Source organism: Genypterus blacodes, unplaced genomic scaffold, assembly GCF_046128005.1.
Source record: "Genypterus blacodes isolate CSIRO-AG114 ecotype Tasmania unplaced genomic scaffold, CSIRO-AGI_Gbla_v1 ptg000053l_1, whole genome shotgun sequence".
Taxonomy (NCBI): domain Eukaryota; kingdom Metazoa; phylum Chordata; class Actinopteri; order Ophidiiformes; family Ophidiidae; genus Genypterus; species Genypterus blacodes.
The window spans coordinates 2,196,273-2,481,968 of NW_027466865.1; the positions used below are offsets into that span (position 1 = coordinate 2,196,273).

General features: G+C 41.7%; 18 protein-coding genes, 2 non-coding genes and 2 pseudogenes across 30 annotated transcripts in view; 9 read left to right on the top strand and 13 right to left on the bottom strand.

The window, feature by feature from the left end:
* Positions 1 to 8,133: 8,133 nt before the first annotated feature.
* tor2a (torsin family 2, member A) lies at positions 8,134 to 13,034 on the bottom strand. The gene is made up of 5 exons (XM_076151049.1): positions 12,846 to 13,034; positions 11,453 to 11,718; positions 11,078 to 11,253; positions 10,542 to 10,669; positions 8,134 to 10,240 (listed from the first exon to the last, which is right to left on the bottom strand). The coding sequence occupies exons 1-5, from the start codon at positions 12,964 to 12,966 to the stop codon at positions 9,996 to 9,998; spliced, it is 936 nt and encodes a 311-aa protein (XP_076007164.1). The 5' UTR covers positions 12,967 to 13,034; the 3' UTR covers positions 8,134 to 9,995.
* Positions 13,035 to 17,137: 4,103 nt separating this feature from the next.
* LOC143001477 (SH2 domain-containing protein 3C-like) lies at positions 17,138 to 22,237 on the bottom strand. The gene is made up of 8 exons (XM_076151108.1): positions 22,199 to 22,237; positions 21,568 to 21,621; positions 20,438 to 21,136; positions 20,172 to 20,287; positions 19,805 to 19,976; positions 19,111 to 19,222; positions 18,685 to 18,891; positions 17,138 to 18,539 (listed from the first exon to the last, which is right to left on the bottom strand). The coding sequence occupies exons 1-8, from the start codon at positions 22,235 to 22,237 to the stop codon at positions 18,361 to 18,363; spliced, it is 1,578 nt and encodes a 525-aa protein (XP_076007223.1). The 3' UTR covers positions 17,138 to 18,360.
* Positions 21,622 to 24,728, top strand: LOC143001348 (UDP-glucuronosyltransferase 2B31 pseudogene; annotated as a pseudogene).
* A 2,048-nt stretch (positions 24,729 to 26,776) lies between these two features.
* sh2d3cb (SH2 domain containing 3Cb) lies at positions 26,777 to 46,023 on the bottom strand. Of its 2 annotated transcripts, XM_076150831.1 has the most exons (12): positions 45,926 to 46,023; positions 43,089 to 43,824; positions 39,097 to 39,136; positions 37,689 to 37,817; positions 36,524 to 36,918; positions 36,231 to 36,337; positions 31,757 to 32,223; positions 31,491 to 31,606; positions 31,124 to 31,295; positions 30,430 to 30,541; positions 30,004 to 30,210; positions 26,777 to 29,858 (listed from the first exon to the last, which is right to left on the bottom strand). In XM_076150831.1, exons 1-12 carry the CDS (start codon positions 45,942 to 45,944, stop codon positions 29,680 to 29,682), a joined length of 2,679 nt encoding a protein of 892 aa, XP_076006946.1. In that variant the 5' UTR covers positions 45,945 to 46,023; the 3' UTR covers positions 26,777 to 29,679. The 2 variants fall into 2 exon arrangements, with proteins under 2 accessions (XP_076006946.1, XP_076006947.1); XM_076150832.1 differs by lacking the exons at positions 43,089 to 43,824; positions 45,926 to 46,023 and adding an exon at positions 42,255 to 42,338.
* LOC143001288 (UDP-glucuronosyltransferase 2B31 pseudogene) lies at positions 32,941 to 35,331 on the top strand (annotated as a pseudogene).
* Positions 46,024 to 61,818: 15,795 nt separating the features above from the next.
* Positions 61,819 to 102,228, top strand: LOC143001346 (spermatid perinuclear RNA-binding protein-like). The gene is made up of 18 exons (XM_076150895.1): positions 61,819 to 62,027; positions 79,434 to 79,559; positions 81,886 to 82,109; positions 83,117 to 83,282; positions 84,583 to 84,727; positions 88,480 to 88,583; positions 90,887 to 90,982; positions 91,523 to 91,634; positions 91,813 to 91,910; positions 93,360 to 93,453; positions 93,850 to 93,918; positions 97,544 to 97,752; positions 99,617 to 99,766; positions 100,051 to 100,185; positions 100,646 to 100,786; positions 100,896 to 101,019; positions 101,314 to 101,364; positions 101,475 to 102,228. Exons 2-18 carry the CDS (start codon positions 79,557 to 79,559, stop codon positions 101,558 to 101,560), a joined length of 2,007 nt encoding a protein of 668 aa, XP_076007010.1. The 5' UTR covers positions 61,819 to 62,027; positions 79,434 to 79,556; the 3' UTR covers positions 101,561 to 102,228.
* Positions 102,229 to 120,397: 18,169 nt separating this feature from the next.
* On the bottom strand, positions 120,398 to 126,159 carry LOC143001527 (putative G-protein coupled receptor 21). Its single transcript, XM_076151174.1, has one exon. The coding sequence runs from the start codon at positions 125,097 to 125,099 to the stop codon at positions 124,035 to 124,037; it is 1,065 nt and encodes a 354-aa protein (XP_076007289.1). The 5' UTR covers positions 125,100 to 126,159; the 3' UTR covers positions 120,398 to 124,034.
* Positions 126,160 to 134,500: 8,341 nt separating this feature from the next.
* p2rx7 (purinergic receptor P2X, ligand-gated ion channel, 7) lies at positions 134,501 to 143,115 on the bottom strand. Its single transcript, XM_076151034.1, has 13 exons — positions 142,911 to 143,115; positions 141,620 to 141,767; positions 141,471 to 141,542; positions 141,241 to 141,313; positions 140,641 to 140,737; positions 140,371 to 140,451; positions 139,831 to 139,966; positions 139,286 to 139,422; positions 138,109 to 138,199; positions 137,742 to 137,807; positions 137,121 to 137,225; positions 136,847 to 136,954; positions 134,501 to 136,439 (listed from the first exon to the last, which is right to left on the bottom strand). The coding sequence occupies exons 1-13, from the start codon at positions 143,027 to 143,029 to the stop codon at positions 135,942 to 135,944; spliced, it is 1,731 nt and encodes a 576-aa protein (XP_076007149.1). The 5' UTR covers positions 143,030 to 143,115; the 3' UTR covers positions 134,501 to 135,941.
* A 2,587-nt stretch (positions 143,116 to 145,702) lies between these two features.
* gstt1a (glutathione S-transferase theta 1a) lies at positions 145,703 to 148,564 on the bottom strand. The gene is made up of 5 exons (XM_076151066.1): positions 148,388 to 148,564; positions 147,637 to 147,724; positions 147,319 to 147,475; positions 146,761 to 146,937; positions 145,703 to 146,110 (listed from the first exon to the last, which is right to left on the bottom strand). Exons 1-5 carry the CDS (start codon positions 148,491 to 148,493, stop codon positions 145,910 to 145,912), a joined length of 729 nt encoding a protein of 242 aa, XP_076007181.1. The 5' UTR covers positions 148,494 to 148,564; the 3' UTR covers positions 145,703 to 145,909.
* A 3,652-nt stretch (positions 148,565 to 152,216) lies between these two features.
* On the top strand, positions 152,217 to 153,179 carry tas2r200.1 (taste receptor, type 2, member 200, tandem duplicate 1). Its single transcript, XM_076151109.1, has one exon. The coding sequence runs from the start codon at positions 152,217 to 152,219 to the stop codon at positions 153,177 to 153,179; it is 963 nt and encodes a 320-aa protein (XP_076007224.1).
* Positions 153,180 to 161,270: 8,091 nt separating this feature from the next.
* Positions 161,271 to 179,646, top strand: mmp11a (matrix metallopeptidase 11a). Its single transcript, XM_076151157.1, has 8 exons — positions 161,271 to 161,516; positions 170,002 to 170,240; positions 171,910 to 172,053; positions 172,877 to 173,010; positions 173,762 to 174,000; positions 176,269 to 176,473; positions 177,124 to 177,384; positions 177,474 to 179,646. Exons 1-8 carry the CDS (start codon positions 161,388 to 161,390, stop codon positions 177,590 to 177,592), a joined length of 1,470 nt encoding a protein of 489 aa, XP_076007272.1. The 5' UTR covers positions 161,271 to 161,387; the 3' UTR covers positions 177,593 to 179,646.
* On the top strand, positions 174,300 to 174,373 carry trnat-ugu (transfer RNA threonine (anticodon UGU)). The gene has a single exon. It is a non-coding gene; the product is annotated as a tRNA-Thr (tRNA).
* Positions 174,845 to 174,918, top strand: trnat-ugu (transfer RNA threonine (anticodon UGU)). Its single transcript has one exon. It is a non-coding gene; the product is annotated as a tRNA-Thr (tRNA).
* A 1,575-nt stretch (positions 179,647 to 181,221) lies between the features above and the next one.
* On the bottom strand, positions 181,222 to 184,765 carry smarcb1a (SWI/SNF related BAF chromatin remodeling complex subunit B1a). The gene is made up of 9 exons (XM_076151178.1): positions 184,607 to 184,765; positions 183,814 to 183,925; positions 183,574 to 183,703; positions 182,701 to 182,838; positions 182,394 to 182,521; positions 182,119 to 182,285; positions 181,830 to 182,020; positions 181,579 to 181,710; positions 181,222 to 181,315 (listed from the first exon to the last, which is right to left on the bottom strand). The coding sequence occupies exons 1-9, from the start codon at positions 184,688 to 184,690 to the stop codon at positions 181,276 to 181,278; spliced, it is 1,122 nt and encodes a 373-aa protein (XP_076007293.1). The 5' UTR covers positions 184,691 to 184,765; the 3' UTR covers positions 181,222 to 181,275.
* A 699-nt stretch (positions 184,766 to 185,464) lies between these two features.
* Positions 185,465 to 226,537, bottom strand: LOC143001206 (ral guanine nucleotide dissociation stimulator-like). 9 transcript variants are annotated; one of them, XM_076150675.1, is made up of 18 exons: positions 226,420 to 226,537; positions 198,923 to 199,227; positions 198,051 to 198,125; positions 197,175 to 197,410; positions 196,640 to 196,764; positions 196,166 to 196,381; positions 195,950 to 196,053; positions 195,684 to 195,768; positions 193,754 to 193,831; positions 193,034 to 193,120; positions 192,888 to 192,920; positions 192,575 to 192,696; positions 192,237 to 192,332; positions 191,664 to 191,916; positions 191,389 to 191,463; positions 190,561 to 190,827; positions 190,072 to 190,186; positions 185,465 to 189,947 (listed from the first exon to the last, which is right to left on the bottom strand). In XM_076150675.1, the coding sequence occupies exons 1-18, from the start codon at positions 226,438 to 226,440 to the stop codon at positions 189,772 to 189,774; spliced, it is 2,469 nt and encodes an 822-aa protein (XP_076006790.1). In that variant the 5' UTR covers positions 226,441 to 226,537; the 3' UTR covers positions 185,465 to 189,771. The 9 variants fall into 9 exon arrangements, with proteins under 9 accessions (XP_076006790.1, XP_076006789.1, XP_076006787.1 ...); XM_076150674.1 differs by lacking the exon at positions 226,420 to 226,537 and adding an exon at positions 219,133 to 219,353; XM_076150672.1 differs by lacking the exon at positions 226,420 to 226,537 and adding an exon at positions 214,969 to 215,093.
* A 2,521-nt stretch (positions 226,538 to 229,058) lies between these two features.
* On the top strand, positions 229,059 to 234,317 carry ptgesl (prostaglandin E synthase 2-like). The gene is made up of 7 exons (XM_076151141.1): positions 229,059 to 229,382; positions 229,760 to 229,948; positions 231,691 to 231,746; positions 232,013 to 232,165; positions 232,437 to 232,637; positions 233,242 to 233,359; positions 233,742 to 234,317. The coding sequence occupies exons 1-7, from the start codon at positions 229,095 to 229,097 to the stop codon at positions 233,889 to 233,891; spliced, it is 1,155 nt and encodes a 384-aa protein (XP_076007256.1). The 5' UTR covers positions 229,059 to 229,094; the 3' UTR covers positions 233,892 to 234,317.
* A 5,508-nt stretch (positions 234,318 to 239,825) lies between these two features.
* On the bottom strand, positions 239,826 to 245,645 carry gle1 (GLE1 RNA export mediator). The gene is made up of 15 exons (XM_076151187.1): positions 245,476 to 245,645; positions 245,020 to 245,226; positions 244,356 to 244,511; positions 243,778 to 243,926; positions 243,630 to 243,690; positions 243,223 to 243,465; positions 242,827 to 243,055; positions 242,636 to 242,748; positions 242,300 to 242,512; positions 241,780 to 241,970; positions 241,445 to 241,574; positions 241,125 to 241,229; positions 240,850 to 240,932; positions 240,448 to 240,511; positions 239,826 to 240,305 (listed from the first exon to the last, which is right to left on the bottom strand). Exons 1-15 carry the CDS (start codon positions 245,572 to 245,574, stop codon positions 240,237 to 240,239), a joined length of 2,112 nt encoding a protein of 703 aa, XP_076007302.1. The 5' UTR covers positions 245,575 to 245,645; the 3' UTR covers positions 239,826 to 240,236.
* A 509-nt stretch (positions 245,646 to 246,154) lies between these two features.
* Positions 246,155 to 253,318, bottom strand: LOC143001158 (outer dense fiber protein 2-like). Of its 2 annotated transcripts, none has more exons than XM_076150611.1 (18): positions 252,856 to 253,318; positions 252,421 to 252,510; positions 251,965 to 252,122; positions 251,413 to 251,542; positions 251,178 to 251,309; positions 250,931 to 251,005; positions 250,771 to 250,842; positions 250,476 to 250,592; positions 249,426 to 249,536; positions 249,212 to 249,265; positions 248,762 to 248,871; positions 248,425 to 248,560; positions 248,120 to 248,230; positions 247,608 to 247,871; positions 247,165 to 247,265; positions 246,867 to 247,029; positions 246,575 to 246,700; positions 246,155 to 246,441 (listed from the first exon to the last, which is right to left on the bottom strand). In XM_076150611.1, exons 1-18 carry the CDS (start codon positions 252,952 to 252,954, stop codon positions 246,298 to 246,300), a joined length of 2,193 nt encoding a protein of 730 aa, XP_076006726.1. In that variant the 5' UTR covers positions 252,955 to 253,318; the 3' UTR covers positions 246,155 to 246,297. The 2 variants fall into 2 exon arrangements, with proteins under 2 accessions (XP_076006726.1, XP_076006724.1); XM_076150609.1 differs by having other exon boundaries at positions 252,400 to 252,510; positions 252,856 to 253,285.
* A 4,368-nt stretch (positions 253,319 to 257,686) lies between these two features.
* Positions 257,687 to 261,022, bottom strand: seta (SET nuclear proto-oncogene a). Its single transcript, XM_076150818.1, has 8 exons — positions 260,749 to 261,022; positions 259,586 to 259,643; positions 259,225 to 259,367; positions 259,004 to 259,107; positions 258,803 to 258,916; positions 258,345 to 258,515; positions 258,090 to 258,221; positions 257,687 to 258,007 (listed from the first exon to the last, which is right to left on the bottom strand). The coding sequence occupies exons 1-8, from the start codon at positions 260,819 to 260,821 to the stop codon at positions 257,984 to 257,986; spliced, it is 819 nt and encodes a 272-aa protein (XP_076006933.1). The 5' UTR covers positions 260,822 to 261,022; the 3' UTR covers positions 257,687 to 257,983.
* A 1,235-nt stretch (positions 261,023 to 262,257) lies between these two features.
* Positions 262,258 to 274,604, top strand: LOC143001440 (serine/threonine-protein kinase N2-like). Its single transcript, XM_076151056.1, has 20 exons — positions 262,258 to 262,558; positions 262,852 to 263,029; positions 264,555 to 264,706; positions 265,231 to 265,444; positions 266,081 to 266,206; positions 266,653 to 266,762; positions 267,974 to 268,117; positions 268,209 to 268,284; positions 268,372 to 268,564; positions 268,814 to 268,949; positions 269,075 to 269,130; positions 269,504 to 269,561; positions 269,644 to 269,735; positions 269,913 to 270,089; positions 270,446 to 270,508; positions 270,586 to 270,662; positions 270,814 to 270,956; positions 271,062 to 271,169; positions 272,588 to 272,668; positions 273,475 to 274,604. The coding sequence occupies exons 2-20, from the start codon at positions 262,858 to 262,860 to the stop codon at positions 273,676 to 273,678; spliced, it is 2,382 nt and encodes a 793-aa protein (XP_076007171.1). The 5' UTR covers positions 262,258 to 262,558; positions 262,852 to 262,857; the 3' UTR covers positions 273,679 to 274,604.
* Positions 274,605 to 275,916: 1,312 nt separating this feature from the next.
* Positions 275,917 to 279,549, bottom strand: zdhhc12a (zDHHC palmitoyltransferase 12a). Its single transcript, XM_076151055.1, has 5 exons — positions 279,192 to 279,549; positions 278,612 to 278,745; positions 277,949 to 278,038; positions 277,407 to 277,573; positions 275,917 to 277,272 (listed from the first exon to the last, which is right to left on the bottom strand). Exons 1-5 carry the CDS (start codon positions 279,286 to 279,288, stop codon positions 276,957 to 276,959), a joined length of 804 nt encoding a protein of 267 aa, XP_076007170.1. The 5' UTR covers positions 279,289 to 279,549; the 3' UTR covers positions 275,917 to 276,956.
* Positions 279,550 to 281,061: 1,512 nt separating this feature from the next.
* Positions 281,062 to 285,696, bottom strand: part of slc25a25a (solute carrier family 25 member 25a) — a 6,039-nt gene continuing 1,404 nt past the window's right edge. Inside the window, exons 2-10 of the mRNA XM_076150886.1 lie at positions 284,829 to 284,955; positions 284,643 to 284,730; positions 284,448 to 284,559; positions 283,163 to 283,321; positions 282,347 to 282,499; positions 282,112 to 282,219; positions 281,817 to 281,984; positions 281,549 to 281,699; positions 281,062 to 281,382 (exon numbers count right to left, since the gene is read on the bottom strand). Coding sequence (XP_076007001.1) covers positions 281,198 to 281,382; positions 281,549 to 281,699; positions 281,817 to 281,984; positions 282,112 to 282,219; positions 282,347 to 282,499; positions 283,163 to 283,321; positions 284,448 to 284,559; positions 284,643 to 284,730; positions 284,829 to 284,955 — 1,251 coding nt within the window. The 3' untranslated portion in view covers positions 281,062 to 281,197. The remainder of the gene's footprint in view (positions 281,383 to 281,548; positions 281,700 to 281,816; positions 281,985 to 282,111; positions 282,220 to 282,346; positions 282,500 to 283,162; positions 283,322 to 284,447; positions 284,560 to 284,642; positions 284,731 to 284,828; positions 284,956 to 285,696) is intronic.

Below are 285,696 nucleotides of genomic sequence, written 5' to 3' on the forward strand. Positions count from 1 at the left end.
ATATTGTAACTCAGTATAGCCGATTTTATCACTGCAAAACAGAGGGACCATGTTAAATATGTATCAGACCATCTTATCTTTGTGTTCTTCTGTGTTCAGTGTATTCAGGCTTAAAGTTGTGAGTCCCTTTTCTTTCTCCGTTTCCACATTTCATGTATTCAGCCTTATTTTATTTACAGTTGTCAGAAGGGGGGCTGTGTTTCCTCGTGACTGCAACAATAACCACACAGATCAAATGTACACAGACGGGACTGCAACATATTTGGATGGTTGTTGTTGTGTTTGCTTAGTGACGCAGTTTGAGGCTGTCGTCCCTTTGTCGCCTTGGTCGTTGGCCAAAGACGCCAGAGATGTCTGCCCCGTCGCTGGCTGACTCTCCTCCCCAACCCCCATCATCCCTCCATCAGCACTGTACAGCAGCCGCCGCCATCGTCAATGCTCCATCCTCACATTGCACCACTCCCCAGCCACAGCTGCACATACGCACACACTCACTGTGTGCCATTAATACAGCTGCAATTCAGACGGGTCGCTTTGACATCACCGCCTCCTCCCGGCCAATGATCTGCTTTCCTTTAAGATCTTTGGGTTCATTTGTTGTTTGAATACATCTGAGATTATTTCATGTTTCAAAAAGAATCAATGGTTGAAATTCATTTAACTGGACATTAGTGGACTTCACCATCAAAACGTTTCCTCTGAATGTGAAGTTAGAAGTGTTGGGTCTGTTAACTAACTCAGGGAATTTTGGAGATGAGTGGTAAATCTACAGATATTTCTTCTTGTAAAATCTCTAGGGAAACTCACAAACAACAGTCATAAGATGTCAGACAATATGGACAATATATAGATAAATCAAAATATTTCAAAGAAGTGATATGTGAGGCAGTAAATCTCCTTTTTGGCGGGACGAGTGAGCAGCAGAGCAGCTGCAGAGCTGCACATTCTCATCTCTGTGCTCCTTCAGCATTTCCATAATTTGGGTGTGGGAATGGAATCACTCATCAATCAGAAGTGTTGGGAAAGTGACCACACCAAAGACCCAAAGCCCACTGTTTGAGCAGCAGGCTCACAGGGGTCAGCCAGGGTGTGTGTGTGTGTGTTGTCATTAATCACTCTAAGTTGGAGAGAGAGAAAGAGGCCTTAGAGGCTTTATTCCTCCCTGCCCTTCCTTCTGCGGCCTTCACACCCCATCTGACCACCAAACATAGGCCAAGGTCAAACTAACACCCCTGCCACACACACACACACACACACACACACACACACACACACACACACACACACACACACGCACACACACGCACGCACACACATGCACACACATGCACACGGACATGGACCCTTCATCTCCCTTCAGCCCTCTCTGGTAGTCACCCTTCACCCTTCTCACCCCACTCCTCCTCGCCTCACATTCCCCCTGCCGCTTCCCCTTTGTTCACCTGTTGTCTTGGAGACCCGATTGCCACAGAGACCACCCCTCTGCTGGAGTGTGTGTGTGTGTGCGTGTGTGTTTGTGTGTGAGCATGTGTGTGCAGAGGTCAGAACAGAAGCTAAAATAACATATTCCCACAGATCAAGCATGAGCATTGAGGTTATTCAGACGCAACATAACATGATCTGACATAACTCGCCAAGACATTACACACAGTGTAGTGTAGCATGATGTAATGTAAAGGAATTAAATGGAGCAGGAAAGAGTGGAACAGCGTGGGACCCTGTGGTGTGGTGTGGAATGGAGCTGGAAAGTGTAGCATAAAAGCATGTCTCTGTGTCTCAGGCCTGGTTCAAAGGTTAACTGTGTCTGATTGGCTTGAATGTAAAATAAAGTCATACGCTGCTCAACAACTAGCCCCATCTCCAGCAGCTTCCATCTTTCTGTTATCATGCTAAGTTTAAAACTAATTCATTTTAAAGAAATAAATTGTTAATAAATACATGTTACTGTGTGAAATGATGTGTTTCTTTAGTACATAACCCTATAATAAGTGAGATAACGCGCCCTCGTCAAGTTATAATACGATATGTCCTAAACCCGTAACATAATATGACATCATGACATGACATGAGACACATTCTGTACCATAACGTAGAGTGAAACATTGCAAAATAGCACAGTGTGGCTCAACAGCATAATGAAGCATAACAGAACATACAGGAGAATAACTTGAGACACGACCACAGCAGATAGTTGCATGTTTGACTATAGGATGAGCATTCCTATAGAAGTGAGATAATGCCTTCACCCATCAGGCTGTGCTGTCATGAAAGTGAACTCACCACTCTCTGTCCTAACCTGCAGAAGCTGTCGCACCTTTATTCGTCCTGTGACTCTTGATCCTTAAAAGTAGAGAGCAGATATTTGACATTTGACCTTAGTGATGAACGCAAATGAAGGCTCATGATGCTTCCTGGTCCCAACTCATCCAATATCAATGCTTTGTTACAGTACATCCTCTTTGTGTCATGTTATTTATGCCCAAGGCGCCTATTGTCTGTAAGGGTATGAAATCAAATCTAATTTCATTGTATATCCCAACATCACATACGTTTCTTACGGGGCTTTACAGGCCATAATGTATTAGGAAAAGGAAGGTAGAGAGAGAGGGGGGAAGGGAGAGAGAGGGTATGTGTAGGTAGTTAGGCATGCTGTGTACACCCTGTCCAGCTCTATACACATGTGTAATGTTACCTTTGCCATGTATAATGTGACGCTGAGGGATCTGACAAAGTGTCGATATCGGACGACCACGATGAGGCAAATGCATCATTAAGCGGCATCTCATCTACTTGGCTATGCTAACTGTGGCCGACTCGACTGGCTTTGAATGGTTAATGCTGAGCTGAAGGCTTAGCAACAATCCGAGCTGGAGATGTTTGTGAAAACAAAAAAAAGATCATTGGGGTCATCAGGTGTGCACATACACATACACATGTCTCAAAGAGCTTTACAGGCCCAGGACAGCAAACCAGCCCCAGAAGATCAGGCGATTCAGAGACAAACAGTCTGGTGTGCAACAGGAGTCACAGGTGGGAAAATAAATACATCAAAAAGGGAGGGAAGAGATGTAATAATACAGGAAAATACGATACAAACAACGATTGAATCCTGATATATTAAGAAGATCTCAATTCCACAGAGATGAGATCAATAAGTGGGCACCGTCTCAGTAACGGCTGTTTTGTAGAGGTGGGCCCCCCACACTGACAAGGTTCAACAGGTTGAACACCCCACACACCCGCACACACACCCGCACACACACCCATCCACCAGCCTGTTACTGTCTCTGTATCATGCTAGCTAGTTAGCAATCGTGTTAGTTACAATACTTGCCCAAACCGCAGATGATGTCGGGATAACAGAGTGCAAATCATCTCAAACAGGCTGCAGCATGAGGGACAACACTGCTCACGGCTACCTGACGCTAGCAGGTTTTGTGATGCGTTTCCGGCCAGGCTACATTTAGAAAAAGGTTGATAGTTTAATTTCCGAGAGCTTGGGCATTAAACACTGAATGGATGTATGGGGTGTTGACATTTTACTCTGATCGTAGCTTCACCGCAGGCCGATCCTGCTCCGTGCCGTGGTGCAGCCGGAGGACGGCCGGCTGTAGATACTGTATGTGAGGCGAGGGGCGAGAGCCGGGCCTGAGCCAACCGTCCCAGATGACTGCACACACAAAAAAAGGATTTAACTCTTTGTCACAATTGTCCCCTCACACTTTGGCCTAAAAAATGCACAAGACTCTTTAAACCGCCCCTCCTTCAACCCTGACCCACCCCCTCATTGTATCCACCCCCCTCCTCCCCTGCCTCTACCTTTCTCCTGACCCCGGCCGCACGCATAAAAGACCCATCAGAAGTATCGCTGGCCACATTTACAAGTGAAAGAGGCCCAATAATGGAGCGGTTAGAGAGAAGAATGAGGAGACAGAGGGGCACTCACAGATGTGGTGGTGGGGGGAGGAGGAGGCAGCGTCCTATTGTTGCCCCATGATAGAGGGGAGGAGGGAGCAGGAGGGGTGAGGAGCGCCGGGGAGGAGGAAGAGGGGGCAGAAATAGCTTTTTACACACTATTTGTAGCCATGCTCACACTAAGCTGGATAAATCTAATAAAGCTATTTACACAAATGAATGAAGTGGGTCCATACTGGAGGATTGAATTCATTTCATAAAAGTCCAAAAATATTTTTGAAAACCGTTACATGTCTTCACAGCCACCATGTGGTTCAGACAGACACAGTCAGGTTAAACCTCCACTCTGGTGCTTCCTGCTCCTCTTCATCACTTATTTTGGGCTCCAGTGTGTACAAACACACAAAGTAGCTGCTGCTATTGATATTTTTCATGTTTTTACTGTTAAATGGCTGCACAAGTTTAAAATATGAACCCTTAAATACTACCTGGTAACAGTGGAGAATTACCGTTTCACTTTATGGAAGATACAATGATGCTCATGAAAATAGAGAGATAGAGAGAAGAAGAAATTAAAGGTAGAGGTAAAACAAGGAGATGATGATGGAGCAAGACAGCAAGTGAGAGAAGAAAGAAAGCCAACAGAGTGAAGGGGAAAGCTAGACCAGGCCCTATTTCTACTGATGGAGAGAGAGAGAGAGAGAGAGAGAGAGAGAGAGAGAGAGAGAGAGAGAGAGAGAGTGAGAGAGGTGGTCGGCTGGTCCAGCTGTTCTGCAGGGAGCGTGTGAACACAGGCTCAGAGGTCAGGCCATAAAGAGGTATATGTTTGTGTATGTATATGTGTGTGTGCGGTTGTGGTCATCCTGGCATTATTGTATGTGTGTCCTATTGTCCAGACGGATGGCAATACAGAGAAGCCCAGCAGTCGGGGTGAAGAGGCCTCTCAGAGTGCTGCTGACCTTCGAACCTTCCAACCCCTCCTCCTCTTCCTCGCACAGCCCGTCGGGGGGGTAGTGTTAATAAAGTCATCACGGCAGGATCGCAGCGAGATTTGGCATATATACAAGGCGACGGGGTGAAGGGTCTCAGAGTACTGTGAGAGGATGAGGAGATGTTTCCAAAATGTCCCTCAGCAGGGTGGGAAATCCATGATGAATGCTGGGAAATCTTGGCTCGCTACGTTTGGGTTGTCACCTCAACTGCCACCCAGGCGTCACTTTGGAGGTGAAACATTAATTCTATATGATTAAGAAAACTATAAGCAGCTGGCTGGCAGTTTCCAGAATCTGAACAGATTTCTATGATGTCTCTATTTGTGCTACTAGAATCCTACGCTTAAAATGATATTGTGGTAATTCTACACAATTTTCACGTAATTTTGGTGCAACGCAGGTCACTGACATTGTGTTATTGGGTTATAAGTTGGAACACAGGCTTTTGAATTTAGCCTTAGGTCGACTGTTCATGAAGTTCTAATGTTAGTTCGATCCAAACAGGTTCTCTCTTGCCTCAGACTGACATGTGACCTTGAAACATCTGTATCTCTAACGTGACGTAGCAGAGAGAAAGTTGTGGAGATTTACATACATCTGTCTGTTGTAAAGGAAGTTTGATTTATACATTTATTTGTTTTTGAGGCCGTATCCATCAGTATAGCATAACACAGTTCTATTTGTACACAGAGCTCACTTAGCTTTTATCCTGGTGTTTATAATAATAATAATCTTTGGGTTGTTGTAGTTGCTCAGGACTCTGTAGACTACAGACCTTGTGAGTTCACAACAATTATCTCCAGAACGCTGTAGTAAAAATTACAACAGAGGTGACAAGATAAGAGATAAGATAATCCTTTACTCATCCCACAACCGGGAAATTGAACTGATTTTATTAATTATTGAGTCACATGACTAAGAATCAACTTGAGCTGGAATCACGATTTCGCTGACGTGAAACTTGATTTCAGACCGATAATCTGCAAAGTAACGAGTGATTTCAAGAAAAATACAATGAAGTAAAACCACTATTGCCTCTGGATGTAATGAAGTCGAGGTACAAGGGAGCATAAAACGGAAATACTGAGTATGTATAACACAGTTAAGTTTATTGTAAGTTCTCCTCTTTGGCAGCTGGAAAGAAGAGGCTGAAGACATTCCACAGGACAACAGCTAACAGAGACAAGGATGGATAGACTGAGGGGAGCTTAAGTCTGCAAATTAGTGGTGAAAGGGTAAAATGTATAGTTAAATCCAAGTGCACACACACACACACACACACACACACACACACACGCTCACACACACACACATAAGAGACAGATTCCAATGAAGAAACCGTTAATATCCTGCTGTAGCAGAAATCAAAGCAGCTTCTGTCAGACAGAGATCACATCTGCTCCCCATCCAGTCCACAACTCTGCTGCTCTGAGGCTTGGTGGACTCAAACATCAGCAGCTCTCAATTAACACAAAACACAACTGTGACACTACATGTTTTTATCCAGAAAAGGCATTTTGACTGCATAAACAGATTCTGTATATTCACACTGATATATGAATCCATCTTTCACCTTTACCAACCTATAGTTGGTAAAACAAGCTTTTGGTGTTTATTTGCTGAAAATAATGTAAAACATTAAACATTACACAAACATACATACATACACAGAAAACATGAATAACTTTTATTCATGTCGTCTGTCAACACTTGTACAGGAGCCACCTGTGAGTTACTGGGGTGGAATGACCTGTTGACCTTTCTTAAACAATTACGTACACCTTAACAATTGATCATGTTAAGAAAAACAAACCAATTCCAAAGGAGAAAATGAGTTCTGCTAATCTGGGGAACGATGGGAAAAGGACAAACAGGACATGATGTCACATCATAAATGAATCCCCACCGGCAACATGTTCACAGCTGGGGACTGGACACCAAATGTGGACATCTGGTCACCTCAGTGTTTGTCTCTAGCATCTAGATTTTGTCTGATAATAAATAGTAGTGCACTTGTATCAAGGACAGCAGCTATTCCACACCAGACTGCCTCTTTTTTAAACACCTTGGTGATGCACATTCAGTGTCACATAATGGACGGTGGTTTTCAACTTTGTGGATAAGTTGTTCTTCATCCATCTGTTGTCATCACATGGAGCAGGAAATTAACAGTTTGGTTGGCTACAGGCAGCACTTTGAAAGCAGGCACACATATAAACACACACACAGACACACACAAGAGGGGAAATGTGATTTTTGGTAGCAGATTGCCGTTGGGCAGTCGGTTTGCAGACACACACAACCACACTGGATGACGTCGCGTCGCCTCCTATGTAGAACTGGTGATACAGGACATAGCTTTAAGATTTCATAATTTAATATGCTCAGGAATGTTTGATTGACTTTTTAAAGTGGACATAAAAAGGACAAACTGTCGTTCTCAAACTGTGCCCTGTGGTACATCAGATGACTTGTGACAACCAGATGATTTTGAGATTACACCTGAAATCATTGGAAATGATTGATGAAGTTGTTGGTAGTGAGTTGGTAGGATTGCACTGTAGCTCAGACCATTTTCTTTTGTTCAAATGTATTCTCCAGTTGCACTGCACCCCACATTCTGTATGGCTCCGGTCATCAAAGCAGGAGGAGAGGTTTGATTCCCAAAATGTCAAACTTCTGACATAGTGAGATGCTTTGCGCCCATCTGGCCTCTAGAACAATGAAACCTACAGGCCAAAAACAGCCAAAATTGAATATCTGCCAGCTGGTTGTAGTTTGCACACCTCCTGCACCGTGTATAGACTCATTAATGCAGCCTGTTCAAAACAGCACTGCAGCATGACTACCTAGGGTTGTGTTGGCGAGTTGTTGCATGAGTTAACTGCATCTTTATAGTTCCAGAAAACATTAACACTAGCCTTTTTTATACAAGAAATCTCAGATTTATTTAATGCAACCAAGCATGCAGCATTGCAGAGCAGCATTGGGACTGCATGCAGCCAAGATGCATGAACGTTTTGTGAAGGTACATGATTAAACTGACAGCAACGACTTAAGTGACTCAGGATCATTGTGCCCGCGAACACACACTGACCAGGAAACACCCTCCATCAACCATCATCAGCACTGTTGTGATGGTGGTGCTTTCAATGATTTTAGTTCATATTAACAGAATATAAAAGTCAAGTGGAGAACCGAGAAAGTGAAGCAATCACCACAGTCAACAATTTGTCATCTTTATATTTTTGTTTGATGATCAGTACAGCAGATGTAGACCAATTTTATAGTGGTGCGTTTAAAGACATGTGGCTGAGCATCCATCAACCAGCTTCCAACAGCGGCTCCTTTGAAACTATACTACCATATTACTGTACCTTTGCAAACATAAAAATAAAAACTGTGTCCTCTGTTGTATTTATCTTAGGATTTGATGGTATGTTGAGAAAATGATCCAGATTAATTTTGTCAGTGTGATCCTTGAGACTCAGGTGTGATTGAACACTAAAAACTGTACTACACTTGGTAAACTATTTTAAGGCCAACTTTCATTTTTAAGGGATCACAACCATCGTTTAAATTAACAATTAATCCAAATCATCAATTGTATGTAAACCATTCAGCAGACTGGTGGCAGCATATCAGATATTTAACATTTTGGCAAGAGACTTATAAGCTGCATGAAGGTATTTTAGAATCACAGAACAAAAAATTAAAAACAATAAAATAACAAGTTCTATGATGTCCTTTAAATGTAAAGTGCACTTTAGTGTTTTATCTTCACACAATCTGTTACATTTACAATAAATCATAAAGTAATGAAGAAGTACAACAAACACTGTTGAATTAATGGGATTAACTAATAAAGTGACACATATTGAGTTGATTTAATTAAAAATGCACCTCGCTGTAATTCAAGTTTATTTTCTCTTCTTCAGTTGGCACTCAAATTGTCGAGTCTTTACCGCCACCTAGGGGCGGAACGTGTGACTCGTTCCCACACGGATTTCAATCTTCCAACAGATGCTCTTCAGACGGTTCCTCTGGCTTGAGGTCCATCACAGCAATCAATAAACATCAAAAGCTATAAATACACACCGGTCATACATTATACTGTATTTAATATTTACAGTAATTTGTGAGCTGTTTTTAATCCAACACGGAAAAGTGGCAAACACCTTTGCATCTATTTGTTAGTACTTTCAAAGAAGTTGATCGTCTCCATGCTCGACTGGTATAAAAACACTTTCTAACTCTTAAAGATAATGAAACTGTGTATAATGCCAAAGCTGTAATGTTATCTTGCTAGAGCAATTACATCCTTAGCTTCTGACTGTTCTCACTTCACACATCGCAGCTCTCTGCATTTAATATTGCAAAGAGACATTCTAGGTAGTTTTGTATCAAACATTAAATGTATTTTGCTTGAAACTAAATCATTCACACAGGCCAAAAACAGCCACTGATGCCTTTTCAATAAAACTTTGCTGTGAAGAATAAAGAAGACATCTTCTCATTTCTACCTGTTAGCCAGCTAACAGGAGATCAAGGCACCGAACCTCCCGTTGCTTCAGTCGACTCAGTCTATACGTGCGGCTGAATGAAAGGTGAAGCAGTGTATCATTGAGAGGATGTGTGTTTTAAGGAACATACATTTCTGATTAAATAGAGACGCATCCACTGATTCCAATTGAGTTGCAGCATTTGAAACCTTCCAACCACACTGTACCACTGTGTTTGATCAGTTCATAGATTAAAGTTGGATCTGAGGTAGCTAGTGTGGCACAACTCTCGAGTTCCCACAGTACACAAGGCTGCACGACGCTCAAGGAATAACCTCTCCTGAGCACACACACACCTGGACGGGCAACGCTAAGAACTCAAACTGCACTGGATCTGGAGGTTTAACACTCCGTGACACCAAGTGCAAATTGTCTGACACAGAATTTGTGCCTGCACCACAGCTGCAAAGGTAGAGGAAACCCATTTTCCTCCAGATACATGGATTTCTTTTTGCCGATCCCTCTCTGCTCAGCTTTCCCTCTGAGTCCATAAAAATCATCAATCGAGCACAGGTCCCCTCTCAGCTCACAGGAAGAGGTTGATCTTGGCTGGGATGGCCTTGCAGCCTGTGGTGGAGAAATACTGTCCCTGGGCTGGCATGTAGATCATGTCCTCACCTACTGCCTTCACCACGTCGCCGCAGCTGCAGCAGCCACGCTGGCACAGCTGCATGTGGGCGCAGCGCTCCACGTGTCGCCGGCACAGGGGCAGGAAGGGAACGAAGCGGGTGACGAGCTTCTGCTGAATGATGCTGGAGTGGTAGAACCCACCTGAAGAGAGAAACTCAGTTCAGTTCCCTTCATTGGACTGAAATTAAACTTGTTGACCTATCACTGCACACTCTTTATTGAATATTATTGAATTTATCTCATGACATCATTTGAACCTTAAACAAACTGGCTGACACACTGCACTGTACTTCATTGTTACGTTGTGTGTGATCAGCGGTGCCATTTGTCTGACCAAGCTAATGCTTTCAAAACCAAAACATGTAATCAGTGTTAAATTGACAGCACATTATGTTTCTCATCTGTTTTCGTGACCATAACATCCCCTCTCATGTCTCCTTACTTTTGCTGCTGTTGTAAACCTGCTCTGCGATGGCATCCTGCAGGTCAGTGGGGCTGATCTCCTCTCGGTCCCTTCCTGCCTGCCGGTAATCCAGAGCTAGTTTGTTAATCACGCCCTCCCCCGTGGTGCTGCAGGGTTAGCAAACAAAACACAAATTACACATCAAGAGAGGAAGATTTCAAATTGAAAGCTTTTCAACAGGAAATGGTAAATAATGGTTTTGCTCTCGATCATTTGTTGAAGTTTCCTGTTGCCCCTCACTGCTCTAATTAGCGAGGGAAAAGTTGGCTGCATTACAATATGTGCAATTAACAAACTGGAATATGCAAAAGTTTAAAAAGAAACTTCTGTTTTGTCTATGTTCTGTTCAGTTATTGTTAGAATAAATAGAATCAACTGAATGAAAGTCAAGTCTGTGTATAATTGAAATACTGTGGAATTACACATTTGAGTGATATTGAGTGCTTAACTCCAACATTTGTGTCATTACACTGTGTTCCGCGTGTGTGTATGTGTGTGTATGTGTGTGTGTCTACCTAATGAAGATGTAGATGGCTTTTCGGTAGTTGGTGCCAAACACAACATGTGCTGGGCCCAGGAAAGGTTCCAGGACATCAATGAGGCCTGGGGGCATCCTCTCCATCTCATCGAAAATGAAGACGGAGCGGGCGCACTCTGTCAGGTTCTCCCTCACCCAGCGCTTCAGCTCCTCCTGCAAACCAACCAGGGGGAAGGCACTTTCAAACACAAGATCATCTGGGACAGCACAGTATATGACATAGGAGTGTTCTCATAATCCAGGGGGGAGGGGGTTGAGCCATTCTCACATTCTGAATATGGGATATGTCAAGCTTGATGTCCTGTACCTACATTATGTAACATATTCTGTTTTGTGTGGTGTCCTAACCTACCCTGTACTCCTCCAACCGCTCCACAAGGGGGAAATGGAGAGTGGGCACAAACTGGTGGACGTATGGACTGCTCATAGCCGAGCCGTATAGATGATTTCCCAGCATGGAGCTGACGAGTGTTTTTCCAGTTCCCGAGGAGCCGTGGAATGACAGCACCAGGGGGTGATCGGGGCTTTTATTCTGGAGAAAGCTTGCCACCTCCTCTGACACAATGTCCTGGGCCAGATGTTGTCCATAGAGGTTCTTGTAGAGGTCCCACTCAAGGTCTGTTTGACAGGAGATGGAGAGCAAAGGAGAGGGCCAAGTGTAATGTCAGTGTGTGGGCATTCAGGTCCTAATGCTTGAATTAATTACCATCTACAAATCAATAAGCAAAAATGTTGATATATACACCTTTATGTACAGGCAGATACACTGCAATTCATGGATAACCTGCAGAAGCACAGGCTCAAGATCACATGTGAACATTTAGCGCCCCTCACTGATTTGTGATAGGTCAGATTTGAGCAGGAAGTGACCCCCTTACCTGGGAAAAGTTCCTTTACAAAATCACAAACCCAATCGAAAATGGCGCATCAGCATATGTGCGAAATTGGTTTGCTTGCTATTGTCCATTTGTTAGGTACATTCAGAATACACTCATTTTGAGAGAGAATCCAAAAAAAAGCTACTAATCAAAAACAATGTGTTGTCACCTCTGTAGGAAAAGATGCACAAACAACCAAATATTCACAACATTCAAATCATTTCTGTTCTGAAGACGCATCAGGTAAGCTTGGTTAGATATTTATAAGATATTTCTCGGCCTGGTTGATCTAGTTCGTACCCGAGTGCTATTGGGCTGGGTCTGAATACAGCCATAAATTCTTATTAGAAATATGTCATTTGAGTGCGTCTCGTGTGTGTTGGTGTGTGTGTGTGTGTGTTGTTTCATAATGCTTATCTGCAATTAGTTACTGTATCCCTTATACTTCATATAGATCTGCATTCAGGGCCATCATATTACTAACAGGAGGGCTCAGATAAACAGCTGTTTGAATGCGAAACAATAACACGAGACTTACACGCGGGGATAGAGCACATACAGCTGGGTTCTGTTACACAGTTGCCATCTGTGCGTCAGAGTTTGTGTAGAACATTGGGGTTTGTGTTGGTACTCGGAAAATATAAAACAATGAGGATTAGTACTGGCCTTTGACCATCTTAGCTTACAAAACCGGAAACAGAAAAGCGTTTTCGGGGAACTTCCATGTAGCTTTTAGTGGACACCAGACTACAAAAATAAACGTATTTGTGAATAAATATGCATTGATATGAGCTAGGTATATGTAATTTATTACCCAAGAGACCTAGCAGTCTTGCGATTCTAGCTAAAAAGCTTACCTCGTCTTACCTTTAATGTTCGGCTTAAAGTCGCATTCGCAGCTTTCAGATACGGCGCAGTAAAATTTCTGGAAAACGCAGGAGACCGGACAACAAAACAATAAAAACAGCACAGGCAGGATTACCAACATTTTAGCAGCCTGCTGGCAGGAAGGGAACAAATTTGTCAGGAACCGCAAAAGACGCCCCCCGTTGTAGTTCTCTATTTGTGTGTCGGCGTCCATTAGCACGAAATAACTCAATAGAAATAACGACACTTCCCAGAATGCACCTGGAGAGAGCGTACGTTGACGTTCGCAAAGGGGACACGTTGGAGGGTCAGTATTCTAACTCTTATCTGATATCTGAAAATACTTTAGCGGATCGCGTGTGGGCACATATAGGAGGAGACAGCAAAACCGCTTTGTGGTTTAATTTCATCTACACAACAATTTGAAGATGGTATCTAACAAACTTACAGTAATAGTGCAGTTTAAAAGTATAAATAGTGACAACAATAACGAAAAAGATGATGTCACCGAAGTGTGGACGTCGGTAATTATGTCATGGGAGATCATTTACTGCATCTGGATGATTTAACAGGAGTAATGTTAATGTTGTTTTTTTTGCTTGTTTTTTAATGCTTATAACTCTTTATAAACATATCACTTAACACATGAAAGTTTACACCTTTGAGATTTCATGTGTTAAATTACAAAAATGTAGCATTCTAAATGAAAAGGCGCATAAAACCCACACGTTCTTCAATAATCTAACATGAAATCTTTTTATTTTTATATCAATAACTGTTCACGAGTCATATTTTACCTAAACAACAATGCATTTCTGCTCCAAATGTGCCTGTCTACATTGTCACTTAATTTGAGCAATATAGACCAATAGGAACCTATACTACATATGACTTTACTACAGTGTGGTCATTTTTTATACAGCATTATTACTACAACTATTCTATTGCTGATTTACTTGTGTGTTTTGGTTTATTGTCCTCTTGCATCATGCATCATCTAATAAAGTTTAGATCCTGAACTGCTACTCTGACATCTTGCAAGATTTCTTCATACAGTTTTTAAATCATTGTTACCTTCAAGTTGTCCAGGTCCTGACACAGGGATGCAGCCATACAACACTTACATCAAACAAATCAACCATCAACCGATCGATTATTCTCAAATAATCTGAAAAATCTGGTTAAACCTGTTTGCAGACCCATGCTGTAGAGGGCGCTGTTGCTGTAAAAATGGCCTGCTTTGTTGTTTACGGAAGGCTGGCTATTGCACGGGCTTCTGGACTGTGGTGCTGGAGACACAATTATAGAGTTAGTCGTTTTTAATCAATCACAATAATGGAAAATACATACTCTGTATTTTTCAGCAGCAAACCCGCAGTGCATCCCTTCATATGGCTACAATAATCAATAACAAAAACAGGTAATTGAATGACAGAAAACATTTAGAACGATATACATCTAGGTCTGAATCTCTATCATAAAAGTGATGAATGTCCTACTTTCGTGTTGTTTCTATTGTATTAAAGAATTTGTAGTTACTAAGAATGCTAAGATATGAAAATACACTTTCAGGCCTGATCCTCAATATTACTTATTATATTGCAAAATACTACAAAACTAAATCTAAATACTAAAACAAACAAAAACATGCTTCAATTTACAAATCACATGCATGACATCTCTAAAAGATACAGAAAAGATAAAGCCTAGACCTTGAACACCTAGAACCTGCAGCGTTCCATGAGTGATCTCTCAGTCACAGTGAAAACTAGGATAGGTGACTTAATTTTTAACTCATTGTGGGATTATTAAATTGACTGCATTGATATTAACTTCTTCAAAAATGTATCAAGACAATTCAAATTTGGGGGTTTTGGGTATGTAATTTCAAAGACCAACGGTTGAATCTATTAGATACACTAAATGTCATGGATATGAGATGGTAGAGTTAGTAAAGTATCAACTGTGTGGGAGAGAATTTAGATTATAGGTATATAGATAGGAGGTTTATTGATCTCACGGATGAGAAATTCAGTTCAGGTTTTATGCAATCAGCAAAGTACATGTAAACTGAGCTGATCCCAGGAGCAACTCAATAGGCTCAATCAAGGCTCCTACTTATCACATTTCTTCCAAATCTTTCCTGTTTTTCTGGGCGGCATGTTTTCCCTTAGGCGGACAATACTAATGATATCATTTCCCCCACAGCAGTTAGTCCCACACATATTTTAGCTGCAAACACTAGTATTAATGCATCTAAAGCTTTATAAAAAAAAGTACTTGAGTCATGCATAAGAGACTGTAGACTTGGCTGTGTAATTATTTTCTCACAGGTCTGTGGTCTGGTTTCAAACCCAGTGAGAACACTTCAAATGGCTGACTTGACTGTGGCTTCATGTTACAGATGTGTTCTAAGTTATGAGACACTTTCTAAATAAATAAACTTGTGATTACTGGTGGTGCAGACTGAAAATGAATCACTTCTTTCCTGGCCAATGCTCTACCTCTTCAGCAAACATGACCTTGAAAGAAAGGCTAGAAAAGGTCCTAAATAGTCTGTATAAGTACTAGAGCAGCACAATGAATAAGCCTTCAATCAATTGTTTTTGTCTTTCATGGAGCTTTAATGAACATCACATATTTAACTGACAGGTATAACACCAGACAGTAAATTAAACATTTACATTTCACATAAATATTAGAAGTTAATTGATGTAAAGTAATAACAATGCTCTGTACCTGTGCGCTGTAGTTGTGTTTCACAAGTGTGCTTCAGGTCAATTCACTCATTTCATTCCATTTTACATACTGTAACAGGATAGCAACCAGACAATGAAGCTTGAAGAAAAGGAGTCTTACAAACCAAAAAAGGTTATGTATATAATATAAATACACATACTCAATTGACTAAACCCCAACACTAGTTAAGGCACCTTTATTCAGATTACTTCAAAATATTAGAAACTCTATAGAAAGTCATCATTAACACAAAGTAAGAATAATACAAAAAATTGATATTATGATACAATGTTATTCAGTGATTCAAGTGTTACTGCATTGTAAGTTATGACAATGTTTGCATTTTATCATAAAGTTCATGGGAAGGTCCAGCCTTCGTACAGACATTTAAACATTTATTTCTTTTGAACAAACAGAGAAGAATCAGTCAGTCCTTCATGAGAGGCACTGCCTCATGTCAGCACAATAAGGCTTTCTGTAACAGAAGCTGTACTGCTGAAAAAGCCACAATACCATGCACAGCACTGTATATGTCACCATCATTATTTTCACAGTTCAGTACAATGAAGAATATTTGCAAGTAGGAGAGCTGAATCTGTAGATGAAAAGATGCTAGCAGGGTTTATGTCATTTTTTTACATTCACAGACTTGTTCATTGTCTCACTGACCAACCAAGGAGGGTTAACCCTTAAATGCACAAATGGGTCAAAAATGACCCGGTGAGGTTGTTTTCCTGCAATATCTTCTTAATGAAATTGTTTATGCATTCGAAAATATTTTAGTTTTTGTATTACTACCCCAATCCATATGTGGGTCAAAAATGCATTTGTGATGGAACTTTCTGGGAACTTTTTTTGCAATTGTGGCTGTCAGGAATCAATTCATTGTAGACCACACAGACTATATCAGACGTGTCACCCCTCAGGAGGTTATTTTAGGCCACTATGTCTGTTGGAAGATTTGAAGCTATTTGCCTTTTCTTGCGCTTCGATGACAAGAGGACCAGGGCCAACCGAGGCCAAATACGGCCTAAAGATCTTCTGGGTTTGTGATGCACGCATCCCCTACGGCGCAATAGATGGTATAGTTTACAGAGGGAGACAACCAGGGGAAGTACAGAAGAATCTGTGGGACAACATTTTCCAGCAGTTATGTAGATTTAGAAGCACAGTTTGCAACATCACCACACATAAGGAGGTGTAGACACCATGGACCAGATGGTTGGCACCTACACTTGCAAGCGCCAAACACAGAGGTGGCCCAGCGTGCTGTGGCACAACATTCTTGACATCGCCACCCTGAATGCCTACACCTTTTTCATGGCTCAGCACCCTGAATTCAAGAGTGCCATCACCAATGCACGAGGGCTCTTCCTCAATGAGCTGTCAAAGGAGCTTGTCACACCACACACGAGGAGTCGACTGGAAGGATGGCCCCAACTGCAAACCCTGATCATTGAAGTAATGGGAAGGTGTTGGGTGACAAAAGCCACAACCCAACCACAGGAAAGAAGCACACAGGGGGAACCAAAAAGAAAGACGTGTTCGCTCTGCCCAAGTAACAAAGATGCCAAAGTCAACAATATGTGTGGGAAATGCAATGCACCTGTGTGCAATGATCACAGCCAGAAAGAGGTAGTTTGTCTCAACTGCATACAGTGAGGAGACAAGAAGACAAAGCAGGGAAAAGAGAGATGAACTGTCAATGACTGGACAGTTATATTACATTATATTATTATTGATAATTGAAAAGGAAGAAAATTACCCAGTACCCCAAATGACCCTGTGTCACACACTGGATGTTCACATTTTCCTATTGCTGTTCTGGGTAATTTTCTTCTTTTTTAATTATAAATATTTTCAAAAAGTTTAAAAATGTCAAATAGTGAAAAATAAAAATATTTCAAACTCATTCAAAATCATTCTTCTGTGGACCAAAATACAATACAAAATATTACGTGAACCTAAATGATTCCATCATCATTTTTGACCCATGTTATGGAAGAGTGCAGGGTCCAATCACTTGTGCATCTAAGGGTTTTGATACTGAAGTGCTCAATACTGTTGAACAAACACTGGTTTGAGTGCCCCCGGATAAAAAATGGTGTTGCTCAATACAGACTGTGGTGAGTGAGGCTGTGATTATAATGGAGCTGCAAATAGCATGTGAATGCAGCAGTTCAGTACTTACAGGCAACGTTTTGGTTGATTAGAACATCTTTAGATCAAAGTAGCAGCTGTGAATGTTATGATTGACCAGATATGGGCTGACACAGTGGTTGCTGTTAATTGTTCATCTTAAAACTGTGTTTTAAGATGTCTGCTGCTGTTCTGTTCGATCCATACATGCTCCTTTTCCAGACTGAACTTCCCTGGAACATCAGTAAACACAACAGCAGCTATCTGTATGTCTGTTTGGTTGGATGCCACTGGGTGAACTGGTCGCACCATAACACCATAACACCATAACAAAGTCACTAGTTTAAGGTCAGTAAATGAGGTTTACACATTATGTTATCTCTCTACACACATGTATTAACTACATGCATACAAAGGAGAGTGACATTTGGACTTTAGTCTGGCTGACTAAAGTGAGCATGTGGTATTGTCACTATCTCTCTTTCAACAACTTCCAAGGTGCTTAAGAGCAAGGCACTTAATCCCAGCTGCAAGGAGGCGCTGCTCAGTGTTCAAATGAAGACTCTCCAAGGAAGGAATGTCTGAGCTCAAATGAGCCTGACCCCAGATAAATAATGTTATTAAAACAGGTCTGGGGTCAGCGCAGTCGGACGGGCGGCTCCAGCTTGCGGGACAAGGCGGTTAGCACCTGGTCAAACTTGTCGAATCGCTGAGTCTGGTTCTCCTCAGCTCCCCTGCTTCCCCACAGCAGTCTCATTTGGAAATCAGACTGGAACAGCTCCATGAGCTCCGCCTGCTCCTGAAAACCTGTACCTGCTGTATACAGAGGACAGAGGAGTTTAAACACGTCGCAACTAAGGCTGTCAGCATTTCAGATACATTTTCTCACGCTGACACTCATTCTGGGGAAGTTGAAGTACTATTAGGTATTTTAACTGCTTTGGTTATTTGCAGTCATTACCTTGTAATTTGTTTTCAGCATTGGACTGGTAGATGCCCCCCAGCTGTGCAATGGTCCTCGCTGCCCCCAAATGGAACATGACCACATCCACACCGGCTTCCACCGTCTCCCAGGGCTCTGTCCCGTCACTCACAGCCACACTTTTCTCCAGGAGAGACAGGAGGGGAACCACGTGGGGGAAAGTGGTGTTGGACAGTGGACAGCTCTCTGAAAGACAGACAGGTTGTTAAGACATCTTTCTAACAATTTTTACACTCTCAACTACATTTTGAAGGACAAAAACATTTCCAGAGGCTGAACTTTCTGATATTGATCAACGTTTCACAGTTGATACCGTCTGTAAGTTAGTGACAGAATATTTACATTTCTTAACTGATATACATTTGTCCTTCATACACATCACGACCAAGACGCTACAGCATTTACCTTTCCCGTCATTTAAGCTCTTCAGAAATGGCTTCAGAGTTTTTTCATAGAGAATAGCGCCCTCTGTGTGCCGCTGGCGTAACGACGACCATGTCTGCTCCAGTCGGGCCACCTTTGACACAGATAGATAGACTTTTATTGATCCCAAACTGGAAACCGGCAAAACATCCAGTTACACTTCAGTTTTTTTCATGCTCCAATCTCACTTGCACATTAAATGCAACTTTTTTTTTTACCTCTTTCTATTATAAAGGCATCACTGTAACACTTATTTGACATACTAATATACATACATAATGAAGTCATTAAGACAAAAATGTGTCCATAATCTTGACTTTGTGGCTATTGTATGACGGAATATAAGAATCCCCACTATGACTGCGGGAAGAAGCAATGCTATTGTCAGAGAAACTGCAGACAGTTAGTGTATTTGGCCATCTAATCTTCGTCAACACTGAACATGACAACAATGACATACACTTGGAGAAAGGACACATTTGGAGTGCAGAAGGAGTCTTTGGATGTTTGTTTGTGTGGTGTATTATGGTTAAATTGACGTTGGAAAGTCAATGTTTTATATAAACCAAGGTGCACATTGTGAAGCATCTTCAAATAGTGTCCTGTGGGTGGCAATGTAAAGTGTTCCAGAATCAGAACTAGCCTCCAGAGAAGATTGTGTGGGATTCATGTTTACCTGCGGCAGCTCCAAGGTTCTCATGACAGCAGCAAAGCCAAACATGTTGCCCATGTTGCTCTTGAGTTCAGCAGCAATCTGGATAAATTTATGCACCAGGCTGGCTCGCTCTTCCGTCGTACCTGTGCATCCCAAAATATCCACAGCCAACATAATTGCCATGGTTTGAAACCTACAAAGGTCAAAACAATAATTAAATCAGAGCATAAACAACACCAAAGCTTCCCAGGGAGGACAAAGGGATCCAAATATAACCAACATTATTAAACAGTGTATTATACAGAACTTGGATTTCAAAATAAGCCGTTAATGACCAAGTATACTCTCAACAATAGCAGAAAGGATTTGGGGTTTGGACTCTCCAGACCTCTCCAGTAGATCCAGGCGGAGCTGTTGGCCGTGTGGCAGGGTGAGCAGCTCCATCCCCGAACTCACTCCCATCATTCTTTGCACCTCCGGACTCACCTCCAAAATCCTAGCCACCTGGGAAACACAGACATGACCCTCACTGATTTTGTTCACAACAAGCATCACAACAAAAGAAAGACACACTTTTTTTTTTTTTTTCAGACACATCATCATGCATTATCACTGCTTGACAACCCTTTGTGTAGATTGTAAATGACACAGTACCGTGCAGTCAGCCTTGGTGATGTGTTTCGCAGCTGTCTTGGGGTCGACCTCACCCAGGAGCTCCTTTACTCTGCGCAGGATTCCAACCTCTAGTGGTTTGTTATCTTTGGGCATCAGCTGAGACTTGTACCTGCTTGGTTTGAAGGAAGAGACTGTCTCCACTACAGGTGAGAAGTAGACGTTTCCCTCCTCTGCCCGCAGAGGGTTGATGGCAGCAGGGCGTTCATCTGCCTGCAGCCTCTGCACATAGCTCTGTAGACCGGGGTAAAGCTCTGAGTAGCAGCTTCCATCTAAATCACTGGGCAGATATTCATGGTTGAGGAAAGGCTGAGGTGTGCCATTCTGGTGTCTGTGTAGGGTGCTGCTTGGTGAGGGCAGGGGTGGGCTGGCACCAGGGCGCCTGCTCAGGCACGGGGACGGAGTCACACTGGCAGACTGGCTACTGCAAGGGCTTCTGGACTGTGGTGCTGGAGACACAATTAGAGAGTTAGACGTTTTAACTACAGCACAATAATGGTTAATACATACTCTGTATTTTTGAGCAGCATACACGCAGCATACACGCAGTATATCCCTGCGAACAATCAATAACAAAAACAGGTAATTCCATCCATTATCCACCCAAAACAGGTAATTGAAGAATACAAGGTCTGAATCTCTATCACAAAAGTGATGAATGCTGTAGTTCTGTGTAGTATTCTATAGTATTAAAGAATTTGTAGTTACTTAGAAAGATATAAAAATACATTTTCAGGTGCGATCCTCAATGTTGAGTATTAAAAAAATACTACAAAACTAAATCTAAATACTAAACAAATCTAAAATTAAACAGGACAGATGACCTGCTGTACTTTGCTTATATTTACAAATTACATGAATGACGTATCTAAACGAAAAAGAAAAGATAAAACCTAGACCTAGTTAACCTTGAACCTGCACCGTCCTTGATGAGTGATATCACATTGACATTGAAAACTAGGATAGGTTACTTCATTTTGAGGGTGGGATTCTTGCTCCCAACTTTGACCTTTAATCTTATCTCGGTGTGTTATCAACAGCTGAATTGAAGTCACCACGTGAGATTGTTTGGCCTTGCCTCTACAAAGAATGTTCTGCATAGTAATACAAACACTGAACTTGCGTCCTGCTCGCTTTGCACTAAGACACTCCTTTTTGCTGGCAATCTGGAAACAGGAATTTAGGCAATTCCTTTTGAGAGGTCCAGAGGCTCATACTGAGTTCAGCTGAACGGAGGGATTCTGTCGGTAAGTTATTTCACTTAACCTTTTTTAGGGGCTGATACTTCAGTAAGGCTGCTGGTACTGTAAATAAATCTTTTTTTCTTTCAATTAAGGAAAAAGGCATAATCTTGTGTATCTGATGTGCATGAATGGCGCATTTTAACAGTAATAGATATGAAATTAAATTTAACCAGTAATAGGTCATAGATATGAGATTCTTACAAAGCTTGGTGGATAAACTGCACATAATCTTGTAGGTTAGTTTGATTCCTTTACATCATTAAAGCTACAAGCACTTATCTATGTTTGTAACAGAGACTGATCAGTCAACACAATTGCCCTGTGTACTCTCGCCCATTGAGTTGGAATAAAGCAGCTGGAATAAAAAATCATTCCAACTTCATGACCGCGTATAAAATAAACACAACTGGAATCAACCAAATGAGCTTATGTCACTGTTTTTGGTCTGGCTCATCTGGGGCAGCGTTGTTTTGCCTGTGCTTATAAACAAATCACAAACTCGATGCTCTCCACTGTAAGTAGGCATTATCTTTTCCATGTCCCAGGTCAGAAGTTGTGTAGAGACAATATTTGCTGAAATATTAACACTGAAACATCAAATTGGCAGTGCCTGTTGCACCACTGTGCAGCATCTGGCACAAAGCACTCAGCCTCAGAAAGCCTGCCAGTGCTTGTACGATGACTTCACAGATAATAATCCCCTCAAACGGAACAGTCTGTCAGTCTGTGAGACAATATGAAGGATAGGCAAGTTTGTAAATAAATTAGATTACATTATTCTGACATTATACTTTTTATCGGATTATGTAATACACTGATCTGTGACACAGAGCACTACTAAAGCCCACGAGTGCCAGCGCACACAATGAAGCACTAACTCTCTCAGCTAAACCACCACTCATTACATTAAAACAATCACAGATCAAATGTTTTCGTTGGTAAGTATGCTTGCATGCACAGATAGCCTCATCCTGACAGCTTCAGAGAGCCTTGACAGTTAACAATGCATCGTTGCTTAAAACAACACTGCTGATTGTGGTAATTATGTTTATTTGGGTTAAATTATTGCAGCATTAAGAAATCACTAAGGAGAACATCTGTAACTTCCTTAAATCTCTTAAATGTGTTTCAGAAATGCAGCGATTATTGTTGGTGGCTCTTACTGTACTGCTGTGTACCTCAAGCTGGGTCTCTGGAGGGAAAATCTTGGTGTTCCCCACAGATGGAAGCCACTGGATCAATATGAAAGTTATGATTGAGGAGCTTCACTCCAGGGGCCATGAGATAACAGTAGTGCGAGGAGTTGACAGCTGGTACATCACACCTGATTCCCCTTACTATAAGCCCCTGACCATCGATTGCTCTAGTGGTTTTAGCAAGGATGTATTTGGCTCATATGCATCTAGATTGATTAACATTCGGCGGGGAGGTGGTTCAATTTGGACTCGTTTAGCACTGGAATACGAAGTGATGGCATTGTTCCATCATTCGTATGAAAAGGTAATAGAAATGACTGGGAAGATTTTTGAGAATACCGAACTGATGCAGAGCCTCCGAGATGCGAAGTATGATGTTGTTCTGACAGACCCTGTGATGGGTGTAGGAGTTCTTGTGGCTCATCGTCTGGGTCTTCCACTTGTCTTCAATGTTAGATGGACAATCCAGGGGGAGGCTCATCACACCGTTGCGCCTTCCCCACTGTCCTATGTCCCAGTCGCAATGTTCGAGCTGTCTGACAAGATGACATTTCCCCAGCGAATTCAGAACATGTTTTTTTATTTTTTCACTCGGCTTCAAATTTGGATTATCTCAGACCAAACCTACCTACCATTTGTCCATCGTTACTTTGGCCCTGACGTTCATTATATGGAGCTTTTCCAAGCAGCGGACATCTGGCTGATGAGGACTGACTTTACCCTCGAGTTCCCCCGTCCCACCATGCCCAACATTGTTTACATAGCTGGATTTCAGTGCAAACCTTCTAAACCCCTCCCTCAAGAACTAGAGGACTTTGTCCAGAGTTCCGGTGAACACGGTGTGATCATAATGGCATTGGGTACCTTGGTGGGAAAACTTCCAGAGGATGTCACAGAGGAGATTGCGGCTGCTTTTGCCCAGCTTCCTCAGAAGGTAATTTGGAAGCACAAGGGCAAAAGGCCTTCCAACCTGGGCAACAACACCTTAGTCTTGGACTGGCTGCCTCAAAATGATCTCCTAGGTCACCCTCAGACCAGGGTGTTTGTGGCTCATGGGGGCACCAACGGAATACAGGAGGCCATCTATCACGGAGTTCCCATGGTTGGCCTGCCTCTTATGTTTGACCAGCCAGATAACTTGTTCAGGATGAAAGTGCGGGGTGTGGCCAACGTGTTAGACATTGCAACGCTGAACAAGGACAACTTCTTGGAGGCACTGAAGGATGTGCTTTACAGTCCATCCTACAGGGAGAAGATGAGTTATCTCTCAAACCTGCACAGGGATCAGCCCATGAAGCCACTCGACCGTGCTGTATTTTGGATCGAGTTTGTGATGAGGCACAAAGGAGCACCGCACCTTAGGACAGAGTCTTACAAGATGACAAGGATTCAATACCACTCCATTGACGTGGTTGCCTTCCTGTTGGCTGTTGTTCTGCTAGCACTAACTGTCTTCATTGTAGTGGTGAAGTTCTTATGCCGAAGGGTGTTTTGTAGAAATAAAGTCAAAAAGGAATGATGGAAGTTCTGTAAGACATTTTATGGGTCCTGCTTTCTTATGTACAGTCTTGCTATGCCCGCATCATTGTCCCTTCATGCCTGAACATGTGTAGTTAAAAAAAAAAATTGTAAAAAATTTTTTTTTGTTGATCATACAGTAGGCCAGTGGTTCCTATGTATCTATCTATGTATTCTTCTTTATAACAATCATTCAATAAAAAGTGCCGATTACTTATTTTGCCCTGCTCTTTATGAAACATCAATTTAAATGAAGTTATGTAGAAGGTTTTATTAAGTACTAACTTTGCTTCTAGATAGCGAACAGCTTGAAATACACACTGACCTGCTGTTTATTTTTGTGCGAGTGTTTGATAATAGGCATTGTTTCTGTTAAATGAAATACAAAACACAAATGATGATATATTAACACACAGTGTTGTTCCTTGCAGCCAAGGGAACCAGAATGAACTACAAAAGCACTGTAGCTCATTGGTATTTCCTTGCACGTACAACTGGTAATCGTAACCAGATACCACACAAGTTTCTGATTATTTCTTGCATTCACTCATAGCTTTGCATCATAGCAGACGACAAAATAGATGACTTATCGCCTCCCCCTTGGCCAACACATTGTTACTGAAAAAACAAACACAGAACTCACTACATCGTTTAGTGAGTTGGCCGAGCTCCGGTGGTTTACCGGACCGTACAGGTTTTATTATATTCAGCTGAACAGACGTCTCATATACAGAACCTCACGCTTCCTCAATGAGCTGTCAAAGGAGCTTGTCACACCACACACGAGGAGTCGACTGGAAGGATGGCCCCAACTGCAAACCCTGATCATTGAAGTAATGGGAAGGTGTGGGGTGACAAAAGCCACAACCCAACCAAAGGAAAGAAGCACACAGGGCCAACCAAAACCGATCGATTATTCTCAAATAATCTGAAAAATCTGGTTAAACCTGTTTGCAGACCCATGCTGTAGAGGGCGCTGTTGCTGTAAAAATGGCCTGCTTTGTTGTTTACGGAAGGCTGGCTATTGCACGGGCTTCTGGACTGTGGTGCTGGAGACACAATTATAGAGTTAGTCGTTTTTAATCAATCACAATAATGGAAAATACATACTCTGTATTTTTCAGCAGCAAACCCGCAGTGCATCCCTTCATATGGCTACAATAATCAATAACAAAAACAGGTAATTGAATGACAGAAAACATTTAGAACGATATACATCTAGGTCTGAATCTCTATCACAAAAGTGATGAATGTCCTACTTTCGTGTTGTTTCTATTGTATTAAAGAATTTGTAGTTACTAAGAATGCTAAGATATGAAAATACACTTTCAGGCCTGATCCTCAATATTACTTATTATATTGCAAAATACTACAAAACTAAATCTAAATACTAAAACATGCTTCTATTTACAAATCACATGCATGACATCTCTAAAAGATACAGAAAAGATAAAGCCTAGACCTTGAACACCTAGAACCTGCAGCGTTCCATGAGTGATCTCTCAGTCACAGTGAAAACTAGGATAGGTGACTTAATTTTTAACTCATTGTGGGATTATTAAATTGACTGCATCGATGTTAACTTCTTCAAAAATGTATCAAGACAATTCAAATTTGGGGGTTTTGGGTATGTAATTTCAAAGACCAACGGTTGAATCTATTAGATACACTAAATGTCATGGATATGAGATGGTAGAGTTAGTAAAGTATCAACTGTGTGGGAGAGAATTTAGATTATAGGTATATAGATAGGAGGTTTATTGATCTCACGGATGAGAAATTCAGTTCAGGTTTTATGCAATCAGCAAAGTACATGTAAACTGAGCTGATCCCAGGAGCAACTCAATAGGCTCAATCAAGGCTCCTACTTATCACATTTCTTCCAAATCTTTCCTGTTTTTCTGGGCGGCATGTTTTCCCTTAGGCAGACAATACTAATGATATCATTTCCCCCACAGCAGTTAGTCCCACACATATTTTAGCTGCAAACACTAGTATTAATGCATCTAAAGCTTTATAAAAAAAAGTACTTGAGTCATGCATAAGAGACTGTAGACTTGGCTGTGTAATTATTTTCTCACAGGTCTGTGGTCTGGTTTCAAACCCAGTGAAAACACTTCAAATGGCTGACTTGACTGTGGCTTCATGTTACAGATGTGTTCTAAGTTATGAGACACTTTCTAAGTAAATAAACTTGTGATTACTGGTGGTGCAGACTGAAAATGAATCACTTCTTTCCTGGCCAATGCTCTACCTCTTCAGCAAACATGACCTTGAAAGAAAGGCTAGAAAAGGTCCTAAATAGTCTGTATAAGTACTAGAGCAGCACAATGAATAAGCCTTCAATCAATTGTTTTTGTCTTTCATGGAGCTTTAATGAACATCACATATTTAACTGACAGGTATAACACCAGACAGTAAATTAAACATTTACATTTCACATAAATATTAGAAGTTAATATGATGTAAAGTAATAACAATGCTCTGTACCTGTGCGCTGTAGTTGTGTTTCACAAGTGTGCTTCAGGTCAATTCACTCATTTCATTCCATTTTACATACTGTAACAGGATAGCAACCAGACAATGAAGCTTGAAGAAAAGGAGTCTTACAAACCAAAAAAGGTTATGTATATAATATAAATACACATACTCAATTGACTAAACCCCAACACTAGTTAAGGCACCTTTATTCAGATTACTTCAAAATATTAGAAACTCTATAGAAAGTCATCATTAACACAAAGTAAGAATAATACAAAAAATTGATATTATGATACAATGTTATTCAGTGATTCAAGTGTTACTGCATTGTAAGTTATGACAATATTTGCATTTTATCATAAAGTTCATGGGAAGGTCCAGCCTTCGTACAGACATTTAAACATTTATTTCTTTTGAACAAACAGAGAAGAATCAGTCAGTCCTTCATGAGAGGCACTGCCTCATGTCAGCACAATAAGGCTTTCTGTAACAGAAGCTGTACTGCTGAAAAAGCCACAATACCATGCACAGCACTGTATATGTCACCATCATTATTTTCACAGTTCAGTACAATGAAGAATATTTGCAAGTAGGAGAGCTGAATCTGTAGATGAAAAGATGCTAGCAGGGTTTATGTCATTTTTTTACATTCACAGACTTGTTCATTGTCTCACTGACCAACCAAGGAGGGTTAACCCTTAAATGCACAAATGGGTCAAAAATGACCCGGTGAGGTTGTTTTCCTGCAATATCTTCTTAATGAAATTGTTTATGCATTCGAAAATATTTTAGTTTTTGTATTACTACCCCAATCCATATGTGGGTCAAAAATGCATTTGTGATGGAACTTTCTGGGAACTTTTTTTGCAATTGTGGCTGTCAGGAATCAATTCATTGTAGACCACACAGACTATATCAGACGTGTCACCCCTCAGGAGGTTATTTTAGGCCACTATGTCTGTTGGAAGATTTGAAGCTATTTGCCTTTTCTTGCGCTTCGATGACAAGAGGACCAGGGCCAACCGAGGCCAAATACGGCCTAAAGATCTTCTGGGTTTGTGATGCACGCATCCCCTTCGGCGCAATAGATGGTATAGTTTACAGAGGGAGACAACCAGGGGAAGTACAGAAGAATCTGTGGGACAACATTTTCCAGCAGTCATGTAGATTTAGAAGCACAGTTTGCAACATCACCACACATAAGGAGGTGTAGACACCATGGACCAGATGGTTGGCACCTACACTTGCAAGCGCCAAACACAGAGGTGGCCCATCGTGCTGTGGCACAACATTCTTGACATCGCCACCCTGAATGCCTACACCTTTTTCATGGCTCAGCACCCTGAATTCAAGAGTGCCATCACCAATGCACAAGGGCTCTTCCTCAATGAGCTGTCAAAGGAGCTTGTCACACCACACACGAGGAGTCGACTGGAAGGATGGCCCCAACTGCAAACCCTGATCATTGAAGTAATGGGAAGGTGTGGGGTGACAAAAGCCACAACCCAACCACAGGAAAGAAGCACACAGGGCCAACCAAAAAGAAAGAGGTGTTCGCTCTGCCCAAGTAACAAAGATGCCAAAGTCAACAATATGTGTGGGAAATGCAATGCACCTGTGTGCAATGATCACAGCCAGAAACAGGTAGTTTGTCTCAACTGCATACAGTGAGGAGACAAGAAGACAAAGCAGGGAAAAGAGAGATGAACTGTCAATGACTGGACAGTTATATTACATTATATTATTATTGATAATTGAAAAGGAAGAAAATTACCCAGTACCCCAAATGACCCTGTGTCACACACTGGATGTTCACATTTTCCTATTGCTGTTCTGGGTAATTTTCTTCTTTTTTAATTATAAATATTTTCAAAAAGTTTAAAAATGTCAAATAGTGAAAAATAAAAATATTTCAAACTCATTCAAAATCATTCTTCTGTGGACCAAAATACAATACAAAATATTACGTGAACCTAAATGATTCCATCATCATTTTTGACCCATGTTATGGAAGAGTGCAGGGTCCAATCACTTGTGCATCTAAGGGTTTTGATACTGAAGTGCTCAATACTGTTGAACAAACACTGGTTTGAGTGCCCCCGGATAAAAAATGGTGTTGCTCAATACAGACTGTGGTGAGTGAGGCTGTGATTATAATGGAGCTGCAAATAGCATGTGAATGCAGCAGTTCAGTACTTACAGGCAACGTTTTGGTTGATTAGAACATCTTTAGATCAAAGTAGCAGCTGTGAATGTTATGATTGACCAGATATGGGCTGACACAGTGGTTGCTGTTAATTGTTCATCTTAAAACTGTGTTTTAAGATGTCTGCTGCTGTTCTGTTCGATCCATACATGCTCCTTTTCCAGACTGAACTTCCCTGGAACATCAGTAAACACAACAGCAGCTATCTGTATGTCTGTTTGGTTGGATGCCACTGGGTGAACTGGTCGCACCATAACACCATAACACCATAACAAAGTCACTAGTTTAAGGTCAGTAAATGAGGTTTACACATTATGTTATCTCTCTACACACATGTATTAACTACATGCATACAAAGGAGAGTGACATTTGGACTTTAGTCTGGCTGACTAAAGTGAGCATGTGGTATTGTCACTATCTCTCTTTCAACAACTTCCAAGGTGCTTAAGAGCAAGGCACTTAATCCCAGCTGCAAGGAGGCGCTGCTCAGTGTTCAAATGAAGACTCTCCAAGGAAGGAATGTCTGAGCTCAAATGAGCCTGACCCCAGATAAATAATGTTATTAAAACAGGTCTGGGGTCAGCGCAGTCGGACGGGCGGCTCCAGCTTGCGGGACAAGGCGGTTAGCACCTGGTCAAACTTGTCGAATCGCTGAGTCTGGTTCTCCTCAGCTCCCCTGCTTCCCCACAGCAGTCTCATTTGGAAATCAGACTGGAACAGCTCCATGAGCTCCGCCTGCTCCTGAAAACCTGTACCTGCTGTATACAGAGGACAGAGGAGTTTAAACACGTCGCAACTAAGGCTGTCAGCATTTCAGATACATTTTCTCACGCTGACACTCATTCTGGGGAAGTTGAAGTACTATTAGGTATTTTAACTGCTTTGGTTATTTGCAGTCATTACCTTGTAATTTGTTTTCAGCATTGGACTGGTAGATGCCCCCCAGCTGTGCAATGGTCCTCGCTGCCCCCAAATGGAACATGACCACATCCACACCGGCTTCCACCGTCTCCCAGGGCTCTGTCCCGTCACTCACAGCCACACTTTTCTCCAGGAGAGACAGGAGGGGAACCACGTGGGGGAAAGTGGTGTTGGACAGTGGACAGCTCTCTGAAAGACAGACAGGTTGTTAAGACATCTTTCTAACAATTTTTACACTCTCAACTACATTTTGAAGGACAAAAACATTTCCAGAGGCTGAACTTTCTGATATTGATCAACGTTTCACAGTTGATACCGTCTGTAAGTTAGTGACAGAATATTTACATTTCTTAACTGATATACATTTGTCCTTCATACACATCACGACCAAGACGCTACAGCATTTACCTTTCCCGTCATTTAAGCTCTTCAGAAATGGCTTCAGAGTTTTTTCATAGAGAATAGCGCCCTCTGTGTGCCGCTGGCGTAACGACGACCATGTCTGCTCCAGTCGGGCCACCTTTGACACAGATAGATAGACTTTTATTGATCCCAAACTGGAAACCGGCAAAACATCCAGTTACACTTCAGTTTTTTTCATGCTCCAATCTCACTTGCACATTAAATGCAACTTTTTTTTTTACCTCTTTCTATTATAAAGGCATCACTGTAACACTTATTTGACATACTAATATACATACATAATGAAGTCATTAAGACAAAAATGTGTCCATAATCTTGACTTTGTGGCTATTGTATGACGGAATATAAGAATCCCCACTATGACTGCGGGAAGAAGCAATGCTATTGTCAGAGAAACTGCAGACAGTTAGTGTATTTGGCCATCTAATCTTCGTCAACACTGAACATGACAACAATGACATACACTTGGAGAAAGGACACATTTGGAGTGCAGAAGGAGTCTTTGGATGTTTGTTTGTGTGGTGTATTATGGTTAAATTGACGTTGGAAAGTCAATGTTTTATATAAACCAAGGTGCACATTGTGAAGCATCTTCAAATAGTGTCCTGTGGGTGGCAATGTAAAGTGTTCCAGAATCAGAACTAGCCTCCAGAGAAGATTGTGTGGGATTCATGTTTACCTGCGGCAGCTCCAAGGTTCTCATGACAGCAGCAAAGCCAAACATGTTGCCCATGTTGCTCTTGAGTTCAGCAGCAATCTGGATAAATTTATGCACCAGGCTGGCTCGCTCTTCCGTCGTACCTGTGCATCCCAAAATATCCACAGCCAACATAATTGCCATGGTTTGAAACCTACAAAGGTCAAAACAATAATTAAATCAGAGCATAAACAACACCAAAGCTTCCCAGGGAGGACAAAGGGATCCAAATATAACCAACATTATTAAACAGTGTATTATACAGAACTTGGATTTCAAAATAAGCCGTTAATGACCAAGTATACTCTCAACAATAGCAGAAAGGATTTGGGGTTTGGACTCTCCAGACCTCTCCAGTAGATCCAGGCGGAGCTGTTGGCCGTGTGGCAGGGTGAGCAGCTCCATCCCCGAACTCACTCCCATCATTCTTTGCACCTCCGGACTCACCTCCAAAATCCTAGCCACCTGGGAAACACAGACATGACCCTCACTGATTTTGTTCACAACAAGCATCACAACAAAAGAAAGACACACTTTTTTTTTTTTTTTCAGACACATCATCATGCATTATCACTGCTTGACAACCCTTTGTGTAGATTGTAAATGACACAGTACCGTGCAGTCAGCCTTGGTGATGTGTTTCGCAGCTGTCTTGGGGTCGACCTCACCCAGGAGCTCCTTTACTCTGCGCAGGATTCCAACCTCTAGTGGTTTGTTATCTTTGGGCATCAGCTGAGACTTGTACCTGCTTGGTTTGAAGGAAGAGACTGTCTCCACTACAGGTGAGAAGTAGACGTTTCCCTCCTCTGCCCGCAGAGGGTTGATGGCAGCAGGGCGTTCATCTGCCTGCAGCCTCTGCACATAGCTCTGTAGACCGGGGTAAAGCTCTGAGTAGCAGCTTCCATCTAAATCACTGGGCAGATATTCATGGTTGAGGAAAGGCTGAGGTGTGCCATTCTGGTGTCTGTGTAGGGTGCTGCTTGGTGAGGGCAGGGGTGGGCTGGCACCAGGGCGCCTGCTCAGGCACGGGGACGGAGTCACACTGGCAGACTGGCTACTGCAAGGGCTTCTGGACTGTGGTGCTGGAGACACAATTAGAGAGTTAGACGTTTTAACTACAGCACAATAATGGTTAATACATACTCTGTATTTTTGAGCAGCATACACGCAGCATACACGCAGTATATCCCTGCGAACAATCAATAACAAAAACAGGTAATTCCATCCATTATCCACCCAAAACAGGTAATTGAAGAATACAAGGTCTGAATCTCTATCACAAAAGTGATGAATGCTGTAGTTCTGTGTAGTATTCTATAGTATTAAAGAATTTGTAGTTACTTAGAAAGATATAAAAATACATTTTCAGGTGCGATCCTCAATGTTGAGTATTAAAAAAATACTACAAAACTAAATCTAAATACTAAACAAATCTAAAATTAAACAGGACAGATGACCTGCTGTACTTTGCTTATATTTACAAATTACATGAATGACGCATCTAAACGAAAAAGAAAAGATAAAACCTAGACCTAGTTAACCTTGAACCTGCACCGTCCTTGATGAGTGATATCACATTGACATTGAAAACTAGGATAGGTTACTTCATTTTGAGGGTGGGATTCTTGCTCCCAACTTTGACCTTTAATCTTATCTCGGTGTGTTATCAACAGCTGAATTGAAGTCACCACGTGAGATTGTTTGGCCTTGCCTCTACAAAGAATGTTCTGCATAGTAATACAAACACTGAACTTGCGTCCTGCTCGCTTTGCACTAAGACACTCCTTTTTGCTGGCAATCTGGAAACAGGAATTTAGGCAATTCCTTTTGAGAGGTCCAGAGGCTCATACTGAGTTCAGCTGAACGGAGGGATTCTGTCGGTAAGTTATTTCACTTAACCTTTTTTAGGGGCTGATACTTCAGTAAGGCTGCTGGTACTGTAAATAAATCTTTTTTTCTTTCAATTAAGGAAAAAGGCATAATCTTGTGTATCTGATGTGCATGAATGGCGCATTTTAACAGTAATAGATATGAAATTAAATTTAACCAGTAATAGGTCATAGATATGAGATTCTTACAAAGCTTGGTGGATAAACTGCACATAATCTTGTAGGTTAGTTTGATTCCTTTACATCATTAAAGCTACAAGCACTTATCTATGTTTGTAACAGAGACTGATCAGTCAACACAATTGCCCTGTGTACTCTCGCCCATTGAGTTGGAATAAAGCAGCTGGAATAAAAAATCATTCCAACTTCATGACCGCGTATAAAATAAACACAACTGGAATCAACCAAATGAGCTTATGTCACTGTTTTTGGTCTGGCTCATCTGGGGCAGCGTTGTTTTGCCTGTGCTTATAAACAAATCACAAACTCGATGCTCTCCACTGTAAGTAGGCATTATCTTTTCCATGTCCCAGGTCAGAAGTTGTGTAGAGACAATATTTGCTGAAATATTAACACTGAAACATCAAATTGGCAGTGCCTGTTGCACCACTGTGCAGCATCTGGCACAAAGCACTCAGCCTCAGAAAGCCTGCCAGTGCTTGTACGATGACTTCACAGATAATAATCCCCTCAAACGGAACAGTCTGTCAGTCTGTGAGACAATATGAAGGATAGGCAAGTTTGTAAATAAATTAGATTACATTATTCTGACATTATACTTTTTATCGGATTATGTAATACACTGATCTGTGACACAGAGCACTACTAAAGCCCACGAGTGCCAGCGCACACAATGAAGCACTAACTCTCTCAGCTAAACCATCACTCATTACATTAAAACAATCACAGATCAAATGTTTTCGTTGGTAAGTATGCTTGCATGCACAGATAGCCTCATCCTGACAGCTTCAGAGAGCCTTGACAGTTAACAATGCATCGTTGCTTAAAACAACACTGCTGATTGTGGTAATTATGTTTATTTGGGTTAAATTATTGCAGCATTAAGAAATCACTAAGGAGAACATCTGTAACTTCCTTAAATCTCTTAAATGTGTTTCAGAAATGCAGCGATTATTGTTGGTGGCTCTTACTGTACTGCTGTGTACCTCAAGCTGGGTCTCTGGAGGGAAAATCTTGGTGTTCCCCACAGATGGAAGCCACTGGATCAATATGAAAGTTATGATTGAGGAGCTTCACTCCAGGGGCCATGAGATAACAGTAGTGCAAGGAGTTGACAGCTGGTACATCACACCTGATTCCCCTTACTATAAGCCCCTGACCATCGATTGCTCTAGTGGTTTTAGCAAGGATGTATTTGGCTCATATGCATCTAGATTGATTAACATTCGGCGGGGAGGTGGTTCAATTTGGACTCGTTTAGCACTGGAATACGAAGTGATGGCATTGTTCCATCATTCGTATGAAAAGGTAATAGAAATGACTGGGAAGATTTTTGAGAATACCGAACTGATGCAGAGCCTCCGAGATGCGAAGTATGATGTTGTTCTGACAGACCCTGTGATGGGTGTAGGAGTTCTTGTGGCTCATCGTCTGGGTCTTCCACTTGTCTTCAATGTTAGATGGACAATCCAGGGGGAGGCTCATCACACCGTTGCGCCTTCCCCACTGTCCTATGTCCCAGTCGCAATGTTCGAGCTGTCTGACAAGATGACATTTCCCCAGCGAATTCAGAACATGTTTTTTTATTTTTTCACTCGGCTTCAAATTTGGATTATCTCAGACCAAACCTACCTACCATTTGTCCATCGTTACTTTGGCCCTGACGTTCATTATATGGAGCTTTTCCAAGCAGCGGACATCTGGCTGATGAGGACTGACTTTACCCTCGAGTTCCCCCGTCCCACCATGCCCAACATTGTTTACATAGCTGGATTTCAGTGCAAACCTTCTAAACCCCTCCCTCAAGAACTAGAGGACTTTGTCCAGAGTTCCGGTGAACACGGTGTGATCATAATGGCATTGGGTACCTTGGTGGGAAAACTTCCAGAGGATGTCACAGAGGAGATTGCGGCTGCTTTTGCCCAGCTTCCTCAGAAGGTAATTTGGAAGCACACGGGCAAAAGGCCTTCCAACCTGGGCAACAACACCTTAGTCTTGGACTGGCTGCCTCAAAATGATCTCCTAGGTCACCCTCAGACCAGGGTGCTTGTGGCTCATGGGGGCACCAACGGTGATCACTTATCGCCTCACCCTTGGCGTTGGCCAAGGGTGAGGCGATAAGTGATCTATTTTGTTGTTTTGTTGTTACTGAAAAAACAAACACAGAACTCACTACATCGTTTAGTGAGTTGGCCGAGCTCCGGTGGTTTACCGGACCGTACAGGTTTTATTATATTCAGCTGAACAGACGTCTCATATACAGAACCTCACGCTCATGTACCTCGCTGAGAACGCGCCGATGGGTTTTTCCATCAGTGCATATATCCCCTTCATCAATACCGCTGAGTGGTGTTTGACTATGTCTGCTAAGAGTTGTTGTTCTTGATTTTGCAGAAAAGAGAAAACTCCTCTACTTTGTGACAGGATGTATCTGGTCTGGTAGCAGTGGTTTTGACATATGTCAAGTCTGGTTTCTTGGACACACTTCCTCAAATCACACTCTCACCCACTTAACATCATTACACAAGCACTTAATCATACAAGAATAAAATTTTCCATCCACAACATCACCAAAACAAAACTGCAAAGCGAGTTGATTGGAAACAAGAACAAGCTTTTTCTGCAGGAATAACACAGTGTACTTGTCACTTTCTAACCAAAGAAGCTCCCTGCAACCTGCCCGCTTGTGACTCTGACCCTTCACCACACAAAGCTGTGAGTCAGCATTTTTAATGCAGCCAACACGTGCAGCCCAAGTTTAATGATTTGTTCACACAATAATAGGGAAACTTCCCCAATCATTACAAATTTGTTTTCTGAGTAGATAGTACAGGTTAATATATACAGTATATACCTTGGGCGAAAACAAGGACCAAAAAGCAATCTAATGAATTTCCTTGGGCTGTACTGTACTGTAAGTTTAGAATATGAAGTTAACCAAATACTCAATGTCCCTGTTCTTGGTATATCATTCAACTTTTATAAATAATAAATAAACAGTTTCTTAATATTGTACTCACTGCTGTTGCATGGTGTAGAGAGAAATCCCCCAGCAGACAGCAGAGGCTGGTCTCCCTGCAGGCTGCATGTACTGTGACTGTCTGCCTCCCTGTGGACAGAGGAAGGACTGCATGCAGGTGGTGGTGGTGGTGGGAGGGACAAAGGAGGAAAGAAAGTCAAATAATACAGATCTGAAAGGGAAAGGGAAATCCACATCGTGGATTTTTCTCACACACTTGATTAAGTTGTAGTAGGATATATTTTTCTCTTTGTTCCACTTATGTTTTACTGTATACTCTCTGTGACGCCTCACCTCCAGGGACAGACGCTCTCTGCTCTGTTCCCACTGCTTTTCTCCAGCGTTTGGTGGCAGGATGGCGTGCTGGCAGCTGTGGAGAAGGCTGTCTCCAGGTAGCTCAGGGGCAGCGTTCTGTTCACTGGCCTGTGAATCTGAGCCCTACTCCACTGGGTCAGTTCCGATTTGCTACCCACGTAGAAGTGAACAAGCGCTGGTACAGAGTCGAAGGCCTCATGCTCCAGGGAGAACTGGACACGGGTGTATGTCTCACTGGACTGGACCACTGTCTTCCTGATGAGGAAGTGGAGGGTTTTCTGGTTCCAGTGGCTGGTAAGGACAAAGGCTCCTTGGCTGGAGTGAGAGTCCCTGATGAGGAACTCACCATGGTTCACCACCAGGCTCTCTGACACCTGACAAGACATTTGATTCATTCCTGGTTAGAGCCCTGACATTCTGGTATTTCCACATAAAATGTAAATCTTCTTATCGAGGAAAATGCTTTGCAAAGTTCACTGCATTGATGTTTACTTCTCATTTTTATTTTAAAATTCAGAAATTCAAGGCCTTGGACAAGCACATTTTTGGCCACATGCCTCCCTGCTAGGTTGTATTTAACTGTATTTATTAATACAAATAATCAAAGGTTACTGATGCACCAAGCAGCAGAGATTTGGATGGATGGAATGTATTATTAAATCACATTCAGTTGGCAATATGACTGAAGGTTTTGTCTCTGCTTTTGGATCTGTTTGGTTGTTAGTAGATTCAGTTGCATATGAACAGAGCTCCCCCTTGTGGTGAACTCTTGTAAGGCTCAGATGGCAGAAAGTTAAAAGGAAAATCAACCCTGTTACTGCATAGGAATGTTTAAGATGGGTGGATTTGAACCGCAGATATTTGGATTAGATATTTGTAGCCTACAGAATACAAAAATGCTTCTATTCTGACAGAGTTTTTATAAAACTCTGTTTCCTTCCACACACTGTTGTATTTACTGACATTTATCCATGCGCCAGTGTAACTGACTTCATATGCCCAAGGTGGAAAAAATGCAACAGAGTGTGTGTGTGTGTGTGTGTGTGTGTGTGTGTGTGTGTGTGTGTGTGTGTGTGTGTGTGTGTGTGTTTGTGTGTGTGTATGTGTGTGCGCGCGCGTGTGTGTTTACGTGCTGTGGACTAACCTCCCAGGGGATGCATCCATGGTACCAGGCGTGGCTCCTCAGGTCGTTGCCACTGAGCTTCAGCTCTTCCTCAAGCTGATTCTTCAACTTTTCAGATGGTGGTTCCAACCAGAACTTCTCCTTGGAGAACTTAAAGGGCATCACAAGAGCAAAATTAAACAAACGCACAATGCATAAATACAAATAACAACAACACCAGCCTACATCCAGTGACGTTTCTGCACCCAAATTCTCGCCATTGCATGTATTTGTTGCATTTTGCTGCTCTGTGTTGATTTCTACTTTCCTGTTGTCTTTCTTTGAGACATGTTAAATTTTCTCACAAAAAGCTGCTTTCTATGTGCATCCTGTGAGAAAGCAAGTATCTTGGGAAATCTAGACGAGCTGCTTCCTCAGCTTTGTTTTTGTGTGTGTTAAGAGGGGAGGTTAAGATGGGGGAGGACAGCTCTGGCATTCCCACACTGGCATCCACAGTGGTGGCATCGGGGCCTACGAGTCCCAGATCTGGGCCGGAGTCTTGCCGGCGTTGTTGTGGTAACGTCATTGTACAACGGGGGTCATCACTCAGTGGTGCTTTGTCTGTCACGTCTTTATACAAATAAAAAAAAAAAAAACAGAAAAAGAAACGCGCTACTGTATATCAAGAGCTCTGGCTCTGCCGTTTACATCTGCAGACTGGGAATGCTTTTGTTTGGGACAGCCCCCCATTTCCAAATACCCCCCAGTCCTCCCAATCCCATTGGTAGTTACTGTCACTACTCTGTCATTTGGTGACATGGTGTTTTTCTTCTCGCTGCCACCCCCTCCTCCTGAATGGTTTGTCCCTTGGGACTGCAAATCAAGGGCTTGGCACTGAGCCAGTACCACTTCAAAACAAAATGGGAGGTTGGAGGAATGTGTGTGTGTGTGTGTGTGTGTGTGTGTGTGTGTGTGTGTGTGTGTGTGAGCGAGAGAGAGGGGGGGGGGGGGGGGGGTTAAAGACCTGGAAGCATCTAATGAATAGGTTTAATTTCATTAGCATTATCCTTCATTGCCAGCTTGTCTCATTCAGATGAGTGTGTTTGTCAACAAGTATCCAATTAGAAGTCAATGAAGTGGAAATTCTCCCTCCCCCTTTCTATTTGTTTTGTCTGCACCTTTTCCAGGCAAAGCCACTGGTCAGGCCAAGGTCGATTCGGTAACCAACGGTAACCCAATTGGCACCAAAATACTCTACTGGGCTGCATTCCCCAAATCTTTTATATCAGCCCTCTTAATTGAATGAGAACTTGTGTACACAGACAGGCAGCTGGGGGATCGAATTGAACATATACATAACCAGATAGAGGAAGAAAGAACAGCTTCATCTAAGACAGCAGATATTATTAAGCAGGAGGTACAGATACAGCCATGCAAAGAGGATGTTTACCTTCACATATTCTCCACTGCCATCTGTCATGTCTGGCTGGCTGAAAAACAAAGAAACACAAGGCTGTTTCAAGGATGTTTCTGGTATACACAGTTTCAAAATATCTTAATGATCTCTTCATCCAGTGGTTCTCAAACAGAGAAATATTTACCATCTCACACCAAACCCTTGTGTGTGAAAACTCTAACATAAAACGGAATAATTTAAGTAAAATTCTCACACTGGATTAAACACTTGATTATTAATGAATAATTCAGCAGAATAAGAGCATTTATAGATTTCAATTGTTTTGATTTTCAGGAGTATGAGGTACCAGGTACCAAAGTTGCATGGACTTTGAATCGACTTAATATCTTATATTCTGTTCCCACACAATACAACTTGTGATTACCTCAAACAGTTGGATGCAATGAATAAAATAATGCCCATGTGTCACAATTCCCCCACTCCTATTCCACCAAGAATGATGATTTGTCATTTGGTATTACATAACACCAAATTGACGTATTCTCTCTCTGTGTATGAATATGGCCTCATAGTTGTAAGTTCAGCCTACATAACCTTTACCCGAACCCTGAAAATGTATATAATTCACAGGATTTCTTCACTTGCAGGATGTAGGTGATGGGGTTCTTCCGTGTTCTTTGGATGGGGAGATAAATAATGTGCCTACCACAGCAGTAGTGTCATTAGGCAATGAAATGCAGATGATAAAGGTCTACTACAGGCTACACATATCCTGGACCTACTGTATCTGTATTATGTATTACATTGACCCCGTGTTCTTCTACGACTCTGGGAAAGACAAACAAGCGTAATCCTCCCAAAACATTAGACTGTTCACATTCCTCATAGCAGCCGTACTAATAATAGCAGTAGTGATGGTTATAGTAGAGTAAGGGCAGAACATAATGTTTCTGTTTCTTGTCTCTCTGTCACGTCCTCTTACACAACCCTCTGACAGCAACAGTGTGTTAATACGACACCACCCAGCAACCGCTTGCAACAAAACAAAATGATTCAGGGAGGATGTGGAATATTTGTCCTGCTGCCATTGAAAACTATGTATCTGCAAACACACCCGCTTCTTTAAGATGCCCATCTACTTCATAAGACAACCTATACACTGGTGTCCTCAAATTAAGTCACAAGGTCTTAAAAGACACAAAAAGGCGAGCAAGGACACTTTTAGTAAAGTAAGAAAAGGGGAAAAATGCCAAAACTGCAGTTGTGTAATTTCTGTGTGACAGATGTGATGTGCCGTGTCATTGAATCTGCATGTGGGAAGCTGTTTTGGTCATTCTGTGCTTCCCCAGCAAGCTGCATACTTCCATGAGTAATGTCAAGGGAGGTGACCTTGTGTTCCCAAACACAAACTGGGAGAACGGACACACCAGCGAGCGCAATAAAAACACACATACAAACAGATGTACGCACACAAGTGAAAGGCTCCGTAGAGCTGCTGCATGAAAGCCAAACGCTTACCACAAAGTCAACAACTTATGAGGTGAAGCTTGTACCTGAATGTGTGTGAACGTTTCAGATGAGTGTATAACATGTCAGGTGATACTTTGAATTCATCAAACAGGTCAAAGCCACAGGTATAGGATACATCTTTCTCTATCAAGTCACATCTGAAAGTCTTTTAAGATCGCCTCAATATTCCTGAACATAGAAACACGGGAGTCTCCTAGATTTTGACAGACAAAGATGAAGTGTTAATCAAATGAGATTACTTTCAGCCTATCTCTGAATACTCTTACAGGCCAACATGATGGTTTGAAGCATTGTTGGTGTCCACTGACACAGAGTGGTGAGATCAGGGGAACTCCCTGTGTTTGGCTGCCTTTGTCCCCCAAATGCACATCAGATTTTTACAGCAATTTCTGCTCCTTCAGCCAGCAGCCTAGCCCCCCACCCCCATCACCACCACCACCCATACACATTCACACACACACTCTCTCACACAGTATGAGAAACAAATGTGACACAGCATATCTGTATCCATACTGGGCAGTGAGCATTGAGACAAAACCAAAAGTGAAGGTGGAAAGAGACACAGTTGCTGAGTTTGTATGATTCTTCAAAGAAAGTCAACCATGATTACCACTTCTCCTCTGAGCAATATAACAGCTAACAAAAGGCAGCGGCTGACTCATCTTAACCCCAAAGAAACACACTTCCATTCCGATTGTGTCATGAATCAATCATCAGTAATCAGCAACTCACCAAATGCTGGTCAGATATGGCTTCCAGCTTTCTTTATATTCTGATAAATGATCTATGTCTTTGTTTGCAGAGTCGCAACTTCACAAGGTTGTTTACATCCAAGATTTGTGTTTGCCAGATTTCTTAAGTAAAAGGTCCAATGCAGAACGGGCCAAGTGTGTATCAGGTCACTCTCAGGTAGTCAGGACTTGGACAAACACACTGGACTGCACTGAAGAAAAAACACACTCCATCACTGCCGAAGCTTATCACGGGTCTGACTGAAGACAGAGCAAATTCCTTTTCTTATGTAACATGGAGAGCAGGTCCAGACCCAGGCCTGCACGGCTCCATATGACTGCCTCAGACACACACAGATGGACACAGAGACACGCAGCGAGACAGCTACACTCACTCCACTAGGCAGGTGGCAGAGATACGGGCAGACAGACAGACGGAGACAGACAGAGGGCTGTGAGCTGTCTGTCAACTAGACATAAAAGTTTTTAAAGAAGTGACAGAAAAGTGACAGACAGACAGAATGAGAACTTAAACAGACAGACACATAAACAAAGAGTGGCAGATGAAAAACAGATGACAGACAGACAGAGAGTAACAGACAGACAGACCTGCAGGGGGCTGACAAACATCCTGTATACCTGCTGACTTCAAAGTCTACTAGTTATAAAAGTTAACGCGTAAAGGTTTTATGACGTTTTCAGGTACCAAAGGCAGCTTTCACACGCAAAATGCACCAAACCGTCAGAAGGAAACAGTTACAAATTAAAACAGTTGCTCTAAACTTAAAACCGGTAGTTAATTAATGGCGCGGTTTAACATATGCTATTCATAGAACTTATCCAAACTTTCTCCAGGGACACGGAGCGTCTAATTCCCCTGCGTCACGCCGTAACGGCAGCACATACAGACGGTAGCCGCCATTAGCTCACCCTCTCCCCCGTCCATCCTCCCGCACGTCCTCAGCCTCCTCGCGCATCTTCCCCCGCACAGCCTGACTGACCGCTGCGGAGCTCAGGCGGAGCGGCGCAATCAGGAGCAGGCAGGCAGGCCGCTACTGCGCATGTCTGCTGCCCGCCACCGTTCCCATTAATTATTCAAACAAAAACATCATGATTGGAGTAATACTATAAAATAATAAAAACCATTATAAACTTATAATAAAAGATACTTCAAAAAACACGAATTCTAGCTATTCTATTAGATAAAATCAAATGAAGTAGTAATGATAAACTTTTATCATCCTTGTTATTATTGTTGTTATCAGATTTTTGGCGTTGTAAGATTATTGTACTTATTGCAAATATGCGCAACTACTTTGGCATGTATTTTGGTTTGTTTTTATGCTTTTTAGAAGGATTACTTAAAAAGTTCTGAACTAATTGTGACAAATTGATGGAAGCGTTGGCAGTTGCTCATTAATGCACCCGATACATTTTGGCATGGATTCGTATCCAGGATTTTTTAATGATTTCTTAGCATCATATTTAAAGAAAAGAATCCTATATTTCTAAGAAGTAATGTACCCATCTGAATGAAATCCAACCAGTCATACTGTATTTGATGGTACACTAGTAATTAGTGCAATTTGGTGAAGATCCAGCCAAGGAGCTGGCTGAGACAATGCTGATTCTGTAGCATGGTAGAGGTTATGATGTGTCTTCAAAAGATAGATCCAAAAAAGTATAACGTTTATCAATGTTGTTGCTTTTTATTTAGCCCACTGTATTTCTAGAAAAAGACTGTTTTATGATCATGTTTCTCACCTGTCTGGACTCTCCACTTCCTTGAGGTTGTTGGAGAGCTCTATGGCTTCCTGTGTGCTTGTGTCTCCTCCATGGCCTCTTTGGTTCCAGTGACTGAAGTCTGCCTCAGTAATTGGGTCCATTAGCACATACAGATCCAAAACAGCTGTAGGCTCATTAGTTTTTGGGGTGTCAGCTCCGCGTGGCTGTTCTATGGCTGGGTCAGTCTCTAAAGCATCCCTGCCTCTCACAAGTGCCTCTTGGTTCTTGAAGGATTTTCCTGAAAAAGCATTCAATTCTGTGATACTGCTTTTAGGTGCTGAGGTAAAAGGTAAAGAGCGGATCAAGACTGGAGTGGCTGGCAGTGGCCTGGTCTTTTCAGAAACAGACATAGGCTGATCCATATTGGTCAGGCTGAGGTTGGACAGGGCACTGAGCAGAGGGGAATCTGGGACATGTTCCGACATTCTGTAATGGCTCTGACCTCCACATACCTCCTCCTTCCCCTTCTTCTCCTTCAGCTTCTTGCAGCTCTTCTTGTGTTTCTCATTGCGGGGCACAGTGCCCACGTGTGTGTACATGTCACTGGAGCGGGCGTAGCTAGAGCTGTGGAGACAGGACTCCATGTCGTCCACTGACCGCTCTGTTGGTGCTGCGCTGTCTCTGCTCCCATCATGCTCTGAGGCAGTGTTGATGTTGACCTTCTGTGACTGACGGCGGGTGTTGTGATTGGTGAGGGATCCAAACCACTTGAAACCTGGGAAGTGTGGCCACAGTTTACTGGTTATTTCTCTTTTTCAACAGCAATAGAGGATTCTTTTTATGGAAATATTATTTCCAAAATATTATTGAAAAAACTAAATGACTGCATAATTTCGAAAACCTTATAATAACACACAACACATTCGTATGACTTTTAAAGAACAGTGGATAAGTATTATTTGGTTTCCAGTATGGTCACACACTGTATTTACTGTATATTGTATCTTAAACAGGGTTTCCCACAGCTCTTGATTCTGACCTCGTTATTAGCTTTCAATATTCTTGCGACTGCAGCAAATACAGATTTGTCACCTTGTCATGTCAAATGTGAGCACAATAAAGCTCCAGATGGACATGGCAGCCATAATGGTATTCATAGAATCCATAAATAAGCTTTTGAGATATTTAGCAAGAACAGAGGGTGTTTGACAGAGGTCACATATACGAATATTCCAGCTTTAAAAATCAAATCGTCTGTGAATGTATGTATATGAATGTGTGTATATCACCTCATAAGGGCTCCAGACCCTACGGTTGAGAAGCAAGTATTCAGTCAAATATGACAATGAACCTTCTGACTGTGTTATCAGGTCTTTTAGTCCTCTTAGTCTCGTTAAGGGTCATGAGGGTCATGTAGGTGAGTGACTCTTACATGATTTCTTTCGTGAGATGTACTCATACATTAAAAGAATAACATGGGGCCATTAAATCACCAGCTGTGAACATTTAATTTTCACTTTGTCTTGTGAAAAAGGAGAATGTTTTCTTTGTGTTTAAGTCATCCGTGGAATGTTGTTGTATCCCCGTCTGCTGAAACTCTCACTGGCTTCTATTCTGAACTGTGACCTGAACCCTTGCTGATGTTTGGTTATGTTTCTGCCCCGGGGACCTATTAGTAGGCTGACAGATATTTATTTCCTTTGCTTAATATAGCCTAGTGATTATGAAACATGGGAGATTCAAGAAGCATATGTAGGTGCAGTTGCAACAGACAGCATACAAGTTATTTTCTTATTTACAGTATTTGCAGAGTTGAAACCTGTAAATATCAATGTTTTGTATAAAGTCTCTTAACTGAAGTTTTTGCAGATCTTTTTCTACAATCTTGTGCAAATTTCTAGTCTTTGCAAGGTGTAAAACACTGACGTCTACACATTCTGGGCAGGACAGCAAATTTTTCCCCAATACGTGTGTACCTCTAAAACTTAGACTTGATACTCACAAACACAGACAATCGTGTTCCTTAATGCTCGTGAACATTTTGCAGCTGTCATGTTGAAGATAATGATCAGACCAGAAATGTTGATAGTGTATAGTCTTTTGTGTCCATCCATATTAATCTATGAGTTATTAAATGAGCTTTAATCCTGCTTCTAGGATTAACTGGACCCAACACAGGGGCTTCAGCACATCTGTCATGTTTGAAAGCAAAACCGTGAAGAAAGGTCACGTCAAATAGCCTAAGAAGAGAAAAGAAGGAGCTGTTATCTTTTCAGCAGACATTTGCTGTCGCTGCTTAGCTCACCATTGAACTGAACTCTGCACTGTGCTGCTACTCATTGAGGCAACACAAAGACTCATCTATCCTTCACTTACAATGGACCAAAAACCTATTTGTAAGCCAAACAGTGAACAAGAGCATACAAACACACACACTGTTTCTCACTCACTGATACACACATGCTCACACACATACACACACACACACACACACACACACACACACACACACACACACACACACACACACAGTATACATACAGAAAAACAAGTGTAAATAGATTGCATTCTTTTTAGAATTAAACCAATAATGTAACATCAGCCTAGTTCCCTGACTCTCCACACTGTCTCTGCATCTACCAGAACTCATTTTACAAAATGATGTATAGCCTATTCAACATGTTACATCTCTATGATAAAGAGGATCCAGTCTGTGGATTTGTCACTCAATGATTTCACTCATCTGCTATCCTTCTTAAAGTCATTTGTATTCATTATATAACAAACATGTTTTTGTAATGATAGAAGTCACATTCTTGTACTTTGACGGACCTGCAATATTACACAACAGCATCACACAGTGCAATAGAACTTACTGAGCTTTCGTTTGTTCATGGTTCAGAGGTTGAAATGATGATTCCTTGATATTTACACATATAGAACAGTTAAACAGGTCTTCCACCTTAAGCACTTGGTCCTGCACTGTGATCATTTCATGAACACCACGGTTTTTTAACCCAACGGCGTGAATCTGCTTCCTGTTTTCTGAACACAGCGGAAGTGCCTGGCGAATTTCCAAGTAGTTTATGTTGGCTTTTTTGCAATCCAGAGACAAGTCATATTCTGACTTCACACAGGAAAAGTACCTCAGCTGCGACCTTTTCTATGTGATCAGGCTACTGTGAATGATTTTGATTAATGTAATGTCGAAGAACAAGGACACCAAATTCAGATTGTCATAAATGTTTCACAATTAAACTGCAAGCTGTGGCATTCTGATAAGTATATTACAAAAGAGGAAACTGGGTCAGATGAGTGTTCTACTTTTCAGTTCAGAATTAGAATTGCTTGTTCCACACTTACTGTAATGTCCTTACATGAATCATTATCATATATTAATATCATTACTATGTTTTGTATTTTAAAGAGAAAAATAGAGGGAAACATTGGGACATGCTGGTTGGTTTACTGACAAAAGTGAATCAAGTTATTCATACAGATGAAATAAGATTTTTCAAATCAAGTTTGAAGAACTCAGTTGCATCATTCTAACTCCGGTTTACTGCGAGTCAACTTACATTTTCTAATTGTTCCATCTTATTTTAATTCTTCACCAAAACGTGGGGAAAATATTGATTTACAACCAAATAATATGGTTTGATGAACTGTAGTAGTTATACACTTAGACATGTACTGCAGTCATCTAATGGATGTATTTATGACTTACTCTGTAGATTCACTGTTATCTTACAAATTGACAAAATGTGGCTGCTGTCCGACAAAACATCTGTACCTCCTAAATGTCAACTTTACAGCAACTCTGATGAAGAGTTTACTGACACAATGACTTTTAGTATCTAAATAGAATTTACAAAACCTGTAGAGAAGCATGTGAACCTTGAACTCATTTGAAAGCAGGAAATCCCAAAACATCAAGATAAAAGGTTTTCAACTGACAGCCATACTGTGACACCATGCAGTAGTGGAATGATCAGATAGTGAGTATTTAATTTTGCATGCAGACTGTTCTAGATCTAAATGTATGACTCTGTAGTTGTATGAAGATGACTGTAAATTACGAGCAAGACATTTTGTTCATGAGCTCCTCTGCCTCTGAAACCACATGTATCGCTCAATTGGGTTTCTTATATTGTATGAAAATAAAATAAAAATTACACTAAAGGTGAGTGAGTTCTCCGTAAACAGAGAGAAGCAGACAGAATAAAAGCACTCTAGAGCCTCTACAGACTCCAGAGGGCAAGAGCTTCTAGTGAGGAAGAAAATGTTGTGAATTTTCTTCTGACATGAGTGTCTGAATCTTTAAACAAGTGTAAAGTCAATTGAGTTTCTTCTAGAAGTTTCTATCAGAACTGTATGAGACACTGTTTTTTGTTTACAGATTTGGCAGTTAAGGTTTTGTGCATTTACAAACAAGTCTGTCAAAACATTACAAAGAGTGACAGCAAGGGCGAGAAAAAGAGACCCATGCTTTTTGGTTTGAGTCTTCATGTTTTGCTCATTGTGGTTTCCTGAGTTCCTCCATGTTCTTCTGTGTTTGACGTGTTTGAGATAGGAGATATCACACACGCACACAGTTCCTGTATGTCTTAACCATACCATGGAACCTTTTTGCTGTAGACTTGCTGTGTAGAATCTTGCTGAAAAATTATTGAGCAACAGACTTTGAGCAAGATTTACATGCTTAAGAACTTTGTAACCATTGTAAGGAACCATTTGAAGTCAATGCTTGCTTTAGTAGTTGTTGAGTGAGTAAAAACAATTGAGTGCATAGTCCATGCATTCTACCATTTTAACACAGGAGGGCACTATGGCTGTTTGAGTCATTGCAAAATTGGATCCTCCTTTAAATCGTTAGTAGATCATTTGTTAAGCTTGACAAACACATGTATACCTGCTGTGAGCATCTCTAGACCAGGGTTTGCAAGCACATACTCAAACTCTCAAGCTCAAGCTCTGTACGTCGTCGAGAATGAAAATCAGTGAATCACATAACAAATGAATGAAACAAATATCACGCATTTAAAATGATTGTTAGTCATTTTACATTTTATACATATACTTGTATTTGCTCCATCATACCAGTTTAATCTTTCATCCAAGTTTGAGCCATCCCAGTCACCAGAATGTTTTGAAGGACCCACATTTGTTAGAGAATGTTTATTAGTGATCTTTACAGCAACATGGCTCCATAAATGTCAGAGGTACTTTTTTATTTGGCTGAACTGCGCTCCATTAAATTAAGTTAACACACTGAAGGCGCTCTTTTAAACGCCAATCGAATTTGGGAGGCAGACGAACTACAGTCCATCATAAATCCTGCACTTGCTACATCAGTATTCTTTTTTTAACTTTGCTTCAGAACTCACTAAACCATATTTTTGGAGCCTAGAACACCTTTGTGTTTTTTTGAAATATCTAATTACATTTTAAGTATTTCATGTTTAATTAATTTAATTTAATGTCAGCACCTCATTCTAGACGAGCAGTGCCACAGATGAGAGAGATTCTAGACGAGCAGTGCCACAGATGAGAGAGGTGACAATTTATCAAGTAGTTTTTCTAACTGAGAAGCCAAATCTCTCAGTATGACTTCTTTAAGAAATCTTATCAATTTATGTCTGTAACAGATCAGGCTGCTGTATTTGCACAGGTTCCTTAAAGCAGAGATCTTTAACACAGACTAGGTGGGCCCCAAACCAGCATGTGTTGTTGTATCCTGCTTGTTTTATAGTTGATTACGTTCACCCAGGTTCCTGAGAGCAACTTGGAAAACCATGTGAAAGCCATTAACTGAATGGCAGCATAGAAAACTGGTTAATTGGGCCAAAGTAGTACTTCACAACACTGCCTTATACAAAGAAGTGGGTCCGAACAAGATGCTCTGGTGATCATTTGGCATGCAAAGAAAGGAAAAGCTCTAACCCAGATAGCTCCAATAAAGCACTGGGCTCTGCTTTGAGGTACATTAGTGTGCAAGTTCTGACACCAAAATCACAAATGGCTCTGGCTCATGTTTTACAGCACGCCACTGTGTTTGAGGACTGCTATAAACTAACACCAGATGGAGGTGACGTATGTGACTTCATGAGCTGATGAATCTATTTCCAACCACATCTAGGAGCTCATACCACACACATATTTTAACCGTGGACAAGGATTTGAATTGTTTGCACTATAGTCAAATACAGCATCACAATCACGTCACTGTTGCTAGCTCAGGCGAGCCATAGGAGAGGAGGAAGCAGAACGAGCTGAAGGGACACACATCCTGACGGTAAAACTGCACTTCTGACCATAAACAGGTGAAAAGCACGAGGACAGAAACCACACACCAACCAACTCTAGTTCATGAATTAGAGATCAAATTAACTGGGCCAATAAAGGAAGGATCCCTAAGAGTGAATATCTTGCTTTATTTACAAGTGTCTATTTCCACAAAACTGGAGACAACAAAATCATGCAGTTTGCAAAAGAGGCAGAGATATTTTGACACAATTTGGGTTTGTGGTATTTGTTTTCACTCATTCTCTAGGTGTCAATCAATTTATTAAGGATCAACCCATCATTTTTGATATGTTGGCGTCCCCTGATGTGTTCAGGATGACACGCACTTTTATATTGTTGATGTTGATTTAAATCTGAGTTATTACATTACATTACGATCATTTGGCAGACGCTTTTATCCAAAGCGACTAACATTACACTTACCACCCTTCACAGAGGGGGGAGAAATTGAGGGTTCGGTGCCTTGCTCAGGGGCACCTCGGCATGGACTCAAACAACCCTCCGGTTCCCAAGCGGAAGCTCTAACCACTGAGCTACTGCCTCCCTTATATTGATAAGATTCTCAGTTTTGCCAAAACACAATGACAGTAGCCCAGATCTACTAAAAACAAAGGTGTACATTTGCTTGGTTTTCATCATCAAATAGTAAACAAGGATAGACATAGAGTTTAACAAGAACCAGAATTAATAAGCAGAACTGATTCTTAGTCAGACGTGATAAATTCATAGTCATAAATGTAAATGGTAGCAGAGCAGCACTTCTTAGTCAGAAGAAAGCAAATCATGACATGAATATTTGGTGCTGTTGAGCTGTAAACAGCAGAGAGGACATAACAGCGTTCCAGATCTGAAAAGGACGAGCTGCTCAGAAATATGAGCAGCTGATCAAGAAGCAAATCTCCCTTAAACAACAACAACAACAATCCTTGAAAGTATTATGGTGGTGGTTGTTGGAGGAATCTAAAGCCTGCAGCATCTGTAAAGAAATGTGATGTCTGACATGATGTTGTCAAGGTCTCTTTATCACAAATAAACATGAAGTCTATAAATACATCTGGTTGATTAAATTAAAATGTGTTCCTCAACTAACAGCACCATCTGGCCCACTGAGCTGTAAACTTGCTAATTTATGATGGGGTTTTTTCACTTCAGTCAAGTGAATAAATGCTAAATCATTGCATATTAATTAAACACATGCTGTCAGTTTGAGCCTCTCCACTTTCCTTTGGCACTTGGCTAAACTAATTTTGAATGAAATACATGATCAAAGCTAATTTTGATCAGTCACAAAGGATTATAAAGTCAAACAGAAAGAGTTGGATTCATTCCTTTTTTAATCTCACCACTCCTGACCTTATATGACCTTCAACACACTGCAAACATGGGAATTCAACAAAGATTTGAGATGAATCAACCGTATTTTTGCTCATCCAAGGACAAAAGACAATCAAGCACCATATTATTGGAATCTTTTCACAATAATTGCTCTTGACTTGTTAATTATTCAGTCTACGTTTCAGCTGATTAGAAGCAAGTCCAGAAAATGGATTGGATGGTTGACACGTTAATATCCCATGCATCTATTATGAGAGGACAAGATGGCTTTGATTATGTCAGGAATCAAATTAATCTGAATTTCCTATCAGTCCTTGTGTCTGTTACTGAGACCTGAAACTTTCAGATTTTCTTATGACAAGCAATAGGGGTCATTTTCAAGTGAATGTCAATAATGTGACAAGACAACACATGACGTTAGTCTGGAAAATTCTTCAGGTCTTGATTGTCGTGTGATCCTTCACATTCTGAATAAGATACTTTAAAGCAACTTCGTAATCCTCCTGTTTTATGGTATGACCCTAATGGATATCTTCATTTCCAATTATTGCTGCTTTTAAGATGATATACAGTTTTGTTCACAATGTGGATCTTCATTGGTCCCTGTAGAGACATTTGCAGACAAAGGTCACATTTGGTGTTCTGTGAACCAGAAATCTCCAAATCCACGGCAGCTACACTGTGCCTGTTCATCCCGAGGTCCACAGTGTGAGACATCTTTCATACTTAATTGTTTTTATGTATTTTCATCTGCTCTCTGTTTAGGGCTCAGAGCTCCAAGCTTAACAAAGGTGTGCTGTGGCTGTTGATTTTATGCCTTAAAATGATATATAAATCTCAAAAAGCTCTCATCCCCTCCCTACAGTACATTTCTATGCTTGAAATAGGCCCCTGTCACACATTGTTTACTATTGCCTTTGTGTTCAGCAGCAGGGACAGCATGCGAGCACAAGTGTTTAATGTGTAAACATAACATTGTTGCTGCCAAGTCTATTTCTACCTCGCTTTTTTAGCACCTCTTGCTCAGAATACATATCCATGGCTGTGATTCTATGGTTTTACTGCTGTTTACCGCTAAGAACTCATTTGCCATTTACCGCTATGGGATTTCTTTACAGGATACAACTCTGTTTGTTTCTCTTGTTCTAGTTCTTTATTTCTGTATGAGTGTAATGGGCTCCTGTGTGGCCAAACTAGTCCCGGAGATTTAAATTGTGAGTTTCTTTTATATAACACTGGTATATTATTTTCATGTCTTCCAACTGGGTAACACCTTCCCCACAGCATCGGTGCAGAGCAGACGTCTCATTGTGAGTAATGACACAGAAATCTCAGCGTAAAGCTAGTTGCTTAGGTTTTGTTAAGGTATATACTGAAATATTGATTAACTGCTTTCAAGTGAGCTGTGGTATTTTTCTGAAGCAAAACAGGGAAACTCAAGAAACCTGTCAAACAACAAGGACTATTTTACTGTGAACTACAATCACAGTACAATCCATGTTTGTAATAATTACAGGGTGGGTGGGGAGTTGATAGATAAACATCTTGAGATAGGAACAATTTTCACTGTTTTACATTTCAGTAAAATCTATCTTCACCTGCTCAATTAAGATGCTGTTTTATAAGCCATCTTTGGTTTACCCTCAGGAGCTTGTAATAAACCACATTCAGTCGCTAATTTTCTCAACTTACTACCTCGAGCTTCATTTGATTCTCTCTTCACATTCATAGTGAGTCGACAATGACTCAGCTGCTCCTTCAGCTGCAGTGATTTAGGACAATTGTGTCACTGTCTCATAATTCCCAGGTGATGGTATCTGTCTGGGAAAAAAAACAAGAGGCAACTTCAGTCTAGACAAAAGTTTGGATTCAATTGTTTTTGTTATTATGGCTGAAAAAGTGTTTTTCCTGATAAAGCTGATCAAATATTTTATATAATATGTATGTGGGCTGTTTATTCATGGTGAAATTTAAATATTTCAGTATTTCTTTATTAGAATTGTGCAGATTTGTATTAGTAATGCATTAAGATGACCCTGAGACTGGAAATGTACAACAGCATAGTGAGGTGAGAACAACTCAAATCCTTCACTTAAGCAAAAGTAATAATAGCACAATGGAAAAATACTCTTATACATGTAAAAGTTTCACACAGAGACTCCTAAGTACAGATTCCATCCCTCCATCCGTTTTCCACCGTGGGTCACTTCTCACCCTGAATGACTCCTATTTAAAAGAGAGACTCCAACCACTATCCATGATTTGTGGATCCAGAGCTAGAGGTGGTGTCTGTGTGCAGAGGAGCACTAATGTATTAAGTTGGTCTCGTTCAATCTCCTGCTTAAACTACTGTTAGTCTTCCCCTCCAGAGGCGACATGCCAAGCTGAGAATTCCCATTGGTCCACATAGGTGCACTATACAATAGCTTTGAAGTAATAGAGAGATGAACAAATGTTTCGCTACAATTCCTTAGACATCAGTTGCTGCAAACAGAATTGTGCAACCTCTTTGGCTTGTAAAACTATGATGATGTGAAAAATCTTTTTGTTGTCCTCAAGCTAATGGCTAGCTGAAATACAGTGTTGTTGTTTTTTGTCTTTATCTGTTTATAGCTACAGCCATCTAATGACTGTAGTGGGGTTGAAGTGGGAAAATGTACACAGGAAGTACAAAAATAGCACAAAAAGGGATGTGGAAGTACAAAATTGCACAAAATGGTAAATAAAAGTGTACAAAATTGTGCTATGAGCTTTCTCTTGAAGGTCGATCTCTGGAAATGCTGCTGATTTCAATCCTGTTAACCAAACAGATCTGTGTTCCCTCTTTACAGGCAGCTGACATCCATCAGCGGCTGTTAGTGAACGTCTCAGTGTACACGCAGACGCTGCCTCCTTTTCCACAACAGATGAATGTGAGTGGCAGCGACATGTATAGCAGGATAGATGGATTGATGCCAGCAGCAGCAGCAGCAGCAGCAGCAGCAGCAGCAGCAGCAGCAGCAGCAACGGAGAGATTGAAGTGCTGGTGTGGATGTTTAGAGATATTTAGTATGCAGCAATTTGCACTGATCTCTCACTGCTCTCTAGGTAGGCTTGAATTATAAATGAGTTAAGTATTGATGATGCTTTAATGATGTATGAGAGAGGAACATGCATGGGCAAACTGATCAGGTAAATTATTTTTCATATGCTTAATGCACCAAAGAACATGTGCGTGTCCGGCGTGTGTGCATGTGTGATGCAAGAAAATGATTTGTGGATAATGGCTTTCATGGCATTCATGGCTTTCATGGCTTTCATGGCTTTCATGGCTTTCATGGCTTTCATGGCGTCGGCATGCCTGATGTGTTAGACGCTGTCACAGATGTTTATACCTGATTATAGCATCTCTACTTCATCTTAATGTAATGAGTTTCTTCTGGTGAGGAATAACACTTCACGCACAAACACAGTCCACTTTTCTAGCACACTATACTGCTTCATTTCAACGCCTTCACACTCCTTTACATGCACCGTGTAGTGTGATCGAGGCAGAAATATGATCTCATCAAATAACCACGATGTGTTGCATTGGTGAATTTGAGCATGAAGGCCGGAACATTGAGTATATGAATGTATGTGGAAGTGTCTTTCTCTAATTCAAATATTTACATGTCTGAGTAAACATGGGTTACATGTGTTTTGTTGACTGATACCCTTAATTAGAGTTTAATCAAAGTTTTGTGACAGGAACTGACAGGGAGCTTCTTTACTTACGTCTTTACTGCTTTGTTTACTGTTTGCATTGGAAAGTTTGTCCTTCATTTTCTACACCCAGACTGTCTCAGTCGGTATAAGATTTCCGCCTGCTATTGACCTACACTACGTATTGATCACATCTGCAAAATCTGTGTGATCATTGCCAACAAATATGGACATTCATACTGAACAAAGACATTATCGGGTGGCTTTGATTTCAGGGGGTTAATTCACAAACATTCGACTTGACTCAGTATTAACCCCGACAGGCTTCTGTAATTGGTCATTTGTTATTCGTAATGTAAATGCTGCTTTTAACACAGTGAAGAGAAGCTGGACTTGAGAGAAAATGTGTTTTCCTCACTTCTCTCCAGCCTGAAGCCATGAGCCCGAGGCCGCAAGAAGAAAGACCACATCCAGTCCTGAATTAGATGGAGCTGTAAATATTTGATGAGCTGCTGTGTGTTTCCAGCAGCTTCATGGGCATCCAAGGTCAAAACAATCTGCAGTCTCTCACACACACACACACACACACACACACACACACACACACACACACACACACACACACACACAGATTAACAAGCAATGAATAAGCGTTTACACACACAGTTACATGCATGCTAGCACTTACACATACAGTATGTGAGCATTTGCATTTCAATGTAGACACACACAGACATACACACACACACACACACACACACATCAGCAATCACAAATGGGTGAGCTCATACACACACGTACTCTCTCTCTCTCTCGCTCTCTCTCTCTCTCTCTCTCTCTCTCTCTCTCTCTCTCTCTCTCTCCCTCTTTCTCTAATCAGCAGTATAAAGTAACAACCAAAACACTGAATACTAAAAGGACAATCCCATCCTTGGTCTGTGGGAGTCCAAGTCAGTATTTATTTAGCAACGAAAGACACAGATACAGTATATAGTCACACAATACACAGTAAAGTTGTTGTGTTTTGAGAAAATTAGGGAACTGTCAGGAAAATGTGTTTTGACAATCAACAAAACCTGTAAAGACTCTTTTCAAATTGCCATTCCCCTGATCTTTCTTCTCCAGGTCAGTGAATATGAAGTCACTCATATTGTTATGAGTATGTGCGGCTTGTACAATCTCAGAATTCAGTCTTATCTTGCTGTCACCAAGATCTTTTTTCCGTTGGATATTTTCCTTTTCCTTTGTAGCTTCACTGCCATAAAGGAAGGAATCTGTCACTAGAGAAAACAGTTTTACCTCCAAAATGAGTCATTCTCCAGGATATCCTGCAAACCTTTGATATACTTGCCTGTCAGCACCGTTATTTCATCAGTCTTCAGCACACAGCTCTATTCCTTCAACTTAAGATAGTGAAAGCATTGAAATATGGTCTTAAATTGAGTCGTTCACAATGTAGTGATTCCATCTCTCCTTCAGGTGTGTTCACTTGTTGTAGTTGGCACCTCAGACTCTGACTGGCTGAACACACCTTCCATCCATTCTCTATACCCCCTTCAGACCTGATATTCTGATGCATCTTTGAGTGTAATGATTCCCCAAAGTTTGACACATGAACGGCAGACAATATTCCAGAAATCATACTACCCGAATCACAGAGATGATTTATTTGATGATTTTGCCTCCACATTTTTTGCATCAGCCGACTACCTGCCTGCTCAGTGCTTGCACCTAACCTGTCTTAGTTGATGATTTTGCCCGATCCTCCTCTGCACTTCTGCACCACTGACTGCCTACCTGTTATCGACTCTAAGCCTGACTGATCCCCTGTAAGTTTGCCTTTGATCTGCCTGCCAAGCCGCAACTGTATCTAGTATTCACTCCTTCAGTCTAGCTCCCCTTTCTACATAATCCATCTGTCTGTACCTGTTCTGCCTGATCACACATTGTAATGTTGATTGTAACCTGGATGGTTGTGGGGATCAGGAAATACGTGACATGGTCAATTTTCCCATGTGATTTTCATGTGATTTCATGTGATCTCCTGCTCTCATCTGTGTCTTTTATAACAAGTAAAGCCAAATCTAATCATGCCTACAGAAAAAACCCACAGATAGAAGCTAGATAGAATGTGGTAATTAATTCTTAGATCAAAGAATAATACACACTCTCACAAATATACACTCACACTCCACCAACACATTGCTGGTTTCACTGCAGTGCCAGGCTGTCTTTTTTTCTTCCTGTGCTGATCCCTCGATCGGAATTCAGCAGTGGAGTTGAAGGGCAGAGAGGATGAACAGATCTGGGGTGAGGAGAAACAGATGAAGAGGTTCCCTCCAGTGAAAGAAGTGATTAACAGTACAGTTGAAGGTGACTCTGACAAAGAGTGAACTGAGGGTGGAAACATTTAAGCGTCAGTGAAAGCTCGGAAGGGAGAATACAGATACAATATTGATTTGTATTAATCAATATGTGAACAGACTACACTGTGCTGTTTTGTGAGGTGAATGAGTTCAGTGCACAGTTCAGTCTGCTAGAGCTGAACTGTCCACAAGGAAAGTGAGAGAGAAGATTTAACTTAAATCTGGCTATGAGATGTTTGCAAGGATTTAAGGTTTGGTTTGATACTATCTATGTGATATATGTTGTGATATACTGCATGTATATGTGATAATGTAACCTATAACATCTGTGTAAATCCACATTTGCAAGACTTTGTGGATATTCAAGTTTTTTCAAGCATTAGATGTTCAATAGCACTCTTCTGTCTCAACGGCCCCTGACCAACATTCTGAGACACTGTAGTTCACCCCAGTATGATGTTTGTCTTCTATATCTGGCTTAATGTCCATCATCATCCAAACCTGCAATTTTAAATCTTATAAATCTTCTGTTGTTAACTCCCAGCTCTCTGTTCAGTGGATAATGGCTCCTCAGAAATGTAGGTGTGTGTTGTGTGCTGCACTTACAGGACGTTCTAAGATGCAAAGCAAACATGGCAGCGATCATTTCATTGGTCAAAGCAACTCCTCCTTCTATTGGCTGGGGACTTTTGATAGGGTTGTCACGCCAAAGATCCAAGCGCACAGAAAAAATCATTTAACATCCCGTTTGGGCACAAGCAAGGTGAATCCAAGCTCGAGGAGTTGAGTTTTAAGTGTTAGCAGAAACATTTGGATTCTGCTCTCGGGTTGAGAGACCACGCTCTTGAATTATGATAGGATTGTCTCCCCATATAATACAAAGCATTGTATGTAACTCAAATTGTTATAATAAGAGGCTTTACAGAGGACGGTTCATAAGTAAGGGATGTTCGCAACTCAGGAACTGCCTGTATTTCAGAGTAATTATTCTGTTACTATATTCATGACTTTTTAATCAATACTGACAGTAATTAGCATGCCCAGGGAACAGCCACACTTAAGTTCAGAGGGATTTCCTCTCCAGGGCTAAACAGCCATCATTAGCATCAGCAAGAAAATGTTTCCCCATGCAGCTTCCCCTCATGGTTCACTCTCTTGGGGTAGCTTAGACCACTTGCAATATTTCCGCCTGTGCAGCTTTTGAATAAAGAAACTCATCTTTAGGCAGCAGCTGCACAGCTTCCAGTCTCTGTTAATGTAGCATAAGTCACTGTTCATATATTTAACAGACTCATTTGAATATATTCTTGTTGAAATGTTGTATGTAGGGTCAACTTTTGAAAAAATTGTGTCACATCCTTAGTGAGACAAAAAAAAGGCACGACTTTGCTAATATATTTCCACGGTTAGCTATTGTCCCAGCTGTAGCTGAGTCAGAGTCATTTGCCTGCTTGTTTTGAAGAACAGCAAGAAATTGATCCTCTTTTAGCAAACAACTGCTCAGAGGAAGCTGAGAGGCCACTTTGGCTTTGTCCAAGTGATCCAGAGTGAAAACCACACATAAGTTGAGTTTGATTGTAAGAAGATAGTCCAGGCCAGACTGCAGTGAGCGAGGCTCTCTTACTCTCAATTCCTGAATGACGCAAGCAGAACTCACACACAAACACACACACACACACACACACACACACACACACACACACACACACACACACACACACACACACACACACACACACACACACACACACAGAGTGCTGACGCCTTCCATCTGGTATGTGCTTAACAGTCCAGACGTCAGATCCTCCACATCTATCTATAACGCCATGCATCAGCAGCAGAGGACCACGCTATCTGTCATGTTGCACCACTCTGTGGCTCTGCATGCTCAAGTAACCCTCTACAGATGGAGAGACGCGCTGGCTGTTGTTTTGCTTCATCAGCAAAGTGCTGGGTTACAGGGGTAGGGGTGTGTGTGTGTGTGCACGTGTGTGTCAGTGTAAACCAGGGCTAAATGTGAATACGTGAAACAGTCATACGAGGTGAAGGGAAAAAATAGAATCTGTTTGGCGAAAACAGAAGTTGCAAGAATTTGTTTTAAGATGATTCAATGTTTTATATTGTATACAAGGACAGCAGATTTATCCAGCACCCTACGCACAACACAACTTTTTTTTAGGGATTTGTCATTGAAAGGTGTTTTCAACCATCTGACTTGGAGCATATTAACCATAGAAGTGGTTTGGTGGTTAACACATTCATATGCCAAGCAGACATTAAGAGGAAAAAGGGTGCTTTTACTTATTTCAAGAAACAGAACAATCAACACGCCATCCTCAAAACAAGAACACTGAAGTGATACAATGAGGTGATACAGTAAGATGAGATTATATCAACCTGTTTCCAAAAGAATATTATATGAATAAGTGTCAGAGTCTGAATAGAAGAGATGATAAGAAAAATCACAAGTGACACCTGTTTTGTCAGGACTTAACTGTCACATGCACCTGTTTTGATTGAATTCTTCACACTTTCAAAACTGCCACAAGCAAAGTTGAAAATCTAACTGGAAAAGTGATTTTCAAGAACATGTATAAAGTATGAAAGTGAAAACATTTTAATAGAATTGTTTATTACTAGATTTAAAGTCAGATAACGTTCTGTTGCTGCATTGTTCAAGCAGTTTTAAGAAAAGTAATTTACACGTACCTCAATAGCGGTTAACTGGTAGTTCAATCTTTTACTGTTATAGACTATTTGACACATTTCCATAGGGGATGTTTTGCAGTGTGAGTGTGTTAATTTGTGTGAAAGGGTGTGATAGGGAGAGACGACGACCATAATGATGTACACATACAGTATAAGCTCAAACACTGCAGGGGCCTACAGTATTATGATAAGCCGTCACATGCCATTTTCATCATCACAGGCCTGATTCATGCGCAACTTTCAGTGCAGCAGGCATAATTATCCACCGGGGTGTTTAATTAACAAGAAAGGGCAACTGAGCATGGACATTTTTGTAATTGCTGTAATCTTTGACTTGACTTGGCATGCCTTAATCTGGTGATCTGGAGGAACCTCTGTTTTACTTGGCTATAATGAGAGGAATATTGTGCATGCCTCAGTGGATGAAATTATCTTTCTTTTTACCTAATCCTATTGCAACATTGTTTGTGCCCCATCCTATCTGTTCCAAACTCAACAGCACCAGCTGTTGAAGCTCCCAGTCAAAAGGAATGGCGTAAATACGGCAAAGTTACGATGCTCTAAAACCCCTACAAACTGCTCTTGTAGAACAGTTTTCAACTTTGAACTTTTTGTTTGGTCTCCTTGACGATGCAGATCCAACACATGAGAAGTCACTGAGAGAGAGACAGAGAGAGAGAGAGACAGATGCTCATGATGATGACGAATGATGAATAAACAACAAGCTGGACATGACTAATAGATAGCATGCTACAAAACAAACGTACACTCACTTATGATTCTCAATCTACATCTACAAGTACTTGATGCAGGTGTAAGAGTGCACAGATCAGGGGATCAAACTTTTGGCAATATCTCGGCCATCAATCTACCAACTACTAATGTACCAGCGTCCCATTTTTCTTAATCAAAGGTTTGTAGGAGCCTCATAATTTTATATTTGTTTTCACTGGGAGCTTCAGAAGCAAAGCCAGTTCGCTCGACAACAAACCAGTTTGGACTGCTTTGTTTGGAAGGGTTTAGAGGAGGTACAAACAATGTTGTATTTGGGCTTAGGTTAAAAAAACCTAAAAAACCTAGTGTTACCTGAGATATCTGTCCTTCTGCTGGGGAAACGATTTTGATACACCTGATGAGAGGTTAAAAAAACTGAGAGCTGCCACTCTGAGGAAGGTCTTCCAGACCAAAACCAGCACCTGAATCACTTTTGTTGACACACACTATGCCAGTGTTTTTCAACCGGTGTTCTGCGGGACAGTAGTGTGTCGTGAGAGATAGTCAGGTGTGCCGTGGGTAACTATCCAACTTCACTTAATTAGTCCGCGAGCCGATCCGGGCGACCCGGGCTGGGCGGGCCAGACCGGCAGATGATGCGAGACAGACCGGCAGAACCCTCCCCTCCCCCCACCCCTACCCGCTATTTATTTACAATGAAAGAAAAGCTTTTATGACTTTTGCGATTACTAAGGCATTTTACGTCGAACATCCCACTCTTCACTTTTCTGTATACTTCTCTGTCATTGTTCAACACCTGAAACATAATTTTATTTCAAACACATGTTTTCTTATTTACTAGTTTCTAATTGATAGAGGTGTCTAATAATTGCACTGTTGTGAAAATGAAACTTTAACTAAGACTCTTCACACCTTGGCTGTGAATTTTCACACCAATCCTGCTGTCCTGTTCTTGTATTTAAATGTGCTTCCCATTACATCACACAACAGCAGACCTCAAGTTTACTGCTGCAATACACTAACACATGGAAATCAGAGCTGGGTTATGTAATATATTATTGGATACATGCACCAACAAGCAATCTGTAATGCTGTCACTCAAAGACAAGGTACAATACTGACTTACTCGGGGTTAACAATGTAACAAGAGTATGTGAATTAATATGAGAGTGTGTCATTTTGTTTTTAATCAGTCCATAGTGGGAAAACCCAAGCCCACGATGATCATGATGATGATGATGATGATGATGATGATGATGATAACAACACAAACAACACAAACAACACAAACAACAACACCACCACCACCAATAATAATAATAATAATGATAATAATAATAATAATACATTGACAAAAATATATAAAACTGACTAATATAACAACAACCTCATGGAATAGAACTATGTAATGTGCTTTTGAAATAGGTATCAGAATTTCCACACTCCAAGTACCCCCGGTGGCGCAAGTACCACAGCTTGAGAACCCCTACGTTATCGCGTAAGCCGTATCGGCGGTGTGGCAGACACGCGCGCTATCTTCACTTTAGACGATCTTTGTTTTGCAGTAGCAGCTGTCGTGCGCATGCTCACCTTGCTCCGCGCCGCTCGCGCTGACAGCAGGCTGGCCGGTGACCGTTTGCTGCTGTTGTTGTCGCCGCCTCGGTCGGTCGCGGCATCGACTCCACGTTGTGTCCGGATACAAACTGAGAGCAGGACGGACTTATGTTAGTCAACGAAACAAGCAAACAGCCGCAGTAAACAAAAGTATCTCAGGCTCCCGAAAGCCGCCGTGCGCTCTCCTCCTCAGCCATCCTCCTGTTTGGCGAGTGGACCGTCGGTGAAGGTAAGTGTCCGCTTTTTGTGACAGTTTGTGTGCGTGGAGGAGGAGGGATGGCGGGGTGCAAGCTGCGGTGGTGTCAAGCCGAGCAGGATGAGCCGTTCTCCCGGCATCTCCGAGCTCGGCTTTGGGATTGTCTGTCAGGGTTTAAATGTGTGTGAATTACTTTAACCAAACGACCAATATTCCTGCAAGTTTTGCTGTGGCCGCTCATTCACTGCCCGAGCGTCCCGAATGTGACTTTTAATGTTAAGAAGCTGATGTGAGGAATTGTTTTAACAGGGGCAGAGTTATTTTTGCTTTGATCGTCAGCTGTAACCAGTAGCTATTATTTTCTAGTAATTTTGACGTTCAGGCAGACTGCACTGCTGTTATCGCGATGTACACGGACACTGCAATGTATTTCAATACATATGACATGGTTACAATTTGAGTTCATCTGGCGTATATGGCTGAAATACTTTTTCTTCTACTGCTGGATATGAAATATTGGTTTGCAAAATAAGAGCACATGTGGTGACATATTCAAATAACTGCAACATATTCAGATTTTATCAAAGAAATATAAATAGCAAACGTATATAAATGAAACAAGCAATAGTTGAGAAAAAGAAAGATCATTTAAAACAAAATCACAGAAAATGATACGTATATACAGTACGTCACCAAGAAAGAAGGAAACTGTCTGGGAGATATTAAGCTGCCAGTATTACGTCTAGTTATTTTAACTGATAAAGTGGATTAAATGGGAGACTGGGGGTAATGAAAGCGGCAATACATATTGATAGGGGAGATAGATTAAGATAATGGAATGAGACACCATGCTCATGTCCCATCAAAGTGTCCTTGAGCAAGACTTTGAAATCCCGCCACCCCCTACAATGCCACCTGCCATCTTTTTATTGTAAGAAGCTCTTTTCAAGTAATTCACTTAATGAATTGGCATTTTCTGTGAGGGTTCGTAGTGCTCTTTGTCTGTTGAAGGGTGCATGTATATTTGCATTTCCCACATTTGCCTGAACCTTATAAACATGCAGATGGGCGTCACTGGTTCAGGTTTCAGCTGGGCCCGGTGTGCTCACTAAGTAGGAAGTCTACCAGCTGGAGCAGGTGGCTCCTCTGTGCCTGAGGAATGTAAATAGAAACGGAAACCCGAGCCTAATGTTCGGCTTCGGCCTCCCTGGAACTGGGTTGCAGCTAAAAGTGTTGACTAGGATGCAGCGATCCACTTGTAAATGGGGATCAAGTTAGTATATGATATTTTGTTTTCAATTAGTGCTGTCCTAGTATGTGTATAATGATTACACAAATGTTGTCTTAGCAGTAAATTCTTAGCAAATTGGAGTGTTCAGACTGCTGTCAACTCTGTCTACTCTCAGAGGTGGTGAATAATACAGCCATCATTTAGTTTTTCAGTCCAGAAAAGGGAAAAATATGTGAATTTTTGACCATCTTTGCAAACAATAACTTCAGTGCATATGTGTTTTCCTGCAGAAGCAATAACAATTATCAAAGTATTATTCTACAAAAGGATTATGGGAGGGTGATCCATGATAAGATTTTCCTCTGGTGTATAATCTATTATACAGGATTTATTTGAATGAATTTTAGGGCCCGGCTGATTTTTCTAAGCAATAATTTAATGTTTGTTTGTCCAAACTGTTACATTTAGAACCGATTCTAAGGCAAAGTCACTGCAGTGTTGATACAGTGTGTCAAGTGCTAGTGCTTGCAAACCAGTGCCAATGTGGTCTGTTTGCCGGTTAAAGAAAATCTGTGAGAGGTTAGCGACTAGTCAATCATGTCGTGATTGTAGCCAGTTTTCCTTTTTCCAATGGCACATAGTATGTTGGTATTGGCTGCCCTTGAGCCAACACTGTTGTCAGTCTCATTCACTTTGAACACAACTCGACAACGTAATAAATCAGCAAAAGGTCTAAAACTATTTTATGAAACGAATGAGCTACGATCAGTGCTATCCAAGGCCACACATACATCACTGATGAGATTACTGTTGGCTCTAATAGGGCAATTGGTCAGTATTCTGTAGAAAGAGAATACAAAGTGTGTATCCTGACGCAGTTTCTTCTTGTAGTTCTGGGGTTGGATTGCTGCTGGGTCCAAAACGAAGCCGGGTTACATAGAGGTTTATTTTGTTCAATTCCCATTTCACAGTAAAGGGAAATGAAGTGAAGTTGTTTAGACTATGTCATACTCTTACTGTGTGAAATATTAAAGCCCCAGATGCTCTGCCTTTATTGCTGCACTATTTCATCAAATGTCTTCTATATATGTGAGTGAGTTACAGGATGGAGAACTGGGCAGAGTTTTCCCTAAAAGAGGAGTGTCTGCGAAAAATTGTCCAGCAAAATTGGCATAGGACTTTAGAGTTCCGAATTGTTTGTTGTCCTGTACATGAATTAAAGTGCCATCTCCAGTGCTGGCTATGATGTGTCAACAGTGCCCAATCAGTAGTCTGAAAGCAGTTTGATCAGCTTTTGTGGGCTCTGTTTGCTGTGTTCCCTTGTTATTTTGCAGTTGGTGCATAAGTTGGAACTGTGCAGTGATCTACCCTCAGACAAGATGTCCATGCCTGAGGCTTCTCTGGTGTGATGGGGCTCTTCTGGAAGACATCACTTTTTAAATTAAACCATAGCTGCTGTAGATCACATGCCAGCAATACAGTACATCACATGCAGTGCATGGCTGTGATGCCTTTGATATCCCCGACTGCAGAATGAGTGTCTCCGTGTAGTGAACACCTCTTGCTGGTACTCTAATTTATTTTTTAACTCAAAACACATTCATTTTCCCTCCTCTTTTTTTCTAGGTGGAATAGTAGGAGAAGCATCATTTAGATGGGTTAGTAATGGGTCACTAAAACTCTCCACTAAAACCAGGCTGAAATGCTTTTAGTGGTAGCTGCTCCTCAACAACCACATAATTAGACAACATCAACCCTGTATGTTGGTGTAATGCCTGTAAATATTAACAACGTGCTAAGCACATTTTACTGCCATGGCTGCGTGTCAAAGTCCTGTGTCCTTTGGCTTATGTCTCTAGCTCAGTTAGAGGAGCTGCGTCCCTCTGATGTAGCTGAGTTGAGCTGTTAAGGTAAAGAACTGAAACCTGAGTAGTGTTGCCTGCTGCCATCAGCCCAGCTGTCCCTCTTCTCTCATTTCAGCTCAGCCTCATCGTTCTTCTTTATTTCCTACCAGCATGAAGAGGCAGCTCAGTACAACTCATACACTGCACTATAAACTCATTATTTTGCAGACACTGATGATGACAGAGTAAAAGGAATCCAATGCCAGCTGGTCAACTCTCTGACTTTGTCTGACAGAAATAAATGCCACGTCAACAATGACAATGAAATAAAAGGAAAATAACTTTAATGAGTGTCCCATAAGGCTTTTTTTCCAACTGAGCTGTTTGATGTGTTCTTAAAACAAAAGAGGGAAAGATGCACGCACCAGTCCTGATGTTTGCATTTCTGTTGCCTTCATGTAGCTCCACCCCACAGGACCAAAGCTTGTTTAGCAATCCCCTCATGGACATTTGTTGTTGCACTGTATGCTTGCATTTTCCATTTAACGTTTAAGCCATGTTTAGTTAATGCATGGGCTCACAGAACATCTCAATACAAATTCAGTGCCATGGTAAAGTTTGAAATGCCGCTGATCAAACAGGGCCTCAAGTATTTAACAAAACAATTTGAACATATCTGACACTTAACATGGGAGAGGCAGTAGCTCAGTGTGTAGAGCTTCCGCTTGGGAACCGGAGTGTCGCTGGTTCTAGCCCCTGCCGAGGTGCCCCTGGGCAAGGCACCGAACCCTCAATTGCTGCCCCCTCTGCGAAGGATGGTATTGTAGTGTAAGTCGCTTTGGATAAAAGCGTCTGCCAAATGATGTAATGTAATGTAACATATATTTTTTCTGTATCTATAACCTTTCCTGCTGTAAAAAGCTGTTCCTGCGTTCTTGACTGGCTGTAAGGAGATACACATAACAGCACGACTGACAGTATAGAAAAACACATTTTAAAATCATGTTTGTTCCAACTTTGTATGGACGTAATGGTACTTTTGACATTCGCAATGCTAATAACATACAAACAGATACTGAACGGTTTTCAAGAAAGTTTGCAAGTAGTAAATGGGTATTTCATTTTATGACTGCTGGCTCATTTGAAAGCTACAATATTGCCTCATGGAAATAATGTTGTTCAGAGTTCATTGCCGAGCCCAAGGGTCCTACATGTACCTCAACCCAGCAGGGTTTTTATCCTGCCATCTATTTATTCCCTTTGGTATCCCAGGTGAAATCAACTTGGAATACCATGTAAAAACAATTGCATGGTAGAGTCAAACACCTGCTGGTTTGGGGCCCATGTAAGACTGGATTGAAAACCCCTGAGTAAGATACCCTGCCCTCATTTGTTGTTAAAATACAGCAGTAGCAACGGGGAAACAATCAGCCTTGCTGGGACTGAAGCTCTTGCTTTTTTGCTAATACAGCATTTTAATAATAAATGACAACATATTGTCCATGTACTCATGAGTGCTGGTCATTTCTTATTAACTGGATTTGTGCTTACGCAGCAAAGCTGTTGCCCTCCATATCTTAACCTTTTAATATTTTGTTTCAGTTCAGTAAGTTTAGTAAGTGGAGCAGGATCAGCTGGGATTCAGTTTTACTGAAAATTGGTTGGTGTTTTTTCATAGTCACATTGTCAAGCCACATTGATTGATAAAGAAGCATTCAAACAAAAAGAAACCACATTTAATTCTAAAATATGTAATTGAAATAAATTAAGGTGTACGTTTATTACTACTAATAAACATGTGAAAATTACATATACATAGAAAGGCAATAAACACATGTATAATCTACTCAGTAAAGGACATAAATGTTGTGGACCTGGGGTGAAATGGGAAATAAAAAGAATAAATACATCTCTATGTAACCCTGCGGGGATATTTGTCTAAGACCATTGGGGGGACGACTGCTACCAAAATGGAATACAGGGAGTGACAGATAAACACCTGCTTAGTATCTGCAAGGCAGGAAGGTTACACAGTGGTGGATTTTAAACCTCCTGAATCCTGATATTCAGTACATTACTGAACTTTTTAATCCCCTTAACCTTTTTGTGGTTTTGTATCCACTGTAAGACCTCAGTGTCTCAATGCAGTAATGAACACCCAGTATTGAAAAGAAGAGGCCATTTGAATAAGAAAACTGTGGAGCGGGGCATGTCTAAGTTGTTGCCTGGCTGTCTCACCTGGTTGTTGTTGGCCCGGAAGGAAATCACAGTCTCTCCCTTTAAGCTCTCATTTGCATGTCTTTTAGGGACACTCAACATGTGAATGATGAAGAAAGACCCAAAGAGAAGCAGAGCAAAAATTTCACAGGCACCGAAATATTCATTTCTTTGAAAGCTGCATTTTTTCCTCTGTGACATGGAGCTTATGACATACCACAAAAGCTCTTCATTTTGTTTCGTCTGTCCAAAGGACATTCTTCCAGAAGTGGTGGGTGTTTTTGTGGTGTGTCAACATGCATTTCAGCAGACCCCAGTCTGGCTTTTTATTTTGTCTTTCAAAACTTTTTCCACAGAGACCACTTTCATTCACAAGGCAACGGATGATACAATAAGACGCTGTCGGATCTTGGGTTCTTTTACACCGTGTTAACTATCCCTCTGTTCAATCTGGGGTCATTTTTCCTCTTGTGGCCATACGCAGACAGGTTGGCTTAAATGTCCTGACAATATTTTGTGGTTGCTGCTTGGAGAAGTTCTTGTAGCCCTTACCTTGACCAGTGACTCAACAAGTCACTGTTGGCTATTGCAGAGTCATTTGAAAGTCATTATCTTGAATTTAGTCACAATAAGGTGTTCACTGTACAAGAAATAAGAAAAATGCAAAGTTGGGGTGGCACAGTGGCTTGGTGGTAAGCACTATTGCCCCACAGCAAGAAGTCCTGGCTTCAACAACCTTTCTATGTGGAGTTCTCCAGGGACACAGGGAGAACTGGAACAATACACTGCTTTCCTCCCACCCAGAAGACAGCAGATCTTGAACTAGGCCTGAAATGTTAATCCAAATCTTAATGAATGGGAGCCAGTGGAGTTAGGGTGACGATTACATCTCGTGGGCGCATTCAGTGAATGAATATGTTCCTGTTGTCCGCATTGCATTTACACCTGGCTACATGTGACAGAGATCTAATCATAATGTGAGTCTGACCACATCGTGTATGTGGTCATAGTGAGCCAGATCAGATGGCAATCCAATCACAAAGACTTCTCTGAGCCTTATTAACATGTGACCTCAATATCTTGATAGCATATCTTGATAATGATGACGGATTTAAATGTATGGTATAAATAAGGTCTATGTGTCAGCCCTGTGATGGATTGGCGACCTGTACAGGTTGTTTGCCTGTTACCCTAGTGACCGTAGGCTCCAGCCCACTGCAACTCTGAACAGGATTGGCAGGTTTAGAGATTTGATGGATGGATCGATTCCTTAAACTTAATTTATTCTGGAAACTGACTGAAATAATGTCTGGCACTTGGACTGCAATAGACACTTTTTTTGTTAAGTGATTTTTGCAGTGTGTTTAGCTATAGCAGATCGCTTTATGAAAATGTAATCAGTCCTCCAGTTAGCTTTGTACTTCTTTCCTCTTACACCGCTGCAACCACTTGAAATTCAAATGAATATTGAAGTTAAGTTTGCTGCTTTATTTGATACTTTCTCAGAGCCAATGTGTGAAGTACTGTGAGGTGAAAGTCTGGCATGGTGATAATTCTCTCCCAGGATGTGATGAGGTAAATTGATGGAGAGAATTAGTTTTGGCCGATAAAAGACGCCTGGACTGATGCCCAAAACTATGCATTTGGGTATAATTAGCTCCTTACATTGAGTCTTTCTTCACACAGGGCAACACATTTCAGGAGTCATTACTCATATAGAAATCCTCAAATCCATTGGAACTAGACAGGTTTGACTGAAAATTGGCATTGAATGCTTTGCTTAGAGCCTTAGTCTTGTTAACTTATTTAATGTATTTATTCAACGTTCTTGTAGCTTAACACTTATTCAGCTGGGAAGTTTGACTTTTTTGCTACATGAAATAAAAGGAAAATAACTTTAGAAAAAATGGATAAATGTTGGAACCTGCTCCCTATTTCATAATGCTTATCACAATTAAGAGCTTATGGCATATTGAAACATTGTGGTGAACTCTGTACGGGCTTGTTTCTCTGGTCACTAAGCTCTGTAGGGAAATTCACTCTTCGATTTCAAGCAAGACCAGAGGTAGTTTTCACAGGTATTATAACTACATGCTCATAATTAATTTTCATTGCAAATATGTAAAGAAACTGCATCAACTGAAACCACTCAAATGGTTAACTAGTGGTGGATGTACCTGCAATGAGCAAATACATAAATGATCTAATCTAAATCTCTGTAATACCTTGATAATTGCCTGATGAAGACAGTAAGACAAGCAACGAAAATGCGAGTCAAGGTTTTTGTGTTTAGCTTAGAATAAAAAACACATCTGGAAGGAAGTAGCAGTACTCTCAAGTGTGTCCTCTGTTCTTTCTCATAATTTTGAGAGAGCACATGAGTGGGTTTTATCTAAGAGATGCTGTGCTGCATCGTATGGGTTGACATTCAGAGTTTCACTTGGATCTTTTTTTTCTAGGCAGAGAAACTTTCCTGATTGTTTGGAAAATAGGGTTTCTTGTTAGCATTGACAGTTTTACACAGTGAAACAGAATGTAGAATGTGAGGCCTGAAGTGCACTTGTTGACACTGCTATGTTCCTGGTTTGATCCCCCACAGCTGCTTGGTGGAGACAGGGATGTAAAGTTACCCTGCTTTCACCCAGTAAATACTGCCAACGTTCTGTTGAGAAGATCATGCTTGTAGATGCCAGCTTTATCTTTTGATAAATAAAGCAGCAGAAATCTATATATACATTTTCAATGTGTGAATTTGTTTCGTTTTTTTGAAGAAACCAAGTCAAACAAGTCCACTTTTATGTAAACTTAGAATGATTTGCCAATTTTATTTTCAGTATTGCAACTCAACCATTACCATTTAAAATAACTATTAAAATAACTATTTACCACCAACGTTTAGATTATAGATAGAGAAAAGTTTCCACCAAATGTGACAGACTCACTCAAACTGCTTACATGTGATCATCATTAAATTTGCACCGTGCTTAGCTAACAAGCTAGACAGCACTGCACACAAGTTGCTTACCGCAGTGCAATTTTAGCACCGCTGTCTGTGCGGGCTGACACACACACTACAGCTTTTAGGGGCAGACAGGGATCAGTGTTGTGCTTACTTGGACTTTTTCAGGCCCACATCACATCGTTGAAATCCATTAATGCGTTTATGAAGGTCTAATCCTCTTGTGAAAAACACTATTTTTAATATCGAAGCTGCTGTCTTGTAATGAAGCAGCTGTGCTTGCTGGGTTCTTAATGTAGTCATCACCCAGCAGGGCTTCATCAAACTAACTCAGCAGTGGGCCAGTATTTGACTCTGCCGCAGCCTCTTTCGTAAAACCTGACTTGAAGTGACCTTGCAGATAGTTGGCTGAACACTGAATGAACTGAGACTTTTTAAGCCGTTATAATGATCAGAGGTTAACACTTCCTCAGTGAGCACCGGCATGGCAGGATCTCAGGGATAATCATTTCAGTGGGTCACCAGCCAAAAGGCTTTACTCTCAGGTTTGTGTTGTTCTAGCCTACTCAATGAGCCTTTTTATCACTCGGTGGTTCCTGTTTACTCTGCATTAAACACAAATTGGGAAATGGTTAGGATGAGGAAATAACACACATTCCTGGGTCAGAAGTTCACCTGCTCCATTTCATCATTGGCTGGGCAAATAGATAAACCATGCAGTTTTTATTTTTGCCATTGTTGCCTCTCCACTGCTCTGACGTTTCAAGCTTTCATGCTCCAATTATCACCTGCTATCAATTAACACCTTTTATTTAAAACAAAGGTGTAGACTTTCTGCGAACCCCAGCCTATAAACACTGTTGCCTCACCTTTGCCTGCTAATAAAACCTAGAATGAAGTTGTGTTAATTAACATGCAAACATATTTTGGGGCTGTTTCACACATTATTTCACCCAGCCACTTCATTGTTTAAAGATATTCTATTCTAGATGAAGTTTGGGGAGAACCAAATGCTCATCTGCTATCAGGATCTCTGCCTTATGAAGTATTATCAAGGCTAAGGATGGTGACAGAAAGACACAGCGATGGCCACAGATGGATGCTTGTCATCTCTCTTTTTCTCTGTCTCTCACTTTCCATGGCCAAAGGTTAGTTTTAACCCCATGTCATCCATTCCTGTGCGTGCGTGCGTGCGTGCGTGCGTGCGTGCGTGCGTGCGTGCGTGCGTGCGTGCGTGCGTGCGTGCGTGCGTGCGTGCGTGCGTGCGTGCGTGCGTGCGTGCGTGCGTCCGTGCGTGCGTTGCATTCTACCCCCTGCCAGCTGTGGCTCACTCTCATCATTTATAGTTGGTTTTATTGCCTCTGCTGCAGTATGTGTCGTCTCTGGCTCGAGAACAAGATTACAGAGAATTTGCACAGCCAATGAAAGATGTTCGTCTGTGAGTGGTCACAATGTTCAACTTCAGATCGTGTCTGAAATACATGATAATGGATTCATTGTTTCAGCAGATTTGATGCAACTATTCCTTGGTCTTTTGAGAACCTAGACATTTGGCTTGTTAACAAGGTAGTGCAATAAAATGACTTAACTATACAACAATTAGGGCTACTATTGCACGACTGTACCTGTGTTCAGCAATAAACGACGTACGTTACACATTGTGCTCAAACTAGTCTGCTCTGGACATTTAGCCAGGCTCAGACTCACCAGACATTTCAGATTTTCCCGACCATTCTTTGGTTTCAGTGCAGTATCTAAGCATTTTTTTTGACAAAAAGCAGTGGAATAAAGATACTTTGGCCACTCCATTTGGCATTCTCAGTGCCCACTGCAAGGGCACACAGAGGCTGCATGGGAGATGAATCAACACACCAGCCTCAGGCATTCGTCATTTCTGATGCCGTAGAATTCTTGTTAAGAATATCACTTTTGAAACATAGGTCCCTCGCAGAAGGTTATTAAACTGGTTTCTAAGGGATACATTGAAGTACACTGGCAAGAAATTTCCTTTTTGTTATAGAGCGAGATGGATCACTGTAATGTAAAAAGTACAACATGTGCAGCGTACATATGCAGCATACAGAAGGTTTAGTCAAAGTCTTCTTATTTCACAAATTTGGCAATGCTGAGGGTTCAAAACGATGATGATGAAAATACATAGTTATCAGCAAAATTAAGTGTTCTTTCTGTATTTTGCATTGCACCCTTATGCCTCAGTGATATCATACATGACTGAATGAGAGGCTGTCATCAGCTTTTATTTTATGATGTTGAAGACAAAGCTACATAAATTATAATTCATCCCTGTCCTCTGTGAATCAACAACTGTTGGGTTTGCTCCTGCACACAAGAGGGCATTTGCTTACAGTTAAAACTTTACTCATCTCTCTAATGCTTTGCTGCGGGGAGCATTTGTTCACTTTAAATCTCTGCTGTTAATTTTGGTGTGCTTTCACAAGCAAATTATCTCAGTCCCATTCATCGGGGGCGGATGCCATTAAAATTTCAGACCTCAAGTCACACTTGAGTATTTCCTTGCTTTACCTCATTTGACTGCAGCATGAGAAAAGGATAGATCTAATATAACTTGCCATATTCTAACTGATTTTTAGGGCATTCACAAGCATGATTTTCTGTAGTTCTCTATTTGTTTGCCCCATAAAGAGCTGCACCATTAAAATGAGATTGTACTAAATAAATGAACAGATACTTCATGCTTGAAAATGTGCTTGTTCCACTTACAAGTGAAAGAGGTATTAATCTTTACAAGGGAGAACAAATTCCCTTAAAATAAATAAACTTCAATACACCTTGTTTTTTGTAGATATAAGATGGCTGATCTTGACTGAAATTGGCGTGGTGAAATTCTATTCCCTCTATTTCCACAAGTTAAAATTGACTGAATAAGATTTTATGCTCAGTATTATATTTTGCCTTTTTTTCTCATTGTATTTCCAGTGATTAGTTCGGAGCAGCGTCTCCCAAGTGCAGGATAAAATGTGATCCACAGGACATGGATTATGAGGAGAGCGCCTGTGTTGCCATTCGTGTTCAAAGGCCTAAAAAGCTTTGTGTGAGGAAAAGGTTTTTCTTTTTTTTAAACTTCCGATCCCTGCTAGCTGCACAGAGAATTGCACAGAGCATTATTTGAAGCCTTCTCCGAACATAAAAGCATGCTCATAAAAGTTCCCTGCAGTGAAAACGACCTTAATGAACACAACCTAAAATAATACTGTTCTAGGGTTCATGCAACCATCCTCAAAATAGAAGAGGGGAACAGGGAAGGCTGGAGGACACATTTTATGGAGAGAATGTCCGAGGATGTGATGATTTGGAGTACCAGAGTGCAGCCATTTGGTATCCAGTGTGCCTTATAGATGCATGAGTGTGTGCATTTTTAGCAAGGGAGCAATGTGACCCTCCATAACCCCCACCGCATAAGAGCCATATTTCCTGCATGCTGAGCCACACTGGGAATGGAAAACCTAATCAAAATACCTCAGTTTACACACAGCCTGTTATTCCACCAATAATCACAGAGGGAGGGAGGGGGGATGGAGAGGGGGGGTTCTTCCATGAAACATGTCCAACATGCCCATAATAATCAGTTTGTAACTTTTCAAGTAATCCTAGTGATAAACAGACAGGCCGACAAACCAACACAGGCACAAATATAATCTCCTTGGTGGAGTAAAGTGTTGTTCAGCCTTATTTTTGCATGACTGTTCTCTTCTCTCTCTTCAGCTCCCAAAAAAAATCTTTAAGTTGTATGGTAAGCGCTGTTCTGTTTGTCTGTCTGCTTTCTGAGCATGTTTGCTCAGAAAGGAGAGGAGGAAGTTCCACTCATGAACTGTACAGTTTAAGACTGCATTCACCACATGTCAGAGTTTTGCATCTTTATCAGGAGAACCAAACAGTATGAGACTTTATTAATTCCAGTTATAAAGTTTAATAAGCCCATTAGTGACATATTGCGATAAGACTGTTGTTTCACTACAAAATCACATAATTGACAATAAAGGTGGCAGGCAGATGTCTTATCTGCTATGATTATTGTTTAAATGTGTACGATACTTTCATGGGAGATTCCTGAGAGGGAAACTGGCCTGTTAGAGCTCTGGGAAATAGGGACTACAGAATGAATACTTTGGCCCTGACTTGAGTTCAAATTAAATAAGCCCCTTGTGTTTTTGCTTGATTGGCTGAAAGCATCTGATAATAAGTTCAAAGATTTCTCTTTTTGGGACATTGGGATTTTTTTTACAGTAGAAGACGTTCAGCGGAGCAGAAACTCAATCATCGAATATTAGAAACTATGTATGCTGTAAGTCGCCTTAAAGAATGTCTGTTGAGAATTTATCTGGATGAATTTTCAACAGACATTCTTTTTTCAAGTTACACACTGGTTTCATGTTTTTACTGTATGTACATTTTAGCTTCAATTCAAACTTCTGTTGAACTTAACATCTTATTCAGTACATTATTAATACCTATCCTCTTTAACTTATTTATATTAATCAAACTTGTTTTTCTTTAAAGCAGCATTGCGGCATAAACATGTCTTTGACCTCAGTTTGATGATGATAATAGATATTTGCCAGAATAAAATATTAAGCTGTTGCAGGGTTTTAGTGGTGAGTGGAGATCTGAGGGTGGAGAGTGTCATTTTCATTTATTGTTTCATCACGAGGGCGTTATGAAGCCCTTTGAGATTGCAACTGTGATTAAGGTCTATGCAAATAAACTTGACTCACAGCGACTAGATGTGTATATAACACGCTGTCCTTTTATTGTTTACTAAATTGGCTGTTATTTATGTGAAACATGTTAATACTATCATACATTACAACAAGGGTTGTGGACTAAGTCTATTTTTATTTTGGGTAAAAATAGCCATATCCTTTCTCTTATGTCGTATGGAGTGTCTTTTTAATCAGCATTGTCTTTTTGTCCCATGCTGAGCTCACCATCTGTCGGTACTGCGGCACCATCAATGTCCTTAAAAAGTCATTGCTGTATTCTTAATTATCTTTGTTTAATCACCTCCTCTCTTCAGGGAGAAGAAAGGTTATTAGAAAATAAATATGTACCGGGGATTTATTAAAGCTGCCATTGAATACTTACGTGCCACAGCGCACGTATTGTACCATTCCTTTACTTGGAAACTACAGCAGGTCTTGTGCTCCTTGTGCCATTTGTGTTATTATTTATTAGGCATGCTTGCTGAAAACTGATATATTCCAGAAAATCAATTGCTCTATGGCCACACTGCCTGAAAATGGTTCCCATGTACTGTAACACCTCTGATTGTATTTATGTTGATATGCCCGTTTTATATTTTCCTGTTTTCCCTCTGCTGCACATTTTTATTTTTTGCAGGTTACATCTAAGTTGCACCCGGACTATGAAGTATTTGAGGTGTGAGTTGACTGTAATGAGCGCTGGGTAGGCTTATGGAGAAATGTTCGATCAGGCTGTATATTATTTCTATATGGTTTTGCAATTTGTTTTTATTAAAGCAAACATTGTACATGACATTGCATTGCATACAGTTGTAGGATATTTTGGAGATCATTTTTTATATAGAAAGAGGGGAAAGAGGCGAGAGATAGAGAGACAAAGGAAGGTTGTAATTATCACTACTATTGTTGTTGTTAAACTTTATACGTAGACCCTGAGGTAGAGTACAAGTAGACTGGAATTGCAATGATGTCATAGGGTAAATACAGTTTTTACAGGAAGATGTCAAACAGCAATGTAGGCTAGTACAAATCGCATCATAGGTTGTGATAGAGAGAAAGAGAGAAGAGAAACAGAAAAACACAAAGAGAGGACATCCCACCCAGAAACCGCACCCAACCCCACAGTCACACAACCCCATCCTGGCCCGCCTGGGATATAAAATAAAATTAAAAATTAAAAAGGAACTGTGAACTACGGTGTTCTGGTAATCAGTCAATGGTCTGGTATAGCCTGTAAATCTGTGAAGTAAGAGAGAAACGGTTGCCATCTCTGATAGAACTTATCAGTGTGGCCCCTCATAGTGTACTTGATTTTCTCGAGTTTAAGAAAAAACATTGTATCCTTTAGCCATTGCGAAATAGAGAGAGGGGTAGGGGATTTCCAATGCAGGTGCAGGCGGCGTCTAGCAAGCAGAGAGGTGAACAATACCATTTCCTTTTGTGGGGTGTTAAATTGGCGTATGTCATAGAGTGCCAAAGATGGCAATATGAGGGGAGGGTTGAACTTGCATTCCCAATATGGTGGACAGTGTGTATTATTTCTATATCATGCAATCAGTAAATATTGCAATGTACAATTTTGGTAAATAGCGACAATTTTACATTTTTTTATTTATCCAGTGAAATCTCTTATCTAAAAGGTCAAGCTACCTTACCACATGGGTACGTGTCTCCATTCTGTATATTAGGTGTACACGTAACAAAAGAATGAGGAAGTGTTATTACTGTAAAAAGCTAGACCATTAGACAACATAATGAATAAACAAGACTCAAACCTGTATCTGTCTCTTATTTGAGAGCATTGACCATCATCTAACAGAGTTTACAGATGATATTTTTTGTGAATGCAAACTGGTACCATGGGCTAGAATTCCAATACTTTATTGTCAATTGTTATAATTTCACACTCCTTGGACAAAACAGCAGTGTCTGGTCCGTCTGACTTGACAGATCCCCCGTTGTGTCGTGTACACTGTCTCTCCCAAGCCCAACCCTGCACTCGGTGACCTCAGGGATCTCTATTTGAGCAGCTCTAGCATACACATCAACTTGCCTCGCTCTTGTCACCCCCTTTAACTTCAGTGTCCTGTCACTGATACACTCATTACATTTTCTCAGCGGCAGTCTGTGAACTCAATTAAAGCAGGGATCCATCGGAAATGCCCAGTGGATACTCTGTAGGGTTTTTTTTTTGGTGTTAGAATAAGCCTTTTTGTCATTCACGAGTTCAGCTGCTGACTGACAGTGTCTTTTTTATTGAGCAGTTGTAAATGAAGGTGTGAGTATTCAGCTTTGCTTTGATGTTTTGGTGTATGGAGGGCTCATGCTGGAAAAACAGTTAAAAAGCAGGAGTCTCAGCAGATGTTATTGTACAGTTCAAAGTATTGATGAATAATGTTTCTCTTGATAGACTGCTTGAGATTATTTCACCCTGCGTTGTTTATTTTACTTGTTTTAAATGATTCCAACAGAAAAAAGATGACTTGCCATGGATAGAGGCAGAGCAGTGGTAGTGAACATCATCAGCCACTCTGTGCTATTGTGACATTGAGGACAAGGTCAAGGTGACAGAGAATCTAATTGATGCTTGGCTCAACCACGGTTATTCCTCTGGGACGTTAGAAAGCAGTAGTGCTGGCTCCTCTGTCTCCCTCCCTCCCTCTCTCTCTCTCTCTCTCTCTCTCTCTCTCTCTCTCTCTCTCTCACCCACCACATAGTTATACTACAGGGCCCAGTCTGTATCTCATTAGCATTTGACCGTGCTGTCAATACTGTCGCCGTCTTATGCATTTTATAGTAAAAATTTATTTTGCATAATTGAATTAATCCGCTGCCGTGTAGGGAACATTTCTCTGAATGAGCCGGCTGGAAATGCTCAATAACCAGAACCAGCATGACAGTGGGTAATATGCAAGTCAGCTCCGGTTGTGAAAATTCTCCAAATGTTACCGCTGAAAAAGAATCAAATTGGAATCATCAGCTGTATTTCCAGATAAAATACTTCTATTAGTCATGATAAAATGCATCCCAACTATTGAGGTAATTTCACCTTATGTAACACAAAGCTTCTGTAATCTCTAGACAAGACTATGGGCAGTCATCCTAGCTGGATATTGCAGAATGACTTACGGTGTGGTGAGTGATGTGACATATGATTACAGATCCTCTTTGAGTGCTCGGAGAGATATAACACAAGAAACAGGGAAGCATAGTCCCTATAAATAAATCCACAGGTTTTATTGGACATGTACAATGCTGCAGAGAATGGGTGCGATGCTTCAGAAATGTCAGAAATGGCAACATTCAAATCTATCATATGGAACTGTATTCATTTTCAACTTTTCAATCATCTGAGAAAGATTGCAAAGGAATTATTGTGTTGAATAAATTGATTGGCACATTTGCAGATTCTTCAGATTCTTTGCTGTTTATTTGAGATATTTTAGAGTGGGTTAATTTAAGTTTTGTAGGAACAATTTGAAGGATGAATGTTTATATTTGCGGACTCTGCTTTGTCTCATCATTTCTTTGTTTTCTTGTGTGCATCCAATGCTTTGTATTGAACAATCAGATTGTTTTGAAGTGCTCATTGGCACGAAGAATTGTTGAGATTGCGGGAGCACACAACTGACTATCCACACCCGTTGTTTAGCCATAACACCCTTTGCTGCGTAGGCTGGCAAAGCTGTTTTCCCGTACTGTAGCTGTCCACATTGCCTCACCTGGGTGCTGAGGAACACCGTAAATTCACAAATGTTTATTTTGACTCTGTAAAGACAAGGATGAAATTAGGGGTTTTTTTATTTGTTGTAAAATAAAGTATATATTAACATATACAATACATGCATTAAGTGGTACCCTGCATGCAGTGTACTTAATCACTATCATTTTTTAAATCCCAATGATTTACCACAGCTTTGTACAGATAAACATTGCGTCTCTGCAGTACTCTTTAGTTTAAACTTTATACATTTACTCTTGAGTGACCCTCCACAAGGACTTCAAGTTGCAATTTCATTTTCCACTGTGAATAATTGTAGTATACTGAGGCTTTGCATTCCATTTAATGTATGCTATAGTTGTCACAGAGGTAATAAATGATGCTGCGACCTTGTAGCACCTTTGAGATAACATCAGTCAAATAGTCAAAGGAATGAAAAAGTTTAGCTGCTCCACTCTGATGAAGGTTGTTTTAATATCGGGCTGTCTAAATCTTGTCAGTCTTTTTTCTTCTCAGGTTTTTTTGCACTTCAGACCAAATAAATAAGACTGTTATGTCAATGCATTTTATGCAAGTAGATGGCAGGTTTTCTAAGCAGCATAGGATAAGTATAAATCCTTTAACAAATAAAACAAAAAAAAGTAAATGCTGTCATCTCAATGCTTTTTTACTGTATATTCAAGACTGTGGGAGTTTTTTCTTATCTTCCTCTTTTCCTCATACAGCTGAATAACTACAACACTGGACCGACCAGCAGCTAAACGACGTTTGACTGCACGAAGAGGAGGAGTGACAGGACTCTGGGCCTCACCAAGTCCCCCCCCGACGTCACTCCCCACTGCCTGGACATGGTGAGCTTCCAGTGCACGTGTGCAGTCATCATGTGTGTTTTTCCTCTGTAAGTTGTAAACCCAGCAATAGTTCTTAAACTAAAGCACATTTGTTGTGTCCTCACCTTACTTTCTAATATGGTTGGCATCTGTATACACCAGGGGTAGTCTGTCTTTTTTTTTTAATTAAAAGTTCACTTCTGAATTTTACATACAGTCAAATGTCAGGAGCGATGCTAGCAAAATGCCCCAATATAAAAGAAAGTCAGTTGTCTATAACAAAAGCAGAACATATTCAAAAGCTTATCAGTTATACATTATTACTTATTTACACTGCACACGTTCGACAGCCTGGTATCTTGTTGGACTGAACGTAACCAAAACGTAACTATTTTCTAGGAGCATGTATAAAACTGACAATATGCACGCATAATGTCAATCTCACAGTCTGCAATGTGTGTCATAGATACACGTGCACACACTGACATCAACATCTTCACATATTCCAATTTCGCTAACGATACGCTACGTACATAAAACGTTATTCACCCTGCAGATTTGTATGACAAATACTAACTTGTGAGTCATTGTTGCGCAATTTGGATAACATAAGTAGCATACTGTGGCTATTTAGGCATAATGAATGAATGAATCATTATAACACACATTTCAGATCAATTATATGTGCAAAGTTCTTTCCTAAACCAGGACACCAAAATGGTCTCCTAAGAAAGAACACATAATTTAGCTGCAGTGGTAATGCGAACAAAATGGAATGCATAAAGAGCTTAGTTTAAAAAAAAATGTGTTGTTGCGGCCTTCTCCAGTAGGTGCATCACACAAATGGCTTATCACAATAACAATAACAAATGTGATTCATTGTTAACCCCTTCTGGTGAAGATGTCATGCTATATCATTCTGAAAATTTGGTTTTTCCTTTTTAAGAAAAACATGTATCAGATTTAAACAAATTGCATTCTACAAGCAAACTCTGCCAGGTACCTTGTCATTGGACTGGATATCATAACTTTTAATTGTTAGTCCCAGCTGTCATGTAGGTATGAAATAAATAAAAAAATGAGCCTGAACTTGTTCAAGGCTAGTATCTGAAATCAGCATCACTGTTGTGTAAGTCTTTATGTCTCATTGAGTTCTTGTTAATGTCTGTGCATACATTTGTGGGTTATGGTTACAGTGCCCACACTTGCTGCTACAGAGCCTTGAATGCTCCCGGCAGTTCAGCCCGAGATTAGCTAGGTCCTGATGAATGACCCTCGTAACTCGAGCACAGGCTCCTGAGACTTATGGCCATGAATTATTAAAGCACCATCATAAATAACTCACCGTAATGAGGGCTGCTTACATGCTGCAGGCAGAGAGGGGGGGGGGGGGGGGGGGCAAGGAAAAAGAAAGTATCAGAGGGATTATTGAGGGGGGGGGGGGGTAACCTTGGACTGATAGCTTTGAACGATTCAGTCAAGCTTAGAAAAAATGGGCACTGAGCAAATTGTGCCCATCAGCTTTTTTCTGCCCTCAGAGAGACGGGCTGCATCCCTTAGTACATGTCATAAATGTTAATGTTAAATAACAGCGGTTGTATCTAGGCCATGCAGAGATTGGCAGCAGCACAGGTCGCTTTAGGTGTTGCTGTCATCGTGCTGGCTGCAGCAAGTGTTTCACTGTGACACTGAGCCGCCAGCTCCACAAACAAGCTGCCTCATTTGCACCAGCCTGTCTGAGTAGCGAGTAGGGAAAATGACACCAGATAAAAAATGTGTTTTGATTTGGATTTAGACTGCTTCCTGCTGCAAGTTAACTGTCAACATTTTCAGATTTGTTGCTTTTCAGTTGCCCACTTTGTTTTCATGACAGTGTTCAATGTTGAATGATCATGATGAAAACCTACTGAAGATACAAAATGTTCCAAAATGAGAACTCATCAATGTTGGGGCACGAATAAATCCTTGCTGGGAAATAAGCTTATGATGGTTTATATGTCACTTGAGACACGCATACAATACATCAGTTCCCTTTCAGACAAATCCAATATTTGATTAAATGCTGAATGAATTTTGTTTCCAAATTCATTTTCACTCACTGTTAATGTGTTTCTTATTCATATTCCCATTGAAAACATTTGTGTTCATTATTAATAAAAATGGAGCAGATCATATCTTTGGTCACACGTTCCAAACATCTGACATGTTTCCACTTGAAATCACCTTGAACTTTTCATTGTGCCTACCTGTCCAATCACTCTAATTCATGCTGATATGATCATCAACTGCAATGACAATGTTCCTAAATGGACATGATAATGTGACTCCTTCCCTTGCCTGAACCCAGAGGTCATTCCGATCGGTGGCTAATGATGACCGCCATGTCATGGCGAAGCATGCCAGCATCTATCCAGCACCAGAGGAGCTGGAAGCTGTTCAGACACTGGTGTCCACCGTGGAGGGGGCCCTCAAGAAAGTCTCTGATTGGATGGACATCCTCAATAAACCTTCAGGGAAGGTCCCCACCAATAATGACACTGGGGACAAAACAGTGGAAGATGCTGATTCAAAGTAGGTGCCCATTAGTTATTTAAACCAATTAGTGCTTTTACTGCTCTGTGTTGATACTATCCTACTGTCATAATGCAGTTTTCACACACCATTGAAAGTGAGGCAACACTCAATTTCTTTTTTTGCGAATTCATAAAGCAAAGTACCAGCTTCAGCATTTCTTTCCGGGCAAATTACACCACGCAGCCACGTTCCCTCATCCTTTAAACACTTCTTCAGAATTTGTCTTTTACAGAGGCATTCGGACAGTATTAAATCATTTGTATGTTAGGTAAGCTCTTCATAATTTACCATAATGAAAAGTGGGCAGAGTTTTAAACTGTATGTTGTTCATACGTGTTAATGATCAATCGGGCTGCACAGTGTAAAAACGTTGATAACATTGATGACAACAACAATCCCACTTATTCCATTTATTCCAGTTGGACAAATGGTCAAAATACATGTCATGTCTCACATTCTCATGTGCCCAGTGGCCTGATGTGGCATCACAAATCTCACAGCAACTCTTCAGCAATTATTGAAGTGGAATGTACATCTAGCTGGGCACCACACATGCACATACCCTCTATAATATACAAGAGGTTGCTAGAATAGTATTACATTGCACGTGTACATCATTACCATTTTAATAAAAGTAAATATTAAGATTTGTTTACATATTGAGATTACTGTGATATAGTAATGTAATGATATATAGCCCATTGCTGCAGGCAGACATTTAGGCAGGAACTTATGCTGATAAAAAACAGTTTAATAGAATAAAGAATCATCTTTGTAATAACACTGGATAGCTTGAAAAATAAGCCATATTAATCTGAATAAACTGAGTTAACTACTAGTCCAGCAAGCCCATGATGACGGTGATGATAAAGGTGCTGGCGGCTGGTGTAGCTGACATATATAAAGAAAGGACATGAGGACCTCATAATAAAGAATAAGCAGTGGGTGTTTATTATCTCCTATAAAACCTCTCTGAATTTGTGTTCTGATTGATCCAACCTCAGGCTGGACAGTTCGTCAGTGCTGTGTGGAGTGACACGTGTCGGCCTTGTGGCCAACGGCCTTCTGATCAAAGGGGAAATGGAACTGGAGCTAGTGCTGATGTGCAGGGAGAAGCCCTCCAAACTGCTGCTCTACACCATAAGCGCCAACCTGCCCCTGCAGATCCAGGTACACTCAGAAACACCACAGGGTTCAAAATGAACACTGAGAGCAAAGCTTAGGCAGCAACATGAAAGGGTCTTTCTTTCCAATCCTGGCTTAATTTCAAGTAAAGCACCAGTACATGCTGATGACCCCATGTTATGCCGGACAAGATAAAAATATTAATAAAGCAAGTAATACAGGGATGGCAGGACATCACACAGAGAGCTTAAGGACATGCAAAGTTGGGCTTTAGAATTGTTAAGTGTAGTTTTGGGCAAATGAATAATTTCAAAGGAAGAAAATGTTTTTTTAATCTCGAAGAAGATAAGAGAATGGTTATAGTGAGCATGAGATAGCAGGAGTGGAGATGATTTGGAGAGACACTGCACTGTGCTGCTGAGACCATAGTTGATTTTTCTTTGCCCCTTTTTTGCTGTGGGTTGTGTAAAGTCCAGACGGCTCTATAGTCTTCACGGTCCTGTCTATACAGCGGTGCATTCTGTCAGTATTTACGTAGAAAGAGATGCAGTGGTGATCCTAACAGCTTAATGAGATGTTAGAAAAACTAAAATATTAAAACTTTTACCTAATTAGCTCTGCCTTTCAAATGGGGTTCCAGCACTTTTCCTGAAGCATCTGCTAGCCAACAAAGAAGGGCCTTGAACATTTAGAGGCTCAGTGTGCTTCCTGTGCCCCATCTCTGTTAATTACCTGCCATAGCTGCCGTGTGTACTTCATCATCAAGGAGGGAAACCATTGGAAGCTCTCATTTCCTGGGCCAAACTGTAGAGGTTGACAGGCAGAGGGGTGATGGATGCGGTCAACTTCCACATATACGAGATAGAAAGAATGCACTTGAAAACATGCCATTGAAGGTAACACAAATCTTGAGGAGAAAAGTGTACTAGGAATTGGGTGGTGGTAACAACAGAGGTCAGACATCTAAATGAAATGGGGATGGAAACAGAGGTTTTGGTGGCATTGGCTGTTTTGGTTAACATGCTCCACCAATTAGAAAAACAATTTCTTTTATTACACAATTTCTTTCAGCCCCTCATTAACACATTTTAAATGAATATTTTGGTGAAAATGACACTAGAGCCAGCATGTTTTTCTCAGTTTGAATGAAAGATCTTTTCCTGCACTGAGATTGATCGCTACACCAGGCATTCTGCAACATTCAAGACAAATATTTAGGTAGCTGTAGTGTAACAAGAGTGTCAGCTAAATAGAAGTCCAGCACCTTCGTGTTTTGAAACAGCAGGAGTAAATGTTGCAATTGTGACATTATATTTTTAATTAATGGTGTAGCTCTGCCTTGCAGACAATGACGGAGGACAAGTACGAGGTGCGGTCATGCGTGCCTGAGGCAGCCATCCAGGTCTGCAGCACCAAAGACCCCAAGATTACACTGAAGATCACTCTATCCTCCTTAACCATGAGGGAGGAACACAACACCACAGTAGAAGGTATTCACTGCTCCGCCACCCCCACCCCACCATCCCCTGTCTGAGTGGATGTTTTTGACCTTTACATGTAAGGGTGTGGATCTTAAGAGCTATGGAGAAGTGGAGGGACATAAATGAATGTGTGGAGGTAGAAAAGTAGTACGAAACCATAACCAGGAAGCGGAGATGGGGTGAAACAGTGAGAGGTCTGAAATCTGAGAGGTGGTGGGGGTGAAGGTGAACAAGGGAAAAAGGAGAGGGGATGATACTGACCTGGGTCAAGTGTGTTGGAAACAGCAGATGGTTACTGAAGGATGATTTCTGCTCAGGAGGTGTTGGGTTGGGATGAATATTACAGGAGATGACTCACATTAAAGGAAAACAGTCCCTTCATAATGGATGATGATGATCATTGATGTTGATCATGATGTTGGGTAAGAAAATTGTCCATTGTGTCAATATTATAATATTGTATTATAATAACATTTAAGTGAAGTAACCTTCATGTATCATGGAAAACAAACTATCTCAGTTGACCAAAAGATTCATGAGATGGACCACTTTTTGATTCAGTCAGGTGTACGTAAGTCAAGAACTTACGTTTGGCATTTGTGCCTCCGCTGTGTTTGTTTGCTCTCCAAATAGGTGTGAAATTAAGAATTAATGAAAGGGGAGTCAGAAGTGAAGAGCTGCCATTATGGAACACCTCATGCCATTGTGGCAGTGGTCCCACTGGGAAAGACTGAGCTGAGCCAACACAAAAGAAAGAAAAATGGATTCTGCCAAACAGTAGAGACAGCTTCAAAACACGGCTCTTCATTGTCACTTTGGGGAGCAAATAATTTTTCCTCAGATTCAGATTTACCAAGCTTGTCAGTACAAACCAGGAAAGTTTCTCTTTGTCTGCTCTGGTTGTGTTGCTGTGTGTAATGCCCTTAAACAAGACCTTTGTTTCTCTACTGTAAACAAACAAAACAAGAGCAGATCTGACAATACCAACAGTCTTCCTCAAGGGTATAGAACCTTAATAGGTTATTCACATTGCAATCTTAGGTTACCTTGAAGAATGTCCTCATTCTTGTTCATGAAACCTTTTCTTCATTAACCTCTCACGCTCAGGAACCCTAGTTGCTTTTGAGTGCCTTGTAAGCATCTTATTTCATCCTTTCATCCCTTTGGATCTTAGATGAAGCAGTGGTTTTTAGAGTGCTCCTCCTGTAGCTGACCTCTGCTCACTGACTGTTGGTTTTGTCGCCGTAGCTCCACAGGTCAGCACGCTGTGTGGATTGACACATCTCGGAAGCCCACCATCGACGAGCCACCCCCCTCACCCAGCAGCAGGAAACCCCGGGTACAAGGGGCTTCCCCATCAATCGAAACAAACCAACCCACACACTCTCTGCCTCAGACATGCTCCTCTACCCCAAACTCTTCCTTTGTTGACTGGACTATATGCCATGAAATTCTGGTCCATGTCTACTGCGAAGCACACAGACAAAAAGGACAAAATGACTTCATTACCAAGGAGCCCATGTCGAGATTGGTACTTCTCTATATAATCAACGGGCCTGACCCTCTCTGATGATCGATTGCTATTGGCTCAGAATGATATCCCATAATTTCATGTTGTAAAAAATGTGTTAATTTAATTCATCTGATGTCCTGGTCACTAATCAGAATTCTGCTAAGCTGACGATGTCAAGGAGAATTTAGTGGGGGTTGTCCTTATCTGTATGTGATCTTGACCTATGAGTGATGGTTCCTTCATGGCCTGCCTCTGGGATGGATGTGCCACTATTCATTTGCATTCCAGCGAGAAAGAAAATGCAGACTATGATCCATCCGCTTATATGAGAAGTGATTTAATTTGATGATTTTCGTTTGGTGAATTCCTGGGCTGCAATATTTGTTGGGGTGAAGAACATTATTACCATGTTATGGAATGGTATTCCTAATTCATTATGTAATATTATTTTTATGATCATATTGAAGACAGCCCTCTACAGCAGTCAAGAAATTAAGTTATGAATACTTATTTTAAGAAAAATGCCTAATTTGTCACAAACCATGGCAGTAATATTGAACTTGATCCAAAAGACCACTTTTATACAAGTTACTTTATTGGTATATTTTTGATAACGAGTATTGCAAGTGTAATGGTCTTTTCAGTTCAATTCAGCTAAAAGTCAAGAAATGTCAACTTTATCTGTATATCCTAATATCACATACAATGTCTCAAAGGGCTTTACAGGCCCACAACATCAGGAAAATTCCCGTCCCCGCCCAAAGTTCTCTAGGAAGAGACGGAGTAACTGGCAGAATAAAAAAAAGGAGCGAGCCAGAATTTTCTTGAAGTTTTGTGAGATGTAAAGACACCAGAATTCCTGGGGGCAGAACATGAAGGTCCTCAGTCCTTGGTCTAAAGGAGGAGCGACACAGGATGAGCCCTGTGTCTCTCATCAGCTCCTTCGTTTTGTCTTCCACCTCTTCCATCCTGTTCAGCTTTCACAATGGTCTCGACAGCAACAGACTGCTAAACCACACAGATCGCTCCTCAGCTCACATTATTGCTGATTTTTCACATCCAGTCCCATAAAAGGCAATTGAAACACTGCAGATACTGGAATTTGAGGCTGAACTGGTATTCTCTTTCTCCGAGTAGGTGCTTTTCTAATCCTGTGTCAGCATAACTGTCGGATGGAAAATAGCTACAATTTAATCTTTGCTGGCTGTTGCTCATTGGAAGAGATATTTTAATGATAATGGTACTGAACAAAGTCTTATGTGATTTGACAAGTTGACAAGCTAATGAATAAGAAATAATATCGCAAGCTGCAGAGATTTGGATTTTAAATATGAGATAATTGTTTACCTGTGAGAGGCAGTATTGAGCTCTGTGGTGTGGTCTGCAGTCTGTTCCCCCTTTTGTTCGTCTGCTTGACTGTCCCACAGTGGGCACCCCTTAGCTGCTCCCAAGAACAAACAGCCTTCACTTTCTTTCCAGGGTGGCATTCTCACTCTCAGATGTTTATGTTGTTGTTGTCATCATCTGCTGTCACTCTTCTTCTGCTGCCGTTCTCCCATGGCTCGACCTCAAGTCATGGCAGGAGTGCTCCCCACAGGATCCTGGTGTGGAGAGACTGTTACAGTCGAACATAAACATCTGATCGACCCCGCAAGAGTGAAAATACTAGCATGGCACACTATAAACCAGCAGAGAAGGCTAATATTAAAATTGAACTACTTTCCCTTGAACTTGAATTGCTGTGTCTCCATGTTTGCCTACTTTCCCCCAAAATCAGGCATTGGAGAGAAATAACCCAGTATATTCATATCCATGAAAATATCGCCTTGTTCTGAAGTGATATTCCATTCTTCAATCTGGCTTAGGGTCCGGAGGTGGTGCCATGCTCTCATTTTCGTCCTGCGCCGTAATTGATAACACACTAATCTGGCGTGTTCCATTGCCTTCAGCCACTGATCTGCATCTAGAGTGAGACTCCGGCCGGGCAACAAGACGCATGCGCTCACGTCTACTCCGGTTCCTTCTGTCAATGTTATGAAAGATCCTGCCTTGTGCATGAGAATCTTCCCCTCTCCCGGAAAATCACAGAAACTCTCAAATTTCCCCCTCCTAGCTCATTCGGTCAGATCAGTGGGTTTGCCTAATAATTAGCCGTCCAACCCTGCTGCCTGTGTGTCTGTGTCCGAGTGTAGTAGGTCAGCGGGCTTGTGCTTAATCTGTTTGCATCTCACCCTGTTGCTCTCTCCAGAGGAGGCCGCTCAGAAGGATGAGGAGGAAGGCGAGAAGGATTTTCTGGACAGGCAGAAGTGCCAGGCTGCGCTGGCTTCGCTCAGACGCGCCAAATGGTTCCAGGTGAGTACAGCTCGACTGTCACAAACTGTTGCAGAGTAATATCAGAACCATATTGCCTCAAATAAAGTGCAATAATAAAGATGTTTGTACGATTATGATATATCATAGTGAAACTGGTAAATTATATTGTAATGTCCATGGTAATTGTACTGGAAACGTGGTACTACAGTGAACAGTGAAGGTTTATGAACCACAACATTAACATTCTTCTCAGGCTGTAGCAAATCTCAAGAGAGTGCTAGCTCTCAATCACACTTCCTATCCTAAACCATAAAACACTCCCCCCACTCACAGCCGCCAATCACTTTGTGTGTCACGCTCCCATAACACATTAGGTAACAGGCATATTTACAGAACATGGATACATGGTAGCATTAACATAATATATTTAATTAACGTACCCTATTGTACTAAGGGTCATTACGGTGCAATGTGGCACGAAGGATCCATGAATTAGTTTTCAGGTAGGCAGCATCTCTGCTTTCCTGGCTCCTCTGAGAAATGTATTCCACAGGGAGACAAGTGTCAAGGTCAGGTGAAGCACTGAGCAGATTCCCCCTGAGGGAAAAAACTAAATGCCAAATAGTGCCAGAGAGGAGGTGGAGTGGTATAAGGGGGACTTAGCATCATCATATTCAGACAGGGCAGTATATCCAGAATACTCTTACTGATTTCTGATGACTGTCAGCCCCTCCTGCCATGTCATTTAAAATAATAATTCAAGCAGAAATTACCCTTTTACTGTGTAAAAATTGCCTTTTTTTCAAACAGTCTTCCAGAGATTATTTTTGGCTTTCATCTTCTTCTTGTCCTGTATCTGAAGTTTAAAGAGAGAGTTTTTGAAGGCTTCCAAATGAAATTGTGTTTGTAAATTATTTCATCTATGTTATGATTGAGTTCAAAAAAGATTTAGTATCCCACAGAAATCCATTTCATTAGTGTTAGCATAATAATTACTGTACACAAGGTCTCCACATAATACCAGCATCTGAGCCTCACCGTATCCATTGATGTTTTCAAGAATTTAAAGGTTGACACCATTGTAGCATTCTTGTTAGCGGGAAAGCACCACATTGTAGATGTTTTAGATGCATGAATGTCGATATCAAAATAGAACTGCATGTTTCTTTAAAAATAGAATACTGACATGCTTTGACTTGGTAACGTGTGTTAACGTTGTCTTTAAACTGCAGTGCAGCAACTGAGCTGTAGCTATTGTCTGTGTGTCAGCTTAAGGGCAGCACTTCCATATTTCTCTTCTGGCTTTCCTTTTTCAGCTTGCGTTTTAATTACGATATTTCTTTTAAATATTCCGCATGGTAATATACTTTAGGGATAAAGATGAAACAGACTTTTCACGACAGATGAAATGTGGTGTTTGGGACTTTGGGGAAAAGGGAAACACCATAACTCAGATGTAAACCTTCAAATGCAACAATTCATTGTAAAGAGGGCTGCAATCAAGCATTTATAAGCAAAGATAAATGATATGCACATTTCAAAAAGTATAAAATGATGTAGGTTACAAAGGAACAAAGGTTGGCAAATGGTTCCTGAAGAAATTACAATTTGCTGTCAATTAAAATTTTAGATATCTGCCTCGCTGTCTAGCAAAGGGAATGTAAAGTAAAACTGCAGGTATCTGTCTGTGTTGTCACATGAGGTGAGTTGTTCATAGCAAATCACTGCCACCAACAATGACATTTCTAGTGGCTACATGTAAGCGTCAGGAAGCACCTGTAGGTATCGGATGAGTTGACTGATTACGATGTCGACCAATTGTTGAAGATCGGAGGGGATGGGAAGGTCAAGGAGGTGTCAGATAGCGGATTTTATAAAGCTTCTTCCAAATGGACTGGTCATCTGCAGCAGAGTACATCAGTTTGCTGTAATGTTTAGACGCAATCAGGACCCTTGTAAATGAAGGAATCATCCTGTTGAACATCAATAGACTGATTCTCTTTCCCCCTCTCTCTCTCTCTCTCTCTCTCTCTCTCTCTCTCTCTCTCTCTCTCTCTCTGTTTGGTGCTATAAAAAGAAAAGTGTCTCTTCTACAACAGTTAATAATTAACAATTAAACAATTAACCTATTCTGTCTGCGGTATAACATACGCAGACAGAATGTTAATGTTAACTTTGATCTCCAAGCTGTTAATTATTCATTGATTCTTAATTGTTAGGGATGTCCAAAAAGGGAAGTGGCTTAAAATGTCCATGCCTCATTTCTGCTGTTCAGCCCTGAGTGATTGCTTGTTGTTATTCTCCTCATGCTGCCACTAAGTTCTGTCTGTCTGTCCCCTTAGGCCAGAGTCACAGATCTGAAGTCCTGTGTCATCATCCTGCGAATTCTCAGAGACATTTGCAGCAGACTGCCTGTGTGGCAGCCTCTCAAAGGATGGGTAAGAGACAGACAGATTCAGAACGGCTTAAGTCAGAACACATGGGTCTTTGGGGCCAGCAGTAGAGATACATACAGTATCGGCAGCTTGCGGGTAACTTGCAGTGTATACTGACATGCACAGTACAGGGACAACAAGCTCTCACTTGAAACTCTCACATTCATTGCAAGAAAGTTGAGCAGAGATTTGACTATTTTCAGTTGGTGTGCTCTCACACTTTGCAGACACTTGGCAGACACTGAACTTCTGAATGTATGTACTAGGCATGTTTTTTGCATACAGGACATTTTCATTCTCAGATCAGTTCAAAACAATTTCCAAAGTAGCTTTGATATGTTTGGGTTAACAGTACATTATAAAATATTCTTCTACAGTATATTTTGAAATGCAAGTAATTTGGGGTTTAAAATTAAATCATGTCATGTATGAACTTGGCCACATTGATGCCATCCATCCATAGGGGGTGGTTTGTAGTAAATCCTGCTGTTTAGGATCTGAATCATGGTAGAGATTGAGTGTTTGTGTCACTCTCCTCCTCAGCCTTTGGAGCTGATCTGTGAGAAGGCCATAGCTACCTGTAACAGGCCATTGGGACCTGGTGAGGCTCTGCGCCGCGTCATGGAATGTGTTGCCTCAGGGATTCTCCTGCCAGGTCAGTGCTCAGTGCCTCCCAGCAACCTTCCCTGTGGTAAAGACAACAAAGATGCACAAACATCTGTTTATACACAAGCTGCTTTTACTGTTTTAACTGTGGAGACAACCACATACGGTATTTACGCACACACTGTGGGATCATTGATGATGACTTGATGAGCGTTGTGGTGCTGCAGGTGGTCCAGGAGTCCATGACCCCTGTGAGCGGGAACCTACAGACGTCCTGTCTGACCTGAGTGCCCAGCAGGCTGACGCCATCACACACAGTGCACAGGTCAGTCAAATCCATCGATCATTTTATATTACATCAAAGTGCCTCACAATGCCATCTATAATTATGTGTTTTACATATGCATCATTCAGTAAGTTAGATAAAGTCCTTATTTCAAGTGTACGTGATTTTATTTGATTCTGCGGATGCTGCCATGTTGACTGATGCAAAAGAAACTTTTGCACTCTGACTTCAAGTGCCTTTCATGGTGCTTTTTCAAGAAGTTGAGAGTCAGTAATTGTAAGGGATACCTTCTTTTTTTTATTAACCTCCACAAAACTAACCCTATAAAATGTAAAATGAATATGTTAATATTGCTAGACTGGCAAAATAAACAGCAGCTGAACGATAAGTACTCTATTCAGAAATACTCTTCTAAGAATGACAACAGCTGTCCACAGTTTAGGGCCGCAAAGAAGTTAACACCTGCTTTTCAAAGATGGTAAATAATAGACTTAATTTCCTTTGCCGAAACAATGGCCAGCCATGATAAATCAGCTGTAGTGTTGTATCATGCGAGCTACATTGTGATGTCAGCTTTACAAAATTTCTGTGCCTCTTTCCCTGCAATAAAAGCAGCCACATACGTTTACTGAGCATAGTGATTAGTTTAGGCAGGGGGAAAAACCCAACACCGTGTAACTCTGGGGACATTGAAACATCCCAGCAGGAGAACTTCCCATGTCACCCACTGCACCAAAGTCAGCAGTTCTTCCAGGAAGATGGTAGCATAACTGCACCCCCGTAACATTGATTAAGGGAGGTGTATTTACAGCGATTCCCAGGCTGCACCATCAGGGCCCTGAGTGCATGTCAGCACTATACATAGTTGAGTGGCCACAGCAAAAGCCCGGGCACTGACTTCCGCTCAGCAGCCCCTCAGTGACCTGATGAACAGGCTGCCTAATTAACCAGCTAATGAGCGTGGGAACGCTCTTCCCCATTAACACCCACAACGGCACTAATGCTACTGTTACTGCATACTGCACGAAACAACAAAGACTACCTGCAGGTAGTGAATGTAGGCTCAGCACTGAGAAAAAAAGGAAGACACGTTTATATCTTCCTCTCTCTGCCTCTCTCTCTGCCTAAGATGAAAACTGGCAAAAATGGAAGTCTGGGAATCTTTTTTCTTATTATTCTTCATTTGTGCCAAGCAATCGTTTTTTCCTTCCATAATGCATGAAGCTACTCCCAACAGAATGTGTTACTTTACGTGAATACAGGGCCTCTAAGACAAGTTTCCCTGATAATTAAACGTATTGATCCAGGAACAAATGGTACAACTGCTGCTGCTGGTGGTGGTGGTTCTCACTTTTCTCTCCTTCTCTCCTTTCTTCACTTACTTCATAATATAATGATGTGCCCTTATTCTCTCTCTCTCTCTCACTGTGTGTGTGTGTGTGTGTGTGTGTGTGTGTGTGTGTGTGTGTGTGTGTGTGTGTGTTTCAGCATGCGTTACGCCTCTTGGCTTTTGGACAGCTTTACAAGATCTTGAATATGGATCCTCTCCCTGCCAGCAAACCATCACCAAGGCTTTTAGGAGGTTTGTGTGTGCACGCGCTTCTGTCTTTTCATGCATGTGTCTCTGTGAGTGAGCCTCTTCTGTGTGAATGTTTTGTGTATTCATTTAGTCTCCTTTTCTATGACTATTTGCCTACATGTTTTTGCCTGTTAAGTGTATTTGTGTGGGCGTATTGGTGTATATATCCACCATTTCTGTGTGCTCATGTGTGTGTATCCATGTAATTATTCTATTTTTATCCCTTTTTTATACATTCCAAAGCACTTTGTAATTTGCTCTTTTACACAGGTTTATTAACATGACTTTTAATGTTATCTGCTGTATTATTTACCATGATGTGGGTGTTTGCTATCTGTGAGCGCATCAGTTGTGTAATGGGTGATGTGAGATGTGATCTTAAGTTGTTTGGCACTGCAGGCAGCTGTCAGAAGAGGCTTCGGGATGACGCAGGGACAGATGACAGAGACTTCATCAAGAGGATGAAAGGTGACCTTGATCATCGACTAGCTAGTTTTCTAAAATCACAGTATGCTCAGATGATTCCAATCTTCTCCCTCACCTCTGAAACAAAGCAAACAAGCCTGGAAGGGTAAAGATGTTCAAATAATAACTGAAGAAACTGATATGGTGCTGATGTTGACCTTAAATATTGTGTTTATTCTGCATGGTTGTATGATTGTACACTGAAAGGAACATTATTTAAGGCTGGAATGTGTATAGTGCAGTAAAACAATAACATTTTATATCAATAGATATAACTATAAGTAAAAAGAAAGATTTGTTGAAACCATCTGCTCACTTCCATGCCATGAGTTTTTGTCCCCTGATGCTTTTAATAACCCGGATCAACACAAATGATATTTAAATTCTGAAGAAAACTGACAATGTTTGAACATCAGCAACAGTATCTGCCATATTCCCTTTAGTTGGTTTATAGATTCTGTTAGTAGCAGAGGTCAATTGTGAGATATCGGTCCCTAAATTTCTGGCACTGTCAGAATGTTTTTACAGACAGATCTCGGTTGCAAGAGCACAAAATCACTAGACAGGACTCAACCTGAGATCTATGACTACCATTTTGACTGACAACCAATGTTTTTGTTTTTCATTTCTCCCGGAATCCTCATGTTTCATCTGCAACAGCTTAAAATTGCACGGTCTATAGCAACATTTATTAAAAAATGTATCAGCATTCAGGAAGCCGTAATGGTCAAACATGATACGCAAGCTGACAACTCTGGCAGTAATCAAGTGTAGGTCTGTCAAAAGAAGATACATTTATTTAAATACATTTGTCGCTCAGTTGTTGCTAATGAAAAGGACACATGGTTCTGGTGTTCACTATGTATGTTGTGAATGGCTGCCAGCTCCAGTTGACTTTAAATGAACGGCTCTTTGACAAGGAATGTAAAAATAAAGGTGGAAAGGGAGTTAGTGGACCTGAAAGAAGTGTGCAGTGAAGCTGAGACTTTCTTAGAAATCAAGGTGCTCTTCTACGAGGAGGATCAAAATGGTCTGACAGGCAGGTCTGACAGAATCAGAGGAGAAAAATCTAGAGCCTTCTCACCACCTGAATATTACCCAATACAGGCATACTTTCAAATTCATGTTCATTTCTGTTATCTATAGCTCTCTATTTCTATCTCACCCCCCTCTCTCTTAACTGTTCGTCTCTTTCTCTCTCTCTCTCTCTCTCTCTCTCTCTCTCTCTCTCTCTCTCTCTCTCTCTCTCTCTCTCTCTCTCTCTCTCTCTCACTGGGCCGATCGTCTCAGGAAACTCTCATCTGCTTCCCGTTCAAAGGTGGTGATGGGGAGGCAAAGACAGAGTGGGATTAATGCTGCTGCTTCAGGCTACCTGGCACACTCACAATTATCACAGTTTCCTACTACAGACACCCACACACACCTTCAGTGCATTAACACCTCCCCCTCTCTCTCTACCACCAACTGCCTATCAGTGCCTTAGCATTAATCTCATTGCACTCTGTCTTCATCCATATTTATATTCATACCTTCAGGATGGCACTTGTGTTTTTGTCACTTTAAAACACACTGATTGCACACTATTAATGATGGACAAAAACAAATCTTGCAGGAAAAGTGAGTTTGCTTTGTAAGGAAATAAAGCATGACACATTCTCTTAGTGGCACTATGGAACCCATTAAGTTCGTCATCAATCGGCAGCAGCTCAGAAGATTGCTTTACAAGTTTTTGTAATGTCCCTCAAAGAATTAGACAAGGAAATAGTCAGTAGTTTCATTTTCTGCAGTCAAAGGTACAGATGTAGGCAAACTTCAAACTCAAGTCAAGAAAAGAACTGCTCCATATATTTGGTTCCCTCTGAAGTGCTACCGATAAACTCTGTGATTTAGTTATAGCACCTAACTGTGTACCAGGTTTCAATGATTCCTTTGAAATTTGGGGAAGTGGTGGCCGTATTGGGCCATACAACAAATTCTGTTACAATAGTATCTGTAAACGTCACAGACTGGTTTGGTTGGTAAACATGGTGCTGTGCCATGTGCCATTATCACACGGGTTTTCCAAGAGCTGTGGTTACAATTCTTCACAGTTACCTCGTGTTGCTGTTTGGAGCCTCAAATGTGTGAAATTGTTCGGTGCAGCAGTTAAATTGTCATTCTGGTCACTCAGCATCAGTGAGAAGCCATATCAGAAATATGAGGGGGTAACTTAAACCTATGACACTTTTAAAAGGATCAACAATGAATTCTACCACCAGTACACAGATACACACTGTCAGCACTGATTAAAAGGTTTAATTATTCACACAATGTTGCAATGTCAGTTAGACTTGCCTCTAATTCTACATCCTTTAACTTCTAAACTTAATATAACCACAGGCTTATTGGACAATTGACTTACTATAACTTGAAATAAAGCTCATTTAGACATATTGACAGTAATGGCAGTATTTAGAACTATTTTTGACAGATTGTGCAAGCTGTAGCAGATCTTGTAGTTTGACAAAGTTGGATGTAAAGCAGACAAATGCAGGTCTAATGGAGTCTGCCGTTTTGTTTTAATAGATGTCATCAAATGTCAGTGTTTCATTTTGAATTCATCTTTGAGATGTTGCTGCTGAGAAGCTCTGGGGAGGTAGAGAGCACTCCTCATTTTATCTCAGTGTGTAGGTGTGAAGTGGCTCTGACACCGAGCGTGTGGCCATTGTAACATGAGGGCAGTGTCATTTCACACCCATCATCTTGTTATTACGAATTTGGGAGGCCAGCAAATGAAAAAGCGTAAGAGACTTAGTTTTGTATTTATGTCAAAGGTGAAAATTTCACCAATTGAGTCCTTGTATAAGAACTCAAATCAGTATGTTGTACTGTCCCGTATGTTGTGGGTATATATTTTGCTTCACTCAGAATTTCAATTTGTGGGATGATTAAATAATGACACATTGTTGTTGAAAGCCGGGACATAACTTTCTTATACATGACTTTTAATTAACAAAAACTTAATAAAATAATATATTTTTAAATTTAAATATTACTTACAAGCTGCTGCAAACAAGTGATTTTAAGGCATGAAACACAGTGTCATGACATAAAGACTTCAAACCATACAATTCCATAAGATTCCATAAGATTTGTTCAATTAGGAAAATATCACTAGCAGTATTTATGTGGTTATTTGGGTCGACATTGATCTTGGCTTGCTCATTAACATTACTGTCAGAGTGCAAGTGGTTTAACCAACATATCTAACTTGGTGTGGTCAAGCCTTTGTGTTCAATTCCAATTTACTGCTCATATCTGATTGTTATTGTGAGACTGTTCACATCGATCGTCAAATGTGGCCTGTGTGCAATACCAGTCTGAACAGATTACACTCTAGAAGTGACTCACATGGCAACAGAACAACTTTACATCACTTACTACATGCTCGCCCACACATAAACAACGCCACAGCATCACAGGAACTCTCGAGCTCCAAAAGCCCAAAACTCTGACAACCTCAAGCACTTGATAAACTGAATAAGCAACACAGACTATTTTTGATATTGCTGCTTTGCCATTACTCCAACATATACTTGTTTTTCCAATTAACTGTCCTCAGCTGACTTCTGCATCCTTTCTGTTTAAGTCCTTGACTGGAGGATGACAGACCCAAACCACCCCATGAATGCCCTCATGCGTCTGAACCAGATTCAGCCAGGGCTCCAGTACCGCCTGCTGTCCCAGTCCGGCCCCGTCCATGCTCCAGTTTTCACCATGTCTGTGGAGATCCAGGGAACCACCTACCAGGCCACAGGGAACTCTAAGCGAACTGCTAAGTTACAAGTAGCCCTCAAGGTATGAACACACTAGAGTTTAGAACTGTTAAGTGAGGGCTGATAATCTGAAACTGTTGGAAACGATCAGCAATTACGCAGTTTGTAAAAAGCTAAAGAACCATGTTACCCATTACTTATTATTATTCTTTTCTTGTGTTTAAAAACAAATCTCAAAAATATTATCCGCACTCTCATTGATATGTCACCCAATACTCTTTTCAATATATAAAAACGTTCCACAATATTTCACATTTAACAGTGGTATCAGAACAGCAACATTTTCATCACAGGGATTCAGCTATTGCAGGGCAAACCTCTCTCTTGATTGCTGCTCTTATATATACTGTATATAAATATTTCTATATGAGCTAAAATCCAACAAATAAATGATGAACAACATTGTTAAGATTGAAATAGAATTAACTTCCTCTGCAGTTCAAGGAAAATAGCGAGTCAGATTGCACTCTCTGTGGACAGACATTTGTGGACAGACAGATATGTTCATACAGTAGGTAGGGAATGGGAATTGGATCACATATAGTGTAGGCAGACAGACAGTGTAAGATGGACCACAGAATATGCTAAGCATCCAAAGGTGACATGCACTCACAGCAACAGCTGGAACACTGAAACCATCCCACTCATACATGGCTCATCTCATCTCAGTACAGACAGTGGCAAATAGGTGGAAATTATGTTGAAAGGCTCAAAAAGAGTTGAAATGACCTCAAAGAAACCTGATTCCCCAAGTCAACTTAATGTGAATGGATTTTATTTATAGCTGTACATTGTATTGTATAGTATATGATCGATTCACAACTGTACCCTGTTTATGCATTGATATGTATGTTCTTATTGCGTTGCAAAAGTAATGACAAGTATTTCACCATGCAGACAGTTCACGCTCTCTCTCGCCCCCTCTCGCCCCCTCTCGCTCTCTCTTGCTCTCTCTTGCTCTCTTCAGAAGAATTGTTCATAAATATATAAATATTTCAGATCGATTGCAGCTCTTGTATTTCTTTCATGTAATGGGAACATGTAGCAGCTGGTTCGAGAGAATATACCTATAACTCCCTCACTGTTGCTTCCTAAATTATAAAGCTTGGTGTCTATTTTTTGAAATGCACGTTGTGTCTTCGTGAACTGGCGGGGCTGACAGCAGGACAGGATTGGGGCTCTCCGGGAAATAATTGGGAGCAATAGAGATCTAATGGATGCAGCAGATGGACACATGGGTGGTTATTTTATATAGATGTTGGAGAGATCAACAGATTTTATGGGGGGCTTGTTAAATGTGTTTTTATTGTTAGAGTTGGATGAAAAATTGCAAGGGTTAATAACAGTGATAAGTGCTCCTAATCTAATCATCGGACCTAGAAAAAAACCCATGTTTTTGTCAAAGAATGGTGAAGCTTTGGTGTAACTTTGTGAGTTTGACTGTTCACACTTGCTCTTTTTCACACTGTTCTGCTTCACATTATTCAGTCACATTCACACTTCAGAGCTGCCCAGTACAGCCAGGCTTTGTGTTGTTGGCCACTTCACAGCTCCTCTGCCGCTCCACTGTTTGAGGTTGAGTGCCATGCTCAAGGGCAGCCAATAGAGATGAATGAGGGATTTAGTTATTTTCTCAGCACATTATTCCTCCTGATTTGGTGATTTTAACCCTTTCAACAATTACAGAATTCTATTGACTCTTTGGGGAATAAGTGGAACAGATTTTCTTCAGGAACTGGCACAATTTGTGTTACACAAAATCTACTACATCACATATTGTAGTCTGTTCTATACAGAAAGTAAAGCTGAACTTCAGAAGTATTGTTATTGGACAGACATAAGAATGTAAATGTAGGTAATGCTTTATCATCTTTGCTTGTCCCCAGGCGTTGCAGGCTCTAGGCTACGTGCTGGGCAGCGATGCAGACATAGATTCACTGAGCGCCGATGAGAAGTCAGATGGTGAATGCAAGAACGACAGGATGTCGACTAGCTCCAGCTCCACCTCCATCACCTCCTCCACAGACACACAGGAGGTGAGGAACATGCACACACACATTTAAACATAAATGAACACACTATGGATCTTCACAAGTACAGTACATATTCAGATTAGAGTGATGGCAGCGCACAGATGGAAGCCTTTAAAAAAACATCAGTGTTAACCTGATATGAGACGGCAGCTACAGTTTGGAAGTGACAGTTTTAATATTATTGTTATTGTTATATTTCTTCATGTAAAGGGTGCCCAAAACCTCTAAATGTTTTCATTAGCCTGGACTTCAGTAGAGACCTTTAATGTTTGTGTATGTTTGTGCAGTCCAGAGCTCCAGGTCCGATCCTGACAGCTGGAGGGAAGAATCCAGTAATGGAGCTGAATGAGAAACGCCGTGGTCTCAAATATGAGCTGATATCAGAGAGCGGAAGCAGCTATGACAAACGCTTCATTATAGAGGTGAAAAGCTACAAAGATGGTGTCTATTAGCACAATGAATCTGTTGTTGGCTTTGGTGTTCTTTTAACCGCAATTTCATTTATGGTAAAAAAAACAACAATATAATTCCAGCCTTTGTGGCCAAGATTTTCAGTTGTAATTATTATGCTGTATGTATTTGTAAACTCTTGTTTCTATCCCTGCTGATGAGTCTTCAGTTTTCAGTGTATGTTGTCCCATTCTTCCCATTGGTTGTATATTGTTTCCATTATGATTGATTTTATTGTGCAGAAGAAACACACTTTTTGCAGCAATAACAGCAGTAATAGTAAATGATTTGAACTGCAATCAAATACATCAAAACAAACATCAGAGTTCCAGTGTGACCTCATTCCACTAATTGGTGATGTGAAGCAACATAGATAAACACAATAATCACATCTAGAAGTAAAGTCCCGAAATGTGTTTTGCACTGTGACAGGTGGAGGTGGACAAGCAGGTTTTTCGTGGAACGGGACCCAATAAGAAAGTAGCTAAGGCCAGCGCTGCCCTCGCAGCCCTGAACAGCTTGTTCTCTGGCACCAAATCTACTACCATCAAGAAGAAACGACCCAGTTTGCCTGTGAGTAATGAATGAATCTAATTTGGACCCAGGGGCTACTGCAATTATCTTTGAATTATACACTATATTTTACAGTGTTGACATATAAACTCTGCCTGTGTTTGTGTAGCCAAAGCGCCCGGTGGCCTCGGTGCTGACACTGCCGGCCCTCGCTGCCAGACCTCCGCGGGTCCCTGTCATCCCCAGAGCTCCTTACATCAGCACCCCACCCACACATGGATACATCACCCCAGGTTAGTGCAGCTGGACACACAGGGGTGGATGGATGGATTGTTGTAAATTGTGCTCTGACCAGCTGCAAAATGTTTGATGGTGCCTAGAAAGAGCCAACATCAAGAATATTCTTTTTTTTTTCTTTTCTTTTGTAAAGAAAAATTTCTGGGAATGGAAAAGGAAAGTCCTTTATCATTTGATGGCAAACAAATACAGCAGTAAATGATTAAAAAGAGTCATTCTAGTCCCACTGGAATTATTTTCCATCTTCCATCAGAAATGTACTATATTGTCCTCTTTTCTCTGCCTGGCAGGATTTGGTCCTCCTTATGGTTACAGCCCTGCTAGCACCCTCCCTGCCTACGGTAAGATCTGTCTCTTCTGAACAATAATCCAGTCCATTCATTCGACCCGTTTTTCACCTCATCCCAACCTTTGAGTTCCTTTTGTTCTCTTTTTCTATGCTTTTCCTCAGGTTTTCCCTCCAGAATGCCCCCAGTAGTTGTCCCAGTCATCAGAGTCCCCACATCATATCCAGTCACCCAACTCTACCCCTATTAGGATCTTCTGTCCCACCCTTACCCACCCACCACACAGGAAATCACTTGTTAAAGGAGTATTCTGAGTGTGTTTTGAAATGCTTGTCTGACATCTTATACAAAACCAGATAAGAACTAGTTTAGTTTATCTCAGCACAAACTGTTTGCCTAGTTTTATCAAACCAACCAGATTGTTGAACTCTTCCTTTAAACTACACTTGACCTCTTTTGTTGACTGCCGTACATCCTTCATCTGTTTAAAATCACATATTGTAGTTGCATGCTGAGTTTGACCAATGTTCTTTTTGATCAAAATACAATAATGCAACAAACAGGTTGAGTTCAATATTTTATGATCTGTGAAGCTTGTGAGATACTGAAATCATCCATTAAATATTAGGAAACTAAATAATCACCTGTTAAGTTAAGTGATCAGAGAGCAAAAAAATGGACAGAATATTCCTTCAACATTCACATTTGGGTGTGAAAGTTATTTTGTACGGTTAAATTGTCCCTGTTTTCTAAAGATACTTAAGTTAAAAAAAAAAGGGGTTACAACAATCAGTTGCACTGAGAAACCTTTTCCTTCTCTTTGGATATTGATTGTCCAAGTTTACTCTGTTTATGTTCAGTTTGAGGTATTTCGTGTTGAGTGCAAAGTTTTTTCAGACAATGACATTTTATTTTGAACTGTTTGTAGGTAATATTCTTTTTAAATAAATGAATATTTTTGTCAACAGTGGAGTAAGATGTGGTTTATAAAACCTTTCTTTTCTAGCTTTAATTCATTCTATCCACACTTACATCAAGGTTACATCCTTGGTGGTGATGGTCAGATCAGTTTAGATTTCATAATCCCACCGGTAGTTTAAACAGTAACGGGTGTCCAGTTACATTCTCTGTTACAGACAGATAATCACACTTTGTCTGGGTTATACACACAATTCACCTGGGACCAACACTGCAGGTAATAAATCCAAGTCACATAAGGAGGAATCACCACTAAAATGCTTAAGTTAACCACCAAGGGGTGTTTATTGTTCAATCAAATTTAGCCGAAGTACACACAGTGCGGAACAGATCTCAAAATGGACTGCAGTCAAAATGTGGACCACAGTAAGTTCTCTACAGTCTTTTCAAATTGTACACGACATGATTGAAGTAAAGGCCACAGTTTCTTGACATTTTGGTAGTAAATTCATTTTGATATTTCTTGTGTGGAGAGTGCATGCATCTTGGTTTGACAAGCAAACCAAATCCAGTGGCATTCATATCTTCATTTCACCATCACTCACATTGTATGTGAAATTGGGGACATAGAAATACATTTGTCTTTTCTGCAACAGCAGAGTAACACAGAGGTTGCATTGGAGTGAAAACTGTGATTGTACATTACTGTGATTACACAACACCCACTTTGAGAAACATGGCCATCATGAAAACCGCTCAAGAGCAGCTCTGACGGTCAATATCTGTTCTTGAGCTCTGGAACATTCCAGGGTCCCTGTCCAGGTCCATGCACACTGAATAATCCAGGCTAAAGCGTCAGTCATTTGTGACAGCTCTACCTTGGAAAAGGCTATATTTTTGAATAAAATCTTGCAAGTGAAAGAAAAATGAGGCACTGCATCCACCTGTGAAACCACCTATAAGGATAAAGACAGACTTTAGCCACTGATGTATGCTGATTTCTTATCCTATTAACCTTGGGTGCTGGTGTCTCCTGTCTGTAGGCGGCCTGTATATTGACAGTGCCTATTACCAGCCGCAGACCATAGCCACACCTATCATCATCCACCTGGGCCCTCAGGATCTTTTCTGACCCAGCTGATCTGCCACGATGACACTCGGACTCCACCTCCTGTTTCATCGCTCCCCTTTATTAAACTCTGTCACCTCCTCTCAATTACTGCTGCGCTCCCCCTCCTCCTCCTCCTACGGCTTTCTCCTTCACTACAACTGACAGACAGACAGTAGCAATATTGAAAGCAATATGGAGGAGAGAAGCACCTTGGGACAGATTCTGGTCGGATTTGAGGGTGTGAAGAAAACTGCGTTGCACCCTCCTCACAGAGAAAATGTTAATAAACAAAGCAATACTTCTTCTGCCTTTGGGATTGACAATGTGTTCCAATAATACTTGACTTGAGTTTGAGACTTTTCAGACAAACAAACCATCAGCACTGGAATATTTACAACAATGTGACCTTCTGTATATGATATCTACAGTATACTGAATGTAAATATGGTTGTGTAAGTTTTAAACATATATGAACATGTTAATAACTTTAAAATATTTATCCCAAGAAGAAGAATATTTATTATATATCTCTGAATGTAAATACAGTAGTGACTGAAGTGGCTTTGTATATGAAGTACTCATAAATATGATATCTATAAAGAATGTAAAGAGTGCAATTAGTCAATAATGTCTTGTTAATGTTATATAATCTCATATTAAGCATTATTACACATCAAAGCACCAAGATAATATATATCTACAAGAAATAACTTCAATTATACAACCATGTTGACTTGTTCTCTTCTAACTAATAAGCTCCTATGGAAGTCATATCTTGTGCACTCCTGATGTTGCATATCTGCTGCAAACATCTGGGTTTAAATCGTTTTAGTTGTTCCCTAAAGAGAAGGTACAGGATTTTACAGGTATTTCATACACTTACCATAGTTTGAGATACACTAAACTCTTTATGCCTAACCGTTGTCAGGGTGAAAAATAAAACAATTGGCCACACTAGAAATGTTTTTACCTCCACAAACATTTATGAAAGGTAAATCACCTATCATGCAGTGGTGATTGATTTATTATTTTTTAATGATCTCTTCTTGGCTGGCTCCACTCGAATTTTATCAAATGAGATGCATTTCACTGATATCCAAAGAACATTATGGAGAACAGGCACCTGATGATCATGACAATTTTTTCTTGCCTTTTTACAAATTTTTAAAATAATAATTTTGATCAATTTAAGCTAGACTTCTGTAATAAATCCTGAACTTTCCCTTTATATGACCCTTTCAAATGAATCACTTGTTTTGAACACAGAACATGGATAAAAAATAACCCAGTTACTACAAGGTACTAATATATCACTTTATATGGTGTAGTGAGCTGGCAGGAGCAGTTTTTCATTTTTTACATGAAACGAAGCTTTATCATTGATACCAGAGTAAATGACTTCTTTAAAATGTAAGTGGCACTTTTACATGACAGCAGGGTAATAATGTTTGGTGATGACATCATGGAGCAAAGGCACACAAGTTAACGGTGGTAATATCCTGTATAGTAATAAATCTTCATATTACAGCAGTGATACCCGTGTTATATCTTCATGACATTGTAATAACATTAAGAATATCTTGGCAATATAAATATTGATTGTGAATATTTTCCAAGTTTTCACTCTATTACCTTATTACACTGTTACTCTATTAGTTACTCTAACATAAATATAAAGATATTTTCATTGCTGTTACATACTGTATATTCAATGTCATATGGTTATTACATCATCGCTAGGCTATTGCTGTAATATCACAAATGTTCTTATACATTATGTTGCCCCGTTGTTATTATTGTTGTACTCTGCTGTAATGTAAAATACAAAACAAGATGTATTTTCAGTGGATTATTCCTCACTGCAGCCTGACTGGAAAGCACAAGTCTCTAAGGCAATACTACTCAGGGCCATGTTTCAGTTCATTTAAACAACAGGAAGGGGAACGTATCTGCATCTTACTCATTACGTGATGTGCACACAAACAAAAATGAGATGTGTCTGTTGCTCTGACAGAATGTGAAAGCAGCTGTGGATATGTGCAATACCAAGTGTAATATCTAGTACTGTATATGTAGTAATGAATGTTTAGTACCATATACTGTATGTAGTAATGAATGTCTCAGACTCATGTAGGGTCTTCAGCGGGGCCTAAATTTTACTGGTGTTTAGGTTTGGTAGAATGGAGCAATTTGTTTTTCATTAATATTAAATAATCTGTATAAGATGAAGAGTTATATAAATTCTCTCCAAACATTTCCACATTTCTTTTGTTCCGTGACTTCATTGACTTCTGTTTGCACTGACAAGGTTCTGGGATTTAATGAAATTTTGTGGATAGACATTTGGGTCAGGGAAGAGTTGATTTGATTTGGAAGCAGATCCAGATTGGAACGTAATGATTTATTCCCTATCTTTTTCAAAGTTCTAGCTACAATTGTGTTTAATCTAAGACACCAACCTTATTTACCAGTCTTGTGTAGCAAATGACAGACGGTCAACAAGTGCTATCTTGCCCATATCCACATATTCATCAGGATCTTGCATACAAATCTAGCTTATTAACCTTATTTGTTCTTGGCTGAGGTATGCACCATAGCCAGTACCCTGCCTCTCGTGAAATGGGAACATCTTTTCAAATTCAGTCCTGGGAAAGCTGGAGCGTTGTTGTTTTTTCCAGGCATTGCAATTCAGTGTTTCTCTGCTGAAAAAGCTAATTACCTTTGAAGGGCCAAAAATGTCTGCTAACATACTGTGAGGATCAAATAAAAACCCAAAACAAGACGTTTAACCTGATTTTTATGCAAAAAGCTGTGGAAGTTAATGAGAAGAACTGTGTAGGAGCACTGCAGGAAGCTTATTTGGACGCCATCCCACTGATCTCACCTTCCTGCTAAATAGCCCGTACAAGAATCTGAAACCTCCTACATGAGCCTATAAAAACAGCTTTAGTTTTCCACTGCATATGGTCAAAGTAGCTTCTTTGTGTTTTGACCTTCATTGGTGTGTTCAGAATGAAACACTGCATCGGTGGAAGCAGTGAGGTTTTAACTGATGGTTTGTATCTAAAATCTGTTTAATAAACTGGAAATTCTCCTGAGACAGAAAGGTGTTCATCCTCTGTGTGTGTGTGTGTGTGTGTGTGTGTGTGTGTGTGTGTGTGTGTGTGTGTGTGTGTGTGTGTGTGTGTGTGTGTGTGTGTGTGTGTGTGTGTGTGTGTGTGTGTGTGTGTGTGTGTTTATCTGTGTGTGTGTGTGTTCCTTTACAGTCATTTTTTGGATGAAAATTCTGCCATTCTCAATTGTCATTCTGCTTGAAATTCAACCAAACCCACAGTTGTTAGTCTGTTGGAGGAGAATATTCTGCAGCTGTGAATTAATAACATGCTTCACTTCAAATGCAAACAACTCAAAGGATAACAGGCTCCTTTTCTCATTCTGTTTTGAAGATGCAGGGATACAGTTTGTATAGATATGGGAATATAGTTTTCACTGTGCAATAACAATGTCAAGTTTTGTGCTGAAGTAATGGGAGAGCAGCAGGTCAGAACTCAGTGTCTCCATTATTTCCCTACAGCTACTGAATAATGAAGAACAATACTAAAATGAATGCTGTTGTCAATTAAAGTAGAAGTCCACCGGATATTTATTACGTTTTTATGACACATAGAGACCTTTTGACCTCAGCATACCTCATAAGATAAACAACTTTCCTGGCAGTAAGACATTCTCTGCCCTTTGTGTGTTTTTGTTCAGCGCCCCCAAAGAAAAATGTGGTCTTTTCTACTTCTGATACCTCCAACTGGCCCTGATTGGCCCGAATATCCAACTGGCACCTCAGCTGTTAATGTGATAAAATTCCAAAACAGCCCAGGACATCATTCTGACCTGAAAGTTCTATGTTGTATGATCTCATGTCCATGCTGAGCTGAGCTGAACCAGGATGGGCCCCTTGCACAGATTTAGCTCCATCAGAGCTGTATAGGCGACATTCGTGATAAGTTACTGTAAGAGGTAGTGAAGTGTGCCTGTTAATAAATCAAAGTGAGTGATGTACTGTGATGTCTTCCTCCTGGATTTTATGTTGATGGAATTTGAGCTTCAAAAGAACCTGAGTTAACCTTGCCGAGCTGGAAGGACTTCTTAATCCGACACGCCAAAGGCCACTATATCTGCTGTGTCTTCCAAGTATGGGCAAATGAACATGGAAGCATTTGGCCTTGTCAAGCAGTTACAAGTTATTTGGTCTGAGGGTTTCAAAGGAGGTAGTCCCTGGAAACGGGAGACAGCTTCTGAGTGAAATCAGTCAAGGAGAGCTGAAACACAATTTCTGTACGAAAATATGACTGAGGATTTAACGCTGTACTGACTCTATGCAGAGAAAGGAAGAAAGACAGATAGATAGATAGAGAAAGAAAGAAAGAAAGAAAGAAAGAAAGAAAGACAGACAGACAGACAGACAGACAGACAGACAGACAGTGGCATAGCAGCAGCATCTTGTCATGGGTTGTTTTATTCCAAGCTACTGTCAGGAAAACTTACTACCAGCAGTTATTTTCTGTTGTTTTTGGGGAAGTGAATCTCAGGGTGAAGTGAATGTTTGATGAAAGAGAGAGAGCTGGATGAGTAGACAGTAGGGACGCTGTCAGATGGAGGTCCAGATCCTGCTGGTATTTTTAGCAGAGTAAGAGAAGCCAGAAGGTGTTGGATTACGCAACGCCGGCACAAGGCAGTCTGTCATCTTATATCAGCAGGACCATAATGCACTGCAGCGTAAACCCACTTCAGCTACACTCACTCTGCCTGGAACAATACAAACCGGTCTGACATCATCATCGGGCTGTGAGGATGAAGATGTTTTTGTTGGACATAAATTCTCAATGACATTTTCATTTTTATATTAATTTCCATGTTTTCTATGGATCTTTTCACATGTAGTAAGTGTAGATGTATTTCTTTGCACTATTGATATATAAACATTGTCCTACATTAATCATTATTTATTGCTTCAGGTGTATCATTATTTTATTTGCTTCTATTGCACTTTTTAGTTTTTTGTTTTGATCATTGAAGTTTATTCAGGCAGCAAGTTAATTCTGCAATTCTGACTTTTGACCCGTAGAATCATTCCATTATGCATTATTTCTTTCAAGTCATATTTTTTATATACAGTAGTACATTTACAAAACAACAGCAGGATTTGTGCCAAATGGCTGTACAAACTTGGCAAGGCATATTAAAAATATATGAAAAGAGAAGAAAATACTGTATATCTATAAATGTTCAAACTTAAATGCAGATAAAAAAAATAAGATGTAAGTAAATCTACTGAAAATGAAGCAAAAAAAACAGACCAACACAGAGATGAGTCAGTGTGAAGGGAGAAGATGCCTGAAAACAACATGCTGAAAAACTGTAACTGCTATCTGCAAACGGGTTGGAGTGTGAGAGCCAGGAGAACTTCCTGAACGTAGGGATGTAAAATGGTCTGAAGGCCAGAAGATAACGGGGAATTGGCAAGTTGAAATTGATGTAAAAGATTCCTCTCAGCTTAAAATGTTACATAGGGCTGAAAGCCTGAAGTCTTAAGGCCAGAAAAAAGCTTGAACCGTTTCTCTGACTGAAAGTTTGAAGAAGTTAGAAGAGCCTGAAGGCAGGAAGTGCCTGACGGAAAGTTGAAGAGATTTGAATGGGTTTTAACAGGGATTTATCCGCAAAAAAATGCTGAATATTTCAGAAAATATGAAAGGTATGAACAGCAAAAGTCACAGCAGAAATTTCTTGAATATTCTGTTATTTTAATGTTTGAATGGGGACTGTATGTTTAAGTATTTGGAAGTAGTTAACTGCCACAAAAAAAACCTACAGGAGAAAACATAAAAACAGAAAGAATTAATCATAATTTTAAGTAAGTCAAACTCCCTGGTCGTGTCCCAGATTTGTATCTAGATGAATATCTGGAGTTGGCTGGAGCTCTTTAGTTGGATTGCAGCGCCCTCTGTTGGCTGAGTCCCTTTCCTACACAGCTTCAGGTGACGATCTGGCTCCTGCCCCCTCGTGTGTTGTCAGTCATTCTCTCCTCTCCCACCTCTTCCTCCTCTTCACTCTTCGTTAGATTGTAGTTTAATCCCCCCGCCCCCCCTTCCCCAAACACACACACACACACACACCTCCTCCTTCCTCCTTCCAGTTTCTTTATTTCTCTCTTCTCCTTTCCTACGTTCTCATGTTGACCCCTATAAGTCTTCATTTCCTCATTATCTGTCCTGCTTCCCCATTTTCACTCTCCATTTCATGCCCCAGTCTCCTCATTGCTATTGCCTACTTTTGACTACCACCTCCTAATTTCCTAAATCACCTACATCACCCATGCCATTTCCTTTGATCCCTCTTCCTTTCTTCATCTAACTCCTTATTTCAGTCATACTTCAGGATTCCTCTTCCTGCTGCACTCCACCCCCTGCTTACCTCCCACTCTATGTACCTGACACCCTTTAATGTCCCTGCAAGGAGACGAGGGAGTGGAGATGTGAAAAGGGCCGACATGTGTGAATTAAAACCAATTTAAAAGGAAAAAGGGAAGGGGGAAGGAGAAAGGGAAGAAAGATAGATGTAGGGGTTGTGGTGAAGGATGCAGGGGAGGAAAGAAGAGGGAAGAAGGACAAGAAACATCTCAAGGAATGAGTCACCAGCATTATCTCAGCAGATACTTAAGTAACCTCTAGGTGGCAGCAAGTCTCTGCCATTCACCCTGTGTTGGAGCACACAGGCCACTTTGTCCCCACCTACATTTGGAATGCACAACTATGAAATAATCAATACGCCTTCTATTTAAGCATTCATTACAGATAAACTTTTATTTTAATTACAACTTCAGTGCTGCAACCAATCCTGCATACAACATTGTTCCCAATAACTCCACAGGATAATAAGCAGTCGAGGTTCAAGAGCCATCTAAAGCCCAAACCATCTCGTCCCTGAGGTGGAGCCCCGAAAGGACAAAGGATCAGGGACAGTCCACTGGAAACCTGGATCATCCATCACATTGTTTTGCTGATTCAAAGTTCTATTTATTATCTGCTGAATTAAAAGAAATAAGACAGAAAGAAAGATGGAGGAGAGTGTTTGTGAAGTTGCTTTTGTTTCTAAGTCAGCGGTTTTGTTTTTTAGCAAACTTTATATGCTGCTGGAAAATGCTACCCTGGTTGCTAATCCAGTGTTGCAGAATCAGTGCAGTAATTCAAATACCAACATAACAACATAAATACAGGATGGGGAAATGTGCATTATCTACAATGCTTAAGAATTCTGAACATTTAAAATCTATATAAGAAGTGTGTTTTCTTTTGTGTCATCCATCATTTAATCAAAGTTGGCATCACTCTGGAAAATTTCAATTGCCACATTTTGGCAGAACTCATCAATAATAAACTCACATTTGTTGTCATAGGGTGTGTAAAAAGAGGTTGTTCTTTACAGGTTCTTTACAACAGAAACACGTCAGGTATAAGATTGAAACCTCTGCCATGTGTTTGTAGCAATGATCTGCTCATTTTCAAAGTGTTGTTTCCATGCCAGAGTAGGTCAATTGCATTGTTGATCTGGTTGTCTGGGTTGAGACAGAACTGTCCCACCTGGTGGCAGCACTGCCTTAACAGGTTGTAATAATCCCAATTTTATATGCTTTATGCTTATAAAGAAAGACTCTGTAAAGGCAAGCAACATGTGAAATGAGTGTTATATAAATGAAAGAGACATCAGAGGAGCAGAAATATGAGGTTAGTTTAGCACTCAGATATACAATAAATGCAGCCGAAGGAAGGGCCCTGAAGGCATCTCACTGTGTGCGTCTGTGTGTCTGTGCAGAGAGACAGAATTCAACACATTAAAAATACATTTCACACTATTCAACCCTAAATCAACCCTCCATTAGCCCATGGCAGCAAGAAGGCGTGTGAACGTCTCAACCGCTGCCTGCAGCATCAAATATTGATGCATCCTCACAGCCAAATAAGTTCATGCAGGCGCTTGAACAGCTTCACAGTCAGCTTCACAGAATTGAATTTGTCTACAGTATTAAGACAGGCCCACGGAATGACTGAATGCAAACAAGGTAACTGCATTTCTAGTAGACAAATCATCTATATTTTTGTTTTATTTACAGACAATTTTCATCTCTCAAGGCAAAACAAGTCAATGAATAAAACAAGACAGTTTGTGGGTTTTCAGAGTGGAATCAAGGAGAGCTCTGTCAATAATACGGTAGGGCTTGTGATCTGTCTTTCAGAAGTTTGGATTGGGCCGCACTCTGGGACTCTGTGTTTGGACAGTTTCAGCTTTTAAATAACAGTAAGATGGTAAATAATAATTAGTGGTGAATCATTATGTTTAAACAGTTTGCACAAGTTTTGAATGGTGTTTAAATGGTTGTTTGTAACTTGCTCTGTGTCCTGTTAGTATTTGCTTACACAGAGGTGGTACAGACTTTTATTAACAGGCACAACCTTGTAGCTTTTCATAAGTGTTTATTACACAGCGCTGGGCATTTGGAGGTCAGGGTTTGGATGATTGTAATATTGAGTGCTTTTGAGTGCTTTATTGATTAGATTGTCTGCCATGTGTACACAGACATCCACCACCAGGGCTCACTTGCAGCGTCTGTTATTTGTAATTCTTGCTATGATTTATTCTAAAGGTCAAACTGGAAGAGTCAGTTTACCCCTCTTGATCGGTACCTTCGGTTCATGTGTGAACACTGCAATCACATGAACCAAATCAGTAGAGCTTTTCTTAGGTGAGGGGGACACTTTCTGGTGAGGGGGTCACTTCCTATTCTCTGATTATAGCAGAGGCACAGGTCATGTCTGAGCTCATCCAGTAGGGGGCGTAGTGAGGCTGAGGAGAACTGCTGGCGTGTTTCCCTCCATTAGCAACACAGGAAGAATCATGCTGATGCACACATTTAGGAATCAGCTTTTACCTGCCTCCCACGCAACCCAGTGCCCCCCCCCACACACACACACACACACACACACACACACACACACACAAACACACACACACACACACACACACACACACACACTGTGTTTTCTCTATAGTGGGCCATAGATTACGATCCTGCTGTTTTTAATGATTAATTAGCTGCTGTTTCCATTATTGATGCTCTGTTTGTGTGCAGTAGAAAAGCCTCCCTGAATAATAGATTGAGCCGAGATCTCTGCTGCTACTTTTGGGGGGTTAGAGTGAGGGAGGGGCAAGGCAGCGAGGAAGCAGGTAATGAAAGAAGGGAGGGAGGAAGTAGGAGGGAAAAGAAGGGTCATGAGAAGAAGTCATGTTCCTCTATATGGAGAACAACCAAGAGATCCCTGAATATACTTTGTGATTTCCTCCATTAAGCAGAGCAAATGTCCTTTGATTCACCTTATAAATGTAGTAGTAGCCATTGACGGACTCTGGATTGTGCTGGTTCTGATGTCACATGTAATCTATCACTTAACAGTATGGAAACAAGGACAAGATTTCACTCTGAGAGGTGGAATGAAGTAGTTCAACTGTGTCTCTCTGGAAACGGCAGGTTGTTTACTCACAATTTATACTAAATTCTCTTTGTTAAAGAATTTACTGTCATGTTGGTGTATGTACAGAGAAGAACACTACAGAGCATCTCTAAGTGCTCTGTCAGCTGATCCAGATCTGTTGCGATCATCAGAAACTAACTTTGCTTCAGATTAGGATGGAGTTCAGACGTTGGAGTCTAACTGCTGCACTCACACTTACAGCCAGACAGCAATTTGCCGCCCACTTGAACTGGATATGCACAGTTTTTACTGTAAGTGAATGAGTTCATGTTGTCGACTAAATTCACTTTGCTTTGTTTCTTGTCTCTTATGTAATGGTCAAGCTAAAAATATTTTTTTTCTTTTCACAAGTAGAGGTCACTGCAGGGGACAGCTATGCTAAAGCAATGCTCCTGTATATGCAGGGCTGTGCTACGGCTGAAACATCAAATGTGCGAGTCAGCTTAACAAGAAGTGGAGAGAGAGGGAGAGAGAGAGAGAGAGAGAGAGAGAGAGAGAGAGAGAGGGAGAGAGAGAGAGAGGGAGAGAGAGAGAGAGAGAGAGAGAGAGGGAGAGAGGGAGAGAGAGAGAGAGGGAGAGAGAGAGAGAGAGAGAGAGAGAGGGAGAGAGAGAGAGAGAGAGAGAGAGAGAGAGAGAGAGAGAGTATAGCTGAGACATGAAAATCAAATCATTGGCTTTGGAGAGATAAGAGCGAGATAGTTGTGTTGTGCAGGCAGTCAGGTGCATTTCCTTGTCGTTGTTTCTTTTTCTCTCATCTCTGTCTCCATCTAGTAAAATGATGTTGCTGTGAAAAGTCATGGGAGCTGTGCACATTTATCTGTCCTGTGTCACAGAAACACAAGATGATGTCATCAAATGTAATTTCTTTGTTGTCATTTATATAACCCCCGGTTTGTGCGTGTATCCATATGTTTCTATACTACAGCTGCATTACAGCCATGACTTCAGACCTTATTTCAGACCTTGGGTTCAGTATTTCAGACCTTGGATATAAATTAGATAAATAAGGACTATTTCCTTTATTCTTTTGTGTTTACTGTATCTGCAAAAAATGCCAAATGTGGGTTTTGGGTTACACATTCTGTACAGACACAACAACAACAACAACAACAACAACTCTCAGTTTAAGCCTGAAACAGAAAACAACAGCAATGCAGTTTTGCCACTGCAGCAAATACGGCCCTGTGTGTTACATTCCATTCATTCAGCTTAATGCAAAGTGAAAACGCTGTTGGAATATTGGTGGTCTGCCCCCTGCCAAAGCCGCACAAACAGCACAATCTCATTAGTGCTGCTGGCCAGAGGAATGTGAGTTTAACAACGATAAATAGGCAAATTATGAGCTGTGACCAAAAGGGAAGTAGGAGCTGCTATATTGGGCTAAACAAGGCTAATTATTAACAGTGTTTGCATCTTGAAAGGGTATTATAAAATCATTTCACTGTACGGCTTTGTGTAAAACGTACCCATGTAACTGTGCTGCTTATGGTTTTACCTCATTTGTTGATTTGCTACACCTCTGTTTCAATTTCATAATGAGTTTCTGTTTTTATAGTTCAGCTTTGCTCCTCCTGGTTGTATCCAAACACACTGCAAATTGTTCCAGACTTTGATGAAGCCTCGTTTGCCAAGCGTGGCACGTCAGTCAAAGAGGGTATTTACACGCGACCGCTTCACTCTGTGTCTCAGGCTGATGAATATCTATCATGAAAGGTTCAAGTAGAGACGCCCTCCATGACACGCTGGAGATGGATCGCTATCCCCGATCGCTCAGGCAGCTTCAGGAAGTGGACACATTCCAGAAGTAACTTGGCCCAGTGTATGTGCATGGGTCTCATCAAGCAGTCGGTCTATCGGAAGTTGTCTCCATCAGCACACGAATATCGAACGTCAAAGATTTATGGAAGTAGTACAGAAGTAACTTTACAGCCTCCGCACACACAGAAGCAATGGAAATCCAGAAACAAGAGTCATGGATGGAGTACAGGGGGAACATGAAGGCTACTGGTGGGCCGAAGAAGGATAATATAATAATGATAATAATAATATAAAAATGATTTGACGAGTAATATCTGTCACTTTGGGTGCTGAACTCTCCAAAACAAACTCACCCACGGTTGGAGCTTCTGTCCAAATTAGGTCATTGAAGTTTGACATACCACAAAGATGTTGAATGTTTTGAGTGTTGAGGATTTTCCCTCAGTGTGTAGATGTTTTGTTCATTAAATATGTTCTAATGACCTCTGAGCCTAAGACCTCTTGCTCTTCTTAAAGCTTTCATAGGCTGCAGGATAACATCAAAAACATGTATCATTTCCTCTATCGTGCCTAGAGGTCAGACATTTTCAAGACACCAGTTCTGTGTTTTCCACAAAGCGTCATCGACTCTCTTCTCCCTTCAAAGCACCATCACATGCACTCAGCCAAGACACTTTGATTGGTAGTTTGCACCAGGGCCTATAAATGGATCAAAGAACGCAAGATATATTTAAAAAGCTCATGAAGATTGATGTGTCTTTTCCTACAATGGCTCATCAGCATTATTTATACGCCTCATTTGTACCAAAGAGTGAGAAGTCACTGCTGCTTGGACTTGAGAATGTTAAGAATCCACAAGGCTCATACTGGAAACCAGGCCTGCAAACAAAACCTGGAATGCTTAAATGATGGGGACAGCTTCAGACTGATTCTCACCTCCACACAGGGACCCAATGGGACCAGAATGCAGCATTTTGAACTTAAGACGCACATTTTCAACAAGCGCTCCGCTAGTTTAGACATGTAATTCTAAAATGGTGGGAAAACAGAAAATCTAGGGCAACACCTCGGTAACAGTAACGGTAATAATAGAAAGTTTAGGGGATTTCAATCAATTTATTGTTTGTTTATTTGGTTTGATTTGAAGCTACTATTACTACATAACATACTATATTCAGTATAAAATGTGTGTGTGTGTGCGTGTGTGTGTGTGTGTGTGTGTGTGTGTGTGTGTGTGTGTGTGTGTGTGTGTGTGTGTGTGAAAAGAGAAACTCGCTGTGAAAGAGAGAGAGAAAGAGAGGGAGGGAAGGAGGGAGAGAGCCAGAGAAGAAAGACAGGAAGAGGAGCGATCAGCAGAGAGGAAGGCTGAGGAATTTCACTTTTTTGTGTCAGAGTTTCCCACGGCAGCCACCAGGTCAGCCCGGACCATTAAACACTCCAAATATCCCTCTCTTTATGTACCCTGCTCTACTTTAATCACCAAACAGCCTGTTTTGTAAGATCCATGTTGAAGCAGAAGCCGTCATGTTGGTTTTGTCGGTGCGTTCTCTTGGTTTGTCCCCTTTGCATTGAATATCTGAGCATTAATGAGGTAATGATTTATTCATGTTAATATAAGAGGGAGGCATTTAGTGCACTGCGGTGTTTTACGTCGTGATAATCATCGGTGTTTATACTGCCTCTATTTCTGGTAATCAGGGTCACACACACTCACACTAGCACACACAAATAAAAGGACCCAGATTACATCATGCTGCACTTTGGAACATTCCTCTGTATCAAGTGTATGCCTGGCCGAGAACAACAGTGGTTAAGTGTGTGTGTGTGTGTGTGTGTGTGTGTGTGTGTGTGTGTGTGGTCTTTTTTTTATGTGTACGTGTGGTTTACAATGCTACTGATCTGATCTGTGTATTAGAGACGGGCTGTTTGAATTCATCATTTTTGACAACAGACTTGTGTTTCTGTGTGTGTGTGTGTGTGTAACGGCTTGGAAGTTAGAGCACAGAAAGAGAATACAGGAATCTAACTGGTACCAGCAGACTGGTGGTGGTGAGTGGCAGTGCCCAGTTGGGAATGTAAGCAACATCACAACATGATGCTGAGGCTGTAATGAGATGAGTGCGTCACCCGGACAACATGTCATGTCTTATGGGTGATTCTGAGTCCGAACAAACGATGTTCAGTCCTAGCTTGTGAAGGATTTCAGTCAGATTCTTTGGCTCCACCCGCTGAACTATTTCTATTTCTGAGAACCGTTTATATAACTGTAGTCTAAAAGTCTACTATGGCGTGTACAAGTCTACGTCTAATCCTGCATTTACATCTACATCTATCTGCAAACGTGTGTGTGTGTGCGTGTGTGTGTTAGCAGTCAGGTGAGTCCTCCTGGCTCCAGGCTCATTTCCTGGCCTCTAAGAATAACCGGCAGCATGAATAGGCTGTTTTCACTCCCTCCTTCTCTTTGATTACCAGATAGGACTCAACCTTCTTATCGCTCGGGTTCCCAAACACTCTCTGGCACAACTGAGTGACTCCTCGACCACACACACACACACACACACACACACACACACACACACACAGAATACACCATTCACATGACTACACTTGAAAGAATGGCTGGCATTATTTATTGGTTTAATGTTATCAAGGATCCTATGAAAAGACCAGTACACGACGTGCTAACACATTCGGTGTGTGTGTAGCCATTAGATGACATTCTTATTGATGAACAAACACACACACACACAGAGGAACAAGATTTACATCAGGTTTAGGCTCTACTGTAAAAATGTTTGATTATGATCATTAAATGGATGGTTTGATGATAAATGTTGATGATAAAAAGATAATTGGTAATGCCAGTTAAAGCCTTTCAATTCTAAATGGACTTCACATATTCTGACAGCTGTTCCATCGTTTGGATTCCATAATGTTCTTTGAAGGGGACATGTTGTCCTTCTTTGTTCTTTTTCCCACTTTTTTTTAATGCAACCACAGTGGCACGTGAGTGTTTTGCCGACTCAGGCCTGATATTTGGCAGAGCAGGAGGAAACATAATGGCTTCAATGGTTTTCACTCAGTATGCATAGTGCCGCTCTCACAAGGTAGATGACAAATCTGTGTGTTGCACATTAAAGCATTGGAAGTGTTTCACAAGTTCCTCTTAAATGACAATGTGAAGATTAAAGTTTGAAAAAAATAAAAATAAAACTGGTTCAAATAAACTGAATGATGTCACCAAGCTGACATTTCTGCAATGATTTAAGCTTTTAAAAACTAAAAAGGCCTTTTTTTGTGGTGGACAAAGAAGACCCCAGCAGAATGATCTATATCCCTACATGTAGGATGAAGGTTGAGCTGTAATAATATTATTGTAGTCTGATTATATTAACTCTAAAGTAATAAAACACACACTGGACCAGTTACAAGAGGGTTTGACTACATGGTAACATAATGAAGGTTATGTAGTTAATAAAGCAAATAGTGCAGGATAACAAAAAAGTACAACAACAAAAAATGTTAAATTAAAATAATAGGGAAAATAATGAATACACAAACAAAAACAAGACAAATAAAGATTCATGTGAATGAGAACTTTAATTAAAAGTAAAAAATGGGTCAGAGCTCAGTGTGTCTGCTTGTCGAAGGCGACCAAAAGGGGAATCATACGTTTTCCTTATAAGTAGTTAATAAAATCACCATAAAATGATAGACTGACTGTCATTAGTGTTGTAATCCACCAAGTGTTTCCAAAAATGTTCTGCACTAAAAAGTGTTTTACAAGGTGTGTGTCTCATTTCCACAGTGCAGCTGTCACATTACAGTGACACAGAGGAAACACGCACACACAGCAGCCAGTCAAGCATGAAGAGGAAAGAGTGAGTACTGAATTGTGCCTGTAAGAGATACGTTTATGACTCTTGCCGCACACACACACACACACACACACACAAACACACACACATAACAAGAGCTGGGTAATTAACAAGCGTTTGTCAGGAAATGAAGAGTTCTGTTCCAACTTATGTATCCACTTTACAGAGAAACATCAGTCACTGCTTGATGTTGATTTCTTTATTAGTGTTTAGTTTATAGTTTAATTTGAGTTTTATTCTTTATGTAACCAAAGCGTTTGTCTTCTCCTTCCAAACTCATTACACTGAGCTCTCTGGCTGTCTTATCTTTTGTCAACAATGAGCAATCTACAGATCTCCTTAGAAAATCAGTACAAATAAATAATTTCTGGTAGTTATAACTGTGTAAAAGTATATGGAGGCCATTTATAAAACGTGCTGCTGAGGGCAGATGGCGTCACACAAGCATGTTCCCTGTTTCATAAACATCCCATAAGGAAAACAGACCTCGCTGCACTGTTTTGCCATTTACATGTCAGGTTCAGATCAATTTTAACCTGAAGAAATCTGTGTGAAGTTTTTGTTGTTGTCTTAGATGTTTTAAATTAATATACATTAATATACAAGTTAATTCCAGAGTAGAATCTGAACCATATGACAGCACTCACTATTGTCACAATCACCATTTCACATTAATGAATAAGTTCAAAGTTACCACAGAAAAATGAAGCGTAGGACAGGAAGAGTGTGTGTATAAGGTTTTATTCCAAGGAATTTTAGGATTATGAACTCATTTTCATTTAATTGCGCAAGACTTCCTAAATACAGACAGTTTGATAAATAGGTTTTTAACATAGATGAAATAAATCCAACAATATTTAACAGTGAGTTTTGCCTTCATGCCAGCTGTCACGTTTGTCAGATCCCATGTTGGAATGAAAACTCTCAAATGATAGAACGGTAGGAGCAAAGCCAGAGCTGAGCTGGACCCTTCCAAGCTAAACACGTAAAGTCTCACCCACTTTCAACCTTCACCCAACCCCCCCACCCTGTTCTCCCTCAGTCCTGGTCCAAATTTGGCACTGTTGGTCTCTGTGAAAAGGCATTTTCCCTCCAGGGAATCATAGCTCTGTGTAGCTCTTGACTCCAGTCTGATTCTGACAACAGTGCAATTTTCCCACAGGAAAATAACAACATAAACTTTGACATAAATGTTTTAAAGTCAGAGGATCAAAGCTCTCAACGAAGAGGCTTCATGGGATCCTGTGTACCATACAAGAAACCACAAGAAGAAGAGTGAAGGAGATACATCAATTATTATGAACACACACTCATCACATCACAAATTCTGACAGATTAGGATTCAATGTTTTGATCGTTACAGACACATGCAGTCCTACATCTCTTAGTTAGGACTGTATATCACATATCATTGGGAGTCAAATTGGACCTCTGATAGGATGAACATTTCTCTGTATTGGATTGCAAACAAGCTTTCAAGGAAACCACAAAGCTGGTTGAGTACTAAGTGACCGTCTTGTGTTTGCGGCTCGTCCGTTTTGGATTTGATCCGTTTTCACACAAATTTTGTGTCGACGTGCAAACAAAAGGTGTTTTGTTTCCTAGGTTCTACAAAACACAATTTATTTTTTCCCGCTAATAGAAAAAAGAGAGAACATTTAAAAACAGCTGATGAGCCAGAGTTTATTCAAATAAACTGGTCCCAGCATTTGTTCCCTTTTCATACTGTTCATTTCTATCCAGAGATCTAAAATACTGCCCTTATTGGTGAAACCTTGGTGGCATCATCGTGGCATTTTGAAATGAGTTCTGACAAAATCTCTATTGACTGTTTTTGCTAAGAGTTAAGAAGTTAGTTTACGTCAAAGTAACATGTTGCTGGTGTGGACGGAAAGAAATGTCTTCGCCTGGACAATTTCAGATTGTTCATGGTGACGTTCAGTGTTCTCTCTCCCTCCTGATCATCCTTTTCATGTGAGTCTGATCAATTCAGTGATCAGGTAACGGTGCCTTCACATGAGCGCTGCTGCAGCGGTTTCTAGGTCATGCGAGACAAATAAAGGCCAACATGTCTGCAGGTGGAGACGGAGCGGCGGCAACAAAAACATCTGTAACAGTTTCTTGAATGTGTAATCGGTCACAGTATATAGAAGATACTGGAGTCACATTACACACTAGTTGCTTTCACAAACATGAACTTTTAATTTATACTTCATTAAGTTTCCTGATTTTATGTTGTCCGGATTTTGGCATCAAAGTATGGTAACGTAATCAAGCACTTGTACATCCATGCAGTTATTACTCAGTTCTCATAGCAAACTAATCACAAACAGCTAATCAATAAGATTAAATGGGGTTTCACAACACTAAAACCTGTAGAGTCTCAACGTCATGCCTGCATGTGTGCAACAAGCGTAAAAAGACACTGACATCATGCAGAACCAAACTATATAGTGAACACATAACAGCCACTCAGAAACAATCTCATTCTAAATGTGATAACGATCAAATGGGCTTCAGTGAGACACAGCTGAGTCTGATTAAGACTCAGTTATTTCCAACCTGCCACAGTTACAGAATTACTGTAGATTTCAGATGATTTTTGATTCTCTGCAGAAATGTCTACAGTCATCTGGTCTAACAGAGGGGGGAGATTCAAGTACCATCAGCGGCACAAGTGCACAAGTTTGAGCACCATTCCCCTTTGTTGATTAGCTGAATTAAGGATAAAGCCTTGCAACAGTTAAAATGTGATGGAACAACACGATTTGAGAACGGCTGGCTTTGAATATTCAGAATGTAATCAGTAATCTGTAAACTGATCACATTTTCAGATCAATATCCACATCTCAGAGTATCCTACAATAAATATCTCCATGATAAATTCTGTACATTTTGATGACAAACGGCGTGTAGCAGTCAGCTCAGGCAGAGTTGAGCCCTTGTATTCCTGTTCGTTGCCGTGTTTGTCATCTGTATTGCACTGACTCCCACTGCAGAGCAGCGTGACTCTGCTGAGGAGGTACACATGTCCACAAAGTGCATCATATGTAAAGTCCACATCGTCTCACACCTGATCAAAACCTCATAAGCACATCAAGCCACAATCTTCCTTTGTTTTCCAGCCCTGAAAAACAGACTTATGTCATTTGCCCGACAGCAGAGGATCACGTCATACAAATCTTGTCCCATGTTTTTCTGAACAGAAAAGCTCATTATTTTGCTTGACATCAGCTGATTACAGAACAGATAAAAATCAGTTTGCCCTTTAGAAAACATGATAAGCCGTCGATGGTAACAGCTTGTTAGGATGACTGGAGTCAGTAAGTTTCACTCAGTAGCGTTTTTAAATAGGATCTGAACTTGGCACAGTATGAACCAGAATCATGCAGCAAAGTCTGTCAGCGGCGGCTTTCACAATAAGATGCTGGATGTTGGTATAATTAAGCAGGAATCAAACATCTGGACACTTTGCAGGGAGCTACAGCTGATACAGACCACAGAGTGTTACATAGCCACAGTTATATACATGTTATATACTGGGGGAAGGGGTTCACATCCCGTAACATCCAGCCTCTGGAGACTTCCTGCATTTTAAACTCGGACCTCTCACCTTTAATCTGACCTCTGACCCCTGGAATCCGGTGGTAAAACACATTGGTATCTGCAACAAAACCAGTTCCTCTTCTCAACTTAACAACTACTGCGTTGAAAGTGACACTCATATCTTACTGTACTTTACTGTACCTTGTCGGAAATAACAACATTCTTTACTTTTCATTCTAGAATTTTTTATGATTCATTGTTACTTTTTCTTTTTTTACAATTCTACTATCTACCACATGTGCCATTCTACCTTCTTCTCTTCCTTTTTCAACCTGAAATACGTACATTTAGAAGTGTGGGCGCTCTCAAAAAATGCAGCTTCGTTCGTTCGTCCTTTACCAAAATATTCAGCATATTTGCGGTTTGTGCACAGATTAATCTTCCTCTCAATATTGTTAAATCGGGATCGCTATGCTGGCTTTGACAGTGGCTTGCCTGAGGTCTTGGCTGTGACGAGTAAATCATGCTTTAAAAACGCTCTCACACACACAAAATCAATGGAAACCCCACAAAGTGCTCTGTTAGCCACTCATTAAATATTTAAAATCTGAAGTGTATTTACATGAAGCCAACAAAAAAAGCCACAAGCTCTCAGTGGCTCTCAGAAAATGCTTCAGACCCTCTTAAACTCTGAGGTCTGTCTGATGAATCTGGGCGATAACCCTCCTCTTCCTCTTTAGTCTGATCTGAGCAGACACACAGCTTGAGGGGCCAAACAGTGAGAAGAGCAATAAGCTTAGAGATTACAGCACAGGAAATCCAGCAGACACTTTAATTATTCTCAGGATCAACACCAACCAACACAAGTCGGGAGGTGATTATTAAACCGAGACGTGGCTGATTAAAGAGTCATGAAAGTGTTTGAAGACGAGCTGCTGATGGACCTGAGGAGACTTAAACAGAGAGTGACATACATCACATCCTGTCTGCTACGCCGCCGTCTGCTGGTCCGTCACAGGAAAAGCCTTTCTGCGACGTTTGCGGGCAAATCTCGGAAAATAAAAGCTAATTCTCAAAATGTCACTTTCATATGACACACACACACATACGCCATGAGACTGTGTAAACGCATTTGGATCTTCCCTAACCCTAACCCTAACTCCACACGAGTAAGAAATCCTTTAATAACACACATCTGAGCTGCTGAATAACAACACTGTTCCCTTGGAAGCTGTGTTACACACACACACACACACACCCTCACACACAGAGGATGATTATCAAGTGAAATGAAAGATGTTCTTTTATCGTATACTCATTAAATCGCGGAAACAGTTAAATAGTCTGTTTCAAGTGTTTTCAGCATTTGTTTTTGCAGCATTGCCTATTTCTACCCTGAAAGCACCAAAATAGTTTGCAGATTTTGGAGTCAGTCTAGATTTAAGATAACAGATTTTAGTTTTTTTGCATTTCACTGGATTGCACAACACAAGTCGTACTGTGCTGTCCATGTTGTTTTTGCATATGGGAGTGTTTTGGTCCGTGCAGGCTCACAGACGTATGATAATAAACCACACATCACACATCTGCGTCCATCAGTCCCTTTGAACTGGCACAATGTGGCGTGAATCTTGATGCTCCGCTCTGCTCTCGTCGTCAACATCCACCGCTACTCCTGCTCGTCCTCCTTCCTTCGCTTTGTAGAACATTTGGGAAAGGAAGGGACTTACTCACAGCTCTTTCCTGCAAAACCTGCTTCCGAGATGAGCGACGGGCACCTGCGTGGGCATCCCTCCACGCACCGGACAGGGGGGTCCTCAGCATGTCTCGCTGCACGACCATAAAGACCTGTGCTGTGCTAAGCAATGAGAGCAAAGCACACACAGAGAGCTAATGCCTCCAAAGTGATTGAACCGAACGTGTCGCCGCTGGGTCTCATACTTGGCACCGCGGGTCAGGTCGAGGGGTGACAGGGGTCTTTTTCGATTCTGTGCAGCCGAGGCAGGACGGAAACAGTGGGCTAAACAGGCGGCCCAGACCTTTCCTGAAGACGCTGTTGGACAGGCTGTAGATGAGACAGTTGCAGAAGCTGTTGCTGATCGCCAGCCACGTTGTGAGGAAGGACGCCACCATGTGACGGTAGAGGCCGGCGCTCTCCAGGAGGAAGTACAGGATGTAGGGCATCCACAGCACGTAGAACACGCTGGTGATGCGGAACAGCACCATGGCGTAGCGTTTGTCCGGGCAGCCATCGCACCGCTCCCCTCGCTCGGCCTTCTCGCCCTCCATCTGCGAGCTGAAGCGGGCGTGGCGCTGGGTGATCTCCCTCGTGTGCTGCCGGCAGATTCTGAATATGCTCCCGTAGGTGAAGCAGACAGTGAGCGCTGCCGGCGCGTACAGCAGCGCCACGATAAATGTGCTAAACCCGGGGTTGGTCTGCCATGAGTTTGCACACCACTGAAATATGTCCCCATGGTAACCAGGCTTCCCCCAGTTGAAGAAGGACGGTAGGAAGATCAGAGCAGAATACACCCAGATGAGAATGATGCAAACCCTCAGACGACACGGCGTCACAAGCGTGGCGTAGGATAGAGGCCTTGTGATGGCGATGTAGCGGTCAACGCTGATGCACGCCAGCGACGCCATGGAGACGCTCTTTAGCACCGACACCATGTAGCCAAACACCTTGCAGGTGAACTCCTCGTTCAGGCCCCGGAGGTAGTGGAGGAGGGACAGCGAGGGCACCAGGCAGCTGACGCCCACCAGCAGGTCGGCATACGCCATGGTCTGGATGAAGTGACTGGTGGTGTGGTGGTGCAGCAGCGGGGCGCAGTGGAAGACGAAAATCACCACCAAGTTGCCGGCGATGATGAGCACAGTGAGGAAGAGGATGACCACCACCTCCAGCACGCAGGTGTCCAGGTTGTGCGAGTAACCCACGGTGCCCAGCAGGCAGAACAGAGGAGAGCCGCTTTGGTTCGCATCAGAGGAAGAGTTCATGTTTGGACTGGAAGGGGGAGGGGGGGATGGTGTGTGTGTGTGTGTGTGTGTGTGTGTGTGTGTGTGTGTGTGTGTGTGTGTGTGTGTGTGTGTGTGTGTGTGTGTGTGTGCGCGTGTGTGTGTGTGTGTTTGGGTGGGGTGGGGAAGGGGGGTCAGTCCAAAGCAGGCAGCATCATATTAGAAGATTTCAGATGATTTTTCCTTTTTAATCATTAAGTTTGCCCGTCCAGCAAAGCGTATCTCCTCTTCTCCTTAAATCAGCATCTTTTGGCCCTCAGTGGGCAGAGAAGCGTCCTTAAAGTGGCAGTAATCCGTCAGTGCGTGTAAAGGGCAGCCGAGCCGCGCTGCTGCTGCTGCTGAGTACATGTGTGCGAGCTGGAGGGGCTGAAAATCCCCAGGATGCCGGGCTGACTCTGCAGAACAAGCTGTGCTGCCGTGTCTTTATCATGCCCCCCACCCTGCTCACAAATACTGAGGTCAGCACTCTGATCCGGCAAACGGCACCCCGGAAAATGGAATCCACTGGGTATCCACCTCTTCTATTCTCCCAGTGCCAGCAAAGGAAAAAGGAGGGAAAACAATGCTGACATTCCCAGCAGCTCTGATCTAACACTCCTCCCTGCCGACAGAACGAAGAAAAGCTGACGATGCCTTGTCAGTCCAAACAAACAGCGGCGTTGTGGTTTTTGGAAGTGGCTGCTTCATCCAGCAGGAGAGAGAAAGAGAGAGCAAGAGAGAGAGAGAGAGAGAGAGAGCGAGAGAGAGAGGGAGAGATGCTGAGAGGCAGGCGAACATCCAGAGGTGATGGGGAACGTTGCTCCGTAATCCAAATCTCTTTGTGAGCCGGGAGAGGCAGCCAGCTGATTTCCACTGTCCACGTGTGTGTGTGTGTGTGTGCGCATGTGTCTGCATCTGTCTGTGTGCGTGTGTGTGTGTGAGAGTGAGAGAGCGAGAGACAGAGAGGGAGAGAGATTAAGGAGGCAGCCACTAACTATCCCTCCTCTCTGCTGTAGTGGCACTCGTGGTGATGCAGCGCTGCCACTGCTCCTTCCCTCCCTCGTCCCCCCGCTTCTCTCTGTCTCCCTCTCTTCTCACACACACACACGCACACTGGTCCTCCCCTTTTTTTTCTCTCTCTCTCTCTCACACACATACACACATTTTCTTGCTTCCCATTCTCCTCACTCTGCCTTGTGCACGCCCTTTCCCCCCCTCTCTCTCTCTCTCACACAGTCTTTCACACGCATACGGTGCACGCTATTTCTGACTCAATCCCTCTTCCTCAGTCTTTGACACACACACACACACACACATTGTCTCTCTTTACTCTCTTTTCCTCCTTCTCTCTAGCCTTTGGGCCACTTTCTCTACATTACTGCCTCACCTCTGCTCAGCGCTGTGACTCTTTGAGGCCAGTGCAGTTTCAGAATTCTGCTTGTGATGTTCTGGATCCCCCCAGGCAGCACAGCAGCTCCGTCATTATATTAGTCTTTTGAAATGGCTTCCCTCCAACCTCTTCCTCTCCTGCTCTTCTTCCTTTTTTTTGTAGCTGCTTTGCACCCCCCCCCCTCCTCTTTTGCCTCCCCATCATGCTCGTGGAAGGAAGCGCCTCCCCCTTTTTGTCCGCCATCCAGTAAGCGACGAAGCACGTTCATCTCTCCTCAGAGACGGCCCACGCCCACCCACGTGCTCACACACACACACACACTCACACCCTCCCTAGCAGGCTTCCCCCACATATGAGCCGTACCCGTGCGAACGCAACAATACAGCAGGACACACATACTCACATGCTCACATGTATGGAGACACAGCAGGGAACACACACACACACACACATGCCAGCACACGGCAAAGGAGAATCACGTCAGGTGATTTCTTTGGTTAGAAGAATTCCTGCAGTTACGAGCGTCTAATGAAAGGTTAGAGATGAGAAGATGGATGAGAGAGAAACATTGGGGATAAGAAGGAAGGAAAGAAGGAAGGAAGGAAGGAAGGAAGGAAGGAAAGAGAGGAAAAGATGGATGTGATTTTTTTGCTCATGGTTTACACAGATGGAAGTATGGTTCCTGGTTCAATTCCAGGCTCCTTCTGGAGGGCCTGTTGAGCAAGACACTGAACACTGAACTGTTCATGATGTGCTCCTGCCCCCCTTCAGTGTATGACTGAGTGAATGTGAGGTCATTGTTGATACCAGCACAGTCGTCATTTACCTACATGTGCATCATTTCAGACCCTGTTGTCTTCTGGTTTGCCATATTAAACCAAAGCCTGGTCCTGGTTGTGGGTTCTGTATGAACAGGGTCACACGCTGACCCGTTTCCCAGCTGTCGGGGAGGAAACAGAGCAGCCATTCAGGCAGTGTTTGTTTTTTGTTTTTGACCACATGGTGAGGCTTGCAGAGGGTAGATGGGCAGGAGGGATGTCAGCCTCTGTGTTTATGTCCGACCTTTTAATTTTATTTTTTAGGTCAAGGGTCAGCGGGCGCACATCTGCCAGTGTTATGGGGCCGAACGTGACGGCGGTGGAACAGGCAATCGCTTGTTTGACACCATGTAAGCTGTGTCAACACGCGCTTACACCTTAAATGCCCCGACTGCACACCACAGCACCTCCACACCGTTACCAAGTCAACAGTACACATGTTTTAGTAAACAGTGGAGGGGGTGAGACAGGCAGGCAGTCGGGCGGGCGAGCGGGGAGGACAGAGATCGTGATTTTAGTTTGAATCCCGCCAAGTGAGATCCATACAGTCAGCATGCGTTCCAAAACCCTGGAATAGAAGATGTGTAGTTCTGCTGCCTGTGTGTTGCTTTAAGGCTTTTTCCTTGCGATTCTCCTGTTTTGTGGCGCTGATGATGAAGGATGAACGTGCCAAACTTTTGCCTCTTTCAGCTGGATGCAGAGCGGCTGACTGGGCTGTTTCGCTCTGATGAGACCTACACGGGATCGGCCTCTGAGAAGCTCTGGATTTGGTCATTTCTCTCTGTAGCATCTCCCTCCCGTCTGGATGACAATGCAAAATACATTTGGCGCTCAAAAAGTGATTTCATGCAACATGATAACATAATCCAAGTAATAGATAGATTTATATTTTTGTAGGGAATATAAAAATGTATACATTTATATTTACACATCTGAGGCAGCAAAGAAGCCAAAATCTTCCTAGGTGAAAAAACTAGGTCACTGGACACAAATTTAGTTTCTATAAATGAATACATGTTTTGTAAGATTTATGTTGTATCTGTACCCTAAAATCAATCAATTGTTAAATAGAAAACAGTTTCCTTCTGTATTTTCAATAATCAAACTTTTTTTTTTGCACTGTAAATTTGACTATAACAAGTCACATCATCACAACAAGTATTTTTGTGGATAATAATAATAATAATAAGTAATAATAAGTGTTTTGCCAAAGACTGAGTCATTTCTACCCAAACAGCTGCAGCAGAGTCGTCAGCTTGTGTCAGTCCTCTCGCTCCCTTTCTTTGTCTGTTTCTTACATCAGCATGATTGGTTTCAAATGACAAGGTGATGGGAAAGTGGGCTCGGTAATGGAGGTACTATACTGTACAGACGTGACCTCATTTCCTTTTGAAACGAGTGTGTAGTGAAAGGTCACCATATTGATTGAGTGTGAAATACCTCAGGGACTGACGGTGTGTTTCCTCACTGTTTGGCTGACAGTTTGTCACAGAGGTCAGGAGTTGTTTATCCACCACGTGTGATGACGATTTAGCAACTGGTCCTAAAAAAGCTAAAAACGAAAAAGAAGAGGAAAAATGATGAAGACTATTGTATTAGTCTGAACGTACGGAGAGATTCACTTTCTCTAAATTCCCTCTTAGGAGATTTACCTCAATGACAAGAACAAGCTACTTGTACTTTTATATGCGTGAGGAGTTTGATTTATACATAGAAATACAGCATACAGCATTCTTGGTGTTAAATAATTGTTTCTAGTCGTAATGTTGTTGTGTTGTTCCTGTTTTTTCCCTTTCAAAGTATCAAACACATAAACACCTTGGTTACTGCAGGTTACAGAGTAAAGCCGTCCTTATATTGTGTGGCAGCTACAGCAAAACATGTTGAATTTTGGTCCATCCTCATCACACACTGTTGATGACCTCATGTTCATGCACTGTATTATTCATACACTCATACATCATTCATGTATTCATAAATGCACACACACACACACACTCTCTTCTGTCTTTGCCCCGTTTTCAACCGGCTCCTCTCTTTGCAGAGAATCACAGAGACCCTCAGGAGGTTCTTCAGGCCAAATTGAATTAACCTAAGGCACATGGTTCATTAGGGAAAGGCCTGCCTGGTGCCACCGGCAATTAGCCTTTACAGTGCCTGTCTGGACAACCAGCGTTGTGTGCCCCCTGTCAACAGACACGCAACAACAGAACACACACACCCACAGAGAGATGATGGTTATTAGCGTGACTGTAATGACAGATTACTCTACAGAAGAGATCAGATCTCTGCATGTAAAGACCAACTGCTTTACAAATCACACCACAACAGCAACAGTTGAGCAGCCACTTCAAACAGGATCTTTTTGCAGCCTCTGAAAAAGAGGGAATGGGTGCTCCAATGCAGAAAGGCCAAAGGTCGACAGCTCTGTTGTAAGCCTTTCTGAGTGAGGATGAAGGTCAACTCAACCCATCAACAATAAGCAGATTGTCACAAGCAGCTTGATGATGGAAAATTTCAAACAAGGGCAGCATGCTGTACTCATTATCATCATCATCATCATCCTCATCATCATCATCATCATCATCATCATCATCATCATCATCATCATCATCATCAGATTTAAGATAACAAGAGTCCCACATTGTCAAATTGATTTCCTGCTACAGCTCAGCAGAGACAGTGGAGATATTCAGGGTGGAATATTTATCAGTTGGTGTGACTATTTCCAAACTAAATCCATAATGTTTCACATTTAAATCCACATGAATCAGGTGTTGCTTGACATAAATGATTGTTTGCTGTGTTTGCTGTGTCCAAACATATAATGCAGAAAAACAGGATATAATCAGTTTTCTGTTGGAATTATACCAATAAAAACCTATTACAAACACAAAACTGTATAATGTGCTGTTATCTATGGTAAAAACAAACAAACAAGGGATGTTATTTTAATGATTTGAATAATTATCATTTACACTTTCAGGTGTAACAGCTCCAGGGGTAGAAATAAGATCATTGATTGGCTTAACTTTCACACATTTGATGCATAATAATGTGTTTCATCTCATTAAGTGAGTGAATAGACGACAAGAAGCTGCGTGTTTCAGCCTTAACATATCTGATCACATTCGCATTGATGTTTTATTCTAATTTCTTTCATTCATATAATGGATCATTGTAGCCTGAGTATCTAAACAGGTGGAGCAAAGGACAACACAGCCAGAGTTTAGAATCTGACTCCCAATAGCACCAATAGTGTTACATATGAATACAGTCACACTGAGGTGAAAGTATCCAGGGTATTTGATTTGATGAGAACCACAAACTGCATGGAGTTTCAGGCCTTGGTGGGCTATAAGCTGCTCAGGGAACCAATCATAATAACTAAATAATCATAATTTCATTCCATTGTTTAAATATAGAGCTTTAGATCTCACGGCTCGCTGGAAGTCAAACAGGCATTCAAGCTAATGGCTTCCTAAACGGGTGTATAATCAGCTGCACTTTAAAGGACACACACGCAGCAAAACATGACACACAAACACTTGCTTGTTGAGACACACAGATAGAAAATTCTGGAAAGTCCCTCAGTAAGCACAGCTCATAGCTACAGCTGGCAGATGAGCTCTAATTTTAGAACAGCTTTTAATTAAATTCCCGCCTCTTAAATATATCTCAGGCTTGTGATTGAGGACAATGAGTAGCGCTAATGGGAACGGGTGAGAGCGGATTTCACCGTCCCGTTGTGTGTTTGATGGCACCTCACGGCTTAGTGTGTTGACGGATAATGAATCAGAAACACCTCAGTCGCTTCCTCTGCACGAGTGATTCCCTCAATTAGCAGAGCAGAAGTATGCAGCAAAGGGAGGGGGCAACGTGTGTGTGTGTGCGCGTGTGCATGTGCGTGTGTGTGTGTGTAATGGGAGGCCTATGCATGACATTTTGTGAGCATACATCACGTGTTCCTTTGCATGTACAGCATGAATATAAGACTGTGTACATCTGCTTGCAAGAGTGTATGATATGCATATGCATGTGTATCCAAGTCTCTAGAATAAGTTAACGGGTCCCCTATAGTGTATTGCACAACAACAACAACACATACCGCAACACCGTTTCAGAGTTTTACGGCTACAGATGTTTTCTTAGCTGACAGTTTTCAGCAGCTAAGACTTAATTAAATCACTATTTCATTGTGTTCCCAGCTAATAAATCACCACATTGAATTCCTGAATCTAATTAAAACATACAGTAGACTCACTGAGGCCTTGCTTCATAAATACACTCAATCTCATGCCAAAACCACTGAGATATGAATACTGTAATGGAATGAAGAGGGGAAGCGAAGCGGCGGAGAGGCAAAGAGACGAGAGAAAAGGAGAGACGGGTGCCAGTGAAGCAGGATGCAGCTCCTTTGAATGGTGTTAATGAGCAGCTAACAATCTATTCAGCAGCGCTTCAGCGATCAGAGAGAAGAGGGAAGAAAATAGAGGAGAGGCTGAAGAAGTCTGCACACACCAGCTGCTTCCTGTCCACCTGCATCACACTTACAGTATTTGCAGCATGAGAAACAATGCAACCATAACTGATCAGAGGATGCAGATTTGACTTCACCACACAAGACAAATGAACTCTGGTGTCAATATGTGAACAACTACTGGCTTGAAAATGCACATATGTGGCGGATCTCTTCATGAACAGAATTTCCTGAAACTTCTTCCATTTTTCTCCCTTTATGTCAAGAATTTGGGGGGTTTTTTTCCTCATCTGTGGGTGAGGAACCTTTGCTGTGTGGGCCTGTAAAGTCCTTAGACATATTGTACATGATAGCACCTTCAGTCCTGCAGTCTAGACCCCCACATTCTGCTGGCCTCTGGCTGAACTGCCAGGGGGGAAGAAGCTGCCTGCTGGCCTGTTTTTACTCAATCCATTAAGTCTCTATGGAAACAAAGTCGATATGGAGGCGTGACACTGGCGAGACCTTTAAAACACATTCATATTATATTCTAATGTTTTATGAAAGATGTGACCATTTGTTTCCAATACATCGTCTATTACAGTCAAATGATGAATATTATTTTTGTTCAACATAATTATGTGGCTGTATTGATGGATTCAGTGAGTTGTTATATTTAAGTGAGCCGTGACATGGATCACATCATTACAAAGAGAAATGTGTCTGCAGCGTTCACACCCTCCCTCAGGTTCACAATATGTTGGCTGAGAACTAGTTTGAATGGAAAGAATTGTCTGTCATATTTATATTATTTACATATATGTAGACTTTGTGTTAATGGTAAATGTATCTGATCATTTTTTCCTTGGAGGACAAAGATAGAGACGAGCGGCGTGTTGATGATGCGTTATGCTTCCAAGACCGCATGTGTATTTTGTATGCAGCATGAGTTTGGAGCTGAATGAACAATGTCATCATTCTTTGCCAGCGTGTCCTGGACGTCTCAGCAGCATCATGGTGTCAATCAGACAGTTGGTGTCTTTCACTGAATCCATGTGTGAGTGTCCGTGCTGATCCGCTCTGATAAGACCTGCTGCTGGTAGTCAAGGGTAACAGCTTGCATGGCTCCTTTGGCTCCTCGGCTCCTCGTGTTTCTGGGGCCAAAGCTTTGACAGCAGTACAGCAACCACTTTTGCTGGCCGCATACCTGTGTTTGTGCTCTGAGCAGCTGGTGAATTTGGCTGTGAGTGAGTGATATAGTCTGTCCAGTAACTTTCATACTTTGTATTCATAATTAAAGGGGGCATATCATTTGAACATACATATTTAAATCTAAACTGTCTGTCTGTCCCGATGTGCCCTTGCTGCCTTGCTCATAGTGATATGGAACAGAGCCATAATTAATGTTATGAGTTGCTCATGTGATAAACAAGTACAGCAGGCACCACATACACACATTTCTTAATCTGTCCACTGTACCGTGTCTGTCCTCCACCGTCTATCCACGTGATAATCCATCCGTCCATTATCCCATCTGCCAATGCGCATCAATTCTCCCACCCACCTACACATCCGTCAGATAATCCCGCCATCAGTGTGGCCTTCACCCCACTTCAACATGCAGGATTCCGTGCCACCATCTGTAGACTAACATTAGCTACATATGCAGTCAGACAACATACTTAAACAGCAGTAAATGATTTATGTTTAGCTGTGAAGTCTCTGCAATGCCATTCATCCTCAGAATAAATGGATCTACAGTGAAGTAAAAACACACACAAGTCAAACAAGGCCACAACCAAGTTCTTCAAACAAACAATATTTCTTTATGGGGGACACCAGCTAATCTAATTTACTGGAAATCATCCCACACAAATCCTGATTCCACGCCATTATAAAATAGAATAAAATGATAAATGCTAACAGATTAGCAACCAGCAGGTCCTGTTTAAAGTCCGGTGAGTAGGAGCAACAGTGAGGGTTCACTGGGTGACTAATGGGAGGAAACAGGGACTTCTGCTCCTCAAGCTTGTCGTTGGGAGCTATTTTGAGCCTGGAGTTGTCGAACAATGAGTTACGTATTTCGTTCAAATGGGCCATTTATAAAAACAATGGCGGAGGTCTGGAGGCCAAGATTGGGAAAGTGAGAGGCAGAGAGTGCTTGTAAATGTCAAGTAGGCCACCTGAAGAATGGCCTTGGGTGGAAACGTACACCAGCATCACCATACTTCAGCTATTATTACACGGCACCTGACAGAGGACATGTTGGACTGTTAGCGTGTGACTGTTGAGGCTATTTGTTAAAGATTCCTTTATGAATATCCAATCAGCCTAAATCAGGACGCAGGGCTGCAGCAGAGAAGTGATTACATTCTCTGAGAGATGCTGCAGATTTGGCATCGTTTACCGCAATTTAGTCTTATTCTTTATTTCGATCAATGGTGCTGATGTCTGAGCTCATTGATATTGTGTTGTGACTCAGTTTTAGTTCTGTGCTTTAAAGAAATCCAGTGATGTGGCTCCTACAACTGAGGATGCAGCCTGTGTGTGGCTATCAAATGCTTATATGCAGTATATTCATATCCATTTTTGTATTTAATCAGAAACACAAGAAACAAACAGAGATTAAATTGACAAAACTGAGATGTAGCGTTTAAGTTGTTTCAGCTTCTGCTTTGGTTCAATCAGACGTCAGGTGGGAAATAGTCTGACTTGAGAAAAAGTACAAATACACGTAGACGGTTTGTATCAAACTTTATTGTCACCTGGCTCATTTAAAGTCTTATGTAAAATGTGTGTGTCAGTGCAATGTACAATACATTTCATTAAAACAACAACAAGCATTTGGCCGCCTCATATTCAAATACTGGAGGAAATAAAACAATAAAAATGCTTTGCATCCAATAAAAGAAGACAAGGAAAACAGTATGAGGAGTTAATTGGTGTTCATGTGTTACAAAACAGAGGTTATTATCTATTATGTTAAACGGAGTTGGTCATGCAGAGGTTACAGAATGTGTGAGTGATCAATTTGTTTTAATCTGTTTATATAAAACCATAAACCGATGACATATCAGCAATTTGTTGCTCTGGCCCAGATTTATGCAACTTGTGTGTCTTATTTAATGTATCTCTTATGTGCATTGACCTTTATCTTTAGGATACTCTGGGATATTACAATCAATATTATTTGCCCAGTATAACAAAATGTTATTATCTTATCTTTAATAGCAAGTTTAAGTTTATTTTTTATTATTTTCTAAATTTATTGAATACTGTCATCATCTCTGTTGGTTTAAGCTGTAAATAGTGGTGCATGTTTCTTTTGGGAACAGAAGTCATCATTTTTCCACATGTTAAGATGGATTGGAGCAACATTCATACCAAGACAACTACTTTATCTTAGTGTGTAAGTGATGATCACAGTGATTGTTCTGCCCTATAAAGGCAAAAGGCTGGAACAATTTAAGAGAGTGAAATAAGAAAAATAAAAACTACTTTGAAGATATTCTACTAAGTAGCCAAATGATGAAGCTGATCTCTGAAAGCTCTGATTTATAGAGCCAGTAAGAGATTTCTCAGCAGCCTCATATCTCCTCAGACCTCATTTCCACTGTCAAAATGACAGTGGAAATGAGGTATAATGAGGTATAATGAGGAAATACTCATATTTCACAGTATCTCGTATTTCCCTTTTTTACTTTGTAAGGCAGGTTTCTACACGTGTTCAGTTTGTAGGTCAGACAGTGAGGGGAGGGGGGGGGGGGGGGCAGCAGATCCATGGTGACCCACACTTTCTCTCTTCCATGTTGGTTTATTCCTTTTAGATCAGTTAGAACCTTTTTTGGCAGGTGTAAACATGCAATGCCACTCTGGCCAGCGCCAACCTATCAAACGCTGCTAGACATCTGTGAACCCTGGTACAGATTGTTTACGTAACTGTAACCCAGACCAATCAAAGATCGTACCGTAAACAGAAAATACACAGCAGTATATCAGATTACATTTTTATGACACAAAGATTTGCCTGGAAGATTGAAAGTATGAGCCACCACCTGTAAGCGACGTGCACACAAACATTGTTCAGTATTAATCTGTGCCTTCTGTATGGCGTTTAAAGTAGAACACAGAAACTGATACTACGGCACTTGGAATCAATGTACGGCAGAGTGGAGACATCAGAGTTCTCCGTTAGCACAGGCCCGCATGGTTGCAACCCTAGCGGTCCCAAACCCGCTGTACTCTCCGTCCGGGCTGGGATACTCCTGCCTGATTCTCCGCACGCAGCACCTGGGGACGGCAGGGTGGGTGTCACTGGGTGGGATGCCGAACCTCCAGCTTATGTACTGACTGCAGGCACTGTGGCGCAGGGTGGCGGTCTGACCGGGTCCAGGCTTTGGAGACATGGGGTCGCGGTACAGGAGGGCTGCCTCCAGGAGTGAGCGACGCAGCACCAGTGGCTCAAACAGAGGAGACGTGGTGATGCAGGGACCGTCCGTCTGCCTGCAGCACAGCTCCTCCTGGGGAAGAACAGAGGAACTGCAGCGGCCACATTCACACCAGGCCGGGCGACGGGTCTCTGCGTCCGGATGGGAGTCCATGTTAGAGTTTGAGGGAGCCATGTTGACATCCTGCTGTAGAAGACACAATACGGCACTCAGGTGTCCCGTATCCTCCTAGTTATGGCAAGAACACATCACCATCAGATAGGCCTTTGGACAACTTTAAAATGTTACTGCAATTAAAGCAGCATTGAGTGATTTTGATCACAAAGAGACACAGGCCTGATATATTGACTCATCAGTTTGTTGTGGGTCAAGCAGTGCCCAGCTGACACAAGCTGTGCTCCTAATAAAGTCCAGTTTTTGCTTTATATTTGTATGTTTTGAGGGATTCTGTATCTCATTTGTGGAGAACGTGCAGATTGAGCCTGGTGTTCAATTCCACTGGAGTCATGTTTCAGGCTCATCTGATTTCATCAACCAAAAATCTGGATTTGATTCCACTATGAATGTCTAAATCATTAATGTGTATCCATTGTCTTAATTTAATGGCATTTCACGAGTAGAAGGAGTGACTTTACCTTGCGGGGCTGTTCAGACTTGGGTTTGATGTTTTGCAAGCTTTTCTTCAGCGATCGCTTCACCAGTCGGATGCTGTTCTCATCCACATAGGACACGGAGAGGATGCACTGCAATACACATACACACGGTCAGGGAGGACGTCCATTTCATATGACTAATCTGGAAGAGATCACTGCAATTTGACAAGGACAAGGAATATTGTTGTTGGGATGAAGGTGTTAGATGTTTCTTTTATATTCTTCTAACTCGGCCTCATACCAGGTCATACATCACCTGCTGTTTGTCCTGGACAGACTCCACTTTCTTTTCAGAGTAGTTCTGTCCGACCTCCGCAGAATAACAGCTGGTTCCTATCAGCCAGTCAATCAGCACAGTCGTCTGCGGGGGAGAGACACACAGCGTTAAACAGCAGTGCAACAATTTCACCGTGCAACCGCATCGATCTGAAATGTTCAAATCAATAAGAACAAGAAGAACACTGAGTGGAATAACCAAGGCAAGCAACAAAGAGGTGCAGCAACAGCAGGAAATCAAACTGACACAAGCACGTCACACTTGATTTATCCCTGGAAACATGTTGCTGATGAGTTCAGTCGAAGAAGATGAATTCTATAACATAATTGCAGTCATGAACCGGCGATACAACTTCAGTAGATGTAAAAACAAATCCACATCTCCTCCCTGCTGCATGAAGAGCGCCATTCTGAGCTGTAGTTATCTCTTCCAACTCTATCTGTGGTGAAATTCATTCAACTAGTCCAGATGGAGCCGCTGATGAGGATCCATTCTTGACTTCAACAGTGGCTCCCAGTGTGTTCAGTAACAGTGGAGGCTAAATGCATAAATGGACATGTGTGCAGTGAATCAGACTGCTGGTCCCACAGAGCGTCTCACCAGAGCGTAGTACGACAGAGTTGATCCAATATAGACGATGAGCTGAATGAAGCTGAGCCTTCCAGCCTGCAAGAAGAGAACAAACTGTCATTAATGTGCTGAACTCAAGGGAACTTTAGTATTATTATACTCAAGCTGCATGATGTAGCTGTATTGTTCATTGCTGACTGGTTGCAAATGAAATACTTAATTAGAGAATATAGTTTTATAGGTTGAAGAAAGAAAGAGGTGAGAACCAGTGTTTATGTTAACGAAAACAAATACAGAGTAGCAGGGTTGCGGTGATTAAGTCCCCAAAATGACAAAACGTTAATGTCAAAGTAATTAAAGTGCAAAAAATATGGGGGGAAAAACCAAAACAACCAACCTGTCCGAACACCATGACATCAAACCTGATCCCAAATGCTTTGTAAAGCGTGCGCTCCTCCACTCCATTCACTGAGTTGTACTTTGCATATCTGATCAGCAGAGAGTAAATATTATATTAATAATAATAACAGTGATGATAAGGATTTAATCTAGGCTGATATGTCAGCAAACATGCAGAGCAAAGCCCGATACATAACAAAGCAAAGGGCACATTTCAAAGTGTTTAATATAAACATACTGACCATTAAGATTTAATTTTATTAATCGTCATTTTGCATGCAATTCACAGCAAATTGCATGCAATTGAAATTTATCTTGCACCCCCTTATATCACACACACACAGAGTTGTCAACATGCAACAGGTCATACAGAAAACCAGAGTGAAGTATTGAAGAAAAGAGAAGAATATCATGATTAATAACACATGCATTACAGAGGCATTATACGGTGCCCATGGAGCAGTTGGGGGTTCGGTGCCTTGCTCACGTGCCTCGGCAGTGCTCTGGAGGCAAACTGGCAACTCACCAGCTACCAGTCTGCTTACTTGGTCCTTGGGGACTCGAACCGGCGGTTCCCAAGCTAAAGGGGCAGCAGTGGCTTAGTCTGGAGGGTTGCTTGTCTGGTAGCCAAAGGGTCGCCGGTTTGAGTCTCAGGAGGACCAACATAAAAACGAACTATGGGCTGGTGGCTGGAGGGATGCTGGCCTATGTCCTGGATCTAACCCCCAAATTGCTCCAGGGCGCCTGCAAGGGGCAGCCCCCCTCACTCAGCATCTCCTCGCATTAATTCTTGTATATGGACCTTATCAGCATGTATGGGGGGGGTACAATAATAATGCAATGCATACAAACTGAGTGAGGAGAAGAATTTCCCTTCAGGGATCAAAATAAAGTGCTTCTTTCTGTTTCTTTCTTTCTGAATCCCTATGAACAGAGCTACTGCCGCTACAAGTCTCAATCCAAAACAACCTGATCCTCAAAATGCTTATCTCCTTTTGGGAAAAACTAATATTTAGATTATTGATACAATTTTCAACTGTAATATTACACCAAGTGTGTAACGACGGCATTCCTGAGAGAGGTTTATACATTTGATGTCATTCAATGTAATTTCACATTTTGAAATGTAAACATCTATATTTTGGGGTAAGATGTGTGTGAGGCCCAGCAGTCACCTGAAGTTGAGGCCTGGGTACAGAGTCTTGTTGCTCTCCTTCTCGTCCAACCGTCTGAAGGAGTATGTGGGCAGGCAGCGCTGCATCACACGGTCTAGATTACAATCCCATTTGATCTGGATGCCAATGGCGCCCCCCTGTGTTAACCAGTGGAACTGGATTAAACTCAATTTTAAATCCATGTGAAGGTGCTGATGTTTATATGCAATTTCTTAACCATGCATCCAAATAATGGGAGAACTATGGCTTAAGCTACAAATAAAGAGCTTCTCCACACTGTTAACACTTATGGCCCAATATGTATGTTATTTCATTTTTAATATGTCATTAGTAGAATTATCTTGCTTACATCTCAATACAGACTGAAGTCACAGTTCTTTCATTAACAAACACAAAGGCATGTTTCCAAAAATGTTAATTTATTTAACGATAATCAAAAACACTATAGTGAATATAATATCTGACTCAATGTTCCATTAATAATTGGTATTGACCCCAAAACTCCAGTATTCCCTTTCTTCTTTCACTTAAACATGTAACCTCACCTCCACTGCCATTTCAGAGAAGCTTTCTCCGGCCTCTCTCACGATGTCGCCCAGTCTGAAGATGGGACACAGTGAGTCGTTAACCCTCTGACAGGTGCGCAGGTAGACATCGTTCATGTTGGGGAGGATGTTCCGTCTGTAAGACACAACACCACACAATACAAAATAAAACTTTATACACCAAAAGTTACCTAATTATGTTCATTAAATTCAACTTAAATATTTACATGTTTAAAAAGAATGTTCTAATACCAGCAGTTTACTGTATAAATGTAGTGTATGTATTTTATTTTGATAGATAATGAGATCATTTAAGGTGTGTGCATATAGTGCTTGGGTCATTTCGTATCATTTTAATACAGCACAGTAGAGGGCAAGCAATCATGTGTGAGTCATTCTTTATGTATAATATAATATTGGGAAAATGTCATATAGGGAAAATATTGAATATGCAGTCTGGTGAATAATTTATGCCTATTTGCTAAATGTCTCAAACACATTTATGTGTAAAATATGACATAAAATAGGCATCACACTCACCGAATGAAGTTAAAAGCAGGGAATCTGATGTTGTTTTTAATGAGGACAGTGAAGTTCTCAGCAGCTGCCAACAGAGCAGGCCTGAAGCATGAGAGGGGCACAGGGCACAAACAAATTCCATCAATGTATTACATAATACTCTACATTGCAGTACAAACAAAAGTGTATTTAGGTCAAATTCTAAAAACGTGTCCACTGTAAATGTCTCGTGTAATCAGCGATCCTGAGCCCTTTACATACAAAGTCATAGTATTAGGTTAATAGGTTTACCTGGGAGCCTTTGTCTTGGTTTCTATTGGACACCAGGCAGAAACCTCACAGGTTTTCCTTATCACATCAGATCTCACACACACTCCTGTCTGAATCCCTGCAGGAGGGGAAACAAAGTGCATCAGTAAAGCGACATAAAAAAACAACTGAGTTTTCATCACAAAGACATCACATGTCTGAAACCTGCAGCGTATGATTGTTGTTACCTTCAGCTGCTTGTTCAGTGTACAGCAAATACTAAGTTGTCTGCTTATTAGGACCCTAAACCGTTACTGTGGCAGAGCAGCCAGAGAAGCTGTAACACATCACTGACACATTCCTCTGCTGCTTGGGGAAAAGAGTGCAAACTGGAACTGAACCAAAAAAGCCATTTAATATCTGCTTTTGTCCACAAATGGAGAATGGACGAGAGTACAATCAAACCAAAGCGAATTACAAAGATGCAGCCATTCAGGATTATTGTTAATATTTGTGTCTTGCTGCCACATGCAGAGTGTGAATCTGTGTTAATGCATTTTTTTCAAAAGTTACATCTGTTATCTTTAAAGTATCTGAATTTAATAATAAATGAATATGCTTATAATCAATAATTGACTGTACCATTGCTGTGCAGGTCCCAGGCTCCTTTCTCACAATCCTTATCAGTACGACACACTCTGCCATGAGGATGAACCTAAAATTTAAACACTGCTGATTCTATATAACTGCAAATAATATCCAAGGTTGATCTAAACTACAGTGTTGTGCCATTGGCAGCATTTTACTATGGGAACTGACAGAATTACTGCATTTGTGATACATACAACAACATCAATAATAATAATATTCACCTCTGGGCACTTTCCTTGTTTCTGATTCTTTGTTACAATGACATTGGTCACTACAAAGAATGAGTTTTTGTCCTGAAAAGAATAGAAAGACATCAGTTACTTGCTCAACAATCAGCATCTACTCTGGAGCAGAACAGTCCAGCACCCACCTGAGAGGGAACGCTGTAGTCCACCACATCCCAGACCGCCTCACCCACACCGGGCAGGCTGATCTTGGCCACACCCTTCACCTTGGTGGTGACGGAGCTCACAACCGGGTCAAACTCCTGGTACCTTCTGTTCCACAGCAACATGATACTGTAGTAGGGCAACATGAATAAAAGCACACTCAGACAAAACATGAGCTCATTCAGGTGAAGTCAGATAATATTTAAGGACTGATGATGGATGATGGACAAGATTATGAATGTTTTAACTCTTGTAAAAAAAAATATACACTCTTTCATAATTAAATGCCTGCAACATGTTCCACAAAAGTTGGGACAGAAACACTGTGAGACTGGGAAACAGGTGATACAATCATGACTGGGTATCCATGACAGGCTTGATTGTTTATGAGCGAGGATGGTTTAGGGTTCACTGATATGTGTAAAGCAGTGTGAGCAAACATGCCATCAGCTTAAGAACAACATTTCTCAACACAGGATTACAAGGAATGTGCATCTACAAATGCAACTGCACAAACTGGAAGCCAATGGAGTGCATCTGTATGGACTGATGCACAGGGGAAACGTGGATTGTAGTATGATGAGTTAAGGTTTCAGACTGTTTTAGGAAATACTGGGTGTCGAAAGACGGACAAAAGAGGAAGAGGAGCATTCAGTCTAGCCAGACACTTAAGCTTGTTCTCTCTCAGCTAGAGCTCTGCTTGTGTTGTATTCTAATCTCTCCTCTGTAGATATAAGCGTCTGCCAAATGACTTAATGCAGTCAAGGAGTGCAGGTGCTGGACTGGAACCAGACTGTTCCACTTTCCAAACTACAAACATTCATGTCCTACGATTCTTCTATTTTATTGTTAAAACGTTGATCAGTTCAACATTAATTATCTTGCATTTGTACTTTATCTAAACTTTAAGTTTAGATAAAAGGCATTTTTCCAAATCACTGCTTCCTGTTGTTGTTTTTTTGCGTTTTACCCAGTCTTCACTTTTTGGGCAACATGGGGTTAATAAAAGCGGTTTTCCAGAGTAGGTTTGTGGTAAATGAGGACATGTCCCTGTGTGAGGACAGACGGTCTAAGTGATACTTTGTCAGCTGTGTCCCTCTGAGTCCAAACCGACTTGAGTCTTTGCCTGTGTGACATGTCAGCCTCACAGGTGAAATATTAATAACCACTTTCATCTTGACATTGTTTCTTTGGGGGAAAGTCGACCCCATCGCAGTGCAACTCGGACTAGACTGAGTGAATCATCACGCCCACAGATGGAACATTTCTCACCAGATGAAGAGTAAAATCCCTGCGTTCAGGCTCCATTTCAGTGATCCCAGCCGGACGCTCCCGATCCGGACCAGCTTGTTGGTTTCGTACTGGCACAGACCGAGCGGACTACACCACATGCTGCTGCTGTTGCTGCTGCTGCTGCTGCGGTCTAAGACTCTAAGGGGGCTTGTTGTTCGGATTGAGCCTCTGACTCATCCTTCCTGGTTGCGGGTCACATGTCCGCACATTCTGCCCAGCTGCTTTCACTTCATCCTCTGCAGCTGCACAGCGGAATCACTCAGAGGAATTCAACTATGTCTTCAGTCTCTAAAGGTCACTGTGAGGTTCTAGGGTTACACATCGGAATTTTAAGGCAGTCGGCATCCGGATTTTCACGCTGTTTTCCACTGAGAAAGTGAAAATATTCACTCTGAATCTCGTGACTTATTTGACTTATGTGTGCAACATTGATACAGTGTGTCAAGTAAAATGATTGTAGTAGTGAGCCATGCTGCGTTTACATCACAGAATCATAAACAGCTTTACTTTCCAGCTTTCCTTGTGCTGATTATTGCTAAATTCACACTGTTTTTGCTGGATATTTCTATTTTAGAAAGCACCTGGCATTACAATAAGCATCCAGTTATGGGACAATGTTTGAGAATATTTTATACACAGAGAAGGGAAGAAAAGAAAACCAGACACAAAAGAAAAAGAAATTAACAAAAACAATGAAAATAAGAAGAATGTGTGATGTACATGTAAGAAACAGAGAGTGACAGCCAGCAAAGATATGTGGAAAAGCCAAACCAATGTAATCATGGAGACACAGGTGACATCAATGTTGTTAGTATGGTGATCTCATAGGTGCAATCGTTACAGGATGACATCATCAACACCTTACCAGCAGTTGCAGTTTTGGAACACACCTGCATGCATATGAGCCTTACAACCATTTGAACTTGAACATTAAAACTGCCTACAGAATCCTACTCATCAGAACATCTTCTGAAGATTCATTTTGACCAACTGGTTGTTCTTCAGACTCTCCATGTCCAGCTTCTGATGGTAGATTTCCGCAAACAGCTCTTGCTCTTCTCCAACTTCCTTCCTCATTCCGTCTCTCCAGGCACTCAGCTTCGGCCTGCCTTCAAACACATCCAGATCAAATCTACCTAGCTGCAGCATACAAAGCAAGGCAAACCTTAAACGCCAAGATTTTTAGGTTAAGAAATGCCATGATTACTTTTCCTAATCAGAGACTCATACTTGAAAAACATTCCATCTTTTCACAGCGGCCTCTACAGCCACAAACGCTGTTTAAAATCGGTGGGGTCCCACATATGGATCATCAATATTCACATGTGACTTTAGCAAATACAGACAAGCTGAATGGGATCATCAAGATGGCAGGGAAATGTGTCGGCGGACAAATACAGTGGGTGGCCTTTACAGAAACTGCACACAGAACTGCTTTGTGTGTCCTTAATGACATTGAACACCCACTCCACTCTGCTCCACTGGCAAACAACAAGATCTGCCATAGAGAATCTTTTGTTCCATGTGCAATCACTTTGATCACGAAATGTTGTGCAGCTTGTGCACCTTGTAATGTTTTTGTCCCACTGTATGAAATAAGATCACTATATTAATGAATGAGTTGTGTCACATTTGGTCAAACCACTGATACTTTTTCTGCCTTGGCTAAAATTCTATTCTATTCTATTGTATTCTATTCTGTGTGTATATACGTTTTTTTTGTTTAAATTTTTTCCTAGCTCCACACTGAAGCTTGTATGAAAGAATATCATCACTGCACTCAAATCTAAGGGCAGTACAATACAGCAGAATCTGTGGTAAAGTTGTATCACCTGCATTGAACGGATCTATAGCCTAAGTATACATTTTCATCAGATCTATTGGGGGGTTTTTAAACATTTTTTTTAACAAGTTGATGGTTCAAGTCACACATGTATTTCGTTGGTATGAACACTTGATGCATTTTGATTTGCTGAACTTCGTAAATTGCAAACGCTGGTAAAGGAAGTCACGAGTCACAAGTGCAGTTGAATAAAACACTTAACTGCAGTGATGCCATGACAGCCACATTACAATAACTACTTCTGCAGACTTGTACAGCAGATAGAGAAAATGTTCAAAATCATTTCAGCAGCAATACACACAGGGACAGTGATCATACAGACAGAGAGCGGTGAGGATAAAACAGATACTTACAGCTGTAGGTAGGCAAATGTTAAAAACCAGGGGAGTCTGAGTGATCAGGCACAAGCACGAGGGAATGGTGAGCTCAAGGTGTGGCAGTTACACTCAGGAACAACTACCTCCAAACTTCTCATGTTCAACATCACATTACAGTTTTTCTTAAGGTGATAGAATAGTTCTAATATAACACAAGCGCCTGGAGCCTGTTGTAGTCAAACAGCAGCACAAGAGGCAAAACCCGGAGGCAGCTATAAATAAAGAAAAGGTGTTTTTCTTTTTCTTCCATTTTTTTATGTTCTTTTTACCATATGTAGACATAAGGTAGGAAGGTGTTCTTACAAATATACAAATACACAGATGTTTGCTAGCCGTGATGTTGATTAATTGATATATTAGATTATGTTCATGATGTTTGTGCATCTTTAGTGTGTGTGTGATGGTTGATTCTCCTCTTGAACATTCATTAAAAGTGGTGTAATGGATCAGATTTGTGACGTCTGCCATTTCTGACACCATAACAGTTAATAACTCCATAATAATAATAATAATAATAATAATAATAAGCATGACACACATTATTTGCATCATTATAAATTTATTTTGCGATGAAAAACTTTCAAAGACATGGAAAACGTGGTATTAAATTCATGTTGTGCTACAAACCTGCAACATGTAATAGCAGCAAATAATAGTATGCTGTTCCTTTCTTTCTTTCTTTCTTTCTTTCTTTCTTTCTTTCTTTCTTTCTTTCTTTTTGTGGTGGTATTAACCCTGCCTGTACCACAGAATCATCCTCAGTTAAAAACCTTTTGGAGCTTCACTTTGAGAAGCTCCAGCATGCCGCTTTTGGTCATGGCCTCGGCCAGGGTCTTCATGTCCATCTTAAGGTGGTGAGCTTCATTAAACAGTTCTTCTCCAATTTCCTCCTTCACTCTGTCTCTCCAGGCACTCAGCTTCGGCCTGCCTTCGAACACATCCAGACCTGTTCCATATGGCTGCAAAATAGGAAGCAAAGCTTAAAGAGTGCAAGTCGTATCTTTCACAGCAGTATGGCTGATTCTGTCAAACACGTGTCAGATAACAAAATTGCCAGAGACATATTGATTGTTTTTGTTATCTATAGTCCAGAATCCAAAGCCTTGAATGACTTTGGCCTGCAGCGTTAAGCTCCACACTGGCTAAATGTCACATGTTAACTCTGGGCCTTGTGCACTGCGTCAAGAACCATTTAACCGACTGAAACACACGGAAACACGTGTATGTTTCAATGTTTTTCTCCCACTGTAATGTCATCACTGTACTAATGAATCAATTGTATCCCACTTAGTCAGATCAAGGACAATTGGATAGCCTTGGCTGAAGTTTTATTCTCTTCTATTCTATTCTGGTGCATATTCCTTTTTTGGATGAGTTTATTTTAACTCCACACTCCATATTGAATGAAAGAAAATCATCATTGTGGAACGAGCTATGCGCTGACCAAGCAGCTACTTATGGAGCTTAAAAAGTGTGTGTGCATGTGTGCATGTGTGTGTGTATTATTGAATAAACATTTACAACTAGAAGTAGCAGTACAGGGTGTCAGTCTCAGTAGGAGCAGCAATAGAAGTAAACTACAGTAGAATCAGTGGTGGAGTTGTATCACCTGCATGAGGTCCACTAAAGCCATCAGATCAGCCAGGGAGACTCTGTCGTCGACGATGAACCTTTTGTCCTGCAGGAACTTCTGCTCCAGCATGTTGAGCGATTGAGTCAGATCCTCTAAAGCAGAGTCCATCTTCTCTTTTGGGACCCCGCAATCTGATAGAACTGGAGCTACAGACTGCACAGACAGATATGCAAAGACAAATAAGGTTTAATTAGAAGTAGAAAAGGTCAAAATAATAATGGTAATATTATGGTAGCTGTACTTTTGTCTTATGGATTAAATAAAGTAAATGTAATGGAGGAAAGAGAAAATACATGAGAAATACACAATATTGTCAACAAGTTAAAACATTTACTTGTGCAGAACAGTAATAGCAATACTAGTTCTAATGACATTGTTTATCATATCACAGAGCTTTTGTTAGAGAGAAAAAAAGTGCACTAACTTAAAGCACAAATGGGGAAGAAAAAGAACAGGAACCAGAGAGAGTTTGTCCAAGGTCACATTAATGTCTCTGCAGTGAAGTAGGCCAGTGACCTGGTGTGTGATTCGTACCCTGAACCAGAAGACCTTTGAACAGTGCATTTTGAAGTTCATGTGCTGCCAGGACAGAAACTCATTAACCCGAGCCCTCTGCTGCAGCTCTGCAGGGTACCAGTGATCTGCCACTGAGGAGGCATGTTTCTGCACCAGGTACTTCAGGATGGCAACGCTGCAAAAAAGAGAGAAGAATACCGATAAAAAGACAAAAAAAAAACATTGAAAAGGAAACTTCAGAAAAAGACTGTAATCTAATCCACCCAACAGTTTGTTTCAGTTGGGTGGACATTTATTCTTTGCTTTTCATATGTAAACATGAACCATATGCTTCACCTTTCTGTAAGAATGAAGCTCCCATCCTTCATGACAGGAACCTTCCTCACCATGCTGATTTTGCCATACTCCTCACTGTGCTGCTGCCCTGAGACAAACACACATATGGTCCAAAATATTACACTCACCGTTTGGATAAGCACACACATGTATCAACTTCTCTCCCAATCTTCCCCTCAGTGTAAAAACAACTGTCTGTGCTGATGGTGAAATAGGAGTTAATGTAATTCGACTCCTCAGGCATTAAAATGTAGCTTGGGTCAATCTCAATATAACTTGAAATTTTGAGATTACGCAACAAGTCATTCCATTCTGCAAACTCTCCATATGTCTGCATATAGAGAGAACTTTCCTTTCCTAGTTGAAAAATGCTAGAATACATGTAAAAGTCGAGGGAAATGGAAGGAAAGAAGAGGAGGAAAGACAAACAGGGGAAGGAAAACAGGGGCGGAGGAAAGAACCTTGCACAGGAACTGTGGGAGAGAAAAAAAAGAAGGAAGAAGAGAGAGAAAAAAGTAGAGACGAAAGAGGACACAAGAAACAAGAGGAGAAAATAAGGAGGAAATGTGGAAGAAAGCAAGAATGGAGGAAATAAAGATAATAGCTATGAATATACTGTAAATCTTAATCCAAGTAGTACCAGTCATCACGTGAAATATCTTCATCAGAAGTATACTCAAGGAAAAGTAGAAAGTATCTAAACAAGAACATACTAAAGATCATGCAGCATGTTTCAGTACAGTAACAGTACCTGCAGTCAGGTCGACTAGTTTGAACTCAAATGGAATTCCTGCGATTTTGGCAAAAAGGAAAACAGCACGGGCGGGCGGCGAGTGGAGATCCAGATAGAGCTCCATGTCTGAGGGCTGCTGTGTTTTCCCGTCCTCTCCAGCTGTGCCTGTTATCCTCTGCGAGCACAGAACTCCTCCTCTTCTCTTTCTCAGTCATTGTGAAACAGGGGACAGTTCAAAGTAGGCAGACTGTCCTACTTAAGTTTTGCAACCTTTGCCTTCAGTTTGGTTAATGTTTTGTAAACACTTCTGCGATTATCCTCCAGTTTAGAGAGATAATGACATATGCTTTAGTTTATCCTCTTTTCCCTTCAAAGACACTTTCCTCACAGCACCTGTCACTTTGTCAGTACTTCTAACATACGGTACCATTTCTCACAAACATTGTAGATTAAATTGATGAATGTTGCATTTTATAACAACAAAAATAATAACAATAAATGGTTGAGGGAAAAATAGATAACAATACATGTGAAATTATTTAATATAATCTCAAATAATCAATTAGCTCATTGGTTCTCAAACGTTCTGAAAAATATTTGGAAATTCTGTTAAGTCAAATTATTAATGAATACATTTGATTCCATTCTGATTTTTCTTACAATTTTAATTCTTCTATTTTTCTTCTTAAGAGATTTTTGCTCAAAGTGTCCTGACTGCTCTGGCGTCCTCTGCAGTGTGTGGCTCGTCCATGAGGTGGCAGCTGGTTAAATGAAGGTGACAGTTCAAAGGATGCAGACAGTCCCACTTTAGTCTTGTAACCTTTGTGCCTCAGCTTGGTGAATGTTTTGTAAACATTGCTGCAATTATCTCTCAGTTTGCTTGGCCTGATGTCACCTTTAAAATGAATAAAGCAAAATAAAGACATGAAAAGATTATGAGGGCTTTACTTTATCCTCTTTTTGCTTCAAAGACACTTTGTGTCAGTGTAAAGTGTCTTTATATTATTTCGGCAAAGAAACAAAATTGAAACAACAATTGAAATATCTGGAAACTCTGTATTATTGTCAGTTTAATTATTATGTTCTTTTAATTAAGATTTAGATTGTTGTTGTGGCCTAATTTGTCCCTTGACGCTTTCTAAGGTGTTCTACAGTTGGTGGCCTGTTGATAAAGTGGCAGTTCAGTTGGTTAAACCTAGTGGACATCAACATTAAAGCATATTCACTCATACTTCACTGTTAAAAGTATTAATTGAAACTGGATCAATAAATCTGTCAACACTGCTGACTACAGACACAGTAGTTGTAGTCAAATTATGTAACCGTAGACAACACAACACTGTGGCGGCAGTAGCTCAGTCTGCTGGGTCGACAGCTGGGAACTGGAGGGTTGCCGGTTCGAGTCCCCTTTGTGGCCCAAGCAAGCAGACTGGTAGCTGGTGAGTTGCCAGTTTTGCCTCCAGAGCACTGCAGAGGTGCACATGAGCAAGGCACCGAACCCTCACCTGCTCCATGGGTGCCAAAAAATGGCTGCCCTGCACCCCCTCAGAAAATGCATGTGTTTGTGTGTGTGATATGTAAGAGGGGTGCAAGATAAATTTCAATTGCATGTAATTTTTGCGTGAATTGCATGCAACATGATGAATAAAACTTAATCTTAATCTTAATCTTAAAAATCCAGCATGGAAGGATGGGGCCACTGGGGTTGTTGTACAGTGAGTATGATGTAATCACACTGACTCCCATTCATCTGAAGGGTCATATGTGCCATATGGCTCTGATAACTGTAAAGAGACTGAGCATGTTTTTTTACTATAATGAATGATTAGCACCATATTTTCCATTTTGGAGACTTCTCCACCTGTCTTTTAGCAGCCCACCTCAGTCTGAGGTGCTGATGAGTCTCCAGACTGGAATCAGTCACATGCAGGGCGGCTCTAGCCCTGGAGCCGGGCCCTGTCTTATGTGTAAATCGGGTCCCCTCAAATCCCAGGATCTTTTCCACAGATATAAAGCCAAGCTATTATGCCACAAAAAAACATTGTTCAATTTCCTATGAAAAGTAAAGTCATATTTTTCACAACAGTGTGGCTGATTCAGTCAAACGTGTCAATAACAAAATTGACACCCGACATATTGATTGCTATGTCCTCTTTAGACCAGGGTCCAAAGCCTTGAATGACTTTAAGCTCCATATTGGCTAAGTGCATACAGAGGCATGTGGCACACGTTACCTTGTCCATATCAAAACAACTGCCGCCATTACAATTTGCTTACAAAGCGCACAGGGAAGCTGAGGACATGGATGCTGTTGATTTACAAAAGAACCTCAATGTTCAGATCTTGATCAAATCAAAATGCAGACGTCTTATGCAATAAATGAATAAAACATTTGCCATGATGAAGCATTGAAAAGACAAACGACTAAGATCTATCAATCAGTCGTACCTCCTGATGCACAGTGCATGTCTTTATTCACATATATAACACAAGAACACAATCAAATAGAATAATACCACACAGCAACAAACACAAATCAACAAATAGAAGCAGAAACAACAACAGATGCTTGTTTGTTTCTGCATGAAACTGTATCAAGAAGGTTCAGGTTTGTAATCAACTGCTGCTTTCCCACTTCTGCCAGTAAATTCCAACGTCGAGCGAGAGGCTTTGAACTGTTTCCAAACGTTTCAAAAGTGTCGACTACAGAACGCTGAACTGCAAGAATCAGATATGAGACAATCTGCCAAACTGACTGACGAGTTTTATTCGTATATACAGATGTAAATGAGTAAATGGGAAACAGCTGTGCAAGCTCAAGGCAGGAAGTGGGAGAGCGGGACTCAACCCCACTACAGCGTGTCTGCAGCTCATTATGGGCTGGTATCTCAATTTCACAATGTTTTAAATAGCATATGAAAAGGAGAAAGAACGAATGCACTTGGTAGGTGATGATTCAGGAGGCAGAATATCCACCTCTCTCTCTCCCTCTCTCTCTCTCCCTCTCTCCCTCTCTCTCCCTCTCTCTCTCCCTCTCCCTCTCCCTCTCCCTCTGCCCCTCGCTCTCACTCTCTCTCCCCCTCGCTCTCACTCTCTCTCTGTCTCTCTCCCTTGTCTCTGTCTTACATGTTATTTCCGAATGCTTGACTGTTATTGTCCTTTTGTATAATCCCACTGGAGGTCCCTATTGCCCATCCAGCTGTTTGTGGAGAGGGAATCTCTCTTGGAATTACTTCTCCCGTGTTTTTGTCTCTTCTTTTGTCATTGAAAAGCTTGAATATGATCGTAGTTAGTGTAATGTTTTCTTTACGTTTTGACTTTTATCCTTTCCTACATAATTAGTTTTTTTCTCTTTTCTTTCCTAAGACAGACAAAAGAATTACATGGTAGCGAAGCATAATGCCATCAAACTCTGCTTAGTAATGCAGCCATCAGGACAAATACACAGGAGAGGATGATTGTACTGTTTGTGAGAATGATGATGGCTGTGTGTCAGTGGATGAATGTGCAGAGAGCATCTCAGCATCTTCCTCACACTCTGACAGGACCACAAAGTGTACTTTCACCTCTGATGCTTACAGTTCTTTACATCAGCAGGTCAGGTCAGTTAGATAATCCTTAATTTCTCATTTGATAGTCAATCTGTGCACGGTGGTTTGCAGCTAATTTCTCTAAATGAATAAGAGGGTAAAATGGCTGACCTCAGTTAAGTCTAATCTGTGTTTTCATATGCAGCTACAGACGCTGGTGACTCACAGAAACACATTTGCATGCTGGGTATTTTTATTTAAAGTTTCATAGCGGGGAGAAATGCATGAAGATCTCTCTCAGCCGGACATCTGTGAAGATGTTTGGATCTGCTGATGTCAAACTGAGCGTCACTGGCCTCCTGCTGGTTTTGGGCGTGCTCGCCAACGTCTTCAACCTCCTGGTCATGCTGGTGCAACAGTGGAGATCCAGAGGAATCCACACCGTGGCCATCATTATCTGCATCATCTCAGTGGGAAACATCCTGCAGCAGACTTCCACCTTCATCCTTGTGGCTTCGGTCTGGGGCGGCGTGCTCTGTTGGATCGACTCGCCTCTGTTCTACCGCGTAGTCCTCTTTGTGTGGCTCAGCAGCAGCTCTGTCAGCTTCTGGTCCGTCGCCTGGCTGAGTGTCTTCTACTGCGTGAGGGTTCTGAGCTTCTCCTCTGCTGTCTTAAGGGCCATCAAGGAAAACATCTCCACGATTCTCAATGTCACCCTGGTGGCATCTTGGCTGTTCTCCTGTGTGATGTTCACTCCATTCTTCTACCTCCAACCACACGATATCAACAGAACAGAAAAGGATGGATGCATCATCAGGAAGCCTCTTTTCCCTGCCTGGGTCAATGTGAACGTGTATGTGATTATTTTCATCTGCTACCTAACCCTGCTGCCCCTGATGTTCATGCTGCCCACTTCAGTCGGGCTGGTGGTATATCTGTGTAAGCAAGCTCTGTCTGTGCAGAGGAACCAGAGCAGCTCCCACGCTGCACATTCCTACGTGCTGATCTGCAAGCTGACAGTCGCTCTGGTGGGTGTTTACCTGATCACACTGCTCACCATCTCTCTTTACTACTTCCACGCCATCTTTGCATCTGGTTTGAGTGCGGACATGTTGTTCCTCAGCTTGTCGTTTTACTGCATCACCTCTGCGATCCTCCTCACCTGCTCCAATAAACACCTGAGAGAGAAGCTGAAAGGGCTGTTCTGTGAAGAGAGACGATGGAGCACACTGGGAAAAAACAGAACTGAAGATAAGAGCAAAGTGACAGAGACAGTCTGAGACTCAACTACATCCATCTGGCATTTTGTGTAATTATTTGTTTATGTCATGTTGTTATTCTTACAGTAACTTGAGTGCAACACACCCAAAGAGCTCATACCTCTGCCAGGGCTACACTGTGCTCTACATTTATAATTTAATGCCAATTTGACACAAAATGTGCATCTGTGTCTACATCAAATCATCACCATTATTTTGAGGAATTGCGGAATTATTTTTGCTTTACACAGCTGTGGGAATTTAACATAGTGTCAGATTGCCGACCACTAAGTTTATATATTTAAATGTACAATGTAGCACCACCCTAACGTCCAATATTCTGTCCAATTTTGCTGTCTATCATTTATAGTTTTATTGCGGTTTGTTTCATCCTAATGTGTTTGCATTTGCACAATTTGATGAAGAGTATTTTAATGTTTGTTGACACACCTCTACGTAACTGATTGATCTCAAAAAAATATTAAATTAATGTTGAACTTGAATGACCATTGTAAAAAAAAAAGAAAAATGTTACAAATTAAGCTGAAAATAAATTATTCTAATTGTTGTTGTTGTTGTTGTTGTTGTTGTTGTTGTTGTGTGGTAGTGGTTATTAGTTCATATTAATCGTCTTGTGACATAGACAACGTTGCATTCTAAAAAGGTAAGGACATTATTTTGTTCTATCAAGGAGACAATTAACACAACCATAAAACAAAAAATGAAATTGTGTTTTAAGAACCACAAAACCAGTACTTTACATCAACACTAGGGGTCTCTGTCGGATCTCTGCTTTCATTAGTCTCTTCTTCTCTATTGCGAAAAACGATTATTATTCATGTAAACCAGATGGCACAACAATTTCATGTGACAGGGTGTATGAAGAGAGGAAAGTTGCAGTTCTCCCTGATCTCCAGCGGAGGGAGATACAGGCTTTGCACTCATGATCGCTTCTTAACGTTCACTTGTTAGTGCCGTGGTGTGGACGACATGCTGCAGTTGTTTTGTTCACTGTGAGTTTTGTGAGACGGACAGATGAATCCTGCAGAAACCCTCTCTCCTCCACCTGTGAGAATGTGGTGTTCGAGTTCAGCTTAACTGTCTAGGTCGGTGCTCTGGGTCTTGGAGAAGTAGCAGTGTGATATGTTGGAAAAGCAATAAACGGTAATAACGTCTCCTGGCCAATAGGAGGAGGTGTTTCTCTCTATTTGTGTGTCTACCTCAGTTAGTCGGTAAGTAAGAGAGACGGAGTGTGTCGTGGGGAGAATCTCCAGGGACATTTCCGTCCTGCATTCCGACTCTTGTGTATCGTGTGTCTTCGTGACTTCATCCTTGAAGGTTCTCAATCCTGGTCCTTGAGTAGCACACACTCACCACTGCATGGGCTCATGTTTGATACACGACCAGCTGCCCCCCCAGCTTCACACTCTCCACCAGAATGACATTTTAAACAACAACGACCTGCATTTTGTGCATGTCACTGGTTTGTGCTTAAAAGTATTTGTCGCTTGCAGTGGTACAGTCAGTCTGGCTGCACTCACTGAACCAGTATTGATTGGAGCATCAAGTGACGTGATCCTACATAATATTTACAGAGAAGAACAAACAAGAGGCGTCTGTCTGTTTGATCTGTCTGTCTGTGCCAGAGATGTGGGAGTTCATCTCCAAACAGTTTGCCTTGACTGACTTCGGATCACAGATGACATAATCAAGTTGTGATCAAATGTGATTTTCAGGCTTTGGTATGCGGAAAGATGACAGAAATCACATAATATAAATCGTCTTTAAGTGTTTGTACCGAAGCCCAGACACAAAGAAAAAAACAGCTGAATACCACAGTGTCAAGTTTATGGAGCACATCCGTGCATAAAGAACAAACCCTTTAGTTAATGATAACAATGCTCACATTATCTCATCGTCTAACCGACAGATTACTGTGAAATTTGCTGAGCACATTCATGGCTCCCCAGAAAGTGAGATTTGAATGGAATGACTTCATGGCTCAGAAGAACTAGAAGAATACTTGTACAACACAATGTACATGGCAGTCCTGTGTGTTTTTGAAGTATTAGCACAGTACACTAAAGTAAGATCACTGAACTCTGTACGGAAAACTATGAACACAAAACCTTTTAACAGATTCATTGTGGCATTAGGCTAAACTTACAGAGATGGAAAGTTTTATAAGTTAAGTCTCTTTGTTTCAACATTCTGTCTTTACTTTCTTCTTTTCTTGTTCATCTGAAACAGAAATCCCCCAAATTGAATGTAATGAGAAAAAAGTTCAGCTTCTCTTAAATGACAGAGAAACTAACTAAACTCATTTTACATTTTACAGCTGAAGCTTCTACATATAAATGCAAAACATTCACTTGCTATGGATTCTCTGTTTCCACTGTGGCATTGTTATTTTTACTTTAGTAAACAGTTTTAGGTCTTACTCTTGTGAAATTGTATCTTCCCTGATCTAAAACTGCTTTGATATGCATATTCAAGACACATTTACAACCACATGATAAACTCCACATCATGACATTAACTGCCGCAAACCGATGGCTGACGTAAAAGCAAAAAGTAGGAAAGTCATTATTTCTGACAACAAAGGATGCTGAAGCATGACATTTTCAAATGAATCCTGCAGATTAGCACCAGCACACTTCTCTGGCTGTGTGTTTGACCTTCCTCCTTTGTTGTGGCTATGCCTGCCATGGGGTCAGCTGGGGTCACACCAAGAAAAAAAAAGGAGGGAAGCAGGGTTAATGCCTCCAGCCCCAGTAATAACCACCTCCAAAGCCCAAGGGTCGTTTTTCATAGTTCTGTGCCCGGCTGGTCAGAGGCGGCAGGCAGCTGGAGGCCCGGTCGCTTCCATCCACATGTCTGGTTTGCGTTAACTGGACACATGTGGTCTTTGTTTTGAGAAGCGCGTCTGACATGAACCCATAACCAAGCATGTGAAAAATGGATTTCTCAGACAACGGCTTTAGGTTTGACTTTGTTCCGGGCCTGTGTTTCACTTTAAACAGGACGTATCGTAATGACAGGAAGCGCGTTATTTCACTTAAGACCTTCGTTAAGGACAACAGGGGGAGTGTACTGCCAGATTTTACACTGCAAAAAAGGAAGAAGAAAAAAGAAAGGCTCAAGATGTTGTTTGAAAACGACGTAATGTTTCTTAACCTCGGAAAATAATCTCGTCATGGACCACATGCAGTAGATTATCAGAATCTGTTGAAATGTTGAATTCACGATTTCTCTCTGTCAGGTATTCAGTCTGTTTTTCAAATACAAATGATTAGAAACAGCTTTTAAAACTGGAATGGGATGGCTGTCACATTGATATCTCACATTATCTGTTGTGGTTAAACCAGGTCACTGCAGTTGTTTAAGATAAATGAATCAGAGCAATCTTAATAATGCAAGTCATTTGAGGTCATACAATGTCCTTATTTTCAAATCAAATCGGATACAAATCAAATTGTTTTAGGAATCTTTGAGCAAAGAGTATCAGGAAAGAAGAAGGGAGAATAAGAAGTAAATGTTGAATTTTGGAAAACTAAGCCATGATCAGAACAGGATCCATTATTGATCGATTGAAATTCCTTTTGAAGCATTGTATGACATTTAAAGCAGTGCCAGAAATGTTTAAGCTTTCACTGAAATGTCTAAAGGTTTATGTCCTTTCATAAAGGAAGCAGTCTTAAAAGTCAATTCAACCTCTCTGAGATTGATACTCAGGACGAGCGCACACACACACACACACACACACACACACACACACACACACACACACACACACACACACACACACACACACACACACACACTCACACAATGGCTCAGTGTTTGCTCAGTGACACATGGTGGTTGATGGACACTAGCTGTAGGGATCAAACCTGTGACCTTTTTTATGACCAGACAATCTCTCTGTTACCACTCGCCCTCCATGTTAAATATCCATGGGTGACTTGTTGACGTATTAACTACACAGTCACTGTAGTTGCTACATTTACTCTTCAGATTTAAAGAACTATAACCTGAGTATTTCTGTTTTCTGAGATTTTCTACTTTCTTCCACAACATATCAAAACATTTACTTACTTACATTTTACATTTACATTTACTTTCACTTCATTTATGTGAGGCTCTACTCAAATCTATTACAAGAGATAATCTCTTAAGGTGCAACCTCACCGAAAGACATTAGCGGCAACCACACACTACATAATGATTTCACACCTTTTGAAGTGTTGTTAATCTGCTGATGTTGTGACAGTTCTAAGGAGTTTCTTTCTACTGAGTTCTGTTAAGAGTTTATTTTTTCTTCCTAAAACCCGCTCATAAACTCGCAGATTTCAAGGCACGGACATTAAACATTTGATCCACCATCCCATGGTTGAGGGAAAACCATGGTGTGTGTGTGTGTGTGTAGGTGTGTGTTTGTGTGTGTTTACGTGTGTATTCCATATAGCAGAGGACCAAAAACTGTGACATGTTTCGCAATATGTGGGGTCTCTTTTATTTTCAGTTGTGTTAAGAGTGGAAAATGTTGTACTGTGAGTCATTTATATCTGAGAGTTATATGATCAATATCAGCTCTATCCCCAGGCTAAACACATGCTGGATGTACTGTATGTCTGAATGCATTAAGATCAAACTGATATCAGTCGATTTTATCTTTTTGAAAGATTAAATATATTTACTTTTATTTTAGTATTCCATAAAAACCTAATTAGATTCAAAGTGAATAGGGTAAATGTGAGCTAGAGTCTCACACACACACACACACACACACACACACACACACACACACACACACTCACATCTCACTCAGCATCAGCTCACTGGAATGCCACGCTGTGCACATTGGTAAAACGCAAAAACCATAAAAAATCACACAACAAAAGGAGAAACTCTGCGCGTTGGTGTGTTAATCTGTGCACGTGAGCAGCAGAGCGAAGCTTCCATTCATGACAAACCCACAGCTGCTGGGTTTGGACCAGATGCAAACCGCAAAACCTTTTTATCTTTCAACAAAAGATTGTCAGCTCGATTTCACCTGGACACAGTAATGACAAAGCGTGGATTCGTTGTAGGCCTGAAATGAGCTTGCAGGTGTGATTTTGTGCTATTCATTACCTTTCACATACTAAGACATATGTACATAGTTAGGTTATTGAATGCTAAGTGTATTAGTAGGGCTTAGACCAAAACATCATATGGAATCAGAATGAAACACTCCCACTTGATGTATAATGTTTCAGTGTGCCTTCGTGTCAGTGAGGAACTTAAAAGGAAACGTTTACCTCAGATACTCTTACACTGTTACCAAAGATCTGTTCAGTATGTGACATTCTATTAATTCCAGGGGGTTTACGTGTGATGTGGTGTCACAGCAGCAGCAGGCTTTGTTAGTGAAGCCACTTTCCTTTTGCCTCCACTTCTACCCAAGCACGCACGCATTCTGCTCTGTTTAGGTTGGAGTAACAAAGAAAAAGGTGGAAAAATGTTGCAGAAATCATCAAACAGTTCTTATTTTAAACTGCATGGCCTCAGCGTGTTTCCTGTCCCTCTGTCTGTCATTATGCAGAACGAGTTGTTATTGGGAGGGCGTTGATAGTATGCAAATGAGCCATGACTGATTGATTGTCTTTGAATTCACTGCTGTCCACAAGGCACCGTTTGAAAGGAACACTCACAGTAGGATTTATTTGCTCTAATCCAATGGAACATTTTCACAAAAAGCGAGTGTCCTGCAGCATCCGGAGGGTTTTGTCACTTTGCATGTTCCAGGTTGTTACAGACGTGGGTCAGGATGTAACATGGCTCCTTTACGTTTTTTAATAATTCTCTGCCCAAGTGTCACCAAGGGCAAATTCCAACACATTTTTATGAGATTTGGCAGTTACTTCTGATCCTGATTCTGACGCATATTTCCTTCCTAATTGAGAGCTGCTGCCATATATTGGAAGGATGCCTATTCTTGTAAAAAATTGCGAGGAAGAAACTGTATTGAGACCATGTGTGGAGAACATGAGATAGCATGTTTATATAATTCACATGGTGACAATCGCCAGCACACTGCAGGTTACTTTAGGCCTACAAGAGCGATCATGAGTCTAACTAAAGGGAACAAAGATGTGGGGATGTGAGAGGAAGGGTTCTGAGTTGAATTCCAGACCAGCTGGACATCAAGAACATTCTTTTAAACAATAAAAATATATTGGGCATGATCAAAACACAAAAGATCAGAGTTTAACTTACATTAACCTCCCTGATGCTGCTTTGAAGCAGAAAATGATTGTTTGAGCTGCTGAAAGTGGTAGATTCACATGTTTTTTCCTATTTTTTTCATTCATCCACTAAATGACGTATTATAGGAAATACTACTCTCTGATTGGTTGGCAGGTGTTCAACTATGGTGAGTAAGGGTTTCACATAGAAAATGGAGGCTTCTCTACATTGTGGCACTCTTTGATTGTGTTTTTACACATAAGGACACACTCACTGTGTGTCATCACATCATCATGGGTGTTGAACTTTGAATAAGGTTTGTCCACAAAACCTCTTTGTCCCAAAGTCTCATTGACTTCAGCCAATGAGACTGTTTTTACCGTCTGTCACTGAGGAATGTTTTCACAGCTTAAATAAAATTACACTATGTTTGCAGGTTACAGGTCAAATACTGTGACAAATGTGAGTAATCGTATTTATGTTTTCAAATGCTGTGTTTCAGATTTTTATCACCAAAGGATATTTATAGTTGTCACGTCATCACGCTGTTATTAAAATCTCCAGCTTACTAGAGGCTTATACAGGAGGTTAATGAGGCTGGAATCTACTGATACGTGACCGATCCTCTGCTAGCTTTGGCTTTAATTGGCGTCTGTACGTAAAAGATCTGCAGCAAGTTACTCTAATTACAGTCTTCTGTCCCAAATTAGTAGTGACACCATCTTATAAAACCTTTCCTCTTTATCTCTCACTATACGATTAAGGGTCTGATGTGGTACGCAGTGTGCAATTCCTTTTCAGGCAAATCCGATTTTATTAGAGCCTCTTTTCCTGTCCAAAGAGCCTTTAGAAAGCTGACAGCCATTACACAGAGCGGCTCTGCTAAATTCTTCACTGTCATTAGTGGTGGTAATTACAGAAATGATCTCTAACTGATTCACAAAGAGCCTTTCCTGGACAAAACAGAGCCGGTCGGTCAGAGAGCCTCAGTGGGGATTTTGAACCTCTCGTCTTTTATGTTGAACCAGCAAATATGAGTAGATTATTGTGATTAACTTTTCATAGGCTTTGTAACACACTCACAGGACCTCCCGCCCTCCAGCCTCATAAAAGCAACAATTAAAGCTCACACACTTTCCCTGTGTGTTACTCCTTCTGAAGTCACATGTTACATGCAAATAACTATAGATGCAAGTTAAATGAATTCACTTTCACGTCATTCACAGGGACTTATGTTGGGCCTGTGATCCTATACTGAATGTACACAGGCTTGATTATAGGTTGTATGTGTTTTTGCTCACATGGAAAAAGGATTTATACCCTACCTACAGTGTTATTTATGGTAGACTACTTCATATTTAGGCGATTGTGACCTTAATACTTCACGGAATTTTTCCTCTTATAATAATCCTTTAATAGCCCAATCGGGAGCAATTTACTGTATAGTGACCAATGGGAGTAGAAGTATTTAGATGTTAAACTACCTTAAAAAAATGTGACAAAATAAGTAACTTGGTTGGTAAATTCAATGTTTGTACACATCAACACATGTAGGATGGATGGATGGATTAGCATAGTTGAGATTGAATCTTTTTGTCTTCCGTTTTCTTTGAACTTTACATCATCTGGGATCATCTGTTACCACGTGTTGTTGTATAAATAGTCTTTAATTGTTACCATTGGATGTTTTACTTACATTACATTACATAACACTTACATACAGTGCATACATGACGTAAAAATGTGTGTGCGTGTGTGTGCGTGTGCCCGTGCGTACGTGCGTGCGTGTGCGTGTGTGTGTAGGTAGACGTGCGGCAGTGAAGGGGTTAAGAGTCACATGGTCGCGGGTGGTATTATGAGCCCTGGGCTATAAAAACAGTGTATGAGGAGGCAAACAGCGGAGAACAAAGACATCAGAGTGTATCTAAGGATCCCGGTCTGCACTGCGCACCGCAACACTGCGCCGAAACTGCGGGCTGTGCTGCGTGCGGCGGGACGATGCGGAGCTGTGCGGTGCTCGTGAGCTGCTGCTGCGTGCTGGTGCTGCAGAGCCTCCACGCCGCGCTGAGTGCGCCGGTGCGCGGACACGGTCACGGACACGGACGCGACAGGTATAAGCCCACGCCGGTGAGTGGTCGATTCCCTCCTCCGCTCTCATGTTGCACACACACTTTGGGAACTTTGCTGGTAAAGGAGCAACATCAGGTTTTAGTTCAAACTGCAGAAACTTTCACTTTGCTGCATGCATGACACGTTTTTAATAATTTGCAAGTTAAAGGAATCTGCTCTTCTATTGTTTTGCTGCATGTCTCTCTCTCTCTCTCTCTCTCTCTCTCTTTCACACACACATGATTGACAAGAGATTGATTATCATTTACCAAAAGTACAAACACTATTAGCTGTTTACAGTGTGTCAACTCATTGCATTCTGTTAAACATATAAACTGATTACACAGCATTCTGGCCATTGGTCATCGGATCGTTTATGGAATCGGCATATCATTACTTTTATTCATAGACTAAATTGAGTAACAGAAAAGTTATGTGTATAATGAATCAAATGAATCTGAGCCCTTTTGCTTGCTGGACTTGCTCCCATAGTTAACACGAGTGCACTGAGTGTAATCAGATTACAGTCAGTGTAATCAGTTACCATTTTCTAGTGTCGGGTCATTTGCTCTTTTGTTGTTCAGAGAAATCTTCTAAACACTATAATCAGATTTCAATCTGCATAAAACACAAAAGGGGTGCAGGTAAGATAATGTGAATGCCTGGGGGGGTGGGGTTATAATGTTTAAAAAGTACATATAAACTGCACTTGTAAGATTATGTGGCAGGTTATGATGTTTTGCTCAGTGTAATCAGATTACAGTCAGTGCCTGGAGTCATCAGTTACCTGTAGATGTACATCAGGCATACATTGTAATCAGATTACAGTGATAATAGTCAATTACTAGTCATGTCCAGAGGCAGGTTGTTGAGGTTGTTGTTGCTTGAAGTAATCAGATTACAATACCCTTTTCAGATTCAGATTGCAGTGATTGTAATCTGTTATCTGTCAAAGCCCCGTTGACAGGTAGGAGGTTTACATTGTAGTCTCTCAGCTGTAATCACATAGAGACACACACACATCATCCCTCAGAATCATCAGGACCAATGATACTCATGATATCATAATTGAGAAAATGATTATTTTACAAACGCAGCCGAGCTGAGCTGTCACTGTAATTAGCCGGTGACCTGCTCTTACTCTGAAAAAAATTACCATCATCAGTGTTTATTTTTGCGTCTGCTCAGCTCATCGGAGCTCTCATGATGTGTCAATGTCTTGTTCTTTACATGATGATGACAGCAGCGTGTTTTGGTTTAGCTTGCAGAGGTCCCATGTCTGCAGGGCAGGAAGCAGTAATAACAGCTCTTACAGGCATTTTGTCAACAAGACCATAAAGAGAGAGAGAGAGAGACAGGGGTCCTACACATGGAACCGTCACAGCGGCGTCAGTGATAAGATTACACGTCGTTTACCTGAACTCATTGTCCTTAAAAAAAAAAAACTGTCAGCCCGAGAGGTTGTGTTTATCTGTAAGAGACACTTGGTTGGGACATGCAAGTCAGAATAATGAATACAACCTGGTGAGGTTATGAGCATTTACTGTATGTTTGGTTCATAAATTGGTTTGTTCAGCTCATAATTATGACCTAAACAATCAAATTTCCCTTTTCCATGGATTCAGGGATTCAAGACAAATCCATTTTTTGGCCATTGTGAATTTGATCCTGTAAAACTTAATGGCATTTGGCTCATGAGCATCCTCATAGGAAGATCTTATTTCAAGTCATCTACCTGTTCTTAATTGTGCAATGATGTCACATGTGGTTGATTAAATACCCACACTGCACCCTGGTGATACGTCTCTTCTGCCTCAAACCAAAGTGAAGTGTTACAGCACCTTTCTGTTATTATTTAGTCTCATTATCTGTGAGGGTTATGACAAAACCTGGAGTCACAGATAGAGAATGAGCGATACATTATCACAGCCATGTTGCACCTGTGATGACAACTTTGTTATGTCTCCTGCTCCTTTAACTGGAGAGTCTAATCTGCAGTTTTGTCAATTTGTTCCCCCATTGTTGACTAAAGAGTGAGTGATTACACAGGCCTGGACAGGCCTCTGTGTCTGTGGCATTCAGGGCAGCAGGGAAACACAAAGTGTCTGTTTTCTCTCCGGAGGGGGGGTTGAACGCTCAGGCGAACTGTTTGGATTTCTCTTTGTCAATAGAACCTGAGTGCATCGCTTCTGCTTCCTGTTTTGCCCCATCATGTCGATGTCTGTGGGTCCAGCAATTGGTTGAGAAGCCGTGAGAGCAAAGGTGACATCAGAGCCTTGATCTTGGTTCCCATCAAGTAGATCTAGGTCACAGCTGCAAGTGAATGGTGAAACATGCCTGTGGTTAGGAGGCACACTGGCCCCTCCCCCCTCTTGCATGATAATCAGACTATTTGGCTCGTTAGCGGAAGGGGGCATGTTCAGCCTCATTATGATTCCTTCAACAACAACCCAACAAACACAACACCAATTGGTTAATTCTCTTATCAAGTAAAAACCACAAATATCTGCGGGCACTAGTGAAGCTCTGTGCCTTTCTCTCTCTTATATGATTGTGAAATGAATCCCCACAGGGAACTTTTTGTGCGCTTTCACCCCCCAAGTTGAGTTCTGGGAAATTCTAATGTCCATCTTGTAGCTTAAATAAGTAAGCATAAAAAGTAGATTAAACAATAATGCATATGTTTGCAGCACTACTTAGAGTGATTGAACCCTGATAGGAATGAATGAAGGCAGCTAGATTTATTACCTGTGTGTTCATAACTTTAGCAATCTGGGTACATGAACATGTGTGCGGTATGTTTTACTTTTCATCCCATAAATTCATGGCATGCTGCATCATAGTTTCTGCTGTGTTAAATATATGAATCATGTCCAATTAATCTGCACTCTGCTGAACTTACTGGGGATGTGGGAGTTCACATGAGGCTGCAGAAGGACTATATGAATGGAATGGAGGGTGGGGGTTGCTCACTGTGACATGTCATGTCCTGAGTTCAACTCTGTTTGTCTCATGTCATCCACGTTTGTCCCTCTTTCTATCATGACCTATTAAAAAGACAGAAAACTAAAAGACAAACAGCATGTGATCTGGCTTGTACCAATTATTCCGCCTTGGATGAGAGCTTGTTATTAATCACGGCTAGCAATGTAATCATCAATTAGTCATCCAGCCACCAGACTGACGTAAGATCTGCATGTCTGAGGTCTCAGCGGACGTTGGTTTTTGTTCCCAGAAAGATAAGAGATTCGAGCAGATGCCCAGATGTTTTTTATCACCTTCCTCTGCTGTGGGTTTGTGGTTTTCAGATGATAAATAGGATGAGAATAAGGAGAAAGACACAGAGACATTTGGTGACGGAAGGAAAATAGTGTGTATCTCCTCCAATCACTGTCTGAAAGTGAGCACACCCTACAAATTGAAACCTTATCTGCCCCCCTCGAGTAAACATTCACTTATGACTTCCTATCATCCGGATTCACTGGTTTAAAGTTTAGATAGCGTCATTTAGGCTGTCAGATACCACCGTCACCCTCAACCTCTCACTCTATGAGCATCTTGCATTAAAAAGCCTCACACGTTATCTGGATAACGCTGTGATGATTGGACGTGATTGGACACTTTGCTTTCACATGCGTCCTTGTTATCTGGTTGCAGTTTGCATTGTGATTGGATCTCAGTAGATGGATCATTAATCATTTAAGCCCATCCATCCTCCTCACTCCTATTCTGTCAACCTGCTTTTGTGTAAAAATGATTTGTTCACACTCAAGTCGACTATGCGTGCTGCTGAGGGATGCCATATTAGAAAAAACTCACAATTATTAGCATTTATACGAAATTATTGAAAGAATCCAGTATTTATATTGGCATTAAATGCAATATTAATCAGTCCTTATATTATTAACTATGGGAGCTGTATTTAAATGCAATAACAACCCGAGCTTGCACCCCACATAACTGAGGGAGTTTATGTTGGCCCTTCTTCCAGTGTTGTCTGGTGAAAGTGGTCTTAAATGTGGACTCAACTCGAGGTTAAAGCTGCAGTGAGAATGCACTCATTGCCAGGTTCGTGTCACCCTGCGAGACGGCGAGCTGACAGAAACGAAGCACTTTTGGGGGGTTTGTTGTTAGAATGGAGCCACTTTTCAGACGTTCCGTGTGCAGGCATGTTTGCTCGGCTCCGTGAATACCTCTGTCAGATCCCCTGTGCCGCCGCTCACACAGCTTGTCATCACTGTAACCAGAAGCTAGATGTGTCCATACTTGTAATACCTCCCCACCCCCACCCATCACCACCACCACAGCTCCCTCACATGTTCCCATGATGATAAAGCATCATGCGAGGCCTTCAGGCTGCCGGCTTTTTGGGGTTTGTGTCTCATCACCGCCGTCTTGCACTCTCAGCAGAAAGTGACAGACTAATCGTCCCCAGGGTGTGTTTTTTTTCATTCTCAAACGTTGTGGTATAATCTCCTGACAGGATTTCCATTGTCTGCTCTGAAATTACGCTCAAACACGCAAGCGTGGCCACAAGACGTCTGTATCAACAGCTGAGTCAGTGCCTCTGTGGGATCAACTGCTTTGAATGCAGCAGTGCCAGAAGTAAACAGCTCCCGAGTAATAATGCCACAGAGGAAGAATACTCCATCACAAGTGCTATACTAAAAGTAAACAAGTGAGCATTAAAAGGTGCCAAAAAAAGGATATTAGAATACATTTGTTTGGGGTTTTTTAGTCTTTCAGATCAGGTTATGTAAAGGATGGAAACAAAGAAAGAACAAACATAGTAGTAATGAAGTAGAGTGTAAAATGAGCTTGTTTGGATGAGGGTAGAAAATACAAATAACAGGAAGATTAAGACAAACAATTGTCCTGAAATTCAAATAAATCCACTGAAGGAAACATCTTTGACCCCTGAGGACAATATGAGGCCGCAGAGTTTGTCTCAGAGCTCTTTGAACTGGGCAGATCGAGTCCAACATCACCTTTTCCACACCATTCCAACCTCTCCAAACCATTCTTGGCACGTAAACACTTAGGTCTTTCTTCCTTGATCCTGAGGCTTCACCACTAAAGGTTGCAGACTGAAGCGAATCCACAGCAGAGACACAATAACACAGTCCCTGCATTTTTGGTTATATTGTTATTTCCTGTACGATATTACACATATTTCCAAATGTAAGCCAAAAAAAAGAAAAAATACGCACAGGTTCAGAGGGATCATTCAAGGTCAGACTGTGAATATTAACGTCAACATGGTAATCAAACTCTCGAATTTGGACATTCAGAGTCTGCGAGTTAGCAATCATACTGCTTGTTTGTGTTTTTCTCTGCGTTCTTTGCTCCACATACAAATGACCTTTCCTGTTAATGGGCTTGTTTAAGTGTGATCTTGAACTTTGACGTAAAACCTTTTGGGAATTAAGGAAGTTTAAGCCCGAGGGTCAGACAGGTCAAGCCGATCCATTTGACTCGTGTGCAGGGGGTTTAGTCCTTTTTACTCCCCTTTTTTTCTAGCCTCTCTTTGAAATGACAGGGGCGGCCCTGTGCACACACACACACACACACACACACACACACACACACCGCTTAGAGTTACCCCCATTTTACAACCTGAAAACTGACACTCCCTTCACCTCGCTGATTGGGATCAGGCGGCAGGCAGCTCCAGTCAAAACTGTCTGTTTTGGGCGACTGAGGTCAGAGAGGTCAGCTTGTGATCAAATAGGAACGTTTGACTCTCATCTCTCAACAAGTCCCACAGAGCAGAGATGAGTTTTGTTTTCGGTCCATGTCACGTCTCAAACTTTCTTAGGCAACTCATAAGTCAAGCTGCGAGTCTTTCAGCTGTCTGAATGCTGACAATGCAGCATTAACAGTAGATTTACTGGCTTTGCTTTCCCCTCCATTTGACTTGTTTTTGGCAAAGCTGAGACAGCGTCTCCTTAACTTTCACTTAAAGGAACTTTTCAGAAAAAAGTTGGACCACATGCTTCTAATCTCCTTGCTTTATTTTTTTTTTATTTTTCATTAATTCAGTTATGTTTCAGGGGAGACTGGGGTCAGGTTCAAAGGCTCCACACTGAGCTGTGGCCAGCGGGCCATTGGTGCCTGTCTTCAGCCCGTCTGTGCCACCTGCCTGAAGAAGGAAGCTTTTTGGTCTTGGGTAGCCCAGCACTTAGAGGTCGGCAGGCTGGACTGCAGCTTCAGTGGTTGCGGAAAATGTTCTCAGTGTGTCAGGGTGCTGGAAAGGAGGCTCAGACCGACCGATGATGATGGTCATGGACCAGTGGATCAGCTGTTGACCCTCTCCTCTTGTCACTTAATGACCGGGTGAGGAGCTTGGCCATCATGAGGGAGATTGGAGTAGACCCCTCTATAAATGTGTGTGTGTGTGTGTGTGTGTGTGTGTGTGTGTGTGTGTGTGTTTGTGTGTGTGTGTGATTGATTGGCTGATTGCCTGACTGATGCCTCACTGCGACAAATACTTAGGATGAACAACAGATTTGTCTTTGTTTTAAATTGGTAGCCGCATCCAGTGCCAAATGTACTGCATGTATGGAGCAATGCAGCACTAAAAGACGTATAAGCGCACAAGCTAAGCCAACCTTCCTTTGGTAAATACTTGTACAAATAAAATAGTAGTAGTATTTGATCTGTAGGCAGATTTTCCACTGGTTTCATGTCAACATCCTCTTTTACTGATACACTTCAACATGCTGTCCACCTTGATAAAGGTTTTGTTCCTTATCTGACACCTTTTGTTGTCTGTCTTCACTGTAGCGGCGCAGAGAGAGAAAGATTGGAATGTTGTGACACATTTCTCAGTGTGTGAATAAAAGTTTAAATTAAACCAAACAAGTGTGTGACTTCGGGGATCCATTGGGAGTTTGTGAACTCCTGTTGTTTTCATGTCTTAGAAACCATGTAAGACTGAGGGACGCTTGCACAACAACACCCCCCAAAGTGAGGATAATAATGGCTTGTACAATGACACAGGCGGCTACAATTGAAGGTTTTGCTGAAACAAAGTGAAATGTGGGAGTTTAAGGGGGAGGTCAAGGAAGTGTGTCTGCTGGTCTCCTGTGATCCAGTTCCATCAGTCACAGTGTTTCTGCAGTCTGGAGCACATTCCATCAACCCTGCTGCGTTTTGTTCCCTATAACCTGCAACAACACAGCGTTTGAGTCCTGCAGGGAAAAGTGAGGCTGAAAGGCTGCAATCACAGCCAAACACACAATGGGGACTTGAGTCTGACAAACAACCTGCATGCTTCAATCTGTATCAGTCCAGAGACAAGTGATCTAACTGTAACTGTATGTTGCTTTGTGTACACACAAGATGCTTTTGTTGTAACGTTTCACTGATGTGAATGACGATGTTCTGTGTGTTGTTAGTTTTTAGAAGCTGTTTACTTCTCAGTGCTGTAGAAGTCTGATGAAACCCAGACTGATCAAATAGATGTTGTTTAGTAACGAAAAACGATCGCAACTTTGAAAACTACTGTGTAATATTTGCCTCTAAAATGTAGTGAAGAAAGATTTTTAGGAAACATTTGAAAGTTCCTGTAACTTTACAGTACAATTACCTAATATTGTACTGACAATAAACTAGAGTAAGTCAGTAAATGGGTATGATCAAATTGGAAGTGGATGATACAAATTGGTTATGAGTCAGTGTGTTTGCGTGTAGAAACATGGCAACAGGAGTGTCAATCTGTAAACCTGTGCCATTTCTGCCTCCTAGATTGAAAACGTTGGCATCAACAAGTACAAAACAACCAGGTCAGAGATGGTGTGGGAGTTTATTAATGTGTAAGAGAGAATGTGGGGAAAGATACCAGAGGAGGATAGAGGGAACTGGTTTTATCGTAAGACAGTATTACTGTAACCGTGTCTTTCTTTCAACATATAAGAGGAAACGGGTATGCAGGTGATTTAGCGATAAGAAGTGAACACCCAGATGTTCCCTGTAAGTGTAAAATTGCAGATGTTGGTGTAGTTTGGAAGTTTGAGAGGAGGTGCTGAGGCGGCTCTGCTCTGTAATTTGCTGCTGCTGTGGTAATGAGCATAGTCATTTCCTCCATTTAAGCCATGCTGATTCCCGGCTGTGATAACGGGACAGCATCCAGTCCAGGACCCCACTGTGAGTTTAACTGGGACAAGCAGCACCACTGGGACCTGATGAATGACTGTGAGGCCACATCATTTCTTGGCTCACGGAACTTTCCTCATGTCCTCATTTTGCTCTGAGTCTTATGTTTTCATTTCGCCTCCTTGTCTCGTCTTCGTCCTTCCTTCTTCACCATGCTGCTTTGTTTGCAATGTAATCAATCAAAGGGGAGCAAAATTGTGTTACAATTTTTATTTATCTTTTCTCCCTGGCTTGTAGTTCCTGAAAACACAAATAGACTTGAATGGTTTTCATACATTTGAGTCCCCTTAATGTTCAATCCTTATTCAGACAAAAACACTCCTGACCTTATTTATTCTTCCTGAAGGATTTGCTCCAGGCGTCCGAAAAGTTTCAGGATCTGAAGCAGAGGGGAAAGGTTCCTCATGCTCAGGACTTTGTGAAGGAGATCGGATCTCCAACCAACACCACAGTGACATGGAACCGTCCTCGCTGCGGCGTCCCGGACTACCCAACCCAGAAGGAGGTTCACTACCAGGGACGGCACAGACAGAGGCGCTTTGTCCTGTACGGAGGCCGCTGGGAGAAGACGGATCTCACTTACAAGTATGCACATCCCTATAATGTCACACAGCTCAGGACATGGCTACATATAGGTGAAAAGTCTTCCCTTACAAAATAAAACTTCCACTATAGCTTTAAGAACATCTGCTGCTATAAAATGACTATAAGCAGCATTTTGACGGAGAGCAGGAACTAAGATTGTTTGCAGACAAAGTAATGACTATATTGTATATTATAGGGTCTGCAACATTTCAGACATTTTGAATGATGAACTCCATTGCATGTAGCAAATCGTTGAACAGTAGAAATGATTATTTAAAAAAAAGGGGCAACCAAAGACGGTGCTGGATTTCTTTCATCTCCGGCTTTGGCACCACGGAGTGTCTGGCAGTCGTCTGCTGGCTGCTGCCTCTCTGTCTGTGTCTCCTGGGGTCCCTTTCATTGTACTCATTCTTTACCCTAACAGTGCATTAAGACAGAAACGAGAGAGAGAGAGAGAGTGGGTGGGAGGTAAAGTGTTTTTAATCGCATTGCTGGCCACAGACTAATCAGACTCTGCTGGATCAAGGCTGTAAAACACATTGACACCTGACAGACGGAGAAGGATCATGGCTGCAACCTGAAGCAATATGTAACATACATATAACAGGCCTCAGCCCAGTTTGGCTAAAATCTTAAATGGGAACGTTAAAAGAGGGAAACCATGCCAACGGCTGCCTTTGCTCACAATCACATTCTGGGATATCTAAAGAGAATCAGCTGACATGTTGAGCTCATGAAGTTCTATCGTGGCACGTAAAGTCACGCACACTGGCTTATCTGATAGTCATGATGGAAGTCCAAGCACGACTTTATCAGCCTTCTTTTCCTGCAATAAATCATGATTTCTGTGTAGACTGAATTGCCTGCATGTATGTAAGTAAATGAGCTGAAACCCACAGCAGGAATCAAAGCAAAAGCAAGGTCATACACAGAAAAAACATTTCAGCTCAGGCTCTGGCATCTGTCGGAGAATAGTGCAGAATGCCACATGTACGGGAGCAACAGCCTTTGAGTTTTCCACCGGTAATTTTGACCACAACCGTATGCATGTAAGACAGGTGAGGTCACAGTGTAGCCATGACAATTTATATCTGTACAGGTTTTCTGCAATTCTGTTGTTTTTGCAATTTCATTCTGCAAAATCTGGTGGCATTTTGCTTCCAGGTCATGTGGTCATGACTCATCCCAAATTCGGCACAATCCATCCAAAGCGTGACAAGCAGAGAGGCTGATTCTATATATTTTGCTACAGATTTAGATCCACAGGCACATTTCTTTTACAGATGGTGTAAATATAAATTAGAGGAGGGTTATGCAGGCCTGATAGTATGTGGTGGTTTGTGGCCTCTGAGGTGCGAATAGCTTAATTTACAGTTTAATTACTGAGAAATAAATCCAATATGTAATTGACGATGTCTTGTTAGTAAGATGAAGAGGATTGGTTGTTGTTTTTCTCACACTGGGTGGTTTTACCTGACAGGAAACGGCTGTGATGTAGTGTTATGTTAGGGAGCCTTAGGGCGTCGGTAACAGCACACCTCTCTGCTCTGTGAGATGGCTGCAGATATCAGGTACGAGGGAGGTCTGCGAGGCCGGTGGTCCCTCTCCTCGCCTCCGTACATCCTGTATGTCTGTCTGTATGTGTGACACCTGCGTCCGTCTCCTGCAGGATTGTCCGGTTTCCCTGGCAGATGGGCGAGGACAAGGTGCGACACGTCCTGCAGGAAGCCCTGAGAATCTGGAGCGACGTGGCCCCGCTCACCTTCACCGAGGTTCACGGTGGAAAGGCCGACATCCGCATTGACTTTACACGGTGAGCAGGATAACAGCTGTGAACAGCCATCTCAATCAAAAAGAGACCACACCGGTTTAATTGAAGCATTAAAACACTAAAGAGATCTAATGTAATCTTAAAAACCTGCACTCTACCCTTTGTATAGACATTTTAACATTTTTGTGCTGAGCCAAACAACATGTTTACTACCTCAGCCATGTAATGTTGTGACTGGTATAGATAAGTTTCCTTCTTCGTGACATTTCCAAACTGTAACTTAACACAAGTCATGCTGTCAACACAGGCACACAGCCTGACTTCCTCCTGTGTTTGTTGATTCCTGAAGCATGTGCCTGTTTGTCTCCTTTTCATCATCCCATCGATCCATGTCTTGTTGTTTGTTGTGGGCAGTTTCCGTTTTCTTTCCATCCATTTACATGTTTACTCATGTATCACACGAACACATTCCTGACACTGCACACACAGTTTAACTAGAGCACTTTGGTGCTGTAGATCACTGTCTTCAGCAGTAACAAGCTGAATCTGATTAGTTGCCAAAGGGCCTCATATGTTTAACTAAGTGCCTCCATCTAACATTGACAGTCTGCTCCTACTTAAGATTTAAAACAGACATTCACACACACACACACACACACACACACACGCAGCTCAGGTTCATCTGCTTAGGTAAATGTATTCAAGAGACACATTGTGTTTTATTACATAGTTTTTTATTCTCAATTGCTTGCCTGTGAATTCCAAACTAAAAGCTGGAGCAAAGGTTTGATTAAAGTTATTCATTATCTTCTAATTGTGCATAAGCCTTTAGAGCTCCTATGATAGTGTTTGTTTTGAACTGTAGGTACTGGCATGGAGACAGCCTTCCCTTTGACGGCCCAGGAGGAATTCTGGCTCACGCCTTTTTCCCCAAAACACACAGACAAGGTGACATCCACTTTGACTATGATGAGTCATGGACACTTGGAAACCACATGGGTGAGTGATTAACCTGAGAGTTTAAAATGTGAGTTATGTATCCTATCCAATGGCTGCAATGACCTCCTTTGACGCCTATGGAGGTCACAGGAGGTTCCATTAAACTTGACGTGACTTGAGCTAGTAATGCTTCTCCGCCATTCCAATTAATCAGGTGGTTTAATGTGTCAGACTTGTCACCATACACAAATACTGCAGATGAACATTCCTTGTTTGATCCTGTTTGAACTGGTCAGAGTGATGGAGGTTTACTGCCTCCAGACAAACAGCTGAACTATTTAGATTATTCTTGTGCAATGGTTTATACAAAATCACAAACAAGTGCTGCGTGTAAGGAGCTAAAATTAATGTGGATTGAATGAAAATGCAGTTATCTGTGGTATTTAGAAGTTATATTCTATTTCAGGGTCAAATGATAGATAGCAGATATGACTCAGCTGGTACTTCTTGGTAGTTTTACATTCCTCCCACTCACTATGTTGTATTGCCTGCAGCCAAAACAGGACAACCCACTGAGGGAACTATGAGTCTTGTTCTCATGTTGTTTTGCTTGTTGTTGCTGTGTGTCTTTGTGTAATGATAGTGTCCGTCGTTGTGTAAAGTGTGATGCTGATTTCTTATGTATAGTGCTGTGGAAACGGAATCCCCCCCTGGGATGTAAAGTAAAGTGCCTCTACAGTTTCCTACACAGTGTTTACTCAGGTGTGGTTACTCATCACCTGAAGTGTGTCCACCCACTGTTGCCATGCAGGTACAGACCTTCTGCAGGTTGCTGCCCATGAGTTTGGGCATGTCTTGGGCCTGCAGCATTCCCGTGAGCCAGGAGCCATCATGTCCGCCTTCTACACCTTTTCCTACCCTCTGAGGCTGAGCGAGGACGACAAGCAAGGCATCCAGTACCTGTACGGAGCTCGTGCACCAGTGCTGCCCTCACCTCCACCCAGGGCACCACCTCCAGCCAACCCGGAGACCAATGAGATCTTGACTACCGTAAGTGTCATTGTTATAAAATGGCTCATAGAAGCTTCTTACACCAATCCAGCAGCCTCTCCTCTCTCCTTCCACTTAATGGTGCATCTCATTCTATGATTGTCTCTTACTGTTACTGCTTACTATAATTGTCTCTCGGTTAAAGCGTTTGTCTTGTGCATGTTCTCCCGTCTGTCCAGCGTGACATTAGATTCATCTGTGCTGTGTGTTGCTTCAATCCTTGTAGAGAAATAGTATGTGCCATAGTTGTGCAGTAGGGTGTTCTAATCTAAAATTCACACCTCTTTCTGCCCAAATAAGGCACTGTAGCTTAGTTGGTTAAAGTGCCTGTCTTGTAAACAGGAGATCCTGGGTTCAAATCCCAGCAGTGCCTGATAGACGCTCAAAGCTTCCTTTTAGAGGTTGAAATAAAACATTTTGAGGGAAAAAAAATCATGAATCGTAGCATAGATGAATACTTGATACTTTAATGAACTTTAATGCATCTTAATCTTGTGCCTGCACTGATTTTGTTGGCGGACCAGATGAAGCCAGTAGCCGACACGCCCCTGCTGCTGCTGTGACACATGGTTGCACCTATAGTGGAAATACAAGCAACCATATTTTTTTTGAAAAAGAAAATAATATCACAATTGCAATACTTACAGATTCACAATACTTGAAAAGAATAATATATACATACAATATATATCATTTCGTCAGCAAAAGTTCATTGTAATATTATATCAGGAGGTCAGCTGCAGAATGGATGAGTCAAACTTTACCACCGGTTGAGCTCCAGTCATCTGACCTGTCTTGATCAATCCCGCTGCACTGATGATTTGATTCTTCCTTCTAGAAACAAGGCACTGTGGCTTAGTTGGTCAAAGTGCCTGTCTTGTAAACAGGAGATCCTGGGTTCAACTCCCAGCAGTGCCTCAGAAGGTGACAATATGTTATAATTATGCCAGTGTTACCAAATGTCCACTAAGTGTGTCATCTTGAATACACCTGTTTTATCTTTTTTGTTGTTGTTCTTTCTTTCTTTCTCTTTTTTCTTGTTTTCTCGTTCGCTCGCTCTCAGCACACCGCATAGCGCATAGTTTGTGGAACTATATAAACGATGCTTACTTGTAAAATCATACGAGAGGAAACCATAAGTACTGAAATACACAATTCCATGACATAGGTAAATTAGTATTTACCTATTAGTGTTAAAATCTGTGATTTTAGAGACTTGGGGCAAGAAGAAGATAGCTCCTTTACATAATTACTTCATGTGTGTTTGGGATTTGAACCTGTAACCTACCACATATTCTGTATATGCTCTGTTCTTTTCCCTGTGGGCCAGAGTAGACCTTTTTTGTTCATTTTCTTGAAAAAAAAGAACGACAGAATAGTAAAACAACAGAAAGGGGGTGAAGAAAAAGACCAACAGAATGATAAAATGAGGTGAAGAAAAGAACCACAGAATAGAAATTGTATCATCATGCAAGCATTTCCGACTGAAAGTCCACAAAGATGTTAATCAATGTGAAATCATAAGTCAGTGGGATTGTCGAGTAAGGAGACAATGGAGTGCAGTGAAAGACTGAAATGAAGTTTGGAGATGCGGGTGTAACGGTCTACACATCAGGGGGTCTGTTTTGTTGTCCTTGGAATTTTGCAGCCGTGGTTACAATGAAAATAAATAATAATAATTGCTCTGCTAACTTGTATCCTACGATGAAGCCACGGTTTACATTCTTTGGGTAGATGGTCCCTGCAAAGATGACAATGTCTCCATTCATAGGGCTTCATGGGAATGAATGGTTTGATGGATACGGAAATGATGTAAGTTATATGCTTTGGTCTTAACAGTCACCAAACCTCAACAATAGTGGGATGTTTTGAACCACAACACCATCAAAGCACCAAAGGAGAGACTTTCATTCTGTTAGAAGAATGGGTTCCACAGAGAGTTCCACAGATTTCTCATCCGTGTCATTGTGGTCTATTAAAGCTGTTCTGGAAGCTTGTGGTGGCTCCAAATCTGTGTTGGTATTTCCTTTCATTAGTCACCCACCCATATGTGTTTTATATTGAATGTATGTGACAGAAAATCCTTTTAAGCTGAGTCATCATACAAGAACCAATTTGAACTTCTGAATTTCTTATAGTAAAATGTAGAGAGAAGCTTGAGCTGTCTTTTATGTTCTGTTCAAACACCCATGATTCCACTGCAATAAAACCCAGCTTATTAGACGCTTTTGTTAAATGAGGAAATTAAGTGATCTCCCTTCTTTCCAGCCTGATGCCTGCCAGACGGACTTTGATGCCGTGTCTATGATCCGGGGGGAGCTGTTCTTCTTTAAGTCGGGCTACGTGTGGAGGATCAGGGACGGGCATCTGGAGAGTGGTTACCCAGCGCTGGCATCGCGTCATTGGAGGGGGATTCCAGAAAACATTGATGCCGCCTTTGAAGACCAGTCAGGGAATATTTGGTTCTTTCAAGGTGAGTGGCAGAGATGTTTGAACTGTTGTCATGTGGTTAATGGTCCCACGCGAGCACTGGATCAAGGGAAAGCCTCAAGATAATGGACACAAATGTTCATGTACGGAGTTGTGAAATCATTGCAGTTAAGTCTTTCATGTGAATTTATACATTAGTTGTGGGCAAGCGAAAACATTGACATAATTGGTATTTGCTTCAAATCACTTCGAGGACATTTGCAGAGCTTTGAACTGGAGGATGAGACAACACTTGGAAAGTATTTCAATTAAATGAACTATTTACTCAGCTTAGTGACTGACTTGTACTTACTTGCTGTCCAATCAGACTTATCAAAAAACAGGTCATCCTACTGCTAATTTGCACCAAGGAGGTTATGTTGTAACTCTGTTTGTTTAAGTGTGTATAAGTAGGATGACTTCAAAAGTTAATGAAATGATGTGGATAGGTGGGCACATTTTCAAGCAGACTTCTTAAAACTAATACATCAACCTTACCAAGCCATGTGTGTCCCACTATCAGTATGCTATGGTTGGGATATGGATAACGATCTACATCTGGTAGTCAGAAAGGTATTTTCAGAAACCTACAATGGTAATGGGGTTTTTTGGTTGAACACATTGGATACGATACTACAAAATCTATCTCCACAGGGGAAAACTACTGGGTGTTTGATGCTGAGACTCATATCCGAGGGCCGGATTCCATCCAGAGCCTGGGCCTGTCGGTGTCTAGTATCCAGGCAGCCCTGCGCTGGGGCCAAGACACAAACTACAACACCTACTTCTTCAAGTCAGGCAGCTACTGGAGGTTCAGCCCCCGTGAGAACCGAATCGACTCAATCTACCCAAGGAACATGCAAGACTGGAGTGGAATCCCTGACGACGTGGACGCCGCGTTCAAGGACATATACGGTATAACCAAAACATCTAAAGCTCTTTATCAAGTGAACAAATCTATTTTGGATAAAATGGTTTAATTCAAGCTGTTGTCTGCTTTTCAGGTTACGCTCATTTTATCCGGGGAAGACAGTACTGGAAGTTTGACCCAGTTGGCATGAACTCTCTAGAAGGCTACCCTCGCTACGTTGGCATGGATTTCTTCGCCTGTAGAAACATCTGAAAATCTGTGGAGACTCAGAGTAACGGATTCTTGGGCAATGTGGAGGAGTTAAGTAACAGCAACGTGTTCGGATCCTGTGTGACGAGGCAATGAACGATCTCCTTTATATCTGTTCTTGCTTTCCTCCCTGTATTGATACTCAGATCCATCACACCATCTTCTCAGGAAAACCGAATTGTTTCCTCAGACTTGGCACATCCTGATTTGCACACTTTGTCACCATAAGGCTGAGATCTGGGCCATGTCATAACGATAATGTGTAATAATGATGTGAACTGTATCGTTCTGTCCTCAGTGATGGACTTCTTGGTCGTGTATTCAACGAGCGAAATCAAAATCCAACAACCTTAAATCTCTGTTCTGAATTGTGCTTCCCGGGATAATTGGGCCGTGTTTGGTTTTGGGGTGTGTTAGTCAAGTCTCCTGTGAAGTCTCTCTGGCTCACCTCAGGTCAACATGATTCCCAAGCTGTGCAGGGCCCCCAACAACTTTGTTTGGTTACAAATGGTGCTTTTGTTTAGTTTAGTCTCTGTGAAGCTCCTGTGTCCTCAGTCCCCATGCGACTAAACATACTGAACTTAATGAGAAATGATTCCAGAGGTTGAATTTACAGCTCTGAGCATATTTGACATGAACACAGGTTTAGTGTCTGTTGGAATGTCAATGATGAAAGCCTTTAGTGGTGATGTCAGCATTTTGTGAGCGAAGTGCTTCCTCACTGCTGGTTAGAATACTTGGAGCAAATGTTCAAGAGTTGTGTTAGCAGGCATGAGACAGTTTGCTCTGTTGCAGCCCTACGTTTTGATTTAGGCTGCTTTATTTAACATACAATCATACCTAACATAGTCACATGGCTGTAATGCTACTTCCTCTTCTTCCCTGTCACCATATAATACCGTGTGGAACATAACGCCTCCATTAAAGCTGTGCTAAAGTGTTTAGGTTGTCTTGGAGGAAAGAGCAATAACAACGTGTGAAGATTTGATGTTCCAAAATGTTAATGTTAACCATCTAGAGTACAATCACCCTGCCTTATGTTATTGACATTTCTTAGAAAATGTGTATTTTTTATATCTCTTCCGATGAAGTCAGTGCTCGTGTCTAGCATGATGCAGTATTCAGGTTCAATCAGCAAATTCAGGGACAACAGTAACAACACTGATCAGTGATTCTCAACCTGTACACATCAAAGTGATAGACTTGGACCCGGTTTGCTTTTCCGGCTGTTTGAATTACATTTTTGCTAATGGTGCACAGGATGTTCACCCCTGTACAGTAATTCAGTACAAACTGAGGTACTGGTATTTACCTGCTGGTACACCTTCCCTCCACTATAATTCAGGGGGAAATATTGATCCTTTTAGTAATTTATCTGACCGCTGTGTTTATTTGTGACTTTGCTGATTTGTAATGAGATAAATACCCCCCCAAATATTGTGGAACAATATGATCTCTTATGAAGTGTTTTAGAGAATTTCCTCTGTTCCTTAAAGGAACATGTAATCCTTCACCTCATGTGAGGGATGAAAATATACACATTAACAATAGAAGGTTTGTTTGTGGAGTGAAATACCTGCGGTTTGTTTTTCCCCTGATTGATGCATTGACATGGATCAGTTACATGTTAATGCATCTAATTCAAATCATGATGTTCACTTGTAATGAATGATGTTTCTGTGGGTTTACTTGTTTTACTTTTTCATTTTGTGAGAATCTGTAAGAGTTTAGATGTGCAGGTTGAGAATCACTGCTGCAGGTAACCAGCACTTCCCTCTTCATTGTCTCTTACTTCAGGTCTTGGGATGTGGAGGCAGCAGGGGTTCTGCTCAGATGTTGGTTTGCCAGTGCAGGACACTGACATTTCATTACACTTTTTATTCAGGTTTTTATTTTTTCTGCAGTCTGTTGTTCTTGTTTTAATTATTCCCATAACTCAATTTAAGTGTTTCTCAGTGAACTCTCACTGGATGAATACATTGTTTTTATACACAAACAAGTAAGCGAATATTTCTTGTATATACATGTCTTCAACTTTTTTACTCTTATGTAGCCAACACCTGTAAATTGAAATGTATGAACTGCATATTATGTTTCCTTTATAATAAAATCTGAAATATTTACCCAATTCTGCTGCTTCTTTAAACTTATTTACCACGACACCAGCACATTAACACTCGGATCATCTTTAATAGTGTATTATATTATATGGTAGTGGTTGTACTTTGGTCCAAAACAAATGTGATCTCTATACTCAATTATTTACAATAAGTATGCCCATAATAGATTATATGCTGATGTGTGGTGGCTATGATGGATGATAGGTGTTAGATTGGTGCAGTCAGGTTGAAACTCATGCATGTTCATCAACTGACATAACTGGCTTTAGGAAATAAAACGTCAAGGTGTTTAACACACAAATACTGACTTAAATTTACCAGCTACAGATAATCAACCAACCTGGTGGGAGAATGAAAAGAAAGTCAGTTACTGTACATGAATGCATTTCCTTTAATGATGCTCAGCACTTTGTGTCTGTAGCCAGAAGCTCTTGTTCACATTCCAGGTTAATGATACAGTCTTGGGCCTGTTCACAACAGAAATTCCCTCTGGGCTGTTTTGAAACGGTCAACGTACAGTTTTATGGGTCTTTCTGGAGCCGTGTTGTGTTTCATGGAGTTTTAACTACAGTTATATATGGCGACTAATACCACATAATATCAGAATGACAGACTTGCATTCCAACAAGGCTGTTTGTTGGAACTTTGTCGTGTGTTGAGTTCAATGACAGCGACTCTGACAAAAGTGTTTACCTTGTGCAATATAAGAGTTTTGACAGAGCAGCTGCTCTATCAGAGACAGAATATGACTGACCAGCAGGAGAATCTGTGTTAAAATTACAGTGACCTACATTTAAACTGAGAAAGCTTGTGTTCAGTTTTTAGCTCATCTTTTCCTCCCTGCAGAGTTCACCGCATTTTAGTGTCAAACTTTATTTTGTAACCACATCTGGGTCTAATTTAACCTCTACATATTCCTATACCTGTGTGTATTTGAATTTGTGTATATATTAATAATACCCAATACAGTAATCAAAGGTTTGCACTCTAACTGAATGAAGGACGCATCAAACCCATTCAGTTTTTTTTTTATTTTGTAAGAATTATTAAAATGTACAAAAACACAACAAGTACAACATAACAATATATTATCTGAGTCTGGCTGTGTTTCCCCCTGTGTGATGAGGGGGAGAGTCAGTGGTCAAAGTGAGAGAGAGAGAGAGAGAGAGAGAGAGAGAGAGAGAGAGAGAGAGAGAGAGAGAGAGAGAGAGAGAGAGAGAGAGAGAGAGAGAGAGAGAGAGAGAGAGAGAGAGAGAGAGAGAGAGAGAGAGAGAGAGAGAGAGAGAGAGAGAGAGAGAGAGAGAGAGAGAGAGAGAGAGAGAGAGAGAGAGAGAGAGAGAGAGAGAGAGAGAGAGAGCCGCTCCTCCACACTGACGGATGCAGGGGAGCACAGAGGGATGATTCTCTAGCAGGGGCTTAATCCAAACATAAAATAATATTATTAATAATAATAATAAAAAAAACATGTAAAGGAAAACTGAGCAGGTTGTAGGAACATTTTCATTGGACACCTCACACCAAACAACCGCTCCGTCCCTGTAGGGGGCAGTAATGCTTCTGCTGCCTCTACCATGCAGGTGCCGTGTTGGCGAGTCGCCTCATTCGCCTGGAAACAAAAACAAGAAAACGATTTCAGCCATTTTGACCTCACACACAGCAGGAAGGACACAGTTGCCAAATACTGGTTTAGACTAGTTTGCTGTCTTTGGGGGCAGGGACATAGTAACCAACGTCATCCTGTAGTCCATTTTATTAGAGTTGAAGATATCAGATGAGTATTATTACTGTCAACTAAAGAAGATGACCGTGGTCATTAAGTTAACCATTTAATAGACAGAAACCTTAGGAACCGAAGAAGCAGAAGCTCACCTTGTGTTTCTGTCCTGGTCTCTGATCTTCTTCTCCATCTCTGCGTCTGTCAGGGTCTCCAGCAGGGGGCACCATTGGTCAGCATCCCCCGTGTTCCTGATTGCAATCTCGACTGTGGGCAGCGGGTTCTCACTGCAAAGAGGGAACACGTGAAAAGAGCATCAGGTCAGACTGCAAAGCACTGAGTGTGTGCTTGAGTGTGAGTGTGTGCGCGTGTGCGTGTGCGTGTGTGTGTGTGTGTGTGTGTGTACCTGAAAGCGTACGTCCTCTGGTGCCAGCTCAGTTGTCCTCGGATGCTGTAGGCAATGGTGGTGACAAATTCTCCGCCGAGACCGAGTTCAGAGCAAAGCTTGAGCGCAAACTTCTCCGGAGAGTTCTCCCTCTCCGACATGTCCCACTCAAACTGGTCCACCAGAGAAATGTTCCCAACGTGGATGTTCAACTGGAAGGGAAAGGGGAGGTTATACTGGGAAACAGCTCCCCCCCCAGATGAACGGTTGTGAATTTGATCTATGTCTGTCTGCAGCTTCAGAGCTTCACCTTGATGATGACTCTCTGGTCCGTCTGCTCCTCCAGGATGCTGTCTGTAGGGTAGGACTCGATCTGCTGTCGAATGGCAGAGGCGATGGCGGGGACGAAGGCGAGCGGGTTGAGGTCCAGGTCGTCGCAGAGGATCTCAGAGAACATCTCAGGTGTCATCAGCTTCTCTAAAGACGTCACACAGAGAAACCTTCAGTCTAAACACACAGATCAGAGAACAAAGGGCAGTATTGATTGTGGATGGAGGCTCTGTGATATTGGTGATCGGACTTAACCATTCATGTTCCAGGTGAAAGCGTCTCTGAGCTTCTGTCCCTCAATTTCCATGTCCAGTCGGATTGGAACGAGCACTTCAGCCTGTGTGGCGTTCTCGTGGATCACTGCTGGGTCGTGATCATCAAAGCTGGAGAAGAAACATAACACAGGAAAAAACCTCAATTGAAATCACGACAATATGGACACCCATCAATTATTTTGTATGGTTTCAGCCCTTTAAGTATGTCAACATTCTAGCCATGAGGCTTCTCAACAGAATCTTATTGAATATCAACAAGAACAAATGACAATGTGCAGCTCGCTCACCACAGAGGGAACGTCCTCTTCTTGTCTCGGCCCAGTCGGCTGCGGTTGATGGTGGTGGAACACGGGACGGCGTCCAAGTGGTGCGAGCTGTTGGGGAGGGTGGGAACCCACTGGCTGTTCCTCTTTGCCTTCTGTTCCCTGAGGGTGAACCAGGCAGTGTCAAACACTAACACTCATAATCGAAGGACGGTTACGTTCTTTGGTCTCTCCGTTCGGTCTTCAAATGACCCCGGTAAAGAACAAAGCCAGAGAGTCGCAGCTGGGATATCAAGATAACAGCCGGTAGCTATTAGATACATAATAATGACGGGTCAAAAAGCTGGCCAATAGTACCAATACATCATCTATCAGTGCCATGAACTTAAACGAACAGCTTTACATTACTCTTCCATATTCATACAGATTGATATATACACAGGTGCATCTCAATAAATTAGAAAATCATGGAAAAGTTAATTAATTTCAGTAATTCAATTCAAAAAGTGAAACTCTCCTATATTATAGATTCATTACACATAAAGTGAGATATGTCAAGGCTTAATTTATTTTTATTTTAATTTGGATGATTATGGCTTACAGCGCATGAAAACCCAAAATTCAGTATCTTGTGAAAAACTTCAATATTGTAGTCACAATGTCACACTCTAATCAGCTAATAAACTCAAATCACCTGTGCAAAGGTTTCCTGAATTTATGGAGAGATGCACCTCTGTATCGTTATCATCACCTGGTGTGTTTATTTTAAGGTTCTGGAATTATTTAAAGGTTCTGAAGTAGTTTTGTGTTGTGTCGGGGATGCAAACAGCCCACTGGCAGACTTTGCCTGCTGTAGGTTGCCTGGGTGACGCTGGGTGGTTCAGTGATGACAGTAACCTGAGGTAGGCAGGTGGCTCGGTGCTGATGGAGATGGCTTTGTATTTCTCGTCGTTTCCATCCAGGATCTCCTCGACCTCCGACGCCTTCAGCAGAGTCACACTGGTGGCCAGCTGCGTGTAGCCGTGATCTGAGACACACATGGATCATAGACGTCAGGTGATCGGATATAAAACATTTCAATGTATCACAAAGTAAGAACAGTAGCGGAGAGAAAGATGTCTGTCTAAACCGACTGACCATGAGATGATTCCACTATCTTCTTCCGCTCCTCCACTGAGGCCAGTTTCCTCCATAGTGACGGATATCTCTTATAGAGGGAACCTCGGAACATACGGAGGTAGTTTCCCACCTGAACACACACACAAACAAACAAACACACACACACACACACACACACAGACCGTGAGGGGGGGGGCCAAAGTGACACTGTCTCAGCTATACAAAGACATATTTAATGGCAAGAAACATAAACACGATTTGTTTTATCTTTGTGTTATCTCTTGTGTGTGACATCATCACGTTACACAGAGAGCTGATATGTGTACACACAGTATGACCTTTAACAAACTTTGATGCTGGCCCCAAATAAGAGCTGTAGGTTATAACACAAAAAAATGTGCTTTTCACAACATGTACGACATTAATTTGAAGCGTTGACATCAAAACTCAAACAAACTACGTAGTTCTCTCGCTACGTAGTTCTCTGGCTGAACTACGTAGCTGCTGTTCATCGTTGCAGTAGCTAAGATGACAGAATATTACGTCAGATGTTCTTGATAATTAACCCAAAGTAGATTTTGTGGACAGACTGAATTAGCAGTGACAGATCTGTATTGTGCAGACCTGCAGTATCTTCGTGTTTTTCTACATTTATTCCTAAAACAATGAATGAGTCTTCACGCGCTGCCCTCCCTTCGGCTAACATAGCTAGCTAGCTTCTAGCTCACCGGTTACAAGACGATAATACGATAAATGTAGGAAACATTTGCAAATTATCAACGTAGCCGAACTCGAAAGAGTCAAGACAAACCTCAGATCCAATCATATAAAAATCTCCATCCTCCTCCAGCTGAAATTTCACGGGTTTTTGTCCAAATGTCTTGCTAAGCGCCATACTGCAATGCAAAAACAAAGATCACAGCTAATGCGCAGGCGCAGAAAACGTCAGGTCGCCAAGAGATGACGTCCCAACTGTCGAACTTCCGTCAAAGCTCTTCTTCTGTGTAGTTTAACGGCGGTTTGCATAGAGGAAAAGGCGCATTACCGCCACCTACTGATGAGGACATATACGGACTACGTGTCAAACACGAAATTAAAACAAACATTTATTTCCAGATTCTATTTATGACGTCTGTTGATTTTAAATATGAAGTATTGTTCAGCCCTGCGTGTGTACAGATACTTACTTCATTCTTCTCTTTCCCAGTTCTCCCTCCACACCTCATTTTCCAAACCTGTAATCATCATGAGTGTTTTATTTATCATTCCAAACATTATATTAGTGAAGGTCAGGCTCAGCAGGGGAACAAAAGAGGCTTTTTACTTTTATAAACGTAATGTTTATTTGTATATACATGAATATATTAATCTATAACCAAGAAAGGAGAGAATGTACAATGCAAAACAAAATCTTTATATACAAATCAATAAATAAAGACATAATCAAGGACAGTTTTGTATACTACATAGGTTTTGTGTTCTTGGGAGAAGTAGGAAAAATAAAAACAAAAGAAACTGCAGTTAGAAAAGTTCTGAAATCCTTGTTAAAATGGAAAATGGCACCAGAGCACAGTTCAGGGAAAGAAACACACACACACACACACACACACACACACACACACACACACACAGGCATACACACAAACCCATACACACACGCACAAAAACCACACCAGCTGGTTTCCAGTTTCTTTTCTTTTTTTTCTCGTAAACGCAGCCTTTTGTTCAAACTCACACAGACTGGGGGTCAAATCACCAAAGTACATAATGTCAACACAAAGAGCTCAGCACAGACCGTCCCGACACCGACCTCATCAGTACACAAATGCTCGCATGACCAAAACATTTATCTAAGTTAAAACTCGTGCACTCAACACTCAATATTGATGTTCTTAATTAAACCTGGCAGATAATCGATCACACTTTACGGTTCACAAGCTGCTGAAGAAAGCTCAATGTTACAGCGTACAGCCGGGGAAACAAAGCTCTGCAGGAGCCGTGTGGACTTACAGCTGAAGATGGGAGAGATGAAGGACGAGCTGCTGACAAATTTGCTGTTTCTGACATCAAGGCCACGAGAATCTGCAGCTTTTTGTTTCTACCAAAAGCAAAAGTGGTGCAACTTTGGTCTGGTCAGATAAATCATACCACCTTCAAGGAAAACAGATTTTGTTTTCCACTACAAGGATGCTGAAGTTTCATTTCACAGCTGTGACTTTAGATCTTTAAACTCTGCTTTTATGGACGGATTGACTCCAATATTGTCAACAAAATTACTTCCCATTTTGTGACATTAAGTAGGAGAAGAAAAGAAAAAGCTCCAGCATCCTGTATCATGAGTTTTCTCTTGTTATTTACTGTAACTCATAACTCCACATGAAGGCTGAGGGCCAAACCAATAATTTTGCAATATTCCTACAAATCCTGTGTACGTTTTTATTACTGCTGACCACCACTGATGTCGCGTTTGGATGGAATGAAAACCTGACAAGCTCCAGTTTTGGCTCACAATGGACAAATCTGGCAGCTGTTTTCTACTTAAAAACAGAACAAAAGAACAATAGGGGCTAAATATGAGATGGATGGAGGTCCATAAAATTGAGCTTTCGACAACAGCTTTATCTGCACTTCCTGTCAAAATCTTCAAGTTTCTCCACAGAGGAGCCACACAGGCCTCTGACTGACTATCAATGGGTCCAGACTCTTTTTTTTTTTTTATAGTGTTCTCACCCTTTTTTCATAAAAACGCAACACAGTAAACATACAAACTGATATTTTTTCAGTGTGAAAGGCAGAGGACTCATCCATCAAAAGCAACACACCCCCACCACCACCACCTTCCTTGTTATTTTTGGCACACACAGGGTTAAGCCCATTGCCTGTAAACAACTATTCCACAAACAACATCTACACGAGGCGGGGTTCTTTTTTCTTTTTTTTAAACGTTCTCACAACTGACACCATTAAGGGGAAAGAGAGTGGTTATTGTTCACAGTGCTCAACATGGACGCGCCAATCGAAAACAGCGGGCGGAGTGAATGGGGTCGAAGGTCACAGTGTTCAACAGAGAAGGGGTCAAAGCACGAAAAACACATCCGCGACAGCCAGACACTCGTAACACCCGTGCCCCCCCTCCCCCCACACGCTGCCCATTACCATATTGCTTCCTAAGATCACGGCCGTTCATCTGTTCGATCAGAAGCAAACTGGAAATATCATAAACTTCATGCAGTGGAAATAACAACAAAAAAAAGGCAATACATGGTTGCAGTGAAATGCAGGCGGATGTTGTGTTTGGTGATTTGGTTGATGTGATGCGATGTTAAAAAGGAAGAATCCAGGAAAAATACAGCCTAGGACACAATGACGCTCACGTTGGAATCGTCTTTCATAAACATTCCCTCCCTTGTGATTTCTCACATTCCATCAGTGATCAGTGTTAAATTAGGGGCCACGACTAATGACTCACTTAATCCAGCCATTGTTTTCATTTGCCACTTCAACCTTCAGTGTGCAAAACATCAAAAATAGTGACAAATGTCCGCTACACCCAAAGTGAGACCCTCAAGTTTAACATTTCAAAAACCTAAAAGACATTTTCAACATGATATTTGAGCAATTCATCATACTGAGGGTATAAGAAGGTACAACAAGCAAATGTTCTGAGATCTTTGAAGGAGGTTGATAACAAAAATTTGGAGTGAAGCGTTTTCAATTGCTGAAAGTGCAAAGCGTGTCCTCATTAACAGTGTTCAGGTTGGATTTTTCCCCTTTGAAACCACCGACATGTTAGTTTGTTCCTCTCAGCTTGAGCATTACACTCATTCATCTGAGCGTTTTATGACCCGACTAGATGAGTGTTGACTTTCTGCTTCTTTTTCCAATACTTCCCTCAGTTTTCCAGACCTGTCAATCATCCCAAACACTGTCTGTCTGCTTGCATACCTGCCCAGGAGCCCTGAGAGGAAACACTGCTGTGAATAAACACCACCAATGGATTGATCTGCAGGAAACGCCACCATCAGACTTCCCAGATTAGGCAACATAGATCAGACACATTTAGAGAGAGAGAGTGGTTTAGCCAAAGGTTATGAGGGCTAAACCACCATGTCGGAAGAGGGACGACGAAACCTGCTGCAGTTTGCTTTCAGGCTGAAGGTTGAAACAGACATATTGACATCAAGCTTCTTTTAGAATTTGGATTTAGTTCACTCAGTCATTTTTCCCCAATATAAACTAAAACCAAATATATCTTGAACCCCCCCCCCCTAACTGCACATTTGACATAAGGGCAAAACCTGAAGGAAACACAGTGAGGACGGGACGTCGCTGTCGTCTTTCTTTCAACATGGTGGCTCCGGATCACGCATGATCTCTTCGGGGGGACGGGGAGACATGAACAACGTGAAGCTTGTACAACCTCTTCAGAAAGTTCATTAGCAGCACCATTTTGTCAAGAGCAGAGAGTTGCGAAACATAGACAAAGCAACAAAACAAAAGAAAGAAAGAAAGAAAGAAAAAGGAAATATTGATATCTTGTGACAGTTCTATTAACAAAATCTCATGGTCCGTTTTGTAAAAGGATACACTGCACAGTCGATGTTAGTTGCAGTGATTATATACAGTCAGTTTGTTTGTTTTTTTCGCCCCTCGTGAACGTTTTCAGTGACCAGTCAGCTCTGGTCAAGTGCGATCGAAGGGCTGACACATCCTGCATGGTGTAGTGGTTATGACTCAGTTCAAAAAGAAAAAGAGAAAAAAGCAGTGGCGTGTGATTCACGACTGGAATATATGACACCACGTCACACTTTCCTTACACTGGAAACAGCACAGACCACTTGACGGATATTTTCTTTATCATGGCAGCGTTTCAGGGAGGTCAGATCCTCTTTCTTGTCACAATAAATCCTTGTGTCGGCAGGAGAGAGTGAAAAATATACTGTGTCGTTGCTCCTCAAACGTGTTGAAATCAGGGAATCCCGGAGTCAGAGACGGTAAAGGCGGCGACAAGCTCACAACAAGCCCGACTTCCCTGAAAGAGAAACACCGAGATCCACAGCGCTGTACAACTATTTGTATGTACTCGCTGCTGCTTGGTGTTGCTTCTGTATGTACACTCCAGGCCAGCAGGGGGTGGAGCACGGCGGTCAAAGAGGTAACTGTAGCCTGCGCGACAAGTGGAAGCGGCCATGGCAACAACAAAAACAAGGGCCGCTGTAGTGGTGAGGATGAGATGAAAGGCAGCGGGAGGAATCGGAGGATTTAAAAGCCCTTTGACTGAAATCCTCTGAAGAGTTGAACGAGATGTAAACAGACGCAAAAAAAACCTAGAGGAACCCGACCGATATATTGGCTGGCCAAAGATTATCAGCTGATTCGAGCACATCACTAATAACTTGGTATTGGTTTGTGTATGTTGGCAGATGAGCGAACAGAAATTGTAGAACATAAAAGATTTGCACTTGGATGTATATTTGACCCTTATTTTTCTTGACACAAGTGTAGTGCATATTTGTTTTTATATCTTGTGATATTTTAGGCCGAACGGAGGCTGGTGAGTGTGAAGCATTGGACGAGATCGGCCAGCAAGCCTGCTCATGTACCTGACCGTTCCGTCCGGACTCACACACGTCACCCGCAGCCTAACAGAGGCAGATTCTGACTGGGTTCTTTCTGCAGAGCGGACGGAGCCACTTGGGACGACTGGGACCTTTAATAGTTCATGGACGGTCCAGAAGACGCAGCGGCTAAGTGCTAAGGTGCTCCTCTGCTTTCCAGCTGATCCACAGATAAGTCGCTTGGTCATTTATTCATCAGTCAATCTTTGTCCAGTATCTTCCAACACTGAGATACTTCCAAGTTAGTAAGACCTGGAAAAGGCCTCCAAGGCCAGGTCCCGCTTCCTGAAGGGTGAAGTCTGTTCTGCGAAGGGGTCAGAGGCGTGAGGGTGGCGGGGAGAGGCCAGTTTGTTAGTCCTCAGAAAATCCCTTTAGCTATTTTCAGTCCCTTCTGTTTCATGCGAGGCAGCGTGGAGCTCGCCACATTCTTGGCCCTCACCGGCCGGGCCGACCCGCGCTTCTTCAGCACAAAGTCATAGTTGGCAGTGGAGTTCATGGCGTAGAAGACGTTGGCGTTGTCAGGGATTCGCAGCTCTGCAGAATGAGAGCAAAAGAACAAAACAGCATCCAGTGATTAAGGAGTGTAAACAGCCATCATAGAAAGGTCTTTTCAAAGATTTGGGGAGATGATAATATTAATGTCGGTTGTGTTTCTTACCTTTGTCTTCAGAGATTTTCTGCATCAGCTCGTAGTCCTCGGCCTTCTCTCGCTCCAGGTTGTGTTTGATCATGGCCTTCCTGATAACAGCGGGAGTCTTGTCTTGACTCGTCACCTGCATCGAGGAAAAAGCATCGAGCCTTTTTAACCTTTTTTCACACGTACACCTACTAACTAATCTTTCACAAGTCATACAAATTGTATTTCATCCAATAATGTGTTTAAGTATCTTCTAAATATTTTCCACATTAAAATTTCAGTTCGTTAGCTACTTAGAAATTTGAAAACAATGTGTGCTGTATCGAATTCCAAGTCCAAATTTGTGTTCTTGACGGCTAAAATTCAAACTTGACACAGCAATGACATGAATTTAGCTCAAAACAGCCCAATTCTGTCAGGTTACTTTAGATATCTTTCAGTAAGATTCAAATAGAAATAATTTTAAGAATGAATACAAAGTAACATCCCTAAAGTCTCCCGTTTCCTCACCAGGATGCTTTTGTACATGTTCCCGTTCTCCACGTCCAGACTGACTCTGATGATGCAGCAGTCATCCACCTGCTGGTTGTACAGAGGCAGAGACAATGTGGAGTAGTTAGACACCGCTGACACCGAGCGTTTGTGTGAGCGGGAGGCCGACAGCGGCGTAGAGGAGGACACGGAGGAGGACGAGGCACTGCTGGAGCCTGAACCGGAGCCGGAGCCTGAACCCATACCGGAAGTGTCTAGAGACGAGAGAGACGTGCACTCCCAGAACTGCACGAGACAACACGGGTGAGATAAAGCAATGCAGGGTAGAAGGCTAAATTTGACACACAACAAGATGTTTGCATAGTAATTGCAAATGAAGAATCCCAAAAGCCTCAAACTCAATCCTGATGCAAAAACAAACCCCTCATCCTGCCGCATGTAAGCATGTAAGTAAACAGTAACTGACCGTTTGTTGTTGTTTTCACACATTTGCGGTTTAGACATGATGTTAACGTGACACAAAAACTGTTCAAAAGCGTGAAACACTGAAAACGACTTTTTCGCAAATATTTGGGTCTATGGCATACTTTGTGTTTTTCACAACCAGTAAAGAAGATCGTTATCTTTGCAGCAAAGTAGGTGCTGGTGTCATTCTAAATCAGTCATGTGTTTTATATAGGAAGGGCAGAATGAAAAATCAGGTTTGCGTTTTGCAGTTATTTATAATGGTTGGCAGTAAGCAGTTAAAAGAAGCAGCATAAGATCATCAGAAAGCCAGAAATAGCCAAAATCTTAGGTGAAGGACTAAAGGATGAGTGTGTAAATGACAGAGAAAAGGAATGTTACCGTTGAGGTTGTATCTGCAGCCGGAGCTTCTCTCCCCAAAGCAGAGACTGAATGCTTCACTGAAGGCGTTGATGTCTAGATAGAAAAGGAAAACACACACACACACACACACACACACACACACACACACATAGACACACACAGACACACACAAACAGTGAACATACAGTAGCACAGGAACATGACTGCTTGCGCTGTCAACATCAGATGCTTGTTTGTTCATCAGCCCTTGTCGGGTCATTTAAATGTCATGTGCAAAAGACACTAGACCTAACCTGCACATGATATGTAACACACGGTTCCTTTGTCCTCCTCTTCCTCACCTTCCTCTCGTGTCCTTCTGGGGAATCGGACAGGAAGCTGGCATTGACGTCCTCTAGGTCTGAGCCACTGGAGCTGACGGAGGTGACGCTGAGGGCGTCCCCGCTGTCCCCGCCGCCACCTTGGTACGGCCTACAGTGGGAGTGGTCGAAGGACTTGGAATGAGAGCCGGCGGCGCTGCTGGAGCCAGCCTCCGTCAGCTGGCGACTGGAGGGAAAAAGAAATAAGAATCAGGCCTCTATCAACAATATCCACCATACAGGACATGTTCTGCATTCTATTCAGTGTAACACAATACAGTGGTTCAGCTTCAGACGCTATAACAACAAACTGGAGCAACTGTAATATTCTGGTCATTTACTTGGGTGCTTTTAAATACTGTACACAGTGTTAAAGAAAGGAAAACAATAAAACTGTCACCACTCATTCTGAAACTGACATTTATGTACATTTGTTACACACTTACTTTATCTGCTTGTATGCAGACTGTGGTTAGATTATAGTGAAGTCATATCAGAATCACTTACTCGCTCCAGCGTTTTATGATGCCTCCATTCTTCTTTGCTCGTAGCGTGTTGCTGGCCGACTCTGACAGAGGCTCGATCTCACAGGACAGGTTGTAGCTGCGGGGGTGGGAAATCAGAACAGTGACTATGTTAAATGCGCTTCAGAGAATGCACAGATTAGTTTCTCATCCTGCTCATTTAGTAGCCAGAAATCCAGCAGTGTAATCAGAGTGTAACACTTGTGGACAAAACGACAGTGTTTGTATAAATGTGGAGGTGCACCAGAGCCATGAAATTGATGTGAAATCACAGGAGTTCAAAGATACATTCAGGAGGCGTAACATCAGAAGTGGACTGACCTCTCGGCTTCGCTCAGTTTCTCCACACCTGCGAACCACTCTCTGAAGTGGCTTTCCTGAGTGAAACTGTAGTTGTTGGAGGCCAACTGGAGCAGCTTAATCTGAGCAATCACCTCAAACTCCTGCAGATACCAAACAGAGCAAAGGGAATCAGATGGACAGATTGTGATTGGTATGACTTATTCATCTGTCTGGTCATTTTAAAATCCAGTCACACATGCACTCATTTGTAGTTTATAATTTCGAATTTTGGGTTTTTAAAGGTGCAGTTTAAATTCAAATCATTAAGCGCAAACAAGAACATGTAATTCACCTTTCTTCTCTTCTCAAAGTTGATCAGACCACCCTGCAAAATGACAAGAATGTGAGTAAGAAAGTAATGCTATAAGGGAAAAAGCTGTCAAGGTAGGAATAAGAAAACTTCTGGCAACATGTCACGTGTTAGACAAGGTGTCTGACCTCATTGTAATCCTTCATGGCTGTGTCCATCATCACAAGGTCTGTCAGGAAGGTTCCCAGGTAAGGAATGGTCCCCTGCATCACTCCCTGTGCACAGAGCAGAGGAGGATGAGTGGAGCTCAACATGGAAGCACGACAGGAGCACAACGCATCGATATACTTTATGATGCAACAGAGAGCAGAAATTTTTTTTAGAATTTCCTTCGGAGAATGTAATCAATCAATCAATCAATCAATCAATCAATCAATCAGTATTTTCATACTACAACATAGTAGGAAAGACATTCTAATTTTTATAAACAGCTGCATCTACTTTCATTTCCTAATACTATCAAATATCATTATTCTACTTAACCATTTTGGTGATTTGGTTGTGTGTCAATCAATAAAGCAAACATCAACTAACTCTGGAAACTAAAATTGTGTGAGTAATTAATTCAATTTTAATTTGTTAATTTTTGCTGAATTTTTCAAATGTTGTCAGCAGTCTGTAGACGCTGTGGCTGCCACTAGATGGCGCTATATGCACATATACAATATAGCCACAATTAAAAACACAGAAGTCATGCTGGAGCAAACCCACGCCACAAAGCACATAAAAAGATGAGAAGAAGAAACCCCTTCGACCAGAGGGGACGTCTCTGTCTTGGGATAACTGTTTATTGATTCTGAGCACTGAAGTAATTAAATGCGTCGTTGGGTCTTTTTGTCTGGACTCACCAGGTCTCTCTGCTGTTGGTGTCTCCTCTGAGCTCGCTTGGGGTTGATTTCCAAAGTAGCAAACTTGGATGTGCCCTCCTGCAACAGAAAGTTCCTGTGTGTTTAGCATATTTAATATGCACAGATGTTACGGAGTGTTTATCAAATCCTGTGTAAGATGTCCATCATGATCCCTGTAAATGTGTTTCTTACTGCAAACGTGCCAAATATGTTAATATGGACAAAAACGATAATGTGTTCTTGACCCCATTTATCACATTGTAATGTAGCAGCATATCTGGAAAACAAAATTGACCCATTCCCCCAGATCTGGTCTAAAAACTATGTATTTGATTCTTTGATTAGAAAAATCAATCAGTATAGCCACACCCAATTTTTAAGAATGTAGTAAAGCTGTGGGGCCTTCTGTGTAACATGAGCAGACCGACTGAGGGTGTCCTGGTGTGTGTAGATAAAGTGCAGATAGAACCAACGCCCCTGGTGTCCCTTTACAAATGCAGCTTTCAGCACCAGAGCAACACTCTTATCTACACACTGACGTCAACGGGGATTCCCTCAGAGACGCAGAGCTCTGGCTAGTCAACCAGCGTTCCACCAGCACACTCATCATGCATTAGAAAAATATGTGATAACATAGACAGAGCAGTACAATGTAATGCAAACAGCCCTGTAAATGACTGGGGGGCTGGTTGAGCTAGCTGGCTGTCACTCTCTTCTTCAAGCACATAATGCTCTTCAAATTCCTTACTCACTGAACAAAGACTGTCCTTAAACCACAGGAATGTACGCTGAGACAGCAAGCACTCTTTATTTCCTGTTTTTCTCGATTAATACAGCACACTGAGAGGGCAGTTGGACTCATCTTTAACACTAATTCCCTTAGACAGCAGAAGTCCTGCTGCATGCCAGTGCTGTTTCATCTGGTCTCTTTCATATGGTAGAACAGTGAACACAGACTGAAGGCATATGACAATACTACAAGTTTACATCTAAAAACTCAAATGATAACAAAATAAAAACACCACACACTTAGTTTCACATTATCACAATTAATTGTTTTGTTTTTACAGTATAGAAACTAATAGAAAAGCAATAAAGGACATGAGTTGTAGAACATCAGAACAGCTAAGTTAACAAATATGTCCTCATGGTGTCGAGTATTTCAATTTCACCTATTGGTAATAGTATACTATATTTTGTATATGAGCTGTTGTGTCATTTCCTGTGCACTGGGCTTTGTATGAGCATCTGCTGTCCTTGCGTCATGTCTGTCAGTACATGCAGCAAAAACCCCAAATTGTCACCACGTCACTACATTAACCTTTATAAGGCTCCCTATGCAGTAATTACAATGGACAGCCATCTGTCGAGCTTATTTGAAACCACCTTGGATACCATGAGTGAACACAGAGCAAGGTGTCCTGCCCAGCAGGATGTTTCCCTGCATGTTAGGCTGCTGCTGCTGCTCAGTGACAGACAGTTTGTTGATGGACAGGGTCACCAAGCTACACTTCCTGCTGCCATGTCATAAACAGGCATGACATAACTCGCACAGACTGATTGACTGGTTTGTCTGATGAATAAAGACACAGTACTTATATCTCTATAGGCTTTTTCAAGACCATCTGTTATTCAATTCCCTGGCATCATAAGTGATAATCTTTGGGTTTACAGTCTTATTATAACTCCTACGAAGGTATTTCAGCTCTAATTAATGGAATTCATATTAGCTGTTATTTGCAATATTGGCAAGGAAGGTAAGGCCCTTTTTCTCCAAAATGGCAGATATGAGGTCCAAATTTGTAATCATAAAAAGTATAAATTGGAAAGTGGATAAAAGGCTTATTACCTTTCATGGAGAAAATGATGTGACTTTTCAAATTCCAAATGCAATGGTAGAAATGGTGCATGTTGTTAATCATTGACTCACCTTAACTAGGAGCTCTCTGCTGAGGGAGTAGTTGTTGTCATCTGAAAATATCTCTGACAGTTCACGGAAGGTGCGAAAACTCTCCCTGTGGAGGACAGAGCGTGCCAAAAATAGTACAAATGAAGTACTTGTACAATGAAGGCAACAAGCAATCAACCACACAAAACACAGTAACACACTGGGAATTAGCTGTTCCCCACGCCCGAAAGCTTTTGTGTCATTATTACCTGAGGAATTTGTGCTGCTGAAGTGAGTGTAAAACCTACCGTGACACTTCTTCCCAGGTCCTCTTCAGGCGATGGATGGCATTGCACTGCAGAGCAGAGAGGATGGCTCTCAGCGAGGAGAAGTTCTTCAAGATCCGACACTCCTGTAAAAACAAACACACACAAACAAATGCAGTCAGCAAACATAAACCCAATAGTCACATAATTTGAGTAATACTGGTTTCTAAGTGCCTATAAGCTAAACTAAGAGCTCACCCGGGCCACATCTATCCATCTCTCCAGCAGGCGGGCTCTCTGGTTGGGCTTCAGCGTAGGGTTGCTCAGACAGGTGGTGATGACGCAGTTGGTGACGGAGTTGAACTGGGCCACAGTGGCTCTGATGGTGGGCGCCAGGTGCTCCTTTCCCTTCTTATCACGCTGAGACCAAATGCCCCCCAGACAGTGGTAGGGCACCACCTTCTTAAAAAGATCCTGAAAGTAGAGAAAGAGAGTCAAAAGGAGAGTAAAAGATATGAATATAATGCATAAGTAAACACAGTACTTGCATATAGAGTGTAATCTTTCACAAAATGGTTAACAGTTAAATAGAGTTTGTAGTAAAATGACAAAAACATGCCAAACTCATAGTACAAACATCAGACAACTGCTGCTGCAGTTTAAAAGCTTTAGATTATCAAATCTCAGCATTAATCAATCTAGCATTTTTTGCAAAAAAGGAAACGCCCTCACCGCGTCCATGAGTGTGAACTGCTCTGCCACCATGATGGGGTCAAAGGACAGGAAACTAAACGCAGGAAGCTCATCCTCAAAGCCGCTCTCTTCCTGCGTAGCAAAAGGGCAGCCGATGTGTTCCCCTGCAGAGACAAAACAGACAAGGTTTCTCACAACACAATCCTTCAACCTGAGCTCATCCTAAACACACTTCTGTTTGTCTTTCATTCTTAAAATCCACAATATGACCTTGATGTTTTTTGGCCGCTACAGCACATAGAGATGGAAGTCAAATAACACTGTGTGAAAAGTGATCAACTGTCCTCCAAATGTGCATTAAATAATACAAATGGACGTCAATGACAGGAGAACTGTTATTAAGTATGTAAATGAACATTTTCAAGTAGTTAGTTAGCACATTGCAGTTGATTGGGAATTATGTCTGCTACATCACGCACACAAATTAATTTTCTAGTTAGTACATTGTTCTAGTCTCAGTCTCGATCCACATTTACATTACACATCAATGTTTTTAGTGGGACTCCCTCCCTACCAGCTCCTGACTGTTTGTCCCTCTCCTGTCCTGCCTTCATACCATCAGGATCGGGCTCACACTGCTGTCGGCGGTGGAAGTGGGCCAGCAGGTTTCGGGCGCGGCGCTCCAGGTCCGAGCCGGGGAAGTGGAGGTGGAGGTAAGACAGAAGCTGGTGCAGACAGTCGTAGTTCGGAGGGCTCCAGAAATCCTCAGAGTACTGGTCCAGCCACGCGCCCAGGATGGACGAAACAGTGCTGCAACACAACACAGCCAGCTCAGCTTCTGGGTTTCAATACACAACTAAGATTATGAAATGAGCAAATACAGACAAATGTGACGGTGGAGTCCTGCTCTGCTCAGCGCTGCTCTTTTGTACACATTTTGTTAAAGCATCAGCATCAAACCTGAGCTGGATGCAATGATCTGGAAAATACTAGAGACAGGTTCAGAAGAGACTCATAATACCCATTATAATAATAATAATAATCCTTTCCCTTGGTTTCAGTGAGCAATGCTAACAAAGAGACTAAAGGCAAAGGGACTGTGACAGCCTTTTGTGGAAGAGTCTCTTTCTGGGATTTATTACAGTTATCAGTTCAGTTTCCGAAACCCGTATGGACCAAGAAAGTGGACTGGCAGCTGGAGAGTTGCCAGCTTGCCTCCAGGGCCCTGCCGAGTTGCTCTTGAGCAAGGCATCGAGCCCCCAAAACTGCTCCACGGTCCTGCGTTGACCCCTCTTTAATGCGCATGTGTGTAAGAGGGGCAAATTTCAAATTGACGTGTTCGCATGTGATTTAACCCAATAAAGTTTCTTCTTCTTCTTCTTTATCAAACTACTGCAGAAACCTTGGACTCGTGGAGACGAGTGAGATGTGAAGGTCACGCTGGACTTACTTTCTCAGCTCTGTGCACTCATCCTGGGACACTCTGTGTGCAGCAGCTGCAGGCACGTTCTGGAGCTTGGCATATCTACAACAGAAACAGAAAAGTCGTAATGAAACAACAAATTACAGCATATGACAAATAAATATATTGTATATATTCCCAAAAAAGGTGGCAGGGAAGACGACAGGAAAGTCAATTTTTTTCTGTTAACTTTTACTTTATTTGTACTCACAGTGGATCGAAAGAAGACATTTTGACTATAGTAGTGTTTGACTGACAGCTGGTCAGAAGCTCATTATAATCCAAATTGAGAAATAGATGACACTGGACAAAGACCAATTTGGTTTGGTTTTTGCACTTCCTTGTTCCCATAGCAACATTATATCAATGATATCAGGAAAAAAAAGAAGTAAAGAACTAATGCTTAACTGCTGCGGAAGATCTGTAAGTGCTGTTAAGTTGTTAAGGGCTTTTCATACAAAATCCCAATAAAAAATTCATTCATTCAGTCTGTGATCTTAAATAGCTAATGTGTGCATGAACCTGTCACTTCAAGATGGCTGTGATTTTCTTTTCTGCCAACAGAAAAAGAGCAAAAATCTGTGGTCAGAACTCCACAGCCTTCATTTATTTCCATTCTTTTCTCTTTCCTACTGCTGTTTTTTTTACACCATGTAGCTTCTTATTTTCCTCACAGATGTTTTGAAGACTTAACCCGCAGCCCTTAACATCCTCTGCTGCGGCGTTAGAAGACTAGCTATAATTCACAGAGCAGCATGTGTAATGGATGGCTCAATACTGAACACAGCTCCTGTATATACGTTTATAGTGTCTGTCCAGCGGTCGTATTACATATGAAAATATCCACCGCACGTGTTTACCTGTTGAGCAGGAGGTCAAGCACCTGTCTGGTGCTGGCAAAGGAGCGGTAGGTGCAGAGGAATATGGTGACGTAAGTGGAATCCTTTCCCCTGAACGCAGACACCATGTACTCCACCAGCCTCTCCAGCGTGCCGGCCTTAATGGTCCGCACCTTGCAGGTCTCATAGAGACTCAAAGCCGAGTCCGTCTCCACGCCCAGCCATCGCTGCCCCTTACTCGCCGACTGGTGAAGCTGCACTTTCCTCAGTGTAATGGTGAAGATGGCATCCTCCTCAGCCTCCTCGCCAATCTCCTGCGTCGAGCTCTGCAATACAAAAGATGGAATTTAAGATTTCAAGTCCCCGTGGATCTGCTATGTCACTGAAGAGATTTCTTGGATACATACATTAAGAAGCATGGTTATGTCCTTCAATTTTATGTTGCAAATTATTATATGAAAGTAGCCACCACTCTGAAAATATCTACTTTATGTTTAAACTGAAGAAACACTGAAGAACATCTTCCTCGTATGAAAATCCCAGTTAGATATTTCCACTATCTTATTTTGGAACAACACCCTTCAATTATGACCATGTGCGTGACCTGGGATCCAGAAACACAGTCTTCTCTTTGGTCCATCTCTCTCTGACTCATACTCATGTGCGTGTCCATAGCCATACAAACAAAAGCCCTGTTGCTAAACAGAGCTTACTGGATAACTGGCACAACAATACAAGCCGGAGCCTGTAAATGCCCAACAGGGAATTAACACAACCTGCTTGGTGCATCAATGAGAGCTCTGTCGGCAGATACGTGCCACCATGAAAGCATTTATTGTTGTTGTTTCTCACCTAAAAATGGGAAAAAAACAGCATCAAAATAACAACAATGTCTGCAGTGATGAGTCATTTATCATCACGGCTGCCACAGCAATCGTACAAATCCTCCTTCATGCATTTATCCCACTTTAGCGTGCTGATTGTTATGCAACAGCAGCTAAACACTGCATTACTAATTACGAGAAAACCTGTTCGCAAAATAATCCTTGTAGCTTCTAACAAGTGACGGGAATGCAAATCTTAACCTTTCCTGAATGTGTATTTTTAGAGATGGAGCAAAAATACACCAGCATGAAACGTGTTCGCGCTGGATTCTTCTCTAAATACAAGTTACTGTATCTAAATGATGACACGCATATTTGAAAATGTAACACCATGTGCTTCGTCACATCTGAATTAATGGTGTTGACAAATGAACCGTGAATGTTCCGGCCTGAGCCTGTTGTACAGTTTTAACCTAAATAGCTCTGTATCATTAAGTGGAGGCCTTGATGAGGGAATGGCATGTCATTTGGCTCCCCTCATCTCTCATGGCTCCTGCAGTGTAGCCAGGCAGCATTAGTCACCAGCTTCTATTACTGTACTTCCCCCGTCTCCCTGCCTGCTTTTACTCAAGAGCAGTTTGGTAATGTTGCAGTCGTTACAGTCCTTCTGTTGTGAGTAGTTTCCATGGCGATAACCGCAAATGAGGATGGCATTGAATTTAGGCACTGACTGATAAATTATCTTCACGCTCACATGCTGTTCTTGGAACGTTCTTGTTAGAAACATGATAAAGATGAACACAGATAAGAGGATAAATGTAGGCTTATTATCTCATTCCAATGGAGTGAGAGTATCAAATCCTAACAATTATGGTTCTTTCACAACAAGCAGATTTAGTTGGAGTGGTTAAAGCAAACCCGGTGGTGTCTTCTTTTAGCTTAGATAAAACAGTGACAAGTAGTTCACCATGACTAAGAGCATAATCCAGGGAGAGGTACAGGAAACAACCCAAACACACGAGGGGATTATGGGTAGAAAGAGATTCATAGTAGTAGCACAGAGTAAAACAAAGTCTGACTTAATGCTTGAGTGTGTTCTTAACTGCACACACAGTTCATATCGTATCATATGTACCTTTTGGCAAAAGTAAGTATAGAGTTAAAAATGGCAAAAACACACTGATGAAGCATTTAATAGTTCCAACAAAAACAGATTTGTTTTAAAGGCCCAGCATTAATGACACTTCCAAGCACTCATTTAGATTCATCTACTACCATCAGAATATTTAAATAAACTAAACTAATGATAAACTAACTCAACTACCACATTTTTTCACTGTGGTTCTGACAGGAAAGACGTACTGTACATGTGAACTGGCCCTGAACTTCAGCGACCCTTACAGGTTGTGTGTGTGTGTGTGTGTGTGTGTCGACAGATAAATGTGGAGAGGAGAAACCCCTTGGCTGCCGTAAATCCTGTCCAGTGTAATGGTGACGGCACAGCTGCAGCTCTGTAACAGGACCTTGACAGCACAGAGGAGCTTATCAGCCAGAGCGCAGGCAGAGCTGCCATCCCCTCAAACCCTGAAAAATGCAGCTCTCAAGGGCAGAGCCTCGCTGTCCACTCTCTCAATTCACACCATAATACTCCTTTTCAGCCTTATCAAGGGAGAACAAGCTTTACCATGCGGACCAAAGAGTCCAACCAAAAAGTACAGGGCTTTCACTACTTCAACCAAATGTGATCTGAGTGCTGTCGATTCATAGAGTACAAGAAAGGAAAGGAAAAGGAAGCTCAGGAACACACTGATAAGTGCAGGGAAGAGCGCCATATGTCAGCAGCAGCAGCCGCAGTGAGTGGAAATATGCCCAGAGTGCAGGTAAAGAATAATCAATTAAATTAAACATTTATGCCTATTACCACGAACCAAATATCCTAAATAACGTTAAGGCACATAAGAACATGTTAAAAGGATGTAAAGATCAAGTTTCAAGAACAAGTTTGCCTATTACTCATCACTCGCAACACAAGAAACAAGTGAGTCCTACCGAGAACCTTAAAACAGGAAATAGTTCAATTACAAAAAGACTTAAGCTTTACACAACTTTAGAGATTTTGTGTTTACATCTACAGAACAAGCCACAGTTATCCTCCATCATCTTTCCGAGCATTTGTGAGGTGAAATCTCTGTGTGAGGAACATGTGGAGAGAAAGTGTGACCCCTTACAATGTAACCCGAGTTGCAGTTGGACAACGATCCAACTGCTGAACAATCCAGTCTTGAACTTGATTCCAGTCCAACTAACACTGAAACCAAAGCCATCATAGAAACATTGACTCAAATCTCTCCAGGTCAGCTGTAGTCTAAGAAGTCCACATCTAGAGCAAATATGGCCTCAATGTTACCTTAGTTCAATGGTTTTTGCCACAAATTCTGCATTTGATTTCAGGTTTTCCAGCCCAAACTTAGATCAATCTGGTTTATCGCTTTCTTTAGTTTGTTCCTTTTGTTCTATGAACTGTTTTCAACATTATTTAAAAGGTAGCTTTCTTTGTATGACTCAAGAAAATACCTGTATCTGGATGTCATTGATTTTTCACAAATTAAAAGCTGTTGAAAATAAGATAAAAAGCTGACAATAACCAGGAGTACAGACTAAACACGGGTCCTGATGTCAAAGCTCTGCTATAATGATAACTCCAGTGAGAAAGGTGCAGTAACGGTAAGAGTGGAAACGCGTGCATGTGGTCTGTGATGTGTGTGTGAGGAGCAGCTGGTCTGTGGTGGAGGCATCACAGGGGCCTTTTTAGGCGGAATTGCTGTTGCGGTGATGACAGAGAGCTCCAGGGAGCCAGTATCTGTGGAAATGAGAAGGAACTCCCGCTAAACAACAGACAAGAAGCTTCACTTACACCCCCTCTGCTCTTTTCTTTCTAATCTAGATCTGTAACACATTCCCTCAGACTGACTCACTCACTGCTCACTATTCTGGCTATGAACAGAGAGAAACTAGAAGGCACGCAAAGAGCACATACCACCGCCAAGACAGAGCAGTCCTCCGATTATGAGTCCCTCTCTCAATGATTTTATTTAACAGGTTACTATCAATTCTACACCATTATCACCCTTATCCTCCCCTACTGACAAACCAACACACTTTTGATGTGTACCGTGTTCCGTTCCATAGTTAACATGGTTCAAGTTTGGTTAAAATAGACTCATTCATTCATTCATTCATGAGCTACAGCATCTTTTGAGGAATGAGTCACATCCACTCAACTTTGACAGTCAAGACGTAAACCATTTGAAATCCTTGAAATTGTAGATCCTATTCCTACATATATAAATCTAACATGAAGGTTTTCTTGTCTTGCCAAATAACATGAATGTAAATGTATGGTTTTGATAGGATGTAGCCAAGATAATCATTCCTCCATCTGTTCCATGCTGCATTCTGTCAGCTTTTGAATAAAACGTGTGTATTAGCATCACATTTTAAGCATTAGGGTCTACAGAAATGTCTGGCATCCACGAACTGCCTCCTCCACACTCACTCACTCACTCGCTCCCTCGCTCGCTAGCACTTATCGGAACTATATTCACCTACACCATCTCCGACATGAATGTATATGTGGGCTGAGGGAATGTGAGTTGATCAAATGTGTCAGCAAAGAACGGCGAGTCCGAGGGAGGAAAATGAGAGGAAATCATTTTTCAGGGGAAGGAAACGGAGTAAGATGAGCTCGAACAGAGAAAGGTTTGAATTAAGGTTAAATAGAATGGCTATATTGTTTTACTTCGATTTTCCTGTTTAATTAGTAGCCATTCAATGTTTTCCTACCCTGCGAGAGGCGACCTGTCACGTTTCTACCCCACCTCTCGTCCATTGACCGAAGGGGGCAGGCTCCAATGCCCTTGCGACCCTGGACAGGATAGGTGGATACAGAGAATGGATTGATGGATGTTGTCCTTCTCAGTCTTGTATCTCTAACCAGAGCTACCGTGAGACCAAAACCTAACCTCTCAAACCTACAGGGAAATCTAACATGCACATATGTTGTTAATATCGATTATCAATTAAAAGGAAAATAAGCCCAAAACAACAACTGACCCTAAAACTTCATCAGCGTGTTTTTTTCAGACAAGCATTCTTGTGAAATGCAATGCAAAATGAGCCAATCTAGCTTCGGAAATCACACTTTAAAAACCAAAACCCATATCTACATCCCATATGAATGAATCAATGTCAACACCTCACAAATTTCCATCCCCGCCCTGATGGCTCACCCTGCAAATCAGGCCAGAGACAAAATGGTATTTCTTCACATAGAAACAAAGGGACGCTTATCTTGCAGAAGAAACCTCCCATCTTTATTCCTGATCGCGTGTTCGCTTTATAAATAGCTACCTGGCGTAGGAACAGACTAAAACAAACACACAGGCACAGAAAGTACGCCTTGATTCCCAGCCAAACCCCCCCGGAGGCCAAACAGTGTCTCTTGTGAGTGTGTTTGTGATGCATGCCAAATCTGGCGTTCACCGAGAGAAAGCACACCTGTTTCGATACCGACGGTACAGCTGGTGACCAAAACAGAGTGTCAGAAAAGCCCCCTGAACTACAGGAAACTCCCGCTAGAAAGAGAAAACCTGCCCTGACAACAGTCAACAACTAAACAAAGAACCACAATAGAGCGAGTCCATTACAAGCCTGTAGCACAAGCCAGTGACTTCCCCTCGGTAACAATGAGCGCTGAAACCCAGTGAGATCATTTGGATCGGGGGCAAGAGCTGGGAGGGGGTGGATGGTGGGTGGGGAGACCAAAAGTTTAGATCAATCTCATACGGTGTAAATACTGGAACTGAAAAGCCAAAGGGGGTGGATATGTTGTTGTTTGCCTGCTGAGATACTACATAACTTAGCGCAAGGGAAGTCGTGGTTGTGTGCTCTAGAGCAAGGCATTGAAGTGAGTCACTCACAGAGGGCCATGTGTAAATACAAACACACAAATTGCGTCCCGTTGAGAGAATCGCTGCACGTTCGCAATTTGTGTAAAACGAACGCCTAATTAACCGAGGGTGCAGCTAATCACACAGTCAGCCATCACCTACTTTCACATATAGCTTGTGAATGAGAGTTTAAAGGGCGCAGTTGAGTGATGGAATATGTCCGACATAACTGTAAATTCAGTGAAACTAGAATGCCAATCAATGAAGAAATTAAATATCAGAAGATTTTAACTTCAGCTGCTAAAGACTGAATTTGGATCACTTACAAAATCAATGAAAAAAAAAAACACCTCTTTCCCTAAACACCGATTCTATTCCGCTCTTCATTTTGTTTTCTGTCATATAAATGTGACACCCTTGGCTTAATAGCAGTTCTGTCCTTGGCTTACTGTTTGTCTGGTATTAGTAATACAATTCCAGACGCATTGTCAGCTGATATTCATCACTAACACGCATGTAGGAGTATCAGTGGAGCTATAGACCTTGCAGCTTTCATTTAAGTCCTACTGGCTCCTGGCAGTGACCTCGACCCACTTCCATCATCTCGCTTCCATTTTCCACTTATCCTGCGTGCATTGTAGCCGGCTGCTGTTGGCTTTGCTTAGGTCCTATTCTAAGTGTGTTTATGAGACATCCTCCAGAAATGTGCAAAATTGCAATCATGTGAGCTGATCAATAACCACAATGTTTGTAAGAGCTTTTAATTTGATGCGATGCCAGATTTTGCTCAACTTGAAGAATAGTTCCAAACCGTTCCAATCAGCATACAGTATTCCATTCCAGGACCAATATCACAAGCCTAGGTTGACCTTTGACATCAATATTAGAACATGCTGTCCTTGCGTATTGAAGTAGTCATGGACATGTTTTGAAGAAGATATCCCAAAACAAAACAAAGATTTCACAAAAATGCTTTTTTAGAATGTTGACAGAATAAGATAAAGATAAAATCCAAAATTATCTGTGCGATAAGAGACAAGCAGCTACAAAGAATGAAGAAGAGCTAATTATCAGCCATGCCAATGAAAAGAAGAAAATCTGCTGTGTCAGCTTGTTTTGCTGGAGAATGAGAGGAAATGTTATCCTTTATACTTCATACTATACTTTACCTTTACTGTCTCTTCATTAACAAACCAAACACCTCTCCCATAGACAGTGCAGCCCCACTACATGAACTATTCAATCCTGCTGCTCAGTCCAAATCCTGCTGTGTCCATGCTGCGTGTCTTCACCGTGTTTAACAAAGCTTTAGCCATGACCTTGTTCTCATTCAGCTCTTCTGGTAAACAGAGCACTTTCTTGGCCTTTGTGATAAACTATCTCTCGTTTACATGGTGAACTTTTCACTTGATTTATGTAAAACATGTTAGCTCAGGAATGTTGCCGTCTTCAAGATATCTATCTATGTCGCTTTTGTTCTACAATTTACTCAGTATTGCAAACAGACAGACATCTGGACAGGAGTCTAACTGGTGTATAAAAGATATCAAATCTCTCTATTTTTCTTAACTATTCAGTTATGTTTAAGCCCTTCAGGTTTAACCCATTAGAGCATCTCTTCAAATGCTTCTGTAATAAACAGTTTGGCTTTCTCTCTAGTAGTAGTCTAGTAAAATCATGATTTCCATGCAAATTGTGGGAAAAATCACAACAATTTACTTTGGGTTTTAATTGTGTAAGATTTATAAAGGAGACAGCACTGACACATTTTGATTTAAGCAGTGTGTAGGCTGCATTCCTCAGGTCCAGATAGGAAATTTTTTAAAGGCAGCTTGCTGTTGTTTTCACCAACATTGTGTCACATGAGGGAAAGCAGCTTTGACTTGGGACACAGAGCTGCAGAGTGAACGCTGCCTCTGAATAAGGGATTTCTATAAATAAACTTCAGTCAGAATGTCATTTAGAGTTTCTTTCTGTCCTATTTAGACCAAACCAGACGTACAGGCGGTGAGTACAGACCAGGCAGAGCAACAAACTGATTTAAGAACTGAATTAAGTATTTTTCCAGGAATCAGGCCTTCACATTCCAACCACTGTCTGTCTGTTTCTGTCATCCAGTCTGACGCTGAACTCCCAGCAGCCATCTCTGCTCTGATACTTGACTCTCATCTCCACTGGACGAAGCTGCACCAACAAAAGCTCTTCTGTGCCGAGTCAGGATGGTCCAGCTCCTGTTTCTAGCTGTGAAGATCGTTCAAACTTCTGCCCTAAGCCTCTCAAGAGAAATGCTCCTCTTTGATCTCTGTGTCCTGATTCAACTTCTTACCCTGAGGCCAACAAGTTTTTCAGATCTGACAGTTTCTTATTAGTGTCCACAGCACAGAGCTGATTGGAGTCGCATTTCAAACTGTAGCTCTGGGCTACATGGTTCATATCATTCATGAGACAACCAGTGGACTGTACATGCAAATGTCCATCACGAAAAATGAGGAAACCTCGATAAATCATTGGATCGTTTTGATTTATAACTCCTTTCTGTGCAGCTGTATTTACATGTGAGACTCTGTATTTCATAATCATTATAGCTGCACTGTGTTGTACTGTAGTGTTACGCAAATGGAAATACTGCTGAAACTGAGTTAATTATTTCCCATTGTTACTTGGGGCCTTCCAACGAGTAGGAGAAACCACAGATACTGTAACTGTGTAGCATCACATATTGGTAGTGAATGTGTCACTTCCAAGAATAGACATGAGGACATTGAAAGAAAATAAGATAAGAGTTTAGACTCGGAACACAGCTTGAAAATGTTCCAATATGAACAAAGACAACGCTGAGAGAAGAAGAAGAGAAGAAGCATACCTAATACAACATCGCTGGTTCCAGTCTCTTGACTTTGGTTGCCTGTCATATTGCCCCAGGCTTCCTATCTCTCTTCACTGCCCTATTTGCCTACAAAATAAAACTAAAAGGCTCCATTATCTGTGCATATTTTGAAATATATTCACTCGTTTCCTATCTGAACATAGAAGCGGCCAGCTGGGATACATGCTGTTCATTCATTGACGCCCCAAACAGCAAACCTACCGATACCAAACTGCAAAGAGAGAAAGACTTAAACTGCACATGCACAGCTTCATTTTTCTGCCAAAGTATTACACAGCAGTTACATGATCCGGTGTCAAAGCCCCCATTTCAAAGCCATGCGATCCCCTGGGACTATATGATATATATAGGTTAAATTCTGTTGTTGGTTACATGGAGCCGAGGGGATCAACAAATGACTGTACACCGCCCCATTAGCTCCAGTGACCTTACATACTGTTACAACCACAGCATCAAATAACATTCATCTCAGAGGAGGAAGAAAGGAGGCGATTGTGGAGGAAGCCCCTTCACCTCCACAGGCAGGGATTAAGTATTAGGTAATTGTGTTAGAGGAGAGGATTAGATTAGAGCAGAGAGACGTACAGTAGCAGGAGGAGGTCAGATGAAGACAACAAACTAGTCCTACTGCTTTGAGCTCAGGACATGTAAAGAGAGAGATAAAGGATTCAATAATAGGCTTGACTTATCTAGCCTGGACTCATTTTGTTAAAGAATACCAATAAAACACCAGATCAAAAACACACAGAGGCTATATTGGTCCACCAACTCTAATTTACTGTATATATACATTTGTCAGAATTGCTCAGGTTGTATGTGCACCATTCACCAATATTTGACAGAATTTGTGCAATGAATCTCACAGTTATGGCAGTTTGTGTCAAACAGGCCACACCTACATGGATTTGGCAACCATCTATCCATCCTCTCTATATCTGCTTATCCTAAGATTGTGGGAGGGCTGGAGCATATCCCAGTCTGCGTTAAATGAAGGGCAGGAAACACGCTGGACAGGTCACCAATACATCACAAGGAGTTTGGCAATCTATTAAATGAAATTGGTACTAGGGGCCAAATTTGGTGCTTAGGGGCAGTTCTAAACTAAAACTAAAACTAAAACTAATTGAAAATACCGGAAAATCTGTTCAGCAAGAAATGAGCACGGTGTGTAAAGAAAGATGACAAAGCAACGCCTCACTGTTCAAGAGTCATCTTAAACCTGAACTGTCTCCATGTGGGATCAGTTACAATTACATCTTCTCTTTGTATAGGACCAATAAATATGATTACTCATGCTCCTGCAAGCGTTAAGTGTAGATAATCGTTCGCTTAATCCATAAAAAAGAACATTTATGTCGTTTTACAGCTAACCTCAGGGTCATGAGGAAGGCAACACAGTGGAAAATAGGAAATGTGACATTATCGGTAGAAAGTGATATTAGGTTTGTGAACAAACTAAGACAAAAAGGCCATTATACCATTTTTGGTACATCCACATTATTATTATTACTACCACTTTTCCTCTAAATGACGTTATAATGTTGATACTGTATCTTCTAAAGCAATCTCAAAACCTATCTTCATAGTCTGGCTTTTAATTGGATTTTATTGAATTATTTGTCCATTTATTTGTGTCTTTGTTTTATTTTTTTTTCTTTCTGGATTGTTTTCCTATTATTGTAAATTGAAAAGTGCCATATAAATTAAGTATGATTGATTAGCCCATAGATTGATTATCCAACTTTGTTCTATTTATACAGATTTTAACCACTGAGAATTTCTATGACTCTTCTGAGAGTTTTCGACGCGCTGTTTTGAACACGTATCCGATAAACGTTATTTCTTATTGATAACAGATGTGGTCATTAAAAGCATTTCTATTTTTTTCGTTCAACTTCAAACCGACACCAAGGACACCCAGCTCTCTAATCACAACATAACGGACAGCAACCGCCTCTCCTCTCCGCCTACCATTCGCCCTTCTACTGTCAGCTCCCCGGCCTTGTTGCTCACCTCCAGCAGCGGCAGATCGGGGTCCAGATGCGTGAAGCTGTGCAGGACCACCGGGCTGGGGTCTTCAGTCACCTCCAGCCTCACCCCGTCCCAAATGTTCCGCACCCTCCACGAAGCGTCAAACATCTCCAGCAGCTGTCCCGATTTGAGGCTGTGAGCCTCGGTTTGCATCCCCGGGAGACAGACCATGGAGCCACGGAGCCCGAGTCGGTCACAACCGCGTTACGCTCATGTTTGTCAATGTTACGCTTTTCTGAATCAGAACAGACGCGCTGGTTCCACTTTTTACCGGGCGTGTGTGTGTTGTGTTGCGGCTCTGCTGTATCATCGCTCCTCTCTTACCGTGACTCAGACTGGGGGGTTTCTAAGCTCCGCCCACAGAGCTGTGCTGCCTTCAAGTGCATCAGGATTGGTTACGATCATATACCTTAACGAAGTGGAGGATTTACATACTGTACAGGCCGTTTCATCTTTGAAGGCTTTGAATTTGTTCTGGTTAAAGCGAAGTCATACCAGACAGAACTATTGTCAATACTATGTCCAACTCGATTAACTGTTTTATCTGTGATCAAGGATCATGTCCAATGACAACAACAAAATCAAATACATTCTTAGCATAATTTAGGATGAATAAAAATTGGGCCTCTGACTAGGGGAAAGGAACATCTGAATTGTCCTTTTCATACAAAAGCTATGTATGGGGTCATAGAATGTTATTTTTATTTATCATTTATCAGGGTCTCAGGAAGGTGGAGTAGCCACCCAAGGATTGGAAGGTTCCCGGTTCGATCCCGGCCATCACATCAATCTAATGTATGGTGAATGTATTGCGGTTTCAAACAGATGTGTAGCCAGAAACACAACCATTTATTCTCTATACAGGCCAGTCTTTTTTAGAATCTAAATAAACATATTTACGATGAGTCCCTGAAGGCACCATTCAACTCCTGCAGGTTTACGTCATGCGTTTGGGAAATGATGAGCTGTGTGTGTGTGTGTTTCTGTTCTCTCACTATGGCAGCACACTGACTTAAAAGTTAACATTCAATTTCACTCACATTTCCATTTATACACAAACTTATACACACCGAGGTGATAAAATTATATTATGGCTAACTAGTGAACTGTATGTGAAACTATATAAATCTGGAGTAAGACTAGCTTTTCTGAATCTTTGGACTGCACCTTTAAGATTCCCTCCACCACAAGGAGAAATTGTTTGGAAAACTGGGACTCTTTCCATTTGTAAATACCCATCATTCCCTGTTGTGTGCCTCAGTCAATCTCAAGTGTATGCAGGGCCTGAACTGCAGCCAGTACTGCGGTGGTTTGGAATTACAGATGGACAATTCTCCACAAGTGAAAGTTATTTGGAAAATTAGGATTCTGATCATCATTCATTTCAGAAATGTTAGATAGAGGAGCCCTTCATGGCCACAGTTACCTCTAACCAAACTTCATTTAATAAACTGGGTATAACTGGTGCTTCTACCTGTCTTTATTCTGTGAAGAGGCTTTATCTATGTTCATTATCAAGTGTATCTGTGCTTATCACGTAATTGTCTTTCATGTATTTTACATTTACTCTTTAAATGATCAGATTTTTATGTTGTATTATTCTGACGCCTCAAATATAACACACGCCAACCAACAACCGTAAGCAGGAGAGATAATACTACTACTACTCCTACTAACATTACCCATAACTCCCTTTTTAGCTGCCATTTATATAACAAAAAGGTTATTCTGAAGGCAGAGATGCAAGATGGGAGGATTTTTGACGTGCCACAGGAGATGAATGACCCTTAGTGGATTTGTCATCTAACATCGCCTCCTACTGGTTAGTGTTGAGAATGAACAGGTGGCTGAAACTACGTACATCATCCGAATAAAAGGACTGCCAATTTTATAGAATCATTACTTAAAGTTTAAGTAATGATTCTATAAAATTGGCAGCTTAAGTATTTAAACAAATACAGTAATTTAACAAATACTTAAGCTGATGTTGCTACACTGGGCACTGTAACGTGACAAAGTTAATTCAAAATTCAACAAATTATACCTTCCATAAAATTCTTCTAGTAATAATGATAATTTGCTCCTTTTTTTGACAGCAAAAGTGTGAAAGTGATTGAACAAATTCACCAGTGAGGGCCAATTCAACCCCAAACATGTCTGACCCCACTGGCCTTTCTCATCACATAATTCACCAGCTGAAGAATAGAGGATTGTGTGTGTGTGTGTGTGTGTGCGCGTGTGTGTGCGCGTGTGTGTGTGTGCGCGTGTGTGTGTGTGCGTGCGCCCGCCCGCCCGCCCGCCCGCATAAAAACCGACAGGAAGGGAGAGACAGAAAGTTGGCGAGTGTGAGGAAGTATTTCACCACCATCGACTTCCGGGAGCTGATAAAGACCTTGATAAGTGGAAGCTATCAATGTTTTTAAACATTTACTGGCCTCTTGTCAAGTATAAAAAGCCTGAACAAGATGAGAAACTCACCAATGGCAAAAATATTGGTAAGGTTGGCAGCTATTTCAGATACTTAAGAAAGCCATATACAAAATCATGAAATATTAAAACAACACATATGTGTACTTAAAACAATCAATAGTATCAAATAAATAGTATGTTCTTATATCTACTTAAGTTACAGACACTAGAGTGGGTCCAGATACAAACTTCTTAAAAATGTGCTTAGTTTCAGTTGGAAGTTTTAGAGGATGGTCGCATGATGGTCTAAATCTAAAAGTTTACGTTTTGAGAGGAAAATCTGATGGAAAACTTTTTAGACATTAAAGGGCACAAAGAGTTAAATGTAAAGCTACTTAACTCTTGTGCATGATAGCATCTATGTGCAGCTGGACACAAACATCTTCCAAAAAGCCAATTGCCATATGGGCTCAATCCTGGAGATGTCTAAGAGCGGGAAGGGGCGCCAACTTTGAGTCTGCAGTGATTTAACTAAAACACTTCTTCCATCTGCTGGAAATCAATAACAGAGCTTTTTGTTCTGCTGCTGCCGGGGCTCTGGCAGTTCCTCCACAGGTTTTACTTCTCCTCGGGGAGGATGACGAGAACAGCCTGCATCTTACTCTCTCTCTCACACAATAACACATAAGCACATGCACACATATACTCATACACACACATACCAACTTACACACAAACAAACTCAAGATGTGCACCAGTGTACTGTGGATGTTAAAGTTCATTTTCACAGTTTTGTTATTTGTTTACCACCTAAAACTGCCTTCCCATGTGTTGCATGACATCATCTTCCACGTTTGGTTTATTATTTTCCTCTGTGGACAACTCTGCCGGCTCCTTTACAGCCTGAACTTTTGATAGTTTTATTACATTTCACAAACTACACAACGGATCAAAAAATACTGATAGATTAATCAATAAAGAAAACATAAGTATTCGTAAAAGTATTAGTTGCCAGTTCCAATCTTAGCAGAAGAAGGTTTGGAGAAGACAAATCTCAAACTCCTAAATACTGCCATTGAGCAAGGCACTTCACACCCAGTCAGTCCAATGGAACCCAACCCAGTGGTGGCCAGCTCTGTGGTTTTACTGGCCAGCTGCCAGGTGCACAATGTTCCCCACAACTCTACAAACAATAAACCCTTCATGACTAAAAGCCAATGACAGAGGCCGACATGGACTGAGTGCAGCATTACACAAGAGAATAAACAGGCAAATACACTAAAATAAATTGATTATAAAACGTTAAACTTCTATAATCCATCCGGAGACAATCAGGTTTATGAGGCAATTTAAATCTGCAGCAGGCAATTTCTTCTTCTGACGAACTACGACTACAAAATAAAAGATAAGAAATAAGAATAATAAGAAATCCAATTTGCCTCAGACTGGATTTTCAGATGTTGGTGTGAATCATATTTGCTAGTAACATTTAACAATGCTCAGGCTTCCTGTTGAAGACATCGTGTTGAACCTAGTGCAGATCAGCTGTGATAACTGTCTGCCTCTTCAGTACCCGTCACAGACGCTGGTTATCTCAGCCGAGACAGACGGCAGCTCGACAAGACGGTTGACAGGTGCTGTGGTGAGAACTCCAACCAAACGCAGGGGAAACATACTTCGTGACTCTTCAAAGAGGGGAATGGCCATGCTGCTACTCAAAGTTCTGAAATGTGGTGCCCTGGTGTGAGTTTAGGTCAATAATCTAGATCGCAGGCTGATTACACCCCACTCTACCCCGAGAAACTCCGGCTCAGAGAGGGTTAACAGGTCTGCAATGCAGCCAGTGAGTCAGACAAAACCAAACATATCACTTTGAGGTTGAATGAAAGTGTTTAGAGTGAAGCTTTTGGCACGAGTGAACAAATGCTCCCCACAAAAGCCACATTGCTGAAAAATTAAAATTCTGTCGGCAGAGCCAATAACTGTCAGCTGCTGCTGGTGCTGCTATTAAAGATGGAAGAGGATAAAAAGTTTCTGTGAGTGGTGTTTGGTTTTAATGAATTTAGACTGTGACGAGGTGGAGGAATTGGCGAATGCGCAAAATTAATGTCTGAGAATACAAAAGCCAGAGACAAACACAAGAATGATATAGATCCATCCAGCTATGGGGTCTATACAAATGCATCTGAGCTGCAGGGGGCTGAAGCACAGTGCAAAGACACACACACACACAAAGACGAACATCCACTGGCAATTTAAAGTTTAAAATTCATGTAGGCTCAAGTGTCCATGACAGGAAACAGGAACACGTCGAGGAAACACAAGCTGATACGGGGAGGATACAGATACTTCCACTCAAGACCAAAAATGTTGGATTAACAGTCAAACCAACAGTGTATGTGTGTGTGTTTACAGCAAGTGTACAACAGTCGGGTGAGGTCGGGCCTGTTTGAACTTGAGTACCATAATGACACTTGAAAAACAGTGACACTAGGAAATGTCCATCTGTAACACTAACTGCCTGTGAAACGTCTGACTGGAGTTTGAAACCGGTGACTGAACCTGATCAATATCACTTCACTATTTCTGTGCCACAGGAGTGCGAAGGTGAACTCTGCACTCAGTGGGCAGCAAACTGAGCACATGAAGCAGAATCAAGGGTTTAAGATCACGATCGTTACCGAAGCTCCACAGGAAATCAGCTATGTACTAATGATGTCCAAGACGTGGATCCTGGCTCAGAGGTTTGGACAGATTATTATTGAGATTGAGATTTTATCAAATTGGTCCTATGGTCCTATAGTCACGCAGGTTCGTTTGTGTGAAGAACTGATCACAACAGTACCGTGTCTAACTCTATAATGTCTGTCCAATGACCTCAAAGTAAGAACATATAATTAACATTAGACTCATCTGTGGAATTGTAAATATGAATTTGCAGTCTTATAATGAGGCGATGAAGCCGACCTGTCTGTGTCTGTCCCTCCTGCCTCTCCAGTAAACATCCTGGCCACTCCAGCAGAGACTCGGCCTCAGCAGCAGTCCACAGGTCCACCAGCTCCAGCGCCACATCACGGCCCGCAACCACAGGATCCGACGAGATCAGGGTGGTTAAACCAGCGACCAAGCCTCCAGAGCTCCCACTCCCCTTGTCACAGATTGGCCTAACCCCTCTGGCGCTCTCCAGATGACATGTTTACTTTACCAGCTGTGTCAACACGTACGGAACAACACTAGAAAAAAATTAACTTTAGCTGCAAAGGTGAAAAGAAAACACGTTTCCCGAAGCTCGGCTCTTTCTCCGGGTCTGCCTAAGGCGAACAAAGTCAAAGTTCTTAGTAACAGACACGACGACGACGACGACAACGCGGTGATACTCTGGAGTGACAAGTTTATGGCAGCTGAACAGAAAATGAAAGCAAAGAATAAAACAGCAATCTTCGAAGGGAATTCCCTGAGAAACCCTAACGGCAGCAGCAAGGTGGGAAAGTACAACAGGTTACCACGGGTTACCACAGGTTACAACATGACATTTGGATTGTTTTTCAGTGCCGGTTATCATTTACAAAAACATAGAGCATTATACACGTGTTGCAGTGATGCTGATCTCAATGATAAACACACTTCAACCTTTAAAGGAGTTCCTGTTTTTCACTTACAACATGAACCACAAAACAGAGCAAATCTTCAAATTTTCAAGGCTGCAAAGAGTGAATATCAGCCATGACCCTTTACAGCTGACTGCAAGTGTTGAAATATCAAAACTGATATTCCCCCCACTTTTTTATAATGTAATATACTAGAAAGGAATACTTATTGCACATTCACATCTATAGAAATGCATCCAGTAAGGCAAAGCCACAGCTGAATACCCACAAAAGCTTTATTTTTGTTAGACCTGTACTTTCATAATTGACACTTTCTTTGTTGACACCAACATGTAATGGAAGTGGTTATGCCACCACAAAGCACAAGACACGCTAGCCAGTCTTTGGCCAGCAGCCAACATGTTGCAGCTGGCCAATCAGAGGCGAGGAAGCTTTTCCGGAGCGCGCCTCAGGGTTTTCACTCAGTGTGAAACAGCAAGACGCAACAGGAATGGATCAGGGTGCGTTTTACACACTAAAGTGCTGAAAAGACGTTAAGACAGATTGTAAATATAAATAAATCAATAGAAATCTGTGTTATATGTCTCCTTTAACTTTCTGTGATCAACTAATCCAGTGGTTTTCAATTCTGGCCCTTAATAGAGTGGTGCTGTATATTCTATCTTTGCTTTAACCACATCTGATTCAACTAAATGTGTGTGTAGATGTGTTTAACCAATGAAGATCTGCGAGGAACCAACTATTGAACAAGTAAACACACCAGATTAAGGTAATCAGGGGTGGGTGGAGCAGAGACAGATGGAAGGAGATGCAGAACCACTGAACCGATCCATCTGAGCGTCTAAACGTGTCCGCACTCATCGAGTCCACCTGCTTTGAAAACCTGACTTTGGCATGTAACCAAAAATGATTTAAAGCACTCTATCAGCTATTGTCTGGCCAATGTTGTTTCATTTGGCAGACAGAAATGAGCAATTATTCTCTCACTGTGGGGAACAGATAAAGTTCCCTGCTCACACACAGCAGCAGTGCCAGCAGGAGACAAAGTGACAGATCCAGAGGCTGTTGCCAGAGAAAAAGGGGAGAGAACGAGTTGGCATCCATCAGGTTAGTAAACTCTTCAATTTCTTTCTTTTTTCTTTGTCACAGTAAACTCACAAACACTTTGAATTTAAGTTAGAATGGTGCCAAAAAACCATAGGGGCTGTAATCACGAGTGTGATGTGGGAGAAGAATCTCCAGTATTGGGTACGGATAGGATTCAAATCAATGATCAATGCATGTATCATTACCATTCCCTGGAGATAGAATTCAGTCCAAGTGGGGCTAAAGTCGTGTTTTCCTTCTTCAAAAACCCACACATTCTGTTGCTCTGGGAAATAAAAGCCATAATAGAGTTTCCCAGTAACAGGCAGAGACAAGAAGCTTCCCATTCACACCCGGAGAAGCAAACCCTGAGAGCACAGAGGCCCCCTGTCCGCTCGCTGCTCCTCTGGATTTATCCTCTGCCTTTACTTCAGCCAGCAGAGCCATTCAGGTGCTCCTCCCAGCTCGCCATTTAAAAACGCTTTCTCATGCCAACTGCAGCCGGATGTAATCTACAGCTCAGCTCTGAGCCCGACCACGGCTCACTGAGACTCAGCTCTGAGCTCGGAGCCCGACAGCAGCTCACTGAGACTCAGCTCTGAGCTCTGAGTCCGACAGCAGCTCACTGAGACTCAGCTCTAGTAATACACATGCAACAAGTTCTTGGAAAATGACTTTGTGAAAAGAAAAATTGGTTCTGGATCTTATTGGTTTAACAGAACTTCAGTGCATTTTTTTTCAAATCTGTTATGAAACACACTTTTATATATATATATTTCCCTGAACTTGTGGTTGATAATCTCTTTGTTTTCTGAGGCAGTTGCTCTTTTGTCCAACTGCAAGGAAACGATTATTTTCATTACAGAATAATGGATTGAGTTCTAGCGTCTAACTGCCTTAGACACTGGACAAGCTACCAGATGCAGCATTCCATCACAAGCTGCCCTCTGAGAGAAGTCATTGTTGGAACATTGACGTACGTACATGAATGCACCATTCTGGTCAACCATTCTCTAACTCCACACACACCTTTGAAAGTGACAAATGTTAAATACAAAAAATACAACAATGCATTATTCTGTGTTTAAACATGAACAAACAGCTGGGGATGCTAAAGATATGGGCCAGAGCTGTAAATGTGCCAATGATAATGCTTCAGTTTTGTAATGTTGCCCAGGAAATGCCGTTAAGGCCCATTTTAGTCTAAAATCTATACGCCTTAGTCTGTTAAAGGACTAATTAAACCAAAACCAATCAGCAGGGGAGGACGGGGGGCACAGCAATAATGACTGCAAAGACAGAAAACCCTCTAGAGTTTATGTCTGTCTCAGTTATTAACATGGACACTTTCATTCAAAGCCAAGCAGAAACACAACCATTTGTATTTGTATTTGTACTAAGTGCACAGACAGGGGGGGGGGGGCGTTCACTCACAGGATTTATTAACACACTCACACAGGATCCCACTTATTAGACGCTGTGGGAATATTACAAGCATGACCAAACATGTCACACATCAAAGGACACGGTCTCCTCTGGAGGGAGACGGTTGCCTAGGTGTGATGGATCGGTGGCAGCAGCGACACGGAGGCTCAGCTTGTTGGGAATAATTCATCTAACTCTTTTATTCTCTTATTTGGCTTGATTAGGCGGGCGAAGACGATCAATTTGAACATGAAGCGCGAGCAAAGGCCAACACCTGTCTCCTACTTCGTACAAGACAACTGAGGTGCGATGTAGTGTCGGAAATAAGTGACCCCAGAGTTTGAGACGCCACCTGATGATCACAGGAGCAACACACACACACACACACACCTAAGTGACTGGAAATAGCTTCAGATGAACCAATATTGTCGCAAAGCACACACTTAACTGACACATTGATCACCTTTACATGAGGTTTACACTGTGAACCACACACACGCTACAAGTCCGCAGGTGTGACTACATGCCGACACACACACGGTCAGAATGTAGTGTGTACACTTGAGCAGGGGTCTTCTAGAATTACTGGCTCTCATCCTATTGTACAGTAACATAGAAGCATCTGCATGTATATGGATCTTTAGTGCAGCACCATTGTTTCTTTCTTAAAGGAAAGCACACACACACACACACACACACATACAAGAAACCCTGATCACAGTGCTATAAATACTTCAACACATTATACGCAGTATGCACACACACACACCCATAGATGCACACAAGTATGTAGACGTGAAACCATACACACACACACAGAAACATTCTATAATGCTGCATACGCGTTTACACTTGTACACAATCAGATGTCTCACGCACGCACACACACTCCCTCTCTCTTTCTCCTGATCTCTCTCACTCTCTCTCTCACATACAAACACAAGCACGCACACACACACACACACACACACACACACACACACACACACACACACACAGTGGCGGGGCTCACCAGATCATCCAGGATGGTGACGGGGAAATCGAACATGCACATCTTCACAGGCTGAGCCAGAGCTCTGTGCAGGCTGAACAGGGACTTGGTCTCCATGGTTTTCCACACCAAACACACAGTGCAGCTTCCACTCGCATCAAACACAGACCAACAACAACAAAAAAAATAAATCAACAAGCACGTCCAACAGCTGGCTGCTGTTCCTTCATTCTGCTTCGAAGACTGAGACCAACACGTCTCAGAGAAAAAGAGGAACACCACTACCTCCTCCTCTACTCCCCCTTGCTTCGCCCTCCCTCCTTCTTCCTCTTCTAGTCCCCCCCTCCCCTCCCACCACCTCCCTTCTTCCGTCACCAGGGAAAACCTCTCGTCTGTCCGTTCTCTGGAGGTATTGCCCAACCTCACAGCAACACTGGGCAAGTGCTCAGACTTGCCGGAACACCGCATACGTCTTGAAGAGCGGCTGGAACAAAGAATTGAAATAGAGCGCAGGCAGGGAGTGCAGGCAGAGCACCGGTACAACTGTGCTATCCTCTTAAATATTCATGTTATCCAGTGAGCAAAACACGAGTAGAAAGAAATTACAACCAGCAGAATTCTTTTCATCTGCCTCTGAAACAGGATCTGGGTATGATTTCATAATGATTCACCGTATCTGGAGAGACACAGACTTTGCCAATTGGCTGATTATTTGAATCTTATCTGAGGATATTAGGGCTTTGTAAAAGGATGAACTGTGCAAAATCTGCAAGAGAGCGCACTTGGTTGTTTTGTTATTTTGCTTTTGTAGCCACCTAAATGCAATCAAATGTAGAATTGTACAGAGGGCCAAAGAGCTACAGTAGTTTATGTTAAATAGCAGCAGCGTAAAAGTGCAATGATGCATCGGTATTTAAGGTTCAACTTCATCTGAAACGTGAGAATCTTTTTTAATACAATAAAGATGGAATAAGATAAAAAGATAATAGATGGAATTTGTTACAGGCTGAACCAAAAACGCCAAAAATGTAACAAAAACAGCCTCATAAAGGACAACACGGAGGCATTTCCTGCACCGAAGCCAACAACTTATTAGCTCGTCCTTGCTCAGTGAACGAAGATGCAAAGACACAAATGGGGAGTGAAAACAAAACGTCTGTGAGGAGATAAAAATGCAGGGAGGCTTTTGGTCGCCGTCCGACTCTTTTGCAGGTTCATAATGCTGCAGCGATTTAATCAAGAGAGAAAGTGTGGCCCTGTTTTGCTGGCTTCTGCAGAGCCAGACTGTCTGCGTGAGCTCATTAAAGATGAAGCAGACTGACTGCTTCACAGGCTCATGCATCTAAACCCCCCCAATGGAAGTCTGCACTCTTCATCTGAAAATCCTTCCCTCTTGTTATCAAAGATGTCGGGTGAATATTAACATTTCCTTACAGCTTCATTAAGCTTCTGTTTGCGTGGCTGTTCCCTGTTCTTCATCAAAAGGTGAAACTGTGCAGCTTTTAATGGAGTTCTCCGTTAATGACTCTCTGTAGTATAGTGGAGGTTGGAGTTCTCAATGTAGCAAAATGATGTTGACGGTAAACCAAACCTATAGGACTGCCTAGAACACTTGCATGATTGGTTGCTTACTTCCATAACATACTGATGCCACTCGGGGACACATGTGCGCACACCTGGATAGACACGCCCACATAGTCAAAACAGAGCGTTTTAGGTCTGTTTTGCCTCAAGTCTGCACAGTAGTGTAACAGCAGTGCAGAGCAGAGGTTAAAGCACTATAAAGGGTTAAAGTAGACCCGCTGAATGGATAATATGTCACCTTTGAACTTGAATACAGTCCCAGTTTGCCCTAAGAGAGATTTGAGGTGTGTTTGCAATAATTACTAGAAAGAGGCAGAGTGAATTTTGTTTTAGAAGACAAAGTAATTATAGGCACATTGGAAATTGCTCCTCAAGATAGCAACATTCTCAATCCAGTCTAGACAGCCTGTAAATCAAGCCGCACAGGTTTTGCGGTACAATTGTACAGTTTTCCCCCGTTTCAGCCTGAACCCCTTTCTGCCCTTTGTCACATTTCCTTTTGTTATATCTTGAAATGTGATCTGCGACTTCACACTGTTGCCCACTGAAACGACAAAAGGTTCATTCTTGAGATTGTGGCTCACATTGGCCTTAGGCGTGATGGAGCTGCAGGGATGGACACTGGAAATCCTCTTATTCCTCCCTAGCAATTCACTTAAATGGGTGTTAGACGAACAGGAAATACATCAGGACACTCTGATTGAGCTCCCTGATTCATTGACGTAAGTGTATGCTTGTTTTTTTCTGTGAACACACTGCAGCACTCGCGTCTACTCGTGCAGCACGTGGCTGCATCGTCAACCTTCTTTACTGAGAGCGTTTGATTGACATATGCGTGAGATTTAGGATTTCAAGCATCTGTGGCAGGGAATATAAAAAACTCAGAACTTTTAAGCCATAAATTGCTTCTGTGCAATTTGTAGGTCAGTGTTTCTCAGTGAATAAGGGCTCATCATAGACATCTTTCCCTTCAAACGGCAGCGTTCGGTGCTCATATTGTGATATCGCCTCCATCAGCTCTGAATGCGGACGGTTAAGAGCCAAACAATCCTTTCTGCACTCACTTTTCAAACTAGGCCTCTGCCAGAAACGGAAACTTATCTGATGTAGGTCAGGCGGCTTTTACCTAAATGTCTGAGGCTGAGATCGTGTTTGCTCTGCACCAATACGTGGCCTTTTCTCTACTTTCTGTTTGGATTGCTGCTGTTTTTATCACTGTGCTTTGTGCTGAACAAATGAACTAAACTGAAGTCATCTCACAGCAAACATCCACACCATGTAATTATTAACTGGTGCCTTTTGGGAAATATCATTGCAAAATAAACCAAATTGATCCCGCCTCGGAGTAAAACCTGAGCAAACGGCAGACGGCGTGCTCCTGCTCGCTCATTTAAAAGCTTTTCTTCTTTTTCCACAGCGCTGATATTTACAAGTTGACAGTGCAGCAGGCCTACAGTAAATATTTTAAGCCTGCTGCTGGCTCCAAGTCCAGGCCTGTAGTCTCAGCGGAATTTTACAGGGAACAAAGGCAGAATTCAGCTCCGATTCAGATGCAAATGATGCTCGACACGGAGATGTAAAAGTACAGCAGCGAAGAGTGAAGATGAAGATGAAGTGCTGCTGCATTAAAGAAAAATCAGACATGACAGAGGAAGAGCGAGAAAGAAAAAGAGTCTGAGAGGCTGATTTCAGATGCAGAAGCCGTCCCGCAGCCGAACGCTGTAGAAGAGCGGTTGTCATGGAAACAGGAGGCAAAGCCGTCTCTTCTCAGGGCTACATAAGACTCCCCCGCCCTAAGCCCTCGCCGATAGCCCCCTAGGACAGGAAGGCAGACTGTAACCTGTAGGCTGCAGTCTTCCTGTGGACAGAGACAAAGACAGGACAGGGCGGTGCAGGTACAGACCAGCAACGTGACGTCCAACACGGAGACCTGGGATTATCAAAGCTCTCGCTCTGTCTCACAAGCCTGCTGTCTCACCCTTTTGACCTGACAACAGCCAGAATGGAAGGGAAAGTAGGAAGGCTCCCAACGTGTAAAAGCTTGAGTCAAGAACAAGAACTGCAAAGCTGCAAAGAACGTGAGTCACTGTTAGTGAAAGTGGAAAGGGTTCTATCATATTGTGTCCTTATGAGGTTCTTGATTCAGTCCATGTGCGGAATCAAAGGACTTGACTCAGATTTTGTTGAACAGATGTTATCTGCTGCTTTTGTCATGAAGGCTTGTGGTTTGTTCCATTGTGGAGCTGTTTTTTGTTTCTTGCATTCTCTTGTTTCTAAGTCTCTCAATAATCAAAGTGTTGCGAAATGAAAGGGACACTTTATCTTTTATTTAGTTTAGCTTTCACAAATTGCTGATATAATTACTGATACAGTCAACTTGTAAACTATTTGCGCAACTAAAAAATATCCTGCCTTTCCTTATATCACAATTCTTTCTCAACCAAATTTGTGGTAGTATCCTTGGCAACAGTAGCCAGTAACAGTAGACTCGCTGGATTAGAAGATGGAAATCATGTCAGATGTACCAGTTAACTGAGAACAACTTTAAACTGGATCCACCTGGAACAGATTTTTAAGAGCAGTTACTGACTGATGCCAATAGACTGACTGCTACATTGTGCACCTTCCTGACTAGATAATCAAATGTGCAAACAGGCAGCTACAAATCTAATCTTCCTTTCTTCCAGTACATTGAGTGAAAATCACCCAAAAATCCACAGAGTTCAGATTTTCACCACATTTGTTTCTGGATTCAATATAAATCAGATTCATGTGTGATCAGATGCTGCATGTTTTTTAATCAGTCCTGATGCGTCAGAGCAGCAGACGGGGACAGATTTTTTTTTTTTGCCTCCTCCGTCTCTGACGTCTTGTTTTGTATCAGAACAGAACAGAAACCAATTCTCAAAACCAACAGTCGGATTGAGCAACAGCCAAAGCAACGTGTTGCTATTTTGCAGTGTCAGTGAACGGAAAAGTTGTTTAAGTCAGCATGAACGAGTCTGCACATGATTATAGTGATCTGGTCACTTAGGAATTACAAACATGACGAGTCAGCTTTGAAGGCTACGTTTGAAAAACAACAAATCAGAGCCGTCTGCTGTGTGGAAAAACAGAAAACAAAACCTGAGCATCCCAGGCTGACTGAGTGTGAGTGTTATTGTCTGCACTTTGGAACACGGTTCATCCATTTCAGTATTCACTCCAACAAAATAGAGAGATACCAAAGAGAATTCAAGGACAGGCCCATCCCTCCACACACAGCACTAATGCTTCTGATTTATAAAATAAATAAAACACACATCTCCCCTCAGGACCGAAGAAAGCAAAGGAAATATCTGATAGCTGTCACATTCCATCAGACAAAGACGCCAGATATGCTCAGAGTGAAGTCAAGCTTCAAGAGCGGAGTGGTTTGGGGGGCAGAAAAGAGAAAAGAGAACAAAAAGGTCACAGCTTTATCTACATGCTGTGGTGTGCAATTCCTACAGTGTAGAAAAAGGGCAAATAAATGGATGAGACAGAAGAAAAAACATAAGAAAGTGAGTGAGGGGAAACAGGATTTGTAAGGAAGGCAGACAAGCAGAGTGAGAAAAGAGTGTGTGTGTGTGTGTGTGTGTGTGTGTGTGTGTGTGTGTGTGTGTGTGTGTGCAGGGTTAAATGGGCCTTTAAGCTGTAAACTCAGTGGGAAGCCCTGCATCCCGGAGCAGCCACTCTCATCCTGTCCGCCTCACAGCCGCCAAACACAAAGAACTTTACACTCCTTCAGTTCTACCGGAATAAGCCGAGCAGACGGTGAAATGTTCACTTTTTCACAATAAAATAGCAACAACCTAGAGAATAAAAGTTGATGCTGGATGCGCTAAAAGCCAACGCGACGTAATGGCTTTGAAAAAATGCACCGGAAAGACCCGGAAAGCCTGAGTGTTCCTTTTGTATTTGATCTTTTCCAGCGAGCAGTTTGTGTTGCCACGTTTTGTTTCCACTCTCGTCTCTTGGTTCGTCGCTTTAAGTGGCTGGAGGAGCGAGAACACAAGACGACGAGGCTTCATTTGTTCAAACAGAGTAAATCCACAATTTCATGTGTGGCAGGGAGGAGACTGGACTTCATTACAGGCCCGGGTTAGGATTTAAGATGATAAAGGAGTTTATTTCTACAGTGAATATCTTATGTACCTCAGTGAATTATTAGGTGTTTTACTACAAACAATAAATACTTTACAAGAAACATCATAACTCTCTTACGTAATAATATGACTGATAATTGCTGTGAGGTGCTTTAAAGGTCTCTGCATATTCTAATGTCCAGTAGGGAGATGTGTGTCTTTTGCACATTAAAGTAAAACAAACATATCAACACAGACCAATAAATGAACATTAGAAAGCTGGAATCTGCATAATATGTCTCCTTTAAGAGCTATTAAGAAAGTAATATTGCCATGAAAGCATTGTGTGTGTGCCATCACACACACACAATGCACAGCTCAGTAATGACAAACATGTTTCATGCTCACATATCCATGTTCTACTGCAGGAGGAACCCAATCAGCCATGGAGGAAACATGTAAACTCCAAACAGAATGCATTAGAGGATTTATCAGCTTACAAATTGATATTCATCCAATTTCTCTTGACTGACTGGATGGATTTATTGATTATCCGTTTCCCAGGGGACGCACACCGACCTCAGCATCACTCTGCTCAGGCTCACAGCAGTATCACCTCTCCATCCCTGAGCACAAACACCAACGTATACCTCTGAGGCTGTCCAGTGTATTATTTATGTGTAGGCTTTTGTTTATGGTCGCCAATGCAGGGTGTAAACAAGGGGAAGTAACCCCCCCACACCCCCATCACAAACACACACACACACACACACACCCCTGTAGTGCTCCGGGACAGTGGAGGTTATGAAGGCCAGCGACTGAAGGACGTTTCCTCAAGTGCTTCCGGTCGGCAGCTGAGAATATCACTGAGACTGCTGCTAATGAGTCCCAGTGCAAGAGAGAGCACACACACACACACACACACACACACACACACACACACACACACACACACACAGATGTCTTTGTTCCTCTATATTTAAGGGACAAAACTGACCTTACTGTCACTCTGCATATTCATAAATCTTTAGATTATTGGTTTATTATATAGTACAACATTTCTATACATTTTGAATTGTTAGTAAACAGGGAATTACTACAGTTTTAATTGTGGGGGCATTACTGGATTATGTATGTAGGGTCAAAATAATAGCAAATGTCCTTCCACTGTCATTAAATGGCTTGTTTAGTTTGAACAACAGTCCCAACTAATTCCATTTAAAGGGAAAAGCATAAATCTGTATGTCCTTCATACATGACGGACATCAAAGTCGTCATTGATCAAACTGATACATGTCAACTGATCCATTTTATGAGCATCAGCCTAAACACTGATTGGTTTCTCATCATCGTGAATAATACAGTCTGTTATCAATATTGATGCATACTTAAGCCTTTGAAATAGTTTGCAGGAGAAGAGAGAAATAAAAATAAAAATATGTTTGCTATGTGGGTATATACAGGTATACCATAAAAAACCTATTGATCGATTATAATGTCTGTTATCAAGCTTGATGCATGTCAGACTAATGAAACCCTGCTGCCGGTAGAATACGGTTTAATTAGCGATATGCAAATGAGCTCAGGTGTCCGCTGATGCTGTTATAATTATAATTACCTGTTTTTCCAGCATGATCATTCTCTCAGTATCATGACCTTCATGGAGTGTGTGTCCATGCGAGTTCAGCTCCTCCGTTAAACACAATCCTCTTCTGCCAGCATCTTTCTTCGCAGGAAAATAAAAATTACAATCTCAAAAAAAAAACAACAGAAAAGCAGTGTGTGTGATGCTGTGAGCTAGCTGGTGTTAACGCAGGGAGGCCAGCTGACAGCTTTGGTGCTTTATCCTTGAGAGAAATGTCCTCGGTGGCTCCAGCATGTCGGGTATTCATGTAAAAACATTAAAGGCCGCTTGTTTGAGAGGCAATTCATCTCCTCTGTCAACGCACAGGGAGGGAGAAAACAAAACCGTCAGCCGACAGAGAGGGAGGGAGCTAGCTGCTGTTAGCCTGCTAGCGTTAGCCAGCGAATATCAGATGTGTGTTTGTCTTCTGCCTTCTTCACCCATCGCGGCTCCGCTACGCTCCGCTCCGCTCCTGTTCACACGCTCCGGGAGAAACGACTCAGCGCTCCCCCCCGGTACAATCCGTGCTGTTACGCGACGACGACGATGGCATCCCCGTGAGAAGTTTATAGTGCGGAGTAGATGTGGAGATCCGAGCACCGTAACATTGATGCTGAAATGGATGCTGCTGCTGCTGCTGCTGCTGCCTGGAGGAGGAGGAGGAATCTCCGCTTTCACACCGAGACGAGACCCTGCTGCTGCTGCTGCTGCGGTCTGGAGACAGAGAGCAAGACTCAGAACACCCGATGTTCCTGAACGCACCACGCAGCACGACCCTCTTCAACAGACCCCGAGCAGAATTGAACATTCTGTATTATAGAATAATAATAACAATAATAATAATATAACAATAATGATAATGTGTGCATGTGTTGTATATACAGTATATACAATATTTGACGGTGCAATATGTGTGTATGTATAGTATATAATGGTAACAATATAATAGTCTTGTTTTCTTTTTCTTGCTTCATACATACAAAAGGTGTATTTGTGTATACATTGTATATTGTGTATATTGTTTATTGTGTGTATTTATTGGGTATTTCTTCTTCTGTACCTTTGCTTCTGTGACGACTGATTATTAATTATTATTATTATTATATCTTACTTACTGTTCTAAGTGGAAAGCGTGTCTGTGTGTCCGTCAATAAAACAAACACCATTCCTCCAGTCGTCTCCACATTTGGCAGAAACATTGTTCAGGGCCTTGACATTGTGCACGGAGCGCTTTTCCTTTCATTTACATTTTTATTTTATGTTTTGTTTGCATTAACACAATATAGTAGTGGGAGACGGGAGGCGTGAATGGAATCATGAATGCTGTCACTGTTGTTAATGACATCATTACATACACACACACACTAATTTGAGACTCTTGAATGATGTCATAGTTGAGAATAGGCTGATGGGTGAAGGGGTTGAAACATCAGGAGAGGGTGTTACAGGAGGGTCATCAAGAAAAAGTTTTCATTGGAGGTGAGGAAGGTTGTGGTCAAGTATCTTTCTGTGTGTATCTCTCCTGGTTGAGTCATAGTACAGACAATGCTGGTTGATCAACAAAAAGTTAATAAATAAAGGGTTGAAGAATCCAATCGCAGTGCTTTAAATTTTGTAATTATGAAGTGAGGTTTGAGGAAAACATTCTGTAGACCAGCAGCTGTAATGCAGTGGTTTGTATCCTGAACTCGCTGCAGTTCTGATCTAATGGGTCTGTCTGGAGTCTTCTCCATAGAAACTGCCAGAGAGCTATGTGAGTTTGGTAGTATTTACTGATATTTAATATAAATGAAGAGAATTGACAACTTTCAAATTGATGACCATTACATTACCCAGGAGGATTACTGAATCATCCAGGATACTCCAGTGTATATTTTATTTTTATTTTGTTTATTTCACAAGAACACTTTTAAGAACAGAGTGGTGAAAGTACTTCTTTACTTTTACTTTTACTTTCCTAGATGAAAGGCTACATTTATACATGGAAGGCAAAATCCCAATCCAGCTCATTCTGCAATCAAACCAGTGTGAGATGATGATGAACCCTCTGACAGATAGTGTGGTTGTGCCAGAGAATGACAATCAGACTGTCCTCCTTTATCCAGATCACCCAGCACAGCTGCAAGTGTGACTTCATGTGCAGTGTGGTGAGGGGGCAGTAGGAAGGGATTGAATTTAACAATGGAACTTCTTCATCAGTAGAGATGTAAGAGTTATGCCATCATTTGTGTAGAAGTGATTGTGTTTGCAGCGATATAGACAAATGTTTACTTACTTTTGTACATAACATCAGGGTATGTGTTAAAAGTGTGTAATTTAAGTTTTTGGTAAGTTAATAAAGAATGCAAATTTAAGTAATAAGTATTAATAAATGATGTAACGATAGAAAATTCGTTTTTCTGCGATTCTTTTTGCACTTGTAATTCTGAGTTCATATGCACTCACCCCACAGTTACGATATTTCCAGTGACGTCAATCCACACTTATCCCCTTGTTGCCCTTGCTGCCCTTGTTGCCCTCGTTGCCCCTGTTACCCCCACTTCCCTTGTCTGCCACTGGGGGCACTATTTAGATTGGGCGTGAGGTTTCCTAACAGGATCAACTCTGGGCAAGAAAACGCAAGTCTCGTTTCGCCTCGCGATACAGTACGGGATTTTATGTAATTCACAATGGCAGCCGCCTTGACCAAATCCCTCGGTAAGGTCGGCTGGTACATGTTAGAGTCCGCAGCCTGCCCCCGGCTCGGCTCGGTCTCGTACCTGTTTGGGAATGCGAGGTTGCCGGGCTCCAGTAGGGCGTACGGGACCGGCGGGGTGGGGCTCTGGTCCAGGCTCTCCTTTCAGCGTGGAAAGGGCAGAATGCTGGGCTGTGCTCTCCTGCTTGGTGGAGGTGTGGGTCTGTATCAGACTGTCAAGTGTTCCATGCAGCAGCAGCACCTGGCACAGGAGGAACGCGAGGTAAGACACGAGCCTGCCACTGCAAAAACTGTCCAGTCTGCCTCTATTGATTTCAAACCGAAGCTTCTGATTGATAGGAGTTGATCAGATCTGAGCTGCAGGAGTCACACAGCAGCAACACGAGGCTCCCAAATGTTACACACTCATGAGGCTTGATCGATTAGTTTGGGGTCGAGCTTTTAAATGGGGCTGAATGGGGCCGGTGCTGCAGAACTAGTGCAAAGTCATCGTCATGGTGATCTCTGCACTCTTGCCTCGCCTCCACTCCCACCTTGGGTACCTCTGGAAATGCTCCATTAGAATAATTGAGCTCAAATGAATGTCAATGTGGAATAACACCATGGCTCAGGCTCAGTTTCCCCTTCTTCCTGGTCCAGGCCCCAGCTGGTGGTCCCTTGCTGACCCTGTACCAGTACAAGACCTGCCCGTTCTGCAGCAAAGTGCGAGCCTTCCTGGATTTCCACGGTCTGCCCTATGAGATCATTGAGGTCAACCCTGTGATGAGGAAGGAGATTAAGTGGTCGACGTACAGAAAAGTGCCCATCCTCATGGTGGACAGTAAAGTGGTGAGAGGATTCAATCAAACAAAAATGCATTCGCCATCAATATACAGTGGGATGCGAAAGTTTGGGCAGCCTTGTTAATTTTCATGATTTTCCTTTATAAATCATTGGTTGTTAGGATAAAAAAAATCAGTTAAATATATCATATAGGAGACAAACACAGTGATATTTGAGAAGTGAAATGAAGTTTATAGGATTTACAGAAAGTGTGCAATAATTGTTTAAACAAAATTAGGCAGGTGCATAAATTTGGGCACCATAAAAAAAATTAACTCAATATTTAGTAGATCCTCCTTTTGCAGAAATAACAGCCTCTAAACGCTTCCTACGGCTGCTAATGAGAGTCTGGATTCTGGTTGAAGGTATTTTGGACCATTATTCTTTACAAAACATCTCTGGTTCATTCAGGTTTGATGGTTTCCGAGCATGGACAGCTCTCTTTAAGTCACACCACAGATTTTCAATAATATTCAGGTCTGGGGACTGAGATGGCCATTCCAGAACGTTGTACTTGTTCCTCTGCATGAATGCCTTAGTAGATTTTGAGCAGTGTTTAGGGTCGTTGTCTTGTTGAAAGATCCAGCCCCGGCGCAGCTTCAGCTTTGTCACTGATTCCTGGACATTGGTCTCCAGAATCTGCTGATATTGAGTGGAATCCATGCGTCCCTCAACTTTAACAAGATTCCCAGTCCCTGCACTGGCCACACAGCCCCACAGCATGATGGAACCACCACCAAATTTTACTGTAGGTAGCAGGTGTTTTTCTTGGAATGCTGTGTTCTTTTTCCTCCATGCATAATGCCCCTTGTTATGCCCAAATAACTCAATTTTAGTTTCATCAGTCCACAGCACCTTATGCCAAAATGAAGCTGGCTTGTCCAAATGTGCTAGCATACCTCAAGCAGCTCTGTTTGTGATGTGGGCAGAGAAAAGGCTTCCTCTGCATCACTCTCGCATACAGCATCTCCTTGTGTAAAGTGCACCGAATAGTTGAAGGATGCACAATGACTCCATCTGCAGCAAGATGATGTTGTAGGTCTTTGGTGCTGGTCTGTGGGTTGACTCTGACTGTTCTCACCATTCTTCGCTTCTGTTTATCCGAGATTTTTCTTGGTCTGCCACTTCGAGCCTTAACTTCAACTGTGCCTGTGGTCTTCCATTTCCTCAATATGTTCCTAACTGTGGAAACAGACAGCCGAAATCTCTGAGACAGCTTTCTGTATCCTTCCCCTAAACCATGATGGTGAACAATCTTTGTTTTCAGGTCATTTGAGAGTTGTTTTGAGCCTCCCATGTTGCTACTCCTCAGAGAAGATTCAAAGAGGAGGGAAACTTACATAACCTTACACCTTAAACCTTAAATACTCTTTCTCATAATTGGATTCACCTGTGTATGGAGGTCAAGGGTCACTGAGCTTACAAACCAATTTTGAGTTCCAATAATTAATTCTAAAGGTTTTGAAATCAATAAAATGACAACAGTGCCCAAATCTATGCACCTGCCTAATTTTGTTTAAACAATTATTGCACACCTTCTGTAAATCCTATAAACTTCATTTCACTTCTCAAATATCACTGTGTTTGTCTACTATATGATATATTGAACTGTTTTTTTCTATCCTAACAACCAATGATTTATAAAGGAAAATCATGAAAATTAACAAGGCTGCCCAAACTTCCCACTGTATATGATTCATTGATTCATTAGTATGTATGTCATTTCCTCTTTTGCTGTTTTTCTCCAGCAATTGAATGACTCGTCTGTCATCATCAGTTCTCTGAAGACCTATTTAATCGACAAGTAAGTTGTAGTTTGTTGATGATGATGATGATGCAGCAAACTAACCTACAGACACCAAACTGTTCAGCATATTCTACTACTTTTAGCGTGGATCATTGGATCATTTCTTTTAAGCTGTTAGCACATTTTCATAAGGAAATGCATATGTTTGTGCCACATTTCAGGGTCTTAACGGTAAAAACCACAGTTACAATGTGATTCCTGATTTTCTGCTTTCACGTTGTTCTGTATAATATGAGTCAAATGGCTGATATTTGTGTCTCCAGGGAGAAAAAATTCACAGACATTGTTAACAGCTACCCAGAGATGAAGTCTGTGAATGACAGTGGGAAGGAAGTGACGGAGTACAACAACAAGTATTGGCTGATGTTGAGCGAGGACAACACCAAGAGGATTTACCCTGAGAAACACATGCAGAAGTACTTACACAAACCCTGCCTTACACGCACACACGAAAAACTTCTGAGGGGGGCCCGAAAGAAAACGTTTGGGAACCACTGTTTTAGATGAATCTTCAGCTATACAGCTATGTTTGTCAATTAAATTCAAACAACATGGTAAAAAGAGGATTATGACTTGAATTTTTCCTTTATTTTTAGATTTCATTTCTCTAAATAATTCATAAGTGCTGCTGAATTCTAATGAAACACATAATAATAATTCAAAGTGTTTTTGTGTTGTTTTGTTCAGAGAGGAGATGAAGTGGCGGCGGTGGGCTGATGATTGGCTCGTTCACCTCATCTCTCCTAATGTGTATCGAACTACCGCTGAGGCCCTGTCCTCCTTCGATTACATCGTTCGTGAAGGGAAGTTTGGCAGTTTCGAAGGATTCTTTGCCAAATACGTGGGCGCGGCCGCCATGTTCATCATCGCCAAAAGACTGAAAAGTCGGTGAGTTACAAACAAAAAATTCTGCATCATCTGCGGCTCTTTTTACCCAGAATCCCCTGTGTTATATTTAATAGAATTGACACTCTGCGTTGCAATTTTCTGTTCCTTTAAGTCCTTCTGTCAAGTGCACAGAGTTAAACTGCCACATTTAGTCCTCAGCTCCTTCACTTCCTTCCTTAGCCTCTCCATCTCTGTCAACAATTTGCTTTTTTCTTCTCTGAGGTTCACGATCCGCATCACCAACACATGGACTTTGCTCTCACTCCTTCTTCTTTCGATGCTTTTCCTGCCCATTACACAAAACACAATTACTGCTCTCTCCGCTGCAAATGCTTATGTACATTTTCCGCCATGACATCACTGATCTTTTTTGTTGTCACTGTGGGTCGTTGATTACTCAATACCTTCGCGTCCATTCTGTCATATGCCAAACTGGATTCATCCAAACACCGGAGCCGTTGAGCACTTAGCTCGCCTGCTACTCTGATACATTCCAGAATTCACTTCCTGTTCAGATCATTTCCTCTCTATTTCTTGCCGTTTTTGGAAGCTAATAGGAAATGCGCATTTGCATGTTTATGATATTTGCTCATGTTTGGCACAGACACAATCTGCAGGATGACGTCAGGGAGGATCTGTACAAAGCCGTTAACGAATGGGTGGCGGCCATCGGCAAGACGAGGAAGTTCATGGGAGGAGATCAACCGAACCTGGCAGATCTGGTGAGGGATCATAGAACTTTGATTTAAAACTTTAAATACATTTGTAAGCTCATAGTATTTACATGTAGGTCATATGAGTCAGAGGCTTTGTTTATCAAGTTAATCAATCACAATATATATGTTTAGGTCAGCCTTATAGTGTCAATTGAATCCTTTTATGGTTTTGATATATATTTAGTATACTGAAGATTGACTAAATATATTGTTAGTTTTAACACAGAACATTCTGAAGTATGAAGATATTGAGAGTTTAGTTTAATCATAATGCTCATATACTTTTTATAAGAATTGGAACAAATCTGGTATCTTTTTTTGAAGCATTTGGGGAGCTTCATTTGGGTCGTCCCCATCATCTCCTCACCCTCTCCTCTCCTGTTTGCAGGCGGTGTTCGGGGTCCTCAGGGTGATGGAGGGCCTGCAGGCGTTTGATGACATGATGGCAAACACCAAAGTGAAGCACTGGTACCATCGCGTGGAGAAAGCCACGCTCAACAACCAGGGCCGAAAGGGAACCGCAGCTGGAGGACACTGAGCAATATTCAGCTGAGCGAAACCTGCATCAGGAAACAAGAGCTGCTCCTTTACTCTTTATCCATTTTTATTTTTAATCCATGGAAGTTTTGCACAACATGGTTCAACAGTCTACTGCCCAGATTGACTTCCTGTCAGACACACATGAATGATGGAACAAATTTGAGATTGAATGTGTTTGTTGAACGACAGAGCTGCATACTGAGGGAAACATCCATTAAGTTAATTTATGTTGTGGTTTGTGAGAAAATCAGCTTTCAGTCACTCATGTCAGAATAACAATGATGATAGAAATGACCCATCCATTCTCCTTTGAGACCAAAACCAGATTTGTTGTAAAGAAGCTCAGAACAGAAACTGAACATACACCTGTGGGCAAACAAACATAATAGCCCATTCATTTGACGGTTGCGTGTTTGCAATATCAGACGAAATATTCAGTTGTTTTCTATCGAGCATAAATAAAGAATTGCAGCAAATCAGGACCCTGACTTTGTCACTCAGTAAGGTTTTCACTCACAGATGGTGTAACACTGCCCTGGGTCAGATGGTGCGGTCATGGCCGGTGATCTGTTGTCACTTATGTGATCCCAGCTGCTGCAAAGTGTAGGTGGTTTAATCAGAACAGTGAAGTCGCATTGTTAGCTTAATTTGTAACCCTCAACTAATATTATATAGTCTCTTATGTTGTGTAATGGGGAGTTAAAATGTCACTTATTGCTAGATTAGAGGAAGATGGTCCTAAAATATTTTCAGGTCTTGACTGCATTGACCAAAACGTAATAGAACAGTTCTTAATCTTTAGCAGATAGGGCTTGGCAGGGGATCGCAAGAGTATTTAGGGGATCAAATAGAAATGTTGAAATCATTTTGTGATATTTGACTCTGGCAGATGAACTGAGGATTATATGCAGCCAGCTCAGCCACCTTATATCATTAAACATATTGAAAACAAAAATCTTGAGAGAAAGTCTTTAAAAGAGTGTATATGTGCATTTCTAATGGATATGGAGGAGTCCTAGTTAGAGGAGAGTCTGCACATCGTGTCTGTCTCGTGTATGAAATGTGCTATATAAATAAAGTGGCCTTGCCTATTTGCACAAAACAAGCAAATGTCCTGTCACCATTTTTGCTCCTCCATCAAGACAGCGTGATTGCGCATGAATACACGCAGACTCAGGTCAAACTAAGTTAATGTTGTACACGGCACTTAAGTTGGTGAAGAGGAGGAAGGAGACTGCTTGTCCGGATCTTTAACCTCCAGCTCTGTTTACCTCTCCATCTCGCTGTCCATGCGGCCTGTGAGGCTCTATTCTTGGGTAGGAGGAGCTTGATGCGCCGCTTAGACTAAAGGCTTTACAGCGCTTTCTCCACCAGGGGTCGCTGGCTTTCACCTTTGGCTTCACAGATAACAGACTTCTATCTTTCAGACGGACTCACTACTCACTATGTCGAAGCCCTCGTTGGTAAACCATGACTGCATGAAAACAACTGCATATTTCGGCTGATATTACTTACAAGCAACTGTCAAATAAAAGCAAGAAGTGGTTTGTTTGCCCACAAGTATACTTTCAGTTAATTGGGCCACTTGCAGGAAATACTGTATTGGTCTACAAGGAGATTGAGGATAATTGAATTATCATTATTCAGATTAATTATTTAATCATTCATCTACATGTTCTTCCGTACCTGCAGGGTTCAATTCCCGAAAATTGTGGGATTCCTCAAATTTCTTTAGCAACAGCAAATGTCGCTGTTAGGCATGTAAAAAAATGTAGGGGTGTTCGGGAAGCACTAAGTAAAAATACAAATTATACATTGAAAATTAAAATAAAGAGACAAAGAAATTCCGTGAAAAAGAGTCCGTGATGTAAACCCACATACATACATACATACATACATACATACAATATATATTATAGTTGGTTTAATAAAACAATATGTTCCATTTATGATTAGACGCAGAGGATCAGAGATTATCCCGGAATGCATGAACACATTTCTGAACCGTTTCCTTTAACTTCGGTTTTCTTCAAGCCAGACAAAGAGACTTGGTGAACTTCAATGATTAAAACTTAGAAGGGTACAATATGTGTCAAGATTTTGTTTGTTTTTCAGTGAAAATCAGTTTTTTGGTATATAAATGAAATCGTCATTGTTATTTCATGCCGTAAAAATTCAATGTATTCTACTTCTGAATATCCTCAGAATTCAGAATGTTCTGTTTTTAAAATTAAAATTCTTAACATTTTTAATATATTAAGCCAACCTTCAGTATACTTAATTTATATCAAAGGGTTGAATTTATATCAAAGGGTTGAATTCACACTTAGATTCGCATTATTAATTGATATTAATAATTCGCATTAATAATAGATATTAATAGTTCGCATTAATAATAAATTATATATACATATATATATCCTCCCAGATATCCTGCAGAATGTGTGAGGAAATATAAACATGCCAAGGCAGATTTCCTATATGGACCGAGAAGAAAACAGGAAACAAATTCGGAAATGTAGCAGCGTATCAGGCAAGTACCAATTCCTGGTTGGCCGAGCAGCGAGTGTCTGACTCGTGAATATCCATGATCAATGAGTTAAAGATCTGCGTTTGACGCACTTGACTATAGCGTTTACACATGACATCAGGGGAGAGGCGTCGACCACTGAGTGAATAACGACCCACATTGACAACAAACAATATAAGTGATGTCATGGTGGAAAATGTACATAAGCATATGCAGCACAGCAAGCAGGTGTTGTGTTTTGTGCAATGGCCTGGAAACCAACTCCAAAAGTGAGGAACAAGAGCGATCTCAATCTCATGCAGTCAGTGAATGTGGAGCTCCGCAAAGAAAATAACAAATTGCTGACAGACAAGCAGTCGTTGAGGAAGGAAGTTACAGAACTGAAGACAAAACTGGGCAGTTTAACCCAGTGCACTGTGCACTTGACAGATTTGAAAAGAGCAGAGAAGGATTTGAGGGAAGAGATTACGACACTGCAATGTCACATTATTGTGCAACAAAAACAGCTTGAAGATGAAACAATCCTAACAGTTACTGATGGACAGCTGGACCTACATGGCATCTTTCAGCTGCGTGAGACCTTTGAAAAGTACGCAAACCTGGTGCAGGCCATGATGAACAACCATGATACCACTATGGTAGTGAAAGAGCAGGTCATAAACTCACTGAATGGCAAGGTCAGGGCCATTAGTGAAAAATATAACGTAGAGACAGTGGAGAAAGAGGACCTGACACGGCAAATAGATGTGCTCGTCAGACAAATGGAGGAAATTGGAAGGTATAAGGAGGGGCAGTGTTTAGAGGGAGCCGCCAGTAAATTAGTGTTTTGCTCAGATAAGTTGAACGCAGTGACCTCAAGCCAGAAACGCACGACTAGGTATTACATACTTGCTGGAAGTGCAGGGCTCCTGATCGGATGCGGCGCCATCATTGCTGCTAAAAACACTCCCTATAATGTTCTGTCTCTACGCCACTTGACTGATGGCTTTCACAACATGTACCATGCCATCAGGTTCTGAGTTTGAACCCTGTGGCCTTGTGTTTCGTTTGGGTTTTCTCTGGGTTCTCCGGTTTGTTCCAATGTCAAAATATCTTTTCAGACTAGGAGGCACTGAGGTGGCACATACCTCTAACAAGGCAGAGTAGTCCTCCAATTATGACCACCTATGCAGATGCCTCATACCAATCAAATGGAAATCAGTGTTTCCTCCTTTGCATACTTGGTAGATAAAGGAAGTATTAAGCATTGAAAGGTGCTTCACAACAATTCAGTCAACTTTATGGGCCCCTTTACATATGTTTGATGTACAACTTCCTTCAACATTGAAGCATCTGAATGAAGAAAGCCTGAGCTTAATGTAATGGGCTGACAACCAACCACACATTTCAACATGTATACCTGTGTACTGGTGGATCCTTTCTTATTATTATTGGTGTATTGATTGTATTGTTAAGTTGAACGTTATAGAGGAAAATTGTGTTGTGCTATGACTTCATGGATGATCTGATAATATGTGATGTGATAAGTAACATTAAGGTGTGATATCAGTGTGTCCAACTGAAAATAGAGGGAGAAAATACAGAGCACATCTTTTTGAAATGTGCTTGTAATGTACATTGTAATGCAATTAAACAAGCGATCCCTGGGGTTGTGCGGTGTACGAGGCACAGGAAGCTATGAAAACTCAAATGTCTCACGTGTTTTCTCTTATGCTGTGCTGTAATGCTGTGTGCACCGCATTGGTGTCAGAAGTGGGATAGAGATGGAGAGAAATGAGTGATGGTTTAAGAGAGATTGAAAAAGCTGCATCAGTGGTCCAGGATGGAGGAAAAGATCTGGGAAATGACTGCCGTGGGAGTGACTGAGCCCTCCCGCAGCTTGTGGGCGGCCCCTGCACTGCCAGTATGCAAGAAAGACGGTAGCTGGCTCTTCTGTGTGCATTATTGGCAATGTGGCGGTCAGGGCGGTGCTCTCCCATCTGTGAGAGAACAGAGAGCGTGCTGTGGCCTACTTCAGCCTAAGCAGAACCCAGCAGAATGATGGTCAACATGCAGTTAAGATTAGGTGCGAGTGGGCTGGGAACATTCAAACGTTGGACATTTTTCCAATTATACATTGAGAATTAATATAATGTAAACAAAGTTATAGCATGTATTAGAATACACTATAGTTTGTTCCACCCAGACAATCTGGACCCGGCCTATGACGCAATCAAGCATTTTCATGCCATGACATCAGGGGAGGGTCTTTGACCATTTGGTAATCAACGACCTACAGTTAGAAAACATAAAATAAATGATGTCATGATAGAAAATGTACATAAGCATTTGCAGAACAGCAAGCAGCAACTGTGTTGTGTCCAATGGCCTGGAAACCGACTCCAAAAGGGAGGAATAAGAGCGACCTCAATATGATACAGTCAGTAAATTTGGAGCTCCGCAAAGAAAATACCAAATTGCTGACAGACAAGCAGTCGTTGAGGAAGGAAGTTACAGAACTGAAGTCAAAATTGGGCAATATAACCCAGTGTACTTTGCACTTGACAGATTTGAAAAGAGCAGAAAAGGATTTGAGGGAAGAGATTAAGACATTGCAAAGTCAAACTTCTTTGCTACAAAAAGACCTCGAAGATGAAACAATCCTATCAACTACCTATGAACAGCTGCACCTAGATCCCATCTTTCAGCTGCATGACGCATTAGAAAAGTACAGAAACCTGGTGAAGACAATGATGAACAGCCATGATACCACCTTGGACATTAAAGAGCACGTCATAAGCTCCCTGAATGACAAAATCAGGGCCAAGACTGAAAAATGTAACGTAGCGACAGCGGAGAAAGAGGACCTGATAAGCCACAGAGATGTGATCGTCAGACAAATCGAGGACATTAAAAAGAAGATACTGTTTTCCAATAAGGTAAAAAATAGGACTAGGGGTCTGTTACTAGTTGTATGTGCAGGTCTCCTGATCGGAGGCGGCGCCTTCCTTGCTGCTAAAAAGATGCACTGCAATTTTCCGACTGTAAGCAACTTCACTGATGGGTTCCAAACCATCAGGCTATGAGTTTGAACCCTGTGGCCAAGTGTTACGTTTGGGGTTTTCCAGTTTGTCCCATCTCTTTTCAAACTAGAAGGCACTCAGTACTAGTTCTGGCTGTGTCTCATAGATGAGATTTAACGGGTTATTGACGAGACCATGATGGTTCAAGGGGAAATACCAAAACAGTCTGTACAATATAAAGTAGGGTAGTATGAACACAGAAGCTAAATATCAAAGTATTTTCTGGCAAGGAAATTCCGAAACCCTTTTTCGTTTTTTTTTCCTCCCTGGGGATTCAAAATTGCAGGGCTGAAATGGACGCAGTTGTAGTTTATTCAATAATTTTAAAGTAGTTGAAGAACAGACTTGGTGTTGCTGGATTTTGTTTATGTACACATTTTCATTACATTCTATCAACATGGAAAAATACATCAATGAATTGCAGCCAAGAGCAAGAATACTATAATGGCAGCAAAAACAAAGAGTTCATTAGTCATTGAGGACTTTCTATATTCATTGTTCTGAGGCAGTGGGATATAAATAACTTCTAGTGTGCATGCATCTCACATGTCCTGTAAATAATACCAGAGCAGGAAACTGAATACTTTAGTGCCTCAGCCACAGCGACTGGTTGCTTCCTCAGACCTGTGCCCGTTTATCTTCCACAGTGACGCCAAAAAACAGCACTGAAGATTTTCCACCATCTGACCAGCAGGAGGCCTGCAAAAATAAAAATAAATGTCCTGTACTTCATTAAAAACCGGCTCCTCCTTCATGTCCTCCAGAAGGAGGAGGTCAGCTGGCCTTTGGGTGGATTGATCTGCCGGCTCTGCAGTGACGTCTACATGAGGGAAAACATGCAAGTGCAAGCGTTAGTCTGACTCAGGATGATGGATTTTCATTTTGGAGACAGACTGTTCAAAGTCATCTAAGGTGTTCTTCTACATCAGCCGACTGCGCTGGAAACTGTGACAGTGTCTCACCTCTAGAAACTGTTTGAGCCTCATCACGGAGCCCATCTGTCCACTGCTCGTCACAGCTTCAATCCTAAAGAGCGTAAAGAGAAACACTTGGAGTTAACAGAAAGATGGAGTACAACTACTCGCACAAAACAAGCAAATGTTTGTTTTTTTTGACTTTTTACATCATGAATGCCTAATCCATTAGTACTTAGTGAATTGTGTCTGTGAAACGCTATATAAAAGAAGTTGACCTACTTAATAAACAGATTTTATTGATAGCCAAATGATAAGCTGTGACCATACTGCATATCTAACTGTACTTTGAATGAATATTTTAAACGAGAGGGGTGTGTGTGTGTGTGTGTGTGTGTGTGTGTGTGTGTGTGTGTGTGTGTGTGTGTGTGTGTGTGTGTGTGTGTATACCTGGGGAAGTACTCGTCTCTGAGTAGCAGGATGAGCTTCCAGAACTGAATCTGGTACTGTTTTGTCAAAGCGTGACCACAAACCTGCACAGAGCACAAATACAAACCACATTTTTATTCACAGCCCTTTAATAAGAATGAAATGAAACTTAATTCTGGGACCCCTAACTTCTCTAGGGATAGACCTTTCACAGCCGTCGGACATTTCCTCTATTTCACATGCACCAGTTTTGGACAATTGAGGGCCGACTAACTGACCAAAGCTGCTCGTCTCACCTCAAGGAAATCAAACAGCAGTGTTGCCGTGACGTCAGCCAGAGGCTCCATGTTTAACATCTGGGCGAGCCAACGCCAGCCGTGGTTCAGACCATGAGGACTCGACTGAAACGCAACACGTCGGGCTGTGTTAATGGGCAGTATGTGACTAAACGAGACAAAACTCAAATGCTAAAGACAAAAATGCAAATAAAAGATAGCTACTACAATAGCAGCATGGTGGTAAAATGGGAAACAATGCAAGTCTATAAAAAGATGATACCAATATAACATGTCATTGGTTTTTACCCTGCGTCCCAGCATACACACACAGATCTCACCCCTTGCTTGGAATTGTAGGGCCACCTCAGCTGTATGATGGCAGCGTATAGCCGGATCATTCCCGACATCCTCTTTAAGAAGCTGTCCTGACCCTCGACCCCAGAGTCTGTGACCCGGTAACCTAAAATCCTGTGGAAGTGAGGACAAATCAGTCACGCTTTCCTTTTGAAAACTTGTTTTAGACAAAGCAGCTTGGATGCTTCTATGAGTCTTCTGCTGCATCTTTCCTTCTTCAATGTCTCATGTTGAATCCCATGTACTTGCACAAACATACCTGACCCTAATGGCAAATGGAAAGGAGTGTGTAGAGGTGCTGCACATGTGTTTCTCTGACCTCTGGTATTCTTCCACGGTTGTGCCGTCCTTCATTGCGGGGTAATGCGGGACCGAGTATGGACATTTTTGGTGTAGGTGGGCGAGGATGAGGTCTCCCACCCGCGGGTGCAGCTCCCACACACCAGAAGCCACCACAGCGATGGGGAAGGCTGCTTTATGGTTCGCCGCCACTTCTTCTTCTCCTTGTTTCTGAAATTACAAAAAAAAAAAGAAAACATATGAAATGTGTGCGGACTGCATAGGTTTCAGTTATTTGTACAAACAACAAATATGATCCTTAAGAGGTTAAATATGGTTGATCTCATTTTACTATTTAAATGAAGAGAAACAATGACTTCAGAGCTTGTCTGGCTTTTATCTTCACTGAAAGGCAGTAAGCTCAATCATAACGCGTGAAGACACAACTTTGGTTTGGAGATTTAGTGCAAAACATCTCAGTTTTCCCAGTGTGTGTCCACGTGCTGTCTTCTCCTTTTGTTGTGGCCGTGTCAAACTAGTTGGGTTATTGCCAGACTCACCACAAACTTCTCAGCCAGTTTGTAGCTGATGAAGTCCAGGGCTTTGGGATGCAGGGAGACGGAGACGGAGCGTCCCCCCGTCACCACGGTGCGTCCCGACAGCAGCTTGTCGATTTTATCAAAGATTTCTCGGAGCTGCGAGCCGGCAGTGGCTGAGATTTGACTGATAGGGATGGTGGCTGCTTTCTGAAGCTCCGTTTTCAGCTTCTTTGTCTGCAAAAGAGAAATTCACAAGCTCTGGTCAAAACTTGCCAACACGGTAGACGTGGCTGCAGGCAGACAGGCAGACAGGCAGACAGGCAGACAGGCAGGGCGAACAGAGAAGCGGAAACCAACCTGAACGTCTTTGGAAGAATACAGCCCCTCGAAGGACTGAACACACTGAGCAGAAGAATCTTGAAGCTCCTTGTACCACTTCAACACGCTGTCTTCCGATCGGGTCTGAAGGCCTGTTGAGGGGATGAGGTTCAGTGTCAAAACTCCTTCCCGCTTACTTTTTGTTCCTCCCATCTCCTTCATCTCCTCACCTTTGCTCTGCGCCTTCTCTTTAGCAGACGCGGCGGCCGTCTTCTTCGCTGCCTCCTGCTGGGCCTTCAGCTCCTCCTGCTTTTTGCGCTTCTCTTCCTCATCTTGCTCCTGCTTCTTCTTCTTCTCCAGAGCCCTGACCACCTCCTCCTGCATGGCATGGATTAGATCCCTCATCTCTTGGAGGGCTTGCTCTGCCACACTCATGTCCTCCATGCTGGGATACTCGCGCTGAAACACAGACAGATGTGGAAATGTCTCATTCTCGTCACATTGACTTCCCAACATGCCCTTTGTATTTGAGATCAAACAAAGCAAGACGTGACAAACAACAAGATAATACGCATTTAAAATGATCCAAAACAACTCAATTAGATCAAAGAGGCACTCAAACTAACCTCACTCCTTTTCCGCACCACCTCAGACACTTGGGAGCACAGCTGGTTCCCGCGCGTGCTGAAGGAGGTGAGGTCCGCCGGCGTGTCGCCCGTCTGAACCAGCAACTGGTTCAGCTGCAGGATCTCCTCCTGGATGGTGTTGAGGTTACGCAGCCTCTCCCTGCCGTCCACCAGCCGCTGACGCTCCAGATCCGCCTGCCGCTGCCGCTCCAGCTCCGCCTCCCTTAGCCGCAGGTTCAAGATCTGACGGCGCAAAAACACAAATTCAAGATGGAGGCTTATTTGGACGCACAAAACAGGTTAATACATTTTATAAAATTTGGCTGTATGCTCTGATGAAACCTCTGAGGTGGTGGCAGGAGAGTTTCGATCAACGATGTCTATGTGTTGATAAATAGCTGCTATACCTTGAGTCTGCGCTGTTGCTCTTCTCGCAGCTTCTCTTGGCGCCCGATGCTCTCCTGAGTTCTGTTAAAACAAAAATTAGGATATCATGCAGCTTGTATAATTTCCAAATAATGTCCATCATTTCTTCTCGACTGGAGTGGCGCTTACTCTCGGTTCATCATGTCCTTCATGCTCTGGTACTCCTGCCTGTGCTTCAGCTCCATTAACTCCTCGAAGCGTTTGAGCTGCTCAGACTCCAGGCTCGCCACAGACGCCACCAGCTGCTCCTGCAGCTCCTCCCTCTGTCTGAGCGCCATCTGTGCCAGACGAGAAAGACACCGTGTCAGACTGTAGCACATCAGGATTACACCGCAGAAAACAGATGTCAACATATTACCCGACTACTCAACCATCCACCTATGACATAATGCAGTTTTTGTGATGATAGAGAACATCGAATAAACGGTGTCAGTGAAGCGTGAGGTCTTTGGTTACCCAGAAGCCCATTGTGGGTGAACTGCCCCTTTAAAATTGAACTGGATGAAATTTTAAAGATCCTGTGAAAGACCGTTCCCTCCAGATTAACATACAGTATGTCCCAAGAAGGTATAAAGAATGAATGTTTCTGCTTTATCTATCCCATTCATACACATCACTATGCACGTGTATTGATATATTTATCTCTGAACTTTTCTCAGCACATACTTTGATAACATACAGTGGTAACTTGAGCATATGGGGCTGACCTTGGCTTTTTCTCTGTGTTTCTCCTCACAGAGTCGTATGCAGCCGGCCGTCTCCGTGGCTCTGGGCGACAGCAGGGAGATGGCAGGAGGCGTCGCGGGGCCGGAGTCAGAGCCGACGTCCACCACAGCGTCTTTCTCCTTCCTCTCTTCTGTGACCTACAACGCACATGACCACCAGGGAACTCAGCAGGATGAATTCAAAAGTTATGTTTTGGTCAAAACTATATGGTACTGAGCTCCACTGTGCTAGAACAAATACGGCTCATTCATTTGTTCATTCTGTTTTAGTGTAAAAGACGTTTACCTGAATATTGTTGTTATCTACATTGATCACACACACACATGATTAAAAGCACATCTGAATTTCTTCTCCACTGCTTCTGAATAACTAATTTGGAAATGCATGTAAAAGATAAAATAAAAATGTAGATGAAATGCGTCCTATTCAAATGCAGGACCACTAAACAATGTTTCTGTCAAGTGTGGCGGCTACTGGAGGAACACTCTCTCCCTCCCTCTCTCTCACACACACACAGACTTGCAGGTAACGTGAAAAACGAGTCAATCAAATACTCATAATCACATACATATAATCATACACTACTTGACTGAAACACAGTCTGGCTCCTGAAGCCGAACACACTGAATCCAGGACTGCACCTACCTGCTCATGGTCAAGATTTGAAGAAGACGCAGCGTCTTTTCTCACGATTTCGGGGGAAGAGCTCGGAACGGGGGACACCTCAGCGAGTCCAGGGCTGCAATCAGAGGAGGACGAGGATCGCAGGAGGCCTCCAGAGTCGAGCCGCGTCAGGATGATCCCGGACAGCGGGGTCAGGCTCACGGACTCATTATACCCGGACAGAATATCCTGCAGGGACACAAACACACCGAGTCTTAGTCGAGTCCTGATGCGACTACGATGAGCACACTGGAGACCTGGTCGGCAGGCGGTCAACCCGGCAACCCTATTCAGCCCCTCGACAATTTCTCATAATAAAGATATTTATCCTGATGGTTGAACTCTTTTTGCCCCCGGCTCAGACTGCGGGTCCGGACACGGTCTATATCGATAGCCTGGCGGTCGTTAGCCTCAGTGGGCTAACCGTCTTTCACCCACCTCGCCCCTCTCCAGCCAGTACGGGTCACTTTTCAGTTGTCCTTTGGGTGAATTCTTCAAAGCCTCTAAGGTTTTCCACCGCAGTGTATCAGCAGACATGATTACGGAACATTGAACAAGCCCGAGAGTTTTGAATGCCGGGAGGTTACATCAATTACAATCCGACAAGAAACAACCCGCCTACCAATTTAATGGTTCCGGTGTATTTGTGCAAACCCTTTCCGTGGACGAGTGTTAGAATGCTAAAGTTCTTATTGTCGAAATGTAATTGAAAAAAATGGTGAATGTAATCTTAGTGAAATCTTTTTTGCTGCCTTTATGAAAAATCTTTTCAAATTTGGAAATTGTATAACAGAATGTAACAAACATTTGAAACTCACCTTTACTGGAATCACGTAGGTATCCATTATTATTATTATTTAACATTATTTATTCATACCTTAGTAACTGATATTCATACAGAAAAATCCCATAGGACAATTAACCCACTAAATGTTGCCTTCATGAAAAAAAAAGAAAGAAGGTATTTTACTATGTGTGTCAAACTGAATAAAAATGTATAAATGTGTCTTACAACAGTTAAATAAATAACTTGGCAACCGTAGAAGGGAGTCACTTTTCAATTTCAATTAGATAAATGAATAAAAGACACTGGTAGGTTGTCTGTTTTAGATATAAGTCCGATATAAAATTTATTTAAAAGAATTTAAATACCATTCATTCAACTTGTCATATGAGAACGATAATGATCAGTTCGACAGACAACTCAATGGTAAAAATACCATTATATAAATGTGTCTGTAGGTCAGGATAGCTGTTCTCTCAGCATGGGAAAGAGTCAGAAAACACGTTTCCATATGAGGTTTTGAGAAAATTAACATAGTTCTGTAGTGTGCGATTGGTGGAGTCTGACTGCTCCAGTCTCTCCTTCATGTTCTTCAGCTGACTCTGGCAACGACGCTCCATCTGGGGAAGGAGAAGAGAAACAGATTTGGAAATGCAGCCATTGCCAGTTTACAGTTTGATGGGAGGCACTGAAACCAAGAAGCAGCAGGAACAGCAGGACTACCAAGTTGTAGTAAAAGAGACAGAAACACACCTCCTCTTTGCTTCGCTGTAACTGACTTAGTTCTGTTTTGGCTCGGCTCAGTTGGCTCTGCAGGTCCAAGGCTTTGGACTGGGATACTCTCTCTTTGACTAACACCCTCTGCATGCTATCATCCACCTGCAGGGCACAATAACAAAGTGATTTAGGATTCCTGGAGTAAATTGATGCTGTAACATAGAAACGTCTTCAGTCATTAACCAGGCTCTCCTCCAAAGAGTCAATTTGGTTTCATCTCTGTGCACAGTGATGGGTAGCAGACAGAGGTGTTACAGGGTGTTCCAACCTGTCTCTTTGTGTTGTCCAGGGTTTGCTCCAGCTGCCTGGACAGGATGCTGCACTCACAGGATTTCTCCTCCAGCTGCTGCTGAATGTTCTGGATGCTGGCGTCATTCATGGCAAGAAACTCAGACTTTTCTTTGTTTTCTAACGTCAAATCCTGCAGCTTCCTAGATATCAAAAAGCACCAGCGCGTGGTCACATTTTTGAAAATGCATGTAAATGGGTACCGTTAAAATGACAGCAAGCAACAGCTGGAGCTCTTCGATTAGAGACTGTCTGAGAGTTTATCACGCTCGTCTTACCTTTCCAGGCTCTGAAGTTTTTCTTTGAGTACATTGTTCTCGTCCTGTTGGAGCAGATTCCTTTGTTGCCATGTCTCCAGCTGCGTGCCTTGCTGTTCCACCTGTAGATAAACACACATTACCTCAGAAACCAGAGAATCCACTCATTGTTCTTCATCGTGACTTGAACTGACACCTGAGTATATTTCTAGGTTTAGATTGATACAGACAATTTGAGTTGTTGACCACTTAACTCCTCCTTGAACTCGGGTATGATTTCATCTGACAGCTATTGTGGGGAAACTAACCTGACTGGAATTCTATCAAAGATCAGAGACTTTATTATTTTCCAAGATGTCATGATGACTGAGTGTGTGTGTGTGTGTGTGTGTGTGTGTGTGTGTGTGTGTGTGTGTGTGTGTGTGTGTGTGTGTGTGTGTGTGTGTGTGTGTGTGTGTGCTTGCCTTGTGCCTGACTTCAGAGAGTGCAGTGTTATGCTGGATGTTCCTCCTCTCGTGGCCGTCAGCCTCTTCCTGAGCCTGTCTGAGCTGCAGCTCGGCTCTCCTCAGTTTTTCGGGCAGAAGCTCCAGCTCTCTGAGCCGATCCACCATCTTTCTCCTCACCTGGTCCTTCTCCCTCACAAGGCTCTCCTTCACCTCCCGCACCTCCTTCTGCGTCACATCCAGCCTCAGGCAGTACTCCTCCGACTCTAGACGGGCCTGCTGCACCTGCAAAGAGTGACACAGGTCCTTGCTACATTTGATTTATCTAGATTTTAGATTTGATTTTTGAGTCATAGTTTGATACTCAACTCTACTATTTCTAAACAACACAAAAGTGACTTTTCTTTTTAAACTTATATTAATGCAGGTATTTATCCATTTTGTAGTTTTAATATTCAGGAAAGGTTATAAATCGTGAGCCATTTGTTTTCAGTTCAAACACAGAACCATCTTCGCCGACAGTGTGACTGTACCTTCTTCTTGTATTTCTCCACCTGGTTTTCCTGCTTTTTGAGGGAGGTTTTAACCTTAAGAGCTTCAGACTGCATATGTCTCACCGCTTCTTCAGATGACATCACCTGGCCCTGAATGTAAAGTATGTTGATGTTGTTGATAATAAAACAGCTAAGTGGCAACATTATGTAAATTAAAACAATTGAGTTGAACAAACGCAATTCACAAACCATCAGCAGTAAGTAAAGTCAGTAAAACACACTTATTACCAGAACCACTGAAACAGACACATATAAGAGTTACTGTGAGTTTTATATTAAGTAACCTTGAGTCTTTGGTTGTCCAGCTTGGTGGAAGCAGTTTCAGCACTGAGATGATGAAGCTGATCCATGAGTTCCTCCCTCTCCGTCCTAATCTTTTCGTCTGACGAGTAAAGCCGTGAGTTCAGCTCAGTCACCTGACTGTGAAACCAGCAAGTAAAATCTTTATACATTAGATTCTCAGTTCTTACAGTTATTTTACAGTCAAATACTTTATATATAGTATAGTATATTGTATAGAGAGAGACAATTTTTAACATAATTTAACTGTTAATTACTGGTAAAGATAATTTAGATCTAGACTTTAATTAGAAGGAAGTGAATTGATTGAAGTGAACTCACGCTTTGATATCAGATATTTCCTCTTCCAGCTGTGCTTTAGCAGCTGCCTCTTTAGAGTGACGAGCACACCAGTCTGTGGATACAGAGAGAGCTTGTGCCAACTGGGACTCCTAAAAGACAAAATATACAAATATCATTTCTTTATTTAGCATTATGATTTGTTTCATGACTGGTAGACTTTAAGTGACCCAAGAAGCATCCAAGCATCCCATCCCAGCAATGATACATCAAAAGGATTTGAACCATACTCCACCACCATGGCTACATAATGGAGGTAGTTGTCTTTTTCTATCCCTATTTGGTACTTCAGGGTGATTCTACATGTCACAACCGCCTGGAAACGTATTTCAGTTCACCACAGATCTTTTCCCGGATCTGCATCAGATCACATGTTGTTGTTTTCTAAATTCGGGTACTGGGTATGACACCTACGGTAACTCCTCCACTGACCTTCTCTTGAAGTTTTGTTGTGAGCTGCCTGTTGGACTCCGCCACCCGGTCAGCCTGATGGGTATGAGCATGTCAGATCACATCAAATGCAAATTTAATTATATAGCAATATCTCAAAGGGATTAACAGGCCCACAACAACAGACGGTTCCCGACCCAGACCACGAGAGAGAGAGAGAGAGAGAGAGAGAGAGAGAGAGAGAGAGAGAGACTACCTCCCATTCTCTCCGGCGCTGCTCCTCCTCCCTCTGCTGCCTGAGGGTCTTCAGCTCCTCCTGCAGAGCCTGGAGCTCCTCGTGGTGCTGCTCATGGCTCTGCTGCATCCTCTTCTCAGCACATATACAAATATTTAACTTGGTTTAACATACCATTCTTTAGTACAACTCCCTCCTCTGCCCATGAGCTATAAAGGGCTGTGGAGAGCTTTTTGGTGCAGCTAATCTATATGTATATGTATAGTATATATAGTATATAGTTTATATGCAGGAATAACTTGTCATTCTTTTTGTTGCATTTGTTTTGGTCTGAAATACATTCAGAACAAAGATTTTCACATCATTAAATATATATGCCAACTTGGCTAAACATGTTGGTACACTTAAATTAAAAACATAAAACCCACATATCGTAGTTGCAACACGTTTGAACAGCTAATTGGCATCCATTTATTTCGACATAACTTATTAGTTTAGATAATAAAAAACTAATGAAATGGCCTGGACCAAAAATATTGATACTCCTTAGAAGAGGTGTAGTTATAGTGATATTTGAAGTAGTCTTTTACTTTCATTAGTATCACAGGTTTCAATCTTATAATCTGTCATTCACCCTGTTTAGGTGGAGAAAAGTCTCCCTGTTCTGTTTGGTATCATTGACACACTGATCATGGACAAGACAAAGGAAAAAAGAGAGTTGTTGAAAATGGACAATGAAACTATTATCACTTTAAATGGGGTATAATTAATTTTGTCCATATTTTCATGTTTTAATGTCTTAAATAAAATTTTACATTAAAAATCAAACGCAAAGTGGAATAACAAATAGTGGTAATAGTAATTCATCTTATGTTGTGCTAAAATGTAGATTGCACATACATGTACATATATAAATTAAACAGGCCTCTATGTTTACATTGTTGATGGCTCGCAAATCAGTTAGCAACATATTTCCACATTCATTAAAATTTCGGCGGAGAAAACCTAATTTAGTAAATAAGAGTAAATCATTTGAGACTGTTTTTTTCTTTGATTTCAAAATTCCCTTACCTGAATCTGAGAGGACAAGATGCTGTTTTCAGCTTCTTTTCTGTTGAGCTGAGATTCCAGATGGCCTCTATTTGACTCTAGTATTCTAGAGAGCTCCTCATTTGTCTTCACATTATCCTGCCATGACAGAGACATTGTGACACAACACATGAATGGGTGCACGACTGCATCAGATTTCAACCTGTGTTTACGCATCTATGACAACATATATACATGAAACATCTTATATGGATAAACAAAAACACATTCCCTAATCATAAACTTCATTCAGTATCTGCTGTTTGGAGTTTTAAACCTTTTCAAAATCCAAATGCTCTGCAAGCTTGAAGGCTTCTTTTTCTTTGTTACTGAGTTTTGTCGACAGTAGCTGTAGGAAAATGAAAAAACATGTCAATCTCTTTAAATGTTATCTGGTGGCAGATGAACAAATGCATGTGACTGTTCTTGTTACTCACCGTGTTCTCTGCTTCACAACTGGCCAGTCTTTTCTTTAATGCATCATTCTGCTCTGACCACATCAGAGATTCTTTCTGTTGATACAATAACACAGCAAATAAAAAATACAGTATTTGAATCAAGGAGAGAATGTTTGCGGCATTACTGTATGTTTGCTACAGGAGAGAAGAGTTAACTTGGTCGTACTGTGTTATGGGATTTTCCTCTTTTGCTTTTGTGTAGTATGAACACATAAAAAAGAAGTACCTCATATTCAGTCCGCTCTCGGAGTTGCTCTCGGAGGCTGTGGTTCGTGCTGTCAAACATTTCAATCTTCTCAAACAATAAATCTTGCTGCCGTCTGAGTGAAGCTACGTCCATCTTCAATAGCCGCTTGTCCTAAAATAAAGAGCTATGGTCACCTAAACAACAGCCATTTAACAACAGACCTCTTTTTTTACACAAACGGTTTGGCACAAACTGTTTCTACCATCATATTTACCTTAGGGAGGCTATCAATAGTTTCCTTCAAGGCTGTGAGCTGATTGGCTACTGCTATGCCATCGATCTCTGCTTCTACAAGAGCCCTCAGAAGCTGATCTGTCTCCTTGTGGGAAGCCCCAAAGTGTGTCCTATAAGCATGAGAAATGTGTAGTTATAGAGCCATTAGAGCAGAAGTTTAAATCATCAATGTTCTTCACCTCAGTCAGAGGCCAGTGCCATTTGCTGCCCTGCAGGGTCAACGTCCAAGACCTCAACTATTGTCAAAGTCCATTAAAGGAACTTTTTAGCAAGTTTATAATTATGGGGTCTCTTGCAGCAAATCATTTTCCATTAAATCCAAGAATGGCATCCGTACTGGAGTACATGTTGTCTACATTTTGCAAGTTGTCCACCCAAAGACATGTCACCAAACAATAAAAAGTCATCACAAATGTCTAGTCTATTATCTACAGCGTTTGCATTTCAGGATGGATGGGATGGGATTCGTGTTAATGCAAACACAAACTTGTCATTTTGATTTAGTTATCTTCCTAATGTGTCTCCTACATACTTCTTTGAAGAATGTTTGCATTCCTGTTCTCTGAGCAGGGTGTTCAGATTCTTGGACATCGCTCCCAGCTCATCTTCCTGCACTGCATCTTCATGTTGAATGTGAATCCCACTTTCTGACTGATGTTGCACTTTGCTGCCCTTCCTGCGAGGTGTAGACTGATCATCAAGCATACAAGACAAAAGTAAGTACAGTGGACACATGTTTGAACTAAAAAGCTGTTGTAAATTGAGATTAATAAACTGTATAGTATGCAGATGAATGGATATGTAATAATAACAATCTATGCAAATGATCGTCCCCTTCCTGAACATGTAACACACACATTCGAAATCATGCAACTCATTTGCTGTTCCAGTAAGAGTGAAAGTGAGCGTTATTACTGTATTCTTCATTAAATTTAACTTTCATTTGAATTGTGGACTGTTTATTGACCTGCCACTTGTATGAGCTCACGTCTCTTTGGCTGGACAATCTTCCTGGAGGAATCCATGGTATCTGAGCCTTTGACTTGACCCCATCTTCTTTCCTCTGTGCATCTTTGATCTGATTTTGCAAAAACGTACACAACAGATTTGGAGAAAAAAATAAGAGAGACACTACTTAGGATCATAATGTTTTACTTGTTTGCCTATTGTCAATACGAAGTTACAAAATGTGTGTTGTGCTCCCCCCCCTCAATGTAGGCTACCACTCCTTTAAGTAAATCTAGCAAACAACGAGAATGTTAGAATGTTTTAGATAGAAAACAACATCAAAATATCAGTCGTACGGTCAAAAACACTGTGTAGCTTCCTGCTCAGACCAATATGTATCCTAGGAATTCTGAAGAAATCATCGGTTAGAGAGGCACAATGATTAGAGATGCCGGAGTACAAGTGTAAGGCAAACCTGAGGAGTCTTAACGGGACTCCTTCTCATATGAACATGCACAGGTGTTGTCTCCGATACATGGACATGAACAGGAGGCGGTGAGTCTCGGGTTTTCATTCTTTATCCGCGATGAGTTCACCGCTCGCACACTGCGGACAAGGACAAGAACAAGAAGAGCAAGGACAAGAAGCGTCTAAGTCATTATCGCTACACGGACTTCTTCTGTTTTGACAAGATTAACATCCTAGGAACGAGTTTGGATAAAGACATTGTTCCTGGTTGGCTCGTTCGCAACAACGCGTTCTGTGATTGGTAGATGAGAGTTTTGATGCGCGTTGCCTCTAGTTACGGTCCACAAGGCTACTAAATGGGTGCACTCCATTTATGTGATCGCTGTGCCGGTTTATACAAAGTGGCAAAGGCGGTGTAATATGGATAGAGTGGCGGCGCTTATATAAGAGTCGACGTCACTTGAGTTGACAACATACGAAAATATTATTTTTGGGGGCGTTTGCAATTATTATATACGTATATACATATATGTACCGTGCAGTCTTTGGAACGCTTGTGTCACTTTGCGTTTATTTTGATAGATTTCTCTTCCAGGATTTCACAGCGCACCCAGTATTCACACCGATTCTTACTATTTCCGTGAAAATATCTCACAATTTGTAATGTTTAATCCAACAGCATTGCCTTGTTAGTGCTTTTAAACTGAATGTGTGCGTCGCATCATGTATAAAGAGGGCCTCTGTGCTTCTTCCTCTGTTGAATTTCCGGCATGGTGGACACTGCGTAGCGGAATGCTGCCCTCCTCTATACGCAGGACGTTTTCACACTCCAAGACAGTCCAGATACTCATTTGTTAACGTGAACATTTATTCTATATCAATTTTTTTTTTGTTTATACTTTCCGGACATTTTGATGGTTCTTTCCGGAGCGAAACAAGGACATTTGCCTTTATTTCCTGTATATTGTTCGGGAAAACAAAACATGCTGCGCCATCCGTGGAGATCCACATTGCAATCTGCATGGTGGCCGATGGTTTTCATACGGTTGGCAACTAGCAAGGCTACAATTAGCCAGTCGTTATCTAGTTAGAGTTCGACCTCTGGTTTAAAAACAATCGATTTATGTAATCTTAAAACTATACTTCCTGTTTCCGTTGCACGTCCTTTTCCGGTACGCGCATATTTACATCGTAGGCGAGTATCGGGTAACCATGAATATTCATTAGACGCGACCCAGAATACTCTTTCCTGTATGGCTGCGCAGATAAAGTCGTCTCAGCATATGCCTGATTGATCGTTAGGAAGCGGTTTTTAATGGGAAAATACGTAAAATGTGTCAGTACTAAGTAATCTGTGAACATTTGCAATTGTCATTGCAATTTGTCATTTGCAATGACTGTCGTGAAAGTTTGAGTCGCTCAACGGAAAGAGCTTCCCGCTTTAAGTCAGGAGGACCCAGGTTTGAATCCCCGTTAGAGAGAGTTCCCCCACCAACTTCACACAGCGTAGAGTTCGTCAATCTGTTGGAAACTAAATATTTCTAGGGTTGTTTTAAAATTGGGTTCTTTTTAAAAAAGCTATTTAGGTTTGACTTGTAATTGTAGAGTGGAATAGCTGTAGCAGTTGTAAAGAAATGACAGTACAAAACTAAAGCCTAAAACGTTTTATATTATGTTTAATATTATGTTCCATCCATCCCATATCTTGACTCCGACTACGGCCCTGTATATAGTCTGTTTCTCATAACCGACCTGGCATATTTAATCTAAATTGTATACCTATTGCTATTTTTTTTCTTATTTTTATCCTGTTTTGGGTTAGGATTAGTTTTTTTTGCTCTGTGAGTCTGAGCTGCTATGATGGAAGCCATTTCCCCCAGGGATCAATCAAGTTTTGCCTGATTCTGATCCATTTTCCACCACTCCAAGTCCAGGTTGCAGAGGGTGAATGCTAAGAAAAGCAGCCCTGAATTCCCTCTCCCTGCCCACATTCCTGCTCTTCCCTGGGGATCCCAAGACATTCCTATGCCAGATGTGATATATAATCCCTCCAGCGTAGTCTGGGTCTGCCCCGTGGTCTTCTCCAGTTAGATGTGCCTGGATGATGTACCGCTCCAGAACCAACCACCTCAACCGGCTCCTTTTAATATGAAGGAGCAACACTTCTACTCTAGGTTCACACTTGATGTCCAAACTCCTTATCCTGTCCTCAAGGGTTATAATTACAACATACAGTATATCTCATTCTGCTTTTCTATAGGCCCTATAGGATAACATTACTGCTTTATTCACTAAATAATAAAGTAGATCAAAGAATGAATCCTTTCAATTGCTCACACAAGCCAAATACACAGTGGCTGATAACTCTAACTGCATTTTTCTGTCTGTGAGCTTGGATTCAATTCCAATAAGATGTTCTACAAACTATGAACAAAGGAAAATATAGCCAATAATAACTAACTGTGAATGTATGATATACTGAGTAAAATCTGTAACTCACGTTTCATTCTTTTTAGACGAGAAGATGGAAAATGGGAACAATGGTCTATCCTCCATTGCTGCACTGGAGAAATCATTCCACATGTATTTAATTCTTTGGTAGAAATTCCTACAAGAGAGGGATCATATGCTGTGGAAAAGTATCCAAACAATCAGCATTTGCTGGTCATGTTAAAAAAGTGAATTAAGAGAAAAGAATGACAAGAAATCTTTGTCTCTGTGAGCTGATACTGTTGTGTTATTAGGTTATGTACCAATAGTGTTACGAAAATGCAGTAGAATGCTTTATTAAGTGAAACAATGAAAGGTTCAAATTTCAGAGTGGCATAATTAAAGCTATTGAAATTAGCATTATTCGCATCCCGTTCCTGTTTTACTGACTCATGCTCCACTGAATGCTTACTTTGGCTCCAACTCAACTCTTCTGGCGCGCGCGGAGGGAAACACATTCCCACAGCCAATCACAAAGATGTATTCTTTTTTTCGCGCCTAGTGAATGTGACATGCCCGTAACCACCCTACGAATTACACCTCCCCATTGGCGTCATCTTAAAACTGCTAACATACGCAATTTACTTCGTGTCTTACTTCGTTTACGTATACGTCACCTACATTTGCTCACGTCTCTGACTGAATTAAACAACTGGATGAGTTTAATGTCACTAACTATCCAACAACCCATCTTGAAGGCCACCCGTCGCACCGTCGAGCTAAAAACAAAGCATTTAGCGTCTAAGCTAGCTCAGTTTCAGGTCGGACTCGCATGTACGCGCGCGGCAGAAATGAGAGCAAACAGCAGTCCGAGGCGGCCATTAGTGCCCTCTCTTCCCTTTATATTTCTGCTTTGTGTAACTGCGTGTCGGCCGGCCGAGGCGTGTGCTGCCGCAGCGAATGGGCCGGTTAGTACCGACACAAATGTGCTGTGCAGAGCGTGCGGACATGAGCTCGCGGCGGGGGCGGACATCCATTTAGTCTCCAGTCAGCTCGCGCTCTCCAGCCGCAACGACACGAGAGTTGGAGGCCGGCAGGTTACCGTGCAGCTGCTCCAGAACCCGCACGGGCTCAAGTTTGAGGTGATCACGTTCAGGAAAGCGGACGCAACTCTCCATTGGCCCGCAGATAAGCACTTCTCCTGGTTCCCGGGGTTCTCCTGGACGGTGGCCACCTGCCCTCGGTGTAAATCACATTTAGGTGGGTAGGACCCCATGACGCTTTACTGCTTTCATGAAAAATCAGCAACTGTTTCAGAGAAGTCGGTGTACGGAAGCGATATATACTAACACTATTACAAGTTAGCTGCTATTTCAAGAAATGCAAAAATGATATTAAATGTCCTTTCAGGTACAAAATACATCAAGTTGAAAAAACTTATGGGCATTTCTCAATCTCTCCCAAGTGTATAACTATTACCATAGCACCAGTTCATTCGTCATTTATTGTTTCATCATGTAGTCACCACGCAATAATTATTACCCATGAAAGACAAATCTACAAATTGAGTCATCTAAATCCTATTACTGCTTCTGTTCCCTCTCCCTCCTCAGGTTGGGCCTTCCAGCCCAGTGACTGGCCAGAGTCGATAACTAAAACCAAGTTTGAGGAATCGAAGCAGACCTTCTTGGCCTTCATCACCCACCGACTTTTGAGAGAAGACTTTGCTTCTACTCTGCTAATAACTCCCAAGTCATTTATGAGTTGATGGACAATGGCTATTGAATATAACCCAAGTGCCTAAACTACCCCATTTTCTCAAACTAAAATTCTTTGCCTATTTGAAGACTCCCACACACGTATACACAGTAAGTTTTATTATTGTAACAAAGCAAGTTGTACACCTCAATTTTAAAACAGTTTCTTTTCCCCCCAGCGGAAAAGGAAAGGGCGATTAAATGTAGATTCTATGGAGATAACAGATCCTTTTTTAAACCCATGAAGCAGTGGGGGCCAAAATTTACAAGCTTTTTTTTCCATTTTGTTCTTTATTAAAAATGTCATTTCAAATCTCATGGATATCTGTAAAACAATACAATGAAAAAAAAAAATCCCATAGAAATGGTGTCAAAATAACCACTCTCCCTGGTAACCAACATACTCCTCATCCCACCCCAGCATGACCCCCCCCACCCCCAGCTAAACATTAAATTGAAAGGAATGAGCTGGTACTTGTTAACCACATAGGGGAAAAATAACAGTTTTTCTTCAAGAGATTAACTCCCCAACTGAAAAAAATAATTGAATGGGGAAAAAATAACATTGAAGAGGTCTGCTAGCGCTAGGTACTACACCATGGCTTTAGTTAATTTACCACACAACCTTATACAGCAGAAATTCTGTGTGAATAGTCTCTTCAAATTCTACTCAGGATGCCATACTGATTCTATTTTTTGTAATTTTTTTTTTATTGTTTTTGAGATGATATCAGGGATGGTACTCACAATTCAGGGCAAAGTGCCACTGGCTTAAACGAGTCAAAGGGGAACATAAAATGGCACCACCAGGTGAAGAGGCTTCAGAGTGGAAAATGAAGCAAACACGGATAAAAAACAAAACAAAAAAAACCCTTTGCTCCCGAATATGAGAGAGAAAAACCAAATGGGGAATAAAAGGTTGAGGGTCGGGGCAGAGGACATCATTTATCAGTCGTCTTCTCCCTCATCATCCTGCAGGGGAAAAAAATAGTGGTTTAATAGACAAAAACATCTTAAAAATAAACTTGTTTGAAAAAATTTAAATCAGCTGTACCTCTCCATCTTCGCCATCATCATCCTCATCCTCTTCACCATCTTCATCACCCTCTTCATCTATGTCCTCCAGACCCTCCTCATCCTCTTCATCATCCTCACCTTCATTCTCTTCATCATCCATGTCAGGAACCTAGAGATAGAACAACCATCAGCTGTTTTGCAATATTTCCCATTACACAGGACAGAAAATTGGCTACGTTCATGCAGGCACAGATAAGCCAAGACTACAGAGAGTGACAGCATGTGAACATACCAGGTAGTACTGCAGAGGGTTTGGCCAAATGTCGTCCTTGATGACTTCTCCCAACTCGTCAGCACCAGCATCAGCGTGATCAGTGAACCAAGTGAAGAAACTCTCTGGTTCTTCGTGTTGCCTCTTCCTCCCTGCTTTGTTCTGTGTCTGGTTGGAGCGCTTGGTCAGGTCCTGCAAACACACAGACGTGTCATTACTGAAAACTTCTCCTTAAGCACGACCAAGTGTAATTACTCCTACAATTACCAAAGGACCTTCTGATCTAACATTTGCTGATGCAAGCAAGAACACGAGAAAACTAGAATAAATGATCATAAATGATGGGCAACAACCACTTTGTCCTATGAGTGTACTTGGTACGAGGGGTTTTTGAGAACCCCTTTCTAAATTAGATTAGTAAAGATGAAGACCCAAATAATGCCCTTCAAATGTTCACACACATAAAGAGATGTACATACCTTTCCTGATTTCCATTTGATTTCTGTTGACTTTGAAGATGGGTCTCCACTCTCATTCAGATGGAACTCTTTGGAAAGTACCTTGTTTTCGAAGTACGGATTTTCATCGAAATACTGGCACACAAAATAGAGAATAGAGAATGAGAAAAACATATGCGCACCTACATACACCCAAACATATCCGTGCCAGTCTCTACTTACAAAATCTATTCTGTAGCCCGACTTTATGTCTTCAAACTCTGTCACCTCCACCCGGCTCAGGTAATGAAGTGCTTCTTCATCTTCCTCACCAAGTAGAGCAGATACTGTGGAGAAACATTTCACAGGATAAACTTTAATTTGAACTCTGGATCTGTATTAAACATACACATGCAATGTCTCTCTAACAATAAACATTAAAAGGAACAAGCTTAAAGGCTCACCTTGTGGATGGTTGACAAACGTGGTGACCCAGAAGTTGGGGATTTTGGCGATCAGTTCCGACCTCTTCTGAAAGAATGGCTGACGGAGTTTGTTGTATTTCTGTTCTACTTTGAGGATCTCCTCACTGGCCTGCTCATTCAACCTAAAAGACGAAAAACAGCATTGGATTTATAACAAGCATAGAATGTCTAAGTAAACAGTAAATACCTTCCAATTTTTTTAGAGATAACACCCATCAGTCATATTATCAAAGTTCATTTAGTCGTACAAAGTTGGAAAATCCCCAAAATCTTAGGGTTTTCATTTCCACCACCTCTGCCACATGGCTTTCACCCTTGTGATTAAAAAAAAGTGCATTACCGGTCAATTTCATTTTGGACTTCGTCAATGTGTTCAATAGCTTCTTGCTGCTCTTTCTCTGCAAGACAAAATAAATAAATGTATTAGACAATTTGCAAAGGCTTAAAAACAGTTAATATCCTGTCAGGGCCGGAGCATAAATGATCCATCTGAGCACGTGTAATAACTTCACTCCATACATGAAGCGGCTTTGCTTTCCATCATAGTCGCTACAAAATCACTGAGACAAAAAGCGACACAGACAAAGAAATACAGTGAGATCCTGACTATGGCGTGTGTTACACAGCGGCCAATACACCTAAAAACACAGCAGGCACATGAACCCATCGGACTGTGTTGTAGATGAAGTCGGGAGGTTAATGTGAGTCGAGCGGCCAATGGCAGCAGCAGCTTTAGCGGCTCAGACACTCAGTTTCCTGCCGGCTGCTTCAGACGAGGCCGCGTGGTTTAAATGTGGAACGTCTAACTGCACAGAGCGCCGCGTTAACGCAAGCGACCGAGCTAAAGTGATAACAGAAAGGAACCCAAAACTAACCACGAACCCCCGCCAGAAACAAGCACGTTATTCTTACCAGTTGGCCATGGGCAGTTTTTCTACTGAGTGTGATTATGTGATTAAATCGCGGCTAAATGAGTAACAAAATACTAACGTCGTCAGCTAGCGTTAGGTAACACTACAACAACAACGCTAGCTGGCTAACTGCTAAGGACCGAATGAAATTGTTAACTTTATTGGTTATCCAGCATCAAATCCATAAACCAAACAATGTCTGGACCATTTTAAGATGATTCCAAAGCTACGCGGTGAAGAACAATCAACGAGCATCGCACACCGCCACTCAGCAACTATGCATCGACGCAACTGGCCATGCTGGTGATGCTAAGTGAGCTAGCTAACATGGCCTCTCGCGCACCGGTCTGAACAACAGCAGGCTGGGGTAGCAACATGCTAATAAATGCGTTAGCTAGCAAGCTAGCTGCTATTAGCAAAATGTAAATATATACAACAACCATTGTGACCAACAACAAATCGCGAGCAAAAGCACGGAGCAAAGCTTAACAACACAAACATTTTTTATAACAATATTCCCCCCAAGGCAATGCAAATTATGTTAGAGAAGAAAGTGAAAATGGCGGTGAATAGGAGGCCGCCATTCCCTTACCGGAGGTTTCGTCCGCTCCGTCATGGTTCGAGTTCAGCTCCTTTTTACTCACTTTTGCCGCCGAGGCCGACATGTTTTCGCAAGCTTGATAAACTTACGGACGTCTGAGAGAATAGCTGGTAGCTTTGAATCTTGTTCCTCCCTGAACAGGAGAACCTCAATTCGGCGTAAAGTTCAGCGTGCAGAAGCCAACAACGTGCTGCTGCTTTCCACACAATGTATCTGCCGAGGAGCGAGGAAGTCACAGCAAGCGCCGCTCACGCGCTTCTTTCATTACGAACGCGCCTCGCCGAATGGAGCACGAACGAGCTCCGCCTCTCAAAATAGGTCTCACTACGCGACTCCAAAATGCTCATTTACCGTCGTCTCCTTCCACAAAATCACACATCCAATGAAATAAACGTCGAATTCAAATATAAATAAAAAAACACCGACTATTTTCGAATAAGTTAAAGGTGAATGTTGCGATAATTCGGACCGAGCCAACCCTTCGGTGGGATCCACTCGCACTTGCGCACTTTAAAAAAAGATGCTGAATGTCAGTTGGAAGTAGGAGCCTCGTTGTCGGTGCAAATGAGTCCGTCAGACACAGTTTAGCCCTGAGCCGATGGTGTGTTCGAGAGTAGAAAACACCGAGGAAACATGAACATTTTAGCCGAGGCCACTTCTAGTAACAGGCGTGTTCCGGCGGTATTTTAATAAACAAATATATGGTTGAATTAAGCACACACACATATACAATCAGGCACACACTTAAATATAAATACATAGTATAGTGTGTTTGCATGTGTGTGTGTGCGCGCGTGTGTGTGTATTTGTGTCTTCTCATCCTCGTGAACAGTTATTTTCATGGCGCCTGCTCAGCTTCCTGTCACCTTGAGCTAATCCATCTCAGCTACAAACTGAAAGGGCACAGGAGGAAAATATCAGAACTATCATGAATGCTTGATAGCGCGTTGTGTCCATGATCATTACAATATTCCTGCCACTAATTAGTTGTTGTTTTTTAAGTCAATAATGGTACATAAAAGTTGGTTCTAGTTTCCAAGATGACGTCTTGATGAACAAGAGGTAAATCCACCAATGATATACACTTAACAAAAAAGTAGCAACCCCCCACATTTAAGCTGGATACAATACATTTTAGCACATTTCCTGGAGAAACAATTGAGCATTTATTTAGTTATCGAAGGTGTTGTTTATTACTACTCCAGATTATTGTTATTACCAGCTTTCACATCCTGTCTGTGATGGAGCAGGTACAGCAAATGTCCCAAAGAGAGTAGCAGGAGCAGCCCTGTGTTTATCTCATGCTTGGTGACAGCACAGAAACATGTGGTCAGGCAGCGGCCAATGCCGAGCCCAGAGCAGGCGATCAACACCGACAGACTAGCAGCAGTGTTGGCACTGGAGAGGAACTCAACCATCCCCTGCAGAAAGCCCCTCTACAACACACGCACAGAGAGAGAGAGAGAGAGAGAGAGAGAGAGAGGGGAGAGGGAGAGTGAGAGTGAGAGAGATTTGGTTACAGAGCAGAGGATGAAGAGGATGCATCAGGAAGGGGATGATGCAGGGCTGCAGGGAAGCAATAACAAACAGGAGGACATGCTGTATAATCTAGGTGTCAAGATGTAGGAGCTGCATCAGAGGAGCTCTCAGTAAATGTGTGTGCACGTCCCATATCATCAGGGGACTTGTTGTCTTTCAAGGATAGTGACGGTGGAGAGGTGGAACCTGAGAAGTCCCCCTTCACCTGCAGAGGATGACAGAATAATCCTTATTCAGCCAGGAACACGAGCATCAACCTGAGGTTAGTGAAGTGCACAGTCATAGTGTGTGAACTTGATTGAAACATGCTGGTCTGACTTAGTCCATCTTTTTCTTGTTTGTTATGTTTTTCCTTTAAATGGAAAAAAGATGTGTGTCCATAAGAACCAACACTGTCACTGATGATTTCCTCATGTTCCCCAGTTTTTGTTCTTGTAAACTGTAGCTGTATTCAGTCAGTGTTGATTGTGCCTGTGCTCCTGTCCCAGCCGACCTGTCAGGAAAAAGGCTGGTGATGAAGTGGAGCTTGTTGTCTCTTCATGTGATGTTATCCAGGATCAGATGTTGTCCACAGCTCAGCAGATGCTGCAGGATAGTCGCTCCAAGATCGAGCTGATCCGACTGCAGATTATCAAAGTCACCCAGGCTGGCAGCAGCAGCAGCAGTGGAGGCAGTGGCACTGGCATTGGGAATGATGGTAGCAGCAGCAGCCGTAACAGCTTCAGTCATGGAGGTCAGAACCTTGTCATGTTGTCCGTTTATCTTTCTTAAGCATAAACTGATTATTTGCTCAATGAACTTATGAACTGTTTAGTATATCAAATCGCAAAGACTTCCCAGAGCTGGGGTGACATGCAAATCACTTTAAACTGTTAATTAGTTATTAAAGTTGCTTTTGATTCATTTTCTGTTAGTCAATTAACTGATTTGTAGATAATTTAAGCACTGCTCTTTTGTATTTATTTTTAAAAAAGCAATCTCTAAAGTCGTCTTGAAATTATCATTTAAGATGAGCAGCACTTAACTAGATTTGTGGAAGATCAAATTTTCTTGCTGTGCCTTTACTTACATCATCTTACAAAAGAAGTACCTCCAGAATTGTTTGCCATGGAAACTGGATTGTTTTCTCTCTGAGATATTAAAATAGCCTTAAAAGTCATTACGTGATGCGTTACTTCATGCAGAATGTCAGTTGAAACATGTTGTAGAATGTATCATGCTGGATGCTGCAATGATAACACCGTCTTCTCTTTAAAAATGAGGATTATAGCCTCTAGCTGAAATGTGTTGGATCATTTACCCCTTAATATGTGATGGGAGAGAAAGTGAGAAAACATAGAACTTCCGCAGATGGTAACATAATCACTGAGTCATTGGTATTGATTAAGAAGCCACTCATCTCCCTGCAGATGCATTACAGTCATTATATTTGGTAATACATTCATTGAAATTTCCCTCCACTGGTAGGATTTGTGTGACTAAAGGGGTTTTGGGAGCTTTGGGAACTACAAACATTAGAAATTACTTGGTATAGTTTGAGTTTAAGAGTAAGAACATTTTATCTGTTTCCTTAAATGCAATAATGTATGGAAAATGTTTAAAATATCATATTCAGTAACAGTCTAAAATGATCAGTACATTGCTTCCTGCCAACTGTCATCTTGGTGGTTCTTATAACCACAAGTGAAAGTGTTGTGACAGCGCCGATGTCTCACACTAAAGGTCCCATGTGTTGCCCTTCAAAGTTAACCATTTCTATGTTGTTCTCAAGACCCAAATTTGCAAACGTCTGCATGTAAATAAGATCATCTGTTATCGTAGATACACGCGCCTGTTTGGTTTACGTCTGACACACAGTTTTTTGCACACAGTCTTAACAGTTTTACAGCCTAAGGGAACAATATCAAGGGGTTTAGAGGTCAGGAAAAGAAAAGCAGTGTTTTTATTATTGCACTTGTATTTCATAAGCCGTATTTTCAAGTCAGGACTGATTTCATATGAATTTAAGTGTTTCCACTCCTGTCCATTTTAGAAAAGGTCAAATACTTCCATTAAGACCTTTAGCCTGTAGAGTGACATTTCACAGAACAGCCTCACTTCAACTTTATAAATATTGATTGCAAGGATGAAAAGAGTTTCAGTGAAGATCCATTGATCTTCAGAGAGGAATTCCTTCACACTGAAATGGATGGGGTCTTTCTCTCTCCCTCTCGTCCTTTCTCTCTCTGCCTGTCTCCCTCTCTGTCTCTCTCTCTCAGGTATCTCTCCACTTGCTGTCAGTCCTGTGGATTCCCGTATAGCAGAGTTACAACACTACATGCAGAGGGAAACAGATGTATTGATGCGGGCTAAAGATGTGATGAGGCAGCTGGAGGGAATTGCATCACTCGACCAGAAGGCACTAGCTGAGGTAGGCCAATAAAAACACTTGACTCAAATAAACTCCTTAGAATAATGAACTCCTTTCCAGTTGAACATGAAAAGCCTATAGATAAGAAACCTTTTAAAAAGTAAAACAAGATACAGGCTGGCAGCAGGGTGTGAAACTGCTTAATGTGCATAGAGCTAATTTGTGAATTCAGCAGGAAAGCGGTTTAGTTGAAAACCAGTCGTAAAGAATGTACAATACATTTTTATAATCTTCATAAAGCAGAAAAGATCAGCAGGTTCTGGACATTTCCCGCTTTCTGGAAAAGTATAGGATTACTCCCATTGGCCACTCAGTGGTGCTATAAGACTGGAATGGCAGTAAGGAGATGAGTGACTGTGTACAAGTGCCAGAGGGCTCTAACAGGTGCACAAAGCTATGAGACTTTTTAAAAAGCTTGTACTGTCCTTTTCTATAAATAATATCAATGAATTAGATGCATGTTTATGTCATTATTCCCAAATTTCCCAGTGTTGAATCACTGGATCTTTGCATATAACCTCCAGGCTCAGTCCCGAGTAGAGGAGTCGACCCAGAAGCTGGATCTTCTGCAGCTGTCTCTGGAGAAAAGCCTGAAAGAAAAGGGCCTGAAGTCCACATGGCAGTCTGCAGGGGGCATCGACCCATCAGCGGGAACCCCCTTCCCCCAAAACCCCAGCCTGCACTGTCCCCTGCCCACATCCCCATCCATCTACTCCATCAAACCTGCTTCCCTAACTGGTACCAGTCATTAATTATTATATTCAGCATGATTTCAAAGGTCATTAATTGAATGGTAAAGTATCAGAAAAACAAATACAGCAGTTGTTCATAATACAATTGTTTATTTCTGTATCAATGTTTGAACATTGTTCATTATACTCTGAGGTCTGCAGTGCAGATCAGTGTATAAGCTCTTGTTTCATAACAGTTCAGTTGGAGGCAAGCAGCAAGAAAACTGGGAAAACTCTCAAATAATGATGATGTAACCAGAAGATACATTTCGGACTTGCTTTGTTGGCTGCAAATACTGAGCCTGAGTGTCTACATGTTAAAAACACTAATGAGCTACAACGAAACGAAAGGGAGAAAATAAGGGTGTGCAGCTCCAGATTGCACAGATAACAAGATTTATTCATGCTGAAAAATTCAATTTACTTTGGTTAAAAGTGGTGATCAGCTTCAAATTTAGGACATAACTTGAGTAAGAGAGTAAGATAATTTGAAATTTCTCTACTACTACTCTGTCAGTGTTACACAACTGCTGACTGTTTTCTGAACTAAACCCAGGCAAACTGCAGTGTGTACACATTCTGTTTCCGAAACCAAAATGAACTATGTCTCCCTTGCGTGTTTGTGGATGTAATATCTTTCCAGGCAGACTGGAAGTCCACCTCCTTGGCTGTGAGGGTTTATTGGTAGATGCAGATCAGAAAACCCATCCGACTTCCACTGAGAGCATTTCAGCAGCTCACACCACTCACAGGCTGGATGGGCCTTCCAGTAAGAGGACATTTTACATTTTGAATGCCTTCTGGTTGTACTTTTTACTGTTTACATTTGCCTGCCAATTATATCTCATACTGCTGATCTAGAAGGAAAAACTTCATCGATCGCTTGAGGGAAATTGTGAATGAACTACTTGCATTTGCAGTGTTTTATCATTTAATCAATGGCCATTATTTTACTTGTTACTGTTACTGTATTATTGTTCACATTGTTTCACTCTTTGCTGTTGCAAGAATCCAAAGATTTGACAAGACCTTTTGAGGAAATACTTTGTGGTGCTTAGTGCTTTGTTCCTGTTACTCTCTTAATATTTGAAAACCAATTTGACAGCCTTGGCAATCTGGTTACACCTTCTTTAAATGCCTGAATCTGTCAGAAATTAGAAGGTTGCATATAAACACAGTGATAGGAGAGTGATGTGTAGCTTCTCCATCCTACAGTGGAGGTCAGCGCCGTGCTCAGGCTGGACAGCAGAGTGGTCGGGCGAACACGTTGGGGACCCGTCAGCAAAATGACGTGGGACCAAAGCTTCTGCATCCAGCTGGAGCGGGTGAGACACCAGGCGGTCACACAGTCTGATCAGCTGACGAATCATTCAGCAATGCACACTCATGTAGGCTGTTCTTTATATACGCGATTCTTCTTCTGGAACTATTATTACTACTATCATCCAAGTACTGTGGTCTCACAAGTCTCAGTGTGAAATACTCTGAATTTTGGCTCCCTCCTGTGTTCAAACAAATGCTTGCAAACTATATTTCCTGGGAAAATGGAAGAAACTGTGGGAATTACTACACACTACACAAGTTGACTACATAAATTAGTAGTCAAAACTCAAGTCAACGTTTGCACTCGAGTATATTTCGAACTGCTTAAATACCTTAAAATCTTGGGTCATATTGTGCCATCAGCAGAAAAGCATCACTGATCAAGCTAGTCACATTTGTTTTCCTGAGATGCAAAACAGATATAGCTGAAACATGGCAAATGTATACATTTTCACTGACATGTGTTTCTGTCTTTTCTATAAGAACGCAATATCACCTTCACAGAGTTTCCACCATCATATAAAGTAAACCCACTTTAGTCTTCCTGCCCACATTTCAGCAGCACTCCCTACGTGTTCAGACTCTCCTCGCCATCCTGTTTTCTTAAATAACCTTTCCATGTGGTCCTCCAGGCAGGTCACTATATTCTGCTATGATGAATGTAAAGGACTCCAGCTTGGTGACATTGGTGCAGTGACGAGCAACATCAGCGGCTTTCAGACAGTAGTAACACTGTGCTGTATATGCTGACACACACACACACGCACGCACACACACACGCACGCGCACGCGCACGCGCACGCGCACGCGCACACGCACACGCACACGCACACGCACACGCTGCAAGGGCACAGTAGAGGACAGGCAATATATTGTACATTTTCAGTGCAACCTCAGTCCATTAATATAATTACTTTTGTTTATTACTGAGTCCTAAAAGTCTTTCTGTTCTTAATGGGAAGAACCTGCCAGTGCATTAAGAATATGTGAACCGACTTTGCTACAAATGAACATTTTGAGCAAGACCAAATAAGGCAAAGTGCTGCTGTAATTATAAATAAACTGTTTAAGATTCCTGGGTGGATTTAGTTAGCTGTTGCGTTTTTTTCTTCCTGTGGATTGCTAAGCTAATGTGAACACTGATCTCTTTTCTCTTCTGTTTCATGTTTGTGACCGGAAATCCGCGTTGTCTGAATTGATGAATTACCGTTAGTCTCGAGAGCTTGAGGTCGGTATTTTCTGGCGAGACAAGAGGACGATGTGTGCCATCAAGTTCCTGCGGCTGGAGGAGATGATGGATAACACAAACCAGGCTCAGGGTTTAAGTTTGGAGCCACAGGGAGACCTCTATGCTAAAGTATAAACTATAACATCTCCATCTAAAGAGCTTATACAAAAGCCACTAAGTATTGAGTCAGCAAAGAATCAGTTCTGCTCTGGTTTTTCAGATCAGTTTTGTCGATACAGTTGTCGAGCGGCAGCCCAAACTGAGACGCCAACGATGCATCTTCACTAAAGAAAGAGGTAGAAGAGGCACATCTGTTTCTGTTTCCACCAAAATCAACCACCTACAGCTGACAGATTCATCTACTCGCTCTCTTTTCTCCCCAGGGAAGAACTTTCTCCGAGCAGCCCAGATGAACATGAATTTCGCCACATGGGGTCATCTGATGATGAGCATCCTGCCTCGCTACAGTTCCTTCACCACGTTCAGTTCGTCTCTCTCGACCCCCTCAGACCCGGCTGCCAATAATAACCCCTCTCCCAGCGAGGAGGGACCTCAAACCACCAATCCACTGCCAAGGTCAGAGATAAGACATGAATCTACCTTGTCCATGACTTCTTTTCGCATAAGTGCACATATTCATGAAGTTCAGTTAGAGTAGACTGATTGATTCATAAGCCGCGCCCTCTCAAGTCCAACTCCACACAACACAGAGACCTGCAGCTGGAGATGAGAGCTCGGGCCTCTCTGACGCTGACCGTGGGAGTTGAAATTGAGCTATTTTCCTCTGTCTAATTGTTTTCGTTGTTTTATCTTTTTTTGCCTCAGTGATGTTCCAGTATTAAGACTCAACATCACCCAAGACCAGCTGTCTCCAACCAGCCTTGACCAAGGAGACAATGTTCCCACCATCATCTGTACAGCACATAAGACACCATCTTTGCCTACACTGCAAGAAAAACAGGTAATGTCACTTTCACAAACAGAAAACTTTTTGTGACCTAAATTAGAATAATTGGTGTTCAGAAATGATATTTTAGTTGATGATAGGGGAGATGTAATGTTTCTCAAACTGTCTCTTTTTTAAAGTTGTCCCTCAACAATGAATCAGACGGAAATGAAGATCCACCTGTATCTCCTCTGAAGTACACGCACACACACACACACACACACACACACACACACACACACACACACACACACACACACACACACACACACACTTCATATATTGCATTACTTTAGGGCTGATATTTCAAAACATACATGTTACATACACAAATATGCACAACTTCGTCTTTACACTATAGATGTTTAACACATTTGTCAACTAGTCACCTATTCAAAATCAATTCACTCTATTCACTCTAGGCAGTAGTCGACATTGCTGACCATAAGAGTTTACATACAGTATATTCCTCCTCAGCTTTGTACTATTTCTGTTCAAATCTTAATATTTTACATTGCAAATTGCTAAAACTACTGATACTGATTTTTGTCATTTTGTCTCTTCATAAGGATGCAGATGGAAGATTTCAGATATATTTCAGTTCTGGGCAGAGGGCATTTTGGAAAGGTGAAGGGCTCTTTTCAACTCTAGATGCTTGCTCCAATGTTTCCTCCTCATCACTATTTTAGCTTCTGATTTTTCTGTTCAGGTATTGCTGGCAGAGTTTAAGAAGACGGGGAAGCTGTACGCCATCAAAGCCTTGAAGAAAAGAGACATTGTGACTCGCGATGAAGTGGACAGGTCTGTGAAATGAGTTAAACCAGACATGTCCACCATAAGAAAACCTTAGAAACCTCCAAACGTTGGCGTGCATGTCTTAACCTCCTCATCTTGTTGAGGCCTCACCAAGACACTTCAACTTAACTCAACTTTGCAAATAATTCAGTGTTGATTGAAGGTGAATCAATCTCTCTGCAGCCTTATGAGCGAGAAGCGGATCTTTGAGATGATCAACGCATCCAGGCATCCTTTCCTGGTGAACCTGCACGGCTGTTTCCAGACCAGCGACCACGTCTGTTTTGTCATGGAATATTTACCAGGTGGCGACCTCATGATCCACATCCACAATGACGTCTTCACTGAGGCCCAGACCAGGTTAGAGCCTCTGCTGTTTGGAGGCCCACTATTCGTAGGAAATGTCTAGGTTGAGTTTTATTATTCATTTAAAAAAATGTAATATTGTGGGTTACTGTAAAGACGGTCAGGGATTCATTTGATACCAGAAAATGCCAGAAAATTGACAATTATTGACAAGAAGGAGTAGTAGTTTTCCCTGTGGTTGTAGTCAAAACAGAATTTTAAAGTAAATCTGGAAATTTAAAGGATTTGTAGGAGGTTGGATGAATTTTGACTTTCCAGGTATATAACCTTTTTAATCTTTCACTTATAATGCAGTTAGCTCCATACTTCTCCAGTATTTGAAAGAATCTTAAACCTCTTGTTTTGCACAGGTTTTATTCCGCTTGTGTCGTGTTGGGTTTGGAGTTCTTGCATTTGAATAAAATCATCTATCGGTGAGTTTTATGTGACCACAAATCCCTTGCGCATGTATATTCTCAGTGTAATGACAAAAATAACAAATCTTACACAGAGATTTGAAGTTGGACAACCTGCTGATGGATGTGGATGGATTTGTAAAAATCACAGACTTTGGACTTTGTAAAGAAGGTGCTTCTTATTTGCTTATTTCCTCATTACACCAAATACACATAGAATGACATAATTGCTATTAAGTTGTAATAAAGATAATATAAGTACCTAGATATATTCTTACGTGGATGTGGCTGTTCTGTCTCTTTCATCTGTATTATGTGGGCAGGGATGGGTCATGGAGATCGGACATCAACCTTCTGTGGGACTCCTGAGTTTTTGGCTCCCGAAGTTCTAACAGACGACAATTACACCCGTGCAGTGGACTGGTGGGGGATGGGCGTCCTCATCTACGAGATGCTTGTGGGAGAGGTTGGATATTTCATCAAAATGCTAAAAAACATACTGTACCATTGTTTGGTTCCTGTATGCGTTTCATTAACAACAACACTACATCTTTCTGACCTGCTGCTTCAGTCTCCATTCCCTGGTGAGGATGAGGAGGAGGTGTTTGACAGCATTGTGAATGACGACGTGCAGTATCCAGGCTGTCTGCCTGCAGATGCCATCTCCATCATCCAGAAGGTAGAGACCTCCAGTCACACTTCACTCTTGCTGCACAATGAGAAATGACCTGCATAAAATATTAGGGACATAAGTACAGTATATGCTTTCCAAGCAGAATGCTGATGAGGTGATTTCAGGTCATAGTAAAAAAACTCAATATTGTGAAAGGATCATGCTCCATTGTTATATTACAGTCACATCAGTCCTATGCAACTATTAAAATAATTAGAATTAATATTTTTTTAACTTATCAATTTCCTTTTCAATTGAGCTCCGGAACATATAACCAATTTCTAAACATTTCTAATGTTTAATTTGGTGTTGTTGTACAACAATTGAAATGATAAATAAATTATGTCGAGTAATAGAAACCTGTACAAAGGGCATGCGGTCGCTAAGGGTCCCAACTGCCAAATAAATGGGCTGGGTTAGCCAAGTCTCTCATGAGGCGCATCACAAGCCTTTCCTAGATTGGAGTCCGTGATGTAAACCCACATACATACATACATACAATAGAAACCTGTACAAGCATGTGCTTTGGCCCAGAGATTCAGTTTGGTCAGTGATGGTTATTACAGACATGGAGCAGGGAGGCTACAGTCAACCTGTTCTCAGAGGAACATGCTTAAATGCTTTGCACCCCATATGACTCACGCCAATCTCACAAAAGGAAATGGTATTGTTCACCTCTTTGCTTGCTAGATGACGCCTGCTCCTGCATTGGCAATCCCTCACCCCTTCCTCTATTTCGCAATGGCTGAAGGATACAATGTATTTTCCTAAACTCGAGAAAATCAAGTACACTATGAGGGGCCACACTGATAAGTTCAATCAGAGATGGCAACCATTTCTCTCTTACTTCACAGATCTACAGGCTATGCCAGACCATTGACTGATTACCAGAACACTGAACAGTTCCTTTTTATTTATTTATTTATTTTATTTTAGAACCCAGGTGGGCCAGGACGGGGTTGTATGGATGCAGGGTTGGGTTGGGTTGGGATATCCTCGCTTTGTTTTTTTTGTTTTTTTTGTTTCTCTGTTTCTCTGTTTCTCTGTTTCTCTCCTTCTCTCCTTCTCTCCTTCTCTTTACCATAGCCTATGATGCGATTGTAGTACCTACATTGCTGTTTGACATCATCCTGTAAAAACTCTACTTATGAGATCATCACATCAACATTACTGATGTCATCCTGGACTCTGCGCCCACACTACTACACATCCTTCTCTCTCTCTCTCTCTCTCTCTCTCTCTCTCTCTCTCTCTCTCTCTCTCTCTCTCTCCTTTTCCCCCTTCTTTCTGTATAAAAAATGATCTCCAAAATGTAATTGTATGCGCAATGTCATGTAAAATGTTTTCTTCAATCAAAACAATTAGCAAATAAATAAATGCTTTGAATCAGTCAGGGAATTGACATTTTGATTGTATCTCTGCAGCTGCTGAAGAGGAATCCAGTCAAACGTCTTGGAGGAGGAGAGAGGGACGCAAATGAGCTGAAAGGAGAGAAATTCTATGAAGTAATTATGATGCTAAAGAACATTATATTCTTTAAGTCCTTGTACGTGTAGTACCACTTGTCTACCTTGTGTCCCTGAGGACCCTGTATCTCCTGTAAGTATTTATTTAGTCTTTTCAGCACTGAAGTTGACAATGTTCAGGGGAAAAACACTTGTGAAATTATCATATAATATGAAACAATGCACAATGTTGTGACAAAGTACACACGACCTCCCTTTTCTTCACCTTACACCTTTTATACATTATTTTATTAATATATATATAATTGTTTTAAGTTACCATAATTTACCAGGACTAACTGTAACAGTGCGTCCACTAACTATCCCAGGTTTGTTTGTGTTTGCATTTTGTCACGTTTTCCATCAAAGTACATGAGAAACTTTTGTTGTAGGAAACACACAGCCATAAACTAGTTTATCAAGTTGTGAAAATGGCTTAATTGTTGTTGTTTTTTTGTTTTTTGCCCCTTGCCTGTTCCTTTGTCCAGATCCACCATGCAGGATTAGAGTTGGGAGGGGCCGGCACAGCATTTCCTGGTTTTTATGGTGTGGGTGATGTCATGGTGGACACACGGGGGCTTATTCCCAAGTTAATTTTTTGAGTTTTTCTTGGTTGTTCTTTTTCTCATTTGTGCCTCAGTCCTGGTCTTTCACTGTAAATACATTTTCACTTTCACACTACCAGCTTCCTCAACGCTCCAGCTAAACTATCTCACAGATGTTAATAAGTTGATAATACAAACAGGACAATGTGACTGTAACAAAGTAACAAAATGAAATAAAAACTTCGGACCTCTGTTTTGCAGACAATTGACTGGGACTCCCTGCTGGCCAAAAAAGCAAAACCGCCGTTTCTGCCCTCCATCAAAGAGTCTATGGACGTCAGCAACTTTGACAGTGATTTCACTCGCCTCCAGCCCATCCTGTCGCCGCCCTCCAAACCCTTCAGCCTCTCCGCTGAGCAACAGGAAGCCTTCGCCGACTTTGACTTCTGCGCCCTGCACGGGTGACGGCTGGGCTGAGGGCAGGGTGGGAAATGACACCCTGCCACTGTCCAAACGCTGCTTTGATTCTGAAAGATGTTTGTCTGCTCCACAGTCCTCCAGGTACCGACCATCAACATTTTCAGATTGAGGATAATCATTAATTGGAGACCAGAAACGGAGTTCTGGGAGACATCAACTCTTGATCCAAAAATCCTGCAATACATTGTTGTGATCATGAAGCCAGATTCAAAGTATTCACTTTGTCACTTTGTCAACTAAAATCGAGAAACTTCCATGGACGGTTCTGCTGTTAATTCATATCATAACAGATGTATAGTGTAAACACACCCATGGCTGGTGACGCTGACTGTTCTTACCCTCATCCGTGCTACAGCAAACTGTCAACCTGCAAACAGGGCAGCATCTTTGTTTTCATTTTCAATGAGAAAATATAAATATGATTGTATCCCTTCATATTCTGTGTGCCGAGTCACATCACATCACACGTCACATCACTTTTACAAATGGTTTTAGAGAAAAAGAGATGTGATAAGAGTTGATGTTTTTATCACATGATGACCTCTTCCTAACACATAGATAGGGCTGGATGGCTGCATCTTATAAACGATACAGTAAAGGTCAAGGCGTGTCGGGTCAGAGCTGTTGTTGATTGAACTCAATGGTCACTTTGAGGCTGACTTTCCTTCCTGCTGTATTACAGTTGTGTTGTTTTTGCAGGTGAAAGTCAGGCAGCTATACTGAGCCTGTTGTTGGCTTGTGTTACCGATTTAAAACTCCTCTCTAAAATTGCTGATGAATGTTTGTCAGACGTCTGCTGGAGCCTTGTTTGACTCTTTCATGACTCACTTTGCTCAATTGTTGTTGCATCATCCCCAAACACTGCAGCATTATGTAATTTGGCTCTGACACTAAATCAGCCCTGGCAATACAAAGTACTGACCTCAAAATGTCTCTTTGAGTTGGATCAACACCTCTGACACTCGATTAGTAAACTAATAGTAGAACTAGTAAATACAAGTTTAACCAAATCTGTGTTTGTTTGGGGATATTGTATGGAATTATAAGATGCTTCTATTGTTTTGGGGCTCAGCGTTAAAACAGAGATGGCTGAAGAAACTCGTTAAAGAGTGTTAATCGCTCTAAGGTGAAACTTGAAAAGATGAGAAGAGGATGAACTAACTGCGAGTCAATCAACCTGAAGGCTCATTTAACAAAGACTGAAAATGTTGTTTTTCATTCCTTCACCCTGGCAGAGTGTCTGTGCCCTGTGGGCTGCAGACACACTGGATTTGCATTGTGGCCTTTGCTCATTTGTTCAAGTGTTCATCCTCCAGAGGTTCAGTATGTGCTGCCGTTTCTATGCATCACTGTGACAGGCTTCGCTCACTGCCTTGACCCAACAAATGAAGCAAACAATGAACCCCATTCACCATGAATTCAGTTAATCCAGCGTTGAAATGTTAAATGTATTTGTCCAGTCACGCCCTCATTGTAGATGGCGTGTGCACACATCACACATCAGCCTCCTGACCGAGTGTTTTAGAAGTGCATGGCACTGTGGTGAACTTGTGCACTAGAACTAATGTCATGGCTTACAGTATAAAAGAAGCCATAGAGAATCTAATATAGCCATATTAGTAAAAAATGTATTTTTAATCTGTCATATCATAACATGTTAATCTCAGCTCTAATGATGTCAGTGCAATAAAACATTGTTTCAAAGAGGAGCAGCAGGACCGAATGGTTAAGATACGGCACTGGAATGCTTCACCTTCCTCCCAGCTCATGGATGTTGTTTTTGGTCCTATTTGTTTGTTTATAGCAGGATATTTTTTAAAACAACTTGGCAAATTTCAGTTAAATTGTGGAAATTTAAGCCATGAAGCTAATACTTTTGTGTAGAGAGCGCCCCCCTGTGGCCAATGGGACTTTGCTGGATGAAGGATTTGTCACTCATGCAATCTTCATCAGCTATAGAACATATTTCATTGAGTCTTATATGTTGTTATAAAGTATTTTTCTGTGCTCTACTGTTTTCCTGTAACTGGTTGCCAAACTGATGTAGTTGTGATTTACTGCATCAAACTGTTGTCCTGCTAAAGTTTACAGAGGTCATCAATCAAACTAAGATTTCCCAGACAGGATATTTGCTAAAAATCACAGCCAATCAGCCAATCAGCATGACTGTCAGGTGAGGATCCAGGTTAAAAGCTCAGAGGGCTTTATAGTTTTTGTATAATTTAAAATGAAGTTTCACAACATCAACAATGATCGAGATGGAAACATTGGTATTTTCTGGTGCAGTAACAAGAGCAGCAAGCCAACTTTTAAAGGATACGAACATTGTCCTGAAGCCAAACTTATCCAGGTTATTCCAAGGCCAGGTTATCCATCCATGACCGTGTGTCCTGCTGAAGTGTCGTTGAGCATGACACTGAACCGCCTACGTGCTCATTCACTGTCAGCTGCTCTGTATGCGTAACAGCCAAATCAGTCAAATGTAACAGGAAAGCCAAAAGTTTGATGTAGCCCCTGTAGCACTTTAAGTTAATGCTGCTGAATATTACACAACTAATGTGTCGATTCCTGACTAGGAATGTCTGTCCAGATGTATTCCATATTACTGCATATCAGTGTTTTAATGTACCCTTGTTGTCAATAAATACAAAAAGAACAAAAAGTGAAAAAAGTACATTTTCTACAATCTGCAGCTCTGGTTTTCTCACAGGTGACTCACCTTTAAGCTATAAAAAGACAGATTCCAATTTTTACCAAAACAAAGGCACCATACAGCGCAGTTACTTACATACAACATATACAACAGACAAAGGCCATTGGTGCTGTAGTTTTGAGTCACCACTGTCCCACAAGGCAACAAGAACATGATTGACGGGCTGTGGTGACGTCGCCTGAGTAAAACAATGTCTGACATTAGAGGTGCATAGAAGACACATGTGAGTGTTTTCATGCACTGATTGGTCCACTGATAATATACACACATACTGTCTATACTACAGAGGAAAGGTGTCGAATAAATATCTCCATAAATCTGCCAAATATCAGTGCAAAGTGGATATCAAACCATAATTCAAACTGTCCATAGCAGAACAAGAATTGAAAATTGGTCGGAAATGCTTTGTTAGTCTTGTTTAAAGGTATAAGTTAATGTGAGGAAGCCATCTCTAGCCACCATTTCATACACTGAAGGATTCAAAATATTAATTACAAAAAAACATGAACTAAATAAAAGTAGTGTTCAGATGCAGACTTTGTTCTTGAGGTTAAACAGTATCTTGGTTGTTTCTGTGATACACCTGCTCCCATATCACCGTCCTGCAGATGCAGAAGAAGTCCCAGAGGTTACAGACGACTCCCCGGTCGAACGGGTTCTCCTCGGCCTCGCAGCTCTTCAGGTACGAGATCCTGTGTCGGGACATGAACTCCCAGGTGGTGCAGTTGACGGAGACCAGGTAGAGGTGACAGCACAGCAGCACCACCACCACCACAGAGAACACGCCCACCACAGCCAGCGCCGCCAACAGGAACCCGTTCACCCTGAACCACAGCGACCATGTGACGCTGGGCAGAATGCCCGACCTGAAAGACAAATAACCGTGTGACCCAACAGTGGTGCGAGGAGTGAACTTCAGGACTGGGCTAAAAAACAAATGTCACGTTTTACTGATTCGTTTGTGCGTCAGAACAAATATTGACGCAGTGTGATGACGTACAGAGCGATGAGAAGAGCCCAGAGCAGAGCGAGCAGCTGGACCAGCAGGTAGACGATGAACCAGCGGTGGTTCCGCTCTCCCACACAGTTCTCGATCCAGGGACAGTGATGGTCGTAGCGACGCACGCACTGTTTGCATGTGTGACAGTGTTTCGCCCGCATCGGCTGCTGCTTGGTACAGCGGAGGAGAGGTGATGTGATTAGATGCACATCTCACCAACAACAACAAGAATCACTTCATTATCTTACTGTTTCCATTACCATTACCATTAATGACTTAACCAAATAGGTTAACAACAAACAATGCATTTGACCTAAAATAATTCAAATGTATAAAGTGGTGAGTGCTGATGTTTAGAGTTCATAAGCAGACATTTGGGGTATTTATTTAAGTAGAAGTAGATTTTTTTTAAACATTGTTTTATGCACTGTAGAGTTGACATGTAATGAGAAAAAATAAATATATACAAGTCTATAGATTATTGACTTGTCGTATGTGGTGTTTTGAATGCAGCAAAGATTGATTATGAGCTGGTGTCCGACCTGCAGCAGACAGTATCCACAGCGCCGCAGTCGAGGGGTCGAGGCCTGAGGAAGCATCTTCTCCATTTCCTCACTTTCACCATGCACACACTGCAGAACAAACACAGATGTCAGTCACGTTGGAACATACACAGATCATGGACTTACATCATGGGCTGTTTTGAACCAATAAAGAGAAAAATATCAATGTCAAGTAACATTTAAACTGTGAATTCTATTCAACACAAATGTCACCCTCTGAGAGGTGCCATCACAGGATTAAGTCACTTAGAAAAACTCAAAGGAATCCACTTTTCATTTGATTGAGCTCATCCCTCATTGATGTGATTGATGTTCTCTTGCGTGTTTCTTATTATTTCATTTCTTCCATAGGTTTTGTTGTCACTTAACCACTTCAACCTACAGTCACCATTCAAATATCAAACTGTTCAGAATATTCGGGACATAATTGCAATGACTTATGGTGATTATAACTTTCATATTGTCCAAGAAATTCTGTATTCTGCTAAAAACTCCCTTTTAAAACCATGTTCTACAGCAAATGCTTTTCTAGTTGCGTCATGTTTTGGTTTTCCAAAACACATCACAAGGTACAACCACTATTAGTCTAATTGCAACTACACCATTAACACACTTGAAGTAATAACTGTGTCTGCTCATTACCTTGACAGTGTCGATGAGAATGAAGCCAGGATCCATTAAAGAAACCGCAAAGTATAAGACGACTGAAAGCACGACCAACAGGAAGAAAAGGACGGGCTGCAGCAACTCTCCCCTCTCCTCACACTGCCGCAGGTCTACACACACAGACACACACACACACACACAGAGAGAGAGCATTTATACACATCTTCATTCATCAGGGTAAAAATACTGACAAAATTTTACTTCACCAGCACATAAAGGAATGACAGGGACATTTTCCAGCCACATCACAACTAATTCAAACGCCCAAAACTGCAGATATGTGCAGATATACAACGTTAAATAACAGACATAAATTAACATTCCAACACTTTAATTTTTTTCATTTAACATTAATAAAACCTAAAACGGCACTGATCCTTTGGTTACTTGTATGTTTAAACAGGCTGTCTTGACTGCTGGAATATGTTTCATTTAAAGTTTTATTTACATTGTTTTAAATCCCAATGACATCATGGGGCCCCACACACATGAGGGTTCAGTCTGTGGGGCCCAGGTTTCCTCGCCTCGCCCCTGTTCTCCCGTCTGGAGGTCTTACCGGTGTTGTGCAGGAAGAGTACGAGCGTCACGGCCCAGGTGAGCAGCGTGTGAGCGGCCCGCACCAGGACGCCGCTCCTGAACACACCCCGCGCCATCTTAACGTCGAGATGACGGATCCACCGCGGGGAGCTCGACTAGCTCACTGTTAGCTTCTCTGTTAGCCGCCGCGCACGATACAGCTCTTCATTATAAACGATCGGCGATATGAAAATACATTATAGCCCTTTGATATAAAAGAACACAAAGACTGTACATAGATGACGAAGCCGCGACAGCGCACATACACGCTTAAGAATATTTTGATTACATTTCTAACGAATCTACCCGCTACTTCCTGGTTACGATACGGAAACTCACGTAAGTCAAAATAGGCGAACTGACATCTTGACTGCACAACGACACAAACCCTCGTAAGTATTACAATCAGCGTGTTGGTGTTAATCGTTTTGAATTAATGTTTGTTATTTAGTTCGTGATTATATTCTATGCCTAATTGAGTGGAGATCTACTTATGTTTCTCTGTATATTTTCATATACACATTTTTATATCTACAACTGAGGCAAAAAATAATAATTATGAGGATTAGTCATAAGATACCATTTGTTTCTTTGATCGATTCTATTGCCATTCCGGATGTATTAAGTTAGAAAGAATACAATTGCGGCATGCTTTTAAAAGAAATCAGTTCAGTGTCTTGTTAGAAATGTAATTCATTCACACTGATTTCCTCATTCGGTGGACATAAGGACATAAAGCGCAGTTCATCAATTTGTATTTATTTGTGTCAACATGGTCCATGAAAACAATACTAAAATCATTCATAAAAAATAAAATCTCTCCCATATAAGTATTAATCACCCAGAGGCATTTCTCCAACATTGATTAAAGTGCATTGAGTTATTCATCTTTTCCAAGCCCTTGTTTTGAAAGTATAAACATGAAAACAAAACACCATGTTAGCACTTGTGACTTCAAACTGCCTGTGAACCTGAGGTGAAACATTAACATTTGTACCTTCAAGGGCAGAATCATTTCAACATTAGTCTCACACGATCTGAAGCTGGTTCGCTCAAACTTGAATAGTAATCCCTTAAGTATTTCAAGTTGCTCCAACGAAACAAACCGACTCAAAATGAAACAATATTCACCAACACCACGAACCACGAACATCACAGGCAACCAGCTACACGCAAGAATACAAAGACCTTAACATGAAGGCCAGAATCTTACCAGAACATTCTGTAGCTACTTTGCCATGACACCCTGCATTCACACGGCACTCAAGTTATCACACATTTGGTAATTCTGAACAGGCACAATACCTTCACAACGTTAGAAATGCAATAAATAAGAGGATGGATCGAAAAATATAAATACTTCCAGTAGAAAACATAATCCATTCTTTATATTCATTCAGGATGAGGTGGAGGGTGATCTCAAACTTACATGTGCAAACTTCATTTAAACAAACATGTTTTACAGGCATAACATAATATCTCGGCCATGTAAACACGCATTTCAAAATGGGCACAATACAGTCCTTTTTAACAGCGTTGCTCATCAACAAAGCATCGGTGAATGTATAACTAGCCATGACAGACTAAAGGTTACTATGTCATGATAACGTGAGAAACAAACGACATTTGCACAAAACAAAAGAGTCGGTACAAAACATTTGGTCCCTGATTTTTAGTCTTTGACATTGCACATGTGCTGGTTTTCAGCTTAGTGAGGTTTTTCTTTTAAAATAAATAGCAGCAGCAGCAGCAGCCAGTCCATATTGGACTCCATCCTGGACTTTCTTTGCTTAGTGTCCTGTCTCATCTCCAGTCAGCTGACATTCACAGAACGAGCCGCCTCCACGAGCCACCGTAGGGGCAGTGAAGGTCCCTGGGATTCCTTAAACCTGAGCCCTGGTGGAGGGGAGAGCGTGGGGTGTTGAACGGGGTCAGCCGTCACATTCCACTCTTGAGAAGTCACAAGGGAAGGGAAGGTGTTGCGTTTCAACGTGATGTAACTCCCAGTTGCGTCTTCATGTGCTCGTACACCACATAGCTGATGCTCACAGCAGGGATGACTTTGAGGAAGTTGGGTGCCAGGCCCCTGTAGAGCCCTGTGGGACCCTCGCTCTGCAGGATCTGCCTGAAGAGCCCATTCATCGTCACCTGTGGGCTGCCTTCTGATGCAGCTACAAGAGTGGGGGGAAAAAAAGAGAGCAGGGTTTATATACAGTAATATTCATACTATGACTTATAACTCTGTTCCACCATTTTTTTCAACACCTCAATATGAATAACATTCTGGAGAGAAACCCTTGTGTTGACTAAATGACATTAGCCTGAATCTTTGCTCACCTTGTGCTTGCATGCGGGTTCGGACCAGAGCCAGCGGGTAGCTGGCCAGCTGACCACAGGTGCTGGACACGGTGCCACAGGCCAGCAGGACCAGAACAGACGGGGCGGCGCTGTTGGTGCCGTACTTCTGCAGCCAGTGGTTCTTCAGTGTCTGAGGAAATGAGAAGAGGATTAGAACTGAAGATACTGAAATTGGCTTCATTGCTATAATCAGAAAGATTTTATTGGGTATCATTTTATTGTGCGATGCTCTATAATATCAGCTCACCTCATACACCGCCAGGTCAATGCCAGCATACGGGATGATGCCCAGCATGTTGGGCAGGTAGCCTTTGTAAAAGGCCCTGAGACCCTCGCGCCTGAAGATCTGCTTGGCACAGTCTGAGATACCAGAGTACTGGCCCGTCCTCCTCAGAGCCAGACGCGTCTTCAGGACCTGAGGACAGATTAAGTAGACAGAGATGCGTGCGTTATATTTGGGATCCATGTTCTCTGGTTGGGATCAACTGAGAAGGTTCTTAAATAGCAATAGTATTTTCTCTGATATCTAAGCAGATAATCACCTCCATGGGGTAGATGGTACTCTGGGCCATCACACCAGCCAGAGAGCCGGCGACGAAACGCTCCACGATGCTCAGAGTCTCCTTATCACTGCCAATCAATCGCTTGATCTGAAGACAATAGAGAAAAAGTAAACCAATTAGAATGACACGCATCTTAAACTGGGACTCTATAATCCTAAATGCATGCATACGTGGTATTACACAGAGCAGGGGGGAGTGGAGTTTGAGTTCATACCTGCTCATATGCCATGAACTTCAGGGCGGATTCTGGTGCAATCTTGATGATGTTCACTCCATTCCCTCTCCACAGTGACCTCATGCCCCCTTCTTTAATCATCTGCATCAGCCCACTCATGATGCACATGTTGTTGGTTCGGGAACCGTAAACCTGACAAAGAAGATTGAATCAGTGTTTTTAACTTGTTCGAGTTTCTCGAAACGTTAGGATTTGCAGATTCCCCCATTTCCATATCATTGTGAATTTATCTTTTTGGGCATTATGATTATTCAAAGCCTATAACTAAAACTACTGACCTCACTTTAAATAGTTGCTGCAGCCACATAACTTCTTCTTGGGGAGCTAATGGTTTATGTAATAGTTTGAGCAAATTAACTTGTTAGCAATCAGCCAACGTCACAGGGACGGTGAGCAAATCTACGCTTCAAAGTCGACTTTGCCACCTGGTGTAAACCAAGGCCAATGACACAATTCCTCTATCGCTGCTTTTTAGACCTTCAGACCATTGATGACGGTACTGAGGTGGTGCAGCAGAGGGCGTGACGGCTGTTTGGGAGCCTGCATTGGTCAGTAAATCGGGCAATCTGACAATCAACTCCTGGACTTTGACCTTTTGTTCTCTCGTCATTTTCTTCTTACACATTAACCAGTTTATGGAGCGGCTCTTGAGAAATTTGATTGTGCCACCTGTGGTTACAACAGCAGGCTGATCGTGATCTCTAGGTGGGGGGGGGTGAATCATCATGGGATCTGTGTTATACAAGTAGACTTCCCCCTCCAGTTTCCATTTGATTTAACGGTGTGATTCATTACCTGCATCATGACTTTGACTCGGTCCAGAGGAGCGGTGCAGGTCCTGGAGACGGCGCCAGCTCCTCCACCCGCCACAAGGTGCCTCCACAACATCCCCGTCTGCTTCTCCTCTGTGGTGAACTCATCGGGCACCATCAGGTTCTCACCTACATCGAAAATCTGCAAGGAATAGACATGAACGTCAAGAAACGGGGGAAAATAAACCCTGGCATGAACTACTGACATGAAAAGTGCTATAAAGTGTCACCGTGGTTACATAATGCTTTGTTTATTCAGCTACTCAAGTTTTTCAAACGGACATTTCTCTTGCCACATGCGTCACCAGAAACAAAGGTCACGACCTCCTGTGGTGTACCAGTGTTACAGTATTTTATCAGTTGGTTGGGGGGAAAACTGAGCCGTGCAGGTTTGAAGGACACCTGATGGCCTAAAGGTCCTTAAAGGGTCATGGCAGTTCAAAACCAGCAGATGCAGGTCAGGAGCACAGAAGTATACATGACAGGAAATACTATGCACTATTAAGTAAGTTTGAATGTATACAGTTCTTCCAATCATTATCACTGTTACACAATTTCATTGAGGGTCAATAAATGACTGATCTATGGCTCTGCCCCAGTTCAAAGTTCTTTTACAGCCTCCAACAACTACTGTAGTTTCACTCTGAGTCGTTGACACATTCAGTTCCGTTTCATTTACTGAGGTCATCAGGTGACTTTCTGTTTTAGATAGTGTCCTGAAAAGCTTTTTACTAGCAGAGAGTATTAAAGTTAAATTATGAGTGTTTACTTTAAGATCCAAGTCCAACATTTACTATCTTATTACTACGTGACATTTGGGCCATACACACACAGCTCCAATTTGGCCCAAGTTCAGCCTCTCGAGTCCAATCTGCTGGACTCATCTGACCCAGTATGAAATAACTCTGAGGGCGTCTTCACACGGCAGCTGAGCCATACAACCACCTTCACCACTTCAGCTGCACTTCAGCTTTATGCAACAGGCAGAGGAAGGCGTAAATCCTTCCACTGTAAGCCTCCCTGAATGGGGCCAGGCCTATTTAAAGGGCAATCATTCTTAATTGACGCACAACTTGTGCCAGTTGAGCTCCTCAGGAGATTTGAATTTTACTTGATCTGTTTCCCCGTGACAAGATGTGATAGTTTATGCTCTTTTTTAACAAGTGTGATAAAGTTATCAAACACACCGATACTGCAGGCCAGAACAAGTGGACTTAGAACACTGAAACAACTTCACTGATCTGTCTGATCTGTGGTTTGACACTAACCGTGGAGTGTTTCCAGTAGAGGATGATCTCAGGAATGTTCTCCGTCTTCTCCACCACGGTGTGGTTGCTCCAATCATTACCGTTTATTGTTATCATTCCATTCTTATCCATGCTGTAAATAAAGAAATAACACGTGTTAAACGGATAAAACAGACCAAAATGTTCAAGACAGCCAATGCTAATAATCTGTGTTACCTTTTCACAGCCTTGTCTGCATGCTGCTGGGAAACGTGCACACCGAGGTCCCACAGAGACTGGATCAACTCCTTGGGATCAATGTGACCTTGGAGGAAGTAGAAGAGATGTGTCATGAGACAAGGCCACAGTTAGAGATAATAACTATAATGATGCTTAAGCTGCGTTGCTGAATTGCTGCCATACCTGCATTCTTGCTGTCCAGGTCCTTCACCACAAGTTTCAGGTCTTTCTGATAATCTTGCAAAAACTGAACAAACTCCTCAAAGTCCAGCTGTCCGCCCGAATTATCTTCTTCCCTTTTAAAAGTTTTCTGTGGGGGGAGACACACACACACACGTCATCAGACAGGTCATTCATGGCCCATGGAACAGTGTAGGTGTCAGATGGAATAAACCAGCAACTTTGCAGAGTAGAAAAGGCTTCCTGTCCTATTGGAGCCTGATTAAGTGGCTTCAGTATGATAAGGGCTGTTTAAAGATGAAGGGTTGATATCCAAACCCAATGTGAAAAATCAGGAATTCTACACAGCTGTGGTTCAGCTGTGTAGACTGGTTCAACCAGTCTGAGCCGCTCCATGGCTTGCAGTGGTATTCAGCAGTCACATGCTGCTACAGCTAAATAAATTAATTGCTTATTTAACGGGGACAGCCAGTTCTGAAATGTATCTGGCGCCTTTAAGCCAGACACCTGACCTTCAATAAGATGTCAGACAACCCTCAGGACATGTCAACCATTCATAAGCCTCAAATAAAGTGCAAAGCCAAAAAAACAGACACATTAGAAGTCAAATGCAACAACCTTGAAAGCCACACGAGAACTTTAAAGATGTCCAGCTCTGGTTTCATAAACCCGCTGGACAGGGAAGATGTCCATTCCAAGACCAGAGTGAGAGGCAGTAGCCACTCGGCCCATCCAAGTTTATCTACAAGCTGACCTGCCAAGAGTTTTAAGCCTCCCCAGCTCAGACTGACCACTCTAAAATTGGACAGGCCTCTTTCAGTCCTGCAGCATGATATCTGATCAACCAGGCGTCTACAGCACAAGCATATGA

What these genes read in the sequence shown, in the direction of transcription:
- mmp11a (XM_076151157.1), top strand. Translation starts at nt 161,388, where the DNA reads ATGCGGAGCTGTGCGGTGCTCGTGAGCTGCTGCTGCGTGCTGGTGCTG. An exon ending in CCAATGAGATCTTGACTACC is followed by an intron (nt 174,001 to 176,268) that starts GTAAGTGTCATT and finishes CCTTCTTTCCAG; the next exon opens with CCTGATGCCTGCCAGACGGA. An exon ending in CGCGTTCAAGGACATATACG is followed by an intron (nt 177,385 to 177,473) that starts GTATAACCAAAA and finishes TCTGCTTTTCAG; the next exon opens with GTTACGCTCATTTTATCCGG.
- LOC143001206 (XM_076150669.1), bottom strand. Translation starts at nt 209,763, where the DNA reads ATGGTCTGTCTCCCGGGGATGCAAACCGAGGCTCACAGCCTCAAATCG. An exon ending in CTGCAGATACAACCTCAACG is followed by an intron (nt 190,828 to 191,388) that starts GTAACATTCCTT and finishes TGTCTCGTGCAG; the next exon opens with TTCTGGGAGTGCACGTCTCT. An exon ending in ACATGTACAAAAGCATCCTG is followed by an intron (nt 190,187 to 190,560) that starts GTGAGGAAACGG and finishes TCCTCGATGCAG; the next exon opens with GTGACGAGTCAAGACAAGAC.
- ptgesl (XM_076151141.1), top strand. Translation starts at nt 229,095, where the DNA reads ATGGCAGCCGCCTTGACCAAATCCCTCGGTAAGGTCGGCTGGTACATG. An exon ending in TCATGGTGGACAGTAAAGTG is followed by an intron (nt 229,949 to 231,690) that starts GTGAGAGGATTC and finishes GTTTTTCTCCAG; the next exon opens with CAATTGAATGACTCGTCTGT. An exon ending in GCCAAAAGACTGAAAAGTCG is followed by an intron (nt 232,638 to 233,241) that starts GTGAGTTACAAA and finishes TGTTTGGCACAG; the next exon opens with ACACAATCTGCAGGATGACG.
- sh2d3cb (XM_076150831.1), bottom strand. An exon ending in GAGAGCGTCTGTCCCTGGAG is followed by an intron (nt 36,338 to 36,523) that starts GTGAGGCGTCAC and finishes ACCTGCATGCAG; the next exon opens with TCCTTCCTCTGTCCACAGGG. An exon ending in GAGCTTAAATGACGGGAAAG is followed by an intron (nt 30,211 to 30,429) that starts GTAAATGCTGTA and finishes TCTGTCTTTCAG; the next exon opens with AGAGCTGTCCACTGTCCAAC.
- smarcb1a (XM_076151178.1), bottom strand. Translation starts at nt 184,690, where the DNA reads ATGGCGCTTAGCAAGACATTTGGACAAAAACCCGTGAAATTTCAGCTG. An exon ending in TTTATATGATTGGATCTGAG is followed by an intron (nt 183,926 to 184,606) that starts GTTTGTCTTGAC and finishes GTGTGTGTTCAG; the next exon opens with GTGGGAAACTACCTCCGTAT. An exon ending in TTTCACCTGGAACATGAATG is followed by an intron (nt 182,286 to 182,393) that starts GTTAAGTCCGAT and finishes TGACGTCTTTAG; the next exon opens with AGAAGCTGATGACACCTGAG.
- zdhhc12a (XM_076151055.1), bottom strand. Translation starts at nt 279,288, where the DNA reads ATGGCGCGGGGTGTGTTCAGGAGCGGCGTCCTGGTGCGGGCCGCTCAC. An exon ending in GTGGATACTGTCTGCTGCAG is followed by an intron (nt 277,574 to 277,948) that starts GTCGGACACCAG and finishes TGTACCAAGCAG; the next exon opens with CAGCCGATGCGGGCGAAACA. An exon ending in TGGGCTCTTCTCATCGCTCT is followed by an intron (nt 277,273 to 277,406) that starts GTACGTCATCAC and finishes TTTGTCTTTCAG; the next exon opens with GTCGGGCATTCTGCCCAGCG.
- gle1 (XM_076151187.1), bottom strand. Translation starts at nt 245,574, where the DNA reads ATGTCTGCTGATACACTGCGGTGGAAAACCTTAGAGGCTTTGAAGAAT. An exon ending in AGAGAAGGCGCAGAGCAAAG is followed by an intron (nt 242,749 to 242,826) that starts GTGAGGAGATGA and finishes TCCCCTCAACAG; the next exon opens with GCCTTCAGACCCGATCGGAA. An exon ending in TGCTGTTTGATTTCCTTGAG is followed by an intron (nt 240,933 to 241,124) that starts GTGAGACGAGCA and finishes TGCTCTGTGCAG; the next exon opens with GTTTGTGGTCACGCTTTGAC.
- p2rx7 (XM_076151034.1), bottom strand. Translation starts at nt 143,029, where the DNA reads ATGTGGTGTAGTCCGCTCGGTCTGTGCCAGTACGAAACCAACAAGCTG. An exon ending in ACTACAGCGTTCCCTCTCAG is followed by an intron (nt 141,543 to 141,619) that starts GTGGGTGCTGGA and finishes TATTCTTTTCAG; the next exon opens with GACAAAAACTCATTCTTTGT. An exon ending in CCTGCTTTTAACTTCATTCG is followed by an intron (nt 139,967 to 140,370) that starts GTGAGTGTGATG and finishes TGTGTCTTACAG; the next exon opens with ACGGAACATCCTCCCCAACA.
- LOC143001346 (XM_076150895.1), top strand. An exon ending in AGAAACGACCCAGTTTGCCT is followed by an intron (nt 100,787 to 100,895) that starts GTGAGTAATGAA and finishes GTGTTTGTGTAG; the next exon opens with CCAAAGCGCCCGGTGGCCTC. An exon ending in TAGCACCCTCCCTGCCTACG is followed by an intron (nt 101,365 to 101,474) that starts GTAAGATCTGTC and finishes GCTTTTCCTCAG; the next exon opens with GTTTTCCCTCCAGAATGCCC.
- LOC143001158 (XM_076150609.1), bottom strand. Translation starts at nt 252,954, where the DNA reads ATGAAAACCCGAGACTCACCGCCTCCTGTTCATGTCCATGTATCGGAG. An exon ending in TGCAAACATTCTTCAAAGAA is followed by an intron (nt 251,543 to 251,964) that starts GTATGTAGGAGA and finishes TCATGCTTATAG; the next exon opens with GACACACTTTGGGGCTTCCC. An exon ending in TGGAGAAATACAAGAAGAAG is followed by an intron (nt 247,872 to 248,119) that starts GTACAGTCACAC and finishes CACTCTTTGCAG; the next exon opens with GTGCAGCAGGCCCGTCTAGA.
- tas2r200.1 (XM_076151109.1), top strand. Translation starts at nt 152,217, where the DNA reads ATGTTTGGATCTGCTGATGTCAAACTGAGCGTCACTGGCCTCCTGCTG.
- gstt1a (XM_076151066.1), bottom strand. Translation starts at nt 148,493, where the DNA reads ATGGAGCTCTATCTGGATCTCCACTCGCCGCCCGCCCGTGCTGTTTTC. An exon ending in ACTAGTCGACCTGACTGCAG is followed by an intron (nt 147,725 to 148,387) that starts GTACTGTTACTG and finishes TGTTTGTCTCAG; the next exon opens with GGCAGCAGCACAGTGAGGAG. An exon ending in AGCTTCATTCTTACAGAAAG is followed by an intron (nt 147,476 to 147,636) that starts GTGAAGCATATG and finishes TCTTTTTTGCAG; the next exon opens with CGTTGCCATCCTGAAGTACC.
- LOC143001440 (XM_076151056.1), top strand. Translation starts at nt 262,858, where the DNA reads ATGTTGTCCACAGCTCAGCAGATGCTGCAGGATAGTCGCTCCAAGATC. An exon ending in TAACAGCTTCAGTCATGGAG is followed by an intron (nt 263,030 to 264,554) that starts GTCAGAACCTTG and finishes TCTCTCTCTCAG; the next exon opens with GTATCTCTCCACTTGCTGTC. An exon ending in ACGAGATGCTTGTGGGAGAG is followed by an intron (nt 270,957 to 271,061) that starts GTTGGATATTTC and finishes CTGCTGCTTCAG; the next exon opens with TCTCCATTCCCTGGTGAGGA.
- LOC143001527 (XM_076151174.1), bottom strand. Translation starts at nt 125,099, where the DNA reads ATGAACTCTTCCTCTGATGCGAACCAAAGCGGCTCTCCTCTGTTCTGC.
- seta (XM_076150818.1), bottom strand. Translation starts at nt 260,821, where the DNA reads ATGTCGGCCTCGGCGGCAAAAGTGAGTAAAAAGGAGCTGAACTCGAAC. An exon ending in GTTTGTCAACCATCCACAAG is followed by an intron (nt 259,108 to 259,224) that starts GTGAGCCTTTAA and finishes GTTTCTCCACAG; the next exon opens with TATCTGCTCTACTTGGTGAG. An exon ending in TCAAATGGAAATCAGGAAAG is followed by an intron (nt 258,516 to 258,802) that starts GTATGTACATCT and finishes GTGTGTTTGCAG; the next exon opens with GACCTGACCAAGCGCTCCAA.
- tor2a (XM_076151049.1), bottom strand. Translation starts at nt 12,966, where the DNA reads ATGTTGGTAATCCTGCCTGTGCTGTTTTTATTGTTTTGTTGTCCGGTC. An exon ending in AGCGGTTGGAGGAGTACAGG is followed by an intron (nt 11,254 to 11,452) that starts GTAGGTTAGGAC and finishes GTTGGTTTGCAG; the next exon opens with GAGGAGCTGAAGCGCTGGGT. An exon ending in GGTTTACAACAGCAGCAAAA is followed by an intron (nt 10,241 to 10,541) that starts GTAAGGAGACAT and finishes TTCTCTCTTCAG; the next exon opens with GTGGGTTCTACCACTCCAGC.
- LOC143001477 (XM_076151108.1), bottom strand. Translation starts at nt 22,237, where the DNA reads ATGGAAAAGATAATGCCTACTTACAGTGGAGAGCATCGA. An exon ending in TCACCAAGGCTGACTGCACG is followed by an intron (nt 20,288 to 20,437) that starts GTACTGTGTCAT and finishes TGTGTTTCCCAG; the next exon opens with GTGGCTAGGATTTTGGAGGT. An exon ending in GAACCTTGGAGCTGCCGCAG is followed by an intron (nt 19,223 to 19,804) that starts GTAAACATGAAT and finishes TCTGTGTCAAAG; the next exon opens with GTGGCCCGACTGGAGCAGAC.